Here is a 288,358-nt window from a genome sequence, read left to right as displayed (position 1 = left end):
TTGTAACTAATGTGTGGTGAAAGATTACTCAATTTTTTCTTGTCATAATTCCAGTTTGATCCTCCCAATGCTGTATCAAGTTTATCCTCTATTGTATCATAACTTAACTCCTTTTCCATCAATTCAGGGACAATACCTCTTACTCTTTCTGGAGGTGTAGTGAATGAAGTTTCAGTAGTAAGATTTCCACCTCCTGTGTTGTATGTTGTGCCGTCATCTTGAAAAGTTCTATTGGTTTCACCTGTATTAGGATCTATCTCATCCATTTGGATATATTCACCTCCTGTGTTGTATGTTGTGCCGTCATCTGGATAAGGGAGATTCTTTCTCATTTCTAGAATTTGTTCAAAAGTTCCTGATGATGATGATGATTGTGAATCGTAATCATCCATTTCATAATTTTCACCTCCTTCAGCCATAATTACTTATTTATCTAACCATAAAAACAATCAATGTACCAACAACTGAGTAAAGCATGAATTTAATTGTTTCATGAGTATCATCCACCTTCTCAACTTTGGTGTCAAGTTTAGTAGTAGTAGGAGTATTCTTTGAGGTTTCAGTTGTTTTTGGTGTATCAACATTACTCTTTGGTTTATGACTGGTCTCGAGCTTTGCTCTCAGGACGAAGTCCGTCTTGACAGTACCAACACTACTCTTAACTCTTATTTTCTTAGAACTATTTCCTTCCATCAGTGGTGATGGTAAGGTCTTTTTGTGGTTAATGTCATTCTTACCGGGTTTAGCATTTTTTGGTGCTATTAAAATGTTATTATTGAAGTTATCCAGCTTACCAATAACGAGTACCATATTTGATTCTATGACATACAATCCTGGTGCTATTACATAATCTAGTCTTGTATGAGTGTCACTCACTGCTTTTTGATATCTTTGAATTGAAGTGGGAATATCAGGATGTTGATTAATCGAATCCTTTAATAGTTTGTTAAATTCCTTCTGTGCATCCAATTCAGTACCCGGTACTCAATTATTGGTGTTCTGGTCAATGCCTGAGCACCCAGAATACAGTAAACATATGTTCTTATTGTATCATTCAACCTCTCTATTCCAGGATTAGAGAAACCATTTGATTTAAATATCATGAATTGTTGATAGGTTTGACATTCATTTTGTGTAATTACATCAAATACATTCTTGTGTCTCCTGACATGATCCTTGATGAAAATATCTGGATATTTGAAATTAGCCATTCCAGCATCCCAGTCTTTACTGAACATCGGTGGCATTCTATTTTCATGAACTTGCATGAGGAAGAAATTGATTTTAGAATCATTGATGTAATATCCGGGATCAGTTATGTTCGGGTTGTAATCCGGTACACTCCATGACCTCCAACCACCGTTACTTTCAAACACCGAGAAATCGTACTCGTCTTTTAAACCAAATTCACTCAATAACCCTCCTAGTTTCCTACGGTTAATGTTATTGTTTGTCTCATTAAAATCACTTTCACCTGGAATTGGTATCTCTAGATTCTTCATGATCTTCAATATTTGATAGTAAACATGAAACCTGTAAATTGACCTTAACAATGGGTCACTGTGATTCAAGTGATCGTCTATTGAAATACCACAACCTGTTGTAGCAAACCAAACAGCCATGTTAAATTGGTTCTGGTAAAACGATAATGGATTCTTTTCCAGTAGCAGACAGTCTTTCTTATTTTTCAGGCTCAAAAACCCAGGTGTTATCTTAGTTTCTTGTAGGCGGAAGAAGTTATTAGTATTAACAGTTACTTCTAAATTAAAGAAGTCATAGGTGAATTTACTTTTATGTTGATTTGCTATTGGATAATACATTTAATTTACTTGAATTTTTTCCTTGAATTTTGGATAATGAAGACAGTAAAAAGGCCATTTATTTTAATGGAATAATTTCACCAGATGGAGAAAGTGTGACGTTAACATCATGTCTCCATGGACAGAATAACATTTGCCTTTAAACCATAGTGATATTCAGTTGTACAATGGCCATATCAGATGTTGCAGTCATTAATTATTTGTGCTTGCAAATTACAATGGCCATATCAGATGTTGCAGTCATTAATTATTTTTGCTTGTCAAAGACATGAAAAGGCCTATTGTGTCTTAATGCGTTTATCCGACAGAATTTTCGAAAAATATTTTCAGCGCTGAAAATTATTTTTGCGTCGTTAAAATAATGTCTCGAAATTCTGTCGGATAAACGCATTAACGAACAATAGACATTTGTAATACTTTGGGACGTGAGTATTGTTTGGTAACATATGTTACCATGTACATGCAGACTCTGTCAACAATATTTTCAATAGATTCAAGCAACAATGATTAATCACTGTAACAGCTGTCTTGTAGGCCTACAGCATTTATTGGAATACGCTGGGACTGTCAAGATGTGCGAACTTCAAGGATTCATTTCTCTGCTAGTTTTTAACGGATATTTGCAATGATGTATCCTTGGAAAGCTATTGACGTGTACTTTCTGTTGGAATACAGTAAGTCATGATTACATTAACCCATTGAACTCTAGTATTCCCTTACCATTTCACTGACCATTTCATTGCAACGCTTCACTGGGAATCTCATGAATGATAGAATATATGTATTGTGGTGTCTGGTTCTTAGGGGTTTCTAAGCTATTTTGAGACAAAAAGGCCTGTAAGGGCTTTTGTTAAAATAGCTTAGAATTACCTAGATTCCTACCACCACAATACATATATTCTGTCGTTTACGTGTACTGCGGCTGGGCGACCGGGGCAATTAGGGTCACGGTTTCGTAACAGCTCAAGATCACTGTGGCGATTCGTTCACCATTTAACACACTGTATTTACACAATGGGAGCTACTACAACCGATCAATTGCCCAATGGAATAAGGGTGATTATAGAAGAGTCCTGGCTATTCTGCAGTTAAGCAGTGAAGTGGTCTAGGAACACCCACAAGGAGTCTTTAAACTGTGATCGGGCCTGATTGTTGATTTCATCACCTGTAGTTAAAAAGAGTGGCCTCGTCTTTGACATGGAAGGGTAAAGTCACTAGATTGGAACTGGGACGAAAGAACAGGGTGATCTACTGCCTGATAATGGGCATTAAAGAAAAAATTGAACAGAAGATTAACATTCTGATAAGGTTTTATTCATCATGAAAGTCAACATCAGCGTCATCAGGGTCAAACTCAAGCTCATCATTAACCTCTTCAAGTTCCCCATCTGCTGGATGCGGGATCACTGGGTCGTCATTCCCGTCCGGAAGAAGTCCACTTAGTCTCCACCCACTGACTATCACTTGGAATGTCACTCTTTCCCAGGCGAGACTGATCATACGTACTACTTCCTGGCGGGAAATCTGATCACAGTGTCCATCATCTTCGGTATGTCCAATCTTCCAGGCTTTCCACACCAATCTGAGATGACATTTAAAACTGCGATTTACAGTTAAGTCCAAAGGTTGCAAAATTGAAGTGCATCGTCCAGGAATGAACGAATCCTGTCCATTTTGCCGCGGAATTTCCTCCGTAAACAGATGATGTCTATGGGCAGGGTAGCGATCCAAGATGAGGAGAAAGGTTGCTCCGGCAATAAATGGCACAACAATGGCTTGCAACCATTCGATCAATGACTGATGTCTTGCCCAGCCATTCGGAGTACCTGTAACCTAAGATTAAAACGTTTCGTTTAGAAATAAAGAATAAATCGGTGCAATTCATGAAAATGTAGGACTCATTCTCCGATTGTATTGTTGCTCAGCCAGCTGATAGCTTTGGGAAATGGTTTCAAAGATCAACGTACTGCAATGATTCTAAAAATAGAACAGGATTCGTAAAAAGACCACGAGGAGCAGGCAGATCATAGAGCTAGCTCCATTGGCAGTTGAAGATGATATGGTCATCTAACAGCTAATAAACCAGGATTAGTTAATGAAAAGGTTTACTTACTCGCACGTTCTGGGGAGCATGGGCTCGCAGTTCTGCAATAACTTCGCCTTCAGCATCCAAGCCCCTAAAGTTGACCTCAGCTGGTAGTTTTCGTCCATCGCTGGAGACGGCCAAGGTTACCGTGCATCCAATCTTCCCGTTCCCTCTTGAGGATCTGATGTCGATCGAATGTGATCCTGTTGTAGCCATTGTGGTTTTCGGCACCATGTCAAAGTTGACAAATGTTTCATCCATGTTGATGATCACATGGAAATTTCCATTTTGGATGATTTGAGACGTTTCCCTACGATAGACGGCCGCTATTTCCATAGCGTTGTCGGGGAGGGTTCGCGTGTCCTTATTCTTTCTTCGATGGCTTATTCTTTTTCTGAAAGGAAAAGGAGACCACTTTTAGCTTTGAAAAACGTAGCTTACTCCCCCATTACTGTCCATTTCTTGGTCACTGGGCCCATTATTCCATTATGGCAGGACAAAAGTTGTGAGAGAACCCAACCCAAGTGAGATACCAATTTACGAAATGGCTTCGTTGTTTTTACCTTTCTTTGAATCGGGTCAGCCAGTGATCTGACGCTCGGAAATCCTGATTGCGAGGCCTTTGTGCTCTCGTCTGCTGCCTTTGTTCCTCCGTCAGATTAGTCCACCATTGTCTGTATTCTCTGGCTGCTTGTGACTGGAGATCGATCCCGGATACTGGAATTCCATGCTGGCGGCGTTGAATAAACCAGTCGTTGAGCTGATTTTCCATGTCTGTCCAAAACGCTGAAAAGGACAAACGGTAGGCCTATCAAGCAGACGGTGAAGGGATGAATCGGAGGGGGAGAAGAGTAGAGTATGCCTGAAATCTAAGAAGAGTCCCTGAATAATGTCGAACTATGGATAAAACCTCATTTCACAGTGAAAGCCTGAACTCACTGTCGCGCTTTTGCGCCGCGTTTTCACCGAGGCGCGGAAATCAATTGTTATTCATTAGGTGAACAAAGGATTCCCCGCCCGGCGGTGAAAATGCGGCGGAAAAACGCGTCAGTGAGTACAGGCCTTAATCTTATGGGCCTACTTCACTTAAAATTGTACATCTTTCGTAAATTCCTGACAAAAATGAGTTACCTTGTTCATCATTGCCATGCTGCCGAATCCTCCGCCGTCTCCTCTCAATTTGGGTGCACCTGTCGCGGCGTTCCGACATCTCTTCATACTGGTCTAGCCATCTTGAGAATGTCCTTGGATGGATGCGGTGATGTACGGCAAAAGAACGACAAGACCGGGCATGCGCAATGCCCATCGCATGGTGCAGCCTAAAAGTATCCACGTAGTCCAAACGCTGATTCAAGCTGTAGCCATGAAGATGTCTCCTTTCTTGGCCTTCGTTAGCCGCACCATTATTACCTCCGTCGTCACCACCATCACCATGCCCACCATTACCGCCACCATCACCGTCGTCACCGTTATCCATCGAATTCACGACCCAAAATCCAATGGCAAAGCAAAAAATCCAAAACAAACGCATCTCGTCGATTAACAAATCGAACCTCTGACAAAAACATCAATGAGTACACAAGAACTGTCCAACTTCTCTTATACTGTTTTGGAGAATACGTAATTGTTATGTCACTGAGGTCATCCGTAATCTCACCCGATTTGGCCTAGTGTAATTCTTTGCCAGGCTCTGGGGTGTGACAAGGAAGTCGACAGAACAATTATAATATTGATCCAGGGCATTCTGTTTCCGACCATACCCCACCCCATTTTATTGGACTTAGGATTTTCTGATGATTTTCCGGGTTCAGGAATGGGACAGGTAAGTGGAAGATTAGAGTATATATCAAATTATCTTCCCGCCAAGGGGAATATATCAATGCAAGTTTTTTCCGCTAAGGGATATATACTAAAATGCTTCTCACAACTCAAAACGTGCGACAACACAAACAGTCTGTAACATTGACTCAGGCTGACTGAAGCAACCTGACCGCTAGCTAGGACTATATAAATGACTTCGACTCAACCGGTTCTGCCCAGATGGCAACAGACTAGTCCTAACTAGCCGGCAGGTCGTAACAATAAACTAGCCAGTAAATTAAGAATACTATACCGCCACGGGTATTCTATAAACGGGGAGGGACGTCAACAGCAAGGCCTCGTCCTTCTCGATCTCAGCAGGGCGGATTCGTCCAACTCTTCAACACGGCTTCTGGCGTAAGCGGAGAGACAGTGATGGAATCACACCCACTGGCTTCTAACAATATAACTATCAAACAGTCACCTGAAGTCAACATACACAGATTAAAACCGTGGGTTAACACAACATCTTTTTAGTCCCAAAATACAACTGGGTTTTATATAATGGTTTTCCAGAAATCCGTTCGCACGGTCTATAATTTTTAAAGTCTATATAACAGGTTCGAGTATGTCCAATAACACCAATGGACTAAAATACTAAACGATAACGATTCGTTCTAACCGAGAATCAACAACATTACAGCCCATTCATCGAAAATAGGCCTAAAAGAGTGGAGTGGAAAGTTGCTCAGGTCGACCTGATCTACGCGAGCCTATTCGAAGCACCTGGTCCGCAAAGACCAGAATGCACCTTCAAACATTAATACACCCCCCTTTTAGACCCTTCTCAAACTATAGAAAACCATGTCAATTAAATGCACAGATAGCTATACATTAGCGAGAGGAAGACACAAACTGGTGATACGTTACAAACACAGCACGATACACACGGTCAGTGCATCGGCCGTATACAAATGTACGTAAAGCGTGAAAGGCTTCACACCGGTAAAATTATGGCATTTTCCATTCTATCGGTAAAGTACGGCGTGAATCAATCATAAAAACGTTACCACCATTTCAACGCTGCTTCAAACCATTTCAACCATCTCGCTACGAACTTCTGGGCGTTGTCATCTATAGAATAGTACAGAACCGGCGGCGATCCTCACTCAATCGCGGACGGAGTCGAAGTGCTGTCTTGAACACACATGCCCATGGGTGTTACCTAAGTCTCGCCAACATCTCGCAAAACCTCGGTAAACAATTTTTTGGCGCGGAAATAATAATACAATAACGGGGTCAAACCGGGTCAAGGGAGAAGTCAGCTGACCGCAATAACAAACGATCACTGATCGTCACAACACCCCTCCCCGTGACATGATCCGAGTTAGCCATGTCACAATATATATATAGTTCCTCAGAACTAAACCTACTTCTTGTCGTCTGCTTTTTCGGTAGTCGTCTCACCATCGGCTGCAATCAACGGAACAAGGCGCGTGATAGGACGTCGATACGTTTTTCCTCTGGACAAGACTGTCGCTGTTCTTATATGACCATCAGAACCTCTCTCTACTTCAGTGACTTTTCCAATCGGCCAGCTCTAACGGGGGCAACCTTGCTCCTGCAGGACAACGACATCATCGACTGCCAAATCAGAATGGACTTCTCTCCATTTTCCTCTCTGCTGTTGGAGAGTCAAATACTCCTTCTGCCATCTAACCCAGAACCTGTACAACATGTCTTGGACTAGGCGCCATCGATGTCGTGGATTGTAGTCAGTCTCATCCACGATCTGGGGAGCCAACTGTCCACCGCACTGTCCTACCAGGAAATGATTAGGCGTCAACACTTCTAAATCTTTAGGGTCGGAGCTAACATACGTCAACGGCCTGGAGTTCAGCATACCTTCTACTTCGACAATCCCTGTCAGCAACTCTTCGTCAGTCAGGCGGGCTTCTCCAAAAATCGAATACAAGGCTTTCTTGGCAGACTTAATGAGCGACTCAAACACCCCACCATGGTGGGAGCCATACGGAGGGTTGAACTTCCAACGGATGCCCTGATTACTCACAGAGTCGACTATCTTCGTCCGATCCATGCCCTCCACGAATTCTCTCAGGGTACTCTCTCCTTTTACCAAGCACCCTCCGTTATCACTGACGACTTCTATCGGTTTTCCTCTGCGTGCCACCATTCTTGAAAAGGCCATCAAGAATCCATCCGTCTCCAACGAGTAGGCCATCTCCAAGTGAACGCCTCTAGTCTGCAAACAAGTAAACAAACACATGTACCTCTTAGCAGATTTGAATCTAGTGATCTTAGTAACAAAGGGGCCAGCAAAATCAACACCGCAGTAGGAGAAGGCCCTGAGAGACATCATAACTCTGGAGGCTGGTAGCGCAGCCATCATCTGAGTTGCTGGTTGTTCCTTCATCTTTCTACACTGGTAACAGCAATAAGCCACCTTTTTGACGGCTTCTCGCCCATTCAAGATCCAATATCGCAGTCTTATATCAGCCAGGGTAGCATTTACTCCACGTGAATGCCCAGCATACAGGTGGGCTCTTCTCACAATCAGTACTGAAATGTGATGTGAACTAGGAAGAATGATTGGATGTCTAACATCGTATGGTAGGTCGACATGCTGCAAACGACCTCCCACTCTCATCACACCATCAGCATCTAGGAATGGGTTAAGACTTCTTAATGCGCTTTTCTTCATCACCCTCGCACTATTACCTACCAGCAACGCGTTGTAGTCTTCAAACAGGCAGGCCCGCTGTACCATTCTCACAATGGCGAGCTCAGATTCTTGATACTCGTCACGTGATAAGGCATCATTCGGAATTTCGTCAGTATCAGCTTGTCTATCACCGAAATTCTTACATTTTGAAGTGTGACCATCATACTGTCGATCAGACCCATCTAACTTGCTGGAATTGCACCCATTCTTGTCAGGTTCCTGTCGATTCACCCTCTGTTGAGGTCCTCCTCTAACAATGTGGACAAACCTTATCATCCAAGCCATCACACGTACCAATCGATTCCATGTGGAGTACTTGGTGTAGTTCATTCTTTCGAGAAGTTCTGGTGTTGAAACTGCAACCATGGCATTTGTCTGCACACACGACTTGGAAGACTCGATTACAGCTTGGTCTGTAGGGTTGATCAGAGTCTTACACGTCGGCCACTGGCTCTCTTCCTTATGTAAGAATTCCGGGCCCTGGAACCATACATTCGGACTGGTCAGATCCTCCACCGACATCCCTCTCGTGGTTACATCTGCAGGATTCTCTTTGCCTGGAACAAAACGCCATTGGTGAGGATTAGATTCAGTTTGCAACTCAGCAATACGATTGGCCACAAACGGCTTAAATCGCCTCAACTGATTCCGTACCCAATGAACCACATCCAGAAGTATTAAGGTAGCATGAAGGGTTGGGCGTTTGTGGTTTATGAGTCTGAGGGGGTTGGTGTCTGTTGACTGTGCTTTAAGAGAGACTAGGCATGGGGCCAGTCTCTCTTAAAGCACAGTCAACAGGCATTAATTGGTCTCAGTATTTGGGTTTTGATTGCCATGACTGTACCCCTGTAAAAGTCAGAGGAGGAGAAGTTTGGAATGATGAAAGCATTGAAGAAGAAGAAATGTTATTATTGAGGAAAGCAAAATTTATTATGAGACTAGAAGGCAGTGTCCTGACTTGATTATTTTGAAAATGGCGGTCTGAACACATTAAAAGGTGGAACATGGCATTTTATCGACTTTGAAGTGTTCCGCAGTTAAAGGGAGACTATAGGCAGCAGCTAGGTAGGCAAGATAAAGTCATACAAATTTGCCAATAGGGGTCAGTCATATCTCTAGGCATGGCGCCAGTCTCTCTTAAAGCACAGTCAACAGGCATTTGGTCTTAGTATTTGGGTAAGTACAGAATCAAGGCAGCTCAGAGAGCAATGATTGAACGATGGTGTGGACAAGTCCAAGGATACTGCATCAGTCACGACCAACTTCTCATCAGAAAGCGTCACCACCAGCATATTCAATGTTCAGTTCCAACCTATACCAGTCCAATGCACGCCTGTCATGGTCAGCAGTGGTCAGCTTAGCGCGATATGGAACATTCTTCTGAAACTCAAGCGAGGGAAGTCTGCTCATTAGCCAATCTCGCGCACTGCTCCTTCTTGTCAAACATCGTAGTGAAATCGTGGTACAGTGGGGCGTCCTCGAGGATTGCAGCTGGTCGGACAGACGTGAGGTGGAATGTGGGTGGCTGCACTTCTTCGTTGATGTGCGATGGCAGATAGCACAGTTGTTGCGTTGCATGACAGCTGAAAGTGAATGTGATATCATAGAAGTGAGGCGTTTGCAATGAGACTATAGGTGAAGTAGAAGCAAGGAGTGAAATGGGCCATCTTCCAGTGACTAATATACAGAGTAAGGGCACTGGGTGTTGTCAGATTCAGCATTGAATGTATTCCTCGTACAAGCGTGAATAGTATGGACATACAGTGAGAGGTGAGAGACCCCTATTGACTACTTCTTGTAACTTTATCTTGGATATTATATTAGTAATAGTATTGAACTTCTAGCAATGGAATAATGAAGAAATTGAAGTTGTAGGCATGGAATATGAAAAATTATTCAACGGTGAAAGACATTATTCCATGAGGCTTTGCCGTGATCGCAAAGGACGCGACGCGATTGGTTCACATGCTAATGAGGTATGATAATGATAATTACCTCTATAATGCTACTTGGATAGCGACTGTGTCGTTGATTGCAACAGTGGTCAGGTCTATGTCAATTTGTGCCTGTAATGTCAATGAAGTATGATGAGGTGATGACGATAGTGCAATTATTAAATATTGGCAAGAGATCATACTACAACATAGGTCTTGTTTTTGACAGATGACTGTGCGACATTCCCATTGGGTCTTGTTAGAGTCAGCGCTGCATGTATTCCTTGTACAAACTTGAATAGTTGTGACAGACTTTGAGGGGTGAGAGACCCCTATCGGCTACTTCGGCTAACTTTATCTTGCCTACCTAGCTGCTAGCAATAGTGCCCCTTTATCAAGACTGAAAGCCACTGTGCGGGGCTAAGAAATTACCTTTATAATCCTAGTTGGATAACCACTGTGTAGATGATTTGAAGAGTGCTCTGTGGATGTGAGCCTGTAATGTCAATGAAAGTATGATGAGGTGATGACGATAGTGGAATGACGAAATATTGGAAAGAGATCTATTCCTAGAAGAACATATGTCCTGTTTTGACTAGGTGGCGCATTTTAGAATCAGCAGTGAGCACTGTGTGTAACATGGTGGATGGTGGAGGCAGCGGAGATAATAACTGTGTCGAAAGTATTGTTATAGGGCCTTCCCTAGGCCCATGGGGTTAAATTTACAATCCACGATTGAAAAGACGTAGTTTGATCGCATTCAACTATAAATCCATTGAACAGTTGTAAACACAAGTGAAATAGACCAAAACAAGTGATTTTGGGGCTTTGGTTTAGACGCATGCCCCACATGCGCCATGCGGGATTATACGGTTCATGTGAACTTGTTGACATCTACATGATCTAGCGCTGTTATTGGTCATGGTACATGGTAGGCCTAATCATCATGGCTATATGTTTCAGGAAAAGCTCGGAGTAAAATGAACTGCCGATGAATAATGATGTTGTTCATGTTTACCATGTTTACTAGTACATAGCCATAGGGTATGCACTGGCCAGTGCACTTTCTGCACGTCGTCATGGTCATGTGTGATACCTTGCATATTTTGTTTTTTGAATGCGCATGCTTTTTGGGCAAAATCACTTGTACCAACACTAATGAATAATGTCTTCTTATCCCTATGACTCCATACACAGTGAGGGCATTGTCCCATTCCCACCAAATGGTAACTTATTGTACCGTATTAGGGTGGAAGTTGGGGACCAGATACCTACCGTTGCACGCCTGTCATAAATCAGCAGTCATGAGCTTAGCGCGATATGGAACATTCTTCAGAAACTCAAGCGAGGGAAGTCTGCTCATTAGCATATCTCGCGCACTGCTCCTTCTTGTCAAACATCGTAGTGAAATCGTAATGGAAAACGTCTGGCTTTGCGCCAGACGTTGAGACTAATAAGTGAAGAACTAATAGGTAAAGAACTTCTACTTGCGCGAGACTGCTCTGATAAAATTATCATTGCAGAGACTACGGTGACGTACACATATATTTTTTACAATCAAAAATGCCCTCAAAAGACGACATGGAATGATTATTTTATTGATATTTCCTACTATATACCTTCCAATTATCACTTTATACAAATAGATCGGCGTTAGGTCGCATGCTTTTCTTTCCTGGTGAAACTATAAAGCAAAATAGTTGCAACCCCGTAAATGCGCTATAAGTCCAATAAAAAGTGACGGTGACCCGTTATAAATGTTTCGCCAGCTTCGCTTTTTTGCCGCTACGCGGCGCGTTGGGCCCTTGCGTCTAGTGAGTCGGTCCAAAATGTTGCCTTTTCTATTGGACACTTCAGCAAGGTAGTAATCTTCAGCGTGTGTCTATAGCCTAGCACGGCTCCCATCAATTCAAGTCGCGGAATACTCACTGCTCTCAAGGGCGCGACTCTGGCTTTTGCTGCGACCAATGACAGCTCTATCTCTCCGCCAGCTGAGACATAACGGGCATAACTCACGGCGGCATATGCTTTCGAACTGGCATCGGAAAAAGTGTGAATGGTAACAACTCCCTCATTTGATGGCTGGGTAAAGTATCGCCTTGGGATGACTAGCTGTTCTATCCTCGGTAACTCCTCGAACCATTCTGTTGCTTCTATCACCAGGGCCTCAGGCATAGATTCATCCCAGCCCAATCCCAAAACCCAGGACTGCTGTAACGTCATCTTTACACGGATGGTGAAAGGTGCCAACCACTGTAAGGGATCGAACAGTGTAGCAATGCGACTCAACAGCGACCTCTTGGTAACGACCTCTGGGACGACAATCTTCTGGGCAGCAAACCCAAAACAGTCCCTTTAGTGTACGAGTTTTCCCCCCCCCCATAGCGCTGGTCAAGTTTAAAAATAGCCATCTTATATTGTGCTGCCGTATACCCCAGGTTGCTGATTAACCTAAGGGGATGACCCGACAAGGCATTTTTCAACATTATCATCTTGAATTTTACTGGTACCTGAGATTGTTCAACAAATACCTCGTACTGCGCCCTCCAGTCTTCGAATCGGTCTCTGTTGCCATCGAATTTCGGTAGATGAGGTTTTGCCAGACCCTGGAAGAAGCGCTGTATCTCTTTCGTCTCGGCAGGTGTAACTTCTGGAACATCTTTGGCTGGAGTGGAGGAATGCTGTGGTCTTGGCATCGGTGTAGATTCCTCAATCGACTGCACTAACTCGTCAATCGGGTTCAACTTTGAAGCTGCTAGGACACCAAAGGGCTGCAAAACAGGCTTCTCACCCACCTTCTCATTACTGCTGGATAGGATAGGAAACTTCAAGCTCGCCAGGTCCTGAGCTTGAACCTGCTGGATCCAACTATTGTGTGCGGATGCAGACCGTCTCTTCCCTGTCATCTGGTGCTTTTGTGGCGAATCGCTGGCCTCTCGAGGGGATAAGCGCCCTCGAAATGACCAGGTGTTCTTAGTAGATCTTGCCCCCTTAGTGGCGTGGCGATACACTAAGTGGCAAACCAACCTCTCTCGTTTCCAACACACAATTAACGCAACGACTCATATGAACATCACAAAATATACTTTAATCACTAAAGTACAATAATATCTAAAACCGGGAATCAATATGGACCAAATTGGTCTTACCTTTTTATGGGGGCGGGTATCCGAAGTATGGTATATCTACACAAGTGAACAGGTCTAAATCCAACTTGGTAGAAATTCACAAGGTGAAATCAACAATTTTGAAACTTAGAAGGGAGTCTGCTTCTCGTGATGATCTCTCAAGGTGGAATTATCCCCGGATGATCCCGAACATTCCCTTATCAAACCCTTTTGCACCCACGTGACGCCCCCGAAATAACCTAACTCCGCCAATCAGAGCTAGTCCCACCATAACGAAGGTGGTCCAGAGCACCACGTGGCTGTTTCCGGTAATTATAAAATGCGTGTCCGAGCACGAGATATTACGAAAGCTTCTAGAAGGTTCCAAAATATAATTGACTTGTTTACGAAAGAAGATAATTGACTTCTCACAAATGATTATCCAAACAATGAGTTGGTGTAACCTTAATAGGCTATACTCAACATGAAGAAAAGGAAGTGACAATTACAGACGACCTCTGACGCACATCTATCGCAAACAGAGATGCCTAATTAATTGCCCCTAAAAGTGATACTGAGATCATATTTATGCAATTGCCACAACAAATAATGAGTGGCATTGTTCAAGTGATAGGGTAGCTAATGAGGTGTCAAAACCACCTTAGACATGATCAGCCGTCCAGTAGAGTTGATAATTATGGTATCCAGTAATAAAGTGTTGCCGTACTAATTACAAGTGCGTGCATAACCTGGATCTGGACAAGATCAAGAATAAAATATTGCTCAAGGGTTTGATACTGAGAATCCCCAAAATCATCTCTAAAACGATACTAAGGCAAATATACAAATCAAGACAATGCAAATTAAAAGACCTAAACTTCTTTTGGACGAAAGAGTCGTAACACTCCAAACATTTCGATTCCTAGTGAAACGTCCTCCGTTTAGGCCAGCCAAACAAAGGCCACTTCACCCAAGGACTTCACAAGACAAGCCCCAATCAGGCATCGTACCCAAGAGATTCCTAAAATGTGTCTATGATCTAAATTTTCATGATTAACTAAGAATATACACTAAACCCTTAAATCATGTGAATACGAAATGTTTGTCATGAAATGAATCAACTAAATATCGTTAACAATTTGATACAAATTGGCTAACTGTAACACTTTTCCCCTGCTAGGCTGAAATCTACAGGAAAAAATTGAGTCGCTCTTTGCTTTCTAGGCGGTAACGTGAAGACGACAGGCTTGGTAGGCATGGTAGGCTTAGCGATGCCTCCGCCATCCAACTCGGCCAGCAGCTGAGCCTCTAACTTCGCGCTCTCAGCCTCATCCTCGGCCTTCGCCAAGGCCAACTTCTGTTGAGCTTCCTGGATGCGCAGCTGTTCAACGTACCTCTGCTTTTCTTGTTTGACCTTCAGCATCGCCAACTCTGCCTTTACTTTCGCCAACTGTGAACGGTTAGACTGCGTTGACTGATGTGACTGGTCACTCTTCGCGTCATCAAAGTCGTCTTCATCTTCTTCATCTTCAGGAAGATTATCTTCTTCTGGTTTCTGGTGTCTGGTGTCTGGGTCACCCTGAGCAAGCAATGACGGCGTCATTGAAGGAGCCTCGTCTGCACGCTCTTCAATCTGGTCGATGACCTCATCTTCTAACTGCTCGACGATGCTATTAGCCTGACGGCCCCAGTCTACAAGGCGCTTCATCCGGTCCACGCTCGTAGTCAACTGTGTCAGTCTGTCAACTACAGAATAAACATCACGAGAAGATGACTTCAAGCGTTCTACCAATCTCTGCATCTTAGTTCTACTACCACGATCTCCTAAAAGCTTTCTCAACTCAGACGACATGTCATTAATTCTGGCACCTAACAACTGCCGCTCATCTTCTAACAAACAAGCAATCGCGTCCGAGTTTTCAGGGTCCAAAGCAGCAGCAAACTGCCCTCTATTACTGGTTCCAGACGTAGTTGCCGCGGTCATCTTACTACCAGGTTGTGACGTGGTCGAAGGTTGTGTTTCAAGTACCTCACCTGGACGGAGATCCAATGTTTGTGGCTGCTTCGGTTCCATCTCAGGTTGATCTTCTCGGATATTTTCCCACTCGTAATCTTGAAGATATGCAGGCTTCTTCTTGATTCGCGTCGACCTCCGAACAGCACCAGACATCGCTTATACCAACTGCAAATTCACAATGTACACCAAATATACGTGGATGCACACTATACGAACTCCACTGCTAATACTATGCAGTATTGGGAATACTAGGATGTACAATTGACCCTCAAATAACAGCAGTAATACTCTCAATATCTTGGTAACAGTGCATCAAAGCACCACGGTCATCCAACAACTACTGACTTCACAGAGAAAGTGTAAATTGTAGGTATCTCAATCATCAATGAATAACAAAGGAGCAATCAAAATAATCCGGTCGGAGAGACCATGTTCTGGCGATCAACGAATTGACAAGATGACGATAAGATAACTATGCCAGAGGTTAATTACTTTTTGAAGAGGACTGTATATTTATATGGTACAAGCTATCATAAGATACGTACAATTCACTACAGCTGTAAATGCTTCAGCCTAGAGCTAGCGGCTCCGTACTAGTTTTACACACGATTGCGGTGTCTCTTCTCCGGCATCTACAACAGGCTATCCTCCGTCTCGTTCGATTGCAGACTTCGGTCTTCCAGCCCGGAACGTCAGTAGAAGGGCGTAGTAGATTATATATATATCAAATTATCTTCCCGCCAAGGGGAATATATCAATACAAGTTTTTTCCGCTAAGGGATATATACTAAAATGCTTCTCACAACTCAAAACGTGCGACAACACAAACAGTCTGTAACATTGACTCAGGCTGACTGAAGCAACCTGACCGCTAGCTAGGACTATATAAATGACTTCGACTCAACCGGTTCTGCCCAGATGGCAACAGACTAGTCCTAACTAGCCGGCAGGTCGTAACAATAAACTAGCCAGTAAATTAAGAATACTATACCGCCACGGGTATTCTATAAACGGGGAGGGACATTAACAGCAAGGCCTCTTCCTTCTCGATCTCAGCAGGGCGGATTCGTCCAACTCTTCAACACGGCTTCTGGCGTAAGCGGAGAGACAGTGATGGAATCACACCCACTGGCTTCTAACAATATAACTATCAAACAGTCACCTGAAGTCAACATACAAAGATTAAAACCGTGGGTTAACACAACATCTTTTTAGTCCCAAAATACAACTGGGTTTTATATAATGGTTTTCCAGAAATCCGTTCGCACGGTCTATAATTTTTAAAGTCTATATAACAGGTTCGAGTATGTCCAATAACACCAATGGACTAAAATACTAAACGATAACGATTCATTCTAACCGAGAATCAACAACATTACAGCCCATTCATCGAAAATAGGCCTAAAAGAGTGGAGTGGAAAGTTGCTCAGGTCGACCTGATCTACGCGAGCCTATTCGAAGCACCTGGTCCGCAAAGACCAGAATGCACCTTCAAACATTAATACACCCCCCTTTTAGACCCCTTCTCAAACTATAGAAAACCATGTCAATTAAATGCACAGATAGCTATACATTAGCGAGAGGAAGACACAAACTGGTGATACGTTACAAACACAGCACGATACACACGGTCAGTGCATCGGCCGTATACAAATGTACGTAAAGCGTGAAAGGCTTCACACCGGTAAAATTATGGCATTTTCCATTCTATCGGTAAAGTACGGCGTGAATCAATCATAAAAACGTTACCACCATTTCAACGCTGCTTCAAACCATTTCAACCATCTCGCTACGAACTTCTGGGCGTTGTCATCTATAGAATAGTACAGAACCGGCGGCGATCCTCACTCAATCGCGGACGGAGTCGAAGTGCTGTCTTGAACACACATGCCCATGGGTGTTACCTAAGTCTCGCCAACATCTCGCAAAATCTCGGTAAACAATTTTTGGTGCGGAAATAATAATACAATAACGGGGTCAAACCGGGTCAAGGGAGAAGTCAGCTGACCGCAATAACAAACGATCACTGATCGTCACAACAGGATGAAACCAATTGACGCCAGAAAGAGGGAGAATGAAGGAACTGTCTGGTACAACCTCTACGGCCTACATCTTAAAGAAACATTTGGAGAACCGAAGTACAAGGTTGGCGACAGCGTCAGAATTTCAAAGTACAAGACTATTTTCGACAAAGGCTACTTGCCCAATTTCACTGAAGAAGTCTTTCAAATAAGACAGATAGTATTCACTCATCCAATCTTCTACAAACTTGAAGATTACCAAAAGGAAGAAATTCAAGGATATTTTTACGAACAAGAATTAAGTTATGTACCCAATCCTGACCAACTAGAGTACAAAATAGAGAAGATAATGAGGTACAAGACCACTAAAGGTAAAAAATACGGATTAGTGAAATGGAAAGGCTACAGTGACAAATTCAATGAATGGTTGCCAATTTCAGACATAAAAAGCCTAAAAACATAATTGAGAAAGATTTTATCCTTTAAATGGAGAGTCAAATAATAGTGAACAACTATGGTACAGTAAATGTTAATTTAGGGACAGGTAAGGAATGTGTTAAGTGCGATGCATCTAAATTTGAAAGTCAATTTGAAAAGAACAGAAGAGGCAAGTTACTGGACTACTGTAAATCATGTGGTACCAAAACAAAGACATGCGGTAAATGTGGAGAAGTGAAATTACTAAGCGATGGTGAATTCGGTAAAGAAGGAAAAAGAGACAAATGTAGAGCTTGTTTTAATTCATACTACAAAGGTTATCTCAATAAGAGTGGTAATAGAGACAGTCATAAAGTCAGAGTTGGCCTCAACAGAATAGCCAAAGAAGATGGATCTCCCAATTCGAGCTTTGCTCTTGTGACGAAGTCATATTCGGCATTTCGTCTAGGTTGTTCCAATGATTTCTTCAGGGATTGGTTAAACTACCAAAGGGGTCGATCACAAATAGGACAAAGTCCCGAGAACAGAGTTCGAATAGTAGATGAGGAGTTGGATCATGTTCTACCAATCAAGGAATTCAAAGATCACCCAGAACTGTGTTACTCTTGGTTTAACATGCGGCCAAAGTCTAAAACACAAAACAGACAGAAGAGTGCCACAGTCGACTGGAGGATTTTCAAAGAGCAATTCGACCGCTCAATTAACTTTATGATCAACAAGCATAATGAAAACTGGTTTGTCTATCGAGACCAAAACGTGATAGAAGAGTGGAGAAGGATAACAAACAAGTATTTTGGCTCTTATCCTGAGTTTTACAATAAGTTTCTACTTAATGATATTGTGTTACTAAACAACGTCATATTTCAAAATGGATTAAACCAACAAGAAGCAGACAATTTTATTATGAGTTGAATGTGAAAGTTTCAAGTCTAAATCATAATTAAATGGCAGTAAAATTACCTACGCCAGAGGATTTAAGGCATAAATTTCAACTGGCGACTTATTCACCATATTTTTAAACTGAAAACTTTATTGTACATTAGATTATTGAACTTTATTGAACTCTAGATTATTAAACTTTATTGTAGTAATAAATTGATTTTTTCATCTGAATAAATGAATAGAACTTGGGGTTACACAAAACGACCACGTAATTGGAAAGAAAGATTAGAACAATTTCACAGAAAATTAGAGGCAGAAGAGGCCAAGTTGGTGACTGAGCCCGAAAAACCTTTAAAACCTGCTGTACTCCAAAAACCTGCTGTACTCCAAAAACCTGTAGTGACTTTAAGATCAATACCAAACACTAGAAATGACAGAGCAACTGATTCTAGTTATTCCCACTAATTAAATTGACGGAGACAACAAGGTTTATCCAGATTTAAGTCATTTAAACCCTGAAAGTCATTTAAACTCTGAAAGGGCTGAAAATCACGCAGAAAGTAACCCTCAGGCTTTCAGACTACAACAAATATGTTAGGTTAAGAGTTTCTTAAAAAGCGAGATTGAATTTAGAAGAAAGATATTTTCAAAGTACAAAAAAGCATTTAGCGTAATTACGAGCATAAGTCATAGTCTTAATTTTGTAAGCGTTGCGGCTGGCTCAGTTGGTGTGTCTGCATTAGCTGGTGTAATCACCGCACCAATAGGTTTTGCACTTGGTGGAGTGACCATTGGGAGCGCCATTATCTCCTCAGCCCTAAGTTGGAAGAAAAAAAATATCCTAAAGAAAATTGAAAAACATGAGAAGATTGGAATGTTGGCAATTTCAAAACTTAACTCCATCAATGATCTGGTAAGTAAGACCATGAGTGATTCACACATTTCAACAGATGAGTTTACTTTGATTCTCAAAGAAAAGGAAAATACATTGCCATGAAAAATTCCATCAGAAAAAAACAGAGGGAGGCAAGTTCAACTGTTGATGTGGAATCTTTAAAGAAGACTTTTTCTAGAAGAAGGAAAAAAACTGGCACAAACAGAGATGATAGAGAAACTAAAGTCACAATAATGGACAACCACCATTTCGAGCACCGCTCTCCGGACTCTGTCCATTACCACTTCTACTATCCGCCACCATTATTTAGGGACAACAGTCTTACTGCATACCCACCACCATTACCAACCAATGATTTACTGGGATCAGCATTATTGCCATCAGCACCCCCGATGTATGTTGAAAATTTAATTTAATAATTTTGTTTACTCTAAATAGAAATGGTTGATAGAAATGAGAAAATACACTGTTCAACATGTAACAAGGAGATATCCTACAGCAATCGTTCAGCACATTGGAAAACCAAAGGTCATCAAATGGAGTTATCAAGACAGTCAGACTCGCGTTCACTGCGTTTACCCAACCCTAGTACAGTAAATGTTAATTTAGGTCCACTACAAGATACTAAGAAACTTGAATTCGAGGCTAAAGAATGTGATGGATATTGAAGTGGTAAAAGAATTTGGTAAGCCAGTAGTTACCATTCGAGTACAGAGGTAAACTGGAAGAAATTCTCTTCAAGCTCACTGATTACCATCATAAAATAAGTATTTCAGTTAAAGCTGAATTTGACAGATCTGGCAAAAAGGCTATCTATCCTATTCAATCTCCCATGGAAAGCATAATTTCAAGAAACCAGACAATTTATGCCCTAACCAGTAAATTGAACTACATAAAGACCGCGATTGAGCAACGATACTTCGAAGGAAGCGGCCTGAGTTGAAATGAAATAAAGTCGTGCGATCTTACAATATGTTCCTACAAGAAATGTAAAGGCGGTCACTACACTAGTTTACCATTCCGAACTAAAGCTGTCATTAATGTGAAATCAAATGATGAGAAATGTTTTCTGTGGAGTCTTTTGGCTGTCAAATACAAAAACGACATAAAGGTCACTGAAATCTATCCCAATAAAAACGAGGAAAGCTCAATAAAGATCAAATCCTTTCCTGTGTGCGTTCAAAAGGATATCCCTAAGATCGAACAAGACAACAATCTCAAGATTAATGTGTTCAAGTTAGAGAACGAATGGGCTAAAAGCATTTATGCCGCAAAGCTGGAACCACGCTACCTCTCTAAGAACCACGATGATGATGATGTTATCGATCTGTTGTATTTCAATAAACATTTCATGTACATAAGAGACATAAATCTATTCTTCAAGACTGACAGGAATAGTGTATTCATTTGTAGGAGATGCATGAACTACTTTTACAAGAAATCTACACTAGAAAGACATAAATTGAAATGTGGACAACACGATTACTGTAAGATCAGTCTGCCTCAACCGAATAGTAAATGGTCACAACTTAAGTTTGAAAAGCACTCATTCAAGAACAGAGTTCCCTTTGTAATATATGCTGATTTCGAAGCGATAAGCACAACAGTCAATGATAATGCAACTCGGACAGAGTTTAGAGAGCAGTGCTCGACTGCAAATGATACTTGTACTACTAAAAAACTATTCAAACAGATTGCGTCAGCAGTTGGAGTTTACGTTCACGCTGACTATCCACAAATCTACACCAGTGAGTATCTCTGTCACAGGGGTGCTGATGTAGTTGACGTTTTCTGTAACTGGTTACTCAGAATGGGAGAGACGTTCTCAACTCTACTGAACTGCAACATTCCTCTCATCATGACAGACGAAGATTTGGTGAGATATTCCCAAGAAACAAACTGTTACTACTGCAATAAATTTTTAGGTGAGGACAGAGTTCAAGATCACAATCACTACAATGGAAAGTACAGAGGTGCTGCTCACAACGCTTGCAACTTGAACGAGAAGAAAGCCATGTTTGTCCCAGTATTTTTTCACAATCTCAGTAATTACGATGCTCACCTCTTCATCAGAGATTTAATGTCTAGATCACACAAGAAACTGAAGCTTCTTGCTAAAAACGTAGAAGAGTACATTTCATTTGAGTTCGGTTGTTTTAAATTTTTAGACTCTTACAAATTCTTACAGTCTGGCTTGGACAACATCACCAAATCGATGGAAGATGGTGACTTTAAGATAACAAGACAGTCTTACCCCAATCCTGACGATTTTAAACTATTGAGGAAGAAAGGATCGGTGCCTTATTCATTTTACACGTCACATGAAAGTTACAGTATTACTCACTTAGAGAAGTCTATGTTCTTTGATGAATTGAAGAATGAAATGGCGGATGATTCAGTTTACCTAAAAGCCAAAGACACATGGGATCATTTCAAGATCAGAAATCATGGAGAGTTCATCGACCCGTACCTCAAAACAGACGTTCTTTTGTGAGCTGATTTATTCGAGAAATTCAGGGACGTTAATTTAAACAATTTTCAGATCGATCCTTGTCACTGCTATTCAGCACCTGGCTTGACCTGGTTGGCCGGATTGAAACACACAGACATAAATCTCGACCTTCTTACCGATACCAATATTCTACTTACTTTTGCCAAAAGTAAGTAGAATATTGGAAAAGGCAATAAGAGGTGGAATTTCAGGTGTGATGGGAACAAGACATGTCAAGGCAGATGAACACCACAAACTACTCTACATAGACGCAAACAATCTCTATGGCTGGTCTGTGATGGAAAGTCAGCCTTACGGCAGTTTTCAAATGTTTGACGGTAATGATACCATGAACAAAGAGAAGATCATGTCAATTCCTAAAGACAGTAAAGTAGGATATTTTTTCGAAGTAGATTTGGCTTATCCAGAGGAAATCAAGTTCAAGTCAAAGAACTTTCCATTCTGTCCAGAATCGCTTTTCATAGACGACGACGAATTAAGTGTCAGTCCATGATACCACCATGCAGAGGGTGGCAAGGTGGGGGTCAACCGTTTTTAACGAGATTAGGTATGCAAGGTCCTTCCACTAAGACATCATTACACAGCAATTGATGACTCTCAAAAATCACTAGCAACCGAGTTAGGGGCAGGCCTAGTTAGGGGGCTTGTTTTAGCTTTTTTTCCCCCTATTTTTTGTGTATTTTTGGGTCAATGTTGGGCACTCCTGCAGAGACTAAAAAAATAGCTGGATTTTCCCCCTTTGTATGATGGAAGTATTTGATGAGATCTTCCATTCTGCAACAGGTCATTGAGTAACACTTCATACTTTGGTCGTGCTAGGCCTAGTAATTATGCATACCTAGGGGCAGTGCTTAGGAAGAGCTCTCTATCGACGCTCATATCTCCAACACTGCAGGTCTTTGAATGCTGTGGCTTGCACATGATAAAGGTAATGATATCTACTTTCAAAATCAGAAATAAAATTTCCGGCCTCTTTTACTGTTTTCCCAGGATAAACCAAGGAAAAAGTGCTATTTTCCACCAAAATGACACTCATTGGCTAGTGCTGCCACCTTGTGTACACTTGATGAATTATAAAATAAATGCATAATGAACACATGATTTATGCTTGGTGCTGGCCATGAGGATTAGTAGTTACTGTCAACCACCATGATCCCCCCCCCCCCCCCCATGCCTAGGCCTACTAACCTATTTTAAGTAGGCCTACCGGTAAATAACTCCACTTGCATTTTTCCCCCAAAAAAAGAACAAGCTCATCACTACAAATTTGCCCTTGATGAAAGCCCTTTGGGGAATTGGGCCCCATAGGTCCTGAAATGCTGATTTGAATTTCAAATAACATTTCGGCCATGGCCTACCTGAGGGCAACGTAATTGAATAAGCTACATGTAGGCCTTCTTACAGTCCGAAAACCTAAAGAAACCCCCCTGTTGGTGAGGATGCTAATGTTGACCCATTCATTAGCCTGTGTCATGCTGCCAGAGCATGTTGTAAGGGTTGGACCCCCCCCCCCCCATGGCTAAGGCACCTGAAGGGCATGTGGTATGACCTACTAATACATCTTTATCAACCCATGCAGGGATCATCCTGTTCCTAAGAACCTTGCAGAAGTGCTCATTTCACATACTAGTAACACCTTCCATTGCTAAGGAGCCAATTGACCAAAGGTGCAGTTCCTACTGTAATTACTGTTTGATGAGGACAACCCTGCAGTTGGCTGCACCGTCAGAGTACTGCTATTGGAAGTTTTTAGCTCCTTGGTTGGCGGTGAAATGTTCTCCTGGAGTTGCTCTAGCATTGGCTAAATTGTACATATACATGTACTTAAATGGAGAAGTTTTTCATGAACTGAGTTACGGTACTGTCCAGTCCCTTAGGACAGATCACAACTTTCCACATGCTACACTTGTACCTGTCTGCAGAGGACAGTGCTGCCACCTAAGAAGCAGGGACACTTTTTTTTACAAATGGGTGATTTATTTACAAGCTAATATAATGATACATAGAAAAAAGGCTATTTTGCAGACAATAGCCAAACCACTACTAACCACTACTAGGGAGGGACCAATACTAGTAACACCTCATTTACGGTACCACATGTCAGGCCCAAGTGCAGGATAGTATCAGGAGAGAGTCCCATTTTCCAGTAGTAGGCTTGGTTGTTCAAAACTGACATTAGCGCTACTAAGTATACTGACATTAAAAATCTATCTTGGCATTTACAATTGTTTACTGAAAGCCAAAGTTCAAATTTATCCCAAGATATCGCTATAAAATCATTTTTTAACCAAGCCCCGCATTTTACCTGATGAACCATCCGCTAGATATACTAGAACATCAAATCTGGATGTCCTTCATATTGCAGGTTATGTTAGTCAAGGGAGACAAAAACACAGCATGTAACAGTTTTAGGAAATTCACCATGTATTTTTTTTAGAAAAAGAGAGATGTATTGCAGAATGCGAACAACGCATTTGCAATCAATGGCGTGGAAAATCTCAGGTCAAACCTGATGAATGTACATCCAATAAAGTCGTACCCTTTCATTCTAAATCAAGAATTCTTGATGTGTAGCTGACAACTTTCACTGGGCTAATTCTGCCCAGTCATGACTCAAAGACCAACATTTCAGAAAATCTGTCTCCACCCTCTTATCATTTCTCTCTCCCAGCTCAAGAGTGCTTGACCAGCAGTCCTTATGATACTGTTGCAACAACATTACCCATCAAATTTGCCCTTCTGTCCCGTCTGCTGGGTTTTCTAAGGCGTCGGCTGGTTAAACAGAGGAAGAGGCAACAGCGGACTGAAAAAAGATATTGATGGAGAATCACGTTTGGCTTAGAATCCCTCATTGCCAAGGAGATGGGAGCCAGAATGGCATCAAGGTTTTCAGCTTAGTCCTTCCTCTCTCATCAGTGACCTTCTTACATGTAAGTCAGTCGCTGCAGGCAGAATTAACCAATATTCACTTTGGCTTGCCCCGAATCTTCTCCCCTTTTTTTTCATTCAACTCACCTCTGTATCCATGGGTGCTGGTTCTACTTCTCGTTCTACATTTGCCACAGATACTCGATGTTTAGCCTCACATCCTTTACACAGAGCTGAAAAGGCACCAGATTATGGGGGTAATGATAATATGATGTGCAATATAATAGTGTGAGGACATGATGATGATGATAAGACTTGTTTTTAATGCGACCGGCCATGCTGATTTTGTACGGCAGTGAAGCATCACCTCCAGTGGCACTGGCAGGGAATCATAACTGGGACTTCCTGATCATCAAGCCAAGGCTCCAATCAACTTTCTAGGAAGAACACAAGTGAAGTGGTAAATCGTTATCACTCAGTTGGTTTTGCACCAAAGTTAGGTTTAGTCAGAGTGGGTACCATTACAGGCCTACTGCTTCTTTTCTACTTCAGTGATTTTGAGACTGATCCCTTACCTGAGCCAACTGGGACAAAAACTCCCCACTTGATGTATATTTCCCGAGACATCACTCCATGAACTGAACCACCATCTTTTCTGGGCTTCCGACTTGTTTTAGAGGGTTGATGAAGTGGGTGCTGGCATCTCCTTTGCTGATTCCATGATAAACTCAACTTGTATCGGTGGTTCGGGCATATTGTGGTGTCCAGAACTGGAGAACTCATATCAAACACGCCAGCACGATGTGCTATGAGCTCCCATTCACTTTTGACTTGACTGGCTTTCCTGGAGGACATCCAACGCATAAAATGGGAGTGCACGTCCTTCTTACATTGTTTCAAGGGGATCACACTCTTGTCATTGGGGTATGAAGCGTCAGTACCACACTCGATATCCTTGGATATGACAGCAAATCCACATTGAAACTGTGATTTTTCAGGTTCCATTTTCAATGAACTATCACACAATGTACACGTGCATGTACACAATGCATTGTAACTGTAACTGTTGTTGTTGTTGTCGTTGCTGGTGTTCGTTTCCGCCTAGACCGCTAAGCCTCCACAGGGGTAATAAAGGCCTCTAGGTTGTTTGAGGGAGTGTGTGGGAGGGGCAAGGGAGAGGGGGGTTCACTAACATCTAAAAATGTAATTTTATTTGGAAATCATGTGTATTTCGTCAGTTATCTGAGGGAATGGGCAAAAAATGGGCACCAGTGAGAAGGGCGCGACTCGACCCCCTCACCGGAAAACCGTAAGGGCGGCTGGATTTTTTTCTTTTGCAAATTAAAAAACAGCATTCTGACTTCCTTACCTGGAAGTGGCATCACCTTAAAAAACTGCAGTGTTGGAGCTAAAGGAGAGTTAAAATTGCCTTTTTACTGAAATTTGAGATTGCATTGTTTTTGGGACGTACTGTACATGTCATTAAAATGTACCTGGGGCAAAACAAAAGGCATGAAGAGGTAGCTCAGATCATGTACTTTCAATTTCAAAAGGCGGTGTTTAGTGATAATTCTGTTTGATGCACGAAAATTGACAAAAGACTTTGCCTATTTTGAGGGATAATGCATGTTTTTTTAAAAGGAAAATGAGTAGGAAATGGTTAACAGCCGTACCCCAAAACTGTGGGGTTATTTTCGAAACCAATCCACCAGCCTTCATAGTACCCTAGGACAGGTCTGTGGTAGAAATTACAACTAGATCTGTTGACCCCCCACCTTGCCACCATTTGCATGATCCTGCATGGTGGTATCATGGACTGACACTTAAGCCCTTACCAGAAAGGGTTACTTGGTGACGAGAAGAGGTCAAGGGTAGAAAAATTGATCCTCACACAGAAGGACAAGACCAACTACATTGTGCATTACAGACTTTTACAGTTTTACTTAAAGCAAGGAATGACACTAAAAAAGGTCCATTCTGTCATCAGTTTCAAACAATCAAAGTGGTTGAAATCATACATCGACTTCAACACTTAAAAGAGGATGGCTTCTACTACTGATTTCGAGAAAGATTACTTCAAATTAATGAACAATGCTTTCTACGGAAAGACATGTGAAAACGTAAGGAACAGGGTAGAAATTGAACTGGTGACAGGTGGAGAAAGTGCCAAGAACTTCATGGCAAGTCCCAGGTTTTCATCGATTAACATCTTTGACGAAAGTAGCGCAGCAATTTGCATGAGACGCACAACCATGAAGTTCAACAAGCCAATCTACATAGGAGCTGCAGTACTGGAGTTGTCCAAGCTGCTGATGTATGAATTCTACTACAGCATACTTCAACCTTACTTGGGTGAGAAAAACCTAGAACTTCTTTATTTGGACACGGATTTTTTCGTTTTGAAGATCAAAACCGACGATTTAACAGCAGACCTCAAAGGGTTAAAGGATCACTTCGACTTCAGTAATTACCAAAAGGATCATCCTCTTTACGACACTAGCAAGAAGAAAGTGCCAGGCTACTTTAAGGATGAGCTGGGAGGAGACGAAATGCTAGAATTTATTGCACTTAGGAGTAAGATTTATGCGTACAGAACTAAAAATTCAGAATCAAAGAAATTGAAGGGAATCGCTAAGAATGTAGTGAAGAAGTCTATTACATTTGATGACTACGTTGATTGTCTTGAAAACACTAAGACTTTTAATCACAAAATGCGTCATCTGAGGTCAGAAAAGCATCAAATGTATCTGGAAGAGATTGATAAGAAAAGCTTAAGCCCTTTCGATGACAAGCGTTTCATCTTAGAGGATGGCATCTCTACACTGCCTTTCGGCATGTACTATGTCAAATACATTGATTACAGTGATTTAATGAATGTTTAACCATAATTAAATCACTGTAATTGAATCACTGTAATTAAATAGAAAATGGACTTCATAATTTTTGAGAATGAATGCGATGAAGCCATATTTGAGCTTAACTTAACAGACCCATTGAACATAAAATCGATCACTTTGAAAACGGTAGCATTTTACAATTCGTGGTGGTCAAGCGTTGTGCTACCAGCGCATGTCCAAGTATTCATGTTTCTTTACGAAGAGTTTAAACTTAGTAAAAAACTGAGTGCAACCATAATAGAACAGTGCATTGAAGACCTTAACCATACACCCGATGCGACGCCAGATGAATTTTGTTTGAATTTTTTAGATAACACATCTATTAGAACAATAACAAAAAACAGACAATCTACATTTCCACACTCTCGACATTTTAGTTTAAGTTCGTTTTGTGAGGTATGGCAAACATACATAAAAGAAAACGGAATAAGCCATGTGAAAATTTACTGTGACAAAAATTGCATAGTCCTTGAATTTACAGAGGACAAATACTTTTACCTTAATCACATATTTTATGATACTGTAAATGATACACCAGCTGGCAAAAAATTCTCCTCACACTTAGCCCATTTGGTAAATGAATGGTTCGGCTTTAAACAAGATGTGTTCAACAAGAAAGGAAAATACTACTCCACCAAGCCACTTAACTTTTACAGAAGAGAAGTATTTTTAAGATCAAATTTGGTTGACAAAACTAAGACCCTCTTCAACAATAAACCTTCTGACATTTTATGTATTGTTCTTGTTGAAGATGGTGAACAGGAACAATACCAGAGATATGAACTCAATTGTAAGAAAATAGTGAGAAAAAAAAAGTACAAATCACATAAAACTAGAAATCACTGATGTGAGTGGTAAAATAATTAATTTTGGGGGGAGCTCAGTTACTTTAAATTTTTCACTTGAAACTAAGAATAGTGTGTTTGAATAATTCTACTCCATTAAACTAAGATTACATGTTTTAGGAGTTGTGTCATAGTTATGTTTGCCTTCTGGTTTACTTCTAATTTGCTTCCTTCTGGTTTACTACCTACTCGAAGCCTGTCACGTACTTTCTTGTTAGTTTTAATCTTAGGATAGTAGTAAATGATGACTGCAAAACCAAATGCAGCTAAAATGACATACAGTGTTGTACTCCCGGAACTTCCAGTATTTTCAGGCTGATCGAGCTCTGCTCTTAGGACTTTGTCCGAATTGATATCAGTACTTTCAGTATTTTCAGGCTCTGGTCCTGGTTGAGTTGAACTTTGTTCGGGTTCATCATCTTTCCTAGTAAACCTCTCCTTTTTTGACTTCTTGAATTCCTGAGATCTTTTACCTAATTCTCGAGACCATGCAATTTGTTTTTCTGATCTTGCTCTCTTAAGGGGCTTTTCACTGTCCGTCACTCGAGCTATGCTCTCGAGCTCTGCTCTCTGGACTTTGTCCGGCTCCACTTCCATTTAATCTTCTGAAATTTTCATGTTCACTAGCAGAGTTTGGTTCGTGACAATTTCCTAAAGTGATCAGTGTTGATGAGGCAAGAGCAGTTAGTGCACCCATTCTCAAACTCAACCATCCTAACCATTTGTCCAATTCATTGGTAACAATGTAATCATTTATTAGGTCTTTGTACAGCTGGTCTTCGTCATCAACAGGCAAGATCAGTTTTGTTAATTTAGTGTAAGTTTTTAAGACTGTCTTACCCAATGAATCGTTAAGTCTGGCAGCCATCTTTGTCATGTAAATTCTATGGTGTTTCAATACTTCCTTCTCATTCATTGCATCTAAATCATTAAATGTAAGCTGTTTATTCAGGAAATTCTTGCTTTTACCTGTTGCAACAAGCACCTCAAGGTCTTGTTTGGCTTTAAGGCCATTTTCAGTTAAATTTTGTTGACAGTTAGTCGGACTTTGTCCTGAGAGCCTAGCTCCAGTTGACCCTAGTTGAGAGCTAGTTGACCCTAGTTGACCACTAGAACTGACTAAATTTGAACTATTTAACCCTAGTTGACCACCAGAACTGACTAAATTTGAACTATTTAACGCTTTGTTAGAAGCTTGTTGATTTGTAGTGTAATTCTGTTGGTAATTAGTACCTTTCTGTTGGTAATTAGCAGTGTTCTGTTGGTAATCAGTACCAACTGAATTTGAACCTGTATTAACTGGGATCACTCTGATTTGTTTCATTTGTTGTTCAATGACAGATGCTTCCTGATTAATCATTTATTTGAAAGGAAAATCCCTTCCAGTCAAAGTCCTAAGAGCATAGCTCTATCTGGCAAGGTCTATAGATACATGGTAAAGGGTAACATTTACTAATATATTGCACCTCTAATGCCTTCAATAGAATTTCACTTTGTTTATCGATTGCTTGTTCATTTTCATATTCAAGCCTGTAATTTTTGAAGAAAATTGTCTTTGGTCAACTGAGGTTTACCAATTGCTCTGTTAATGAATTCAATTTCTAAATAAGTGTCACACTCTAGACCAGGTAAGACAGCATTGGGTTTGAGTTTAACAATACCAAATCACAAGGCAATCAGGACTGTTTTTTCATAGCTGGTCGCACAGAGCCATTTTCTTGGACTTGAGAAGTAAACCTTAATCCTATTTTCAACAAAATGTTTCAAATCATTTACGAATAAATCTGACAGACGTGTCTGACCAAGGCCTCTGATGATGTAGTCAAAGTAACGTGTTTTGTTCTCAATTCTTATTTCTGGTTTCTTAAAGTCATCACTGTAAGTGGTCGAATTGCAATTCCTGCAGTACGTGTAAAGTTGCTTGGCCGGTCTGTCAAAATTCATTTTTTTCTGGCATTCAAAAAGTGTCCATCGTTTGCAGTTACGGCACAATTGAGCATCACTTCCTGTGAATGTATCATACTGTTTCATAGGTGTTACCTGGTTCATAGGTGTTACCTGGTTCATATGTGTTACTGTAAGATCGAGCTCTGCTCTGTGTACTTTGTCCGGATCTTCTTCAGAGCTTGTAATTAATGGTTCAACCCTTGGTCTAATGAAACCATTTTGTTTCATTGGATTGAAATACTGCATTTGACTATTTCTGGAAATTTGACTGAAATACTTCTCTAAAGGGACATAACTGTACATCCTTTCACTCATGATTTAGAATAAAAAATTTATTAAGCAGTAAACTTGCTTTTATTTTTGTGACGTTTCGCGCACTTGACCAGTAGATATCTGTGTCCATTTGAAGTGATGTGATGAGTTAACTTACCCGAATTACCTGTAATTTCCTTTCATCTAAGGCAATAAATCTTATTCATATTTAATTAGCAGAGATTATTTGAATGCGTGTTTGTCACTGGATTACTTGAATTTTGGTTAGGCCAAAAGTTAGCAGATGGCAGCACTGGCGCAATTACTGTTAAATAGGCCTAACTGACATTCTCCTATTAGAAAAGTTCAATGGCCGAGTGGGTAAAGCTTGGAGCTTCCACACCTGAGGTTATGCGTTGGTGGGGTCGTTTCCTGGCGAAGGCAACATATGAAGGCTAGTTTCCTTTGAGGCTAATAGAGCGATCGTAAACTTATCACGCCGTGATAAGTTTTTATCCCAGTGGGATAAGTCAGTAATAGGAAAACACATCGTTTTTTTCTATGTTACGTATTTGGTGGGTTTTGTGATGAAAACAAAGTTTTCTTGCCAAATTTCCAGAAATAGTCGTAGGTAAATCGTACATGTGTTTTCCTATTACTGTTATACTCCAGTGTACTGTGGCAACGAATTTAATATTGCTTTCATGAATGTCGAATCACTCAAAGATCATGTCAACAAGGTAACACAGATTCAATCATTAACAAATGCTTCCCTCATTGCGTTTACCAATTGCAAAGTACTCAAATCTTGCCTGTTCAACTTACCAAATTATCAACCAATATGCAATGACCAACTGGTATCATCAAACACTATTGATAACTCTACACCAGAACTTCTGCTATACAATACATTAAGAATGAAGTCACTATTTTGCAAATAACTTTTTATAAAACAGACTCTTTTCAGGCAATCTATGTCTTTGTTCATCCACAAGTTTGAAAATATGTAATGGAAGTGAAAAATTATAACCGTGGAAATTCCTTTGAAGTACTTTCAGTTTGCATTCATCCCCCAAGTCATCACACAGTCATCCATGTCATTGCAATATATGCAACGCCATCATCTTCGTTCCAGAATCTTGTGTATGGTCTACAAGACTGCCTTTCATCATATGAACCGAATGAACAATACATTGTTATGGGCGATTTTAACATGAAATCAATAGGTGAAGCTGAAAACTACAATGCAAAGTTGGAAATATTCATGTTTCAAGCATATAAGTTAAGACAAAACATATCCAAAAACACCACCAACTATCGGTCTAAATTGGACCTCGTATTCACCAATCCTACTCCATCTGTCACAATCGACTTGGTTGATATAATAGACAATTACTGGTCAGATCATGAAATAGTCTATTCTGCTTTGTCATATCTGTAGTTACCTCAATTCAATTCACTTTCCATGTCATCCATCAATCCTTCACAAGAGGTGAGCACAATGGCCCTGGTCATTTCATTTGCATTTGTTATCTTTTCAGGCACAAGAAGCTGGCCCTTCTGAGGGCAGTTAGTGTGAAGAAGGACTCTTACAACCCTGAGCTCACACGTAAGTAAACATAAGTCCTGCATGTAGTTAGTGTGTCCTCTCATCAAGAGCATAATGTAAGAAAATAAGACGAAAGTTTGTATATAGAAAAATTGACAGATCTGCCCTCTTTATTCTGTTCTCTTAACAAGTCATGAAATTGATCATTATGGGCTCCACACTACAGTGGAGACCATATTGATATCACTCAGGTACTAGGTATATCGCAAAACGATTTTCAAAATTCGGATCATTTCGATGACTTTGAATGCTTCGATTTTCTGATTTGTTTGAAAATCTCCTAAGCGATTCTGGTGACGTCACGTAACACGAGTTCGATTCGATGACATCACTTAAACCGAGTTCAATCCGTGTGTTGGCATTCTCATATAAAATAGTTAACTCGGCTTATAACTCGGCTTACTGGGTTCACGCATGCGCATTTGAAGCCAAGGCAGACCATTGATAGATTGGTTCCCGATCGACTCCCTGTAGTCCTAGTAGTCCTTATATCAATGTGTTTGGTCGCCTGACGCTTGTAACGGGTAGTGTTTTGGGGTTTCTAACGTTAGTGCATAACTATAGTATAGGCCTAATACATGCCAATTGACGTCGGACCTCAAGGCTTCGAAAATGATATACTTTCGATTGTCGGATGTTCTATTTCCGGACATAGTAATTTCTCCGCTCTCGTCATATCCCCCTCCCCCTCTACGCATATGAATACCATCATCAGGTACCACTTCTTCCTCCACAATCATGGGGCCTATCAAATTTGCTGGTAAGCAAATTTATCAGTCTAGTTTTTATTCAATTCCACCCCTGTAGTCAGGATACCTCTCCAGAAAGGAGTGATTCTTAGTCCCATGGTTGTCTCTAAGAGAGGTTCGACTGTGGTTTTTTCATTGTTTGTGTGTGTCTGAAGTTTACATTCGGGGATATGGGATACCTGTCACATCCCGAAAAATACCATTTTCCCCGTGAAATTCTGTGCTGAATAAGAATGCTTTTTTTACTGCAGGGGCTTCTGTATGACCTATGCCTTACAGCTGGAAAACTGTCCTTTATGCCGCGAGGTAATCACTGGGAGAACGGAGGCATCCTAGCAGCAGAATTCTTGTCGCAGAGGCGATTGGACAGCTGGCTTCTGCTGGATGGTATCTAAAGGGAGACTATAGGCAGGAGCTAGGGGTCCAATTGATGGTTTAGCGACACCTATTGGCAGTGTTGTGTAGCTTATTCCGGCTTGTCTCTATTCTTCCTATCAACTCCTGTTAAGCCTACCCTCACATCTTGACCAGTGTCAAGTACATGGCCAATATGTTACGCGGTCTGTCTTAATTGAAACCGTAAGAGATGTGATATTTTGTTTAAATGTCTATATTGTAGGGCCAAAAATATTTTCTCAATTCTTAGATACCTGTAGCTAGGCATCGGCTCAGAATTGTTCACAACGAAGGGGCTTGGTGGCTTTCACATTATTAGTGTTATAGATAAACACGCCTATTTTGCACTACGATCATGATTGCTATTATAGACATGGTATAAAACCTAAATATGCTCATGGGTTGTTGTTTTTAATGATTCGTAAGTCTACCTCCCCCCCCCCCAATTCCCCCCAATGAGGAACCTGCCAATAGGGGGCCCTGCAGGCAAGTGGACCATGATTGTAATGAGAAAGCCATTTCTCGGGTCAATGAATATTGAATATACTCTACATGGGGAAATAGCACCAAAAATATTGTTTTATATGTCCTTAATTATATTTTGATGAGTTTTAGGGAGAAAATCAACAAAACTTAATTTCAATGGAAAATGCACTGGAAGTGTACCTTTTAATACTGGTGCTGCCATCTAGATTTTTATTTCTGCAGGTTCCTCATTTTAGTGTAATATGTGTTGGTAGATTGCTTACTGTCTTTCAATTACAGAAATCATTGTGGCCGTCTTGTTTTTTGAAATCACTACTTTGGTGTACCAAGGTTAAAAATGCAAATTTAAAAGGGACGCAAACATTTCTGGGATTACTGAAGAAGGTAGCCTATCATCAGTGAAATAAAGCAGCCAATGAAATTTTTGGTTTTGACACCTAGTCTGTGGGCCGATATAATTCAGGGCCAGGGAAAACATTGCTTGTTGTGTTCATCTAATGTTGATACTTGTATAAAAAAAGTAGTAATTTATTGTTTGTGAGGTGATAAATGCAGATATGCAGACCTGATCACTGAGCAGGAGCAGCTCTGGACTAAACGCCCTGAAAGTCCTTATAAAGGTAAATATAAATACAGACCTGATCAGGGAGCAGAAGCCGCTCTGGACGTGTGGCTTTGGCTCTCAGCTAGCAGTTAAGGGGCTGCTGGTTCTAACCTTACTGTCGGTGTGAGACTCTAGGCAGGTGTCTTTGTCTAATTCGCCCAACTCCACCTATTTGTATAAATGGGTGCCGGTCAGAAACGCTCAAGTTAAACATTGATATGCAGCTCATCCGATTTCTACTGAAATGTTTCAGTATAGAGTTAAAGTGGGAAGTTGACAACAAAGTGTGCCAGAGTGGATATGTCATAGTTGATGTCACCATGCTGCACGTTACTATGGGGACAAATGCCACATGGATGCGTGACGTACATTTGACCACCAAGATGGCAGATCATTCTGTTATGGTGTCCTCTGCAGGCTCTTTTTCTTCTCTATGGTTATTTATAATTGACTGAATCTAAGGTGCCAAACAAGACTATATTTATGCTTGCAGTCTTTCATTTCGTGCAATAAAAATTGATTTACCGTACATTTGTGTAGAGTTTTGGGGGTAGTGGATTGCCATTGCAAATTGGAGACTAAAGATTAATACTTCTTGCTCACAGAGGTAAAATCTCAAATGTTGACTTAAAGGGACTATAGAGGTAGGAGCTTGGTAGGCAGGATAAAGTTACACTAAGGTGCCAATAGGGCTCTCTCCCCTCTCACAGTACGTGAAAACTATTCGTACTTGTATGAGGATAAATGAATCAAACATGACCCAGTGCCCTTACTGTAAGGATGGCAAAAAATAACCCCCCTTCCCCCTACTCCTGCCTATATTCCCCATTTAACATAGTTTAGCCAATGAGGGGAGATTTCTTGGGGGATTGAGAGAAGCAAACATCTGACCCTCGGATTTCCTTAGGATGAAGGGTAAAGGGGATTGCAACATGTCCTAGCAGTTTTGTTGCAGTTTATTGTACTAACTGTCTAGCATCGAGTTGGCTGGGCAATTCGGTATAACAGTTTTGTATACTTCAGTCGAAATGCATGAATCTGGAAATGGCCGACTAAACATTGTCCGTATACTGTGTCGACGGGTTTAAGCCAGTTAAGGCTTTACAGGACATTAAAGTGTATTACATTCAGAATGCATTCATCTTCTTGAAATAATCTATAGATCGGGATATCCTTTCACTGCCGACGAGAGCTGCGGATAAAAATCGCAAATTCTGAAAATAAAAAAAACCCAGTGACAATAGCAGCATCAGGGAGACAAGTACCCGAATGTGTTTAGTTCAGTTGGATACTCACAGATGGCACCACTTGTTTTTGTCGCTAAGTTGGATTCCTGGTACTACCGCGTACAGGCAATTTGGCCACATTTCTTGATATAAGACACTACCGTGCAGAGGCAGTGATAGGGTTTATCAAAATCAGTCCACAAAGGTCAATATACACTTCTTAATTCAGCCCTCCAATTTTATCATAGACACAATGTATATTTGTAATAATGACACCATCTTGTTGAAGTGGACCTTATTTATTTGTTTTTCATGTTAATGGCCATCCGTCTTTGACATTGTTAATGACTTGGTGGAAGAAAGCCATTTTTGTAAATGATCATGCTTATCGAGTGAAATAAATTGTTTCTTTTTGCCAACTTGTTGTTGAGTGAGTTCATTTTACAGAATCTTTCAGCGGAGTGTGGCCAGTTTGAAAGAGATATACTGCAGTCAATCAGAAATCCTCAATATATCTGAAGGGACTCTCCACAAAAATTGATGCAAACTAGGAGTACTAGAATCTACACAGTGTCCATGATAATATTGCAGACTGCAATCAATGTGTGGCATATTTACCTAAAACAATATGCCAATGCAAACGCTATACAATATACACCAGGTCGGTGTTGTGACAACCACCATGAATCGAGGGCGCCTTGAAGCAATTCTTGTGTCTTTATCAACCGTATGTAGAAAATTTGTAATTTGGGGAAAAGTGTGATGGTACACTATCTAGATATTTCATGGTTTCTTGGTCAAATGTCGCCTGGTGACTGTTCTGATTGGTCGTGGTCAAAGGGATTCTCCTCATCGAAAGTGCCAATTCACCTCTCCACCACATTCATGACATTCTTCCTGCGTGTATGTAATAATGCAGACTATGGTTTTCCTGCATATTGAAACCTTCTTCATATAGCTGTTTCTCGGAAAGACAACATATCCTTCTCGTTGTATCCGCATGAGAATTCTTATTTTTTATTTGCCCTTAGCCGTATAGTTGTAGTCCTTGTCCTAAGGTTTTCAACACACGATAGGCCTACTACCCTTTGCTCCTTGGCCAAACTATCATAAGACAGAGTTTCTTGTCATATCAGTGGAATACTTTCAATTGTCCCCATGAAAATATCCTACCCCACTGAATACATATATTATGGTTTCATAGAGACCTTCGTCATTCTGATCGTCTCTCCTCATGATGAACTGCACAGATGGCGGCGGTGAACTTTAGACGGTGGATGATTAGCCATTGAGGATATGAAATCTCAGGGGGTCACTCTCTGCTGCGGCCGGAGTGTAGGGGCCTATCTCCATATAAAGAAGGGCGCAGGCATTAAAAAATGCTACAACAGGCCTGGCATGGCAGGAAAAACTGTCCTTAGGAATGACAGTGAATGTGCCAGGGGAAAGGATTCTCTGCGCGTTTTATCTCTAATTGAAGGTGTCAGGTCTATATAGAACAATGTCTTAATTTTTCACCATAAACAAAGGGAATGACAATACATGTACATGTAATTGCATTTTCCAGGCATGCCCGGGGGAACATTTTGGACTGTTTTAAGACAGTGCTCTCTTCATCCTTTAGCAGCGATATATATGTCACGTGGTAGTCTATATACGTCACTAGGCTATGTATATGTCTATAGCTGGTTGGCGCGACAGCTCATGCTCTGTCTACAGATTCAACGAATCCGTGTCCGTTGTTCACATATTGATATAAATCTCACATATTGTCTTTTGATATAAATTCACATATTGATATAAATCTCAGGCCGGCACGATAGCTTCTCCGAAGAAAGTCGTCCTTCTCATCAGATTGAGAAAATACTTTGTAGCCTATACGTCCGTCCTAGTCGTAGGACTTGTATAGTATATAGGGAAGCAATAATGGTAGGTACAGTTTCTTTTATATTCGCACGAATCCTTTGTGGCTGTTGAAATTGAAGGGCGAACGGAAAGTGCCTACAAAAGATAGGTTTATTGTACAGTTATTAGAATCACTGACTGGGGGCTGTGTTCATTCATCGTGTGTTTGTGGAGCCATACCAGTACATGTGTATATAAAGATAACCGGAGAGATCAGATGACCCGCTGGCAGTCATTTAAGGCGCAAGCTGTCAGAAGTAACAGGCCTACATTTAATATCATCATTTGGAGCACCTTTTTTTCTCATTGATACGTCGCCTTCTGCAACATGAAAACACTCGACACCACCAGAATGATCATTGTGATAGGTTTATGTAGCTGGTACATAGATTACTGCCCTTAAGTCCGAAGGTCCATAAGTCGAAAGGTTCACAAGTCCAATGGTTCACAAGTCCGAAAACCAAAAATTTCGAACTTTCGAAATTGATGATTTTTGGCCTATTAAACCAAAAATCTTCCATGTATCAACACTTTCAGCGCCAAGGCTTTTTTACAGTAATTTTCGTGTGGGGATAGCGTTCCCCCGATTTTACCCCTTAATAAAAGTAATTCGGCATCGCCAGTATATCTTTTCAGTGGCATTCTTGTTACGATGGTAGCGGAAGTCATTGAAAATTAAAACTTTCGAGTCCTTCCTCAGCCCTCTTGTCACGTACGCCATGCTAAAAAATGACTTCCTGCACAGAAAATCGCGTGATGCTGGGTCAGGGTGATTCGCAGAATCGGGTGTGAAGAAGTATCTCCTTGTAGATATTCCAGAATTTGAAATAAAGAGAATGTCGTCTATACTAGTTTATTAACTTTGGTATAAGAGAAGATACAGAAGCTGAGTGAGCAAGGAAGCCATTATAATCTGAATACTAATGAGCATCATCTTATACAAATAAGGAGCTGGTATTTATCAAGCAGAGACATCTACACTAAGATATTGTAACTAAAGTATAAACTAATAACAGTCGATTCTGTTTCATCTCCCTCCTTGAATCAACACAAGGTTTTGATGAGTCATACCATGGTATACATGTATACAGATATTACACAGTACAGGTAAAGCATCATGTAGTAAATTACACATCATCACATGGAAGTGAGTCATTAGTTACCACTGCTGGTCAGTGTAGAGATTGTCTACGGAAGTTTTCAAGTACTGATGCTATGGATAGAAAGTACAAAATATATAATTTGATCTGTCGATTTCCCACAATTTGATCTGTCGAAATTTGTGAACATTAGTGGATCTACCCTAAACGACCTGAGAAAGTGTATATTGCGATGGTAGGAACTAGGTTATGCTTTAGGCCCTTTTGACCAAAGACCTTACAGGTCTTTTGCCCCAAATAAGCCTACAAGCCCAAAGAACCAATCCACCACAATACACACTTTCTATCATTCATGAGATTCCCAGTGAAGCGTTGCAATGAAATGGTGAGGGAATATACTGTAGAAATCTGTCAGCTTTAACAAAATATCGATCGTATTACGGGGAAAACACTACCTCGTAAACCAGCCAATACGAGGAAAATCCAATAAAGTCATTTCGCAGTAAGTGATTCTCTTAGAAGAGAATCCAATCAATCTGACCTAGATATTCTCTTAGAAGAGAATCCAATGACCTAGTTATTCTCTTCTAAGAGAATCTTATTGATTACTACGTTTGCGAAATGAGTGATCTTCAAAGTCCACATAATTTTACTAGTAAATAAATAGAAAATGGCAACAGGATATTTATTAAATACCGAAAGGGCACATAAGATTCCACTTGGTTTGAAAGCTGAGAGGCAGCATCATATCATTACTCATAACCCCTCATCTGCTAACCCCAAAGAAACTTTGTATGTTAGAATACCGGCATTGCGAGAGAATACATTCTTTGTACCTAAATCTCTTTATCTGTCTGCTGATGTAACCATTTCTGGTGATTCTAAAAATAGCGTTGTAAATAATCTTGGTAGAAACCTGATTTCAAAGATGGTGGTTAAGTGGGGAACAGAGCAGATATTTGACCTTGACGAATACAGTCATTATTCTACATTTAAAGATCTGTGGCTAACTGGAGAAGAAAGAAATGATAGAGTTTTTCAGGGTATTCAATCAGAAAATCTTAGAGAATTAAGATCAGGAGTCGCTGAAGCTGATGTCACTGGAGAAACAGCTAATGAAAAGACTTTAAAGAAAGTGTTTGACAAGAAGTACAAAATACCATTAGATTTTGAACTATTCCATCATCATGCTCCATTTTACAAGTTTCCAATTCAAGAAGATGTTATCATTGAAATCACATTAGCACCAAAGGAAGAGATCATAGTTACCGCAACCACAGCAAGTATGGGCTACAAACTAGAGAATATTTGTTTTGAATATGATACCGTAACCAACAAAATGATTGCTAGTCAATTGAGTAACAAGTACAATTCTGGATTCTCAATATTTTATGATTGGGTAGACCATTTTAAGACAGTCAATGTTACTGCTAATGAAACACTAATTAATGAGAACATCAACTTTCCAAGAATGTCTATTAAAGGATTATTATTACTATTTGTGTCTGACTATGTAGATGGAGCTAGAGATTCAGAGAAGTTTGAAAACCCTAACATAAGTAAAGTGCAGATCACAATAGAGGGTGTTGCCAATCAGGTGTTCCCAGAAGGAATGAGAATGATGGATCAATGGGAGGAGATCAAGAAACATTTTATGTCTGAAGATTTGAAGAAAACTCATGACTGTAACATGACCATGGAGAAATACTATGGTGATTCTAATCACTATGGTTTATGGTTGGACCTGAGAACTTCTGAAGATAATCGTCTACACGGATCAGGAAAGAAGCTCCAGAACACAAAAGATGGTATTCAATTATCTATTACAAAGAAATCTGGAAAGGGACCATACAAAATGCACATATTCGTGGTTTCTGACGCCCAGGTAAACATCCAGAATTCTCAGATTGCTTCACTCCAACACTAAGGTGTTGCAAGAACAAAAGTTCACTCCAGCACTGAATACTAGATAAATGAGTTTTACTAGTGATTTTCTAAGTAATTAAATGGATACACCAGGAAAGAAAGATATCATAAATACACTGTATCAAAGTTTACTGTTGGCATCAACAACAATTGGTTACTCTATGTTACTGAAAAGGTTCTTGAGAATCAATATTGGTCCCCCAAGTCAGGCCAACCTAGAGGAAATTCTTAAACTGGGTGGAACTGTAGCTATTAGTAATGGAACATTAGAGTACCTTTAAAGATCAAGGAATCCTACCCAGAAATATTATGAAGTAAGAATAATTTACTTATTTGATAAAAGGTAAATTTGAAAACGAAAATTTGCTTAAGTAAATGGTTACTGTAATGAACATAGATTCAAGTGACTATCCAGATCAGAGTTCAAGTGATTTAACAGTCAATCTCAAGACTGAAATTCAAGATGCATGTAGCATCACTTTAACTTTTGCAGTAATACCTTGTACATTCTACAACATAAGTGCAGCCAGGGAGAATAACCGAATCAAAGTTAAGGGGTTTGATGTGGCAGAGATTACGCTACCAGATGGTCTCTATGACCTACAGAGCTTTTCAAAAGTATTTGCGGATAAGTTGAAAGAAAATAGTATGAGTAGAGGTGCTGTCAGATTTGACCTTGAAGAACCAACAGGTAAGGCCGTCTTACACTTCCTAAAGAGAAAAAATGAGGCGCATTATCAGATCTATTTTCTTGGTAAAAGTAATGAATTATTTGGCATGAAATCAGAATGGCCTTACCCTTTAGACAATAAAAGTAAGGATGATGTTGTAAGCGAGAAACCCATCAATTTTAGACCAATTAACCATTTTGTTTTTCACTGTGACATAATCGAATCTAATAGTGTATTAAGTAATGGTGAAGCATCTGATGTGCTAACCACAAGACCAATAAAGGAAGCTAATTTTGGGGATTTAATAGCATACACATTTGAGAAACCAATAGCAATTCCCTGTAAACCAAGATTCAATAAGCTGAATATTCGCTTAACTGATGAAAAAGGTGACATCATCGATCTTAATGGTCATAATGTACAGTACCAATTGGTATTAACTCGAGCTATGCTCTCAGGGACACATCATTGAAATTAAAATTCGTTGAAATTAAATGGCTGGCATTGGCATGTTATTTGGATCTGCAATAATCAATGGATTAGCATTCACTGGATCCGGTTACCTTTTTAAAAAACTAGACAAGAATGGCTATGAATATGAAGTGAAAAGACATGATTTGGCTCAGGAGAAATTACAGAAGGCCTCCACAGAATGGGAGGAGCATAGAACGAGTACTATTGACTTTGTTAATCTTGAATTAAAGAGAGAAAGAGACGCTTCTATTGATTTTAACAATACTGATTCAGCACTTACTGTTTACAATCATTTACATCCAGAAAGAACTATTGTACTACCTCAGCGACCACAATTAAGTGATTACTACCAACCTAGTGATGAAATGAAGAAATACGAGTACCTATGGATTATCCTAGGACTTAGTGGTTTAGGGTTAATAATTTATTATTTTACTAGGGTTAGAAAGACTAAGACCACTGATCGGACACAGTCCTGATGATCGGACACAGTCCTGATGATCGGACACAGTCCTGATGATCAGAAGCGGGACTAAGATTTTTGATGTGAAAGAGTAAATCCAAATGGATGTTGTAGTCTAATGATCAGTTTTGATCCTTTTTTCATCTTAAGTTCTTCTATGTAGTACTGTCTTTTCTCCTTAGGAATAACACTGTTTTCTTCTAAGGCATCTTTCATGGCTGATTCATCCTTATTAAAAAATAATACTAAAATTCTTATGTTCTCTCTGTAGTCCTTGACAACTGAATTGTACTTCTGAACTAGTAACCAAACAGTGAGATTGTAGTGCCTGCCGGAAAAGGCAAGATTACATAACTCGGACACCTTCTTTTTTGTGTCTCTCAAATTAGCACAGTCATCAATGAGGAATAATGTGTTAGAACCAGCAAAGGTCAGAGTAGCAAACTGAAGCACAAGGTCCAAATTACTGGCCACAGCTTCGGGATTAACTATGTAGACATTCTTGTCTTGGTAAATCCATTTCCTTTCATATGTCTTATTGTTGAAATATGTTGGACAGAAAATGACTATGTTCTGGAACTTGTGCCGATACTCCTTTTCTAAGAGGTCAAGGGCAAAATATGTCTTACCAGAATTGGTAACACCAGAAATTAACATATTGTGTGGCTCGTAAATAAATACTTCACTCATTTAAATGAATGTAAAGGATGACACACAGCAGTATCTAAGGGATTTGTACTACAACCCCGAGAGTCCCGTGGCTTACAGTTCTTTGAGTAAAATCTGGAAACAGGTCAAGGAAGATATGACTTCGTCACGAGAGCAGAGCTCAGGAAAACTTATTAAACAAAAAGAAGTGAACGAATTTCTAGAAACACTACCAACTCACCAACTACACAAACCGGCCATTAAGAAATTCACCTTCAGGAAGACAATGGTATCGTACATCGGTCAACAATGGCAAGCAGATCTGGTTGACATGCAAAAATTCGAGAAACAAAATAAAGGCAACAGATTCATTTTAACAGTCATAGATCTATTTAGTCGTTTTTCTTGGGCTCTAGCAGTTAAGAGTAAGAGGGGAGAAGAAATCAGAGATGCATTTAAAGTGATATTTGAGGAAGCAAAACCAACGAAAATCCAGTTTGATGACGGTAAAGAATTTTACAACAAACACTTCAAGGAACTCTTAACAGAAAATGACATAGAATGGTTCCCCACAAAATCTGATAAGAAGGCAGCAGTAGTAGAGAGATTCAATAGAACCCTTAAAGAAAAAATGTGGCGTTATTTCACCGCTAAGGAGACTGACAAGTGGATTGACGTTCTGGATGACCTGGTCAGCGGCTACAATAACACATTTCACTCATCAATAGGTATGAAACCTGTAGACGCCAGAAAGATGGAAAACGAAGGAACAGTGTGGTACAATCTTTACGGTCTTCACCTCAAAGAGACATTTGGTGATCCAAAGTACAAAGTAGGTGACAGTGTAAGAATTTCAAAGTACATGTCCATTTTCGGTAAAGGTTACATGCCCAACTACACTGAGGAGGTGTTCCAAATCAAACAGATCATCTTTACTCACCCTATCGTCTACCAGCTTGAGGATTACCACAAAGAAGAAATTCAAGGATATTTCTATGAAGAGGAATTGAGCTATGTTCCTAATCCTGACCAGCTAGAGTACAAGATCGAGAAAATCCTAAGGTACAAGACCAGTAAAGGCAAGAAATACGGATTAGTGAAGTGGAAGGGTTACAGTGATAAGTTCAATGAATGGTTACCAGTTTCTGATATCAAATCATTGAAATGAAATAAAGTCTCTAAAGTGACTTAAGTCACAAGAACAAGTTCGAAAAACGTAATTTAAAAAAAAAATGTCCTACTAAATAAAGAAAGAAATGGATGGAGCAATATTTGATAATCAAAATGGTATTATGAATCAAAATGGTATGATGAATCAGAATAATATGATGAATTATGATAATATGATGAATCAGAATATTCAGAAGTTTTTGTATTATTTGCATCAAAATAATATGTTAAATCAAAATATGATAAATCAGATTATGTTAAATCAAAATATGATAAATCAGTTTATCTTAAATCAAAACATGGAAAATCAAAACATGGAAAATCAAAATATGGAAAATCAAAATATGATAAATCAGAATAATATGATGAATCAAAACATGGAAAATCAACCTACAATTTATTGTGTTAAGTGCTGTGAAAAGAAACCTGAAATTAATTTTGAAAAGAACAGGCGTAATAAACTACTTGATTACTGTAAAGAATGTGGTTCAAGTAAAATCAAGGGATGTAATAAATGTTATGAAAATAAATTACTAAGTGATGGTGAATTTGGTAAAGACGGAAATAGAGGTAACTGTAGATCATGTTTTAATTCATATTACAAAAAGGATTACCTTGACCAAAATGGTAATAGAGACAGACACAAAATTAGAGTTGGTCTAAACCGCATTTCTAAGGGAGAGTGTAATCGAGCTCTGCTCTCAGGACGAAGTCCGACCGGTAATTCATCATTCAATCTAGGATGTACAGACAGTTTCTTCTCACAGTGGTTAGAGTACCAGAGGAGTCTATCTACAATAGGACAAAGTCCCGAGAACAGAGTTCGAATAGTAGAAGAAGAGTTGGATCATGTCTTACCAATCAAGGAATTCAAAGATAAACCTGAACTGTGCTTTGCTTGGTTTAACATTAGACCAATGGAAAAGACAGAAAACAGACAGAAGAGTGCTAAAGTAGACTACACACTATTTAAGGATCAATTGGATAGGTCAATGGATTTCATGGTAAAGATGAGAAGTGAAAACTGGTTTGTCTTTCGAGACCAGGATGTAATACCAGATTGGAAAATAGTGATATCACAGCATTTCGGGGATTATCTCCGTGATGAAAATATGATTCTGCTTGATAGATTATCGAATTTAAATAATAACATGAGAATGAACCAGAACATTAACATATGTAGTCAGACAGAAATCATAAACGAGGTGATTAAGTTGAATAATAGACTTGAAAGAAATTTACTCTTTGCAGTGAATTGATTTTATTTTACTTAATTAAATGAATAGAACTTGGGGTTACACAAAACGACCACGTAATCGGAAAGAAAGATTAGAACGATTTCATAGAGAATTAGAGGCAGAAGTAGAGTCAAAGTTGGAGTCTGGTCCCGAAAAACCTTTAAAACCTGCTGTGCCTGCTGGGACAGAAAAACCTTTAAAATTTAATGTACTTCAAAAACCTGTAGTGTCTGTAGGATCAACACTAAACACTAGAAATGACAGAACAACTGATTCTAGTTATTCCCACTAATTAAATGGATGGAGACAATAAGGTTTATCCAGATTTAAGTAATTTAAACTCTGAAAGTCAATTGAACTATGAAAGGTCTGAAAAGCATACAGAAAGTAACCCTCAGGCTTTCAGACTACAACAAATATGTGAGGTTAAGAGTTTCTTAGAAAGCGAGATTGAATTTAGAAGAAAGATATTTTCAAAGTACAAAAAAGCATTTAGCGTAATTACTGGCATTAGCCATTTCCTTAATTTAACTAGCGTAGCAGCCGGATCTGTTGGTGTTTCCGCTCTAGCTGGTGTCATCACGGCACCGATAGGCTTAGCTTTGGGTGGCGTAACAATAGGTAGTGCCATTATTTCATCAGCCTTAGGCTGGGAGAAAAAGAATATTCTAAGGAAAATTGAAAAGCATGAGAATATCAGAATGTTGGCAATTTCAAAACTGAACACAATCAATGATTTGGTTAGTAAAGCCTTAACCGATTCTCACATATCTACAGATGAGTTTACTTTGATTCTCAAGGAGAAGGAGAAATACATTTCGATGAAAAATGCCATTAGGAAAAAACAAAGGGAGGCAAGTTCAGCTGTTGATGTAGAGTCTTTAAAGAAGACTTTTTTAGAAGAAGGAAAAAAACTAGCACAGACAGAGATGCTAGAAAAACTAAAAGTTCAGTAAATCAAACAGGACCCGGACTACGTCCAGAGAACAAAGTTCGACTCGAGCTATGCTCTCAAGACGAAGTCGGACTAGGACAAGGTCCCGAGGACGAAGTCCGACTAAATAGTCCTAATCCTAATGTGGTGTATCACTATCACTATTATCATTACTTTGGTGTTAGGGATGAATTTCACCAAGTAGCACTACCATCAGCACCACCCTATTCATTAGTTTAATCGAGCTCTGCTCTCAGGTCAAAGCTCGACTAGGACAAAGTCCGAATAATGATTTTTGCAACTCGAGCTATGCTCTCAAGACGAAGTCGGACTCAAGCGAAGTTTGAATCGCTGTAATCTATGTAGCCTTCATAATACATTCCAAATGGTAAGGTGCTTATTCCATCTTCAAGTATGAACCTCTTGTCATCAAAAGGACTGAGGCTTTTTTTGTCAACTTCTTCCAAATAGATTTGGTGTTTATCTGATCTTAAGTGTCTCATCTTGTGGTAAAATGACCTACTCTTTTCAAGACAATCAACATAGTCATCAAATGAGATATTTCTCCTTACTACATTCTTGGCAATACCCTTCAATTTCTTAGAATCGTAATCTTTTGTTCTGTAAGCGTACATCTTACTTCTCAGGGCAATGAATTCAGTCATCTCTACTCCTCCTAGCTCATCCTTAAAGTAGCCTGGTACCTTCTTCTTACTGGTGTCATAGAGTGTATGATCTTTTGGATAATTACTGAAGTCAAAATAGTGTTTCAACTCCTTTAAGTCTTTAGTTAAGTCATCAGTATTAATGTTAAGTACAAAGGAATCTGTATCTAGATACAGTAGTTCAATATTTTTCTCACCAAAGTACGGTTGAAGAACTTCATAATAGAATTCATACATTAATAATTTAGACAATTCAAGTACTGAAGCTCCTATGTAGATTGGTTTGTTGAATTTTATTGATGTTTTCCTCATGCTAATAGCAGCATTATGTTCGTCAAATACGCATATCGATGAAAACCTGGGATTGGCCATTACATTCCTGGCTCTCTCCCCGTCCGATACAAATTCAATTTCAACCCTGTTCCTTACATTCTCACAAGTCTTTCCGTAGAACGCATTATTCATGAGCTTAAAATAGTCTTTCTCAAAATCAGTCTTAGAATCCATACGTCTTTTAGTGTTAAAATCAATGTATGGTGCTAACCACTTTGATTGTTTAAAGCTTATCACTGAATGAACCCTCTTAAGTACCATTCCGTGCTTGAGGTAAAATTGTAGCATTCTGTAATGCACTATGTAATTAGTTTTATCCTTTTGTGTTAGTATTAGTTTCTCTACATTTGATTTTTTATCATCGCCCAGTAACTCTCTCTGGTAAGGACTTAATTCATCATCTTCAATAAAGAGAGATTCGGGACAGAATGGAAAGTTCCTTGACTTAAATTTAATATTTCCTGGATACTCCAAATCCACCTCTAAGAAGTAGCCTACTTCACTATCACTTGGAATTGCCATAATCTGCTCTTTACTGATAACATTCATGTTAAGTGGATCAATATCTATCATTTCAAAACTACCATAGGGTTGAGGTTCCATCATGGACCAGCCGTAGAGATTATTTGCGTCTACGTAGAGTAGTTTGTGGTGTTCATCTGCCTTGACATGTCTTGTTCCCATAACACCCGAAATTCCACCTCGTATTGCTTTCTCAAAAGTAAGTAAGATGTTGGTATCAGTCAGTAGTTCTAGGTTTATTCCTGTGTACTTCAAACCAGCTTGCCAGGTTAGGCCTGGTGCCGAGTAACAGTGACATGGATCTATCTGAAAGTAGTTCAAATTGACATCCCTGAATTTCTCAAATAAATCAGCTAAAAGGATCACATCAGTTTTGAGGTAGAGGTCAATGAACTCACCGTGATTCCTGATCTTGAAATGATCCCATATTACCTTAGCCTCATCATAGGTAGAATCAGGTGCCATTTCATTTTTCAATTCGTCAAAAAACATAGACTTTTCTAGGTAAGTAACATTGTAGCTTTCATGTGATGTGTAAAAAGAGTAAGGTACTGAACCCTTCTTCCTCAATAGCTTAAAGTCAGTGGTATTTGGGAACAGCTGTCTGGTAATTTTAAAATCATCATCCAACATTGATTTGGTTATGTTGTCTAAACTGGACTGCAGGAATCTGTACGAGTCCAAAAACCTGAAACAACCGAACTGAAATGAGATGTATTCCTCTGATGTTTTGGCAAGTATTTTCAGTTTCTTGTACTTCGGTAGCTTAGTCATTAATTCTTTAATAAATAAGTGAGAATTGTAATTACTGAGATTGTGAAAAAACACTGGAACAAACATAGCTTTCTTTTCATTCAAATTACACGAGTTGTGAGCAGCACCTCGATATCTACCACAGTAGTGATCATGATCCTTGACCTTGTCATATCCCAAAGGTTGATTACAATAGTAACAATGTGTTTCTAATTGATATTTATGCCAGTCTTCATCTGTCATTGTTAGAGGAAAGTTACAGTTCAATAAATTAGAGAATTGTTCTTCCATCCTGATTAACCAATTACAGAACACATCTACAACATCAGCACCCCTGTGAGACACATACTGGCTACTGTAAAGGTGTAGTCTGAGTGAACATAAACACCAACAGCTGATGCATTTTGTTTAAAACGTTTTTTAGTGGTAACAGTGGTATCTGTCTGAGTTGTGAGAGCAGAGCTCGAGTTATCATTGACTGTTGTGCTTATCGCTTCGAAATCAGCATAGATCACAAACGGAACTCTATTTTTGAATGAGTGTTTTTCAAATTTGATTTGTGACCATTTACTGTTAGGTGAAGGCAAAGTAATCTTACAGTAATCGTGTTCTCCACATTTCTTTTTATGCTTATCTAGTGTTGACTTCCTGTAAAAGTAATTCATGCATCTCCTGCAAAGATACACTCTATGAGCTAGTGTCCTGAAGAAAAGATTGATGTCTCTTATGTACATGAAATGGTCCTTGAAATACAACAGATCGATGACATCATCATCATCATAATTCTTCGACAGGTAGAGAGGTTCTAGTTTTGCCTCACAGGTGCTCTTAGCCCATTCGTTCTCTAACTTGAACACATTAATCTTGAGATTATTATCACTCTCTATCTTAGGAATATCCTTTTGAATACATACAGGAAATGATTTGATTTTGATATCAGTAGTTTTCGAACTCTGTTCTCGTGACGAAGTCATTTCTAGCATATCGGTAGTAATATTTAATGTACTCTCGAGCTCTGCTCTCAGGACAAAGTCCGTCTCTGGATTTTCTTTCAGATATTTAGCGGCGAATAAAGACCAGAGAAAACATTTATTGTCATTTGATTCCACATTTATTACTGCTTTTGTTTTAAATGGTAATTTAGTGTAATGACCACCTTTACACCTCTTGTAAGAACAGATGGTCATGTTACAAGACTCTATTTTGTTCAGTGTAAGTCCAGACCCTTGAAAGTACCTTTCCTCAATCTGTGTCTTAATGTAGTTTAACTGGTTGGTTATGGCATAAATTGCCTGGTTCCTTGAAATTATGCTTTCCATTGGAGACTGTATGGGGTGTGTCGAACTTTGTTCTCTGGACGTAGTCCTAATCGAGCTATGCTCTCTGGACGTAGTCCGGGTTACACTTTCACCTTGACGATCAATGCTCTGCTCTTCGACCAAAGGTCGATCAAACTGAGCAAATACTGATATGCTAATTTTGTGATGGTAATCATTGAGTTGAAATAATACCTCCTCTAATTTATCTCTGTATTCATACACTTGTTTAGCTTCTCTGTCAATCTTCAAACTAATGGTGACTACAGGCTTTCCAAATTGTTTTACTATTTCTATTCCACTCACTTTCTTTATGCCATCTAGCTCATTTTCCTCAAATGCAAGTTTCTTATCCATAGTTTTAGGGATCAGTGATTGGGCTCGGGGTTGAGCAAGAGGCACATAATCCGGATTTAATTTACTTAAGTGACCTTTGGTTCTCCTGTGAATAGCCATATTATTGTAGGATATGTACTTGTCACATGTAGTGCAAAGTATTTTCTGATTCTTATCAGTCATTCTATTTATTAGATTAAAATTTATTAAATTCAATAAATCTCTTGAATTAAATAGAAATGGACTTCATAATCAATGAACAAGAATGTAATGAAGCCAAATTTGAGTACTACTTAACAGACCAATTAGACATAAAATCCATTACTTTGAAATCGATAACCTTTTACAATTCATGGTGGACAGGTGATTTTCTACCAGAGGGAGTCAGGATTTTCTCATTTCTAGTCGAAATAACCAGAATTACAAAAAATGATGAGCCCTTAGGTAAACAATTATTGTGTAATGATGAATTAAGGCCATTATTTGCTCCTGAACTTGAAACAGATACATTTGAAAAGGAAGTCAAGAAAGTTTGGGAACTGGAAAATGAATCTACCACAACTAAAGACACCATTACTAAATACACATTTCCATACTCTCGACATTTTAGTTTAAGTGAGTTTTGTAAGGTATGGCAAAAATACATAAAAGAAATTGGAATTAACCACGTTAAGGTCAAATGTGATAACAATAATTACATAACCCTTGAACTTACAAAGGATAAAGAGTACCCTCTGAAAGTAGACAAGTTAGATAAAAATGAACACACCGAGTTTGAGAGAAACACAGAAGGTTTTCAAATAAGCAAAACCATAAGAGAGGTGATAGAAAAACAGCTCACAGTGGTGAATGAATGGTTTGGCTTTAAGCAAACTAAATTCACCAAGAAAGGAAAATACTACTCCACAAGACCACTCAACTTTTACAGGAAATATCTATTCCTGCAAGCTAATTTGGTTGACAAAGCTAAGACCCTCTACAACAATAAACCATCTAACATTTTCTGCATCATACCTGTAGAAGATGGTGACCAAATAAAAATGCAGCGATACGAACCGAATTGTAAGAAAACGATAAATAAGTGTACTAATCACATAAAATTCGAAATCACTGATGAGAATGGTAAGCTAGTTAATTTCAGAGGAACAGAGGTTTCTTTAGAGTTAAGAATAGAGTTAAACTCTCAGGACAAAGTCCGAATAGAGTTAAACTCTTGTGGTGAAGACAAGCACCTCGGACTCGAGCTCTGCTCTCAGGACGAAGTCTGACCACCTGATGAGATCATTCCATTAAAGGAATAGTACATTTCTTCTCTTTAACTACAGGTTTAACAAGAGGGTTAATTGATCCATTCATGACTGCTTCATTCGGACTTTGTCCTGAGAGCATAGCTCGATTAGGACTACGTCCAGAGAACAAAGTTCGATTCAAGCCTGATCGCTGCTCTTTACTTACTTTTTTAGGAAGTTTCTTAAACATAATGAATGCTGCTAAAATAACGGCACCTAAACCTAGTACATAGACATAAGTATTACTACTAGATTCACGCAGTGATACATCAGTATTTTGAGATTGTGGTTCTTCTTCCTCTACTTCTTCTTCCTCCTTTTCCACAACTCTGTTTTTTGGTGAGGAGTCCTGTACTTTAAATGTCGTCTTATCCTTTTTTATCCTCTTAAATTCCTTAGATCTTCTACCCAGTTCTCTAGACCATGCTAATTGTTTCTCTGATCGAGGTTTCTTAGACACTGAAACTTTAGTCGAACTTTGTTCTCTGGACGTAGTCCTAGTCGGACTTTGTCCTGAGAGCATATCTCGAGTAGTATCAGTTACAGTTTCAAGTTCCATTTATCTTGCCCAAATTAATTCGAACTATGTTCTCATAACCAGGTTAATTTAGTCTTCTTTATCATCACTACCTGTGATATCTAGACTTTCATCTATTGGTTTGTCACATTCAGAGACAGTCATATTTGGTGTATTCATATTTGATGCAGTCATACTCGATGTATTCATAGATGATTCCTCATGACAATGACCTAAAGTAATAAGTGTTGTTGAAGCAAGTGCAGTTAATGGACCCATTCTCAAACTCAACCATCCAAGCCATTTATCCAACTCGTTAGTTATCAAATAATCATTTCTAAGATCATGATAAAGATTATCTTCATCATCTATTGGTAATAACCACCTTGATAATTTAGTGTAAGCTTTAATTACTGTCTTACCCAAAGAATCATTAAGTCTGGCAGCCATCTTTGTTTCATACATTCTATGATGTTTTAAGATTTCTTTTTCAGTCATATTATCTAAGTCATTAAAAGTTATTTGTTTATTAAGGAAATCCTTGCTTTTACCAGTTGCAACTAGAATCTCTAAGTCTTGTTTGGCTTTAAGGCCACTATCAGTCAAATAGTTCAAATTTTGTTGATTGCTGGTTGATCCTAGTTGGCAACTAGAATTGACTATTCCTTGACTGGGATTAACTATTCCTTGACTAGGATTAACAAAATTTGAACTATTCAACTGCTTGTTTGTAACTTGTTGATTTGTAGAGCAGTTCTGTTGAAAGTTAGTTCTGTTTTGTTGGTAACTACCAGTGTTCTGTTGGTTAGAAGCCCCAACTCGAGCTAAGCTCTCAGGACTCATAACACCAATCTGTTTCATCTGTTGTTCAATCACTGCAGATGTCTGACTATTCATTTGCTGATTATTCATTTAAAATTATGGAAAAATGACTGTTAAGTGCAAAATGCTGTTTTCACAACTTTATTGCATCTTAACACTAGCTCGAGCTATGCTCTCAGGACGAAGTCCGGCTGGTGTAAACTTAATACTACTGATGCAGTTAATGTCTCGACCTGCACTAGCACCCAATAAAACGTCAAACTGCTTGTCAATATCCTGGTCATATTCCTTCTCAACCTTGTAATTCTGGAAGAAAATACTTTGAGTGAAATCATACCATAATCTCTCCAAATCATTTACTCGCTCCTTGTTGGTTAAAAAAGGTGTAAATATTACATAATCAATTTTCAGCGTTTTAAAGGCTTGGTGTAAAAATACCTTGTAGTTAATGGTGACCTTGACACCACAGTAATGGAGAAATCTAAGGAAAGCATAGTACACTAGTCTAAGGTCAGTGATATTCTCATCGGTTAATTGCGGTTTACCAATTGCCCTGTTAATAAATTCAATGGCAAGAAACCAATCATATTCCCCACAGTGAAATTTAAAAAGCATGGCTTCACCATGTAACCCTTGGTTACATAACTTAGAGGGGAGAGTGTTAATACCCATTTTTAGGGCTGACTGAAGAGTACTTTCATATCTCTGCTTACTAAGACATTTTCTGTGACTTGAAAAGTAGCACTGTAAATACCCTTCCACAAAGTCCTTTAAATACTTAACTGCCGATTCGGACAGCCGACTCCATCCAAGTTTCCTTAGAATACTGTCAAAGTAACGTGTGTTGTTGTCAATATTGATCTCAAGAGTTTTAAAATCATCATCGTAAGTAGTCGAATTGCAATTGGTGCAGAATTGATACTTCACAGTTTTAGCTGCGTACCTTGCTGAATTCAAGTTTTTTTGATACTCAAAAAGGGTCCACCTTTTACAATTACGGCAGAATTGGGCATTAGTGTTGGTACTGACGTCATATTCTTTCATTCTTGGCAGGACTACTTTGTGTTTCTCAGTCGAGCTTTGCTCTCGGGACTTTGTCCTAGTCGGACTTCGTCCTGAGAGCTCTGCTCGAGTCAGACTTCGTCTTGAGAGCAAAGCTCGATCCATAACCCTAGGACGAAGGAATCCAGTAAGATTTTCATTGCTACATTTACTAAAATAGTCTTTTAATGAGATGTATTTATTCATATTTACATAATAATTATTTTTTAAACATTGTTTTGATAGAAGGTCACCTAAGACCTTTTATGTTTTTTTTACTGTTTTACGTGATTTTAAGGCTTTAACACCCTCTATTAAACCATAGATTATGGAGCTCACAATAGCAATAACTGCTATGATCAGATGTTCAGCTAGAAAGCCAACAACTGCACCAATTGTTTTCAGGAGAAATGATACGATAGAACCGATGATTCCCGGTAAAGCCGCAGCTGATTTCTTGGCTAGTTCTTTTAGCCATTCAGCAAACTTCTTGAGACCTTCTTTTACTTTATCTGGTATTGATGGTTTTGGTCCAGGTTCTGGTGTAGGTCCTGGAGTTGGGTCTGGTCCTGGAGATGGTCCTGGTCCTGCAGTTGGTTTTACAGATTTAGTGGCACCACTTAAAGCACTACTGATACTGAGACCTAGAGTTGTAAATGTCATTACAACAGCTGTTATTATGGCGCTAATAGTTACACCATACGTCTTAAAAAGTAACTTTATTCTGTCCTTTAGAGGAATAGTTGAATCTGGTTTCTTTAGAACATCAACAATTAAACGTTTAATTCTTCTAGTTTGTGACTCCCTGTCATTGTCTAACCTCCATACCTTTGACTGTTCCTCATGCAATTTGTCATTTAGTTCATCTATTTGCTTTTTCAACTCTCCTTTATCTTCAGTATCTTCTTCTACAGACTTTACATAGTCTCTTGTTGAATCATGAATTTTTTTTTCTAGTTCTTGTATTTGCATGTCCTTATCCATCTTTACTGCAGCTAGATCATCACCAGCGTGTTTTAACCCTCTAAGTTCTCTCAAGGCATATTCAGTAAAACCCAGTGTTTTAAGTTCATCATCATTAGAATCTATCAGTTTATCTATTGGTTGGTTTGAACTGTTTACCTCATTAATTAATATGTCTGTTTGAGTGGATGCAGATTTAGGTTGACTTACTGGTGGGTCAGGTGCAATCATAACTTTTAAATAATTAACAAATCTCAGACCAAACTTATTCTTTAAAGTGTTTTCAGCAAAGAAGCTTCCATTATCCTTAGTTAAAGGAATTAACTTGATAATGGGTCCTTTCTTATCAGGATAGGCCGTGCTAAATAATTTTTTGTTTTCTAGTTTATCCGTTATCAAATCAACTTCATCCTGTGTTTGCCACCATAAATAAAGTTTGTTTTCAATGTAAATAATGTTTGGTGCAAGATTACTCAATTTTTTCTTGTCATAATTCCAGTTTGATCCTCCCAATGCTTTATCAAGTTTATCCTCTATTGTATCGTATCTTAACTCCTTTTCCATCAATTCAGGGACAATACCTCTTACTCTTTCTGGAGTTGTAGTGAATGAAGTTTCAGTAGTAAGTTTCCACCTCCTGTGTTGTATGTTGTGCCGTCATCTTGAAAAGTTCTATTGGTTTCACCTGTATTAGGATCATCCACATTACGAAAGCGATAATTATCTAACTCACCCATTTGGATATCTTCACCTCCTTCAGCCATAATTACTTATTTATCTAACCATAAAAACAATCAATGTACCATCAACTGAGTAAAGCATGAATTTAATTGTTTCATGAGTATCATCCTCCTTCTCAACTTTGGTGTCAAGTTTAGTAGTAGTAGGAATATTCTTTGAGGTTTCAGTTGTTTTTGGTGTATCAACATTACTCTTTGGTTTATGACTGGTCTCGAGCTTTGCTCTCAGGACGAAGTCCGTCTTGACAGTACCAACGCTACTCTTAACTCTTATTTTCTTAGAACTATTTCCTTCCATCAGTGGTGGTGGTAAGGTCTTTTTGTGGTTAATGTCATTCTTACCGGGTTTAGCATTTTTTGGTGCTATTAAAATGTTATTATTGTAGTTATCCAGCTTACCAATAACGAGTACCATATTTGATCCTATGACATACAATCCTGGTGCTATTACATAATCTAGTCTTGTATGAGTGTCACTCACTGCTTTTTGGTATCTTTGAATTGAAGTGGGAATATCAGGATGTTGATTAATCGAGTCCTTTAATAGTTTGTTAAATTCCTTCTGAGCATCCAATTCTGTACCCGGTACTCCAATTATTGGTGTTCTGGTCAACGCCTGAGCACCCAGAACACAGTAAACATATGTTCTTATTGTGTCATTCAACCTCTCTATTCCAGGATTAGAGAAACCATTTGATTTAAATATCATGAATTGTTGATAGGTTTGACATTCATTTTGTGTAATTACATCAAATACATTCTTGTGTCTCCTGACATGATCCTTGATGAAAATATCTGGATATTTGAAATTAGCCATTCCAGCATCCCAGTCTTTACTGAACATCGGTGGCATTCTATTTTCATGAACTTGCATGAGGAAGAAATTGATTTTAGAATCATTGATGTAATATCCGGGATCAGTTATGTTCGGGTTGTAATCCGGTACACTCCATGACCTCCAACCACCGTTATTTTCAAACACCGAGAAATCATATTCGTCTTTTAAACCAAATTCACTCAATAACCCTCCTAGTTTCCTACGGTTAATGTTATTGTTTGTGTCATTAAAATCACTTTCACCTGGAATTGGTATCTCTAGATTCTTCATGATCTTCAATATTTGATAGTAAACATGAAACCTGTAAATTGACCTTATCAATGGGTCACTGTGATTCAAGTGATCGTCTATTGAAATACCACAACCTGTTGTAGCAAACCAAACAGCCATGTTAAATTGGTTCTGGTAAAACGATAATGGATTCTTTTCCAGTCGCAGACAGTCTTTCTTATTTTTCAGGCTCAAAAACCCAGGTGTTATCTTAGTTTCTTGTAGGCGGAAGAAGTTATTAGTATTAACAGTTACTTCTAAATTAAAGAAGTCATAGGTGAATTTACTTTTATGTTGATTTGCTATTGGATAATACTTTATTACTCCAGAAGCTGATGAATAATTATGTTTGGTTTTAACTTCAGTTTTGGATAATGAAGACAGTAAAAAGGCCATTTATTTTAATGGAATAATCTCACCAGATGGAGAAAGTGTGACGTTAACATCATGTCTCCATGGACAGAATAACATTTGCCTTTAAACCATAGTGATATTCAGTTGTACAATGGTCATATCAGATGTTGCAGTCATTAATTATTTGTGCTTGCAAATTACAATGGCCATATCAGATGTTGCAGTCATTAATTATTTTTGCTTGTCAAAGACATGAAAAGGCCTATTGTGTCTTAATGCGTTTATCCGACAGAATTTTCGAAAATATTTTCAGCGCTGAAAATTATTTTTGCGTCGTTAAAATAATTTCTCTAAATTCTGTCGGATAAACGCATTAACGAACAATAGACCTTTGTAATACTTTGGGATGTGAGTATTGTTTGGTAACATATGTTACCATGTACATGCAGACTCTGTCAACAATATTTTCAATAGATTCAAGCAACAATGATTAATCACTGTAACAGCTGTCGTGTAGGCCTACAGCATTTATTGGAATACGCTGGGACTGTCAAGATGTGCGAACTTCAAGGGTTCATTAGAAAGAATGTATTCTCTCGCAATGCCGGTATTCTAACATACAAAGTTTCTTTGGGGTTAGCAGATGAGGGGTTATGAGTAATGATATGATGCTGCCTCTCAGCTTTCAAACCAAGTGGAATCTTATGTGCCCTTTCGGTATTTAATAAATATCCTGTTGCCATTTTCTATTTATTTACTAGTAAAATTATGTGGACTTTGAAGATCACTCATTTCGCAAACGTAGTAATCAATAAGATTCTCTTAGAAGAGAATAACTAGGTCATTGGATTCTCTTCTAAGAGAATATCTAGGTCAGATTGATTGGATTCTCTTCTAAGAGAATCACTTACTGCGAAATGACTTAATTGGATTTTCCTCGTATTGGCTGGTTTACGAGGTAGTGTTTTCCCCGTAATACGATCGATATTTTGTTAAAGCTGACAGATTTCTACAGTATATTCCCTCACCATTTCATTGCAACGCTTCACTGGGAATCTCATGAATGATAGAAAGTGTGTATTGTGGTGGATTGGTTCTTTGGGGTTGTAGGCTTATTTGGGGCAAAAGACCTGTAAGGTCTTTGGTCAAAAGGGCCTAAAGCATAACCTAGTTCCTACCATCGCAATATACACTTTCTGACCTGTTTAACGATAAACTCACCATTATCTTCCAATACGCCTGGAGAGGCGTTCATGACGTCCTGGATAGATATGATACGAACACGGTCTCGTCCTTACGGGCCAACTTGTGTAGAAAAGTGCAAACGCGATTCAGCTATATACAAGACTGTCGGGCATCAATAGATAGGTGAAGCACTAGATGCTGCAGGACATATATGCTTTTGGTTTTAGCCTTGTCAATAATGAGCTGTCATCAGATGCCGACAAAATATTTACGCGTGCTGCAAAGGGCGGCCCTTCTAACGATTTGTCTACGGTTGATACCAGCACTGGTGATCGGCACGGTATTAACGAGTTGCTTACGATAGTTACTAACTTAGTGAACGAGTGTCAAAGCTTGAAAATGAAGTTCAGTCCCTAGCTGTTGAAAATGGTCATCTCAAACGAGCTCTCAGCAAACCCGATGAAGATGTCCCAAAGAATCCAGCAGGGGACCAAACCCCTCCGGCTCAGTCGGCCCGCTCCGGTCTCCCTCTTATAAATCCGGGAACCGAGTTTCCGGGCACTTCCTCAAACTCGAGTGGCAGTGACCAGGAGGATGTAGATAACCTCGCAAACGTCGTCCTACTCCCTAGGCAACAACGCAAGCTTCGGAAGCGTAACCGAAAGCAGGCCATCAAAGAGGCTGCATCGTCTGGTATTGATTGCTAAAAGTGGAAATACTTGTAAATCTTCAAAGACCCTGGAAGGGGTGGCGCCATCTGCTGACAAGAATACGAAAAGTGGGAGGTCGGCTCTAACCGCGAGTAAATCTCCAGAAGATATATATGTCAAATCTGTGTATCTAGGCCGAGTGAATTCGAAACATTCCGTTAAAGATATTACCACTCATCTGGACACTATGGGCGTATCCAGTAATGAAATTAAGGTTTCCCTGTTGGCGGATAAACCAACATATAGATCATTTCGTCTAGATGTGCCAAGTAATCGTTTTGACCAGGCCATTGGTGCTAACAACTGGCCCACCGGGGTCTCCGTGCGGCCCCTTTCGGATTTCCAGTAATCTCCAGGCAGCTGGAGAGGCTGGAGCTAGCTTCCGGGATCGGCACCAAAAAAAAAACACTCGTCAATTCAAGCGGAGGTCTGACTACCACGGCAGGCCCCATGACCAAGGACGTCTCGCCGGACATTCAGGAAGGCGGAACCAAGACAGACGCACTTCAAATGGGATCAGGCAAATTCCCCCCCCCCCCCGGACAATGCCCCCCCCGGTCAATTGGCCCCCGACAACTCCACCCTAGGCAATTATCCCCAGTCAAATTGCCCCCCCCCCCCCGTGAAATTGCCTGCCGTAAAATTGCCCCCGCCCAGTAAAAATTGCCCTCGTTGCCTTAGAAAAATCGTTCACATCGTGAAATTTTCAGTTAGCTATATTTTCGGATGAGGTCCAGCACAGCCCAGCAGTCTCAGGATACCCACAATTAGTGATGAATACGGTGGAATTTTGTTACTTGAGTTTGCGGGAAACGCACAATTGTAATTAGTCTGGTTTTCATTTGGATTATTTTTTTGTATTAAAATTTCATGTTGATTTTGATTAATTATACATGTATATCATTGTTCCTGTTGAAAAGAAAATGATGTTTTTCTTCCAATGGCTCGGATACCTCTCTTACTACAGATCTATTGCTTACTAAAGCATGTGTGCCATATTCTAATACCAGGATGTTGAGAATGAATACGGGCCCCTAACTGATTTTGAGGAATCCCTTCCCCTTGCGATTGAGAATACATTGACATTCAAAAACCCCATGTGATGAAGCATTTCTAGCGTATTTCGTTAGACTGGATGAACAAAAGTAAATGTTTCAATATTTTTCTTGGCAGGGGGTTATTCAGGGGCAATTAGATTTGGAGGCAATTTTACGGTTGGCAATCTGACTGGGGGCAATTTGACTGGGGGGGGGGCAATTTTACTTGGGGGCTTTTTTACGGGGGGCAATTTTACTGGGGGGTAATTGCCTAGGGGGCAATTGTCTGGAGCCAATTGACCGGGGGGAACTGTCCGGGGGGAACTGTCCTAGAGGCCTTCAAATGCCGTGTACGAAACCGAGGGATACTACACCTCATCAGAGCCGTATGGATACTACCCCAGATCCAACGACCCATGGGCAGGGTATGAGTACGAGCAATACTGAGGATTGTGTTTTGAGCTGCGAAACTAATAACTGCCACAGCTTTAAATCAAACTGTTCTTTCATTGCCAGCCGGCTTCAAAACTGTGATATCCTCTGTCTCAGTGAAACATGGCGCAGGCCTCACGAACTGAATTCCATACTTGACGCGCTGGGTACTATGGATCCCAACCTCGACGTAACACAGTATAGTCTATTCGCTAAATCTGGTATGTGTGATGTTGACCCAGATTATTCATGGCGGTCGTTTGGTGATGTCGCCATGATGTGTAGAAAACAGTGTAATATAAGCTGGCATGAGATATAAATTGACAATGATCGCTTGATTGGTGTCGCTGGGACTGACTCTAATGGTTTTCTGTGTCAGATGGTGATAAATGTGTACATGCCATATTTCGACAGTAACGCTGATAAAAATAACCTTCCTTTATTCATTGAGTGTCTGGACGTATTGCAAGTCTGTTTGGATAAATACGGCGGTTCAGCTCCAATCAAGCTATGTGGAGATTTTCATACTCCGCTGCCTTTAGAGGCAAATCTAAGCAGGAGCTGGTTTAAAACCAAGGGTTTCAATCGTTACTCAAAAAAAATTTATGATTTCATTTCCGAAAATGGTCTTGAAGTAGCTGACTTCCAGTTTCAACAGTCTGTCAAATACACCTTCTTTAATGTAAAGCGGGGTGTCTTCACTTCGATCGACCACATCTTGGCGTCAGATATGGATTGCCAAAACATTCTGGAGTGTTCGATAGTTAGTTTAGAGTTTGGGCGATCATCTTCCTATTAGGACAGTGTTCAAGGTGTGTGTGTCCACAGGTGGGCCTGTTTGTGGTGGTCTGCCGCAACTAACCCATGCCCGGCGGTCTGTTATTTGGAATCGTGCCGCCCAGTGTCAAAAATATAATGAAATCCTCTGTGAGAAACTTCGTGTAATGAACATGCATGATGTAAATGCTATCTCTGACCGTGTGGCCGCGGAGGCTCATGTGAATGAAATGTTAGCTAAGCTTAACGATAATATAATGGGCGCCTCTATGGAGTCTGGATGTTAATCTAAGCGGTCGTTTAAACCGAAAGCCCATTGGTGCGCTGACCTTAGCTACCTGCGCGATATTAAAAGGTTCTGGTGGCACCTTTGGATTGACAATCGGTGATTTCAAAGTCAGTTTTTAGATTTAGTTTTAAAACTAAATGGAACACTAAAACCCTTGATTAAGCCAGCATTGAAATGAAGTTAGTTTTAGTTTCATCCTATTTCTAAGTCGGTGTCTGTTGGTTTTAGCAGTATGTCCGGTTTTAGCTTAAAACTAAGGGATGGTTTTGTGTCAAAAACTAACACCGGGACTAAAACTAAAACTCTCCACAACACCAGAAATGAAATCAGTTCTGGTGTTAGTTTTGACACTCAGTTTTAGCATTATCCTATTTCAAATTAGGTTTTAGTTTCACACTGAAACCAATTGGGACACAAAGGTCTGATCTTAATCCCAGCTCGGTAATATATTTTGAAGATTTGTAGTGCATTTTGTATTACCAATAAAACTAACACCTTAGGCATTAACACCGAGTGGATTTCTAAGTTGGTGTTGGTGTTAAGAAAAAAAAACATGTTCTTCGTACCATCTTAAGAAGTAGTTACTGGTATTTTGAACGCTGATGGGAATGATGATGGAGAAAGAAGACGACCAAATTTATATAGATCGAAAGCGGTTACAATAGGGAAACAACAGTAACAACGACAACAACATGCATGTTTGGTTTTTCAAAGGTTTTATCTCTGTCCATCTTGGTGTTAGTTTTACCTGCAGAATAAAAAATATTCTTAGTTTCAGCCCAGGTTTTAGGTGTTTAGATAAAACCAGGTGTTGGTGTTAAACTGAAACCTCGAATTGGTCTTATCCAGACATAGGTTTTTAGGGGTAGAAATTAAGAATAAAACTGACACTAACACCCAACACTAAAACAAAAAACCAACTTTGAAATCACCCAATGTAGTGTATAAGCGCTACATTTTCCTGTTTGATTACAGACAAAAGCAGTGAGAGTGTGAGGGCCATAGCTTAAACATTACGAAAGACAAAGCAGTTTTTAAAAAATCTGAGCAAAAATCTAATTCGAGACGTCAAAAGATCAATCAAACCATTACGGACAAAGTAGATGTACTTGAAGATTGCACTCAAAGTGTTCAAGTATCAACTTCTATTTTCACCTATCTATGATCTAGAAATGTGACACTTGGTATCAAAATCTCAATTTATTGTTCAAATGGCCCAAATATAAGTGCCTTTTTGCACTTTGGGTTGCGTTTGTCCACTTAAAATGTTACAATTTTGCCGCTGGAAGAATAATCTGAAGATTTTTGTTTTTTCAGCTTAGTGTGTCGGGTCAGTTAGGCCATTTAATGAGACATTCGTACAAAGTCTAGTATAAACATAATAAATCTAAGTTTTTCTGAAACTATAAATCTCCCTACGGCGTTATTCAGGGAGATCAATATAGCCATGAAGAAGGTCATTTTTTGAGAACATGTCTGCCCACATCGTGACATAACCAGTGGTTTTCAATATACCGGTACCGCCTACCGCCTGAAACTTATCGAAGAAATAAAACTGACTTTCAGGTTCCATTTATCAGAGGGATCAGTGGCAGGTGGTTAGGGCGCCGAGCTTATAACCAGGAGATCGTGAAAACTGTTAATAAATTAAAAGCACCTTTGACTCATAACCCGATAGGTGATTAATTTTCTCCAACATGCTGAGTCTCTTTCTGTGACCTTTCTCAACCTATTGGTCGCATTTGGCAGAGGATAAGCAGGTCTGCTTCTTCCTTGCACCAAAAATCATCTGTTTTTCATACTAAAATCAATAGGATATTTCTGAAACCTAAAAGACTGATTCATTTTAAACATTATTAGTCTCCGCCATCGGCTGAGACTTTTGTATTAGGGTATTATTCTCCTCAAGAAGTATTCCAGCAAACTCTCGTCCCCAGGTGAAAGCTTCATATGTACATGAACACGGCAATGCATTGCAAAACATCGATAAAACGAGGGTGTCCATGAACTAAGAAGTCAATCTGGGTAACAGCCGCGAAAGTGCTATGGGCATGCATAGCGCAATACATGTAAATTCTTAACCAATAAACCTCGCCATACCGGCACGATGACTGGTGCCCCGCGTTATGTGTATCACATATTGGCTGCACATATGGAGGAACGTAACGGATAAAGACCAGGGACTAGTCTACACCATCGAAGCATTTTTCTATAAAACCTAATATTTGGAGTTTATGGGCCATGAAATAGGAAAAAAACGGCAGTGAATTAAAGCAGCTGAGTTTCAAGAATGTGTTCTTCCCTTCTGGACACTTTATGTTGCCTTGATCAGTCGTATTTCGCACATAAACCATCGAATAAATCGCTGAAGTGAAAGAGTGATGTTTTTGTTTTGTTTTTGTCAACATGCATGGCAGTGTGCATATGAGGCGGAGACTCCAGAGTCTGCAAAGACTCAACTGACAATTCTAGTTTGTGGTTAAAGTCTAATGGCACTAATTTCTTGAATTGGCAACCTTATTTAGGGTGGCCTTTTCGGTGATCTTATTGTTCCATTGTTTATGGCAGACCCCAAATAGTTAATAATGAATGGTATCTGTGAAAAAACAATTTCGTTTTCACTATCTTTTTCGACTTAATCTAACTTTTAACTTGTGACTCTTCAGTGAGTACCTCTTCATCTTAAGTGTCTCATATTTCGAGATTGTTGCCCTATATTGGACATGACGTGGCTGACGATTTGGACTTTATAATATTAGTTTTAGATTCAGTTTGAAATTTCGATATTTGATTAATTGGTAGCAAGTCTGTGTTTTATAAATGAACAGTAAATCATTTGCTTCCGGGATCCTTGAGAATAAGATTGACCGGGCATTACGCTTGAGCTAAATACATTGTAAATATGGCCTAATTGGATCGGTCACATCAAGGAAGTTGTGTTGGATTGAGGAATTTGAGTTCTTACGGTGCGCGGGTGAAGAGAAACTGTATATTGTCATAGTAATGAAAGACATGCTCTATCAATTGTGTTGCTGGCTTGGCGGCACATCGTAAAGAATGCTTTGGAATTTCCTTCTGCTGCCTCTTGTGTAGGCGGATAACTTCCGTTCCAAGAAATAAGTAATTTGCTGCAGTCTTTACCGATGAACAATTGTACGATTGTAACCCATCCTGAACAGACCTGGGCCTGGTCTCTCCAAATCTCGCCCACTCACGCCCACGCTTAGCATCAAATAGGAATCTTGATTTGAAGTACATGTAGTTAGTGTAAAGGTAGATTCTGAAGTGTAAGGATCTCACTTATAAGTGATAACCTCAAATATTGTGAACTTTGATCATCATGAAGCTTAATACAATCAAATAATAGTATTACTGTAGTTTTTGTAATTCCTCTCTCGGATCTAAGGATGTACGGAGTCTCACGACAGAGCACATGATATGGACTACTTTTCCACTTGATCCAAAATTCAAACCAGATGGGCAAAATGCCATGGTTGTCATACTCGAATAATTTATGTCTTTATTTCGCCCATGATAATATTGCAGACTTCTATCAATGTGTGGCATATTCACCTAAAACAATATGCTAATGCAAACGCTATACAATATACGGTATACGGTAAAAAAGGTACAGGAAAAAAAGGTACAGGAAAAAAAGTTACGGAATTAAAGGTACAGGAAATAAAAGAACAGGAAATAAAAGAACAGGAAATAAAAGTACAGGAAATAAAAGTACCGGAAAAAAGGTACCGGAAAAAGAGGTACACAAAATGGCATAAATAGGTAAAAAAAGCACACAATTTTTTTTTCCAGAATATTGTTCTCTTCAACTGGTTCAGACTCGGCCTATGTCTTAATCTTTTCATGCCCATTTTTCTTCTACTGTGACTAAGATTGTGCCTCAACATAGTTTAATACATTGCGGACAATTTTGTTACGGAATGAATTTGAGGAAAATTCATGGAAGAGGTTGCCCAACAGGGTAGCTGACGTTTTTTTGGGTAATAACTACATGTACATTCATGTTCTTTTAAATTTTTAAATACACGAGTCGTATTCTTATTAGGGGCGGATCCAGGATCTTGGGAATGGGGGGTGGGGGCGCACCTGGCATCCTACCTGGCATTTCACATTAAGATTCTCGCCATTTTCCCTAAAAAGCTTGTGTTTGGTCTTGAATCTAATAATTTGTCTGTTAAGACCTAATTGGCCAGGCACATTGTCAATTGGGTCCAGCTCTATGATGAATGTTAATTGATTAATTGCAATTTAACTTGAACATTGGTACATTTATCGGTTAACCCTTTTGCAGAGGGAATTGTCCTAGAATCTTTACAATCATCATGATCTTGATAGCCGTGTTTTCAATCTTGAAAACCATAACGGTATACTGAAAATTTGATATACCTATTTCTAAGGCCTATGCAATGCCTACGCAACAAATAAAGTTAAAGTTATGAATAGAAAAAGGGAGAATTCAAATTATATATTTTTTTAAATTGTGTACTTTTTTACCTATTTATGCCATTTTGTGTATCAATTCTTGTGTCTTTATCAACCGTATGTAGAAAATTTTTAATTTTGGGAAAAGTATGATGGGACACTCTCTTTCTTGGTCAAATGTCGCCTGGTGACTGTTGTGATTCGTCGTGGTCAAAGGGACTCTCCTCATCGAAAGTGCCAATTCACCTCTCCACCACATTCATGACATTCTTCCTGCGTGTATGTAATAATACAGACTATGGTTTTCCTGCATATTGACACCTTTTTTATTTATTTATTCATTTATTTAAACTTTTCTATGCTCTACAAAAAATACATGTACATAAAACAAACGGTAATAGAACAACAGCAGAGCATAGACGGGAAACCCATTACGCGAAAAAATAGCCTCTTTAATGGGTTTCCCTTGCCAGTAATTAGCACCAAAATAAAAATACAAGTATAAAAAAGCATCTCAGGTAGGCCTGCAGCTAGCATATCTCAAAAGCCTTCCCAAGAGCAACTATTGTAAACATCGAACGAATAAAACTTGTTATCATAAAACTTATTTACAAGACGTTTAAAACAATTGTGATTGTGCGTGACGCGCAAGTCACGTGGGAGGTCGTTCCACAGGTTAACAATTCTATCAAAATCAGATGCTAAAAACGTTTCAGTCCTACATAAACGAAGGCGTAAAAGACAGTTGTCCCCTCTTCTTGAATAAAATTCGATAAAATCATGCAGGGGCAAAGTAAAATTTCCTGTCAAGCAATTGTGAAAAAGAGGAGGTCCAATATTTCTCTGCGGAAAGACAACGGCATAAGGCCCAAGGCCGACAGTCTATCTGTGTAAACAGTCTCATTGCCCAAAATCTGCCTCGTTACACGACGTTGAACACCTTCTAAACGTGACAAATTACGTTTAGACGAAGAATCCCAGGCAACGCTGCAGTATTCCAGTCTACTACGGATAACACTGCAATACACAGTTTTCAATAACTCAATGTTGTTACAATTTCAAGTCACCCTTCTGACCGCGTACCAGGCTGAGTTAGCCTTAAAGACAATTTGATCAACATGCATGTTCCAAGTTAAATCGCTTTCAACAATAACACCTAGATCATTTACGTCTCCTACTCTTTCAAGCAGAGTTCCGCCCATGTTGTAAAGGAATAGGATGGGGTTTGACTTTCTAGTAACAGAGATTATCACACATTTAGGTTTGTTAAAACTTAGACCCCACTTTTTACACCAAACAGCAAACTCGTCTAAGTCACCTTGCAAGGCGATACAGTCAAATATATCACGTATAATGCGAAGACATTTAGCATCGTCTGCATAGAGACCAGAAAGAGTTTCTTCAGTAAGAACATCCGGTAAATCATTTATATAGCAGGAGAAGAGAAGAGGGCCCAAAATAGAGCCCTGGGCCGGGGACACCCGAAAGAACGGGTGCGGGCGTTGACTCTTCCCCCTCAAGCACCACCTTTTGGGTCCGTGAGTTCAGGTACGACCCGAACCACTTCAAGAGTTGATCATGAATACCAAAACTGCGGAGCTTATGACACAGGAGGTTGCTGGGGACACTGTCGAACGCACGGGATAGGTCAAGGTAAAGAACGTCGACTTGGTCATCCTTGTCCAGTTCCTGGCCTATCTTGTCGAACCTTCTTCATATAGCTGTTTCTCCGAAAGACAACATATCCTTCTCGTTGTATCCGCATGAGAATTCTTATTTTTTATTTGCCCTTAGCCGTATAGTTGTAGTCCTTGTCCTAAGGTTTTCAACACACGATAGGCCTACTACCCTTTGCTCCTTGGCCAAACTATCATAAGACAGAGTTTCTTGTCACACCAGTGGAATACTTTCAATTGTCCCCATGAAAATATCCTACCCCACTAAATACATATATTATGGTTTCATAGAGACCTTCGTCATTCTGATCGTCTCTCCTCATGATGAACTGCACAGATGGCGGCGGGGAACTTTAGACGGTGGATGATTAGCCATTGAGGATATGAAATCTCAGGGGGTCACTCTGCTGCGGCAGGAGAGTAGGGGCCTATCTCCATACAAAGAAGGGCGCAGGCATTAAAAACTGCTACAACAGGCCTGGCATGGCAGGAAAAACTGTCCTTAGGAATGACAATCAATGTGCCAAGGGAAAGGATTCTCTGCGCGTTTTATCTCTAATTGAAGGTGCCAGGTCTATATAGAACAATGTCTTAATTTTTCACCATAAACAAAGGGAATGACAATACATGTACATGTAATTGCATTTTCCAGGCATGCCGGGAGGAACATTTTGAACTGTTTGAAGACATTGCTCTCTTCATCCTTTAGCAGCGATATATATGTCACGTGGTAGTCTATATATGTCACTAGGCTATGTATATGTCTATAGCTGGTTGGCGCGACAGCGCATGCTCTGTCTAAAGATTCAACGAATCCGTGTCCGTTGTTCACATATTGATATAAATCTCACATATTGATATAAATTCACATGTTGATATAAATCTCAGGCCGGCACGATAGCTTCTCCGAAGAAAGTCGTCCTTCTCATCAGATTGAGAAAATACTTTGTAGCCTATACGTCCGTCCTAGTCGTAGGACTTGTATAGTATAGAGGGAAGCAATACTGGTAGGTACAGTTTCTTTTATATTCGCACGAATCCTTTGTGGCTGTTGAAATTGAAGGGCGAACGGAAAGTGCCTACAAAAGATGGGTTTGTTGTACAGTTATTAGAATCACTGACTGGGGGCTGTGTTCATTCATCGTGTGTTTGTGGAGCCATACCAGTACATGTATATATAAAGATAACCGGAGAGATCAGATGACCCGCTGGCCTATTAAACCAAAAATCTTCCATGTATCAACACTTTCAGCGCCAAGGCTTTTTTCAGTGTTTTCCGTGTGGGTCCAGCGTTCCCCCGATTTTACCCCTTAATAGAAATAATCCAGCATCGCCAGTATATCTTTTCAGTGGCATTCTTGTTACGATGGTAGCGGAAGTCATTGAAAACTAAAACTTTCGAGTCCTTCCTCAGCCCTCTTGTCACGTACGCCATGCTAAAAAATGACTACCTGCACAGAAAATCGCGTGATGCTGGGTCAGGGTGATTCGCAGAATCGGGTGTGAAGAAGTATCTCCTTGTAGATATTTCAGAATTTGAAATAAAGAGAATGTTGTGTATACTAGTTTATAAACTTTGGTATAAGAGAAGAAACAGAAGCTGAGTGAGCAAAGAAGCCATTATAATCTGAATACTAATGAGCATCATCTTATACAAATAAGGAGCTGGTATTTATCAAGCAGAGACATCTACACTAAGATATTGTAACTAAAGTATAAACTTATAACAGTCGATTATGTTACATCTCCCTCCTTGAATCAACACAAGGTTTTGATGAGTCATACCATGGTATACATGTATACAGATATTACACAGTACAGGTAAAGCATCTTGTAGTAAATTACACATCATCACATGGAAGTGAGTCATTAGTTACCACTGCTGTTCAGTGTAGAGATTGTCTACGGAAGTTTTCAAGTACTGATGCTATGGATAGAAAGTACAAAATATATAATCTGTCGATTTCCCACATTTGATCAGTCGAAACTTGTGAACATTAGCGGATCCACCCTAAACGACCTGTTTAACGATAAACTCACCATTATCTTCCAATACTCATGGAGAGGCGTTCATGACGTCCTGGATAGATATGATACGAACACGGTCCCGTCCTTACGGGCCAACTTGTGTAGAAAAGTGCAAGCGCGATTCAGCTATATACAAGACTGTCGGGCAATCAATAGATAGGTGAAACACAAGATGCTGCAGGACATATATGCTTTTGGCGTTAGCCTTGTCAATAATGAGCTGTCATCAGATGCCGACAAAATATTTACGCGTGCTGAAAAGGGCGGCCCTTCTAACGATTTGTCTACGGTTGATACCAGCACTGGTGATCGGCACGGTATTAACGAGTTGGTTACGATAGTTACTAACTTAGTCTGAAAGGGTGGATGTCGTCCTGGGTGCCGACAAATGGTACCCAGGTTCGAGATCGACTGGACAATAAGCGCCCTGGGTGCTATTACACTAGACAAACAGCACCCAGCTTCTTTTTGCCTGGCTTACGGATCTTAGGGACGAGGACGTTTCTTGCAATCTCGTTTTATCTCTCTCTGGAGGCAATTGACCGGGGGGAATTGTCCGGGGGGGGGGGGGGGAATTGTCCGAGAGGCCTTCAAATGCCGTGTACGAAACCGAGGGATACTACACCTCATCAGAGCCGTATTGATACTACCCCAGACCCAACGACCCATGGGCAAGGTATGAGTACGAACAATACTGAGGATTGTGTTTTGAGCTGCGAAACTTATAACTGCCACGGCTTCAAATCAAACCTTTCTTACATTGCCAGCCGGCTTCAAAACTGTGATATCCTCTGTCTCAGTGAAACATGACTCAGGCCTCACGAACTGAATTCCATACTTGACGTGCTGGGTACTATGGATCCCAACCTCGACGTAACCCAGTATAGTCTATTCGCTAAATCTGGTATGTGTGATGTTGGGTAGTTGATAAAGTATGGAATTAGTGAAACCTTGGAAACACTGATAAACCTTGGAATATTCAATGTAAACCATGGAATCACTGTGCAAATAGCGCGGGAAACCGGGTGCGTTCTTTCCACGATTTATACCCTCCCAACTGACAGTCTCGTCCCAGCTGACTTTATTGATAGCAATTTGCCAGTTAGTTCAGAAGCCAACATTTTTAATGTGGAGGATGACGTCATCAATTGGCAATGCGTTGTGGTCGTTAAAATATTTTATTTCTCTTCAATGGAAGCAAAAATTAGTTTTTATGATTGTTTTGTATTCCATAGACGATAAAGTATTATGCTCGGTACTAGATGCACGAGATCATAGGACAAACACACACGTGAATAAAAAAAACCGCTTAGAACTGGTGACGTCACAAAGATCTCTGCATCCCTCGATGCGTACTGGAAGATGTAAGAAATCGCTCACGGCGAAGGAAATTTTCATCCGCAAACTTCGGTAATAAACATACATGACTAGGCTTCTTTTATTCATCGTTTGTTATAAAATATCAGTCAATCATAGACAATTAGGCCTAGACATAGTCGTCAACCTTATCCATGCATAATGCATGACAGGCCCCCAATTTTCTCTGTATCACCCTGTATGAACAGACCGATCCGTAGTTCAAATAGGCCCCGCGTGGTAGTGGCGTATTTATAAGCGGAGCGCTATTGGTCCATATTATGGGTGTGTGGTGGGCGTGTCTTCCCATATTTGGGAGATCAGTACTGTACACTGGAGGCGAGGTACAACTGGGTTGTTCTAAAATATAGACTATTGAATCGGATATGCGACAGATTTCTAAATTACCATAAAATTCCGGTCTGATCATGTAAGAATAAGCTCCAAATGTTGATTCGTAACCACGTTAGGTTCGAATGGCATTATTTCATGTTTTTATGCATTTTTAGGACTGATTCCAAGGTTTATCACTGGTTCCAAGGTTTCACTGATTCCAAGCTTTATCAACTACCGTGATGTTGACCCAGATTATTCATGGCGGTCGTTTGGTGGTATCGCCATTATGCGAGAAAACAGTGTAATATGAGCTGGCATGAGATAGTAATTGACAATGATCACTTGATTGGTGTCGCTGGGACTGACTCCAATGGTTTTCTGTGTCAGATGGTGATTAATGTGTACATGCCATATTTCGACAGTAACGCTGATAAAAATAACCTTCCTTTATTCATTGAGTGTCTGGACGTATTGCAAGTCTGTTTGGATAAATACGGCGGTTCAGCTCCAATCAAGCTATGTGGAGATTTTAATACTCCGCTGCCTTTAGAGGCAAGTCTAAGCAGGAGCTGGTTTAAAACCAAGGGTTTCAATCGTTACTCAAAAAAATGTTATGATTTCATTTCCGCAAATGGTCTTAAAATAGCTGACTTCCAGTTTGAACAGTCTGTCAAATACACCTTCTTTAATGTAAAGCGGGGTGTCTTCACTTGGATCGACCACATCTTGGCGTCAGATATGGATTGCCAAAACATTCTGGAGTGTTCGACAGTTAGTTTAGAGGAGGGTAACCTGGGCGATCATCTTCCTATTAGGACAGTGTTCAAGGTGTGTGTGTCCACAGGTGGGCCTGTCTGTGGTGGTCTGCCGCAACTAACCAATGCCCGGCGGTCTGTTACTTGGAATTGTTCCACCCAGTGTCAAAAATATAATGAAATCCTCTGTGAGAAACTTCGTGTAATGAACATGCTTGATGTAAATGCTATGTCTGACCGTGTGGCCGCGGAGGCTCATGTGAATGAAATGTTAGCTAAGCTTAACGATAATATAATGGGCGCCTCTATGGAGTCTGGATGTTACTCTAAGCGGTCGTTTAAACCGAAAGCCCATTGGTGCGCTGACCTTAGCTACCTGCGCGATATTAAAAGGTTCTGGTGGCACCTTTGGATTGACAATGGGTGATTTCAAAGTCAGTTTTTAGATTTAGTTTTAAAACTAATTGGAACACTAAAACCCTCGATTAAGCCAGCATTGAAATGAAGTGAGTTTTAGTTTCATCCTATTTCAAAGTCGGTGTTTGTTGGTTTTAGCATTATGTCCGGTTTTAGCTTAAAACTAAGGGATGGTTTTAGTGTCAAAAACTAACACCGGGACTAAAACTAAAACTCTCCACAACACCAGAAATGAAATCAGTTCTGGTTTTAGATTTGACACTCAGTTTTAGCATTATCCTATTTCAAATTAGGTTTTAGTTTCACACTGAAACCAATTTGAACACCAAGGTCTGATCTTAATCCAAGCTCGGTAATATATTTGGAAGATTTGTAGTGCATTTTATATTACCAATAAAACTAACAAAGAAGACGACCAAATTTATATAGATCGAAAGCGGTTACAATAGGGAAACAACAGTAACAACGACAACAACATGCATGTTTGGTTTTTCAAGGTTTTATCTCTGTCCATCTTGGTGTTAGATTTACCTGCAGAATAAAACATCTTCTTAGTTTCAGCCCAGGTTTTAGGTGTTTAGATAAAACCAGGTGTTGGTGTTAAACTAAAACCTCGAATTGGTTTTATCCAGACATATGTTTTTAGGGGTAGAAATTAAGAATAAAACTGACACTAACACTTAACACTAAAACCAAAACCAACTTTAAAATCACCCAATGTAGTGTATAAGCGCTACATTTACCTGTTTGATTACAGACAAAAGGAGTGAGAGTGTGAGGTCCATAGCTTAAATATTACGAAAGACAAAGCAGTTTTTAAAAAATCTGAGCAAAAATCAAATTCGAGATGTCAAGAGATCAATCAAACCATTACGGACAAAGTTGATGTACTTGAAGATTGCACTCAAAGTGTTCAAGTACCAACTTCTATTTTCACCTATCTATGATCTAGAAATGTGACACTTGGTATTAAAATCTCAATTTATTGTTCAAATGGCCCAAATATAAGTGCCACTTTGCACTTTGGGTTGCGTTTGTCCACTTAAAATGTTACAATTTGCCGCTGGAAGAATAATCTGAAGATTTTTGTTTTTTCAGCTTAGTGTGTCGGGTCAGTAAGGCCATTTGATGAGACATTCGTACAAAGTCTAGTATAACCATAATAAATCTAAGTTGTTTTGAAACTATGAAATCTCCCTACGGCGTTATTCAGGGAGATCAATATAGCCATGAAGAAGGTCATTTTTGAGAACATGTCTGCCCACATCGTGACATAACCAGTGGTTTTCAATATACCGGTACCGCCTACCGCCTGACACTTATCGAAGAAATAAAACTGACTTTCAGGTTCCATTTATCAGAGGGATCAGTGGCAGGTGGTTAGAGCACCGAGCTTATAACCAGGAGATCGTGAAAACTGTTAATAAATTAAAAGCACCTTTGACTCATAACACGATAGGTGATTTATTTTCTCCAACATGCTGAATCCCTTTCTGTGACCTTTCTTAACCTATTGGTCGCATTTGGCAGAGGATAAGCAGGTCTGCCTCTTCCTTGCACCAAAAATCATCTGTTTTTCATACTAAAATAAATAGGACATTTCTAAAACCTAAAACACTGATTCATTTTAAACATTATTTGTGGTTAAAGGCTAATGGTACTAATTTCTTGAATTGGCAACCTTATTTAGGGTGGCCTTTTCGGTGATCTTATTGTTCCATTGTTCATGGCAGACCCCAAATAGTTAATAATGAATGGTATCTGTGAAAAAACAATTTCGTTTTCACTATCTTTTTCGACTTAATCTAACTTTTAACTTGTGACTCTTCAGTAAGTACCTCTTCATCTTAAGTGTCTCATATTTCGAGATTGTTGCCCTATATTGGACATGATGTGGCTGATTTGGACTCATTAACATTAGTTTTAGATTCAGTTTGAAATTTCGATATTTGATTAATTGGTAGCAAGTCTGTGTATTATAAATGAACAGTAAATCATTTGCTTCAGGGATCCTTGAGAATAAGATTGACCGGGCATTACGCTTGAGTTAAATGCATTGTAAATAATGCCTAATTGGGTCGGTCAGATCAAGGAAGTTGTGTTGGATTGAGGAATTTGAGTTCTTACGGTGCGTGGATGAAGAGAAACTGTATAGTAATGAAAGACATACTCTATCAATTGTGTTGCTAGGCTTGGCGGCACATCGTAAAGTATGCTTTGGACTTTCCTTCTGCTGCCTCTTGTGTAGGCGGATAACCTCCGTTCCAAGAAATAAGTAATTTGCTGCAGTCTTTACCGATGAACAATTGTACGATTGTAACCCAACCTGAACAGACCAGGGCCTGGTCTCTCCAAATCTCGCCCACTCACGCCCACGCTTAGCATCAAATAGGAATCTTGATTTGAAGTGCATGTAGTTAGTGTAAAGGTAGATTCTGAAGTGTAAGGATCTCACTTATAAGTGATAACCTCAAATATTGTGAACTTTGATCATCATGAAGCTTAATACAATCAAATAATAGCATTACTGTAGTTTCTGTAATTCCTCTCATGATATGGACTACTTTCCACTTGATCCAAAATTCAAACCAGATGGGCAAAATGCCATGGTTGTCATACTCGAATAATTTATGTCTTTATTTCGCCCATGATAATATTGCAGACTACCATCAATGTGTGGCATATTCACCTAAAACAATATGCTAATGCAAACGCTATACAATATACGGTATACGGTAAAAAAGGTATAAGAAAAAAAGGTACAGGAAAAAAAGTTACGGAAATAAAGGTACAGGAAATAAAAGTACAGGAAATAAAAGTACCGGAAAAAAGGTACCGGAAAAAATGGTACACAAATGGCATAAATAGGTAAAAAAGGTACACAATTTTTTTTTTCAGAATATCATTCTCTTCAACTGGTTCAGACTCGGCCTATGTCTTAATTTTTTCTTGCCCATTTTTCTTCTACTGTGACTAAGATGGTGCCTCAAAATAGTTTAATACATTGCGGACAATTTTGTTACGGAATGAATTTGAGGAAAATTCATGGAAAAGGTTGCCCAACAGGGTAGCTGACGTTTTTTTGGGTAATAACTACATGCACATTCATGTTCTTTTAAATTTTTAAATACACGAGTGGTATTCTTATCCAGGATCTTGGGAATGGGGGGTGGGGGTGCACCTGGCATCCTACCTGGCATTTCACATTAAGATTCTCGCCATTTTCCCTAAAAAGCTTGTGTTTGGTCTTGAATCTAATAATTTGTCTGTTAAGACCTAATTGGCCAGGCACATTGTCAATTGGGTCCAGCTCTATGATGGATGTTAATTGATTAATTGCAATTTAACTTGAACATTGGTACATTTATCGGTTAACCCTTTTGCAGAGGGAATTGTCCTAGAATCTTTACAATCATCATGATCTTGATAGCCGTGTTTTCAATCTTGAAAACCATAACGGTACACTGGAAATTTGATATACCTATTTCTAAGGCCTATGCAATGCCTACGCAACAAATAAAGTTAAATTAAGAATAGAAAATGGGAGAATTCAAATTATATTTTTTAAAAATTGTGTACCCTTTTAACCTATTTATGCCATTTTGTGTATCTATTTTTCCAGTACCTTTTTTCCGGTACCTTTATTTCCGGTACTTTTATTTCCTGTACCTTTATTTCCTGTACCTTTATTTCCGTACCTTTTTTTCCTGTACCTTTTTTTCCTGTACCTTTATTACCTAGATTCACAATATACCCCAGGTCATACACGATCGGGGCTGTGACAACCACCATGAATCGAGGGTTCCTTGAAGCAATTCTTGTGTCTTTATCAACCGTATGTAGAAAATTTGTAATTTTGGGAAAAGTGTGATGGTACACTCTCTAGACATTTCATGGTTTCTTGGTCAAATGTCGCCTGGTGACTGTTGTGATTCGTCGTGGTCAAAGGGACTCTCCTCATCGAAAGTGCCAATTCACCTCTCCACCACATTCATGACATTCTTCCTGCGTGTATGTAATAATACAGACTATGGTTTTCCTGCATATTGACACCTTTTTTATTTATTTATTCATTTATTTAAACTTTTCTATGCTCTACAAAAAATACATGTACATAAAACAAACGGTAATGGAACAACAGCAGAGCATAGCCTCTTTTATGGGTTTCCCTTGCCAGTAATTAGCACCAAAATAAAAATACAAGTATAAAAAAGCATCTCAGGTAGGCCCGCAGCTAGCATATCTCAAAAGCCTACCCAAGAGCAACTATTGTAAACATCGAACGAATAAAACCTGTTATCATAAAACCTTTTTACAAGACATTTAAAACAATTGTGATTGTGCGTGACGCGCAAGTCACGTGGGAGGTCGTTCCACAGGTTAACAATTCTATCAAAATTAGATGCTAAAAACGTTTCAGTCCTACATAAACGAAGGCGTAAAAGACAGTTGTCCCCTCTTCTTGAATAAAATTCGATAAAATCATGCAGGGGCAAAGTAAAATTTCCTGTCAAGCAGTTGTGAAAAAGAGGAGGTCCAATATTTCTCTGCGGAAAGACAACGGCATAAGGCCCAAGGCCGACAGTCTGTCTGTGAAAACAGTCTCATTGCCCAAAATCTGCCTCGTTACACGACGTTGAACACCTTCTAAAAGTGACAAATTACGTTTAGACGAAGAATCCCAGGCAACGCTGCAGTATTCCAGTCTACTACGGATAACACTGCATACACAGTTTTCAATAACTCAATGTTTTTACAATTTCAAGTCACCCTTCTGACCGCGTACCAGGCTGAGTTAGCCTTAGAGACAATTTGATCAACATGCTTGTTCCAAGTTGAATCGCTTTCAACAATAACACCTAGATCCTTTACGTCTCGTACTCTTTCAAGCAGAGTTCCGCCCATGTTGTAAAGGAATAGGATGGGGTTTGACTTTCTAGTAACAGGGATTATCACACATTTAGGTTTGTTAAAACTTAGACCCCACTTTTTACACCAAACAGCAAACTCGTCTAAGTCACCTTGCAAGGCGATACAGTCAAATATATCACGTATAATGCGAAGACATTTAGCATCGTCTGCATAGAGACCAGAAAGAGTTTCTTCAGTAAGAACATCCGGTAAATCATTTATATAGCAGGAGAAAAGAAGAGGGCCCAAAATAGAGCCCTGGGCCGGGGACACCCGAAAGAACGGGTGCGGGCGTTGACTCTTCCCCCTCAAGCACCACCTTTTGGGTCCGTGAGTTCAGGTACGACCCGAATCACCTCAAGAGTTGATCATGAATACCAAAACTGCGGAGCTTATGACACAGGAGGTTGCTGGGGACACTGTCGAACGCACGGGATAGGTCAAGGTAAAGAACTTCGACTTGGCCGTCCTTGTCCAGTTCCTGGCCTATCTTGTCGAACCTTCTTCATATAGCTTTTTCTCCGAAAGACAACATATCCTTCTCGTTGTATCCGCATGAGAATTCTTATTTTTCATTTGCCCTTAGCCGTATAGTTGTAGTCCTTGTCCTAAGATTTTCAACACACGATAGGCCTACTACCCTTTGCTCCTTGGCCAAACTATCATAAGACAGAGTTTCTTGTCATACCAGTGGAATACTTACAATTGTCCCCATGAAAATATCCTACCCCACTAAATACATATATTATGGTTTCATAGAGACCTTCGTCATTCTGATCGTCTCTCCTCATGATGAACTACACAGATGGCGGCGGGGACCTTTAGACGGTGGATGATTAGCCGTTGAGGATATGAAATCTCAGGGGGTCACTCTGCTGCGGCCGGAGTGTAGGGGCCTATCTCCATAAAAAGAAGGGCGCAGGCATTAAAAACTGCTACAACAGGCCTGGCATGGCAGGAAAAACTGTCCTTAGGAATGGCAATCAATGTGCCAAGGTAAAGGATTCTCTGCGTGTTTTATCTCTAATTGAAGGTGCCAGGTCTATATAGAACAATGTCTTAATTTTTCACCATAAAAAAGGGAATGACAATATGTGTACATGTAATTGCATTTTCCAGGCATGCCGGGGAACATTTTGAACTGTTGTAAGACAGTGCTCTCTTCATCCTTTAGCAACGATATACATGTCACGTGGTAGTCTATAGACGTCACTAGGCTATGTATATGTCTATAGCTGGTTGGCGCGACAGCGCATGCTCTGTCTACAGATTCAACGAATCCGTGTCCGTTGTTCACATATTGATATAAATCTCACATATTGATATAAAATCACATATTGATATAAATCTCAGGCCGGCACGATAGCTTCTCCGAAGAAAGTCGTCCTTCTCATCAGATTGAGAAAATACTTTGTAGCCTATACGTCCGTCCTAGTCGTAGGACTTGTATAGTATATAGGGAAGCAATACTGGTAGGTACAGTTTCTTTTATATTCGCACGAATCCTTTGTGGCTGTTGAAATTGAAGGGCGAACGGAAAGTGTCTACAAAAGATGGGTTTATTGTACAGTTATTAGAATTACTGACTGGGGGCTGTGTTCATTCATCGTGTGTTTGTGGAGCCATACCAGTACATGTATATATAAAGATAACCGGAGAGATCAGATGACCCGCTGGCAGTCATTTAAGGCGCAAGCTGTCAGAAGTAACAGACCTACATTTAATATTATCATTTGGAGCACCTTTTTTTCTCATTGATACGTCGCCTTCTGCAACATGCAACACTCGACACCACCAGAATGATCATTGTGATAGGTTTATGTAGCTGGTACATAAATTACTGCCCTTAAGTCCGAAGGTCCATAACTCCAAAGGTTCACAAGTCCGAGGGTTCACAAGTCCGAAGGTCCATAAGTCCGAAAACAAAATTTTGAAATTGATGATTTTTGGCCTATTAAACCAAAAATCGTCCATGTATTAACACTTTCAGCGCCAAGGCTTTTTTCAGTGTTTTCCGTGTGGGGCCTGCGTTCCCCCGATTTTACCCCTTAATAGAAATAATCCAGCATCGCCAGTATATCTTTTCAGTGGCATTCTTGTTACGATGGTAGCGGAAGTCATTGAAAATTAAAACTTTCGAGTCCTTCCTCAGCCCTCTTGTCACGTACGCCATGCTAAAAAATGACTACCTGAACAGAAAATCGCGTGATGCTGGGTCAGGATGATTCGCAGAATCGGGGGTGAAGAAGCATCTCCTTGTAGATATTTCAGAATTTGAAATAAAGAGAATGTCGTCTATACTAGTTTATTAACTTTGGTATAAGAGAAGATACAGAAGCTGAGTGAGCAAGGAAGCCATTATAATCTGAATAAATGAGCATCATCTTATACAAATAAGGAGCTGGTATTTATCAAGCAGAGACATCTACACTAAGATATTGTAACTAAAGTATAAACTAATAACATCTCCCTCCTTGAATCAACACAAGGTTTTGATGAGTCATACCATGGTATACATGTATACAGATATTACACAGTACAGGTAAAGCATCTTGTAGTAAATTACACATCATCACATGGAAGTGAGTCATTAGTTACCACTGCTGATCAGTGTAGAGATTGTCTACGGAAGTTTTCAAGTACTGATGCTATGCATATAAAGTACAAAATATATAATTTGATCTGTCGATTTCCCACATTTGATCAGTCGAAACTTGTGAACATTAGTGGATCTACCCTAAACGACCTGTTTAACGATAAACTCACCATTATCTTCCAATACGCCTGGAGAGACGTTCATGACGTCCTGGATAGATATAATACGAACACGGTCTCGTCCTTACGGACCAACTTGTGCAGAAAAGTGCAAACGCGATTCAGCTATATACAAGACTGTCGGGCAATCAATAGACAGGTGAAGCACAAGATGCTGCAGGACATATTTGGCTTCAGCCTTGTAAATATTGAGCTGTCATCAGATGCCGACAAAATATTTACGTGTGCTGCAAAGGGCGGCCCTTCTAACGACCAGTCTACGGTTGATACCAGCACTGGTGATCAGCACGGTATTAACGAGTTGGTTACGATAGTTACTAACTTAGTGAACGAGTGTCAAAGCTTGAAAATGAAGTTAAGTCCCTAGCTGTTGAAAATGGTCATCTTAAACGAGCTCTCAGCAAACCCGATGAAGATGTCCCAAAGAATCCAGCAGGGGACCCAACCCCTCCGGCTCAGTCGGCCCGCTCCGGTCTCCCTCTTATAAATCCGGAAACCGAGTTTCCGAGCACTTCCTCAAACTCGAGTAGCAGTGACCAGGAGGATGTAGATAACCTCGCAAACTTCGTCCCACCCCCTCGGCAACAACGCAAGCTTCAGAAGCGTAACCGAAAGCAGGCCATCAAAGAGGCTGCATTCTGTTACATCTCCCTCCTTGAATCAACACAAGGTTGGTAAGGGTATATTGCAGGGTACCCTCCCGAAAAAACAAGCCTAGCGAGCGAAAAACGGCAAAATCGGCTGCTCCAAATTCAAAATTTTAAATTTTCATGTAATTTTTGCAAGCTCTCCGCACCCCATTTCCAATTCTAAAATGGTTAATTTGGGAACCGACCAGCAATATACCCTTACTCTACACCCTCCAAAAAAACCACTAAAGTTCCTTAACACTAATTTTCTTGAAAACCTATCTAATAAAGGGTTAAATTTAGCTTCTCACGCAAAAACGTCAATCCCCAGAGTCACTCCAAACGATATCCAACATTTCTAACATTTCCACGTATCAAAATAAATCGAAAAATCAAAAAACACCCCTCCCTCACATCAGATATTTCACTAATGGTCCAGTTCCGATCACCAACAATAAAATACACCCACACACTTTCCCAACACACGCACTCTCTGCACATTGAAACCATCATCTCTACAAATAACGGGAATCCCCAACGAAAATCCCTAGAGCAAGCGATCAATAAATTGCTTTTATCAACAATAAAACAAACATAGCATAATTTCAAAGTTGTGTGCGCAGATTAGCTCAGTCAGTTCAGCATAGGGCATGTAAACATAAGGTAATGGGTTTTGTGGTTCGAATCTCGATGGGGTCGGGAGAAAATATTTATCATGATAATATTTTGTATGACCATGATAAGTTATTGTGGGTTCATGATAATAATATTAATAATTGCTTTATTGACCGAGATCAAAATAATGTAAGTCACTTTTTCTCTTCTAGGAGAAATATGCTCTACTTCTGAGTCATTGAAATAAACCTATGCAAGTGCAATCTGGTGTCATTTTTATGAACTATCAAGTGATGTTTTGTTTCATCAACAGTGATGTTATTTTATTCCATGAGGAGTATAGACTTAGCTTTATTCATTGTTTTGTTTTCCAACGGGTTTTGGCTCTCCCTCGGGCACTCCAATGGGAGTCCCACCCCTGCTGAAACCACTGACCCCCTCGAAACTACTGTCTGCTTTTTAATTGGAGAAAACCTTGGAGCAAACCTTTGTCTAAATAAAAATATTCCAGCAATGAATGTTAAAGGTATAGTTAACCACCAATAATTAAATTTAGATTCAGATTTATCAGAGCATCGCTCTACTTCATAGTCAACATCCCCCTGGGTTATACCTTCAGAAGTTTGAGCTGGTGGTAATTCGTTGATAATTTTTCCATTAATACGATCAATCTTTTTTTTTCTTTAGCTCACTGGACGCTTTCCTGATTCCCGAGAACAAGCAATCTGTTTAGGCGATCTTTGTTTTTTAGGTATCGAAGTGGGTAGATTAGATTCAGAGGCTGTTACATCTTTCCCTTGGGAGTTGTTCACCCGAACTTCGTTCGGCGGGACTTCGTTCGCAGTTTCCTGATGTCCACTCTGCATTTATTTCCCAAAAATGTAATGATTTATTATCTGTTGGCTCTCCAACACTTAGTGTGTACTTCTCGCTACTTCGTGTACTACAATTGCTGAGAGTGAGTAAACTAGTTGTGGCTACGGCCATATGAGCTCCCAATTTCAAACTGAGAAAACCAGTCCACCTATCCAGCTCAATCATCACGATGTAATCATTTCTAAGATCCTCATACAGATTATCTCTGTCACAATTCGGTAAAATCCACCCAGCTAAAGAGGAATAAGCTTTGATGGACGTTTTGCTAAACGTGTCACTAACTCTGGATGATAAGCTACTCTGATAAATCCTGTGATACTTTAAAACTTCTTTTTCTGACATATAGTCAAGATCGTTAAAAGTTAATTGTTTCCCAGTGAATTCTTTTGTCTTTCCAGTGGCAACTAAAATCTCTAGATCCCCCTTTGCGCGTCTACTTTGTTCAGACAAGACTTGACTAGGGGTGACTGGATTTTTACTAGGGGTGACTGGGTTTTGACTGGGGGTTACACTACTTTGTTGCCTAGTCTGATTTTTATTCATCTTTAGTTGATAATTAGTTTGTCTGCTAGTCTGACTGCTAGTCGGTATTGAGGACACTATGGCATCTATCAAATCTTCACTTGAATCGATTTCTCTGCTAAGAGTTTCTCTGCTATGCGTTTCTTTGCTATGCGATTCTCTGCTCGTTTAAGAACTAAAAATTCTCTTGGAAATTCCAAACGTAAAATCAGTTTTGATGACCTGTTTTTTCTTGATAGATCTAAAATTTCATCCCTTTCACATTTGGGAATTATGTCGTTTTCCTGTAACGTCATCTTCATTGAATCTTCAACCTTGTTAAAAAACAGGATCAACATACGAATGTTTTCCCTAAAATCCTTCACAATAGAGTTGTATTTTTTAACAAAAACCCAAGTAGTGATTCCATAATGCCTTCCTGAAAACGCCAAGTTACAAAGCTCGCTTGATTTTCTCTTACTGTCATGCAAATTGGCGCAGTCATCAATAATGAAAAGTGTGTTCGAACCTTTATAAACTTCCATGGCAGTAAGTAATGATTTATTCAGATTATTCTTAACAATATTGAGGTCAATAATAATGAAATTTTTATCTTTGAAAATCCAATCTCGGTTATATGTCTCATTGTGTTCAAAGGTTGGACAAAACAGAATGATGTTTTCAAAATTTCATTTGTAGTAAGTCTCCAACAAATCTAAGACGAAGTGAGTTTTTCCACAATTTGTGCAGCCAGAAATAATGGCATTGAAAGGTTCGTAAATAAACAATGATGAGCTAGCAGAAGATAATGTCATTTATCCAAGATATTTATCCAAGGATTCATCCAACAGATTTATTTCATTTGGTTCCGCGGTATGAGACCATTATCGTATAGATATTCTGCAGATAAATTACCAAGTGTAACTACCAGACTAAGTTTTAGAAACTCATTGATATCGGCCTGGCTGGGATCTCCAATTTTCATTTTTTTAAATCTTCTCATCACAATGCTGTAACCTACCGTAATTCCCGATAAAACAAAACTTCTATAAAGCGTGATCACAATATCTTTCTTGTCAATTGTCTCCATTTATAAACCATAAAATTAACCTAATTCATTACGCTCATGATTTGAGAATTTTGAACATTTAACTGTGCATCTGAAAAAATAAATATGTGCATTTTGTACGGACCTTTTGTCCCATCTTTCACCGAATTCCATCTTTTGTGTTTTGCAAAGCTATTCCACTGCCATGCAGATTATGGTTCTCAGATCAAGCCACAACCCAAAATAGTTCTCATCACCATAATACTTTTCAAGAGTTAAATTACAGCCGTGTTTTCTTAATATCTTCGGACATGAAATGTTTTTTCGCTTCTTCCCACTGATCAAACAATCTCATTCCTTCGGGGTATATTTTATTAGCCACTCCCTCGATCGTAACTTTCAAATTTGAAATTCCTGGGTTTTCGAATTTTTCACTATCTCTGGTACCATCGTTATGTGAGCTTACAAATAGTAACAAAATTCCTTTGATGGATCTTTTTGGAAAATTGATATATTAATTAATTGTTGTTTCGTTTGTCTCCACGTTTATTATCTTAAATTGATCTATCCAATCGTAAAATACCGAAAATCCAGAATTATAATTATTTTGTAATTGCCTCGCAACTCTTTCATCTGTAACAGTGTCATATTCCATACATATATTTTTCAATTGATAATTCATATTCGCAGTTGTGGTTGTGAAAATTACATCCTCTTTTGGTGCCAAGGTCATGCTGAATATAACGTCCTCCTGAATGGGAAATTTGTAAAACGGAGCGTGGGTTGAGAGCAAGTCAAAGTCAATTAGGATTTTGTACTTATTGTCAAAAACGTCTTTCAAAGTCTTCTCATTGCTGGTTTGCCCGATGATGTCAGCTAAAGCTACCCCGGATCTAAGTTGTCTGAGGATACTGCTTTGTATTCCCTGAAATACTCGATTTTCTTTCTCCTCATTGGACAGCCACAAGTCTTTGTAGGTGGTGTACAAATTATAGTTATCTGTTTCGAGAAGGTTTTCTGTCCCCAACTTAACAGTCAGTTTTGAAATAAGATTTCTCCCCAAATTATTTACTACAGAATTTTTGCCATTTCCTCAGATAATAACATCCGCCGACAGAAAAACACTACCAGGTACAATCATTTAACTTTGGAATCCTCACATACAGAGTTTCCTTTGGTTGTGCCGACCATGGGTTGTGAGTGATAATGTGATGGTGACGTTCAGCTTTCAAACCTAGTGGAACGCGATTGCTTCTGTGGGGGTTTAACACTTTTCCTGTTGCCATTTATTTAGGAAGATTTATTCTTCCCCCTAAACGTTTTGACACCTTCGATCAAACCATAGATTATTGAACTTACAAGAACGAGCAATAAAATTATCAGATTCTCCGCCAGAATGAATGATTGACACGATCGAACCTATTATTCCTGGTAGAGCTGCGCACCGATTTCTTAGCCAATTCTTTTAACCAATTCGCAAACTTCTTGAGTCTTGGTTCTGGTTCTGGAGGAGTTGGTCCAGGGGGATTCGGAGGTTTTACTGCATCAAAAGAATTACTGATAGAAAGACCTAAGGTTGTGAAAAACATTATTTTCGCAGTTACAACTGCTCCAATAGTTAAGCCTTCCAATTTGAAGAGTAATTTTAATCTTATCTTTCAGAGGTATTTTTGTGTCTGGTTTTTTAATGTAGTCTCTCCAAATTCTCTTCCATCTTCCTTTTTGTGATTCAGATTCATCATTAAGATATTTCAAATTTCTCTTTTCTTGGTCTAATTCTCCTTTATCATCTTCTTCGCAACAGAAACAGTTTCCTTATCATATTGTTCATCAAGTAGTGCAATCTTACTGATAATTCGAGAAGCAGGTACCTTGAGCGCGGAGACCTCACATATAGGGAAATCTCACATATAGGGAACTCACGATCAGGGAAGTCATTTCAGTGCATCCAGGCGGCGGTGTACACTTACTCATAGTGTGGTTATTTAATCGAATCACAGGTGGTGCTCAAGTTGTATGTATCCACTATGGTCTGTTTTGAATTTTCATGGAAAGTAAATTGATTTTTAGTCAACACACTCATAATGGGGAGACTTTTAACAGTTTATGGCTATGGAAGGTATACTTAGTAGGCCTATCGACAATATCGTTAGTTATTCACTAGTAAGCAGGCCATTGTAAATGTAAGAGTAAGCATTTTATTTTTAGGATTGTTTTTCCTAACAAATGTTCCTCTTTTTGGGTGGGTGTGTGGTGGTGGTGGTGGGGGGGGGGGGGGGGGCTACTGCTGATGCGTGTACTTTATTTTAGGGGAAGGTTGGGTGTCGTCTCGAACTGAACCCAAAACTTTTGATCCAACCATTACAATTCTCTACACATCCTTTGCTGGACGACCTATGCGTAAAATATTAAAGGGAAGTTATCCCCAATTTTATTAATTTGTGGGTTAAAGGGAATTATACGTGAATCATATAAATGTCATTTTTTATCATTAACCGAACAGTGTTTGTATCGTATATATTACTTGTCACACTACATGAATTTGGAGCGAGTAGATCACTTGACTTCCTTGCATGTGAGGTGAGACTATCTTATGTCTTACCTCATACTACAGAATGATGGAGTAAGTTGTTCACCTGATTTCTGTATGTGAAGTCTGATGCGCCTCGATACCATCGCTTCCCTGAATTTGAGGTGGGAGTATCCTTTACTTACACTACATGTACTTAGAGTGAGTAGTTCACTTAACTTCCTTGTATTTGAGGTCTTGATTTACCATCACTACCATCACCATACCATCACTTCCGTGAATGTGAGGTGGGAGTATCTTGTACCGTTGACTACACGAAGTAAGATTGTGTTGTTCTCTTGATTTCCCGGTTAGCGAGGTCTGGTTAATCTGGAGACAATCGTTTCCCTGAATGTGAGGTGAGAGTATCATATATATTACCTGTCACACTACATGAATTTAGAGCGAGTAGTTCTCTTGATTTCCCAGTTTCTGAGGGCTGATTTACCTCGAGACTATCGCTTCCCTAGATGTGTGGTGAGAGTATCTTATACCTTATACAGGAAGTTAGAGTGGGTAGTCTTCTTGATTTCCCTGTATGTGAGGTCTAATCTACATCAACACCATCGCTTCCCTGGATGTGAGGTGAAAGTATCTTGTACCTTAGACTACAGGAAATAAGAGTGCGTAGAGTTTTCTAGATTTCCCTGTATGTGAGGTCAAATCTACCTCGACACCATCGCTTCCCTGGATGTGAGGTGGGAGTATCTTATACTTTACACTTCAGTTAGTTAGAATGAGTAGTTCACTTCCTTGTATGTGAGGTCTTGATTTACCTCGATACCATCACTTCCGTGAATGTGAGGTGGGAGTATCTTTGTACATTAGACTACACGAAGTTAGATTGTGTAGTTCTCTTGATTTCCCGGCCAGCGAGGCCTGTTTAACCTGGAGACAATCGTTTTCCTGAATGTGAGTCGAGAGTATCGTATATATTACCTGTCACACTACATGCATTTAGAGCGAGTAGTTCTCTTGATTTCCCAGTTTCTGAGGGCTGATTTACCTCGAGACTATCGCTTCCTTAGATATGAGGTGAGAGTATCTTATGTCTTACCTGTCACAATACAGGAACGTAAGAGTGAGTAGTTCACTTGATATCCCCGGGCCTGTAAGTGAGGTCTGATTTGCCTCGATACCATCGCTTTCCTGAATTTGAGGTGGGGGTATCTTATATCTTACTTGTCACACTGCAGGAAGTTAGAGAGAGTGGTTCTCTAGATTTCCCTGAATGTGAGGTCGGATTTACCGACTAGAGTGAGTGAGAGTGAGTGAGGAAGTTAGAGTTAGTAGTTCACTTGACTTTCTTGTACTACGTGAGGTCTGATTCACCTAAAGAGCATCGCTTCCCTGAATGTGAGTGTATCTTATATCTTCCCTCTCCTACAGGAAGTTGAGTCAGTATGTCTACGCTGTATGTGAGGTGTGATTTACCTGGATACCATCTGCTTCCCTGAAAGTGTTGTGTTGTGTTGTGGGAGTATCTTATATCTTACCTGTCATACATGAAGTTAGAGTTAGTAGTTCTCCTGACTTCCTAATATTTATGTCTGATTATAACCTCGATACCATCGCCTCCCTAAATGTGAGGTGGGAGTATCTTCTATATCTTTCTTGTCACACTGCAGGAAGTTAGAGTGAGTATAGTTAACTAGACATCCTTGTATTTGAGGTCTGATTTACCTACTGGACACCATCACTTCCCTGAATATGAGGTTGGAGTATCTTATATCATACCTGTCCTGCAGGAAGTTAGAGAGAGTAGTTCACTTGACTTCCGCGTATGCGTGGTCTAATCTACCTGAAGAGCATTGCTTCTCTGAAACGGATTGTATCTTATATCTTCCCTCTTCTACACGAAGTTGGGTCCGTATGTCACTTGATTTCGCTGTATTTTGGGTCTGTTTTACCTGGATTCCATCGCATCCCTGAATGTGAGGTGGGGGTATCTTACATCTTACCTGTCATGCAGGAAGTTAGAGTAAGTAGTCCACTTGATATCCTTGTATGTGAGGTCTGATTTACCTCGAAGCAATGTGAGGTAGGAGGATCTTATATCTCACCTGCCATACAGGAATTTAGAGTGAGTAGTTCACTTGACTTCCTAGTATGTGAGGTCTGATTTACCTGGAGACCATCGCTTCCCTAAATGTCAAGTGAGAGAGTATCTTATATCTCACCAGTCATAGAGAGTGAGTAATTTACTTGACTTTCTTGTATGTGAGGTCTGATATAGACTCTACCTGACAGAATACCATCGCTTCCATGAATGTGAGGTGGGAGTATTTTGAACATTACCTGTTATACTAGTGGTGAGAAGTTCACTTGGTTGCTCTGTATGTGAGGTCTGATCATACCTCGGGACAATCGCTTCCCTGAATGCGATGTGAGAGTACTTACTGTAGAATCCCGTCTGACCCGCCTATTTAAGGCCTGTATTTTTGTGAATGATAGGCTTTTATTGTGGACATGTGACATAACAGGTTGTTTCATTTATCATTAAATCCATTACCTTCCATCTAAGGGGTATACCTGATGAAAACAATTGATTTCAGAAGCACAGGAAGTGGCTTAACCTTCGGCAAATGACTATGACAGGCGGGTGCATACAATAAAATGGAGTAAAGTATCCAATCAAACATGTGATCCCAAAGTGGCCCCTTCAAATTGGCGCTCAATACCGGTATTCACAATATCCTGTATTATGAGACAATCTAGTGTGAAGGAAGTAGTAGTCCTTTGAATAGATGCCGCGTTATAACGACATGCATTGGCAAAGACAGTATGGACAACACGTCCATAATAATCTAGTGTGAAGGGGGTGGTAGTCCTTGTAATAGGTGTCTCTATCACGTTTCAATTTAGAGGGAGTGCTAGTCCTTAGTAAAATGTCCACGACGCAACTTCGTATCATGACTTGGCAAAGAAATTTGTCCCCATGTGAAAATCAATATCATGGACCTACTGGCGAGGTTGAGGTCCTGCGTCATTGACGGCGCTGGGCCTGCATAGCGTTGAACTTTGGGACTAACATGCATCAGCTGAGGTAACCACTGCTTACACAATCCAGAAGTATTAAGGTAGCAGGAAGGATTGGGTGTTTGTGGTTTCTGAGTCTGAGGGGGTTGGTGTCTGTTGACTGTGCTTTAAGAGAGACTAGGCATGGCGCCAGTCTCTCTTAAAGCACAGTCAACAGGCATTTGGTCTCAGTATTTGGGTTTTGATTGCCATGACTGTACCCCTGTAAAAGTCAGAGGAGGAGAAGTTTGGAATGATGAAAGCATTGAAGAAGAAGAAATGTTATTATTGAGGAAAGCAAAATTTATTATGAGACTAGAAGGCAGTGTCCTGACTTCATTATTTTGAAAATGGCGGTCTGAACACATTAAAAGGTGGAACATGGCATTTTATCGACTTTGAAGTGTTCCGCAGTTAAAGGGAGACTATAGGCAGCAGCTAGGTAGGCATGATAAAGTCATACAAATTTGCCAATAGGGGTCAGTCATATCTCTAGGCATGGCGCCAGTCTCTCTTAAAGCACAGTCAACAGGCATTTGGTCTTAGTATTTGGGTAAGTACAGAATCAAGGCAGCTCAGAGAGCAATGATTGAACGATGCTGTGGACAAGTCCAAGGATACTGCATCAGTCACGACGGGCCAACTTCTCATCAGAAAGCGTCACCACCAGCGTATTCAATGTTCAGTTCCAACCTGTACCAGTCCAATGCACGCCTGTCATGGTCAGCAGTGGTCAGCTTAGCGCGATATGGAACATTCTTCCGAAACTCAAGCGAGGGAAGTCTGCTCATTAGCCTATCTCGCGCACTGCTCCTTCTTGTCAAACATCGTAGTGAAATCGTGGTACAGTGGGGCGTCCTCGAGGATTGCAGCTGGTCGGACAGACGTGAGGTGGAATGTGGGCGGCTGCACTTCTTCGTTGATGTGCGATGGCAGATAGCACAGTTGTTGCGTTGCATGACAGCTGAAAGTGAATGTGATATCATAGAACTGAGGCGTTTGCAATGAGACTATAGGTGAAGTAGAAGCAAGGAGTGAAATGGGCCATCTTCCAGTGACTTATATACAGAGTAAGGGCACTGGGTGTTGTTAGATTCAGCATTGAATGTATTCCTCGTACAAGCGTGAATAGTGTGGACATACAGTGAGAGGTGAGAGACCCCTATTGACTACTTCTTGTATCTTTATCTTGGATATTATGTTAGTATTGAACTTCTAGCCATGGAATATGAAGAAATTGAAGTTGTAGGCATGGAATATGAAAAATTATTCAACGGTGAAAGACATTATTCCATGAGGCTTTGCCGTGATCGCAAAGGACGCGACGCGATTGGTTCACATGCTAATGAGGTATGATAATGATAATTACCTCTATAATGCTACTTGGATAGCGACTGTGTCGTTGATTGCAACAGTGGTCTATGTCAATGTGTGCCTGTAATGTCAATGAAGTATGATGAGGTGATGACGATAGTGCAATTATTAAATATTGGCAAGAGATCATACTACAACATAGGTCTTGTTTTTGACAGATGACTGTGCGACATTCCCATTGGGTCTTGTTAGAGTCAGCGCTGCATGTATTCCTTGTACAAGCTTGAATAGTTGTGACGGACTTTGAGGGGTGAGAGACCCCTATCGGCTACTTCGGCTAACTTTATCTTGCCTACCTAGCTGCTAGCAATAGTGCCCCTTTATCAAGACTGAAACCCACTGTGCGGGGCTAAGAAATTACCTTTATAATCCTAGTTGGAGAACCACTGTGTAGATGATTTGAAGAGTGCTCTGTGGATGTGTGCCTGTAATGTCAATGAAAGTATGATGAGGTGATGACGATAGTGGAATGACGAAATATTGGAAAGAGATCTATTCCTAGAAGAACATATGTCCTGTTTTGACTAGGTGGCGCATTTTAGAATCAGCAGTGAGCACTGTGTGTAACATGGTGGAGGCAGCGGAGATAATAACTGTGTCGAAAGTATTGTTATAGGGCCTTCCCTAGGCCCATGGGGTTAAATTTACAATCCACGATTGAAAAGACGTAGTTTGATCGCATTCAACTATAAATCCATTGAACAGTTGTGTTCCTCTAGTCAACCGATGACCTTTTGTTGGGCCATGATCGGGGATTGTAAACTGTAAATGTATTATGGACTGGGAGACGGGGGAAACACAAGTGAAATAGACCAAAACAAGTGATTTTGGGGCTTTGGTTTAGACGCATGCCCCACATGCGCCATGCAGGATTATACGGTTCATGTGAACTTGTTGACATCTACATGATCTAGTGCTGTTATTGGTCATGGACATGGTAGGCCTAATCATCATGGCTATATGTTTCAGGAAAAGCTCGGAGTAAAATGAACTGCCGATGAATAATGATGTTGTTCATGTTTACCATGTTTACTAGTACATAGCCATAGGGTATGCACTGGCCAGTGCACTTTCTGCACGTCGTCATGGTCATGTACCGTGTACGTGATACCTTGCATATTTTGTTTTTTGAATGCGCATGCTTAGTTTTTGGGCAAAATCACTTGTACCAACACTAATGAACAATGTCTTCTTATCCCTATGACTCCATACACAGTGAGGGCATTGTCCCATTCCCATCAAATGGTAACTTATTGTACCGTATTAGGGTGGAAGTTGGGGAGCAGATACCTACCGTTGCACGCCTGTCATAATCAGCAGTGATGAGCTTAGCGCGATATGGAACATTCTTCAGAAACTCAAGCGAGGGAAGTCTGCTCATTAGCATATCTCGCGCACTGCTCCTTCTTGTCAAACATCGTAGTGAAATCGTAATGATAAAACGTCTGGCTTTGCGCCAGACGTTGAGACTAATAAGTGAAGAACTAATAGGTAAAGAACTTCTACTTGCGCGAGACTGCTCTGATAAAATTATCATTGCAGAGACTACGGTGACGTACACATATATTTTTTACAATCAAAAATGCCCTCAAAAGACGACATGGAATGATTATTTTATTGATATTTCCTACTATATACCTTCCAATTATCACTTTATACAAATAGATCGGCGTTAGGTCGCATGCTTTTCTTTCCTGGTGACACTATAAAGCAAAATAGTTGCAACCCCGTAAATGCGCTATAAGTCCAATAATAAGTGACGGTGACCCGTTATAAATGTTTCGCCAGCTTCGCTTTTTTGCCGCTACGCGGCGCGTTGGGCCCTTGCGTCTAGTATGAAGAGGTTGGTAATCCCTGAATTACTAAGTACATGTAGTTGTGACTGCCACAACTACATTGCTGATGGCCTGCTCTCTCCATCACAATACAGTGTTAAGGGAATGCTAGTCCGACTTTGGGACAGTTTTCTTCGTCAAAACAACATAATTTGGCGGAGTCCAAAACATATCAACACAATACAGTATATTGTGAAGGGACTGATAGTACTTTGGATAAATGTCCTCGACACGGTAGTATCCATTCTATGGACTCTGTCCAAATGGAATGAGTGACTTGGACCGAGTGCCAAAATGTGCAATATGCACGAAAAATAGCCTTTTTGTAGATAAATGAAAGGAATCTGTATAGGTATATATACTGATATATATACTGATAAAAGAAGTACCCTCCCTCCTGTTTATCCAGCAAAGCGTACGAAAGTAACAGAATAAGCAGAGAAAAGCGAGTTAATTGAGTTGCGTTCCACTTACATTCCACATTTTACAATCAACACTTCTGGGCCATGTGGTTAGCGGCAGGCGTGGTACACTTCCATATTTGGAATAAAGCGAGTTCTGTGGTAATCTTGGGCGTTACTTGACTTAGCCCCGGGAAAACCCATAACCATATATGGTATTGAAATGCAAAGTGGTGGACGGTCACTAGATCAGGTGCGTTTATTGAAAGATTGAAAATAACACTGACCGTGCATGCCGTAGCCGTCATCATTCCAGTTCAGTCAAGCAAAATGAGCGAGTCTGGGGTCTAGTGTAGAGATGGTGTCAAGGTAGATTATACCTCACATACAGGGAAATCAAGTGACATACTGCCCCCATCTTTCTGTAGGAGAGGGAAGATAAAAGATACTCACACATTCGAGAGGTAAGACATAAGATAATCTAACCTCAAATTCGAGGAAGTGTTGGTCTTCTGGTAAACGAGACCTCGCTTACAGGGAAATCAAGGGAAATACTCACTCTAACTGTTTGTAGTGTAAGATATAAGATACACTAACCTCGCATTCAGGGAAGCGATGGTCTCCAGGTAAATCAGACATCACATACAAGGAAGTCAAGTGAACTACTTACTACTCACGCTAAATTCCTGTAGTATAAGGTATAAGATACACCCATGCACCTCACATCCGGGGAAGCAATTGTGTCGAGGTAGATTAGACCTCAAATACAGGGAAATCAAGTGACATACTGCCTCAACTATGAGAGGGAAGATATAAGATAAGAGATATAAGATAAGAGGGAAGATATAAGATATAAGATACTCTCACATTTGAGAGGTAAGATAAAAGATACACTCACCTCAATTTCAGGGAAGCGTTGGTCTCCAGGTAAACCAGGCCTCACCTACAGGGAAATCAAGAAAACTACGCAATATAACTTCCTGTAGTGTAAGGCTTAAGATACCCCCACCTCACATCCAGGGAAGCGATGGTGTCGAGGTAGATTAGACATCACATACAGGGAAATCAGGTGACTGCCTCAACTTTCTGTAGGAGAGGGAAGATGAAAGATAAACTCACCTCAATTTCAGGGAAGCGTTGGACTCCAGGTAAACCAGGCCTCACATACAGGGAAATCAAGAAAACTACGCACTATAACTTCCTGTAGTGTAAGGCTTAAGATCCCCCCACCTCACATCCAGGGAAGAGATGGTGTCGAGGTAGATTAGACCTCACATACAGGAACATCAAAGTGACATACTGACTCAACTTCCTGTGTAGGAGTGGGGAAGATATAAGATACACTCACAATTAGGGAAGCGGTGCTCTTCAGATTCACATACATACATGCCTTTTACTCACAAAACCACACTAATTCCAGCAAACAAACACTGTTCGGTTAATGATAAAAAATGACATTTATATAATTCACCTATAATTCCCTTTAACCCACAAATTAATAAAATTGGGGATAACTTCCCTTTAATATTTTACGCATAGGTCGTCCAGCAAAGGATGTGTAGAGAATTGTAATGGTTTGATCAAAAGTTTTGGGTTCAGTTCGAGACGACACCCAACCTTCCCCTAAAATAAAGTACACGCATCAGCAGTAGCCCCCCCCCCCCCCCCCCCCCCCCCCCCCAGCTCCACCACCACACACCCACCCAAAAAGAGGAACATTTGTTAGGAGAAACAATCCTAAAATAAAATGCTTACTATTACATTTACAATGGCCTGCTTACTAGTGAATAACTAACGATACTGTCGATAGGCCTACTAAGTATACCTTCCATAGCCATAAACTGTTAAAAGTCTCCCCATTATGAGTGTGTTGACTAAAAATCAATTTACTTTCCATGAAAATTCAAAACAGACCATAGTGGATACATTCAACTTGAGCACCATCTGTGATTCGACATGACCGCCAGACCCCGTTAGCGAAAGATGAGCAAAATAGGTGGAATGCCTCTCAGCTGGATGTTTATAATAGGTCAGATAAGCTGATTGATTGCACTGCGCGGCCTTCCTCCTAGACATCTACTATTGCACTACAGACACCACCTGCTGTGTTAGGTTTACCTGTCTTACTGGGTTCATTACCCTTGGTGCAATATGGGTATGTGGATTAGTGGATTAGATCGAATGCACTCAATGTGTTGCTGACATGGCTGAATGGGGTGCCGGTGTAGACGTTTAAAATGTCCTAGGATAAACTTTCCGGGAATAAAAGGATTCTATTATGCGCTGGAGATATTGACAATCATGGCCTGTATAGAACCATATGCCATAAATAGGCCCGGACACTTTTTCCAGGAGGGACACTTTCTACTTTTACACCGGCTTCATAAAAGAATCGTTCTTCAGATCATTTTTACAACAAGCGGACGACGATCCATTGTTTTTATGTGTTAGCACTGGGAGAATGTCAATAGTGGCTTTTGAAAATTCTCTTGCATTCCTGAGTCTATCGGTAACCTATTTACAGGTGTAAAATGGCATTAAGCAGGTTACTTCTGAAAGAAATAATTAATCTTGACCTGCTTGACGGGCTGCTTATGATGTCATTCTAAACCATCAGGCCGGTAATAATGGGAATGGACCACTGATTTTGATTTGTGGGTTATCATTATGTTAGCGTATTTTATAACTTTTTCACAATTTATTTTGTCCGACTTTTAACAAATTTTCCCTACTAATTCATAAGACTATCAATATTATTAGGTCTGCTTATCGATGTTTACGAAACTACTTTTCACCAATTTTATAAGCTAACATTGCGTAGGCCGAGTCCAGCATGTGAACGTCCACTTATGGCATTACTCCCTGTTATCACAGACTTGACATTGGCATGTCGTGTAACTTTTGAATAATAATCAACTTTTGAATAATAATCAAAGATCAATCAAATCTCACTGCCACAACCAGTAATTAAATACTATGTGTCCGACCCAAACAGACTCTAGGAACCGGTCAACATTTCATTAAAAACGGCACGTTCCGGATTGATGAGACCATCTACATGTTATAAACGTTATTAGGTCTGCGTATGTTCCCTTTCCAACTTTCCAAAAGTGGAGGAGGTCGATTGGTCATTGAAGCCAAGTTTTCAGGATGTCGCCATGGTGTCAGCATTTCGAATGGCTCAGTCATAGCATAATTCTGACCCCGGTTAATAGGGGATTGATTTGGACTGAATCATCAGTCGTTTCGCTATGGAGTCAAATGAAAGTTTCAAAACACCATTTGACATCTTGATCACTTTCTTCAGGTAAGCATCCTTATTATTCAACACCATTCTATGTTTCATAATGAAATTGTCCAGATGCAGTATAGATTGGCTGACTTCTTCATTAGAATATCATTGTAACAAATAAAGATTGAAATTGATTATTCATAAGCGCTCCATGGGGAATCCTATCAAATCACTTGCAACTCCTTCCATTCGGGACTCTTCAGTAAAAGTTGCTTGTCACCCAGAGGAAACAAATCGATTCACCGCCGACACTTTTACTCCGATTTTGCTGAAAATTGGTGACAAAGAGGCTTGATGTATTCCGCACAATTCGGAGGAAGCGAATTTCGAAAAAAATGATTAAAACATTTTTTTCTAAGTAAAAATGGCCGTTGCTAGGCATATGCTGCAACAGACATATCCACGGAAAAACTGACAATAAGGGTCTGCACTGCGTTAGCGACGACCCAACAAGAGCAGGTCGTGTTCCTCAACCAATCCCGAAAACGTGTTTTTCATGCAAAAAATAGAAAAAAATAAGGGGCTTTAAATACCAACGAATCAGTGAAATGTAAGCAGTCAACTCGTAAGTCTTTAACCAATCAAAGCCTGCAAATTAGGCGGTGATGGCTAAACGGGTGCGATATTGTCAGGGTTGGTATAAGCCCCACTAGTTCAGGCAGTGAACACATCCAAGCTGGGGAAAACTTCAGCCCAAGGCTAAAGCTAGTAATAGGCCCCTAATAAATGAGTAATAATAGGTTAGATAAGCTGGCCACGAGTGATCCCGGGAACCCCGCCACCCGCCAAATGGAGATTAGGGGTCCTCTGATTCCATGTGGTCCTCCGCCCCCTACCTCACTTTTTTATTATATATCGTCGCTCCTCTCCTAAGAGTGGGGGTGGTCAAATTCGGATGGATGACAGTGAGCCCAGGGTAATCTAGTTGTACCCCATTCTGTCCAACCGCTTTGCACACGATCGCTCTTCGCAGGGCGGAACAATATTGTTTAAAGCCTTCAAGGCCCCAACGTCATTATTGTTTACAGACCTAACTTAAAAAGCAAGGTACATGTTTAAACCAGTCTGATTAAAAAAACTATGAAAAAAAAAGAAATGTGTTTTTCACATAGGCCTACTATAAAAAAACAGTCCGAAAAAGCAGTTACATCCTGCACCAATGCAGACACACAGGGGGTTAAACTAAGATTAACACCATCTTTTGATCAACTACAACATTGCAATATAGAAACAAGCATCCGACAGGACCGATCAGGTCCTCATCTGAAGCATTGCCATTAGGCCTACAATAGCTGCGCTTACACCACGAAATATTGGTGGACCAATTGCCCTTACACCACCACATTACCGCGACAAATTGGTTCGGCAATCCATTGCCGACACAAATTGCCGAGCGAATTTGTCCCACCAAGCTTGATGGTCCAAATTCGCCCGGCTTGTTAAAAGCTCGGCTTTGTCGTGGTGTACGCGCAAATGGATCGGCAATTAGCTAGTTAGATGGTTCGGCTCCAGGCGGCGCTTTCGAAATGGCGCTTTCTGCGCATGCAATTTATTGTTTGCGCGCCATCTGTAGCCGGATTTTATAACTAGCTGCAGCGCTGGTGTAAGCGCTTGGTGGATTTTCGATGGTGCGGCATTGGTTCCCGAACCAAGATTGGTGGTCCATTTTCAGGTGGTGTAAGTGCGGCTATTGAGTACACTCTGATTTTGTCAGATGATGTGCCACTTACAGGCAGGAGTAACGATAACAAATTCCGTAACACCTGCTGTGGTAGGTCAGCCAGACATGCCATAGGAGATTAGGCTAGATTGCGCTAATCTCTGATCGCGCCTGATTACCGGTAACCGGAAAAACGCCGACCGACCGACCGACCGACTGACCGACTGACCTGCGAACCTACCGTCATATGCAGTATCCCTTTCGCTTTCTATAGCACATGTATCTGTGTAGTGCCCAGCGCAATGGACGTGATGGAGTCCGACGTGTCTGACAGCAGCATCTCCAGTCAATTATACCGGGAAAACGAGCCCACGCGGTAAGGAACTGATAACGATACTCTAAAGATATGCTTTGTCTACATGGTCGGTGGATATAAAAACATGATTTGGGCCTAATCTATGCACTGTAGTTTTTCTACTCGAGTGTCTCGACGGATGCAATGCATGAACTGCAACGCGCAATATGCATTTGTTGTCATTTGAACAGCGCACGTGCGCTTGTTTACAATTTCATTTCACATGACCTGCTGCTGTCCGACACGTCGGACTCCATCGTGTCCATTGCGCTGGGCACTACACATATACATGTGCTATAGAGAAGCGAAAGGGATACTGCATATGACGGTAGGTTGGCAGGTCAGTCGGTCGGTCGGTCGGTCGGTCGGTCGGTCGGTCGGCGTTTTTCCGGTTGCCCCTGATTACCCTAATAACAACATCATCGGGCAATTCAAAGAGAAACTCCAACCTCACGGCCTCAATGCATTTGCCTTTGCAACATGAGGTTCGCTTTTTGACCTTCGCTAACGGGATCTGGCTGTAACACTATGAGTAAGTGTACACCGCCGCCTGGATGCACTGAAATGACTTCCCTGATCGTAAGTTCCCTATATGTGAGATTTCCCTGTGTGTGAGGTCTCCGCGCGCTCCAGGTACCTGCTTCTCGATAATTCTGGATCTCGTTTCAGCCATCTTTTTCTCATTCAACCTTATTGTTCTAAGTTCTCTAGCATCTAGAGAACCGAATTCTTCTACTAACTCTTCGTAAGGTGAATTCAATACTTTCCCCGTTAATGTTTTATTTAGAATGTTGTTGTCTAAACTTCCATCTGAACTTCCATCTGAACTTCCATTTGAACTTCCACCATCATCGTTAATTCCATCTTCGATTAGTATAGATAAATTTGATCTCTGCTCTGTTGGTCTTCTGACTGGTTTCGGAGATGAAGGGCGTAACTCATGAACAATCGCCTGCGTTTGAATTTGTTCTGGTGGTTCTACTTCTGTTTTTATGGTCACCACCTTCTAGTCTATTTAAGAATGTAGCACCATCTTTGCTCTCTTGTTCTTTCTCTTTAGCTTCATCTTCTTGTTGTCTTCTCCTATCAGCATATAGACCTTCATCTTTAAACATTAAGTCCATCTAATTTTTCCAACACCGAGTCACCACCATTAAACCCAATAATTGTAGATCTGGACAGTAGATGACCTTTTCTATTCGTAATCCAAACAAAAACTAGTCTACCTTTATAATGTCCAAGCATGTAAAGAGTTTCAGAATTAATATCTTTTAAGTAACCAATACGATAACCCCTAATTGATTTATTAATCAGTTGAGCTTGTTCAAGTTCTTTTGCAGTAAAAATAAGTTTAGACAGAATATTGTTATCTAATCGTGTTGTCCACTCGTCGTATTGGCCATAACTATAGGGGGAGACCAATCTTTACCTTTCCGTCCATCCTGGGGAAACTAACTCTCTGGGATCGTAAGGAGAAACTTCCACACGAGAAGTAGATACGATACGTATTTTCGTTTATTTGACTCTACTTGACTATCCGAAATCATAATAATAATAATTGTCCTCCCACCTTCAAGGAAAGGGCATATATACAGGAGCCAACCAATCAGGGTGCCGAAAAGGGGCTGCAATACGCCACTGCAATGCAGCATAAAGCGTCATCGCTGCGTCACACAGGTAGGCCCGCAATGCGCCCGGGCAATGCGCCACTGACTGGAACATTTTGCAGCCAATGAAAGGCTAGCATTATGGCGCATTGCGGCGGGGGCATCGCACCTGAAACTACCTGTAGACTATTTCGGTCCTGCATACATGCTACCTGTTCCTTAAAGGTACGATAAGCAATGACAACAACCTTTGTACACAATACGATTACACCATCCCCCCTTTCGAAAAAGGGCGACACCCGTCGCCTAGGGGTTCATTTGAATTCATAATAATTCGTGATACTAAAGACTCATAACAAGGCAATTATACATAGAGCAAATTCGGTGCAACGTGTCGATACTGTACCCCGATCTCTTAGTTGTGACTTATCAATAGAAAACGACTGAAATAAACTTTGCTTTCATATGTCACTCATTAGACTGTTCTTAAGACCACATCACTTAATTCTTACAAAATTATCGTTCATAAAATAGTAATAGAAGCACGGAGAGGCTGGTACGGTCACGGAAACATTGCACCAATATACCTAGGCCCTGTTCAAGACAGCACAAGGCTGAAATAAGCTAAATATACAAGCAATACATCGTGGTAACTCGTAATTAATGTCGTCTATGTACTCATCAAACTGGCATTAATACCACCTTTTCGACGAATGTATGTGTGTTATGATGAATGGCTGACTTTACCGTTGACATGAAGAAAGAAACAAAGTGTCATACACTGGTAAGACACTTGTTTTCCCGAACAAAAGGAATCAGCATATTAACCCTTGTAACCGCCTATACATGCATGCGTATACCTTTGATAAAATATTGAGAACATTAATAAAATGGAAAAATAAATTTGAATTGAAAACACTTGTCTTAGGGTGGGGTAAGCAGAATATAATATAATTCTTGGCACTCAATCCGCCGTTGAATGCGTTGAAAAACATTCCAGAATTGGAAACCACAGGAATATGTCCTGGTACCTTAAAAATTTACGTTCAATCCAAACATTATTACTTGCGGAATATTTCCGATACCTGCGACAGCAGACGAATTATACGCTGACCCACAAAAAATGGCTGTCACGCAATTCGTTACAAGAATAACGTACTCGTACAGAGTATACTCCGTCTGCTGTCTTTTTAAGAAACAACATTAAAATACCCACATATATCAGAACAATGCAATGTCAATTCAGATTTTTAAAATTTACTGAGCAATATTATCGACCTTAACTTAATCACTGCACGTTTCAATTTTGACAAAATGGTGAGCATAGTGAGGAGGTTTCAATCTGTCAGGGAAGGTACGTTCAACGAGTAGGTCAGGACATATTTGAATATGACCACGTTCGTAGTAACTTTCCTGCCTATTGTATTTGACGAAGAACAACCGTCGGCCTCAGCTCAAATGTTTCTTACCCAAGGTCTACGGGAAATATTAAAGGGCATTAACCAAAAAAAAATTGAAATTTTGTAATGAAAAACACCTTCTTAAAAATGCTGAGAAAATATGCTACCTTGGTAAAAGCGATGTGAGCTGAAGACTGGCCAACCATGAAACAATGATTCTGGCTTATTTAGAAACAAGTACTGCTGGCAGATTGCCCTTTGTAATAAACATACACTGTAATAAACGTTTGCACAGGCTGTTCCATTTGATGTAATAGAATAGTGGCACGAAAAGGTTTCCACTTAGCGATAGATGATTAGAATATTAGGCCAAAACATCTGACGTAGACATCGCCGGTTGTATTGGTGGTGCTAAAACAACACAGACATTGTCATAATTTAAATACAGTCTGTATTGTGGTTGGTCGGATGCTGTTAAGAATTTGAGCTTCGACCGGAAGAGCGTAAGGAGGTACACGTTAGCCAAAAGATATTGTTGGAAATGCACCTCAGGTGGGTATTCTATGTGAATACGCACCATTCCAAAACTCTGTTTGAAGGTAACAAGTGTACGATACAAATGAGCCACTGCAATAGGCCAACCTGTGCAAGGAACCTGACCCAGACTAAGAAGAACCTGATCACGCCCATCTGGGGAATCAATCTCAAGTAATAACTCAGCGGTCCTGCCCGCTACGAGACTAGAAATTGAACTGCGGCGAAACAAACGCCGTCCAAAAAACCGCCATCCGTCATTTATGAAGTACCGCACAGTAATGTACAAAATTGCACTTAAGAGCGTAAATTTCAAAATAGCTTCAATTGTCCTTTCACCCTCAATAACCTCTTGCAGTTTAGAAAAGCTTAACGAAAGGACATCAGTTGAATTAAGAACTTTAACCGGAAGTGCAGATGCCCTTGGCACCTGAAGAGAAACGACTAAAATACCAAGCTTGTGTACCTTGATAAGTAAAATGACATTAATCAATAGAGAAAGTAAAACTCCTTAATCACGTAGTGCACCTGGTGACGTCATTCATTCATTATACGGTAAAATATAAACAAACAAACGTTAGCGATGCAGGTGTAGCAATGACATGTATTGTCGGCACTAAACACCATGCATTAATTTTCCGTTTATAAACAACGGTTGGAACTAATCCAAGTACCGTAAGGTGTGTACTATGCCGGCCTATCTTACTTCTAGGTGGCATAGGCTAGATATATTGCTCAGATCTGAAGGTAGAAGTTTGTAAGTCTCGTCTGCACAGAAACACCCGGAAGTAACTAATCCTTCCGTTTGCGCAGCTTTCGCTGTTCATCGTATTCCTGAAACAAGTTCTTATTCAAAATGTTCTCAATAGGTTCCCAAGTTGTCTGTGAGAAACCGATCCAACGAATTTTGAACCATCGCTTTCCTTTGTATGGGCGGTTATTTCCGCATAAATAGAGGTTGTCTCAAATAGACATTTTATGTCGTGTTATGACTCGAATAGACGTTTGGTGGCGCTTTTCAAATAGACATACACTCAAATAGACGTTTGGTGGCGCTCGTATCTCAAATAAACATATATTGTCGTGTTTTCTGATTTTTGTGTATAACTCAAATAGACGTTTGGTGGCGCTTTTCAAATAGACATACACTCAAATAGACGTTTGGTGGCGCTTTATTTGAGATACGAGCGCCACCAAACGTCTATTTGAGTGTATGTCTATTTGAGATACGACACAATATGTTTATTTCAGGTACGTCTCCGTTAAAACGAGCGCCACCAAACGTCTATTCGAGTCATAACACGACATAAAATGTCTATTTGAGACAACCTCTATTTATGCGGAAATAACCGCCCATACCTTTGACCGTTTTATGGCCTTCGATCTTATCTACATAGTAAATGTCATCGGGTTCCTCTTTTGCCTGAGGCTGAGATCCAGGTGCGATCACCTCCTGAACTTTGCGTTGTCGCCGTGTCTGTTTGATTTTCTTGTCCCCTCGTGGCGCTAACGGAACCTGTACATCCCGTTCAAAGGCATCAGGTGGAAATTCATCTGGTTTCAGCACGGCATGGTCTTGTCCGTCAGCTGGAGGAAGTTGGACGGGTGGCTCCTTGGGTCGTCTATGGAGATCGTAAACTCGCCTGAGACGGTTGGCATGGACAAACTGCGTGACAGGTTTGTTATCCTCCGTACGGATCTTGAAATTGACGTTTCCCTGCTTACCGATGACGCGGTACGGGCCGTTCCATTTCTGCGCCAGCTTTTTGGATTGACCAACCTTCAAGACTGGATGATAGAGCCAAACACGATCTCCGACTTCTATGTCAACCTCCTTAGCAGATTTGTTGTATTGTTGACGCATCTTTCGCTTACTATCCTCCAAGTTCTTCTTCACCGTGTCATGAATGAGATCGAGTTTTGCGACCAGGTTACCGTAATAATCCTTGTAGGTAGTAAATGTCTCCTTTAGCGGATTAAGTGCTCTCTGGATGGGTACCTGGGCTTGCCGACCGTACACGATATCGTATGGGGAGAATCTCGTTGAAACTGTGCCAACTGACGTTCGAAGAGCAAATAAAGCTGAGGGCACAAATAGATCCCACGACGTTTGTGACTTGTCCGAGACCATCTTGGAGAGAATTTGTCCCAAACTTTTATGGTGTCTCTCGAGTTTGCCATTACAGGAAGGATGGTAAGCCGTCGTAAATAATGACCGAGCTCCAAGCATGCGTACAGTTTCTTTGAACAATTGTGACAAAAATTCTATCGGATAAGATTGTAGAAAATGCTCCGAATCGACAAAAGATTTCATCCACTAAAATAGTAGCTGCTGTCTTGGCAGTCATATCTTTGATTGGAAATGCTTCCATCCAAGACGAGAAATGGTCTATGAAAGTAACCAAATATTTGTGACCACGTGGCGTGGTAGGCAATGGAGCCACAAAGTCAATACTCCAAGCAGACATGATCGGTGGAATTGGTAAAGGATTTAAAGGAGCTCGAGTCACTGGTTTGTTTGTTTGACGGATTTGACAGTCTACGCAGGACTTTACATATTCCTTAACATCAACGTACTGATTGTCCCAATAGAACCGTTCTTTTATCTTTAGATATGTTCGTTCAATGGCTTGGTGCCCACCAAAACCTGTTTCATGTAATCCGTGTAAGATTTCTGCACGCAGGTGGCTAGGAATCACTGGGCATACGACCATATCTTTATCGGCCTTTCGGTTTAACGTTGTAAGGTGTACTAGGCATCCATCATCTTTCAGAACAAATTGGTCTATTCGCAACAACAAACGGCGAGCTGCCGACTTGTCGTCAGGTAGTACTTTAGTTTCAAGGTAATCAATGATTTGTTTGAGCGCAGGGTCTTTACGTTGCTCTTTGGGAAGGTTTACATTTTCCAAATTGATAGTGTTTAGTGTGGGGTGATACAGTCGTCTCGAAAGACCGTCTGCATCACCACATTTTGCACCACTTTTATGTTGAATAGTATATTGATAACTTTGCAGAATCAAACTCCACCTAGCCAATCTACCTGTAAGAACACCATCACTCTGTTGTTTGAAAAGCCACTGTAAGCAAGAGTGGTCACTTTGGATGATAAATGGCTTCCCGTAAAGAAAGAATTTAAAGTGCTGGATGCCACATACTATTGCTAGACATTCTCGCTCAGATGCCGAATATGACCGTTGTGCCGAATCAAATGCTTTGCCGCCATAGCCAATCACAACCTCCTGCCCTTTGTCATTAATTTGTACAAGTGAATACCCCATACTGAAATTAGATGCGTCCGTATACAGGTAGAATGGTTTTGTAAAATCTGGATACGCTAAGACAGGAGCAGTAGTCAATGCAAGTTTTAGCTTTTCAAATGCAACCTCACACTCAGGTGACCAATGGAAACGCACATTTTTCTTGGTAAGCTGATTCAACGGGAGTGCCATAGCAGCAAAGTTTTTGATCATTTTACGAAAGTAATTTGCTAGGCCCAAAAATGCACGGACTTGCGTCAAATTTTGTGGTCTTGGATACTCGCTCACAGCTTTAATTTTATTGTCATCCACCCGAATCCCATCGGAATTTAAAACATGGCCGAGAAAATTCAGTTGATCTCTTGCAAATTTACATTTACTGGGTTTCAATTTGAGATTGGCAGCTCGTAGCCGTATAAAAAGTTGTTCTAAATGTTGTTTATGTTCAGTCCACGAGCTGGCGAACGAAATGATATCATCCAGGTAAACCATGGTATTTGGAACGCCCTGTATAGTACTCTGCATAAACTGCTGAAAAATGGCGGGTGACGCAGAGACACCCATCGGCAACCTGCAGAACTGCCAGAGCTTACCTGGATGGCTCGTCACAAAAGCGAGTTTTTCACGGGACTTTTTTGACAATTTTAATTGAAAAAATCCAGAGTTCAAGTCCATAGTAGAAAAGATAGAGGCATTAGCTTGGCCGCACATGGCCAATGTTTCATTTATAGATGGAATCGGGGTTGCCTGGCATTTTACAAGTTTGTTAACGGCTCTAAAATCCACGATTAATCTATGTCCAGTTCCTTTAGGGACTAGTAAGGCAGGTGAGCTCCAGTTAGACGTACTGGGTTCGATGATACCAGCTGCTTCTAATTTTTCTAATTGCTTGTCTAAAATGTCACGAAGTGCATAAGGCACCCTGTACGGGCGTTTACGAACAATCTCACCAGGTTTCATTTCAATTTCACATTCGAAATCTTTTGCTTCGGTTAAGTCTAATATATTTTCAGCAAAAATATCCGAATATTGGGTCACCAAAGCTTCTAACTCATCCTTATCAGTACCAGTTAATGATGATTTTTCAACCAAGTCTTTTAATTGTGACAACAATGGTGTATTTGGTTCATTTCCAATGCCTTCATCATCTACAGACATGAACTCTTCATCTGGTATTTTTGCGTCAAGATCAACTGTGGACAAGGTAGCAAGATGTGCCCCTTTAAATACTCGAATTGGTGCGTTTGAGGGATTCAACACTTTCATCGGACACACCCGGCGTTTAATAATACCAATGCTGTGGGCTCCAAACAGCCCATGTTTCTGAAACAACTTATTATGTGGATCTAAAAACCCTGCTTGGCCTTCTGCCTTATTTCTACCCGCTGTAAATACTCGAATAATAGCTTCTGATCTTGATGGGATAATAACAGTATTTTGAGACAATAACCGGACTCGAGACACGAATTTGGCGTCAGTGTCTATCGGTATGATTATGTCATCCATTTGCAAGGTGTTATTTTTCAAATTTAGAATAATGCCATTTGCAGTTAAAAAGTCCATTCCCAAAATTAAAGGTTGTGTGATACCTTTCAGAATTTCTACCTGCTGGGTGATGTCTTTATCTAATAAGGAGATCTGCAATTTGACCGATCCCCACGGGGTAATTTTCCCCCCGTTAGCACAGGTGATATCACATCCCAAAGTACTCTGAGATGGTTGCAAATTGAATGGACCTTGCAAATGTTTGAAAAAATCAAAACTACATACCGATACTGATGCACCCGAGTCCAAAAGCGTCCACGGTCGTGTCCCCGATTTTCAACGGAATTGTCCTGCTATCTAAATTTGCAATGGTTGGTGAGCATTTCTCGTCATTGAGTCCGGAATCAGATGGAGCTTTCCTCTTGGAACCACGGTTCTTTTTCTTTCGGTCGTTTTTCCTGGTCTTCACAGCGTCGCAGTGGGGAGTGTCAGACTTCTTTCCACGTAACTCGGGAGTGACTGGCTGTCCTGTCAGTCCGACATTCGGCGTTACGTTATGTAACGTCCTTGAATCTTTATTACATTGTCCTTCTTCTGATATATCTGGAGGCGCTGCTGGTTTTGACAGATTTCGCCACTACTGTCTACCGGGGCCCTATTGGGCCTGTTGTTGGCTCTCATTTCCGGCTCTCGGCTCGGTTGGCCTGGAATCTCTGGGCCCGTCTCGCTGAGGACACCTGGTTCGAACATGACCCCATGCACCACACTGATGACACTGTACGTTTTTCAGCTTGCATTCACGAATAACGTGGCCCGCAAAACCACACCCATGGCACACTATGCGCCCCCTGCTGTCGCGTTGGGAGCGTCCTGGGGCATCACGTCTTACATAAGCTGGCCTGGTGTTGGTTGTTCGTCCGCTGTCTTGGTTGGGTTGTTCCTCCAACATTTGGCAGAGAAGGCGTTCAATCTTTTCCATTCCTTCCTGTACGGACTTAGAGACTTGGTCAGCTTCGAAATGGGCGAGACTGTCGCCTTTGGCTCCTTCGAGCTTCAACATTTTGACAGCGTTTTGAGCGGCCTTTTCGGCTTGTTCGAACGATTCAGGCATTCCTTGCCACACGATTTGGCGGATCTGTTGGGGCAGACCTTCAATGTAGGCACCAAGCAGAATGTGATCAGGTAGATCTAGATCCCTACTCCATCGGCGAATGTCGTCGGTGTAACTGTCTAAAGATTCTCCCGGCAAGAGTTTCCTGTTCTGCAGTTCTCTCGCTTTCACCCACTTGTGACCTTTTCCCTCGTACCGTATGGCGAACGCATCTTTAAGATGTGCCCAAGTGTCTTTCTTTTCTGTTGGAAGGCCCTGGTACCAAGAAAGAGCAACTGCCCGCAAAAACAAGAGAAAACCAGTTACCCGTTCCTTGTCGGTCCAATTGAGCAGCGTCGTGAAATGTTCAAAATTCTCTATCCAAGCAGTTGCATCGCCCGTCCCATTGAAATGATCCGGCTTGAGGGACGTTAAGCCTTTTAGTTTGAAAATGTTACCCTTACCACCCTTGGTATGCGTGATATCACTCGAAAGTTTGCCACAGCGAGCCTCAACGTCTTCCAAGAGTTTCTTAATTTGGTCAGTATAAACACTTCCTGGCTCGAATTTCGTTAGATCGTTTTTGATGCCTTCAAGTGAATTTGCTACATCCCGAGACTGTGCTTCGGCAGAATCCCGGTATTTGTCGAAGGAAACTCGTTGCAATTCGGAAGCCACGCGAAGTTCTTCCAGTTCGCTGATCAATCGCTCCGCTCTCTCCGCAGCTTCGCCCGAAGTAGCCATGCTTGGATTGAGTATCGAGGAAACAGCGTCAAAATCTCGTTGAGTCAATTTACGTGTTTTTACTCCAAAACCAAACGTTCAGCGTCCTTCTCGTGCTTCCGTCTCTCCTTAAACCACTGCATTCTCCACCAGTGTTATCTAATCGTGTTGTCCACTCGTCGTATTGGCCATAACTATAGGGGGAGACCAATCTTTACCTTTCCGTCCATCCTGGGGAAACTAACTCTCTGGGATCGTAAGGAGAAACTTCCACACGAGAAGTAGATACGATACGTACTTTCGTTTATTTGACTCTACTTGACTATCCGAAATCATAATAATAATAATTGTCCTCCCACCTTCAAGGAAAGGGCATATATACAGGAGCCAACCAATCAGGGTGCCGTAAAGGGGCTGCAATACGCCACTGCAATGCAGCATAAAGCGTCATCGCTGCGTCACACAGGTAGGCCCGCAATGCGCCCGGGCAATGCGCCACTGACTGGAACATTTTGCAGCCAATGAAAGGCTAGCATTATGGCGCATTGCGGCGGGGGCATCGCACCTGAAACTACCTGTAGACTATTTCGGTCCTGCATACATGCTACCTGTTCCTTAAAGGTACGATAAGCAATGACAACAACCTTTGTACACAATACGATTACAATATCTAATCCCTCGGGGTCAAACTTAAAGTTTTGGGTGTTGGTGAAATTTTTATTATTTAGAACTTTTATTTTTTCGCTTCTGTATATCCACACATCATCAAATTCAACCCTATTATCCAGACTATCTCTAACTTTTTCAGCTTTAACTTCAAGTTCTTGGTTCCAAGAAGTGCCACTGGTTCTATAGGGTGTAGAAGAAAATGAGGTTTCTGCAGTTAGATTATTTTTTTGTCCAACTCCGGTGTTGTATTGACTATTTGGATCATCGTCAGGGTTTTCAGGATTAGGTTCAGGACCACTAACTTCATTGCCACTATTATCTCCCATTTCTATTCCATCATCTTCGCCTTCATCCATTTAGATTAGTTAAAATACCAAATTAAACTGACAACTCCACCGGCTACTGCCGCTAAGATAAAATTAATATTTTCGTGATCGGTGGAGCTCCCGCTAGAAAAACTACCTTTTTTATTCCCCCACTTAATGATTTTTCTGTGGTGCTGATTGTTCCGGAGGCTGGCGCTCCTCAGGGATCTTTTTATCCTCAGCTTTCAATTTGTAAGTCTTTACGGGCGGACCTTTCATTAAAGGGGGTGCAGAATTCTTTTGCAATTGATATCATTTTTCCCAATACTCATTTTTGACGGCGCTATCAAAATATTATTGTTGTAATTCATGATGTTCCCGATTTTTAAAACCATGTTGGATCCAATGATGTATAAACCCGGGGTGATTACATAATCCAATCTGGTGTGGGTTTCGGCAATTGATTTTTGATACCTTTGAATTGGGGTAGGAATGTCGGCGTGTTTGTTGATTAAGTCTTTTAAAAGTTTGGTAAATTCTTTCTGGGCATCAAATTCAGTTCCTGTTGCTCCCGTAATCGGAGTTCTGATGAGTGCTTGGGCCCCTAGTTTGCAGTAAACATAATGTTCGTACATAATCGTTCAGTCGCTCGATACCGTGGTTTGAGAAACCAGATGACTTAAAAATCATAAATTGTTGATACGTTTGGCAGGGGTTCTGTTTGATAACGCCAAAAACATTTTTATGTTGATTAACATGCCACTTGATGAAGGTATCTGGATATTTGAAGGTAGCCATTCCAGCATCCCAATCTGCAGTAAACATTGGAGGCATTTTATTTTCGCGAACCTGCATCAGGAAAAAAATTATTTTTGAGTCATTAATGTAGTAACCTGGATCTGTGATGTTGGAATTATAGTCTGGAACACTCCAAGAAGTCCATCCGTCAAAAATCGAAAAATCATACTCGTCTTTTAAACCAAACTCACTCAGCAACTCTCCCAGCTTTCCTCGGTTAATACCATTATTTGTTTCGTTAAAATTTATTTCTCCCGGGCAAGGGATCTGAAAGTTTTTCATAATTTTACAAATCTGGTAATATGTGTGGAATCTATAAAACGATCTGATCATTGGAATTTTGTGATTCAGGTGTTGGTTGACCGAACCCCACAGCCGGTTGTTGCAAACCACACTGCCATGTTGAATTGATTCTGGTAAAACGATAATGGTTTTTTTTCCAGTCGCAAACAATCTGATATATTTTTCAAACGTAAAAATCCCGGAGTTATATTACTTTCTTTTATTTTGAAAAAGTCGTCATCACTAACATACACCGCAAAATTAAAAAAGTCACAATCAATAGTCTTCCTTCCGGGCTTTCTCTCCTCTGCCAGCGGATAGTAAAACATTTATTTAAGCGAAATAGAGAGGCGCCGATGGCATTACTGAAGGGATTACTGGTGAATAATAATTGTAAACATAATTTACTGTGACTTGATGTTCCAACATTTCCGTTTTGGCCATTTTTTCCCCTGCTCTAAAAAAGATTGTTTTAAGGTTTCAACATCAATAGTATCTAAAAGGGTGCCGGCTCCTAACGGAGCATCTCTTTGTTTATTTCTCTGTTTATTTTTCATAGAAACATATTTCTCCTTTTCTTTTATGATTAATAAGTTTCCTTGGTTGTGATGTGAGAATCGTTAATGGCTTTACTGACTAAATCATTAATGGTGTTGATTTTTTAAATTGCCAACATTCCTATTTTCTCATGTTTTCTTATTTTTCTAAGTATGTATTTTTCTCCCAACTTTGGGCCGATGAGATAATGGCGCTTCCAATTGTCACTCCCCCTAACGCCAAACCTATTGGTGCGGTTATTACACCTGCTAATGCGGACACACCAACTGATCCAGCTGCTACGCTAGTTAAATTAAGGAAGTGGTTAATGCCAGTAATTGCGTTGAATGCTTTTTTGTACTTTGAGAATATCTTTCTTCTTAACTCAATCTCCTCCTCCAAATACTTATTGACTTCACAAATCTGTTGGAGTCTAAATTCTTGTGGTTTATCTGCATATTTTACGTATTCTGGTAAATTAGGATCAATTATATTTTCATTACTCTCACTCATTTATTTAGGATAATTTTAAAGATGTGAAATACTAGAATCTTCTATGGGTACTACAACTTTTGGGGGAGTAGATATCTTAGTATTTATTTTTACTGATGGGGGTTTTTGTTTCGGGGATGTTTGTTTTGGGGATGGATGAGATTGAGATTGATCGTCCGGAGCTCCGTTAGGAGCTAGTGCTCCGTTAGGAGTTAACGCCCCAGCTCTCACTTCGTGTGAATCTTTTTGAGGTTCCCGTTGAACATCTTCTAGTATTTTCTTCCATTTTTTGGACGTTTTGAATAACCTCAAATTCTACTCATTTAGTAAGAAGAGAAGTTCTAGTTGTACGTCTGATCCATTGAAATCCACAGGACGGTTGTGTTCATCGGTTATCCAGATTCTAAATTTGTTAAATTTTTCTTCACATGGTCTGTTTCTCAACCCCGTCAAATAATGTTTAAGTGTATCTCCGAAATCACACTCTTTTAATGGAATTCTTGCTAGCAAATCTGACTTACTTGAATTGTAAATGATGTCATTTTTATAGATTATATCACAGTGAATGTGTAAGTATTCGAACGGTCTAAAATTAATTGGCTTGTCGCCCGATATGTACTCGTCGGGTTTTCCTACCAACTCAATAAATTCCCTCTTTCGAACATTAAACCCAAAAAGATATTTCACTTTCTCCGTAATGATTAGACAATACTGCAGTTGATCTTTTTTTCTACTACTGATCCCAAGTTTACCGGTTGTTTCTTGGAGTTTAAAGTGTAGAGCATTTTTGTTATGTCCATCTAGTTCCATTTGATCTCTGAAACCCTCAATGAAAGATTTTATTGTGTAGAGTCCACCTGGAAGCATAACGTAGTGACTGCCTTTACCCTTTTTGATTATGAAGGCGTCGTTTCCTAGTTTTCTAGAAATGTTGTAAAAAGTGCAGGGAAGTCTGGCGAAGATAAGTCGCATACCACCAACATTAGGCAACGTCTCATCCAACTGAATTGTAAGATCGTTACCATTTTGACCACCCAACCACTTTGACTCAATCATAACTATTTTTCACGCATTTATTTAAGTTAGTTTTAAGTTTTTTAAGTTTCGGGATTTTAATTTTTTAATTTTAGAAACTTTAAGTTTTTTTATTTTTCAGTATTTTTCAGTTTTTTATTTTTGGGAGCGCCAACATGAAGTGTAGCGAAGCTCGCTCTGCTGGATTTTAGGTTTTTTATTTTTTTTATTTTTATTATTCATTTAACAAATGATATTTTATTTCCGCCCTTGTAAACAAAATAAATATCAGGATTTTCTTTTAATACTTCCATCTCAAATTCTGTCATTTTGTTATAACGTTCTGGGAGATCGAATGTTATTTCACCAACACTCCCAGGAAGGGGAAACACTAGAGTAATTTCCAGTCTTTTACCAAACTTAATATAATGAATACAAAGATCCTTAATTTTATATCTTTCACCCATTTCTAAATCTTCAAACTTACCACAAAACTTTTTTGTTTTGTAATTTAAATTAAAGTTAAAATTGTCATAATGAGCACAAAGATCTTTTGATTTAGGTTGGAACCCCATGTTAAAATATTTGTTTAAATTGTCGTTTATCATTGTATTTTGCAGAAAACCACTGTTCTTTGATCTTTGAGATTAAGAATAAAAGGTATAAGACGTTGTGAAATTCATCTTCAACTGAGTGACTACATGTTCACCGCCCACAGTATTGGAAGAACTAAAATTCCTGGCTCTTATTCAATGGAGGCTGGGTCTGTGGGATGAGCTGTGGTCCCTTTTACCAGAGGTGGACAGTAGGCCTTTAGTGCACTCCATTCCTTTGGCAAAAACTCAATTGGGTTTATACGACTAAAGTAACAATGATATGTCTGTTGTAAGTTTTTCTTTCAACAAATTCTGTTTAAAAATTCACATGTTTGAATTTTCTCACTTCACAGGGATTGTTCTACCTGACTGACTTGTAAAACGGCTGTTGAATGGCTGATCCCGGTGGAGGTGGCCCTGGGCCACCGACTGTGTGTAGCTGTGGAAAACAAATGAAAGAGGTTGGTTCAACTCACTGCTTCAAATGTGGACACATCATCGGTTCAGAGAGTCTCACTGGGAAAGACAACAAAGGTGGGGACCAAGGTTACTCCGGACAGTCGGTTGATCGGAACTTGACCTCGCGTGATGAACTGCCAACGAAGACGGATTTGCTTGATGGAGATTCCAGTAAATGTACTCAGCAGGGCAGTAGTGAGGAAGGAAGAACGAGCAGCAAATCTGAAGGAGCTTCAGAACGAGACGGGCATCTAAAAGGTAGGCCTATGAGTGAGTGTGAATAAAATGTAAATGCCATTTTTGTTGTTGTTGCATGGCTTTTTGGCTCACCGTAGGGGAGTCTATTTACAACACCGCTGTGACCGTCGTCTGTCATCGTCGTTGTCTGTACACATGACTCCCTACATCATATAACCTCTGACCTTGAATTTTCGGTCTAATCTGATTCTCTACTTCATAACGTTTCCCGCCCTTGATGAATTTTCCGTAAGGTCCCACCGTTTTAGCCCTTTTGGTCGGTCCATTTTATCAATATTTTATCAATAGGGATTGTGAGGGATTAGCGGTTCAGTTTGTGTATCTCGGGAATATTTCCTCCCCACTAAAGAAATAAAAGATGCAATATTGTACAGCATCGCTTTTGGGAACGAGACAGTTCGCGAGCAAATATATCTCTATCACAAATAGCTCTTTTAGATTTTGAAATTGACTGAAGAATAACAATTTTAGAGCAACAAAAGTAAGGCATTTTTGTTGACCTCGCCTAGTTCCCATCGTTTGATGAAGCGCCGAGGCTATGCCGGCTAGTTGGCGTACCCCCGTCTCGAGCAAGTCGCAGTGTTTTGCGCACCAAGACTGATCACTCAAACGTGTTCAATTGCCGTGCGCAGTTGTTACTGTAGAACGGAAAATATCCACGGCATAAAATTTTCGCAAATGCCTCACGATGGACATATTCGCGGCAGAATATTTGAGCGAGTGAAGCATTTAAAAAAAAAAAAAGTTTAAACTGTCTATTTTGCCTCTAAGCTCTTAGTGTATGGGGACTGTGTAGTGTAAATTGTCCCCTACTCAGCATAATCTGAGCAATAATTAAGCAAAAGTTGTGTAATTTAGGTGTAATTATATACAAATAGGCCTTCAAGCTAAAAGCAAGAGATTTTTGCAGCAGAATGCTTTCGCGAGCCTGACCTACTCGCGAAATTTGCAAAAATATTCTGCACGCGAAATCTTTCCGTTCAACAGTACATGTATATAGTGCACAATATTTTGGAAATGTGAAATCAACCACTTGACCGCGGAGAGTGTCTATGCACGCAAAATGAAACGGCCAGGGGCCATTGTGCTCATCGTATAGATATTTGGTACTTTGGAATTCATCCTGGTTATGAAATATTGTACATGTGAAGTATATAGGTCAAACCAAAGTCGGTATGACATGTGATGTATCGTTGCTTGGAGTAAGTACCATAAGAATATCATGAAAAATAAGTCACTAATAAACGAGATATTGCACTTTTTACCTATTTTAGTTTTGGAATTCAGTGTCCGAGGTCACATGACGTAGGGAGTTATGTGTACCAAATTTCAAGTTCATAGCTTGAGTGGTTAAGAAACGTGCCATTGTTACCCTCAAACGACCAATTTACCAATTTAGGATATGTGATGTATCTTTGCTAGGAGTACCTACCATAAAAATGTCATCGAAAACAAGTCACTAATTAGCAATATATTGCACTTTTTACCTTTTTAGTGTTGGTCCCCTTGTGGCCGAGTCCAGAGTCTGATCAAACCGAAAATCGGTGTCAGAGGTTATAGACCAGGAGCCCGTGGGGGTCAGGGTAGCTGAAAAGCGAACCAATTCTCCATTGTGTAATTCTGTTGTAGGTATGTCACAGTTCATTTATATGGAAGTCTGCCGTGTATCTGGTGGTGGGTGTGGCTGTGAGGCCTATTAGAAGGGGATGAAAAAATTGAACTAGATCAACTGGCAAGTGTACCCTTTGAAAACACTATCTCAATGTTCCCCATGCCCTGACGTATTATGATTGGACACTGCAAGACGTTTTCAGTGGTGGGGTACCCCCGCCAGACGTACGTAACTGATGCACGAAAATTGATCTAGATCAACTGGAAAGCGAACCAAATGTAACCAATTGCAAAATGTTCAGTACCATCCAAGGTATCATAGATGGGCACTGCCAGACATTTTCAGTGGTGGGGTACCCCTGCCAGACACACCCAAAGGGCCACGCCCAAGAATTGAGCTAGATCAACTGGAAAGCGAACCGAATGAAACCAATTGAAAAATGTTCAGTACCATCCCAGGTATCATAGATGGGCACTGCCAGACATTTTCAGTGGTGGGGTACCCCTGCCAGACGCACCCAAAGGGCCACGCCCAAGAATTGAGCTAGATCAACTGGAAAGCGAACCGAATGAAACCAATTGAAAAATGTTCAGTACCATCCCAGGTACCATAGATGGGCACTGCCAGACATTTTCAGTGGTGGGATACCCCTGCCAGACACACCCAAAGCCAAAGGGCCACGCCCAAGAATTGAGCTAAATCAACTGGAAAGCGAACCGAATGAAACCAATTGCAAAATGTTCAGTACCATCCCAGGTACCATAGATGGGCACTGCAAAACATTTTCAGTGGTGGGATACCCCTGCCAGACACACCCAAAGGGCCACTGGATATTTGCTGAACTGCGTGATAAAATGTTATACAATAATTATCTTTCTCTTGGGAACATGAAATACACAGGGGCTGGGTGCACTGATGAAAGCTTCATGGAGCTGAAGCCCATTAATAATACACTCTGAAGTGAGTGCGGGGCCCTAGGCCCAAATGGTTGCGACAAAAATCGACCACTTACGAAGATGGGAGAGTGTGAGACTTCCTCATCACAGGCACTACAGATGTGCAGTGCCAAAGCCAGATCGACCTGGGGTGTTCTCAGACAGTGGACACCAAGGAAATAATAACAAATGATGTTGACGTGGCAATTTGGTGTCCACTGCGCCTGCATGACCGCAACTGAATGAAGAGATCATTCAGGGACTGTCTGACAGCTGTGATTGTTGACCCGACGTCATGACATCATGATGACGTCATGGTATCCTTGTGACGTCATCAGTGACATCGTAGCCGGAGCCTGCATGCTCTGTTGCTCATGGCAACAAGAGAGGACCAAAATGAAGGATTTTGGCTACTGGGCACCGTGCACTGATGGTATGAAGCAACCATGTGTGCCTGATAGGTCATGAAGGTGCAGGAAATGCGGTTTCGTCAAGAGAGACTCATCAGATGCGTGTGGCGACAAAGAAATACGGTTGGATATACAGAGGTACCCTGATAGCGGGACCGCAAGGAGTCAATTTCTCCCCTTGATTGACCTAGAGTAGATCTTGGTCAGTCCATCCAGGCAGTATGGCCTGCTGAAGGGCGGTCTGAGCCAAGCAGTTGGCAACAGGTTGGTCTAGATGGTTAAAAGTTTAACCTGTGTGCCTAAAGAAGACACGTGAAACCGGAGAGGTTGAAATAGCTGGACAGTAAAGGAAATAAGTATACGGAGGGAAATAGTATTTAAATGACGTGGCAATGTACGTATACTTAGCTTGGGAACATGAAATCCACAGGGGCTGGGTGCACTGATGAAATCTTCATGGAGCTGAAGCCCATTAATAATGCACTCTAAGTGAGTGCGGGGCCCTAGGCCCAAATGGTTGCGACAAAAATCGACCACTTACGAAGGTGGGAGAGTGTGAGACTTCCTCATCACAGGCGCTACAGATGTGCAGTGCCAAAGCCAGAGCGCCCTGCGGTGTTCCCAGACAGTGGACACCAAGGAAATGATAACAAATGATGTTGACGTGGCAATTTGGTGTCCACTGCGCCTGGATTTCATGTTCCCAAGGTAAGTATACGTACATTGCCACGTCATTTAAATACTATTTCCCTCCGTATACTTATTTCCTTTACTGTCCAGCTGTTTCAACCTCTCCGGTTTCACGTGTCTTCTTTAGGCACACAGGTTAAACTTTTAACCCTCTAGACCCACCTGTTGCCAACTGCTTGGCTCAGACCGCCCTTCAGCAGGCCATACTGCCTGGATGGACTGACCAAGATCTACTCTAGGTCAATCAAGGGGAGAAATTGACTCCTTGCTGTCCCGCTATCAGGATACCTCTGTATATCCAACCGTATTTCTTTGTCGCCACACGCATCTGATGAGTCTCTCGTTGACGAAACCGCATTTCCTACACCTTCATGACCCACCAGGCACACATGGTTGCTTCATACCATCAGTGCACGGTGCCCAGTAGCCAAAATCCTTCATTTTGGTCCTCTCTTGTTGCCATGAGCGACAGAGCATGCAGGCACAGGCTACGATGTCACTGATGACATCACAAGGATGCCATGACGTCATCATGATGTCATGACGTCGGGTCAACAATCACAGCTGTCAGACAGTCCCTGAATGATCTCTTCATTCAGTTGCGGTCATGCAGGCGCAGTGGACACCAAATTGCCACGTCAACATCAATAATTATCTTTCACATGGACTTCCTTCAAAATTTGATGCGCACCTCTGAATATGATATGAACTATCACATGATACATGCGCATGCTTCTTTGTCTGATACGGCGTACGTATTGATAATGTTTCATTTAAACTGGTACGATAGTAGTAGTAGCCAGTAATTTGATTTCAAAACTTTTGTTGTGAAAATAGTTAGTAGTAGCGTCTTTTAGTTCTGATATGCGAGTCATTGAAATTTATGTTAATGTACACATGCGCCACTAACAAGTATTTAACAGCCTGCCGCAATACATAATTGGCCATGATAAATGCAACCCAGTCTCATTCGACTCTGTACCTTTATATGCACTGACATTCAGATTTATGAATATGACTAATAAGGGAAAATATCAGTGTTATTGTCATTCCTTCATCACTGTATATTCAGTAAGGCCCTTTGGGTGTGTCTGGTAGGGGTACCCCACCACTGAAAATGTCTGGCGATGCCCATATATGATAGCTGGGATTGTACTGAACATTTTTCAATTGGTTTCATTCGGTTCGCTTTCCAGTTGATCTAGCTCAATTCTTGGGCGTGGCCATTTGGGTGTGTCTGGCAGGGGTACCCCACCACTGAAAATGCCTGGCAGTGCCCAACTGTGGTTACTGGGATGGTACTGAACATTTTGCAATTGGTTACATTTGGTTCGCTTTCCAGTTGATCTAGATCAATTTTCGTGCATCAGTTACGTCAGTCTGGCGGGGGTACCCCACCACTGAAAACGTCTTGCAGTGTCCAATCATAATACGTCAGGACATGGGGAACATTGAGATAGTGTTTTCAAAGGGTACACTTGCCAGTTGATCTAGTTCAATTTTTTCACCCCCTTCTAATAGGCCTCACAGCCACACCCACCACCAGATGCACGGCAGACTTCCATATAAATGAACTGTGACATACCTACAACAGAATTACACAATGGAGAATTGGTTCGCTTTTCAGCTACCCTGACCCCCACGGGCTCCTGCTCTATTATATGATGTAGGGAGTCATGTGTACAAAATTTCAAGTTCATAGCTTTAGCGGTTAAGAAACGTGCCATTGTTACATCCAAAGGGCCAATTTACTCCATTTGACCTCTGTGACCTTAAAAAGCAAGTCAAATCAAAACCTCGGGTATTATGTCATGTTTCCTAATTAGGAGTACATGTGATAAAAATTCGGAGATCAAGCGGTCATTAGTTCAGGACTTATAGCACTTTTTGTGTTTTCAGTCTTGGCCCCCTAGTGGTCATATGATATATACAAAGTTTCAAGCTCATAGCCCTAGAGGTTAAGAAACATACTACAGTTATGCTAAAATGGCCAATTTACGCCATTTCACCTCTGTGACCTTAAAAAGTAGCTAGGAGTTCCTGCCATAAAAATGTTATTGAAAGCGAATTACTGATTAACGAGATATCACACTTTCTATGTTTTCATTTTGGGCCCCCTGGTGGCCAAGTTAAAAATCAGACCGGACTGAAATTCAGGGTCAGAGGTCACCTGACCTAGGGGGTCGTTTGTACAAAGTCTCAAGTTCATAGCCTTAGTGGTTAAGAAACGTGCCACAGTTACGCTCAAATGGCCAATTTACGCCATTTGACCTCTGTGACCTTGAAAAAATCAAAATCCCGTATCAGATGTGATGTATCCTTGCTAAGAGTACCTACCATAAAATATTTATCAAAAACGAATCAGTAATAAGCGAGATATCACACTTTTCAAGTTTTTGGCTTTGACCAATACAAGAATCAGACCGGACCAAAATTTTCTGTCTGAGTTCGTTTGACCTTGGGGGTCATGTGTGCCAAGTTTAAAGTTCATAGCTTTAGCGGTTAGGAAACGTGTTTTTGAAATAGGGATACGACGACGACGACGGATGCCGTACACTGAGGTATTGTATAGACTCCCCTGCGGTGAGCCAAAAACCATGACCAACAGGCGGAGAGCATCCATACAAACAGATTTCTATACATTATTCTACATGTATCTACTGTACAATTGACGGTACATACCAACGAGGTAATTGCTTGGTATTGATTCGATGAATGTCTGCAGTGTTCCTGTCTGTGTATATATGGCAGGGGTGATGTTTTAGCACAAAAAGTATCCCGCGCTCATGTGGTTCAAATTATTTGTAAAATTTACAGAATTTCTTATGTTCTGGAATAGTGGATTTTACTGAGAAGGCTTATCCTCATGAATCTAATCCAAAGTTAAATGTCATCGATTTTTGTAAAGAGGGTCACATGTCAACTATGTGTTGCTATATATGTTGACTATATCACAATGTCCATTGGTCGCGCTTTATTGTACAATAGGTTTGAAAAGTCTTGTCAGGACTCCATGAAAGGGGAATGTCCGTGAAAGAGGAATGGCCTCTTTACTTTTTCTAGCTCTCCATTTGTAGATTATGCAAAGAGAGTGTTCACAAATCCTCTTTTATTTTGTAAAATGAAACGTTTCACTTCTATGATTGCTCATGTTCACACAAACCTAATCATCAGTCGGTCAAAGTTTGAACAAAATTAGCCCAAACACAAAGCGTCCTCAGAATGAGGTTTGTGACATTTCACTATTTTCTTAGGTTTCTTATGTGAAAGTGGGGTTTATAAAACCTTTTATTCTAATTTTAGGATAAATTATCTCTAGGCAAAATAGCATATATATTCTTGTTCAGGCAATCAAAGTCATCAATCAGACAGTGGTTTCAACAAAATTTAGGCAAGACTTCGACCAATATTGAAACACTCTATTTTGTAGATTAATGCAAAGAGAGTGCTTACGAAACCTCTTTTTTTGTAAGATGAGACATTTCACAGCAAAAACTGCTCATATATTCATGTTGTCACAGAACTAATAATCAGTCTGTCAAAGTTCTAACAAATTGGCCAAAACATAAAGCGTCCTAAGAACAAAATAACTTTTATAATCTTTGTAATATTTCTGTTCATCAAAGTCTCTATTTTCAAAAATCAACCATGCTTCCAGTCAGAGTAGTCCTAGCTACACTAAACAATGATATATATATTAAGCATAGTATATATACTAGCAATTAATCTCTACTTGGGGTGACGCAGAATGCATTGTTTAGAATGAAGTTTGTTTTACACTATACAATATATTTGTGGATTTCTGCAGAGATAGTGCTTACAAATCCCATTTTTTTGTAAGTTGAGACATTTCACTGCAAAAACTGCTCATATATTCATGTAGTCACAGACTTAATAATCAGTTTGTCAAAGTTACATCAAAATAAGCCCAAATTAAGCGTCCTAAGAACAAAATAACTTTCACAATCTTTGGATATTTTTGTTCATCAAAGTCACAGAGTAGTCCTAGCTACACAAAACAATAAGCATAGAATATATGCTGGTAATTAATCTCTACCTGGGGTGACACAGACTGCATTGTCTAGTATTATGCTTGTTTATACACCTCTGGTTATGCAATAATCACACATAGCAGCAGTGACCCATATCCTCACCTCAAAGGAGGTGTTAAACTCTGTTGCCCTCTGTTGGATTAGTAATTGGGAGGGCGGCTGATCTATGGAACAGCCTCCTTGCTATTGTTTGGGGTTGAGGTATTAGGCTCGTGCTTCGGTTCGGGAACAGTGGACGATCTTGAGGGAAGATAAAGCAAAAACCGAATCCGGATCAAGGGCTCTAGAAATGTAATGTTGGCCACCAGGGGGCCAAACCTAAAAAAAAAAAAAAGTGTAATATCTCGCTTTGGTACACATGACTCCCTTTGTCATGTAACCTTTTAAACCGAGTTTCGGTCTGATCTGATTCTTGACTTGGCTACCAGGGGGCCAAAACTAAAATAGGTAAAAATTGCAATATTGGCCTGTACATTCATGATTCAAGCTCTACTCTCTGGGAATATCACAGGTCCTAGCTGCAGCTATACAGCGCTCATGACAAACATTCATAGTTTGGCATCCCTGTCAGCTAGGTAGCCTACCCATTTACTTCTGGGTGGAGAGAAGTAAGTAGGGTAAAGTGCCTTGCTCAAGGAGACAAGGACGAAACAGCGGTGACCGTCCGAGAATCGAACTCACAACCTCCTGATTATGAGCCTGGTGCTCTAACCACTACTACGCCACTGATCTTCCCTTTGGAAGACAGAGGTCTGAGTTGACCCATTGTGAATTTAAAACTTTAAGTTACAGTCACATATAATTATCCCCTGTCATTGCTTGCATGATATGCCTTAGTCATGTTAGTTGTCCAACTTGACAAGGCCACGAGCGGTACCAAGTACAACCACAGGGTTAAAAATGACCGATTTGGACCCATCTTGACTCTATTTAAAGCCCATCTTGTGGCCTAATGTTATAAGTTTTGCAGACAGAAAATGCTTTCATACTCATGTTAACAGGTTAGTCTTGGTTTTAATATTTTCCATTCGTATTTTCATTGTTTGCTGTATTGATAACTTCCTGTTCACAGATATGGCGAAGTCACTAAAACCACCAGTTTGTGATGGAGAATTCAAAGGTCAACCTTGCAACACTCTAATCTCAACTGGGCGCTTCTGTCAATCATGTGGACAGAAGAACAAATACATCCAGTGTCAGGGAAGCAGAAAAGATGATGGGGCACCTTGCAAGATGTTTGTTCAACTTGGTTACTCCTGCCCATGCTGTGGAAAACTGGCCAGCCCTGCAACAGGTAAGATTTTGGCATTTTTGAGAAGGGTTCGTGCCAATTGCCAGGGAAGGGTATTATCAACCGCCATGTGTGGGTCTACGTTCCACTTGACATCATCTGTCTATCAGTGTAAGTGTTTTTTGTTCCAGCAAACTTGGGCATGGCATGGCATGGCGTAATTTTTCAAACTTACACCCGGTGTGCAAGGGATAGCAGTCCTAGGGCTGATAGTCCGTGTAACAATAGCCCGCATTGCTAAATGTTTTGGTTAGGGTTAGCGGTACAATAGATCATGCTGCTTAATTGATCAAATACAATGCTACCGGACTATGACTCCAGGGGGACTATATCCGCTGTCACACCGGTCGTCCTTATCACATCTACGGTGTCAGCCATCCTGAGATTAAGGCTTTGATACTCCTACGTCGTATACAATAAAATTGAGATATCGAGAGGCAAAATATATTGAAAACAAAGTCAAACAAAAAAATATATGAGGTTAGCTTGCTTATATAATTTTGGTTCAACTATGTGTGTTCTCAACCCTTTTAGGATTTTCAGCGTCAAAATTGTTCTGTCCTCTTGATTAGGACTTTAATTCCAGGGCCGGGTTGTTAGAAAGCATGTTAGCTTATAACATCATGTTGACATGTTGTTTCATGTACATCAATGCACATGTCACAACATGTCAGCATGATGTTAGGAGCCAACATGCTTTCTAACAACCGGACCCTGGCCTTGAGGGTTCCGCATGAACACTTGCCAGTTGCCTCATTATCTGCTGCACATTGATAATTAAATAAGATAATTTAGGGACCCCTCGACAAATTGGCACTATAAATGATTTGGACATTAATGAACAGTCAGATGAATTTCAGAACAGATCCTGTTAATGATTATGTCTGGATAGCTTTGGCAGTATAGCCCCATGATCTGCATTGTTGAGATTAGCATTTTAATTTCAATTTGATGATTCATGCTTTCTTAATCATTTTAACACATTGATCAGCGCATTCTTGGTTGCAAATTGTACGTCTTTGACAGCCCACTCTGAAGAAACTTGGGGATACTAGTACGCTGGTTCAATCCGATGTGGGAAACAATGGTTAAGGGAGGAGAAAATGGACACCAGCCTCACTCTTGCCGAAGAAATGGCACCTGAAACGGTCCGGACATGTCTGCATGTCACATAGAACCAACATGACTACCCAGAGCAATCCTCAGGTGGAAGCAAGAGCTTGTTAGTTGAAAGGGGAGGAAGACACCACATGAGATGGTAGGAGGCTGTTTAGAGGGCGCCGGTATTGATTGAAACATCTGCACCATCTAACTGGTCGAAGTCACTGGAGAACTGCAGTTCCACTGTTGGCGATATAGTTATCTGTTGATGATAAATTATTTTAACCCACAGCACATTTAAATCAGCGCATTTTTTGTCGTACAATGAGCTGCACACTCACGGCTTTACCTCCATTGACTGAGCTTCTTTCTAGCTGCATATTGTTACACTCCGGACAAAATCTTTGTACGATAAAATGTCAGGTTACATAAGGTAACAAGTGGTGAGCTTTCTGGAGGTTTTGTACCGACGACTTGGCTGTTTGCCAACCATAATGTGTGGCGATAGTTTATCAACTGGCGGCAAGAAGTGCTGTAGTCGGAATAACATTTGTAATGATTTTCCCTAATTAGCACAAATAAAGTTTAAAGTAGTCATATTTCAAGTTACCTTATGTAACCTGACATTTGATCTTCCAATGATGTTTGCATTTAATTGTTTTGTTTGTTATTTGTTCACATGTAGGTCAACTAGTATAATTTATACCAATGGAGAAATGAAGTGTAGGAATGAAGCGTATGAATATCAGTTACAGTACATGTATTATCATTATTATGTATGCCAAAGCATTATACGCTGAGCATTCTGATTAAGTGAAAGAAAATGTCCTTACAGCTTTGTTACAGCAATGCCCATTGGCTAATCGTCAAGCTGCACGAATTCCCGCTATTTGTGGCAGTCCATAAAGAGACCCAATTAGGATGACGCAATGGTTTGCCCAGAGAGTCTACATATCGTTTGTTAATTCAATAATTGGAGATATTGGTTGTCTCACCAAATACCACAAGGGGTTGCGCTCAGACGTTGGGCAAAATCAAGGTGCCTCGCTGAGGTTTATAAATTAGTGTAGCTCCACCTAGCAATGTTTGATGTTACAACCAAACTGATAATAAGATATCAGTTTCTATTCTAAACACCTAGGGTGTCTAGCTATTCAAACATTGAATTGACATCTTTCATATTCCGCATCAACCCAACCAGTTAGTGGTCTCGAACCATAACTGCTGCCGCAAAATCAAAGCTCAGTGCTTTATAAGCGCGCAGCAGAAAAGTCGAAGGCTTTTCTGCGAAGCGCTACTATGGTTAACGTGCATACGACGTCATCCAATGTAAACAATGTTTCTCAAGTCCATGGATTCGTTTCAAATGGCTTAAATTTGACTTAAAATGGCCGCCAGAAGAGATAAACGCGCGAAAGTAGTAACTCGACAATTCTGAGCTCCGAGAGAGAACCACACGATTATTCTCACTGTTTTTTAATCAAACTTCAATTTCTGGGGGGTTACCCCCCGACATATGTGTTTTGATTTTTGATACTTTAGTGATAATATCCAAAAGATGCTAAAAATGGATTTAATCCTGAAATAATGAAGCAAAAGACGGCAGGCGTTTCGAGAAAAAAATTTTATTTTGAGATTTCAATTAACCTTTTGAACGAATTCCACATGGGCCGTGGTGGGATCCGAAGACACCTGAAGGAGGAATGTATGTTTTTATGGGGTACCATTGGTTTTGCAGATCTTCAGGTTTTTTCTAAAGAATAATCAATATTCGCTTGCAGGCTTTTTACGCTCCCAGGTTCTTTGTTCATCAGTCTGGTGTTCCTCAAGAGTCAAGTGTCTTCAAGTCTCTTGGCCTGCAAAAACCCTTTCCAACCAATTTTTTATGCATTAACCATTCGGCAACATGTTGGTGGGGGAAAACCTGATCCCTGACCCCTTGAATTGGTTGCCCAGGTACGACCACAAGCAATTGTCTCAAGGAAGCCACCAGTACGACCTCTTGGTAGTCTTGCCAATATCATGCCAGTGAAAAGGAAGGGTAATGATGGTTGAGGGTTGCAGTTAGGGTACCATCGAAGGAGTACCTCTTCCTCGCTCTGGGTTAAACGGGTCAAAGGACTGCACCATCATGAAGGTTTGGAGGTTCCATCCACTCAAGCGCCCCAGGGTAAGCAGCTCGGAAGGACTTATTGAGAGGCCAATAGGGGTTTGAGGGGCCTTCCCCCCCCCAATGCACTGGCTAAAACATGTCAGAAGGACGGGGGTTGGGGGGGGGAGGGGCTCTCCATGGCGACAGTTGCGCGAGTTCAATAGAGCTTGCACTTTACATTAGAATCTGCCAGAGTCCCAGACTACCATAGTCTGGACACCTTTCGGGGGGGGGACATTTTCCATTTCTTTGCCGGCTATTATGACGATGGAGTTGAGTTACTGCTAATGCGATACACGGAGAAAACTGTCTATCAAAACCAAAAATTGGCGGAAGGAACTATAGCAGGGTCCCAACCAGGGGGTTTGGGGGGTTTCCCCCCAACCTAAAGGCGCTGCGCGCTTACTAGGGCACTGCACTGATAATATTACACTGTGAGGATTACAGTGCTATGCTGCAACCAAAGTACAGTACAACCTCTCTATTGCGGACACCCATGGGACTGGGCCAAGGTGTCCGCAATAGAGAGGTGTCCGCACTAGAGAGGTTATGCCAAATCGTCCGATAGGTGGATTTGAAGTTCCCGCCTGCGAAATTTTTTTCTGCAGGATACTTCTGCCACAGTGTACATCTGACAGCCAATCACAATTGGCGCGATCTTTGACGTCACACTGTTTATTTATGCATGATAATGCAAATACAATGGACGATACCGAGTCGCATGCCGAGTGCCACTTCAACTGTGAATGTGACAATAGTTCATTGTCTGACCCCAATTATGCACAACTCAAGGTTTGTGTCGTCGTGTTTAGGAATGAATTGCACAGATTCATTGTAAAATTGATGATATTATGCGTACAAAAGAGGCATCAGCTGATCTGATCGCTACATTGCAGTGCATGCATTGATTTGTGAAATTTTAAGGGACAGTGACACTGACAGTGTTGCCAATGTTGATAATTATTAAAGGGACAGTGTATCCGATGTCTCGCGATTTGTGAAATTTTAAGGGGCAGTGACACTGACAGTGTTGCCAATGTTGATAATTATTAAAGGGACAGTGTATCCGATGTCTGCTGTTGATTTTGGTAGTTTGAACATTGTTGAAGGGCCATTGTATAAAACACATTTTGACAAGCAAACAAAATAAATTGAATGGTGGCGTCACCTATGCATATACATGCAGCAGAACTAGTTACACGGTTGACAGATAAACATTCAACCTCGGCTATTTTGCCGAGCACAGTGCGCCTTTAACAGACAAGTCCAATAAATACAGTCCACTCGACAATGAAAATACATGTTAAGATACTGCAAATAAATATATTTTAGCTAATATACTCCTCTAACCATTTGCTAACTTGTTCTTTCCAGGATTATCAGAACACGTGGCATTGTTGACATTATTGCGCCATGTGGAAAGATGATGTCAACAAAGACACGTGCTTGCCTTGAATTCTGATTGGCTGTCAGATGTACACTATGCCAGAAGTATCCTGCAGAAAAAAATTTCGCTTCCCGCCTTGCAGGTCTTGGTTTTCTCTGTGTCGACATCTAGCGTAGAAACTTTAAACCTGTTGGCTGATCGGTATTTGCTTGTGATGTTGCGTTGAATGACGTGGGCTACTTTGGAACTCAGAGCGTGAATAATCTCTCTAGTAAAAGGTGCCCCTTGTATTGCGAAATCTTCTCGACATGTCATAATGTGTGAAAAAAAACCCATAATTTCTGTCCATCAGCCACCTTTGATTAATAATTAATTTTTTCTAATTTCTCTACTAACGCATATTCGCCGCAACACTGACAAAACCGCGTGGATTTATGAGTGTCCGTTGACACAATACATGCAATAAGCCTATGTGATTAGTTGAAAAGATGAGTAAACAAATGCCGCGGCTTAATTAGGATACAAAAACACAATGCCATGGGGTAATTACGTTGATTAATTACGCAAATATCACACCTGTCGGGCCTACTTGACTCTCCAAGCGCACGCGGGAAACCATTGTTTTTTGCCTACTGTCCGTAATTGGGAGGGAATTGGACCAAAAATTGGCTATCGCCCTGTCCGCAATTCGGAATAGAGAGGTGTCCGCCGTACAGAGGTTTTTGTAATTTGAAATGACTTAGAAAAAATCGGGACTGGCCGGACGTGTCCGTAATGTAGAGGTGTCCGCCTGGCAGAGGTGTCCGCTGAGAGAGGTTCTACTGTATTTAGAATAAACATTGAACTGGTACATAGAGTTCAATAGATGTATAACTCACTGGGTGGTCTTTTATAATTTCAGAAGCAGGAGCAGCAGAAGTCATGAAAACGTCTGCATCAGTAACAACAATTTCTATTGAAGAAGATGAGGTAAACAAGGGTACAGCTGATGAGATTGATGTGCCATCTGTAAGTGATGCAAAAGGTGTATCAACCAACCGGAATGAGGGAGAGGTTCATGAGCCAAAAACGTTGGATGAGCATGGAGCAGAGTCTGCTGCAGGTTTGGGACAAGCATCTAGAGTCGACAGGAAAGCAGCAGGAGAAAAATGTGTAGGAACTAAGGGAGAAAAGACGGAGGTTAATGAGTCGGAAAAGAAACATGAACATGGAGCAAAGGATGATGCAGCCAATCAGAATGCAGCATCGAGCAGCCAGGTGGAGGGAGAGATTCCCGGGGCAAACAAAGAAGCAGCTGATGGAGATGAATCCACACCAGCACCGCCCAAGAAAGAGCATCAAAAAGAGAGAGAATTCCGAGCTCCAAAGAATCAGACTGGTGTGGATGACACAAATAAGTCATTAGAGGATGATGCTGAATGGATTGATGGAAATGATGGAGGACAGTCACATAATAAGAAGGACACAGGCGGCTTTGAGACCAATGCTAAAGCAGATACACTGAAAGATGAAGTTGAATCAATACCAATACCTACCAATCAGGAGAAAGAGGATGAAAAAAAAAACCAATCGAGAGACTCACAAGATCAGGAGAAAGATGCTGGAGGGATTGATGAGAGTGATGGTGGACAGCAACCTGAGCCGGACACAGACAGCGTTGAGACCAATGCTAAAACAGCTTCTGATCCACTGAAAGATGAAGATGTGGCAAAGAAAGAAGAGCAAAACAAACACAGTGGTGCTACAAACATGGTATGTTATTTAACTTTTTTATTATGTTCTGTAGAACTGAAAAACATTGCATGCAGGATATTTTCGTGAATTTCGCAAGTAGGTAATGGTAACCAAAATATACTGCCCTGAATATCTCTTGCTTTTCAGCATGAACTCAATGTGTTTGTTGCTATCTTTCCGCAGAAGAATAGCATCCAGCTAGGCCCTATATGTCCAGCTCAGCTCAGTAAACATATACCTTGTGCCATTAGCAAGTATCATAATTACACCTAACAAACACAAATTTCATACCTTTACAATCACTTTGATAGGTACATATCTATTGAAGTCAAACTCTGTATATCAGGTTTATATCGGTATAGAGGACTGTGGAAACCTTTCGACAAAGCCACCAAACAGGCACTTAATATTCAGTCTTACCAGTATCTGCTTCAGTTGCCCATTTTATAGTTTTAGAATAAGAAATGTTCCTATTTCGTTGCCCTTGTCTGTTACTGGTTATTTCCTTTTTAAATTTTAAGGCGGGAGCAAAGGATGATGCAGCCAATCAGAATGCAGCATCGAGCAGCCAGGTGGAGGGAGAGATTCCCGGGGCAAACAAAGAAGCAGCTGATGGAGATGAATCCACACCAGCACCGCCCAAGAAAGAGCATCAAAAAGAGAGAGAATTCCGAGCTCCAAAGAATGATGGAAATGATGGAGGACAGTCACATAATAAGAAGGACACAGGCGGCTTTGAGACCAATGCTAAAGCAGATACAATGAAAGATGAAGTTGAATCAATACCAATACCTCCCGATCAGGAGAAAGAGGATGAAAAAAAAAACCAATCGAGAGACTCACAAGATCAGGAGAAAGATGCTGGAGGGATTGATGAGAGTGATGGTGGACAGCAACCTGAGCCGGACACAGACAGCGTTGAGACCAATGCTAAAACAGCTTCTGATCCACTGAAAGATGAAGATGTGGCAAAGAAAGAAGAGCAAAACAAACACAGTGGTGCTACAAACATGGTATGTTATTTAACTTTTTTATTATGTTCTGTAGAACTGAAAAACATTGCATGCAGGATATTTTCGTGAATTTCGCAAGTAGGTAATGGTAACCAAAATATACTGCCCTGAATATCTCTTGCTTTTCAGCATGAACTCAATGTGTTTGTTGCTATCTTTCCGCAGAAGAATAGCATCCAGCTAGGCCCTATATGTCCAGCTCAGCTCAGTAAACATATACCTTGTGCCATTAGCAAGTATCATAATTACACCTAACAAACACAAATTTCATACCTTTACAATCACTTTGATAGGTACATATCTATTGAAGTCAAACTCTGTATATCAGGTTTATATCGGTATAGAGGACTGTGGAAACCTTTCGACAAAGCCACCAAACAGGCACTTAATATTCAGTCTTACCAGTATCTGCTTCAGTTGCCCATTTTATAGTTTTAGAATAAGAAATGTTCCTATTTCGTTGCCCTTGTCTGTTACTGGTTATTTCCTTTTTAAATTTTAAGGCAAATGGGAACACTGGTTATCAGAAAGGAGATAATCTTCCACAGGACCTAGTGGAAGCAAAAAAAGGCAAAAATCAAAAGAAGAAAGGCGGGTAAGAAGCATGTCATGTGAGAGATTTAACGGGAGAAAATGAAGGTCCAATGAATATCTTCAAGTATACTATCATTTTCGTACAATAATAGAGTATATTTACTCCATATATACAGTATATATAAAAAAATCTGTGTCTGTTTCAATTATCATAAAAATACTTTTCAGGGGCTAGAAACTTATTTGTAGGTTCTATCTCGAGAAACTTTGTGCAAAGATGTAGCACTACATTAGCGACTTGACTTCCAGCTATTGTTTTCGAGGGTAGTTGGAAAAACCTGGACGCAGATCTTGGACGCTGGACGCTAAGTCTTGCATCATTGGATTGCATCACCTGCATTCAATAAATCTCGCCTCAAGTGGGCTTTATCAAATTGATGGAACGGACTGAGTGGTACAATGGTTTGGGACTTTTAGAGCAATAAAAAACAACAGCATACAGGCCGGAATCAATGACCAGCTGGGCTGCGGGAATGTTCAACCTGGTCTTATGAGCATGGTAGGTGAAGAGGCTGGACCATTTCTAATCGCGGTTGTACTGAATGGGTCACCTTGATGAACGCGTTGGTCACCCCACTTGGGCAGGATTTAAACAATCTTACAGAATCTAACCAATAACCACAACAAAGCACTACATCACCACAAAGAATGTGTATAACATCGTAAATAGACATGTGCAAATCTGTTATCAGTAAGTCGCGTTCGGATAAGTACTGTCACATCATCAACTGCCCTGAAAGTTTGACGTCCCAGCCATTCAGTCCAGTCTGTTCCGTGAATTTGATGAAGCCCCGTCGGGCTACCTGTTGGCCTTTGATGTCAGCGAATTACACTTCAGTTTTATTTCAAAGGCATCTTTTTTGATCAAGGGATGGTCATGTTACTGTGCGAGTTACTGAGGTCAACGCTATAAACATTGGTTGATTCTGTGTCAGTGGAAGTTTGGTTATGTGATGAGGTTACCGAATCAAATCAACTATGAACTGCTGTCGTTTTGTTGCTCTACCTATAACAGCTATTCATCTTGAACTGAATGCGAGGTTCTTAGAATCCAGGCAGTGCGATCCAATGATACAAAGTCCAGCAATCAAAATCGGTGTCCAGGTTTTACCTACCATTTCTGAGGCAGACCAAGCGGAGGGCAATTACTGGGACATTATTGGTGCATGCATATTTGCAACCATGTGTATTTGCATCTGTCTTTTTCGCTTGGAATGAGACTTGCCAAACATACAGATCCTTTGGATGACATACATTCTGCTCTTAAGTGTATCTATGGTCGATTGTCAATTAGCTTGGTAAGTGAGCTTATAAATACAGTGGTGTCTGTCCTCTTCCGTCAGCGTCTGTCGGCCTCCATCGTTGTCCATAAGCCGAGCACATCTGGTAACCCGCCGCTGCTGACTTAATAGCCTGATGGTAGTGCTATTTTCGTTTTTACAATTTGACCTACTTTCTGGTCTCCAGGCGGCTATCTTGAAAAAACGTTTTTCAACATTTTGAAGCTAACTGTTATCAGTGACTGCCTTTTGAAAAAGCCAGGTGCATGGTTTTCAGTGCACCATAAAATCCTAGGTGCACTGTTTTTTTTACCACCAACCAACTTTTCTTCTGGTATCCATCGACAACGTTAGTCTGGTGGACACGAGGTTGGCCTTAAACTTGCTTGAAATCGAAAATTTGGACAACACACGTGTACTACAGCGCAAACGGCAGCATTCTGACATATAGAAACATGTGGTCTGATTCTATTTTTACTTGTCACTAAGTGATCACGCGTCCAACCTCGTATGCAGGGTAATGTGGCTTTCTCATTGGTCGAACGTTAATTTTGTTCACAGCCTTATAAGGCACTTGAGCGCAACGCAGTATTTCTCTGAAGGAGAAAAGCTTGATGGGTTATATCCGGTACGCGCGAGACTACCGCAAAGATATTTCCAGAACTGCGAGATTTACGTCGGAGTACCGGTATAGTATGTCTTCTCTTGAGTATATAATTTCGGCTCGTGCACCTGCGGCAGTCGCGTCCGGTTTCTATAATTTCTGTCTATCATGGCCTAGTCTTTAGCACAAAAATAGTTCGATAATTGAAATGTCTGACTTACTGACCCCTGTGTAATTAGCATCACTTTCCACTGCGTCGCAATCATTTTTTAGGCGCACGATTTTTTAATGCATTTTAAAGGGCAGGCGCGCGATGTTTCATTCACCTAAAAAAAATTGAGGCGCGCGATGGTGCGCGGGCGCGATGGTGCGCGGGCGCGATCGCGCGCCTCAAAAGGCAGTCACTGTGTTATCACTAGAGCAACAAAACACATTTGTGGTAATTTCATGTAATAAGGAAACATCACATCACACAGGTTTTTGATTTGACCTAATTTTTAAGGTCACAGACCTCAATCTCTTAAATTTCACTGAAAGGTGGCACATTTCCTTACTATTTGGCATAAACTTTTTAGCTGACCTGCGGGGAGTTTATACATGGTGTCCTTTGTCGTCTGTTGTCGTCTATCGGCGTACATCGTCATCCGTTGTGTGGAGCACATTTCGTAACCACTGGGGCGATGGTAGCTTTGGGCAATGTGCCTGGATAAATTTTGTTTTTCGCAATTCGACCTACTTTCTGGTCTCCAGGCGGCCATCTTGAAAATCCGTTTTTAGCTCAGCTGACAAAGTCAGCGGAGCTAGTCAAATAGCTATTCGATTGGTGTCCGTCCTTCCATCCTTCCATCCAGCCATCTGTAGACAAAGTTGGGCATTTTGTAATTATGCAACCGAGGCACTTCCAATCTAGTCTTGCTTATAAACACCGCAGAAAAGGTTGCTTACGGAAAAAAATTTGGGCGATTCGACTCAAATTCAGCTCCCCAGGGGGCAAAATGCGGAAATGAAAAAAGAATTTTTTGACGCTCTATTCCAGCAGATAAAAACTTGAAATAAAGTTGAAAAGGTCTTCATGATACAGAAGTTTTGATATAAAATAGATTAGTGTGGATTTATATCACCATTTGGCGGTAGTGAGCAAAACTGTTGTTTGACCCCGGATGACCCCGCTTTAAATTTCCCGCCGAGGGTACCTGGCGAACTATCATCAAGAAAATGGCGGCGACCTTTTTATTTCTACCGGAGCGATGATTTGTAAGTGACAAATTTTCTTATTGAAGCCTTTACGGTAATGTATTTTGGTACGAAACTTCACACGTTTATAGAAAAGATCAACGAGAATGTGTTCAAATGCCCTCATAACGATGAGTTCAACGGAATTTAGTCAAAACAACCTTCGAATGGAGTCCACTTTCTTTGCGAAATTGAAGCGACGACCTCATTATTTATCGTAATTTATGCAGATCTGAGTCCAGCTGATGGGTGATGTTCTGATTTGTGTTCAAACTATTGGAAACTTCGGAAATTAGTTCTATTAATTCTACTATTCTGCAGGAGTATATAATAGCCATTGATGTTGACAGCTAAAAGCACGAAAACTTTGTTGTTGATCGTCGGGGCGGATTGATATGTGGTTGTGCGTCCAAGGCGATTAGGTCATTCAGTTAGTTTGAGAAAGATCATGATCATAAAGATGCGTGTTGTGTTATCATAACCGGAAAATAAGTTGAAGTTATTATTAGTACTACGATTCTTACATGAGTAAAAAGTAGACGTTTTAAGCAACACAATAATGTTACTCCCGTAAAAAACTGTCAATTCTCCTTACCACAGAAGCCAAGCCATTGCTGTTATAGTGTTAAGTTATGCAGGGGCTTAATCAATTACCTGCACTCCCTGTGGGGTGAATAACATCACCTTTTGAACAGCTGGCTGTTGGGGGATGATTGGAACAGCCGGTATACCTGCTGACCTGCTGAACCCAGGTTAATGTTATTTTCAATCCACGATTGCAGGTCACCTGATTTTCGAGATTTCGCGGGAAATGAAATTGTAAACAAACGCATGTGTGCAGTTCAAATGTAAACAAAAATGTATTTTGGTACTTTTGGTTGCTGGACTTGGGTTTTCCCGCAGTTAGGAGCTGGGGTCAAATTGGTGGTCAATTGTTTATGGGTGCTGTTTTAGTCGGACGATGCTAAATGCAATCACCTACAGGACCCGCCTCGTTTTGAAATTAACTCAATGACGTCACTAATCTATTCTTGGGCTGAGGGTTTTCCGATGGGATAATTTATTTTTAACTTTTGACACGTGTTTGCTTGATCTGTATTTATAGAGAGTAATAACATTAGTTTGTCATTTCTCCACATAAATGAGAGTTACTCTCTGCCATTTGTTGTCAATTTTTTTCTGATAATTTTTTAATCCCCAATCTAGTGCAGAGGGACCTCGGGTAGTGTAGGGGGAAACCAGAGCACCTGGAGGGAACCCTGAACATAAATCCCATGGCTCAAATCAGCTATTAGCAGATAGATATTTCTAATGTGCCACGCCCCTTTTACCTTCAGAGGTTACTAGGACATGTAGGTTGGTCCAGGTTGGTAGGGACCTGGCAGGGGGTGGGGGTGGGGGTGGGTACGACGTCTGCGTCCAGCACTGTCCAGTAATTCAAGCATCATCCAAGGTGCAAGATCATGGTACCAGATCAATTGAGGATTAATGAGTGAAGTTCAGTTAATGTAGCTCTTTTAGCTCCAGCTAGGGCAATCCTGGGTCGCCGAGTTCAGGTGTTCTTCTTGTCCTCCTCCTTGGACTAGGGGGGAGTAACAGCCCGTAGGCCTACTGATTTCCTCAGGATGCTGCAGGGCAAAAACATTTTTTTCTAGTTTATCTTTAGGTGCCAAAATCTTTCAATTATACTAGAATACTGGGTTGGTTGTTCCACGTAACACTAGTTCCAACACCGTTATAAACAGTCCCAAGTTTCTGTGTTGCAAGGGAGATTAGATTGGCACCTCAAGATGACAGGGCAGGGACAATATTTTCTTGCCCTGGAAAGAAGTTGAACTGACAATAACATGAATAATATTGTGAGATACCTTTTTATTTCAAGCTCCAGGCAAGAACAGTGTCCAATGAGAAAGACACAACTGAGGCACAATATTGATTACATGTAATGCAGTTCTTACACCTTCGAGAATGCAAAATTCAATACATATATTCATAAGGACAACATAGTTTTATACAAAACTAGTTACTAATATTCGTTGACAGAGTACAGAATCAAAAGAACTCTCTAGTATTATCCTGGAAGAACTGATTACAACAATCACTGATAAAAATGCAATGAATCCAAGGTGTCATGAACAACGAAAACCAATATTGGAACTGCGCAATAACTTTACAATACATTATATTTCCTGATCTTCTCAAGAATTAGTCCTCTGAACTGACGCTGGTCTAGATGCTGTGTAACAGACCATTGCAAGCCTAATTGGTGGGCAAACCAGCACACATACACACCACAACTAGAACCGTCACTCTGCGTGGAGTGCGGAGGACATGACAGTGCCACACTCTGTATGCCAAACTTCTCTTTGGCCACCCTGGCCATCATTCTTAGGGCAATGATGGCTTTCACACTATTAACACCTGTTGTTCCATCAACAATTTTTTGGGATGGATCCATATAAATGACCACCCTATTCACAATGTCAAGACACACCATCACCCAGTGACCACCACTAGAATTCCACGGCGCAATGATGAGAGTTTTTCCCGCCAAGTTTTCTTTCTCTTCCGTGAACAATGAACCAATACTGGAACCTTTTTCAATGACGAGCATTGAACAAGAGGAGATATATAGTAAGTTCTGGTTTTCACGACACAAGCAATTGAAATAGGCATTGAGTATTTCGTCATATAGCCAACCTTCCCTGAAGACTGGGTCCATTGCTTTCAGTGCCAGAAGTTTCCCTTTTGGGAGTTCAGAACAAAGCGAGTGTAGCTGAAGTGAAGTGATACTGTGAGGAGCAATTTTCACAACAGTTTTGTTCAAAGAGTGCACGGCTGGCACTGATGGCTTTGCGGACACGTTTGGCTTGGAGAACACAGTTGGCTTGGCAAACACTTGTGACTCAGATTGCTTTGAGGGTTCGGATGGCTTGGATTTGAAGGGGACAGATAACTTGGAGAACATGGATGGCTCAGACGAGACGAATTCGTTGGGCGACACGGATGGCTTGGAGGATACGGGTGTCTCTAATGACACAGATGACATGGAGGGCATAGCTGGTGTGAGCGGCATCTCGTGACTTCCTGCGCAATCACACACGCGTTTTGACGATGCATTGTCCGTTTTTTAGCTCACCTCTTAGCAGAGGTGAGCTTATCCCATACCGTGGCGTCCGTCGTCCGTCGTCGTCGTCGTCGTCGTCGTCGTCGTCGTCGTCGTCGTCGTCGTCGTCGTCGTCGTCCGTCGTCCGTTAGCAGGGCACGTTTCGTAACTGTTAGAGCTATTGAGTTGAAACTTAGTAGACATGTACCCTTATGTAATGACACCTTGGAGACCAAGTTTCGGTCCGATTCGTTTCATGGTTTGGCCACCAGGGGGCCAAACGTTAAAAGTGAAAATATGCAATATCTCCCTTAATAGTAGTCGGGAAATTTTGAAAAAAATATGGTAGGTACTTCTAGCAAAGGTGCATCATATATCCTCCGGGTTTTTGATTTGACCTCCTTTTCAAGGTCACAGAGGTCAAATGGTGTAAATTGGCCGTTAGGATGTAACGATGGCACGTTTCTAAACTGCAATGACTATTGATACCAAATTTGGTACACATTTACCCCTTAGTCAGGTGATCTCAGGGACCGAAGTTTGGTCCAATATGATTCACCACTTGACCACCAGGGGGCAAAATCCAAAAACCTTAAAAATGTGATTATTCCTTAACTTCTTGCCTGATTGCCACCAATTTGATATCATGGGTACATCTAACCACCATACAGTATATGTCACACAGGTTTTTAATTTGACCTTCTTGTCAAGGTCACAGAGGTCAAATGGCGTAAATTCGCCGTCAGGCCGTAACTATGGCACGTTTCTTAACTGCAATGACTATTGATCACAAATTAAGTACACATGTACCCCTTGGTCAGGTGATCTCAGGTACCGAAGTTTGGTGCGATCTGATTTGCCATTTGGCCTCCAGGGAGGGGGCCAAATCCTAAATTCTTCAAAATGCCATTATTCCTAGTAATGACTTGCCCGATTGGCACCAATTTTATATCATAGGTACATCTAATTCTAACAACCATTCAATGTGTCACCCGGGTCTTCTTTGATTTGACCTACTTTTCAAGGTCACAGAGGTCGAATGTACTGTAAATTGGCCATTTTGGGGAAATTGTAATTGCTTGGACCTACATCAAACCTAACACTACATGACACAATACCATGCTCTTTATCCATCTTTCCTCCACATGAGGTGAGCACAATGGCCCTGGCCATTTCATTTTCTTTTTCGAGGTATTTTTAAGTCCACTGGCACATTGACTTGAAAGTTCGTCTTCATCAGATTTGCCCTTTTACCTACGCGCCCTGAAAATTTATTTTTTTTCAAAGCTGATGGGATGTTTGGTAGTTTGGTGGTTGCCAGCTTTTGGATGGGTTTTTTTTGGTGGTCTGTTTTGAAGAATTTAGCACAGTCAAGCCAGAATCAATATCACAACCAGCCTTCAGGCGATCGAGTTATTCTTGGAGCACTGCCTGGAAATTGTTCAAGTCCTCCTCATCAGTAACGTCATACACCATATTCTTCAGTGTTGAAAGGTACTCCACACATTTTGAGACAGTCGTCCTCTTCGGGTAAGTCTTTAATGGAATTTGAGGCAACACTTCAACTTCACAATCACTGTTTTCGTTTGTCACGGAAGAAGAATCAGATGGTTGAGGAGAAACAGACGGTATCGGTGATACTGATTCGGATACAGCCGCAACCTCTTCTTTCGACCTAAATATGACATGATTGTCAATACTTAGGAATGTCAACGTTTCAAAAGAGCACAGTATCTCTTTCGCTCTCTCGCATGAGTTTGCGATGCGGAAATGGCTCGAAACAAACTCATCAAACAGGCCCGCCACTTCTGAATTGGCCGCCATGTTTCATCTGGAGGAAATCCCAAGAATCTATTTTCAAAACGAGGCGGGTACTGTAGGTGATTGCATTTCGCATCTACCGTTTTAGTCAGAGGTAGCCCTTGATTATGAAGGGATTTTCAAATTAAGGTGACCATGGTCTTTTTATGTGCTCACCACAGCTTTCAATACTTGATGTATATGAAGAGGCGTGCGGAACCTGACATGGCCTTACCAAGGAGCTCCTCACGGTACTGAACTTCTAGCTTGCCTGTCGACTAAGTGCCTTTTTGGCCGAGACATTGCTACATGTAGGAGGAGCACGCATTTTAAATTTATAGTAGTGATAGTACAGTTGGTTCGAGCCATTTGGAAGCCGACATGTGAAGGCCTATCTGGGTTCTCCTTCTTCTCCGTATAAAAAGGGGCATATTGCTGACTAAGGAACAAGGCATATTGACATTGCCTCATCATCTCTATCGGACCAATTGATATACTTTTATATGCACGCATACATCACGCCATTTCAGGGTCCGAGTCTGTGGACAATTGGTTTGATTAATTTGTCTCTTCGATATTGCTCCTTTATTGCATTAGATTTTCATCGCAATTCAATCTGTTCAAGATGTAGCCAATTTGAACCTGTCTGCGCCAAGGATAGATCGACTCACTAGGGATACGCAGTAGAGCACAATGTCATGACCTTTTGTATTGTAAATTCCAACCACCTGCAGGACAGGTCAATTTCTCTCAATAAAATTAATTTTGTTGACTCCTGTAATCTTTACCTTATTAAAAAAAAGACAGTGGTGTTAGTCCCAAACTGGTCATTTCTATTTATTTTGACCTCTGTTAAATCAGGATACCTCTCAATTACAGACAGCATTTTGTATCCTTGTGCTGTACAACCCAGCCTGGACATACCACAGTTGTCCATGGAGAAGTCTCATCCTCTCTGACACTTCTTTTCTGTAAAGCTACCGATACAACATACTGAACTAGGGATATATTCCGTTGCCTCCTGTAATATTTACATACCATGGCTGATTAGTTCAATCATATTTCATCCAGCTGGCAGCTCTGCATTGGAAATTTTAGTGGTATGACGTGTTCTCTTGACCTTCAAACAGTAGTATAAAGCCGATATTTACTACTTTACACCCTCAGTCCTATGTTATTAGGTCATCCAGCTGAGCGCCAGGCCCTTGGGCCTCTTGTTTGCCATTTTGTTCATGGTTTTAGCTAGTGGGACGAAATATCTATTGTGGGTTCATGTAACAAGGATACATCACACATCACACAGGTTTTTCGATTTGACCTACTCTTCTAGGTCACAGAGATCAAGCTCTAAAATTTCACCAAAAACTGACACATTTCTTTAATAGTATTTGACATGGACTCTTCAAATTGGCTTGTAGACACTCATTAGGCATCTCTACATGATGACCAAAATTGAGGTCAATGTGACCTACCTTTTAGGTTTGAGTGGGTCAAATGTCATAAAAGCCTGAGTGGGGGTCATATATTAACAAACTGTCACTGTCTGATCTTCAAATGAATGCTAACAATTAATCTGAAGAACTGAATATTGGGCTAACATAATTTAAACTTGACCTCATTTCCAAGGTCGCAGAGGTAAAACTCTTAAATTCCTCCAATAGTGGCATGTTAAGTCATTATTTGTCCCAGACTTCCACTTTGATATGTCGACAATATTTCACTGATTATGATGTTTTGTCAATTTCTCAGAGTGATTTTGCAGACACCTATTAGGCATCTTTATATGTTGACAGAAAATAAGGTTAGTGGGACCTACTTATCAAGGTAGAAGAAGTCAAACTCTAAAATTACACTAAGAGTGGCACTTTTCCCATTATTAAGACTAGGAAATTACCCATTACCTATTACCTATTGGCACCCCATAATATGACCTAGTTACATGAGAGCAATAATCCTGACGATTCCAGTGCAGCTGTTGTAAATATCCCCTGGAGAAAGTGGCCAACCCTAAAGTCAGTGCTAGATTAAGGTATGATTCGATAGCGACTGCTGACAATCAACCCTGACAAATATAAATAGACCCCATTGTCCCCGGAACACTCTATCCGGAGACTTTTAAAAATGCTACACCATAGCCTCCAGTAGATTGATTATACAAGCAGTATGCTATTTTTCACAATGCGCTGAGACCAGTGATAGGTCCCGTTTCCAAAAAGCCTACACATATTAGGCATGTTAGCTCCCCACTCCCAGTACTTAAAATGCCAATATCAGACCAGAGGCACATAAAGATCCAGAACACAAGCCCAACTGACAACAGTCAGTAAAGAATAATCTTTGATGAATGTCTTGGGCAAAGGGCTTTATATGGACGACTGTACTCGAGCAGCTTTTTGTCCCCGGTCACTCAGCAGAACGAAAGGGTGGGCATGAAATATCCTTTTGTCAAAATGCAAGACGGCTGCTACCTTACCTGTTGAAATCTTGCGAGTGCATTTGTGGACCGATCTAGAGAAGTAAATGATGTATCAAAGCGATATTTGGTGTGTTGGTACGTATAGTCATAAGTAATAATCCTATCGAAAAGTAGGTCACCACGTCAAAATTCAAGATGGTTGCCGCCTTACATATTGAAATCTTGGGAGGATGCGTGTGAGCTCAATATTTTGAGAAGAGAAGTCAGCCACGTATCAATGCCAAATTTGGTGTGTGGGTGCATTAAATAGGCATTTATAGTAAGAACCCAATCGAAGAGTAGATCACCACCTCAAAATCCAAGATGCCACATCTGTGTTTATATAGACATTAGTAAGAACCCTATAAAAACGTGTCAAAGTCCAAGACGGCTGCCACCGGAATATCATATTAAAATTTCAGATTCACAACCCCACGCAGTATTTGATGCGTCGCGGTCGAACATTGACAATTGAACTGCTAAAAGGCTTAAAAAATTAATGGTGGTCTTGCCTCCATTTGAGACAATACCACCAATGAATATTCATAGGTTGGAGGGTCGAGACCTATCAATTACACACGAGTGTGTTTTTAACTATCAAGTACATACTTGGAGAGGTATTGAAAAAAAATTTGCTGTGGCAAGTCTACAGATCAATTTTGAATTTTGATAATTTGGCAATAATTTGGTGTTTTGAGATTTTTCTGCCAGTTGGCTGAAAAGAGTGAAAATATCAATGTCTGTGTAATTTGTCGATTATCAAAAAATTTCCGTGGTCAACTACCAGTTTACTTTTCACCATTTACTTGCCCGACTGTCCGGAATATCATATCAAAATTTCAGATTTACAACCCCATGCGTCGCAATCAAGCATTGACAATTGAACTGCTAAAAGGCTTAGTGCACTTGTCAGCGCAAACACCCTTTAGCGACGGGAAACTGGGCATGACACTTCTAAGTCCATGTCCTGAGTGCCTCTGCAGATACCTGAAATATTGACAGCGGTGATAGATAGAGCCATTTTAAGACAGACTAGGTCACCTTCATTGAATAAATCAAGGGCGAGCTCTGGCTAACCTTGGCTAACTAAACAATGTACATTTAGGACCACTATTGTGTGTTCTGTACCTGGAAGCACATATTTATTGCACTACATTCGTGCTCATGGTGCTGGAAAGCAAAGAATATGCGTGAATATTCTGTGGAGAACACTGGTAGAGCCATCTGGCACCCCGATTAGCGGGTACAGCTCTACAGTCACTCTCTACAAACATTTTACGGCTCTCTTTCGTAGCTCCGTCAGAGCACAATGTCCTTGGACATATTTGTGGTATGTAATGTCTTTAGTCACCTTCCACCTCTTCGCTTTCTGAGTGCTGGTACTTCAGCTGCCTGATGACATTCACCTGGGATTCTACATGCTGTGACGTTATTTACCCAAAATGCTGATTAATCACAGACTAGCAATGCTTTTGGATCAAAATCACATCCACTTCGGATCTACGTTCGAAAAATGATCTGTGTATACACGACACCGAAAAAACTTTTTTTTTTATTGATTGATATGCCCCTCTGCCGCATGCTAAAACGTGGCACATTTAAATTTGTGACATCATCAACACTTCATCTATCCAATGTTGTAATAACGTTCAAATGTGGAATGGGGTACCAGCGTAAGTGGAGACCAGAACTACCAAATTGATATTTTGGGTAGTTTTTAGCTCACCTCTTAGCAGAGGTGAGCTTATCCCATACCGTGGCGTCCGTCGTCCGTCGTCGTCGTCGTCGTCGTCGTCGTCGTCGTCGTCGTCGTCGTCGTCCGTCGTCCGTTAGCAGGGCACGTTTCGTAACTGTTAGAGCTATTGAGTTGAAACTTGGTACACATGTACCCTTATGTAATGACACCTTGGAGACCAAGTTTCGGTCCGATTCGTTTCATGGTTTGGCCACCAGGGGGCTAAACGTTAAAAGTGAAAATATGCAATATCTCCCTTAATAGTAGTCGGGAAATTTTGAAAAAAATATGGTAGGTACTTCTAGCAAAGGTGCATCATATATCCTCCGGGTTTTTGATTTGACCTCCTTTTCAAGGTCACAGAGGTCAAATGGTGTAAATTGGCCGTTAGGATGTAACGATGGCACGTTTCTAAACTGCAATGACTATTGATACCAAATTTGGTACACATTTACCCCTTAGTCAGGTGATCTCAGGGACCGAAGTTTGGTCCAATATGATTCACCACTTGACCACCAGGGGGCAAAATCCAAAAACCTTAAAAATGTGATTATTCCTTAACTTCTTGCCCGATTGCCACCAATTTGATATCATGGGTACATCTAACCACCATACAGTATATGTCACACAGGTTTTTAATTTGACCTTCTTGTCAAGGTCACAGAGGTCAAATGGCGTAAATTCGCCGTCAGGCCGTAACTATGGCACGTTTCTTAACTGCAATGACTATTGATCATAAAATTAAGTACACATGTACCCCTTGGTCAGGTGATCTTAGGTACCGAAGTTTGGTGCGATCTGATTTGCCGTTTGGCCTCCAGGGAGGGGGCCAAATCCTAAATTCTTCAAAATGCCATTATTCCTAGTAATGACTTGCCCGATTGGCACCAATTTTATAACATAGGTACATCTAATTCTAACAACCATTCAATGTGTCACCCGGGTCTTCTTTGATTTGACCTACTTTTCAAGGTCACAGAGGTCGAATGTACTGTAAATTGGCCATTTTGGGGAAATTGTGATTGCTTGGACCTACATCAAACCTAACACTACATGACACAATACCATGCTCTTTATCCATCTTTCCTCCACATGAGGTGAGCACAATGGCCCTGGCCATTTCATTGTCTTAATTTATCCGTCCGCCGTGTCAGGGCTCAGCATGTTCACTGGATCCCAAAATCCACGCTGGTGAACATACATTATAAGGCTCAATGTCCATCAAAATGTTTGGTAATTCTGTAATATTGTTTTGGGAAACTGCTCGAATTGACTACCAATGGTTTCCTTCTTGATTCTCTTGATTTCTTCCTTCTACGTTTACACTCCTTGGCTCTTTTTCTAGATTCTACAGTGTTCTCCGGGGTTCTCCTCGAGGGAAAGAAATCCCCCAGATTTATACATTTGGTTTCGTTGTGAACATGTTTCTATCCCTTCAGTGTACAAGTGACGTGGCGGGTCCCTATGAACGGGCTATGTTTGGTATCTGCCACGTTGTCTTGCATCATTGCCCCCTCTGGAAGAAAAGCTGAAGGGTAAATGTTTGTTCATAAAAATGCTCACATGATATTTATTTAACCCTTTTTCCCGTTTACCATTTCTCTGGTTACCACAACATGTTGCTAATTATATGTTGTTATTCAATTTGTGTTTGTGAACCCCTTCTTAAAGGTTAACTCGACTCCATATTTTGGGCCAAACATTATCACGGCAGAAAGTGCTTTAATTGGCAATATCAGATCGGAACTACCTTCTGATTGCATAGGTGGCAGCCCAACTTGACACTGAGAACACACATTAATTTCTTAGAGTACTTCTTTCCTCAATTATTAACGCGGAGCCTACTACTCTGGTGAGTGCAAAAATGATCTGGGTTGAACCTGAATTCAATCAGGACAATGTTTTGTACTTTGTTTACACAGACGTTGTGGATAGCTGTATTTTAAGTGTTGCGTTTAAACGGGCAGAGAGGATTAAAGGCCTGAACTCACTGTCACGTTTTTACGTAACGTTCAATGTTGTGTTATCAACAACGCAATTAGTGCCAACAATGGTATCCATTGAATACCATAAATGTGTTCCTACTAGCGCGAAGCGACAAAAAAAACCCTGTTCTTGATACGGCGTGCCAAGTGTTCGGGCCAAATGATGTTGCAAAAATAACGACTGAAGCGTAGAAACGACGTGCATTATTAGATCACTAGCAAATACCCGTGCTCCCCACAGAGCTGTGGCTAAGAGCCTATTTTACCAGCAGGAGAAAGATCTTACCAGTCAGTGTGTCTTGGCCTGTGGTGATGTGGTAAGAATGAAAGTAACAGTATTTCTTTGAAGGCAATGTTATGTGTTATTGTCTACTTTGACTATAATGTTATGGAATGTCCTGGAACGGGGAAAGGCAACGTATACGGTTGGCCATGTGAAACGGGGCTTGGCAGGTAAATGCCGAGTGTATCAAATGTTTTCCCTGTGCCATCTTAATTGTCATCGAGCAAGCAATCAGAATTGGGAACTGGGCTCAATTGAAGAATCCCTGACAAATTCCCCCAAAAAGGTTGTCACTACCAAAAGGTTCTATGGCTAACCCTTACAAAAACCTCTCTTTGAAGCATTTGTCAGGGATTCTGCAATCAAGCCGGGAAGAGCAGGGTGAAGAGGAGGCTAGCATTGGATGGGGCTAGTTTAATGATGAACTGTGCTTTCCTCCCTGTATTGTCAGGCATACCATTTGATCAGAAGCCCTACCTATTGGATCAAATCATGAATTGATCAGATGAAATCAACAACAAACATGAAAACACAGGACCCCCCCCCCCCCCCCCCCCACAGGCCAGGTGATCTCTGACACTGAATTGCAGTCCAATCTCATTCTTGACATGGCCACCAGGGGGCCAAAAGTGGAAACCTAAAAAGTGTGATATCTCTCTTATAAGTGACTCGTTTTTGATAAAATGTTTATGGTAGGTTCTCCTAGCAAGGATACATCACATATACCATACAGGTTTTTGATTTGACCTACTTTTCTTTTTACCTTTGCATCTTACATTTTCTTTTTTTTACTAATTTGGTAGGCGGCCATCTTGGATATAACGTTTTTGCCATCTCAATGCCTTTGGCTGCTGCTTGAATGACTATATTTTTATGGTTGGTGTATCTAATAATTCTCTATTACATATCCCCCAGGTTTTGATAGGTGACCTACTTTTCAAGGTGATCCCAGGCTCAAACTCTTAAATTTCACTGATAGTGGTACGTTGTGTCATTATTTTTCGAAGAGTCTTTTTACATGATACAGGTATCTCAATAATATATAAACAAAATCAAGGTTGATAGTGACCTACCAGGTACTTTCTATGTTGTGTAAATTGATCCAATTTATTTCGGCTGAGCACCAGGACCTTGGGCCTCTGGTTGCCAATGCATAAAAACGGGTCAGTGAGTACAGGCCTAAAGGCCTATTCAAAAAACAAAAACACACAGTGTGGTCTGTACTTACGACACCATTTTCTGATCCTTGCGATGTTGGATGCACAAGACGTATGTTCTAATTAAGGATGGACCAATCAAGTAGCTGTGATTGGGTCATGTGCAATGGAGTGTAGTGCGAGTCATATAACAAGATACCCACCAAATTATATTTTTGGCTATATCCCACTTCATATTTGACGTACGATGAATATCCTGGAGTCTAGCTATAGGTTCTTAGTCTAGTATGTTAGGCCATCTTGTACGTGTTGTTTGACTTCCCGTGGCGGCCTGCCCTTGAATGAATCACTTCTAGCTGAACGAACGTGTGGACATACGGGCAAAACTCACCGAACAGATTCGCTCTTGTGTTAAGGACGTGTATGAAAAATGGATAAGTCATAGACCGTCAAAAACGCAGAGTGTAAAAACCTCTTATTCTTGATGCCTTGATGTTTGCCCTTAAACGTCTGCTTTATATGACCGATTTGTTTCACATGGCAATTTTTTTGTGCAAATATTGGTCTGTAGTGATTGACCTCATGGTCTCTAACGGGTCAGCTGTATTTTGTACAAAATAACTAGGATGTGATCCGGGCTGTACTTTTACTTTTCCCATTGATATTGAAGTTTGTCACAGTGCTATATACATATAGTTTGTAGTAAAACTATGTTTCTTATTTTTCATTTACTTATAAGGAAAAATCAGGAGAAGCAGCCTCATCCGAAGTCTCATGGCACAGCAAATTCTCGAAATTGTCAGGTGCACTTCCATGTCGTTCTTCACAAAGATTTCGTTTACAACCGTTCAAAGGATTCCGTTTGTATAAGATTTAACCATAGCCATCTTGTTGGATCATCTGATCGAAGTGACCAGCATAGGATGAAGGAAATAGAGTATGTATCAGATAGGCTTTGAATAGCCATGAAATTGCTTTGCCTTTGAAAGATTGCCATAACTTTATATATTGGGTGGGCATCATGAGCCGTAATTTATAATTTTTTCTTCTCTGCCAGCGGCATGGCCGAGGGATGTTGTCGTGCTCTTCGGCGTCTGTCTGTCTGTTGGGTCGTCTGTCAATCTGTCTGTCAACACTTATGGCTTAATGCTGCACACAAAAAGCATATCTTCTTCAATACGCATCTGCAAATGCATTGTTATCAGCATTACTCACTCGTCAACTTATCACCTACCGCTACTTAGTCTCGGGCCGAGGGGTGTTATGTGCGACTCAGCACGGTGGTATTTTTTAAACATCTAAAAAAGTACGCCTGATGATTTCTTAAACCCATCCACATTTGTGAAAGGATGTTGTCTGCTAGTGGTTAAAATACGTTGTTCAATACCTAAGATCATGTGCGCAAGAGAAAAAAGGATTCGTCACCCTTAAATTCCCCATTCAGTCTTGGAAAAATACATCTTGCCCTTTTTAGTGTTTATTAGGGACTTGGTGATGATCATGACATCAAATCATCTTGAATGTCTCTATGATATATTCCAAAGTCCAATAAAAAACAATTTCCCCCAACTTAAAAAAATCTGATTGGTTGCATACATTTGTGTACATCATACATGCAATACACGTGCAGCAGACACCACTTTACTGGCATAGAGAATATGCTTGCCTATTACATCTGCTTTGGAGAATGAGTCGAGGTCAATTGGCAAATGCCAATTGGTTTACACAAGCCTGTAATTACGCTTGTCGATTTACCTTGTAGATGGAAGTTTGATTTGATCTGATTGTCTTTACAGTCTATACACATAATTACAATGTAAGAAACATTCCAATGTGATGCTGTGACAGAATTCAGGTCGGGCATTGACGGTACTGTATGGCAGTGAATTTGTGCAGGGTCAAAATCATTTAAAAAATGCCTGTTTCAGGGAGAATGAAGGATACGTTCTGTTTGAACTTGTTGTCGAGATCCCGGAAACTGTGCAGGGTCAAGTGCAGTACAAGTATGTGTTTGTTCATCAGTCTGAAGAGAAAAAGCCACATCACGTTTTGGAATGGCTTCATGGCTTTGGCAAAGATCAGCAACATAGTGCCAATCGAGACTTCCAAATGAATCGGCAAAATGGTAAGCTATCCCGTCTGAATAATCTGTAGGGTGGTTCATTCTCTTCCTAGTACGCACGAATTCTTCTTATTATCATTATTTTGGAGTTGTGATTCATCCATCGAGTGAAATCAATTTATGCTAAACAACCTAAACATATTCTCTGAATACTATAAAGCATTACGTACTGCATCTTGCTACCTTCATGAGCCAAATGATCACCAGAACAGGGCTTAAACCATCGTCATTGCCGTCAAATTCTCATGAGCAGCACTTAAAAGTGAGGAACATTCCCATGCCAACTGGAATTTGTTTAGTTCTCAGGTTTATTAGAATTATATGAGTTTTATCATATACATGTAATTTGATAACATTACTACCAGTATATATCATTGACAGCATTCTGAATTGTACTTAGAAAGAAATAAGTACCATAGCTATATCCTATATGGTGACTTAAAACTCCAAACCACCATGGTTGGCTTCCGATCATTTCCATCAAAATATTTGTGCAAGGTCCTCTAAAATGCTTTGCCATGTGCCAATTCTATTTTCAGGGGATCGGCTAGACCTGTTCGATGGCTTGATGAATCTTCCACCGGAGGACAGTAAAGGTTTTTTGCACACATTAAAGAATATCGGAAAATCTGTGTCTGGAGCATCTCGTAGAGCACATCGGGATGATGTCAAGGAAGCCACTCTGGCGATGCTGCCGAGATGGCATTTCTTCTGCTGCAAATCAGGGACAGGTGAGGACCTGACGGCATCCCCTGCATATGAAGTTATTAGACGTATAGACGGGGTCTACACCTATATGGAGAGATCTCTCAAGTCCGGACATCGGCAGACAATAAGCACTACATGGAAGGAGGTATGTAAAATGAGATTCAAAACATTTTCTAAAACATGGTCACTGGGTTAACAGTCTTGAATTTTGTTTGACTTTTAACTGTACAGTCACGTTTTGGGAGATTTGATTGCTATCAATTTTCTGTGACCCATTGGGGAGTGATTAAAGAAATATTATTTTTGAAAAACTGGTTATTTGTAAAATGAGGCTGTTACAGCAACCTCCTTAAATTTTGGTTGGCGGCTCATTACTTAGAAATGCCTTGACTGCAAATGTTTGTTTTTTTGGGTTGGGAAGGATTGTTTTTTCTACAGTCGACAGAATCACTGCCTCTCCTTTGGTGACTTTTGACAAAGATGCAAGAGTCACTGTGCCTGTCTGTGAATAATAATGAGGAGAGACATCTGCACAGAACTCTATTTCATTTTCAAATTGAAGCACTGAGTACTAAAACCTGCACAAGTCCACTTTTGTAAAAAAACCTTTTAATTTCTAAAGAGGGGTATGCAATGCTTCAGTATGATATGCAGTGGTTACCTGATCTTTCCTGCTATTGTTTGAACCCCTTAATATTTACATTATTTTAAATCTTCAAAGAACAAAGTGGATGTAACAGAATCTGAAGTTGTGCAGTTTTGGAGCTCAATGGTTAGATTTTTAAAGTTTTTATCTGGCATTTAGAGTTGTTGACCTTACTGTGGCAAACCTCACACTAAATGATATAAAGAATATGTAGAAAAAAGAAAACACTGGATTCTGACAAAAAAGGGCAGCTCTGTGATACCCCTGGACTTGCGTTGTTTTAGCACCGCATTTTCAATGATAATCACTTGGCTAGTGTGTTTTCAGCACTCAAACGTATTTCGCTCATTTTTAGCTCACCTCTTAGCAGAGGTGAGCTTATCCCATACCGTGGCGTCCGTCGTCCGTCGTCGTCGTCGTCGTCGTCGTCGTCCGTCGTCCGTTAGCAGGGCACGTTTCGTAACTGTTAGAGCTATTGAGTTGAAACTTGGTACACATGTACCCTTATGTAATGACACCTTGGAGACCAAGTTTCGGTCCGATTCGTTTCATGGTTTGGCCACCAGGGGGCCAAACGTTAAAAGTGAAAATATGCAATATCTCCCTTAATAGTAGTCGGGAAATTTTGAAAAAAATATGGTAGGTACTTCTAGCAAAGGTGCATCATATATCCTCCGGGTTTTTGATTTGACCTCCTTTTCAAGGTCGCAGAGGTCAAATGGTGTAAATTGGCCGTTAGGATGTAACGATGGCACGTTTCTAAACTGCAATGACTATTGATACCAAATTTGGTACACATTTACCCCTTAGTCAGGTGATCTCAGGGACCAAAGTTTGGTCCAATATGATTCACCACTTGACCACCAGGGGGCAAAATCCAAAAACCTTAAAAATGTGATTATTCCTTAACTTCTTGCCCGATTGCCACCAATTTGATATCATGGGTACATCTAACCACCATACAGTATATGTCACACAGGTTTTTAATTTGACCTTCTTGTCAAGGTCACAGAGGTCAAATGGCGTAAATTCGCCGTCAGGCCGTAACTATGGCACGTTTCTTAACTGCAATGACTATTGATCACAAATTAAGTACACATGTACCCCTTGGTCAGGTGATCTCAGGTACCGAAGTTTGGTGCGATCTGATTTGCCGTTTGGCCTCCAGGGAGGGGGCCAAATCCTAAATTCTTCAAAATGCCATTATTCCTAGTAATGACTTGCCCGATTGGCACCAATTTTATATCATAGGTACATCTAATTCTAACAACCATTCAATGTGTCACCCGGGTCTTCTTTGATTTGACCTACTTTTCAAGGTCACAGAGGTCGAATGTACTGTAAATTGGCCATTTTGGGGAAATTGTAATTGCTTGGACCTACATCAAACCTAACACTACATGACACAATACCATGCTCTTTATCCATCTTTCCTCCACATGAGGTGAGCACAATGGCCCTGGCCATTTCATTAGCTCATATAGGTGAGCTTATCTTATCACGTCTTGTCCGTCTTCCGTCGGTCGGTGGGTCTGTCCGTCCACTCTCCTCGCAGAGCACATCCGTCCATTCGGCCGTCCAATCTGTCAACGATAGGGGCAAGTTTGCTCACTCTTGAGTCTAGTAAGTTGAAACTTGGTGTGAGTACATCTTATGACAACATGACTTGACACAAAAAATCATTGCCATTTGACCTACTTTCTGGTCTCCAGGCAGCCATTTTGAAAACCTTATTTTATCAATATCTCATGAACACTGAGAGCTAGAACAATGACATTTTTCGCTACTATTTGTCTGAGATTCTTCAAATTTTATATGGAGAAACCTATTGGGCATCTGTTGACTCAATTCAGGTCAATTGTGACCAAGCTTATCAAGTTTAGAGAGGTCAAACTCTAAAAGTATCATTGACAGTGCCTCATTTTGTCATATCTAAAAGTCAATTTAACCTCCTTATGTCATTTCATCTGCAACTAAATGATTCCCAGGTGAGCGCAATGTGCCTAGGACATTTTATTCTAAATTGTGTCTTAAGCCGACAGGTCAAATGTACTTTCCCGAATAAGGCCGTAGCCAAGTGCTCAGAAATGTTTGGTTTTTGGTTGGATGTACGGTCCCATTTCGGGTTGTATGGTCCCATTGCTGGAGCTCTTTGCTGTTTGAAGGAAATAAAACTTTCACTTCTTTTGTTTCCGTGAGCAGACGACAGAAAATGCCTCGCTTTGACTGGAAAAATGCATTCATGAAATAATTTTTATGCCCCCGCCAATGCGTAAAGCATTGCAGAGGCATTATGTTTTACCGATGTCCGTCAGACATGAGGTGTCAGGCGTCTGTAAACTTTTTCGTTTCTGCTCATTTTAAGGAGAACGCTTTTAGCGATAACCACGAAACTTTTTCTGTGGTTTGACCTTTACTGAGGGAAGGTTCCTTTCGAAAACGGGCTTATTCTGATTCTCATTATGGCCTCCAGGGCGGGGTGCTTGAAATTGGTTTCCGTCGATTTCGAGGAGAACTGTTTGTCCAATCAAATTTATTTTTGGTATGTACGTTGGGGTTGACTAGAGGAAGGTTCCTTTTGAAAACAGGCTCGTCCCAATTGTCAATATGGCCACCAGGGCGGCATGCTTGAAATCGGTTTCCGTCAATTTTGAGGAGAACCTTTTGTCAGATCTAATTCATTTTTGGTATGTACATTGGGGGTGACTAGAGGAAGGTTCCTTTCGAAAACAGGCTGGTTCTGATTATCAATATGGCCACCAGGGCGGTGTGCTTGAAATCAGTTTCCGTCAATTTCGAGGAGAACCATTTTTCTGATCAAATACATTTTCATGCCCCCGCCAAATTGTAATGCATTACGGAGGCATTATGTTTTACCGATGTCCGTTTGTCCCGTCCGTCCGTCCGTCGGGCCGTCCGAAAATGATAACGTGTACAGCGGGCATTACAGACCAATGACTCTTTCACGATGTCAACTAAACCCAGTCAGCTATGACACCAGCTGCCCGGGGTTGTCTGAAAAACACTTTACTTTCCTAATACACCAACTCAATGTGCTCACGGGGCATATGCCACGCCCTGCATTGCTCATGTCTTGGATGTGTGGTCTCATACCCCCCCCCTTCCATTGACCGATGACAATAGAGGTTGGAGAGATCACATCCAGAGATCAGTATATAAAATTTTTGGACGATAAGGTCCGATCACAATTTAATCACTAGCCTTATATTGTAATTGCCAACACTTTTAATTGAAATGTACCCTATGGTGTTAGCAGAGAATGCCTTGTTTTCGAGTTGAGCCTTGGCGGTAATGGCAACCTCTATTCCCAGGGGTCAGTAAGCTCCCCCACTTCCGGAACGCGGTGCACTTATTGTGCAGCCGTTTTGAATTGCTAAGTAGTCCCCATCCGGATGTAGAGGTTGGGGTAATGAAACACACTGGTGGTTATGAATATATTTACCAGAATATCCAAATACACATCACAAACGTTTCCTAGTGCTCAGCCTTGTCCTTACTCATAAATCTATATTTCACCCGTCTACTTCAACACGCAATACTGGGGGTTGCCTGACGTGAGTGTGTTGTTTTACTACTCAACAGATCGCCCATGGCATACCCTAACAGGAAAATGCGGGTCCTTTTTCACCATGGTAAATCCACAGTTCATGTTCCATATCAAACACAGTCCACCATGGTGAATTGGGACAGTAAAATCTCTCACCATGGTGAGCATGGTAAATTCTGAAATCACCATGGCATAAACGCTGAATTCAGTATGGTGGTATCTTGTTCAGAATATGGTAGGTTCATAATTTACAATGGTTGAGGAGATTTTTTCCGACAAGGGACTTGATATTAAGATGGTTTTGACTCAATTTCACATTTAGTGTGACTTTTTGTTTTGTTTTAGTACTCAGCGCTTCAATTCGTTTTGTTACTCCTTTCTCAAGGCAGGCCAGCATCAGATCATAGGAGGCCTGTATGCAGCTCGGCAAGTTTGAAAAACTAATTTTCCAGGGCGATTGATAAGTAAATTCAGTCAGATTCTGTTGTCCATATATCTATGGTTATCAGAAGGTGATAGCCAACAGAAATGCTGCAAAATATAATTAGTTGTGTTAACAGTAATGGGAGTATAATGGGATTGAATCGCATTGATTGGTTTTAATCAATGTTGAGTGCTGTGATTTTTATCCTGCTGCTTTCCCCATCATCTTCAGATCCTGTGGCAATATCTGAAGCCATGGAAGGAGCACATGAAGGCACAGCTAAAGGAAAAGAAAATCTTGACCAAGGAGAATGCAGAAATTCGTCTAGTGTCTGCACTGTGCATCATCCAGCTAATATGCAAGATTGAGGGCCACCTCTCGGCAGATTTGGATGACCTTGATGTAGTACTTGAGTGTCTTCTGCTCAGACCGGATAATAACAGGTGTATCCAACTGTTCATGGAAACTGTCTCAAAACACTTCAACGACTTGAAGTAAGTTTGATAATGAGAAAATAAAATGCTGTTTAATTATCTGACAAGTAAAAGGGAGTCTTATTGGCAGGAGCGTAAGTTGCACAAAGTTGAGTTAGGGGACCCTCTTGTCGCATTGAAAACTGAAACTACTAGTATTCATGCCTGTATGAGGAATGTATTTATTGCCGAGTCAAATTGACCCAGTTCCTAATGTGCATATTTGTCCCTGGCAGTGGGGGAATTCATTTTTTGTGAGGTCCCAATAGTCAAGCTATACTGCACCAAATTCATATCACTTTCTCACGGCCGAAATGACCTTCAAAAGCATTAAAATATACATGACTTTTTTTTCATGTCCTTGCCAACCATTTCAACCCCCTCAACTCGGATGCATGCTATCCCAAAACCGACACTTCTATAGCCGCACTTACACCACCTGAAAATGGACCACCAATCTTGGTTCGGGAACCAATGCCGCACCATCGAAAATCCACCAAGCGCTTACACCAGCGCTGCAGCTAGTTATAAAATCCGGCTACAGATGGCGCGCAAACAATAAATTGCATGCGCAGAAAGCGCCATTTCGAAAGCGCCGCCTGGAGCCGAACCATCTAACTAGCTAATTGCCGATCCATTTGCGCGTACACCACGACAAAGCCGAGCTTTTAACAAGCCGGGCGAATTTGGACCATCAAGCTTGGTGGGACAAATTCGCTCGGCAATTTGTATCGGCAATGGATTGCCGAACCAATTTGTCGCGGCAATGTGGTGGTGTAAGTGCAATTGGTCCACCAATATTTCGTGGTGTAAGCGCAGCTTATGACCAGAATTCCGGCTAATTCGCGGTTTAATACAGGCCTGCTATGTATTGCAATAGCTCTGAATACACACGCTAGCAGTGATGTAACCTCCGACAATGATGTTTTATTCTGAACAAGGTTTCAGAACAGGCCCTGTGTACCAGGTTCGCGGATAAAATGGGTTGCTGCAAGGGGTGACATCTGGCGTTTTAAAAAGCTAACTTTCAATGACTTTAACTTGCCATGTTACGGCATAATTTGTCAATGCCTATATTGTCCCTCAAACATGTTAAAGACCACCGATTTGACCCCCATGCTCTTGCCTATAATCCCCCTTGATGAGTCAATCCCTCATCAAAAAGTGAATTCGACCCGCTTTTATGAAGCAATTTTTTCATTAAATAAAAAAATATGTCTTTATAATCAATATGACTTGTATTTCCTTGTACCGAGACCTGACAAAGTCCAGAACTCTGAGGTGATTTTGTTATTTGTTGTTTTGTTTGGAAACAGGATGCTGTATGGTTTTGCAGCAATGATTCTGAGGATGTAAAACTAGAAATGCCTACATTGGGGAATGAAGGTTTGTGTTTTGGGAGCATGTTAACTTGTCCCGTCATAAAACAGCAGCCACTGTGTTCCACTTGAATAACAATGTGACTGCCTGGTGATGGGGTAACTTGATTTTCAGTATTTTTTTCTCTTCAGTAAGTCGCTTTTGAGTCCACTACTTTCCGCCAGCATGTTACTGGTTCAGCATGCTCAAGCTCCATATTCTGAAATTATTCAGAAGTGGCTCTACATGACTCCAGTTATCCATGCGTTGACCGAGCCTCCAGACCATCAGCAAGAGTATCAGGATATGCACAAGACCGCTGGCTGGTGGGGTGTGCGCTTATTCAATCAAGTGCAGGACAAATTCAAAAAAAGCATGGATGCTGAGGGCAGATTGTAAGTTGTTTGCTTTTTAGTTAAAACTGACAGGTCAACTTGGATCTTCTGCTGAATTTAGCCATTACACCCAGCTGCACAACCAAGCAAGGCCATTCTCAGCAGGGGCGGTAAGGTGCACTTGTGAAAACTTCAGAGATACAAGCCTAAATCAGGATATATTTCCGGAAGGCAATGACCGAACACAACTTAATCACCAGCCTCTTGACTGTATCACCAAGGGAGTCATCCAATATGGTTGACATGTGCCAAAATATCAATCTCAGTATTAATCTCTGTTACGAACTCGAAGGCGAGTTCCGTGGGTTGTCGCGTTGTGCACTAGATCAATTTAGTGTATAAAGGAATTGAACGAGGTTTTGAAAGGAAATATAATATACAAGTTTAATTCACAAAATAACATATAAACAGGTATTGTAAATGACTTTAACTGAGTAGCGGTGCGTGTCGACATAAGTTCTCGCGATGGGAGCAGACGTTATGGTTTCAATTGTTTCACTAAGTTCGAATTGCATTACCTCAGCACGCACACAGACTTGACGCCTCGTGATTCCTCGAATCATTCATACAGGTTGTATCTTACGTTCGTTTCTCTCCGTGCTCTTCTCTTGACCCAGCGATTCGTCCCTGTTAGCACAGCTTCCGTTCGGCCTCCTCATGGAGCTTTTGTTCGGCTTTCTCACGTCGCGGCACCCCTGCCTTCAGCTTGCTTGGACTCAACATTCGGACTTCAGGACTCCGCCTTCATTCTGCCTACTTTCAAAGTCTTGTGCGGCCTTCTCGGTGTTATTTATCAGTCTGCCCCTATGCTCCCTGCGCGTGGTATGTATTACCCGACACGTAACACAAATTAAAGTTCACGTAACACAAAGGCCGTAGAATAGAATTGTAGAATAGTCAATAGAGTTTGGATTATAACAATCTCATTGAAATAATTAAGTTACTGCATCAAAATCATCAAACCAAAGGCAGAGAAAGACGGTGCTTTCCGTTGTACACTAGGGGTAATGGCTATATTCAGTAGAAGGTCTAAATGTACATCACAAAAATTCCCAAGTGCTTTGCCTCGACCTTACTCAGGATAATTTATTTAACCTGTCAGCTTTAACCCCTTCGGTCACCTTGGTCACAACTATGTACATCACAGTATGGTGTACTGTACTGAAATGCTGTAATTAAGCAGCATTCAGCCACATGGTCCACAATCGTGAATCCAAGGCTTTCTATCAGTATAGGTGAGACATCTGGTAGCAGATTGTGCTTGATACTTGGACTGGCACCTCCTGAAGCTGGTGTCACACTTTCTTTTCACACTTACAATACAGAAAGGAGCCCAGCGTAAATTGCCTGTCATCATTTTTCGTGGCGTCTTTACATTATATGGGATATTGGTCCAAGTAGTCAGTTTGCTTTGTAGTCTCTGTTTGCAGTATGAACTGCCCATAGTAAATTTGTGCACGTTGATGTTGCAAACTTTCTATTTTCTTGATTTAAGGCAACTTGATTTCTTGGTGAAGAAGTTGAGTCCTCTGTTTGACTTTGACCCACTATTACCAAGGACCCTAATGACTACAGTCAGCTGGCGGCATCTCCTTCAGGCAACTTCCATGCCTGACTTTCCACCAGATTGCTGCATAGCTGTATGCTATCACTACATACGAACAAAGGATTATATATACTTGCAGGATCGGGAGGTAATTTTAGTTCTAGTAAAAATTTATCCATGTACTTGTCATTAACATAGCAAATACCTGTGCTCTGCACGGAGCTGCGAATAACTATAGGCCATACACCCACCAGTCAGTGTGCCATGGCCTGTGGTAATGTGATAGAGATGGAAGTTACAGTATTTCTTTGAAGACAGCATTCCAAGTTATGTTTTTTCCCTGTCGTTGGCCTTGAGTGTTGTTGCTGTCTAATTTGACAAAATGTAAAACTATCCTGGCTTGGGAAAAGGCAACGTACAGTTGGCCATGAGAAAAAACATAACAAGGGCTGGCAGGTAAATGCCGAGTTTATCAAATGTTTGTCCCAGTGCCTCGTTAATTGTCATAGAGTAAGCAATCAATATTGGGAAGTTAAGGGTGAAGGGGAGTTTGGCGTCAGATAGGGCTAGTTTAATTCGGGGTATCAATCTGGAAGTGGGTTGTTCACCTCACTGGTATGGACTGTGCTCCCTTGTACCCGTGCTCCACGGGGAGCAGTGAAGAGCTATATAGGCTGTACAGCCTGTGGTTACAGTTACAGTATTTCTTTGAAAACAGCATTCAGAGTTATTTTTTACCCCTGTTGTTGGCCTCGGTTGTTTTTGGTGTCTACTTTGACGAACATTTTAGGAATATCCTGGCTTGGGAAAAGGCAACATACAGTTGGCCACGTGCAAAGAAAAACAGTGTATAAGATGTTTGTCCCCGTGCCTTGTGGAGGTACTCAAAAGCCTCGAAAAACGAAAAGCCTCAAAAACACTTGTGTGTTTCCAGTGTACATGGATGTATTCTGCAAAATACATGGTGTATATTGTAGCACTGTATTAGAAAAGTCCTACGCTATTTCAAATTTTTGGCCCGAATGAGGCCTTCCTCAGGCACTAACACGATATAACACGATACAAAAAGACAGAGGCTACGACATACACGAAGTCAATAAAAGTACCATGGCCTCAGTCTCTTTGTATCGGGTTAATGCCTGAGGAAGGCCCGAAATTTTTTAAAAGTGTATGACTTTTCTAATATAGTGTTTATTTAGAATGCATTTAGAGAGATTTAAAGTGAGAGGGTGTCAAAATCTCCCTGAGCTCAACACGCCTAGAACACTCGTGCTTTCTGCCCTGTATTGTGAGGCATAACATCAGATCGTATGCCCTAGGTCTCACTCCACAGTTTCATTAAATTCATCAGACGGGATGTCAAACCAGTGCCTGGTGCGACACACAAGGCATTAACCAGATGCATGCAGAGACCAAACTGCTGGCACCAGATACCCAAACCTTCACATTTTTATGACGGCAGAGTCCTTAGAAAGCTTTCTAAGGCACTTTCAGTGCATTTAATTAGTTTTATTACCAGTAGGTGGTGCAATCTTTGATACACCCCAAATCCTGCTAGGTGGCCAAGAATCGGGCCGAAAATATCTAGAGTTCTGTCATGTTCGCACCCCATATACTCTGAGGGAAAAATCCCAGGTCAAAACGGCGCAAAGTGACCATTGAATCAGGAATACCCCAAAATTCACGTGTCATTTTGTAATCATTGCGCCCAATGCATTATGGTTGATAAGAGGTGAATCTCTGTTGCTCTACCTCACTAAAGCAGTTTTGCATAATAAACTAACTCAATTGGTGCACATATCATGGCCAATTCAAAGGAACACACCGTTTTTATACAAACTATACGTTAGGGGATGGACACTTTTACCGGATTTTGGAACTGTGGAGTGAGACCATACCTATTGGATCAAATCATGGATCAAATCATGAATAGACAGATGTTATCAATACCCAACACCCAACATGAACATGAAAGTCATGTACCTTTACTTTACAAGGTAGTGTACCTTTTCTTTTGTTGTGTGATATAAAGACCACAGGACTTATCTGACAGGTCCCGTGGGTCCCGGGCTAAGATATCTCTATAGTTCAAGGTGTGGGATAATCGGAGAGCAAAAAACGATAAGCCAATCTCATGGAATCAAAGTGTGATCATGAAGTAAACATATTTTAAAAACATGATCCTCATGCAGGCATTCAAGTATTTTAGGCATTCCGGACCATTGTACATGGAGCAACTTCTCCACATAAAAGGAAGTTAAGCGTGGGTGTCTACAAGACCTAAGACCCCCCAGACTCTCTGAACAGACTCTTTTAAAGCACAGCTGAAAACCAAATTATTCAGAATGCCAGTGGCTGGGATAGGAAGGCTCTGAGCTAAGACTGAGTTGCCAAAGAATTGTGCGATATATGAAAAAACTCACTATTATCAATATTGTAAGATCAGAGAAACCTGTTACTTTAAAGTAAACAATTTTTGGAGACATTGATAGAATGTAATGTAGTTTGGCTCACCTTAGGAGAGTTTATACAATACCGCAGTGTCCGACGTCCAGTGTCATCTGTCTGCTTTAACTGGGGCATGTTTCTTAACTGCGGTGACCATTGATCTCACATTGGGTTTATGTACAGTACCCTATAGTCTGGTGATGCAGGGACCAACGTTCGGTTCAATCTGATTCACAGCTTGGCCACAGTCCAGGGGACCAAATCGTGCTTAACTACTTGCCCAATTGCTACCAATAGATATACGTATATGTAATGGGTACATCTAACCACCATATGATATTATACATCACATGGCTTTTTGACTTGGCCTACTTTTTGAGGTCACAGGCTAAGTTAACTGGCATAAAATTCCCTTGTTTCCTAATTAACCAGCTAAAATTCTTAACCACCAAATATCTCTAAGCACAATTGCCCTTGGCCTTTTTCTTGGTTTTTTTTTTTGGTTTCAGGAGAAAGTTATTACAGAGGTCATTTATAGTACAGTAGTGAACATGTTTATTATGCAGGTTATTGAACAGTGCTGTCGGGCAGTGGTTGAAAAGATCAAGGCACTCCAGGCGACACCAGATGTAGTAAGGTAAGTTTTCATAATCATCGAATGAAAATGGGACTCAAGTGCGATGTCCATGGTATCACTCCGAATTTAGTTTTGGTTACTTCTGTGTGTTAGGTAAGTAAGAGTTGCTGCACCAGATTAGTCATGTTAGTACATAGCACTCCATAGTCATAGGGAATTGTTTCCTTAATCCTTCAAATTCCAATTCTAGTCAAATTCCTGTTGACGCTGAATGGATTTGGTGGACTTAGCAGACTCTGCCGGTAGGTGATAAAGTATGGAATTAGTGAAACCTTGGAAACACTGATAAACCTTGGAAACACTCCTTAAAATGCATAAAAACATGAAATAATGCCATTCGAACCTAACGTGGTTGCGAATTAACATTTGGAGCTTATTCTTACATGATCAGATCGGAATTTTATGGTAATTTAGAAATCTGTCGCATATCCGATTCAATAGTCTATATTTTAGAACAACCCAGTTGTACCTCGCCTCCAGTGTACAGTAATGATCTCCCAAATATGGGAAGACACGCCCACCACACACCCATAATATGGACCAATAGCGCTCCGCTTATAAATACGCCACCACCACGCGGGGCCTATTTGAACTACAGATCGGTCTGTTCATACAGGGTGATACAGAGAAAATTGGGGGCCTGTCATGCATTATGCATGGATAAGGTTGACGACTATGTCTAGGCCTAATTGTCTATGATTGACTGATATTTTATAACAAACGATGAATAAAAGAAGCCTAGTCATGTATGTTTATTACCGAAGTTTGCGGATGAAAATTTCCTTCGCCGTGAGCGATTTCTTACATCTTCCAGTACGCATCGAGGGATGCAGAGATCTTTGTGACGTCACCAGTTCTAAGCGGTTTTTTTATTCACGTGTGTGTTTGTCCTATGATCTCGTGCATCTAGTACCGAGCATAATACTTTATCGTCTATGGAATACAAAACAATCATAAAAACTAATTTTTGCTTCCATTGAAGAGAAATAAAATATTTTAACGACCACAGCGCATTGCCAATTGATGACGTCATCCTCCACATTAAAAATGTTGGCTTCTGAACTAACTGGCAAATTGCTATCAATAAAGTCAGCTGGGACGAGACTGTCTGTTGGGAGGGTATAAATCGTGGAAGGAACGCACCCGATTTCCCGCACTATTTGCACAGTGATTCCATGGTTTACATTGAATATTACAAGGTTTATCAGTGTTTCCAAGGTTTCACTAATTCCATACTTTATCAACTACCGACTCTGCCTGCATATACTTAGTTGTTATCATATGAGCAGGGCTGTAACAGTCCGGGTGTCATGTCCCTAGAACCCTTATCAGCCAGAGGGCGTAAACCAGGGGGCTTCTACGGGTTCCAGCTCCGTCCGATCAATAGCGGAGCACGGTGTTGGGGTCGAAGACAACATGTCTGATGTGAACACGACATCCCTCCTTTTTTTAAAGAACAAAAGTCACTATCCATAGAGTCCAAGATATTGCCATTGGCAAAGGTTCTCATCCTTTAAACATACCAGAGGAGACTGTCTCTAAACCTACAAATATATGATAAAGTTAAAATGCTAACTATAGATTCATGCACTTGATTGGGAACAACGTTTACATGACGTAGTGTTGGCCGTCGTCACGTCACCATGCATTTTACATTACTGTAACGTGACGAGACGCGACGTCTTCGTAAATGTTGGTCCCAATCAAGTGCATGGATCTATAGTAACACCAAACTTATGAACACAACTATTATACCGCGAATACACTTAAGTTTTACCTAAATAGCCTGCCGAATTGTGGCAAAACACAAACCTTTAAAATTCAGCAATTTTAAAACTACACGCAAACATGTGATAGAACAAGTTATGCCAAATACAAGGTAGTTGATAAAGTATGGAATTAGTGAAACCTTGGAAACACTGATAACCTTGTAATATTCAATGTAAACCATGGAATCACTGTGCAAATAGCGCGGGAAATCGGGTGCATTCCTTCCACGATTTATACCCTCCCAACTGAGAGTCTTGTCCCAGCTGACTTTATTGATAGCAATTTGCCAGTTAGTTCAGAAGCCAACATTTTTAATGTGGAGGATGACGTCATCAATTGGCAATGCGCTGTGGTCGTTAAAATATTTTATTTCTCTTCAATGGAAGCAAAAATTAGTTTTTATGATTATTTTGTATTCCATAGACGATAAAGTATTATGCTCGGTACTAGATGCACGAGATCACAGGACAAACACACACGTGAATAAAAAAAACCGCTTAGAACTGGTGACGTCACAAAGATCTCTGCATCCCTCGATGCGTACTGGAAGATGTAAGAAATCGCTCACGGCGAAGGAAATTTTCATCCGCAAACTTCGGTAATAAACATACATGACTAGGCTTCTTTTATTCATCGTTTGTTATAAAATATCAGTCAATCATAGACAATTAGGCCTAGACATAGTCGTCAACCTTATCCATGCATAATGCATGACAGGCCCCCAATTTTCTCTGTATCACCCTGTATGAACAGACCGATCCGTAGTTCAAATAGGCCCCGCGTGGTGGTGGCGTATTTATAAGAGGAGCGCTATTGGTCCATATTATGGGTGTGTGGTGGGCGTGTCTTCCCATATTTGGGAGATCAGTACTGTACACTGGAGGCGAGGTAAAACTGGGTTGTTCTAAAATATAGACTATTGAATCGGATATGCGACAGATTTCTAAATTACCATAAAATTCCGATCTGAGCATGTAAGAATAAGCTCCAAATGTTGATTCGTAACCACGTTTGGTTCGAATGGCATTATTTCATGTTTTTATGCATTTTAAGGAGTGTTTCCAAGGTTTATCAGTGTTTCCAAGGTTTCACTAATTCCATACTTTATCACCTACCCAAATACAATGTACTCTCAAATGCAAAATACACCAGAGATCCTAAATCACCAAATCTTAGCTATGAAAATTGTTAACATTCTATGGTGTCCATGATTACCCCTAACTTTCATGATAATGAAGATTACACCCATCAGAACCAACCTTAAAATGTGTTCACATTTATTCAGTCAAAGACAAAGGAATGTCAGGGTTTACTCATTACAAAGTCTTGTAATTTAGATGGGAGACTTTGCTGTGGGTAGTTGTAAAACAAGAAACACAGAAACGAAACAGAAACGAAACAGAAACACAGAAACGAAACAGAAACACAGAAACGTAGGAACGAAACACAGAAACGCAGGAACCGCCACTCCTGTGGCGAACTCTGGTCTTCAGACACCATCCTGTCGCCATGGTTGTTGCCGCGAAAGCTGGTGTAACAAAAACTGGTACTCTGTCGGATGGAAGAAGAAATGCTCATTTTCCAATATCCCATTTAGCCTCCTCAATGCCTCAAGATAGCGATAGCGGTGCTCCTAGGTTCTGAAGTTCATACATTATGCAAATGAGTATAAACCTCCCTCAAAATCCGGAAACTTGCTGTTAGGGAGAACACGTCAACCGGCTTCTGATTGGTCAAGTAAGTTGACATCAAAATGTAAACATAGTGCACGTGCGCGCCATCCAGATGAGGTCACATTGCCGTACTCGCGTTATTTTTAACAATGCCACGTGTGTTTGTTTACATTTTGAAATGGAGTTGGTTTAATGGTATTGCTTTCATTTTTTCCAAGGCCTTGCATTTTTCGAATGCATATTGTTATTGCCAGCTTTTGTTACACTTGCACTCCCTTCGTGCCCCTGATGGAGTCATCCTCAGAATTTACTTTAACGACGATAACAACGACTTGGTCATGGAAAGTATCAAGAAGGTAGGCATTATTTAAGGAGCTGTAGAGGCATGTTCCTTATGACGTCAGTTCATGCATATTAATGAGGTTGTGACGTATGTAACACACATATTAAATGAGAAAATGTGACCAACGCGATTGGTTGTAATCATTTCCATCAACAATATCACGTGGGGTATTGTGTTTACATGGATCGGATCTGTCAAAAATGACATCTGTCATTTCGGCCATTATCAACTTTCCCGCCAGCACATCACTGCGCATGCGTGTTATATATGTCACAACTTCATAAATATATGCATAAACTGACGTCATATTGCATATTTATGGAACATGCCTCTACAGCTCCTTAAATATTACCTACAATCGAGGTGCCATCTATGCCTGTGCCTCAATTCCAACTTTTATGAAAACCCATTTATTTTTCGTTTCTGTGTTTCGTTCCTGGGTTTCTGTGTTTCTGTTTCGTTTCTGTGTTTCTGTTTCGTTTCTGTGTTTCTGTTTCGTTTCTGTGTTTCTTGTTTTACAACTACCCCTTTGCTGTCTCTGCGGACGCGGAGTTCCACCTTGCGGCACTGGTGGAGTGACAGGAGTATTATCAATTAACACGGGAGATGGGGCTGAGGGAGCTGATGCTTTCCCAACCAATTCTCTGCCTGCGGTGGCAGTATAATTGGGCCTTCACCACACTGACCCATATCAGACCTTTCAGCTACACTGGTCTGGTCTACAACACCATGATTGGATTCACTATTTACAAACTTCTTAAATGTGTTGTGTTGCGCGAATATCTGACACCCTCAGGGGATTCTACAACTACACTATTCCCCCTTTTCTGTACAAGGGTGTACGGCACGGGATTGAAACTGGTAGACAGCTTGTCTACTTTAGGTTGTTTGAGAAGCACTCTATCACCGACATCAACATCAGAATAGTCCGCGTTTCGACGATTATCAGTGTCGATTTTCGCCTTTCCCTTATTTTCAGCATCATTATCGCACACTTCAAGGTCTGCATAGCCATCCACGTTTTCATTGAACACAGAGATTTCCTCGGATTTTACGGCCAGGACTCCTGCCTGTTGTAGGATGTTTTAATCCCCGATACTTTACAACATATTTCTGCAGTTCCTTTCTCCAATCCTTGTTCTCTACCCGAGTGATTCGGATCCGTTTAAGAAGAGAGTCATTTTGTCGTTCAACCTCTCCGTTTGCCTGAGCCCACCTAGCGGTAACTTGGAGATGCTTTATACCATTTTGCCTCACAATAGTCAGCAAACTCTTTTGACTTAAATTGTGGTCCTCTGTCCGATTTTATTGTCACCGGTAGACCATGACGACCAGATATTTCGTCCAGACGTTCGATTACTTTCTCAGTGATCGTAGAAGTCATAACAGCGTACTCATAGTACCGGCTGTAGTAGTTTACTACAACCAAAATGTCCATCTTACCAGATGGTAAGATGGACAATATGTCATCATATCCACTAAATTTTGAGGTAAATTAACTGGCGTGTAACTCTGTGGTGCACGCACAAAATCAAGGCATGCAAATTAACCTTTCCCAGGCCAGGCTACCTCGGCAAACAGGAAGGCATGATAAGCTGCTCTGCAATGTGGGGAATCGATTATCCAGTGTAATGAATATTTTTACCCCAGGAAATACCGGATGAATATGGCTTACATTCAGTAAACAAATCATCATACCAAGTACTTGTATTTGGTACCCATACACAGATTACATAAGCTCTGTACCGCTTTTACATATGGTATCTATTTTGCAATGTTGTTCTTCGAGAAAAAAAGTAGTATCCACTTTAATATTTGAATTAACTGTCTTTTAGTTTCGGTTTCCTTTTTTAACAGAACCAGAGACGCAGAATACCTTCTTAGCCTGTCCATGAGCCTGGTGGACCTGTTGATTAGTGAAACTCACTTTCAAGGAAGTAGGTGGCATAAAGAACGGACCCTAGTGACAGATGCAGTGGGAGTTCTGGCAGCTAGCATGAGCTATTGTAACTACTTAAGCACGTTCATGGATGAACACAATCATGCAGCTATGTTATCGTGGTTACAGCAGGAACTTAGACGGGCTCAAAAAAGAATCTTGAGTTGGCTTCATCAAATCTTGCCTGAAAGGATGAAAGAAAGAACACACTTCTCCCTTGCCGATGGTCTGGAACTAGAGGTAAAGTTTTATTCATAGATTTGTGTTTAGTCATGAGAAGAGTGCGAGACTCATGAATAGTGTTGTGTGAACCTGTCATCATCCTGCTTTGGTAGTGATATACTGTAGACAGAGCACTTGTTATTTACTTACACTTCATATATTCCCAAGCGACATGATATTCTCCTGTGCCTCTTGTGATGCTCACTGGAGAATATTGTTGATTCTTCTGGTTCGTTTTCTTTAGAACACTTGCCAGTTAAACCCAGAAAATCATAGCTTAGTGATTCACAAAACAATCAAAATATATGTTTTTTAAAAGTTTTATATCAATCTCAGTAGTTACAAGTATTAAAATACTGTTCCCTAGTACTAGTGTATCTGCTTTCAGAAGTCACTTGTGCAGATGAGGTCCAATTTACCTTCCAAAGTAACCATTCTCATTGCTGACAAATCTTGCTGATTGTAGTGCTTCTTTTCAGATTTTCTCAAAACTTCTTTATGTTGAATATGGTTTTGGTGGTCTCGATCAGTTCTGGATTCAAGGCTTGATTGACAAATTGTCTTACAGGATCCAACAAGTAAGTATAGAATGACCATGTTTCTTCCCCCAAGCTTTAAGAAGTGCCTAAATCATTTTCAATGTAGGGTCAATCCTTAAATGGTTCTAAATCATGTATCAAGGTCAAGGTATCTTGAAGTATCAAGTTCACCGGTCACTTCAACATCTATGGTCCAAGGCACGCTGCGCCCTAGCTTCTGCCTCCATATCACAGAGATGTCTGCCAGTTACAAGCAGGGTAAAATTTAGCGCAAGTATTTGTCCCCCAGTTTCAGAAAAATGTGTTTTTTATACATATTTGGGACAAAAACAATATGCCCCCCAGGTCCAAAACGTTAGATACGGCCCTGCCAAGATATTATGCATTCCATTGGATCTCTGACCATTGGTACAAGATGTGAAGCCTCTCCAAGCAATACCGGCAGGAGTTGTGGTAGTGTCGATGGGCAAAAAAAATGAACCGAGCTGAAAGATATGTCTGCTGTGTGTAAAAATTCCTCATCTTTCCTTAAAATAGAAATGTGACATTTGGAAAGTCTTTGAATTCGATATTTAATAAGATGCATAATATATTGAACCTTTTACTTACATGGTATCATTTTCTTTGGCATTTGGGCCCAGAGATTAAACTTTCATGTCCAAACTTAATTACACTTGTTCTGGATGGTGACCAGAAATAGATAAAGCAGTAGTGATGATGTGATTAAGCTCAAAATGTACCATTCAATTTCAAAAGATTTTAAAGGTGAGAAAGAACGATATTGTTGAAAAATCTTATACTTCCTAGCATTTCATAAGTTTCTACGATAATGGTCAAGCTGAAAACAGCCAGTTGTAATGGCTATAGAAGCAAAGTGACAATATTTCTGCTTCGATGTACTTCGACTACGTCATTGAAAGTGCAGCAGATCAGATTCTTTCAAACTTTTTGGAAATATATTTGTGGTATGCAAGAAATCAGGGTGCCTATAAACGCTCATAATGAACAAGGAAACCAAAGAAATGCATGTTTCATAATTGTACTAAACCTGACTTCACTAGAGGTTCTTGCCTAAGAACATAAAAGATTTTATGACCAGAAAGAAGATAACCATATTTTTTATTCTGTTTTTGAGGATATCTGAAAATTCATCTCATTTCAGTTCAAAAAGTTAGAATTCGGACACGTATCCGAATTCAGATACCGTATCAGAATTCGGATATTCTGATACTTTGGACCAGATTTTCACTAATATGTCCGTCCATTGGGGGGAGGAAACAAATATAGGACAGCAGTTTATGTTTGCATGATTTAGTAAAAAATGTGCACAACACTGTTAAACCGGCTTTTGAAAATTTTCCTGAGCGTTTGCTTGTAAGCAGCAATCACATCCAGCCGATGTACATTTCCCTGTGCATCATATGTGTCTATTATTTTGTACTGAAGAATTCGGTACTTTCTAAAAGGAAGCAAATGATGTGGTCCAAAATCTGGGGTCAGTTTCAGAAATTGAAGCCAAGAAAAGCTCTAAAATGTGTCTTCACAAAGGTGGTCTTGGTGGGTAGTGGGCGTGTCCTTCAGTTAAGCCCTTTCCTAAGATTTAGGGGTATCCGGATTTTGATATGGGGTATCTGAATTCTGATATGTGTAACTGAATTCCGATACGTATCCAAATTCTAACATTTCTCGAACTGATTTGAATGAAAGGAAAGTAAGAATTTGGCAAAACTAAAAGTCCGACCACAAAAATGCAAATCAGTGTGCCGCCAGCTTTGTTCCGGTCAGGAAAGAGAAACAAATATGATGGTGCACTGACTTGAAATTTTGTGGTCAGATTTTTAGATTCACCAACTTTTTAACTTACCTTCATTCAAAAGAGTTTAAATTTATCTGAATCATATAGAACTTCTGACTCCACGTCGAGCTTACTGTCAAACCATGCAGTCGGAGTAGGTTGAGAATTATCCTTTGCCTCGTTCCATTCCAGCCTTTAAAGAGATGGGGTGGGACCAAGATTTGTATATATCAAAATGAACGAGCACTCTGTCAACCTCTATTCCCTGGAGTCAATGTGCTCCCCACTTCCAGTGGTCCTCGTATTAACCGCTGGACACACCTAAAAAATAAAAGCTCTGAGATCAGTTAATGAAAATTTACATAAATTTCAATGAAGTCACTCGCTATATCACATGTCATTTTATCTGTAACATATGATGATGAACACATGAAATTATAATTTTGCTTCTGGTAATGATATGAAAAGCAATCCAAGCCTCCTCGCTCTTGAGCTTTGGTTATCATTACTGTGTTATTTTCCCAATTCGGCAAATAAACAACAAATTGCTTTAAAATATTTCATATGACATTATCTAGAATATTAATGACTAATAGTTACCATTTGCCTTGTTTGCTGCATGATTATTGTGAATTGACTGCAACAAAGACTTGTCATCAGGATTAAATGACAGCCACTTGGATTTGTTTATATGGTGGTACTATTTTAAGCAGGTGGCAAAATATTATATTGAAATTAGTGACAAAGAATTTATTTTTGTATGTTCGTGTCAGGTATCTTCATTTATGTCTACTGTAAGACGCGTTCTCAATTTAAAACTTATTTGGTCGGCAACAAAATGTTCTTGTCATGTAGAAACATTTGGTGACATATAACGGCCAAATAGATGGGTCAGTGGTCACACATACTTCGTCACCTCCAGATTCTGACCTCGACGTGGCATATGACAGACTGTTGAGTTAACAGGGTCTATGGTGCAGCCATTTTGTATTGCCAGTCAGGTAGTCCCTGGATGTAGAGGTTGGCCTCGTCTTTACTTCTTATTATTGGCGCTAGATGGCGGGCAGTATTATCTCGACTACATTGCCAATTGTTACCTGAAACAAGGTTGTTAAAATTATAATGATAACATGCCCAAGCACATGGGGCAGTATGTGGACACTTGCAGTGCGCTCGATCACCCGCCAAACTATGATACGTTATACGTTGGTTATACATAATATTGTTTATTATTGCTCGTCGAGGCACTGAGTCATTGTGTCGTGGTTAGGAAATGACATCCATTTCATGCACAAAAGGTCTTAAAAAGGTTTTAGAGCAGAAAACGCCAGGATTGCTGGGGACAATCAATGCAGTCTCTTTGTATTTACTCAGGTAACGATAAAAATCTGAACCCAGAGAATGATCCAAATATTAGTCTTAGTTCCACCTATCAAAATCCCCGGGTTTTTCGACACCCGTGTCTTCGCCGTTTGTAAGAAAAAACCCGACGAGCACTTTCACCTATAAAATCAGCATAAGATATTGTTAGTCGATCCGGCGACAGGTGCCGCTGCAGTTAGTACCTCTCCTGTGTTTTGTAAATGTTGGAGGTTAGAAAGTGTGTATCACGCATGCGCCGTAGGGACAGGAATCAAATGCGCCTTCTGTCGCCGTGCTAAGGAACTACAGATTGCCGTGTTTCTTGCGCTTCCATCTATTAGAAAACCCCGTGTCAAACTCGAGTTTAAATTAGCCCCATCGATCTTGATGGGGCTAACAGACACAGGGTTTGCACACACGGGTCTATTTAAGCACTGCAATTCAAAGGTGGAAGCACCAAAAACACGGAGATTTACTAGGTGGTAGCACAACTACTATCTACGCAAAGTACAAAATGCATATCTGGGAAAAGCATTAATGCGAACAGAGATCCCCTTACGTAACAACCATCTGTGTTTTACTTAGTTTTTTTTTTGTCCGAACGCAAAACTCAAAGTAGAATCCTTACTGATTTTGCCATTGGATTAGAATGGATTGGTGCTGCATTTCAAAAAGAACATGATTTCGGGGTAAAATTCATGCAGTGTGGGAATCCATGATTTTGATTGCTACAAATAAATTTGATGAGGTCCTTTTTCTTGGAAATGATAGGTCACCAGAGAAGAACTGTGCGATTGTTTTTTGTATGTGTATTGTCAACGATTTTCTGAATGCCAAAAGGCGAATTGCATGTGCAATGTTGAAAATACACCAATTGCCTTGAATGAACATCTTATCAATAGCCGCGCGTACACCACCTGAAAATGGACCACCAATCTTGGTTCGCGAACCAATGCCGCATCATCGAAAATCCACCAAGCGCGTACACCACCGCTGCAGCTAGTTATAAAATCCGGCAACAGATGGCGCACAAAAAAATAAATTGCTCTCCACGCTTCCTGCTTCGGAAGTACAAATATCGTGCACTTACGCTATTTCAATGGCTCCTACAACACTGCACACTCATTGACAATTTTGTTGGCACTTTTAGGACCCATTTTCGATTGTTTACGAACGCGGTTGAATGTCAAAATTTCTGTCAAGATTTCCTGCCAACTTTAGTTTGTTTACATTTTCTGAGCATGCGCAGAAAGCGCCATTTCGAAAGTGCCGCCTGTCGCCGAACCATCTAACTAGCTAATTGCCGATCAATTAGCCCGTACACCACGCCAAAGCCGAGCTTTTAACAAGCCGGGCGAATTTGGACCATCAAGCTTGATGGGACAAATTCGCCCGGCAATTTGTACCGGCAATGGATTGCCGAACAAATTTGTCGTGGCAATGTGGTGGTGTACGTGCAATTGGTCAACCAATATTTCGAGGTGTACGTGCAACCAATAATCCTTGTCGAAGGCTACATGTAGATTTTAATCAACATGGCAAAATAATCATGGTAAAATACATTTTCAGCGATGTACACACTCGCCTTGGAAAAGCTTAATGACATAGCATCATTCTTGTTCTACAATGTAAATTGTCCAATTTCAGAATACTGAACTGGAGGATATTCAAATGAAATTTAATGAACCAAATAGTTGATCATCAAAAAAGGCCTATTTGCGAATATATAATCCCTGCGTCAATTCCATTGACCAAATAATTACCAATATAGGGGACAACATTCTGCTGGAGACCAATGATGATAAATGAAATCAATGATAATGGTCAATGTAACCAAAACTATTTTCAGGCCTTTACCTTATGGCCGCTGTACACGGTCAATCATTTTCATCAAACTTTTTCATCAATCTTTTTGGTCAAATTTGTATGTAGAGGGTCCCGCCATACACGGTCAATCATTTTCATCCAATCATTCACAAAATGGCTCCCGTGCAGTCAAGACTGCTTGTGGCCGTTGCTGCGTCAGCTGCCGTTGCTGCTATGGCAATAGCCATGGCCGCATTGAAGAAGAAACGACGACGACGACGCCGATATTGGACACGGCCATGGATCCTTCGAAGAGCATCCAAAGGGGCATATGCCATGCTAAACGAGGAGCTCAGGCTGGAAGACCCCGCTTCTTACAAAAACTATATGCGTATGGATGAAGAGATATTTGCTGACCGTTAAGAAAGAGCAGCTTCTGGAACCACCATACGGTTGGCTTGTGCACATCCTTTGCCGCAGCACCACTTCTTTTGGTCTTGTTTATCTTCTCCATTTCCCTAGCAAAGTTGCTACGTAGCCCGTTCATTTTTTTCTTCACGTCATCAACCGTGCAGTCACTCTTTTCCTTGCAGACATCCTCAAGTACCTCTTGGTAGGCCAGTTCCTTCTTAACGCGATTGTGGTACAGGGCATATTTGGTGTTGTATAGGATTGGGTGGGCCCTATACGACTCTATCATGATTTCCACTGCCCTCTGCGTCCAGCCCATGTTGTCGTCTATGAGAGGCAAACTATGGAATCTCGGCCTTGCATTACAAACCCGTCAAATTGCATAACCACCGTCATCATGAAGGAGGAATGGACGATCATTGATTTCGGTGAACCCACGAACAATTCAATTCAATAGGGTTAATTGTTCAATAAATATCCATGCCCGCTGTACACGGTCAAATTTTATCAATTCGTCATTCAAAAATAGGACCGGCTCTATTCCATCAATCTTTGATTGATGGAAAATATTTCATCCAATTTCCCACCATACACGATCAATCTTTTCGGTCAAATTTTTTTCATCCAATTTTGAGGGATCGTGTACAGCGGGCATTATTCATAATTTCTCGCCTAACCCATTTCAACATAATAGCATTCCGCGAAGATGACGTCACTGCAGCTGCTGCCCTCTATTTTCCCATCGCTGAATTACAGGCAATGTCGGACAAACATGCGGTTTCGTAATGGATTCAGGCTTTCTAACTAGGGCAGTTAGATTCAATCTGGCACATGTCCGAGTGTTGGAAATACTACATAATTGTTCTGAATATTTCTCTCTCTGACTCTATGGTATCATTCATGCTAAAAACAATGCAGGGTCAAAGATAATTGACTTTGAAATAAGCTCAAATGCGTAGAAATAAGTGTCGATGTCCGACTGTCACGTGACTAAGACGTCATCAATATCTTATTCAAATGACCTTGTGAGCTATAAATAGTAACTTCGCGGAATGCTATTACTGAGTGACTGCAAGGCCAATAACTAAGGAATCACCACCCTTCATTTTCGGGCTGCTTTGCAATATTTACGATAGCATATAAAATTACTTCAGCCATAACCAAAACGTGTGTTCCAAATTACGTAAGGGCGGTTTTGAGATCCGTAACATTCACTTTCACCAGTCTTTCAATAAGGCTCTGCTTTCAACAGGTAACTTAGACCCGAACTCATTCAGATAATCTTGTCAAATAATATAGACTGGGTAAGGTGGCCGTATTCACATTCATTAGCGAACTGTAGTGCCAATCTGATCGCGCCCAATATTGACTCCAACTTCATCTCTGAATTTTCCTTCACCATTTTACTTTTCTCAACATTATGTCATCCTGCTTGCTCGAGCGTGACCTCGATGAAGTCATTGATGATTTTTCTTAAAAGTTGACACAAAGTTCGCTCAACATGCCTTTCATTTCCTACACTTTATGCAAAATTAACGACAGGATTTATGTCCTAACCCATCAGTTAATGTGTGTTAAAATGTGTTGGGTCTCAGTCACCGAAATACGTTCTTGCATAGGTGGCTAATCAATGTTGGAGGTTATTCGGCACTTGACGAGGAGGCGTGTTGGAGGCGCGGTTTTGAAACTTTTCAATGACATTGATTGATTGAATGAGTCAGTGTCACCACATTGTCGGGGCAAGTTGAACTAATGAGGAAATAAATATCTTTTGAAAAGCGAAGAACCAATTAGATATGACTGTTTGCTTTACAATTATCTGCAGAAAATGCCCCAATTACGTAATTATTGGCGAGAGGTTTATGTATATTCCTTATGCCCATAGATCACAGGGCAAGTGGCATTTCTCTGTTCCAGTTTGTCAATCGCGACCTTTAAACATGACATCATTCATAATCTGGCCATGGTCACTCAGTGGGGGGAAGATCAAACTTTCTAGTTTAAGTTTATATACTTTGTTATCCTCTAACCTGAGTGCTTGAAGCTCTGCTTCCAGGAGACATAGAAAGAAAGATTCTATTTTCTATTTGCTCTCATGATTTTAGATTTTAAGTTATGATCATAATATTTTTTTAGTACTCTAAGATAACAACATTTTACATAAATCTGTATAGTTTCATGAACTTCTGAATCACACTGATGTGTTGGTCGAAATGCCGATTAGCGACTAAGTGTATTTAAGTTGACTGTAGATATTGGCAGTCTCGTGATTTCTAGAATGTTGTTTTATCATGTTTATAAAAGTTCTATAACTTATGCCCGCTGTACACGATCCCTCAAAATTGGATGAAAAAAATTTGACCGAAAAGATTGATCGTGTATGGTGGGAAATTGGATGAAATATTTTCCATCAATCAAAGATTGATGGAATAGAGCCGGTCCTATTTTTGAATGACGAATTGATAAAATTTGACCGTGTACAGCGGGCATGGATATTTATTGAACAATTAACCCTATTGAATTGAATTGTTCGTGGGTTCACCGAAATCAATGATCGTCCATTCCTCCTTCATGATGACGGTGGTTATGCAATTTGACGGGTTTGTAATGCAAGGCCTAGATTCCACAGTTTGCCTCTCATAGACGACAACATGGGCTGGACGCAGAGGCAGTGGAAATCATGATAGAGTCGTATAGGGCCCACCCAATCCTATACAACACCAAAGATGCCCTGTACCACAATCGCGTTAAGAAGGAACTGGCCTACCAAGAGGTACTTGAGGATGTCTGCAAGGAAAAGAGTGACTGCACGGTTGATGACATGAAGAAAAAAATGAACGGGCTACGTAGCAACTTTGCTAGGGAAATGGAGAAGATAAACAAGACCAAAAGAAGTGGTGCTGCGGCAAAGGATGTGCACAAGCCAACCGTATGGTGGTTCCAGAAGCTGCTCTTTCTTAAGGACCACGTAGAGGCGAGGCCCAGTTCTTGCTCAATGTCGAGAGGCACAGATTGCAATGAAACACTTGACAAGGTAATTAATTCTTAACATCATTTTATTTCTCTGACTACAACAGAATTATTCACTGACTGTACACACACAGTTATACAAGAATGGCTGCCTCATTCTACGCTGCAAATTTACCTTGCCACGATACTCGACCAATATTATTGACATAGGAGCAAAGGTAGTCTCTCTGAGCCTGAGCCGCATTTGTAGACCTGTTGCCAGCTTGAGATGAGATGCGTTCATATGCTACTTCCGACTTTCTCACCTCTCTCCAATCACCATCTGTTACCTGGCCTCTGCTCGTGTCTTCTCTATCCATGGAACTAGGAGGGAAGTACCGAGCAGGGCTCCTCGTGCGGAGATAGTTGTGAAGGGCGCATGTAGCAAGGATTACTCTCTCTACCTTATCGGGTGATAATAACATCGGTGCAAGAAGGACTCTGAAGCGATTTGCCAGAATCCCAAACGCATTCTCAACAACGCGTCTCGCCCTGCTCAGCCTGTAGTTAAAAATTCTGTGGTCAATATCAAGGTTTCGGAACAGGTACGGTTTCATCATGTAAGTATGCAGAGGGAATGCATCGTCTCCTACCAAAAAATAAGGAATTGGGGCGGTACAATATTTCAGGGGTTCAGCATCTGGAAAATCTATACTTCCGTCTACTATAGCCTTGTTTAGGTCACTTTTAGCAAAAACACCCCCATCTCCCACACGGCCATTTGTCCCTGCGTCAATCATAAGAAATTTATAGTCTGCATCAACCAAAGCGAATAGAATCAAACTATGGGTATTCTTGTAGTTGAAAAAGTACGATCCACACTTCAGAGGTGGGCGAAAAGTCACATGTTTGCCGTCGATAGCTCCAAGACAGTGGGATAGATTCCATCTGTACTCAAAATCTCTAGAAACCTGAAGCCACTCTTGTGCGTTCGCTGGCATCTGAAAAAAGGAAAAGTTGCAATGTTAACCTCCACTTTCAGGACTCCTCTGCTAATGACGACTCCGACCAAGAGTTGCATGATGAATCACCACGTCCTGGAACGCCATCGGTAGGATACTCAGCCAAACCGTGCACATCCCAGGAACCGAGTAGACCTAAACCAAGGGCGAAAAAGAGTCGTTCTGTAGAGGAGTCGATGTTGCACACAGCAGCTGATGATTTGACTGAATTGAAAGATGCTGTTGTCAGCTCAAACATGAATGAAAGCACTAGTACACCAACGCAGAACGAGGACCAATTTGATATTTTTGGTAAATTTGTAGCTTGCGAAATGCGCAGCCTGCAGCATGCTGACATAAGGCAAAGTGCAAAAAGGAAAATAAACATGGCGCTTCTTGATGTGCAAGAGTCTGAGTTGGGCAGAAATACTCAGTTGACTAGAAGAGTCCCTCCGCAGCACATTAATAATGCAACAGTTCCTCCTGGAAAACATGGTTACAACCAGCAGTGTTCCATCATGACGTATAACGGTCAGCCTAGTCGTAAAGATTTTCCAAATGTAACAACTTCAAATGCATGTAGCATGGGGAACACCGCTGATATTCTTGGTAATGCCATGATGCAAACATTTTACAGTACTGAATGATTGTGCATTTAAGTATTTTGTTATTGTAAAGTCAGCTACAGCAAGAAATAAAAAATGGTTAAAAGGAAAACATTGCAGTGTCATTTTCATAGTGTTCGTATTACCTTTATGAAATCGCCTTTCAAAACCGTGTAGAGGGCATCGCACATCTCTGGAACAATTCTACCTATCGTGCAGGCGCTAATCCTTGTTGAGAACTCTAGACTTTGGAATGTTTCTCCAGTTGCCAAGAAACGCAACGTCACCGCTAAACGTTCGGCAGGAGTGATTGCCTGGCGCATATTGGTGTCTGACCTATAAACGTATGGAGTGACTCTATCAACGAGATCAGCAAATATCTCTTCATCCATACGCAAAGTTCAGAGCCTTCAAGCGTTTCAACTGATCAAGCGTAGCCATCTCGTCAAGTTTGTCGTAGCCATGCAAACCCTCATTCAGACGATTTCTGAGGAGATAGATCATCAGTTGACGAAAAAATGTTATCAATAACTACTTCAATTTTTCTCATGTTATTTGATACATATTGTTATCATTTGATGCAGGTCAGCCCTCGAGAGCGTGCGGAAATGTTCTGTTGTGGCCTGATAGATTTCAGCAAGTACCACAAGCTGATAGAGACACGTTTCAGTGACGCAGTATTCGATATCTTGGTACGTAGGATGATTCTTTCAGGTCATGGTAGAGTAATCTGTTCAGCTTAAGTTACCTCTTTGTGTGATGCTGGCATGATGGATGTTTGAAATAAATCATTCGTTGTTAAATGTCTATTTTGAAGATCCATATTTTGTCAGCGCCATGACATATGCAATTATACCATTTCTGACGACGAATGCAGACAGGTCGAAAAGTGTTGTGTTCAGATTATAGATTTGCAAATAACGGCAAACATTCTGTTGTTCACTGAATGATGTACATTGTTTAATTGAAAGAGTTTGCTTTTTTGACAGAATGAGGTGGACCTCCTTCGCATTGGTTATGACAGTTCATCCGCGAAGTTCCGAATTCTTGTGTCAAGCAAATTTAGGGACGCTTGGAGAAAGGAAGTGGGGGATTTGGACAACAGAGATAGGATCCTCCTGCATCTGCTAAGCTGGCCAGCATCACCTGGATATCTTGAGATCTATCAAAATGGTAAGTTTAAGTAATTGTGCTTTGTTTCTATTAACGGCCAGACAACACACCTCAAATATCAAATAAGGATGCAGAACCCTAAATCGCGCTTACACTGACAACACTCTCCATTTACAATTCCCTTGTTGTAAGTGAGGATAAACTTATCTAGATTTGAATGTGAATGATTGAAACTTAAAAAGGGGAACCATGAATAATAGGTTGTAATTCAATTTATGAAATTCTATCAGATCAACTTGACAATGCTTAAAGCCTTTACCGTGAGAGCTTGTCACCAACCTTACCTGTAATCTTCACCATAATATCTCAAGATGTCACTAACGTCTTTGTTCAGTCCTTTGCTATGTTATGGCGTCGTTGCAGCATGATGACAACATAATTTCCTTGATGCTATGACTATTTTGTGCTGCCTCAGTTGATAATGAATCTTTACTAATACAAGCTACCAGTACATAGTTTAATTAGATATACATGTGTATGATAACCTACAAACTGAGTGTTACAGTACCCATACATTACATGGCCTGATTGATGTTACCGTGGCATAGTTATCATTGTTTGAAAATACTTGATACATTTTGTTTGGTGGTGGTGGTGCTGGTTGAGATGGTGGCGTCATGCCTACTCCATACTAGTACCTTGCTAAATCTGGCATAGGAAGCACTAGCAAATTACCCATTAAGCCTGATATCAGACCAATTAAACGTTTATATGCAAGCAACAGCACAGATCGAGCGTCTAGGTGTCCTGAGGTCCAGCGCATGGTTGTAAAAGGGATGTGTAACTCATGGCCCATTATTGGAGCCCCATTATTTGACGTAGCTATCTTAAATATCCCCTGGAGAAAGTGGCCTTCCCTGTTGTTAGTGATAAATCAAACTATGATTCAATAGAGACTGTTGACATTCAGCTCTGACAAAGATTGCATGGTAAAATCCGTTGTCCCCTGAACACTCTATCCTGGGAATTAAAAAAATGTTACACCTGAACCTTCAATAGATTGATCATAGTATGTTACTTTGCACAATGCTTTGAGACCAGTGATAAGTCCTTTTTTGAGAAAGGCCTGCACACATTAGGCATGTCAGCTACCCACTCCCGGTATTGGACCAAAGGCGCACAAAGAGACAGACCAGGTCACCTTCATTGAATAAATCAAGGGCAAGCTCCGGCTGACCTTGGCTAACACAACACTGTACTTATTCTGTTTATCAAGGCATAACAACTGTTTGATGCAACTGAATCAGCTTGTCTCTTTCTATCTTCTCTCCAGAATGATCCTTATCACAGGCCCCAGGTCAGGACTTACTCTCCCCAAATACATTCTGGATTAAATAGAATATGCTAATTACTAATCCCTACCATGGTCTGTGCATGCACTACCCATGCTGGAAAGCTAATACTGGCAGAGAGAATATGCGTGAATATTCTGTCTGCCTTGGAGAATGAGGTCACCAAAACCCGGCGACACTGGTAGAGTCATCTTGCGCCCCGATTAGCGGTTACAGCTCTTCAGTCAGCGTGCTCTCATGAAAGTGGACGTTTTCCTAAAATATCCGAAAACCATCGAGATAGTCAACTTATGACACCCTCAAGGACACTCTTGGATATGATCCACACGTACTAGGCCAAATGCTGCAAACATTTAACGCATTTCCGATGCCCCATTTTGAAACCTAATTCACCACAACATCCATTATAGTAAAATGTTTATCATCTCATCCAGATGAACACCGATGCACTAGTATTAAGTGCTATATATAAAAATAAGTGAGAAGTTTTAAAGACCTACCCTAGCCCTCTTAGCAGCTGTTAACTGTTTCATGCCCTGACCTCAGTAGGAGGGAGCAAAATGTTGAAGCCCTGGCATCGTCCCTGAGAGTAGCTGACAGATGCCGTGGGTGTTTGAGCCAATCTTGTGTGTTTCATTTGGAGTGATAGGAGGAGGTTGCCTTTCAATGCTTTGCGTCACTTCTTGGCATTAGGGCACTTAAATAGCAGTCTTTAATTTGAAAAGCAACTACATGTTACACAATAAAGCAATTCAGATTCTTTAGAATTATTCCTCAGGGCAAGTAAGTTAACTTTAATTATCAACTCTGCCTTTGTTATAGGTAGGGCTAATGCAATTTTGGAGGATGAATGCAAGCAAAATATGGCATTAGCTGCATCAGTGATTACAGATCTTCATGAACGATTATGGTCACATGATATCAGTGTCGAAGAGTTTGAGCTGATAATGAAAAACAAGGAATCGTTCATCGCCCTCAGTACAGTCTTAATCATTGGAAGGAAGCAGACACTTGATGAGAAAACTGTGAGAGATGAGGTGATTGCCTTTCTCGACATGCGGCAATATGAGCTAGAATACTACAGGGAGACATGTCAAAAACTGCCGCTTCTCATTGATGCTTGCTGTTCCTTCCCCTGTGGTAAGTAATTGTATGTTTTTGACAATCTTTGTACAAAATTCCAGCTGATGGCATACTACATGTTCACTTGTAAAGTTAGCTTGTAATATGTGAATTGTGCCCCTCCATATTCTATGATATCTAAAATTCGGGTGCTTCAAGTTTTTCAGAGGAGACAATAGCTTTAACATGTTTAAGTTGCTCTCCATGCTGTCGATCACAATCAATTAGTTGAGAGTGGTTATTGAAGGGCTTATGCCTTGGATCAAATATAGATAGTTAGAACAATGTAGATAGATAGTAATCTTTTCTTGCTGGAATGTATCAATACATACCAATAGCATACTGTATAATTTTTTCAGTGAATGTTGGTCCGCTGGGACAGATAGTGCAACGTGATGTGCAAAATGCTAAGATCAGAGAGCTGGTTACACCGATACCTCATCAACATTATAATAAGAAAGGACGTCCTTTGCCTGAAATCATAGCGTTTGCCATCCATCCAGCAATAATTGGCATTCTGGATGATGTCAGATTTGTCAAGTTGAGCCTCATCTTGAAAAACATCTGGAATAGACTGGGACATCTTCAAACAAGACGGGTCGAATCGGGAGCCATTGAAACTTTAGATCTCAAGGCAGTCGTTGAAGACATCTGGGCCCCTGCCTGGAAAGAGTGGCATCAAGTTATTCTGAATCTGAAAGTTGGCAATGCCACTTTACAAGACATTGATAAATACTTCAGTGTCTTTGAAGCCAGGATTCCCAGCATTGCGGAGGAATTAAGAGCCATGAAAAACTTCGGTGACAATGATTTGGATGTTGGTGTAGTGCTTGGAAAAATAGAGGTGTACTACCAGCTCGAACACTATGCTGATGGAGCCAGAGCAATTTTACAAGTGAAGGATATATTTGGCTTGGCAGGAGACTTCAAGACTCTTGAAATGCTTGCAAATGTGGTGAGTGACGAAGGAACTATTTTCATCATACATTTCTAAAACATGGAGAGCTTTGTCTCTAAAGCACCCACTTAACATATTACTTGAAGGTTTTCATTTGTGATGAGAGGTGCCAAATTGAATTGAATAAGTGAATCCAAAAGAATCTGTAATTTTTCTCACTCTAAGCGTATGCTGCAAATCATTCCCAGTATGTTTTCAATTAGGGAGTAAGAGACCAACAATATCATTAAGGGCAATTAGTTAGGTTGTTAACAAGTTTCTTGTAAAAACAAAGTGAAGGTGATTATTCAAATTCTCCTAGTTTATAGTGACGACTAAGAAAGTAACTGTGGCATTTACTTCTTCTCAGCACAAACTACTTCTTTTTTTTGAAATCTTAACTTAAAATACCTCTATCGATTCCAGGAAAGAAGCAAAAACCAATCCCTTAACCTCATGGACAGGACAATACTCAAAACAGGACAGTTATATAAAGATATATCACCGGAACAGATAAGATGTCTGCAAGTGATTGGTGAATGCAATGAGCTGATCAAATGGCTCAAAAAGGAGATTGGAGGTGATTCTTATTTTCATGTAACGGAATATGTGATCTTAGGAAACTTTCCGGGAAGGCACATTAAAGATAAATATGCACTTCGGTGACCTGCTGTCCCTGATAACCATTGGCATTTAATTTCTGACTTGTGTGTTAATCTATGGTGGCGGCACGGGAGGGGGGGGTGCAGTTCAATGAAAATGGAATGGAAGATAGACTAAGGCATAGTAGAATCACTCCAGTGACCATCTGAAAATACACCGATGCTTATCATTATGGGTGAGTCTGGTCAGAATTCTGCTGTTTGTCTGTTCATGATTAACCACTAAGAAAATGCGATTGATGCCAAACTTTGGTCTCTCTGGGGTTTTTCAGAGGAGAGGTGGTTTTGGGAGAAACATAGTTATTGCTGGATTTATCTGTATTATTTCTGATTTTCAGGCACCAAGGACCTAAAGGTTTTTGTTGACCTGGCAAGCATCAGTGCAGGAGAGGGAGATTACAACATGGATCGTGTCCACGTGCTCCATTCAGTCATCACCGGCTATGCGCCTCTCATCTGTGACCTGCCTGAGGATGCAGATGCGGAGACATTCCTTAGCCATTGTGAGATGGTCTGGGGAGCTTTGAAATCTGATCCGAAGTTGCCCAAGAAATTGGTAAGAACACACTGCTACAAAGAGCTGTGTTTTGTTGGACTGCAGCGAGAATACTCCCATTCCCTTCAATCAATTCCTTTGAATAAATGGATATCTGAATACCAGAGACTACTCTGTTTTAGAACTGGTTGCTTTGTTAACTTTCAAACATTTTTCCACTTCAGAAAAGCACTCAGGGTCTCATGGACTGGTTGAAATTCGTGAAAGACTCCCATGGTTCTGTAGAGGTCAGTTCTCTGAGTGAAGCTGATGCCATCAACGCAAGAGGAATTTACAAAGTTGGAAATCTTAAGAAAGGGCACAAGGTTAGATTTTGGATATATTTTTATGATCCATGCAAAGACGTCATATTCAAATGGTGTAGCCAAAATAAAATGTATCGGGTTGATATGATTTCCCTCTGCTTACAATGCTTGTTATACTCCCTTTAAGTGGGCAGTATATTTTTTTGAATTGAAATGATGTAAAAAGTCTGGTGATCGAGATGAGTCACCAAATGACCATTGGAACATTTTTAGGTCTACCAGTCCTCATGTTTCTTTTGAACGAATCTGGATTTCTGTTTCCAGAAAATGGAGGATATGATAGAGCTGATTGTTCCAACTGAGAAGGAAGGCGAAGTGTCAAAAAGATATAGCTTTGAACAACTGACTGACCTTCAGAGCAAATTGATGTTGGTGTCAACAGCGAAGAGGGGAGCTGAGGATGACAGCTCCAAACATGCCGTTGACAGATTCACAGAGGTAATTTTCTGGCAATAGGCAAATAAAGAATGTTGGTTGGTAATATAAACTTACATTTACATTATATTCTGGTGTTTCAGAAGTGAATCCTGAAAGACAATGGGTGATATGAATAAAGACTAGCAAATGCTTTTATCTAAAACTCCATGTACATTTACACTAGGCCTTTCTGTACAACATGGAAGTAAAAGCATTTGCTAGTCTTTATTCATATCGCCCAAGGTTGATAAAATCATGTCCTCAGAAAATGCAAGACCTTTTTTTTCATTTAACAAAATTAACATGATCCAGATATGTTTTGTTGTAGATCTTTGAGGGCGTGACTACTCTTGCAAAAACGTATGTGAAGATATGCTTTGCCGGCAACGTACTGTTCCACGACTGGGTCTCAACAATTGTCTGTGATCCCAAGAGAAACGTGAACCTGAAAGTGAACATTCAACTCGAAGAAGGCATTTTGACGGACAGTCGTGAGGGTGATGTTATTGGAAAGATTCATCACTTGGAAAAGTTCATGGCGGATTGTCTGAATGAATGGCGGGCCCACCTAAGCGAACAACGCTCGACATTCCCTCAGCTGAACCACTTTACTACAGCACAGATTGTCACATTGCGTGGTGATTTCGCCAAAGTCAGGAATAAGGAACAACTTGATGTGACGACCTATGATATGCTTCATAATATCAAATGTCACTGTACACATGAAGACCTCATTGCAGCCGTTGACGATGCTGAGAATTTCCTCAGGGTGCATACAGCTCCAATTCAAAAAGAGACCCCTGTCAATGAATCAGGAGAGGATGCTGAGGTTGTACCTGATGTCCGAGAAGTTCTAGAGAAGTTAACTGATGGAGGTGTCTCGGAAAAGCTAGCCCGTCTTGCTGTCAAGGAATGTGGCTTGAATGTGGATGATTGTAAGTACATTATTCTTTACTCAAAGACCTTTTCCGACTATGTTTATCAAAGCAGCGCCATGATTTTTTTCTTTTTAAGGTTTTGAACTTTTCTCAAACAAGTTTTACCAGTGAAAGATGGATCTTGAAGTACTAATGCATTTCATGGCAAAATGATTTCAATATACATTTTAAGATAAACAAGAGGCCCAAGGGCCTGGCGCTCAGCTGAGTTAATATCATTAATATCTTCCCGGTGTTTAGTTCATTATGCATGAAAATGGCATGCTCCATGGTATTTGATATCCTTTTGCGTTCACTACGGTACCAATGTTTTTGGTTGACATAGTTATGCCACTGTTCATTCCTCAATCCTGACCATAATTCGGGTGAAATCATCGTATGAAAATATTTACCGAAACATGAAGTTTATGCCATGAATGAGGACACTCATTGTCATAGCCTCGTTTACAAGTACGAAGTATTTTCCCGCGAATATTCAAAACTGCTTGGCTCCTTGCCAGTTAAATAACATGTGACTATACACAAAATAGAAAACTTTGATGGAAATTGTAAATCATTTTTTTATCTATCAGGGGAAACAAGCTGATGATGATCAAATAAATCATTCATGAGAAATCATTTTGTTGCTGAAGCTTGCATGACGAAGTTAATGCTAAACATTTTCTTGTGCTCTACTGCGCCACCGTAGTTTTCTATTTAGACCAGCGATGACGTCATTTCTGGTGATTCCCTACGTTGTCCAATGAGCGCTTTTTAAAATGTGCCATTTGGTATTGTACAGTATGCAATGTATTTTTTCAGCGCTGCCAGTTGCCGAAGAGAATGCCGTAGCTCCCTCAATTTCCAATCAATTTTTATGGGAGTGACATTATTGTATTGCTTAGAATGTCTACTTTTTACTCATGAAAGAATCGTAGAACTAAAACATAATAGGCGAACAGAATCATGCCGATTCACTGCACATACTGTGGGAATTCTCCACTTCAAAATACATCGGCGATGTCATCGCGAACAGAGCATGCACTTCCGATATCGTTTTCACAGAAATGTCACCAAATATTCAAGAACTAATTTCTGAATTTAGTCCCTAAAGACCTTATGACTACCACTGAAACGAACTAGTGATAATATCGCCTACCAGACTACTTTTTAAGCAGAAAATTGGGTACTTGAGTGTCATTGAGCTCCAAGATTATTGCACATAGCGTAAACAACATGCCGCCATTTTGTCTCCGCTTCGGTATTTCGTACGCCGCTTATAATGCACCTTCTCAATTAAAACCAACATAATAAGGCCTTACATCGTTGATTGAATAGGAACACCACACAAAACACAATAAAGTGGGGGTACAATCGATTACGAAGCTGAAGTGAACAGTGATTTATTCCTGGAGCTACTGCTTTTGTTGTGTAGCTGCCATGTTTTGAGAACTGGCAAATAGGAGACTTCATTGATGGCTGACGTCATCGGGCGGGAATTTGAATCGGCAGAAATAATTAAAAGGCAGGTAGCGCCCTCTCCTGTTAAAATTTTGAACTTTTTCTCAATAAAATAGATTTTCAAGAATTTTATCTTAATATTAGAGCATATTTCGACTAATTCTGCTGCTCCTAGGCCGATATAGGCCAGTTTCCTTCATGCACTCTCGCTCGCAGGAAGTAGGTCGAATGGCGACAAATTTTGTTTTGAAAGTAGAGTTTGACCAGAAGTATCCAGAAATGCAAAATTAAAGTCTCTAGGTCTAACGGTTACAAAATGTGCACCATGGGTTTAACGGACGGATGGATGGATGGATGGATGGATGGACAGACGGACGCCACTGAACAACTTATTTGACAAGCTCGGCTGACTTAGTCAGCTGAGCTAAAAATGTAAACGTCATGTATGATGTGCATTGTATACTGTGCTTTATATACAGACGAAATGTTAGATTTTATGATGTGCTTTTGATACTTTTTGCATAGTCCTCATTTCAAGTTGGGTATTAGAGTCAAATTCCATAGGCTATACAACAGTAATGAAGTTCTGATGCATTAACCTAGCTAATAATTGTTCTACATGGAAAGGATCGACGCATGTAGAGCTAACTTGGGTTAAATCAGAGTCAACATCGGAAAAGCGTGATAATTCAGTCAGATTTTGAAAAATATTTTTTGCACAATTTGTTGATTGAAACGACTTATGTAGAATAGGAGTTGACTGAGAAGCCGACAGCTGGGTAATATTGCCCTTAATAATGCCCATCGACCATTAAAGAAATATATATTGATAACGTAAAGCGCATCCATCCTAGGAATTGAGACCATGTATTAGAAATTCAATTTTTTTCTATTCAAATGCTAGTGTGTGACCATTAGAGTTACAATTGCCAAGCAAATAAATTACTATATAGGGCGACTAATCGAACGGCTGGGAAAATTAGGCTTCACTCTTTGCCAAGGCGGATGATTGGGTGGTGCTTATTGCTAATAAGTCAGTTTGAATACTATATTTACTTTAACCAGGTACACTGTGGTGTTTTGAAAACGAAGACAAAGACGATGACGATGATGATCAAAGTGAGTCCTCAGAGAGCGATGATGCAGCAGATGACCTTAACGCAATGCAGCCAACAATGAGTGATGTGACCTCTAAACTACTTAACCAGCTGTATAAATCAAAATTGTAAGAATCGTGTCCTTTTTGGCCCACCGTAGGGGTGTCTATACAACACAGCAGTGTCCGTCGTCGTTGACGTCTGTATCGTGTTTCAGTGGCAGTTTCTCAACCGCTAAAGTTGTGAACTTGAAACTTTGTACACAGAACCCCTCAGGATTTCAGTCCGATCTGATTATTGACTTGGCCACCAGGGGCCAAAACTAAAAAATAGCATCGCAAAGCAAGCATAACCCCTCAGCCTATTAAGGTTGAAGGTGAGATAATGGTGAAGTTGGCTTAGTTGAGTGGCTAGTTTGCATATGGAAATTAAAAATGTGGAAACCTATTTTGAGGATGTGAGCGTGGAATTTCGAATCGCGCTGATTTTCGAAAGAAACCTTCCCCTTACAAAACTGCATTAGGCCTACACCCACTAAAAATTGATTCCATCCTCCAAACCGTTCTCCTCGAAATTGACGGAAACCGATTTCAAGCACGTTGCCCTGGTGACCATAATGAGAATCAGAACGAGCCGATTTTCGAAAGGAACCTTCCTCTAGTCATCCCCAACGTACATACCAAAAATGAATTTGATCGGACAAAGGGTTCTCCTCGAAATTGACGGAAACCAATTTCAAACACGCCGACCTGGTGGCCATATTGATAATCGGAACAAGCCCGTTTTCAAAGGAACCTTCCTCTAGTCACCCCAAATGTACATACCAAAAATTGAATTGATTGTCAAAGCCGTTCTCCTAGAAATCCACAGAAACCAAGTAGCAGACGCCCGCCCGGACGGACGGCGCACGTGACGACAATACCCCATATCTTGCTAATTAGCGACTTGTTTTCAAAGAAGTTTTTATGGTAGGTACTCCTAGCAAGGATATATCATATATCGTACAGGTTTTTGATTTGACCTAATTTTCAAGGTCACAGAGGTGGTGTAAATTGGCCATTTGGGATATGGCACGTTTCTTAACTGCTATAGCTATGAACTTGAAATTTGGTACACATGACTCCCTATGTCATGACACCTTTGATACTGAATGAGGTCTGATCTGATTATTGACTTGGCCACCAGGGAGCCAGAAGTCGAAACCTGAAAAGTGTGATATCTCTCTTATGAGTGACTAGTTTTCGATAAAATTTTGATGGTAGGTTCTCCTTCTCCATATTTTCAAGGTCACCTAGGTTGAATGGCATAAATTGGCCGTTTCAGTGTAACTATGGCACGTTTCGTAACCCTAAAAGCTATGAACTTGAAATTTGGTACACGTGACTACCTACATCATGTAACCTCGTACAGCAAATTTCGATCCGATCTGATTCTCGACTTGGCAAACAGGAGGCCAAAACTAAAAAAGGTAAAAAGTGTAATATCTCGCTTATTTAGTGACTTGTTTTGATGATATTTGTATGGTAGTTACTCCAAGCAACGATACATCACATGTCTACCGACTTTGGTTTGACCTATACACTATACTTGTAGCATGGTTCTTAACCAGGATGAATTCCTTAAACCACCAAATATCTATACGGTGAGCACAATGGCCCTTGGCCATTTCATTTTATGTTAAATGTATTTGTTTTTCATCAGTTTGATGATGAATGCAATGTCTCACTAGGTCAAATGGCATAAATTGGTCGTTAGGCTTTGACTATGTCACGCTTCTTGCAATGACTGTTGATCTCGCATTTGGTACACATGAACGGTTTTCCACCAGGGGGCCTAATCTGAAAACCATCTTATTGCTTAACTACTTGCTGTATTGCCACAAATATGATATCATGGGTACATCTCACCACCATGTCACATAGGTTTTTGATTTTAGCTACTTTTCTAGGTCACAGATGTTAAATAGCATATATACTATAGCCCTTGTCTACTAAATATCTATATGGAGAGCACAATGGCCCCTAGCATTTTCAGTTAAAGGCGTAGCTCGATGAGCTATTATGGTACACTTTATTCAGGGAAAAAAAGGTGCGTTGGACCTTGTGCGCCCGGCCATTTTAGTTTTCACTGTTTTAGAACACATGGAAATATGCTCTAGTTTATAGAAAAAACGTTCGATGAAACTTGCAATACGGGCACTAATTTTAGTGAGGGATTTATTGAGTACCTGGTGTACCGGGTATGCACATTAACATTTTATTATACCCAGTACTACCGGGTAGACGCAATGAAAGGGTAAATCCATATCATTTATGGTCGTTTCAAGTGAAAAATAATATACAACATTACTTGACATTTTCATTTTGCTTACCCTTTAGGGGACTGTGTGATCAGTTGAGGGACCTGTGGCATGGATTCCTTGAGAATGTCTCGACAAGTGTGAAGGACTACCTCAGTGTGAAGCACCTTGGCATGATATTAGATGCACTTGCTGACAGAGGTAAGGTAGACTTGGTTGTCAGAAGCAGTCGACCTAGAAATCTATAACATAGCTGCAATTATCATTTTTAGAGATGGAGTGACCTGAGAAACTCTCTTCATTATGATCCTGCTATACATATGAATAGATAGGCAACTCCACAGGTTATTACAATGATTGCCCGTCCTGACCAGTTAGTTTGGGTGATGGATTAAAACAATGTTGCCTTTTTTCAGAAAACACTGTGATAAAGAGATCCTTCCCTCCAGTGTTGAAGTCAGGACGACCTAACCTCATCGTTTGTCCAGAAGGTAAGTGCAAATGACAAGTGAAATATCCAAACGTTCGAATCAAAATCCATTTAGATTCAAATGCATATTAATGAATTAGTGATGTCAAACATGTCCATGAGGCAATGTTGAGCAACAATTTAACGTTTAACGGTAACATTTTAGTAAAATTTGTTTTTCTATTTTTTGGTATCTTTTACTGAGACTATAGTGACCAGTGTTCTCCACAGGGTTTTCTCAAGGTAGGGTGATACCCTTGATTTTCATGACGCTGTGTTCAACACAAGGTAGGGTGGCCAGCCAGTTGAGGTAGGGTGGCCCTGTAGGAACCCTCTACAAAGTTATAGAGCAAGGTAGGGTGTATCTTCCAAGGTAGGGTGGGCCACCCTGACAAATAGCCTTGTGGAGAACACTGAGTGACTATAGCAACAGTATTAACTGTGTGATCTACCATTGCAGATGATGTGTATATCACTGCTCTGAGCTTGTATATGGATGACAAACCTGAAGATGTGCCACTACCAAATGATGATGAAGTCTTGTTGTGCACAGTTCACACTACAGCTGAGGAGGTGAGACTGTCTATATATTATGCAAACAAGGTGGTATTTATTCCATTAAGTCAACTAAAAAACAATGGACATGTTCTCACAATTTTAGTCTGTCTCTTTTATATATAGCAATTTTTTAATGACATTAGGTACATGTATGCTTCCTTTAGTTGGAGATTGTTTTGGCAAATAGTTTTGGATGGAATGCAAATTAGCTGCGGCAATGCTGCGTAGTCTTTTTTACTGGGGCATTAATTGTGTTATAATGATTGAGAGTAATTGTTCTTATACAAGAAAAGCCATCTTGTTGCAGGCTACGAAAAACCTTCCCAAAGTTGTTCTCACTGTTCAGTTGCTCAACTGCTCCTTGATATGTCATTACCCTTACTATGAGGCTGGTACATTTCGGTTTGACATCGGTTTGAAAATCTAGATGGGTTGAATTGAAATCGAAGAAGTTTGTGCTTTTAACCTCTTGAATACCATTAGTGACCGCAATTTCGGTCATTTATTCTAACATCTCTGTACTTTTAGTGTCCGCAATTGCAGTCATTTTATATCATATTATATTGTTTTATCATTGATACTCCAGTACTGCCAGCACACTTGTATGGCTGTATTATGATCACTGTGTATCGTCTGCTTCCACTAGAGTTCCATTTTTTACAAATAGATGGCTATACCGACCATTCCGTGAATTTTGTCAAGGGGCACTGTTGCCAACACGTGTATCGACCATTTTAGTGAAATATCTTCGATGTCACGTTTGTTTTCGTTGTATTTACGCCATCGTTTATGAGTCGCCGGTTGAATTGGGCACGTTTTAGTACCGATGATGACAGTTGTATGTATGACAGTAGTGGTAAAGAAGATGATGATGAAGAAACTGATAGAATCATTGGGCCCGGTACAGGGCGTGCACTTCGGTACTCAAGAGGTTAAACAACTGCAGCCTGGGCTATGTCTGTGTATGAAGTATGATATTATATATCATGGATTATTGAGAAAAGAATTGTGTTTCAAATAAATTCTGTTATTTCGTGCAGGTTGAGCTCCTGTGGCAGCGGGCTGTGAATGATCAGCAAAGAAAGATATTCTGTCTTGTAAATGCAGACCTCTTAGATTATGATGTGAGCGACCAAGTTGAGAAGTCACTTGATAGTTCCATCAAGGGAAAAGAAGGTACCTTTAATTGAATCACTGTGGTTAAGTTTGCCACCTGGTAGAAAAATTGTTTTTGCATCAAAACTGAGAGCTGTTGGCTGGCCAACATCACCCAAACAATTGTCTTGGCCGCAACTTTTGAAGACTCACTTGGTTCTCTAGATTTCTGCTTCCTTAAAATAACTTACCAGCTAACTACAAAATGTTGAAACATTTTTCAGTGTGGTAGGTCAACTGTAATCCCTGAAAATAAAGCTCAATAATCCAAAGCAGTCGATAAAGTAGTCAACATGGATCACATAATGTGGTTAAAATACTTAAAACCTTTTTGAAAAAAATCGGCCAATTCACAGGTTGAAAAGCGAAGTTCGTACTGCTTATCTATGTAGGCCTATTATTTAAAGAACTCTTAATTTCAAGACTTCAGGTTGGCAATCATCTGTTCTGCGGAGAGGGAAGATACCTCGCGCATTGTTACAGCTCTAGATAGAGACAGAAGGTCATTGATTCCCTGTAAAACTGAGCAAGTAATGGACTACCTCCATCGGCAGTTTCAGAAGGACCTGGATTCTTGTGGTGGGAACTCAGCAGCAAAGGTTGAATTTGAAAAGTAAGGGAACCATTAAAATTTGTATCAGGCAATAATACCTGAATATTGACCATTTTCATGGAAGAATACTGGTTATTAAGAAGTTTTCAAAGCCAGTCATGCAACTGATGCGACTGTTGCGGACATATATTTCACATATCATTTGAATCATTTTAACAATAAGGCTAAAATGAACTCACTGATCGTGCTGCAAATCTTGTTTGTGTGGGATATCCTTTTACAATATTTTTTCTCTGAGTCTTATCGTTTCAAATCTGGTCTTAAATATGGCCTAAATGAGCCTTATTTCTAGACAGTTTTTAGACTTTTAGACGTTTTTGTAAAAGTCTTAACCCTTTCACTGCCGGTAGCTTCTAATTTTTAGCTACCTCACCTGCCGGTAGGTTTCTTTGTTTTAACATGATTTTGAGTATGGATATTTCTCCACCCTGTAGAGAGAAAGCCTCTGGAGATAGAGCAAAACAATGTATATAAAAGTTGTTCAGTGTTGCCTAATCTTCAAAATGGGACCATAATTTGCCCTAATTTGCATACCGCCATCTTGAATTTATAATGAGGACGACAATTTTTTTGAAAAAACTATGTAATTGGCAAAACACAATATACACACTCTCATTATCGCTAATTTGTTCATCATTTACATCAAAGTCAGGATCTAAATCATCATCATCGACGAACTCCTCACCAGAGTCTGAATCGTTCACTTTATCCAGCTCATCAAGGACCTCAGACACAGTCAGTTTCTTCTTGGTCATTTTGGCTTCAAATTACTCGATAAACTTCCAAACATCGAAATATAAAACCATCCACCATGTTTTGCTGAACCATCTATACTACCGCCCCATCTATCAAACTTTACGCTCACCACGCTCAATAACGAAATTTCAATGGTTTTATAGTGTATGGATAATTGTCGCAGAAGTGCGCCTCCGGCAGTAAAAGGAATAATATTGATTGTCGCAGAAGTGCGCCTCCGGCAGTGAAAGGGTTAAACGAGTCCTAATTAGGACTCGCTTTTCGAGCAGGGTTCAGCAATGATATTGCAATTGTAGACTACCTCAATGTCATTTTTGACATGTAGTACGTTTATCTATATATGTCTTTCTTAAACCTGTAGATTGTCTGTCCGTCTTGTCAAATCCTCAAGAGCTGGGGTTGGGAAGAGCCTTCTGATTAAGAAACGGAGCGAGTTACTTGGGTGTCAGGCCATAACTGTCCGCCTTCATGAAAGACACATGACAGATGCTAACCTGGTGGCAAACTTGGTCGAAAAACGTGGCAATGTGAAGAAAGAGATAAAACCAACCCTGTTCCACATTGACATTGGACATGATGTGAGTGTTGATGTTTATTTTTCAATCTGGAACCGTTTTGCTTCAAATGAAATCTTCTGTACGGAACATAAATATCATGAAGTCTGAATCCACCTGTAGAAAAACATGTCTATTCTGTCAGCTGATCGAGTGTGATATGCTTATCCAAGCTCGAATATTGAGTTCAAAGGAGCCATCTTAAGCATCGTTTTTCATTTTTTGGACCCCTGTCCCGTACGCATGAGTACTCTCACTCTTGGCAGAAAGGTCCCCTCCCAAGTGTGTGTATACTGATGTGAAAGTAGATCGTATGAAAATTGTTTGTTAACGTGGAAATGAAATGCATGTTTGTCAACTGTGTTGCTTATCGGGTAATTACTTGATATTTTTGGCAATGAGTTGTTCAGACAACCCCAATCCTATGCCCGAGTCGCACAAAATGGGCCTAAGATATGGCATGCCCGTGTCTCACAAAATGGGCCTAAGCTATGGCCCCAATGGCCCTCAACGCCCATGCACACACGGTTATCGTCCTCAATGCCCAAGTAAATTATACTGCTAATTACATGTTGGTAAACAAAACAGATTGTTCCTGTCATGAATCTCAGTCCCGGTAACTATCTATTCTTCCAATTACTGAGTATACTACTTTTTTTAACTGAAACATGGTGATTGCGCGTGGAGGTGCTGACATTTTCCTGTATGGAATTTTTAAATCTTCAAACAATTATTTTCATATTTTTCCAAATCTGAATGGCAAAAACTTTGTTGAATTAATTTTTAGAATAGCCGTGATAAGGTGACCATCAAAGTTAATTGCACTTCTGGACGGAGATATGCTAATAGTTCAAAGGTGTCGAGAGTGAAGGCATCTAAATTTTTTTTAAAAATCAAGAATAAGGTCTTGGTAATGCTAATAGGATACATGTATATTGTATTTGCAATTGTTATGTTTTAAACAAGACATGTGGCACCAAGTGAAAGAGAAATCAATTTAGCTATGCAAATTATTGCTAAAGATGTAATCAATTTTGATGGCGCCCGGGAGGAAGCTACATGCGAGTTATAATGAATTACCAAACTTTATTCATCCTTGTAAAACAAAATACATTGGTATATAGAATAAAGTAGATATAAAAGAGAATAAAATACAAGACACATTGACAATACAAAATGACAACATGTTAGAGGAGTAACATGTCAAAACAGATTAAAAACATGTTTTTCATCTCGTAAATCTGCAAAAGTGAACCAATTACAAGACATCCACCCCTCGTAGAATTCGTGAGGTGCATACTGGACATTGATTTCCATCTGTTCTGGAGTTGACAGAGATAGAGCTTGGAGCAGAAATAACACAAAGCATGCAAAGAAAATACCTCGATCAGCGTGGGTATGCAGACAGTATGTTTTTACTTGATCATGTCAACAATTTTACCAGGTGGTGGAAGGGGTCAACCATGTTCTGTTCAATCTACTTGTTCTCCGCTGCGTGAAAGATGCTACTGGGAGATGCTGGAGACGCCATCCATCTGACTTGTACATGATTGAGAATTTGCCTCTCTTGAAACAGGAAGTGCAAAGGACAACTGTGAGTAGTGTCATACTGATAGTTAGGCTCATTAGCAGTTTTAAAATGGATGATTTTCAATGAAGAGTTGTAAAGAGGTGCCGGTCGATTTTTTTCCGCCAATCTTCGACATGCACGTGATTGTTAAGTGGCTATCGGCATATCACTAATCAGTAGTGTATAGTACCTGTGCTCACTGTGTTGTTCCTTTTTGCGTTATGAATATCGTAATTTTGCAATCATTATTCTACTGCATATTATTATAGTTGTCCCTTTTCAAAAGGTGTGAAAGCTGAATAGTCCCCTCTCCATTGTCTTTTGTTTAGGCGAGTGATAAAGTCCAGTATGTCCACCAGATGCTGAATATTCTGCCCAGTGTGACTTGTCATCCTCCAAAGGAAACATTGGCTATGCTGAGGAATGAAACCAACCCAGAAGGTATTCCATTGAAGCTTCTGTTCCGTCTGCCACGTGACTGATATTTACACAAACCTGAGGCACCTTGACCTGGTTTTATCAGTAGAAAACCTCCCCCTAGCAAAAAAGTTCCGGCCCTTATTTACTGACATATCATGGTTTAGGGTTCTAGAAGCCACGACTCTCAAAACCTCCGAGATCAAAAGCGAACATTCTACCGTAGGACCTTCCAAACGTTAGCCAGTTTACTCCTTTTTGGTTCATCGTAGGGGAGTCTATACAACACTGCTGTGTCCGTCGTCGTCGTTGTCGTCGTCGTCTTCGGTATCCTGTTTCAAAAACAGTGGCATGTTTCTTAACCGCTAAAGCTATGAACTTGAAATTTGGTACACATGACTCCTTATTCATATAACAGCTAACACTAAATTTTGGTCTGATCTGATTCTCGACTTGGCCACTAGGGGGCCAAAACTAAAAAAATGTAAAAAGTTCAATATCTTGCTTATTAGTGACTTGCTTTCAATGATATTTTTATGGTAGGTTCTCCTAGCAAGGATACGTCACATATCCTATGCGTTTTTGATTTGACCTAATTTTCAAGGTCGCAGAGGTCAAATGGTGAAAATTGGCGGTTTGAGTGTAACTATGGCATGTTTCTTAACCGCTAAAGCTATAAACTTTGGTGCACATGACTCCCTATATCATGTTACCTCTGCCACTGAATTTTGATCCGATCTGATTCTCGACTTTGCCACCAGGAGGCCGAAACTAAAAAGGGAAAAAGTGCAATATCTCGCTTATTAGTGAATTATTTATGGTGATTTTTTAATGGTAGGTGATCCAAGCAAGTATACCGACTTTGGTTTGAACTGCAATTACTATACATGCAGCATGTTTCTTAACCAGGTCGAATTCCTAACCACAAAATATCTATACGGTGAGCACAATGACCCCTGGCCGTTTCATTCAATTTTGTAAACATGCGCACCTCCTTACACACACATAGTGACATGCACAATGACCCTTCAAGCATCGTACTCTTAAGCTATTTTGATGCAGGTTTTTTAACCAGACAAACTTGAATCACCAAAACAAAGTGTTTTAAAGTCCAGGTGGAAGCAATTAATAATAATATTAATCATAATAATAATGAGTCTACTCTATAGCACAATTCCGTGACACTAGTGTTCTCACTCAAAGTGCTTTGGGATATCAAATTATTACCCCGGTCTCCACAGAAATCAGTCAGGGGTTTCAGGGAGCAACCAGGAGGCTTTGATAAATTGCTGTTCGTATTCATTACATTAATCTTGGACAGAAATGATGGGTTTGTCACATGAATGCCACACTCTGCGAGATTGTAACCAAGTTTCTTGACGGGACTGACAGTTTATGTTTTTTGAGGCTTTGGGGTGTGTAATACTATTATATAACAATGGGAGATATTCAGAGTTATACATTAAAGTCTTTTTGCTGTGCGAACCCTGCCCATGTCACTATGATTAATGCACTACATATTATGGTTCAGGATCATGGTCTTCAAATGCTGCTAATATTTTCTTGTGTATATCAGTGTTTCAATCTGAAGTTTTTGTTGCACTGTTGCTGTTGCTGAAGGTGATATATACAGTTCCAGTACATGTAAAATGTAGACCATTACCAATTCAATGAAAGTCATTCTCTTCACCATAAGCAAATTGCTTTGTAGGTCAATACAGTTTGAGATATTTGAAAACATAGCCTTCCAGGAAGGGCATAAATTATTCATGCTCAGTTTATTGTTGATGCCTTGAATGAAGTAAATGATTGGGTGGTTGGATTTCATTATCTATGGCAACATAAGTCAGTTCATATTATCAATTGCTTCTTTAAGGAGATGAAGTGCGTACCTTTTAAATGGCCAACATGATATCAGGTGTTTTCCAGGTCATTCTTGAATCTTTCAGGTTTCTTGGTCAACGTTCCCCTGATATATGAAGATATATGCAAACACCAGGAGTTCAGAAGACCGTTCAATCACCTCAAGACGCTCACTTCCGCTGAAACGCAGTCAAGTCGTTTGTATTTATGGTTGGAGTTGCTCTTGAGGTAAGTATATTGTTCTTCTTGTAATTTGTGTGGGATTCTACAGGCGGATGTACAACAAGTTTTCACTTTCATTGCAATTGCTACATATAATAGCAAAGGCCTTGCACATTGCCGAGCAGTACTCATGATTAGTTGCTGCTCGGACCTGTTATTGGTTAGTAATACTGTTGATTCAGATTGATTCATGAGAGCATAGGCCAATTGCAACAGCTGGGGGTATTGATGTGACGCACCTTAAGCGACCAGTTGGATTTAGCGCTATTTAGTCACATATTCATTTATTTTTCAGTTGCTCTCCTTCGCATTATTTGCCCTTTCTGACAGACACTACCAGTACCTAGGTATTCTCCAAGCAATGCTGTGCTAGTCCCATCCTGAACAACATCCTGACTAGATTTTATATTGTTTTTATGCATGCTGTGAAAGAGCCAGGACTTTCTGTGTTTCTGTAGAATCCCTGGTGGTAAATCCGAAGAAACTAATTCCAGGCTCTAAGAATTGCAAAGTTTACAAACATTTTTGATTCTGTACGTCACATATAAAAATATTTGATAATTGCCATGGACTACCACCAAAAAGGCCTTTTTACAATGTCTAGAAAATATTGGGAATCGAAACATGTTATAACGTGAACTTTGAAAATGTCCTTTTGTTCAAATACGTACTGCACATCAATCTATTTCACCAAAGCCATTATGTTTCAGCGATTTGCGCGCAGGAGGACTATACTACAGCAATGTTTATATCTTGCATCCTGAACCACAAGAAAATACAACGAACACGCACGACAGAGCCTTTTTGATGTTTTGCCGTTTATCAATAATGTCGAGTGGTAGTTAAACATAATTGGCACAATACTCTACAAAGAAGGTGGACCTTAAATTGATAAACTGGTGTGAATGTTCAATGAGAGAAATATTTGACCAATCTCCTTTCTTATCTAGTTACTGTGGTGTGGAGAATGGTGATCCTTCCTGGTCTGAGTTGCACAACTTTGCCTCCTTCCTCAACACTCAGCTAGCTGATGCAGAGCGCTCTGCTTTCTGCTCAGATTCTGCCCAGGAGTTTCTACCTGGGTTCACAGTCTTTGTGGTGAAGTTCATGGTTCAGATGTCAAAGGTAGGTAGCTAGAGTAAACTCCTGCCACTGCCACGACAAATGATTTTGCCCTAGAGTGATAAAAAATGGGATTGCTCACCACAAACAGTGCATTAGAACTGGCAGGCAATGGAGGCGGTGTCAAATATTGAACATCAGAGGAAGATGATTGTGTTCCGTGGATCTAAAAAAAACCGTGTACAAATCTTTTACTTGCTCAGGATAATATTGAATTGATTTCACGACTATGAATGTGTACGCTTCTTCTATGTATCATTCAGGACTTTGCCACACGATCATTGATGGTGTCAGAAGAAACACCACAGTTACTTCGACCGCAGGTAAGGATAACATTTTCTGCAGGACTGGTGTAAATGTGAGTATAGTATTCCAGCGCAGTCAACTAGGAATTGATGATTGCAGTTTCCTGCAGCCAATTTGATGTGCACGTTTCCTTCAAGTTTGTACTAAGGCTTTTTCCATCTGGGAGTTGGGTATCTTTCAAGCACAAAGGTAATCGTTCCTGTTTTCATCTTGACAAGAACCGGTGCTGATATGCGGGAACTCTCGTGCGTTTGCACTCAAATTTCTTGTCTTTGCATTACCACTTATCAGGCCCTGGAGTCACTCATTTTTGGCTCACCTGTGAGCCTTTACCATCACGCAGTGTCCGTCGTCGTCTGTCGTCGTCGTCGTCGTTAGACATGGGTGGCACATTTTGTAACCACTCAAGCTTTTGAACTCTAACTTGGTACACATGTACCCCTAGGTGACCACTACTCAGAGACTGAATCGCAGCCTCATATGATACACGGTTTTGCCACCAGGCGGCCAGAGGTCAAAAATGGAAAAATTGTGTTTTCTCCCTTATTACCGGTCCGAAAAATTTGAAAAAAATATGGTAGGTACTTCTACCAATGGGACATCACATACCATCCGGGTTTTTGATTTGACCTACTTTTGAAGGTCACAGAGGTCAAAGTTAGTCGGCAGCAACGCCGTTAGTCAGTGGTGGCACGTTTCGTAACCACTTTAGCCAGAGATCTTAAACTTGGTACAAATATACCCCTGGGTGACCCCTACTCAGAGATTGAATCTTGGCGTAATACAATTCACAGTTCCGCCAATAGGAGACAAAATGTTAAAAGTGAAAATATGCGATTACTTGCCTGATACTGGTCTGAAAAATCTGAAAAAAAATATGATAGGTACTTCTTGCAGTGTTACATCATATATCCTTTGCGGGTTTTTTTACCTACTTTTCAAGGTCATGAGGTCAAGGTCGTCCAGGGCACTGCTGTTAGACAACAGTGGCACGTTTTGTAACCGCTGAAGCTATTGAACTCTAACTTGGTACACATGTACCCCTGGGTGATCGCTACTCAGAGGCCAAATTGCGGTCTCACATGATTCAAGGTTTGGCCACCAGAGGGCCGAAGGTCATAAATCAGCTACTTGGTATTTTTCCATATGGTAATCTAGGACTTGGAAGTTTAACTGTTGCACGAGTGGAATGTTGCATTCGGAGTGTGGGGCTGTGGCTTCTTGTGAACGATCTATGCTGCAATGGCTCAAAGACAGAGTTTTTGGCAATAACTTCTTCTCGTAGAAGTCCGTCAGTGACTCAACTTAATGTTGACGGGACCGTTATAAGCCGCTGTGATGCTGTGCGAGACCTGGGTGCTTGGTTCGACCAACACATGGACATGAACGTCCATGTGAGAAAGATTTGTCAAAGCGCATTCTCTAATTTGCACAATATTGGCCGAATTAGAAAGTACCTCGACACCGCCAGTACACAGCGACTTGTCCAAGCGCTTGTGATCTCCCGCCTTGACTATAATAATGGTCTCATCCACGGTCTTCCCAAGAAGACTATTGCCCCATTGCAAAAAGTGCAAAACTCTGCGGCCAGGTTAATAACAAAGACACGGAAACGCCACCATGTGACTCCAGTATTGAAGCGGTTACACTGGCTTCCAGTGCACCTGCGATCGCAGTTTAAGATCATCTGCATGGCGCATAAGGCCGTCTTTGGGAACAGTTCACCTATCTATCTCAGGGAGCTGGTCAGTCCATTTGTTCATTCCCGCACTACGCGTGCTACATCATCAGGATGCAGTCTTGCAGTGCGACGCACCAGAAGCAATTATGGGGACAGGAGTTTCTCTGTCTGCGCTGCAAGGCTGTGGAATGGCCTGCCCGGCTCTCTGAGATCAGCTGAGGACTATGTGTCATTCAGAGGCCAGCTAAAGACTTGGCTCTTTGGGAAATTTTAATCATAAATCCAGGTGGCGCTTTTAACAGCTTTTTCCGTTCTGAGAAGCGCCCTAAAAATGATCTATTGTATTGTATATAAATGAAAATATGGGGTTTCTCTCTTATTACTGGTCTGAAAGTGAAAGATTTGAAGAAAAAAATATGGTAGGTACTTCTTGCAGTGTTGCATCATATATCCTCTGCATTTTTTTCAACCTACTTTTCAAGGTCACAAGGTCAAGGTCGTCTGTCACTGAAGAAACAACTGATTACCACACCAAATTAGACCTTGTATTTACAAATGCACATCATGTGGACCATACAGGATCATTGACCATTGCTGGTCTGACCATAAAATGATATATACAGCTTTCCCAATGTCAGAATCACTGATTCCATAGCCTTCCCTTTGACACAGGTGAGCACATGGTCCCTGGACCATTTCATTTAGTTAAATGAGAGACCTTGTGATCCCAAAAACTTGAATTTAACTTGAAAGAATTTCTTTATCACTGTAGGTAGGAGAGGATGAAGATAAAGATGGAGAGGTTGAGAATGATGATGGTCTGCTAGCTCTACGTAGGAGATGGGAGTCAAGGTTGGTGCTACAGAATGTTAAAGTTTATCAGAACCACTTTTAAACAACAAGTAGACATCAATTTTCATTTATATTAACAAGAATTGCTTTCTGAAAGATACTTTTGAAGTGCAGTATATATATTTGTTGATATCAAGAAAAAGCATCTTAATAGTCTCTATTTTTGCAGCCCACATCCATACATCTTCTTTAACCCTGATGGTCAAACGTTCACATTTCTTGGCTTCAACATCGACAGAAGGACCGGTAATCTGATCGATAATCAGACGAGACAGATACTGAATACAAATATCATGTCACGACAACTTTTTGATGCCCTGGTAGGAAATGGCGTTAAACTCACTGAGAACTTCGACACACTTAGGAGGTAGGTTCAGCAACTACAACTGCAGTTATGTACTTTTCATTGCATTGACTTGATTTTATTACACTGTTGAAGTCAACTGTCACCTTTTACTTTGGTATATTGTTGACCTCTGTGGTATGGATTCTCCATTAAAGTTCGAGAGGTGTTTGTCCTTCCATCCATCAATTCGTACTTTTCAAGGTCATAGGGCTCAAGCTCTTATATTTCACTAATAAGTGGCACATTTTGTCATAATCTGTCCAAGGGTCTTTTTTCATTTGGTATGCATGCGTTATATTTTGGCATATGAATATGTTAACAAAATCGAGGTTGAAAGAGACCAGTACCATCAATGTACTTTCCATTTTGTGTTCATTGTACCCATGTATTTCAGCTGAGTGCCAAACCCTTGGGCCACTTGTTTCTTAAATCTAAACTCACTGAACCTTTGATTGGAGCTCCCAGTCATCTTTTATAAGGGATTTTTTGCCAATCCCTCGGAACGTCAACGTGAGGCCTATTCGATTGTACGACTGCATTATCAGGCGGTCAAACAATGAGAGAAGCGTTTGAGTATAGTTGTTTTGAGGGATTTGCGAAAGTTCCCTATTGTGGTACATTGCAGACATCTATGCAGTTGTAGATTCTACAAATATTGTTTCCGAAAACCTTTCGTGCCTGAAACTGATATTCAAACTCACGTATTATCTTCCTTTGTGGGTCAATGATTGAAGGCATTGCTGGACTGGGGAATCATTACCCCACAGCCCATAAAGGTTAGTTACCCCTCAGCCCATTACGGCTAGAGTGGTATAATTGTCTAGGAGGGCACCGTCTGTCCATCTGAGGGTCTGTCCGTCTGTCCATTGAAAAACTCGTTTCCGGATCTCCTTAACCTTAATGCTAGGCATTTCATCTTTGGATGGTTCAAAGTTCTTACGGTGCCATTGTGCCTTTTGGCAGTTTAGATGATTTTCGGCCCCATGAGGGTGCATTATGTGAACAATTACTTTTTGCTATATCTAATGAATGCTGCCTGCTAAAACCATGACATTTTTACTGTGGACACTGCTCGTGAGACTTCATCACATACATGTAAAACCCAAGTTTTTTTCTTTGATATCTTTTTGACAGAGGTTATATAACATAGCGTGCCTCCATAACTATTGATGCTCGAATTTGATGATGGTCTAATGGACTTATCATGCCATTATGTACAGTTGCAGTTTTGCTCGACAGCCAAAAAGGTCCTGTTTTCACACAAACTACATTCACCTATCTCATGAGTGATGCGCGTAGTCCACTAAGCTAACTTCACCATCATGTCACCTCCAGCGTGTGTGAGCTGAGGGGTTATGCTCGCTTTGCGATGCTATTTTTTTAAATGCTGATCTCAAGGTTGGTTTTGATCATGGAATTTATTGGTGGACCACTTACTTTCAGAATTGACAAAATTAAACGGCTGCGTAATGTGATGGGTTTGGATGATATGAACGATGCCAACTGGAACGATCCTGACCAAACCTACGAACTTACAACTGACAACGTGAAAAAGATGTTGGCAATTTACATGCGGTTTAGGTATGCATAATAACATACATCATGCTTTTTTTGGTAGTGAAGAGTGCTAGTAGCCAGCTGGTTTTAAAAAGACAATTATCAGCAACATTGTGAAAACTGGCCTTGTTTTCTCTTCTCTTTGGGGGTGGATTGTTTTACATAATTGTGATCGAGGTGTTCTGAAGTTAGATCATTGATTTCAAAGTTCTATGGAGCTGAATATAAGATAAAATAATGTTAAGTAAAATTTTCTATGTGCCTAGGTGTGGTATCCCAGTTGTAGTGATGGGTGAGACAGGGTGTGGAAAGACGCGGCTCATCAAGTTCATGTGTGATCTGCAGGTACCACTGAATGAAGATATCAAGAACCTTGTGCTTATGAAGGTAAAGCGATATATAAGAGTTCAGAGTAGTCTTTCGGCCCATTTTTTCTAAAACGCTTGTTATTGGTTAGGATTAACTCCGATATGTTGTGACATATTGATTTGAAGTTATTGTTGTTCGAAGGTAACAGGGGTCCATTTAGCATTGACCATTCACTGGTTACTTGATCCTGGGCAGAGAACGAGGGCGCCAACCCATTTCGAATGGCTAGCCATTAAACATAAACCCGCAATAGGGGGCCAGTGAAGTGGATAAAAATGCTATGTAGTCAAGTGCAGCCAATGATTGTTTATCCTTTTAAAGAAGACAGTTTGCAAACTTCAGATCCATGGTGGAACAACTCATTTGGACATAATCAAGAAAGTTCAGGAAGCGGAGAAACTAGCAGTTAAGAACAGGGAGAACAACCCCAAGATGTACACCATCCTGTTCTTCGATGAAGCCAACACTACTGAAGCCATTGGTCTCATCAAGGAGATTATGTGTGACAACAGTATTAACGGCGAGCAGATCAGCACCAACGCTGGATTGAAATTTGTGGCTGCTTGTAATCCTTACAGAAAGTAAGTCCTCGCCAAAAAATAATACCCAATTGGCTTGTTTTGAAAATCAAATTATGGTGGTATCACCATGATAATGTTGATCAGATGTCGATGATTGAGTAAGATTAACAGAAAGGTTTGAAGTTCAATCAGGGCAATTTCAATGTGTATGCCAAATTATGGGACACTATATGGCAAATCGATGCTAGAGAAACTTTTAGCAATGAGAAATTCACCCTGCTGAGTTTTGTTCATTGTCCTGATTACATTGATTGCTCAAAGAAGCATGCTATAGCAATGTTACGTAATCTTCCTTTGGTCTAAAAGTGAGAGACCTTGCGACCTGCTTTGCTGGCAATGCCAGGATGATATTATCTACCTGTATCAATAGACCTCATGCTGTCAACTGGTATGAGCCGAGAAGGATTTCCTCAGGGAGAAAGTGGAAATGTGTACCATCTCGGTCGGTGAGACTTTTCAGCTCTCCAGCACAGACCAATGGCAACCTCTCATACCTGTTTACCTGAACCATTGCCCTTTTGCAGGCACACCAAGGAAATGATACAGAACCTTGAACAGGCTGGACTTGGATACAATGTCAAAGCAGATAAAACTGCTGACAAGCTAGGTGAGTGATATTCATTCATTTTCAATCTGCCTCTTGTATAGCATTTCCATGCTCCCTGAACAAGTTAGAAAATATATTTAGAGGAAACCACGCACATGTGATTGATTCAACCAAGCGTCAGACTTAAACCCTTTAGACCGTTTGGTCAAGTGGAAGACAACGTGAAAATGTTCTTTGTCATTAAAGGACTACAAAAATGGTTTTACATAAATATATGAAAACTCAGCGGATCTTCATCTCCAAACTATTTGAATCAACTTCAAGGTTCAAATAAATCATTTAATTTCAACAATTTGTTCAAGATGATTGAACACTTTATGGTATCATCATGACATGCAGTTGTTGTGAATCAACTTCATAAACAAAAAAATATTGGATGAATATGGAGTCCGAGGAAAACAGTTTGAGACCAACTTGGCAGATTGACATAAATAGGTACTGTAATTTGACATAAACTATAATATCACAACTAACATTAGCAATAAAATGACTTGACACGCAATCTTAGGCCGAATCGGTAGATGACGTCCTGGGTACCCAGGACCAAACCTGGGTACCCCTAAAAGTTACTCAGGACGATCCTGGGTACCTTTTAGGACACTAAAAGTTACCCAGTTTGAAATTCGCGCACTTTTGAAACCTGCCGACGAGGTTCTTGAAAACGGTACTTTAGCGTTTTGCAGTGCACGAAATCAGCTCAGTTCATCAAGAAGGATGATCTATTGATCTGTTGAAATCGTATTTTTTGCACATAAACGGAGTGAAATGGATTTAATACGGCAATATGATGATGATGATGATGATGATGATGATGATGATGATGATGATGATGATGATGATGGTGATGATGATGGTGATGGTGATGATGAAGAGCCATGCCATCCTGACCTGCTTGAGACCTGTGTAAATCATCGGCAGAAACTCGCATTTTGACTATGTGGGTTTTGACAGTACCGTTTTCAAGAACCTCGTTGGCAGGTTTCAAAAGTGCGCGAATTTCAAACTGGGTAACTTTTAGTGTCCTAAAAGGTACCCAGGATCGTCCTGGGTACCTTTTAGGGGTACCCAGGACGACATCTACCGATTACATATACCTTACCCCTAGAAAATTGATATAATAATAATGCAACTTGTTATAGCGCACGTATCCAGGCACTAGTCCCGCTCAAGGCGCTTTACAGAAGGCTCTTTTAAAGAGCAGAGTCTTTATATTTGATTTAAAGATGTTGATGTCAGTGCAAAGTCAGTGCAAAGTATAAACCAACTTATCAATGTTTTTGATTTCAGGGCGTGTGCCAATGAGACACCTGGTGTACCGTGTTCAACCACTCCCACAGAGCATGTTGCCTCTAGTCTGGGACTTTGGACAACTCAGCGATGAGGTGGAGAGGATGTACATCAAACAAATGGTACAAAGATACATGACCGTGAGTGTTATCATTATCATATAATTGCTATTCAGATCCCATTTGTACAATGTCTGTACATTCTGTTATGTAGTATGGTAATCTAATTCCCATTTTATTTCTACTGCATATGTTGTAGATGTAGTTGATTCTGTTGCCCGAAATGGATCTAATAGCCTGCAGCCCCAAATTATTATTTGAACTTATAAGAGAATAGATATAGGATGTCATGTGTTTTTAAATTTGACTAAAAAAATATGCGTACACTCAAAATTTGATGAATGTACAAATGTATGCTTTCAAGATGTTCCACAATTGATAACTGTACAAAGCTTATGGATCACGCTTTTCTGTGCTTCTTATTCAAATCTCCCGCGTATGACTTAACACGCAATCTAAGGACCCATATTACATGTACCTTACCCCTAGAAAATTACCCCTACCATGTAAATTGTAATGAAATCTCTTTATCATTTTCCAAGTTCATGTAAGATTTACAATATCAGCTACTGCATATCCAACCGTCATGTCTTCCAGACCAAATTCAACGGCTCACAGTTTCATATTGAAATCAGACCATGTTATGGAGATCACTTTCGCACTGGTTGAGAGTTTCACAGATTTCAGGCAGAAGATGGTTTAGTTAAATATATCTAATCACATTAGTCAATAATAATCAGAATATATTGTTCTTTTGAAGATGCGGTAAATTGTGAAATTAACCGGCCAAATTATAATCATTGAAATACACTGCTTCTCTAGCTCTGTTTGTTATTAAAATCTCGGTTGAGCCTTAATATCCCGCACGTCTGGCAGCCACAAGTATTAAAAGTAGATTCAAGGAACACTACGTGCAGCACAACATAATCTTTTACTCTACGGCCATCCAAACTCTATTTTGCTTAAGATTCCCTGCAGAGCAAGGGTAATTTCTAGTAATGATTTTAATGATTCTTCAAGCCAATTTTGTGCAATCAAATGCGTTGGTTTTGGCACGTGGAAATGAGAACGTTTCGTGTCGTGTGCATCCTATGGTTGGCAATGCATGTCTTTTCGCATGTCTCGATGAAAAATCCCAGGATGCTTAGATTTAAAGAGCCTAGCTGGATCTAGATTTTTTCTGTAATTGGTTAAGGACATGTGGCTCACACTATGGGTTAATTTTGCGTGAATTGAAACAAAATAATTGCTCGGGTATATTTTTATTTTGGAGTCGTAGAGGCCATATTTATTCGTTATCAAACCAGCATTACATGACTTCTATGTTTCAGAACGGGCAAATACCGAACGGACCTGAACTGAATCGTGTCATCACAAACATCCTTGCTGCCTCTCAGAGATTCATGAGAACACAACAGGTTTGTAAAAATGACTTTCCTGACATCAAACTTTTTACACAACTGTATTTCTGAAGATTTCAATTCCAAAATGTGTCTGTTTATTCCATAAACAAGTCCGGGGACATAACATCTTTATTCGATGACATTGACAAAATTGTATTTTTGGCTCACCGGTACGGTGAGTCTATACAACAGTGCAGTGTCCGTCGTCCGTTGCCGTCGTGGGCCGTCGTCATCTGTCATATCCTATTTCAAAAACAGTGGCACATTTCTTAACCGCTAGGGCTATGGACTCAAAACTTTGTATGCATGTCCCCCTAGGTCAGATGACCTTTGACACTGAATTTCGGTCCGGTCTGATTCTTGAATTGGCCACCAGGGGGCCAAAACTGAAAACATAAATAGTGTGATATCTCACTCATTAGTGATTTGTTTTTGATGAAATTTTTATGGTAGGTACTCCTATCAAGGATATATCACATATCATATGTGTTTTTGATTTGACCTACTTTTCAAGGTCACAGCGGCCTAACTATGGCACGTTTCTTAACTGCAATGACATATGAAGTGCCCTATGATTAGGATACAGATACTAGTAGTACCTCAGAGTCTTCCTCGGTCCTATCTCAAAAAACATTCATTGTCAATTAAGTCGTCACCTAAATACCGGTGAGCAAAATGGCCCCTGGCATTTTCATTTAAGTAACTGGGCCATCGTTATATTTATTATTTACTCTACATGTATTTTTACTGAGCGAAGACCAAGTTCTGAATATTCAAACCAAGGTAGATATTATACAGTTGGTTGTTCAATGCCATTTAACATGTTCAACTTGGATAGGCAATTGGTTGACGATACTAAATTTTCCAAAGAGCATAAAGTCATGTTCTGGCTAACCTTTTTGGCTCACTATAGGGGAGTCTATACATTACCTCTGTGTCCTTCCTCCGTCGTCATCGTTGTCTGTCGTCTCTATCCCAGGTCAGGTGGCCTTTGACACTGAATTTCGGTCCGATTTGATTCTTGTCTTGGCCACCAGTGGGTCAAAAGTGGAAATCTAAAAAGTGTGATATCTCTCTTATAAGTGACTCTGATTTTCCATAAAATATTTATGGTAGGTTCTCCTAGCAAGGATACATCACATTTCATACAGGTTTTTGATTTGGCCTACTTTTCAAGGTCACAGAGGTCAAATGGCATAAATTGTCCATTTGAGTGTAACTATGGCACATTTCTTAACCCCTAAAGCTATGAACTTGAAATTTGGTACACATGACTCTCTACCTCATAACCTCCAACACCATATTTCAGTCCAATCTTATTCTTGACTTGGCCACCAGGGGGCCAAAACTAAAAAAGTTTTAAAAAGCTTAGTATTGATTGGCAAGGATACATGGCATATCATACGGATTTTTGATTTGACCTTCTTTTCAAGGTCACTGAGGTCAATTGGCATAAACAATGGCACGTTTCCGAACCATTAAAGCTTACAACTTGAAACTTGGTACACTTGACCCTCTAGGTCTGATAATCTCTTCCACCGAATTTTGGTCCAATATGATTCTCGACTTGGCCCCCAGGGAGCCGGAATATTACATAAAGTTTTATTTAAAACTCTAGTGCTGGGTTTTTCCTGAAAACATGAAAAGAATTGCCTGATTGATATATACGAAAGCGATCCATGAGGCCATCTCTTTTTCACATCACTGCATATTTTGGCTATTTTAAAAAAGATAGCGAATCTTGAAAGGAAATATTGAAATGTGTCTGCCGTTCTTGGTTTCTTTCAGAATGAATGTAGCTTTGTCAGTCTTCGGGATGTTGAGAGGACAATGAATGTGATGGCGTGGTTCTATGAACGGATTGAACTTCTCAAAGAACTGATGGATGATTTGGATGATGAGGTAATTTCTATTAGGATATTTTCATGTTATGTCATGTTAAAAAGAACAGATAAACAGAAAAAAAACGCGTTTAGGCCTAGCCGAAATGTGCTTTCAAAGACCTTTAGGCCTAAACGCGTTTTTTTTTCTGTTTATCTGTTCTTTTTATTTCGCGCACTGCTAATGCCACAAGTACCACGGCGCGAGATAAAACGAGATTGCAAGAACCGTCCTCGTCCCTAAGATCCGTAAGCCAGGCGAAAAGAAGCTGGGTGCTATTTGTCTAGTGTAATGGCACCCAGGGTGCTTATTGTCCAGTTGATCTCGAACCTGGGTACCATTTGTCGGCACCCAGGACGACATTCATCCTTTCAGCCCTAGTGTGCTGGCACTCCCAGGAGGATAAAATATCTACCTGAATCATTAGACAACATGCTGTCAACTTGAAGAATGATCCAAGAATTATTGCCAAGTATTAGTGTGAATGTGTAGGATCTCTATCGGTGATAATTTTCAGCTCTCTCTGCAGATTTTTGCTTTGGCAAATGGCCAAATGTGCAAGGGACATCTCGACAGGAATTGATCTTGCAAAGAACAGGATCAATACTGTATCATATGTAATAACTTGCAGTGGTTTCCATCTCAAGTCAAGCATGGAATGAATTCTTTCCAGGATGAAGAAACTGTTGGAGATGTAACACGCTCTCTGATCCTTGCACTCGGTGTGTGCTACCATGCGTGTCTGCAAGAACAAACCAGAGGTGCATATCGAGACATTATTGCAGAGCATTTCGAAGAACCTTGTGCACTTCCAGACCCCCGTTGTATTCTTGACGAAATAAACAGGTATGAATCATTTGTAGTTTCTTTTCATGGCACTGCAGTTTACTTTCCCCCTGTTCCGCTGTCTTCCATGGTATTTGATCTTGATTTTTAGGTGGTACCAGGTTAGAGCGCTTACCAGGAGGTTGTCGACGTTATAAGAAATGTGAAGAATGATAGTGCGTAACCCCGTTTGAGTATGTACATTGTAGATCCAGTTTAGATGTATTGAATCCTTTCTATGTCGTTATGGTCGACATGAAAAGGGTATGTCATTCGTATTTAATCATGGGGCCAAGGATCACTTATCATGCATGCAACTTAGCTGAAACTTGGTATATATGTATTTGTATATCTGTCTACTTGGCAGGGTTGAAATTTATATCCAATACGTATTTATGCAATTGAAGATTGTCAAATTCTATTAAATCCTTCAAATTTATAACAAATGGTGTAGGCCTTTAAGGCTCCGGTCATGCAACATCCAATGTGCATTTACAGCAAAACATATACTGATGACAAAAGGTAATCTATTAATTTCCATATGAGTCTTTATCAATTCTTGATACTACATATGTTTAAGTTTCAACCTATATCTTCCCATTCTGCATAAAAAAATAATTTTCACCAATCAGAATAGAGTTACTAAGCTTTCAATTTGAGGTCTGCGGTCTCAAGGATGCGACATATCCATTTCAAGTAGTATTCTTACATAGCGGCCTGCTGCATGCAAATCCCTTTTAAGTGGGCTTATCTTTTGGTGCGGCATCTGTCATCCATCGTCGTTTTCGTCTGGTGGTACATATGTTCCCCTATATAATGACACCCAGGATACCAAAATTCGGTCCTGATATTGCCACCAGGTGGCTAAAACCGAAAACACAAAAAGTGCTATTTCCCTTATAACTGAGGGCTCGATCATCACTAAATTTTTATCATAGGTACATGTAATGACGACACATGACATGTCACAGGAGTTTTTGATTTGACCTATTTTTCAAGGTCACAGAGGTAAAGAAGCTTAAATTGGCTGATGGTGGCAGGTTTGGTAAGTAAAGATGCATATTGGTGAGTGTTTAGAAATATTTACTTATGGTGAAGATGGTGAATCACATGGTCACCTGCAAAGCCATACTGGTCAGAGGGGTTGTTTCTCTCAGTTAAAAGTTAATACAGTAACTGAAATTAACATGAAATGGGAGAATAAATAGCATTCGTAGGTACCTGAACAATTTACACCGATATTTGTTTTGCAATTTGGTTTCTTTTCGGTATATTTCTGTACTGTTGACTCATGAAATGCCACTTTATGCTAATAAGAACTCCTGACTTTTGACAACCTACCTTATGATGATGACCATGCCCTTATATGGAAGCAAATAAAAATGCAATTTCTCCATAATCGCTCCAGAATTCCAAATTTAAAGCCTGCCAAGACATACTCTGTATCAATCTCGACTCTCAGGAACTGACGGAGGAGTTAGATTACAAACTTTTACACCTCTACGTCCATTATAGTAGTGATATCTTAAAGTTACCTTCTTGATAAACTCTGCTCGTAAAGTGACTGTCATCAAGATACCATTAGTGCAAATGGAACTAGGCTTATGATACAGGCGCCTGCTCATAAAGTGACCATCATTAAACGATGCCATCAGCGCTAATGGAACCATATTCAGCTTTGTCATAGAGGAGCAAGTCATTTGCGTACTGACCGACCATGTAGGCTGAAGCTGTGTAGCAGTAAGTTTTTTAAATAGCTATATCTGTGCACAGGGAATGAATGTGCATGTCACTGACTGGCCCCGTGATTTGTGCTCAACAGATTAGTTAGTTTCATTGATCACAGCTTGCTCAAAGTGCTGCCTGTGTCAGATGACCAAAAACATCTTAAAGGGGTACACCGCTCCTAATTACTGGTGGTCAAGTTTAAAAAAAATCCACTAATAAACAATGCCATAGTGCAGTTATTATGAATATGAATTTGCTGAAACTTGGTATTCATAGTATTTGTATATCTGTCTACACGACGGCAATGCTTTATATTCAGTATGCATTCACGCAATTGGAAATTTTCAGATTGAAAATTTTCAACAAACGGCGTAGGCCTTTAAAGACCATTGTCATTCGTAAAAATTTTTAATTCATCTTGAATTTTGAAATTTTCAATTACGTTAAAATGTACTAAATATAAATTGCAGCATTGCCGTTGTGTAACTAGATATACAAATATTATAACTACCAAGTTTCAGCAAAGACGTATGCATAATAACTGAGTGGACGGCATTGTGTATAACTGCATTTCAATATTCCTCTACCACCAGTAATAACAAACGGCGTACCCCTCTAAAGTATATACTGATATGACATGAATATTTTGTTTCAGATGCCAAGATCTCTTCCTTGACCAAGCGCAAATCACAGAGCCCAACATTGCTCACAATCAGGCTTTAAAGGAGAACCTGTTTATGATGGTTGTGTGTATTGAGCTGAGGATACCTCTGTTCCTGGTTGGAAAGCCTGGAAGTTCAAAATCTCTGGCGAAACTCATTGTGACAGACGCTATGCAGGGAGAGACTGCTAAGACCCCTCTCTTCAAGTCCTTAAAGCAGGTAGGCCTAAGGGCTCGATTTTTGAATAATCAGTAAAGCAACATGTGATGCTATCAAGGATCGCAAATTGAAGACCTGCCCCTGATTTTGTGTTTGAAGTGGCTATGGCCCTCTTACATCATCCATCTTGATATTTGATTAACTATTTTCTCTTAATCTCATATCAGATGTACAAAACTGCAAATGCATTTAGCATGAGAATGGCATCTCAATTCAAATGTCTTATTGATTGTACAGGTTCACATGGTATCATTCCAATGTTCTCCATTGGCCACACCTGATGGTATCAAAGGAACATTCAAACAGTGCGCAATGTTCCAGAAGAAAAAGAACTTGGAACAGTTTGTGTCAGTTGTCGTATTGGATGAAGTCGGATTAGCTGAAGATTCACCACGAATGCCGTTGAAGGTGAGTCCGCATGTTTAACGTCTGCTACATTTTTTCCCCGATTGTTGGGAATGGGGGATGGGTGGGGGAGATGCAAGATTAATGATTGTATTCTTAAGATTAATACATCGACTTTGAAATATATCGACTTCGCCATATTTTAATTGGATTGACTTTTTGATCGATTAGATAACAAGTAAGTTATTCCATCTTTTAGACACTCCATCCCCTTCTTGAAGATGGTACATGTGGAGACGATGAGCAACCTGATGATGATCGCACTGACGATGATGGTAATGATGATGATGATAATGTTGTTTCTACTGACTACAAGAAGGTGGCATTCATTGGAATCTCCAACTGGGCTCTTGATCCTGCCAAAATGAATCGTGGCATTCTTGTCCAGCGTGATGTACCTGATGAGAATGAACTCATTCGGAGTGCGGAGTAAGTTCCTTATTATTGCCCTTTTGATTTTTCGCACTCAGTTGTGATTATAATGAAATTGGGTCACTTGTTTTGAATTTCCTAAATTTTGTCTTTTTGCCTCAGTGAGGCTTATAAAAGGTCTCGTTATGTCTTGACTATTTTTACAATTTTAGGGGAATATGCTCGACCAAGAAACAGGTGTTAGAAGATATAAGGCCACTTATTCCAAGAATGGCAAATGCTTATTTGGAACTCTACCGGATGTCATTTCACGAAATCCGAGAGTTTTTTGGTCTGAGGGATTTCTACAGGTATTGTGCTGTAAAACAAGTTAATGTATTGTACTATTGTGAGCCTCACTGAAATTAATAATTTTTGGGGTAATTTGCAGATTCCACCCAATACAGCAGTGGGTCTCAATTTTTTCAAAGGATTATTTCAGTGTTGGTTACACTAAGCATGTTTAATGACTTTATTCATATTTGGTTACACCCAATACTAAGAGGCACTATGTGGGATTTTGAAGATATACCAATTTTATTTGAAATAATCTCATTGTTTTATTTATCAAACCATCGGTTTATTTCCAAACCGGGAAAACATGTACCAAAGTATTTCAATACCATGGAAGTTGTGCGAATTCATGGCTTCAAAACCACACAATATTGACACATTCATTCTTTCAAACCATGAGTTGCAACGTAATTATTTCAAACCATAGACTTTGCTGAAACTAATCGTTTTCATCACATGAACAGTTGCGAATATCATTGTTTCCACCCCATGGAAAATTGCGCCTTGCTTACAAACTTATTGTATCATATGATGGTCTAACGTATAGTCACTGCACATGCACAGTGGGCTATCACTGTCTATCATGGTCTCTACGTGAACACTATGCCAAGACATTCGTTAGCAGTTCCAAGGTTTCATTCCATGGAACTGTAACTGTTCAAACACTGATGTTTGCATAAATTGCTGAACCATGAGTTCAAAACGAGTAGTTATGTAGTTTGAAATAATAACAATGCACCTCAATATGATTTGAAAGAATGAAAACCCAAACTTTGTGTGGTTTTGAAACCATGGATTTTCCCAAATTCTGTGGTACTGAAATTATTTTTGTATGATTTCCTGCATGGTTTGGAATGGTTTGAATAGGAAAATTATTGTTTCAAAATGTAATTCATTGAATGAAATTAGTCACATATGTTTGTTTTTCTTTGAAACAATGAGGTTATTTCAGATAATGTTTAACCCTTAAAGCGCCGAATTAACAAAATCATATTACCCCTGAGCGCCGAATTAACCGAGCATTTTTGAAAATGATTAATAACAACGTTATTTTTGTTACAAACACTATGGAATGTACTGATGATTTTATACAAATGGTAATTCCCGTCGATTTTTGTGACATTTCCCGCCAAAATTTACTAATTAGGGGTTAATTAGTGCAAATACCCATAATCAACAAAAATATGGCCAGAACATACCTCCATCAGCTTTTTATACCTCCCTTGGTATTTTAATATGAAGTCTGGGTCTAAATACATCGTTTCCATCCGATTCCTGGTCGAAGCATCCGTCTAATTAGTCGTAGCAGCGCTAATTACTCCTGATGACGTCATTCCCGCGAAAATGGGGCTTCAAGTTTTTGATAAAATACTCAAAAGCTTGTATAGAAACTTGAAATTTGTTCGATGCCATTTTGTGCTAAGCATCACTGTCGAAGTACCAAAGAGCGTACATGCACACTCACTGCCATCTCTTAGCAGACAGGTGGAACTAAACGTCTGCTGTCGACGATCGTCGCCTCTGGCGCTTTCCCCCTTATGTCGACGATCGTCGCCTCTGGCGGTTTAAGGGTTAAGGCAAATAATTGAATTTCCACATTGCACCTCAAAAGAGTAGTGGATCTCAGTTTTTTCAAAGAATTATTTCAGGATTGGTTATGATTGATTTTGGCTGAGATTTCATGTCATATTTTTATTGGCATCACGATCGAGTGAGGTCAATTTATCTTACCAAAATAATACATGTGATTAAAGGCCATATATCAAGGTTTTTTGCCATTTTCTGCTGTAAGACGATTTCAAAAGTGTACCTAACACTTTATACAATACAGAAAACCAAATGCAATTAGCTCCATCCATTTTGAAGATATAGCCAATTATGTGTTTGACAACTTGATTACCTAATCAGGCTAGCAACTGGCTTGTTAGAGCCAGGCGGCGGGTTCAGCAAAAGTTGTGATGTAGATCATGTCATGCAATCATAAAAGCAGGAGGGCCTTAATTAATTATGCACACCTGGAAGTAATGTGTTTCATACACTATGGTGTATTGTGTGGCTCCGAATTGTGTCAAGGATAGCACAAAGAACAATCGAATGACGGATGGGACCCATTTTCATGAATTTCCAAAGCCAGTTGAACGAGAGAGGAGGAAGCTGTGGATTCGGAAGTGCAAACGTTTGGAGTGTTGGAAGCCTGGGCCTTCGGCCAAACTTTGCAGTGATCACTTTATCGATACGGATTATCACATGAAGCCGGATATCTGCATCCAACTGAATATTAAATGCCACTTGTTAAAAACAGCTGTTCCAACCATGTCAATTGCATTTAATGCCCGAGGCTGCTGGGGTCGGTTGTTATACATAATGTGTAGGCCCTATTGGGGCCTGTGATACCGCATAGTGTCTTCTTGTGTTCCAGCCATAGCAAGGTGACAGCGACACAGGTCAGTGTCAGTGACAGCCACTGTCAATGACAGATTATTGTCATCTGACATCTAGGCCTATCTAACGTTGCACGGCATTATATCGTCACGTCAAGATGATTGTGCATAATACCGTCACTTTTCAATAGTAGTTCAGCGTCATGACATAACTGGCGATACAACACTGACGAGGCGAAACAATATTGTGCAACATTAGTCTGTTCAAGAATCATACATGTTATGCATCTGCAACCGTCTATCAATGTCTTTTTTGCTATATCGGCAGGTCTGCCATGCAAATTGATTAACCACAAATTCTAATCACTTTCGTCCGAATGATCACTCTCATTATGATCTAGTGATATTAATGGCTCGAACATGTACGGCTCAACGTTTAAATATCCTTCTGTATCGACCAAAACATCCTCAAATTCACTGCTCTCACTCTCTGAACTGTATGCGGAAGCCATCTTGCTTTGTTCTGACTGACCTGATCTACGTCATCAAAAAATCCCTAGCGGCCACATGTGGAACTAATCTAAAGTTGTGTGTGGTGGGAAATTCAAATAGTTTAAAATTGAAAATTGAAATAACTAAATAATGACTTTATTATTAGAATTTTTTTAATGTCTGGGATCTTGTTTTTTTAACCCTCAACATATTTCATGAGTATCAAGCATGTTTTCAAACCTTGATATATGGCCTTTAAGCTATGACCATTGATTGTTTCAGTCTGGTCAAAATGGTATATGCCTTTGCGGAGAAATCAGGAGCTGCTCTAACCTGGCATCAGTTAGAGCATGCTGTCCGCAGAAACTTCGGTGGAATAGAAAATGTGAATCCAGTAAAGGTGTTCAAGAACAAATTCCCCAATATGAGTACACAACGTAAGGTGAGTTGAAGAAGTGAATGGAATATCTCAGTTATCAAATACCTACGTTGTTGCTTCTATCCACAGTGTGTAGGATGTATGCCATTAGAGGAAATTTTACCGAGGATGAATTTTACCTGCCTTCAGATGGATGATGGAGATCCATGTGCTCATTACCATCCTATTCTGTAACCTGCTAACCAAGCTCAGTAAATCAGTGAGGATCAGTGCATGGTCTTGTTCAATGGTGTTCTGAGGCAACCATGCCAGGGCATCCTGTAGTCCCTCTCCTTCAGCCCGGTATGAGGTCGACCTTCCATGTCTGCCCGTTGGCGATTCGAATATGTTTTTGCCGTCTTTCCATACTGTTCCGGCCCAGGCAGTGACTGTCTCTGATCGATCCATCAACCGCAATCACAATAGTTGGTGCCCTCTCATAGATGTACTCGCTTACCATGGCATTGTTGAGGTCTTCAATCCTGTCCCTCCATTGACGAGAGCCGATGATGGTGTTGTCAATGGAGTGCTTTTAACACTCAACCCAGCCATCCCATCTGATGTTGTCGATTGGACAGATTTCCTCGAATCATAGCGCATCCTCTCTGTCAATGAGTTCTGCTTGCATGGGATGACTTCCTGTCTTGATTGCATTCAGAAGGGCTTTCGCTCCCAATATGATCTGCCCCTTTCTGACTGTTGGAATCCGTAGCCAGTCATGAAGAGCGTCATTTGCATTCCTGCTTGTGCTACCTGCAACGATTCTCAAGGCCTGGTTCTCCACATGCTGCTGTTGTTCCATGGCCCGGTTGGATGCACATCTAGCTATGTGTAGCCCGTAATTGGCCCTGCTGCGCATGGTGGCCTTCATCAATTTCAGTAGACTTGCTTGTACAACCTCCTGGGCAACAGCAATCTTGAGTGTAGAGATTTCCTTGAGGGCCTCGTCTCTCAGGTGGATAATATGGGCACTCATGTTCATTCTTGAATCCAGCACTACTCCGAGGCCTGTTGCTTGCTTTACCAAGGGTACTTCTGTATCCCCGTATGTAATGCGGAATGGCTGTCTCTGGTGTCCAAGGCTAACACCCACATGCTTTTGTTTCCCTTGACGTACATGTTGTTAGTGGTAGTCCATCTCCTGAGTGCATTTCTTGCAGCCTGGAGACCCTCTCCTGCTTCCTGCTGCATATCCCCTACTCTTGCTGCTATCATGTCATCAACTTAGGTAGATCCCGTTGTTGTGACTGTACTGAGACAAGAGATAATGTTAGCAGTGTAGATGTTAAAGAGTACAGAGCTTGTGGGCGAACCCTGTGGTAGACCTGAGGTTACGGGAAATGGCTCGGATTACATGTTCCAAATCTCATTTTGGAGGCTAGTATGCCCATGTCAACCCTGTTGAAGGCGTCTTCGAAGTCGAAGAATCCAAGTGCCTTGTGATTCTGCTGCTGCAATGTTTGCTAAACTCGGTGCACAGTAGCCTCAATGTTTGAGGTGGTTGACCTTTCCTGGCCTGGCTCCACCGACTGCAGGTGGTAGTGATCTTTGCCAGGCTTGGGCAAAATGGCCATGTTGCACTGGAGCCAATCGCTGGGTACCTCCCCATCCATCATCGAGCTGCTCACCGTATCTGCGAGTTCCTCAAGCTCTTCTGTTGATAGTAATTTCAAGTGAGAGTACTTCACCCCATCAGCGCTGTGTCCTTCCTTATCCTTCTCAGCATTCTCTGGATTTCATTCATGTCGACAAAGGGCTGAATACCTGCCTGGTTCCCATCCACTATGATGGGGTTGATCTTCCTCATGGCTTTGATTGCTTTTCTTTTGGAGTCCTGCTGGAGATGAGACTTGTACCTGTCCATGAAGGCTGCCCCTTTTCTTTGTCTGTGCGCAAAGGTTCGCAACTGTCATCAAATATCTGCTGCGGTGCACTGTTGCCCTCTCCGGCTGTAAGTGCCGTGGGTGGGAATTACCTTTGCTATGAAATTAACTTTATGGAATCGACATGTTCGATTCTGTTTTGTTGTTTATTTGGGTGAATTCGAGGAATCTATACGCTGAACTGTGTAATCTGAAAGTATACAATGTTTGTACCTTACATGTATGAGACATTGCTCCATCTGACGATATTCGGCGGAACTAATACTTGTGCCAACAATCGGCACTTCAGGACCTTTGTCCAGCGTTACATCAAAAATTACCTGCCAGCAAACTGGTATACAGAGGTAGCTCGAGGTTGTGGACCATTATGGGCTTATTACATCATGATAAAATATGTGTTACAACAATACTACATGTCCTGAAAGTAGACATACTACACACCAAAGCAGTCATGGCGGGAGTAGATTTGACGACTAAGTTCTCGGAAGACACACTCGATATAAAATGCCAAATTACAGCATTTTAAGAGATCTCAGGCTATAAAAAATATGCTATGTGTGATATGGGTAGTTTATCTTAACATTAGATGCCTTTAGACATATTAACCTCTTTGGGTTCTTGGCAAAAAAACGAAATGAATGCAAGGCTTGGCAATGCCCCACGGCACAAAAGGCGAGAAATCAACAAGACCCCAAGATTCCTGGCGCGCAAGTGCGCAGGCATTAAAAAAGGCGGCGGCCTCTTCCCCCTCTCCGCCTTCTTCTTTTGTGACGCCGGGTTTGACTTTTCCTCTTCTGGTTAGGTATAGTCATGCGTCTTCTTAAGTTATTGCTGAGTACTGTCACTGCATTCGTGTTGTTGCGCATTTCAGTTAGTGTAAGCCATAATGTGCACCCCAAATGCTCCCAATAGCTTAGTTGAAAGCAGGGAGGAGCCGGGGAGGAGCCTATTGTCCTGGGGCTACCAGGATCAGGCAGGCACTACTCTCCATTAGGTACATTTACCCTCCCACTGTCACCAGCCTACTTTGTCCCTTATGGCGATATGGTCCAGGTTATCACTGGATCACTGGCTGGCCGCTATTTCTCGCTTCGAACCAAAGTGGGCAGCTCATGCCCTGTATAAGTGTCAGCTGGTCAGTGGGAGCAATGTCTCCTCTTATGCCCTATGCCGTTGAAGTGATCATGCACTTTCGTCTGCCATTGGCTGCTGACATCCAACACTATTTAGCCCCAATAAGAGGGTGATCGGACAGCATCAGCCCGGGTTTTTGATCAGAGTTTTCCATCTTCTAGATGAATTGCCTTAACAGCTGATCAGCTCCATCTGCCCAGAGCAATCTGTTTTGAGGCGCCAGTGGCTTGCCTTTCGCACCACCGCTATTGGCTGAAACACCCCGGCCACGGGAAGGCTAGGTTTGGAGCTTGACTGCCAGAGGCCATGTGGTGCGCTGTGCCTTTTGGAGTATTTAATGGTCAAAGTGAGCTCGTCCTCTTAGCCACCCCGGCATTAGCAGTCCATTCTGGGGGCAAAAAGAATTTAGCATGACCACTTACAAGAAAGAGCCTGATTGTGTGCTTCTATCTAAAAACGATCTTAATATGGACTTCTCTGTTCAATGACAGGACTATTGTGTGTCTAAACTTTAACTGCATTTTCTACATTGTGAATTCAGCCGGATGATCCCAAATGTGATACAGAGGGCTTGATCAAAGCATGTCTATCAGGAGATGGTGTGAGCATTGAGAGCCGATACCTACTCATCCTGACAGAGAATTATGCAGCCCTAGGCATCCTGAAGAAGGATCTCCTCAACATGGAAGACTTCATTGCCATTTTTGGGAGCAGCTTCCGCAGTGACCAGGAATATACTCAGGTTTGTTGGCCATACAGTATTATGAAACACATCTGACCATTGTAGCAAGTTGTAGACCTGTTGCCTTTATTCCTTGAGGTTGGAGAAAAGTTTACATTGCGCCACCTTGATATCTTTCTTTCCTTTTGCATCATTTTTCCCCAGCATGGCCAATGTAGGTTTTTGGCACAAAATTGATTTTATTATCTTAAATGACCTTTAATTACAAGTTTAAATCGTACTTGTAGTAGCTGTACCGGTTGATGTGTAATGCACAAAAACACTCCTCAAAACAACTGCATTTCCATTGAGTTTTGAATCTTCGATTGGGGTTTTCTCGGAACAATCAAAATGTCAGATTTAACTAGTTAACCCTGAGCTGACGATTCGTCCTTAAGGGCCAACTTAAATGCCAATTGCAATTCGTGTTGCAATCATCATTCTGCACAGAAACTTGTTTATTTTTTGTTTATTTTGCTGGTGTCTAACTGGTAAACCGTATTTTGAAAAAAAATTAATGCTTTCGTCTGACTCTTTAAGGCCATAACTCCAGGTATTTTGCCATTTTCTGCTGTAAGACGATTTCAAAAGTGTGCCTAACACTTTATACAATACAGAAAACCCAATGCAATTAGCTCCATCCATTTTGAAGATATAGCCATTTATGAATTATGTGTTTGACAACTTGATTACCTAATCAGGCTAGCAACTGGCTTCTTAGAGCCAGGTGGCGGGTTCAGCAAAAGTTGTGATGTAGATCAGGCTATTGCCCTACTTGGGAGGACAAATATCAATGAATGCTCTTAAAATTGATATATGAAGTCTGTTTTTCATTGACATTCGATATACCCTATAATAAGGTAAGGTAATACAGACAAATTTATACCATTATAGTAAGAAATCAAACATCAGTCTGATCTATGTCAGTAAACTTGCCGCCTGACTTCACTTCGAAACCTAACCAAGGCTGTTACATAACATGTAAACAAAACAGTTAATCTTGCTTTATCTCTGGACTGGGTGCTTCAATTTTGATCAAACTTGATTTAATGCGGAGCTTTAAGTCTACTCTTTGAGGATCTGTACATGTCATGCAATCATAAAAGCAGGAGTCGTGGCCTTTAAAATGTTGTGTGCAGCTTCTAAAGGACCATCCAAATTGTTTCTTTGCAAGAAGCTAATGAGCAACATGACTCGTATTTGTCTGTCGTTTGTTTTATGCTATTAAACTGCAACAGGTTTCAGATTGAAGAACATGACCAGGAGTATGCTGGCAATCTTTAAGCAAAGTCAAATCATTGATTTTTACCACGTAGGAAGGCATATTACTTAGTGCAGTTTAAAATAAGATGGTCTATAGTTTGAAACTAGAAGGCCTATAGTCATGATTAGACCCACTTACCAGTAAAAAGTGTTTATTTGGATCATGTCCGTTGATTTGTTGTTTATTTCTGCGATATTTCGATTTGATCCCTATCTTGAAATTGTGAAAAGCGTGCTCTGACGTATCTTTCTTTGTAGGTCTGCCGTAACATCAACCGCATTAAGAAGTGCATGGAGACCGGGAAGACCGTGGTACTTCTGAACCTGGAGTCGTTGTACGAGTCCTTGTATGATGCTCTCAATCAGTACTATGTTTACATGGGGGGCGAGAGATACGTGGATCTTGGACTTGGCACCCATCGTGTCAAGTGTAGGGTTGACGCTAGGTTTAGGTAAGTGGATCGAAGGTGTTTGGAGGGAGCACTTAGTCAGTTGAGCCAGGCATGACTCAGTTGATGCAAAATGAAAGTAGTATACTGTATCTTACTGAATAGACGAATTCGAAGAAGTTTGTTTTGGTGCTGACCAGTCATGCGTTTCACTTTCAACAAAGGATCACCGTGTCACTTGGCATTGTCTGAAGTCGGCTTAGGCCTTCTGACATGTTCTGAGTGTGTGCATTTGATTTGTTTTGGTGCTGATTCGTCTTCTTTGAAAAGGCCTGTAGCATGCTGTTTTAAAGCTGGTTGACTAAAAGTAAAAAAATCATTTTAAAACACGAGAGGGGAAAAGTAAAAATAGAAGTGATATGCTGACCAGATTATATCATGATGTTGTCTTTTTATAACATTGACAATTTTCAGGTTGATAGTGGTTGCCGAGAAGGAGGTCGTGTACAAGGAGTTCCCGATTCCGCTAATCAACCGCCTGGAAAAACATGTGCTGGCCATGACGACCATGTTAAGTGAGAAGCAGATAAAGGTCACTAAGAGGATTGAGAAGTGGGCAAAAGATTACGTCACACCGAAATTCAATACCCCAGTACCTCAGTCAAGACGGTGAGTTCAAATAGGACTTCTTTTGAATTTTTTGTGGTAGGATTGAGCTCAACCTGGGAACCTGGTTCATTTGATACACCAGCCACAATGCTTTTCGTTTTTTGGCTCACCGGTACGGTGAGTCTATACGACAGCGCAGTGTCCGTCGTCGTCGCCCGTCATATCCTATTTCAAAAACAGTGGCACGTTTCTTAACCGCTAGGGCTATGAACTCAAAACTTTGCATGAATGACCCACTAGGTCAGATGACCTTTGACACTGAATTTCGGTCCAGTCTGATTCTTCACTTGGCCACCAGGGGGCCAAAACTTAAAATATAAATTGTGTGATATCTCACTTATTAGTGATTTGTTTTTCATGAACATTTTATGGTAGGTACTCCTAGCAAGGATATATCACATATCATATGTGTTTTTGATTGACCTACTTTTCAAGGTCACAGAGGTCAAATGGTGTAAATTGACCGTTTGAGGCACATTTCGTAATTGCTAAGTGCTAGGGCTATGGGCTTGAAACTTTGTACACATGACCCCCTAGGTCAGGTTACCTCTGACACTGAATTTTGGTCTGATCTGTTTCTCGAAAATCTAGAAAGTGTGATATCTCGCTAGAAAGTGTGATATCTCGCTCATTAGTGATTCGTATTCGATAAAGTTGTTATGGTTGGTACTCCCAGCAAGGATACATTACATATTATACTGGTTTTTTTTTATTTGACCTACTTTTCAACTGACCTACTTGGTGACGGTTAAAGCTAAAGGTGTTGTCCGTGTTTGATATCAAACTAAAAGTGTTGAAGAGTAGGTTTGCCCTGATCTACTTTTATTACCTACTAAACAACTTAAACACTGTTAGAGGATGGCAGTCCCGTTAATAGTATCAAACTAAAGGTATTGAGTAGTTTTGCACTGACTGACTCAAAGGCGGTTGAGTTTGTCATCAAATTAAAGGTATTGAAGAGTGGATGAGACAAAAGAACCCCTCAACTACTTCATTCGCTGCAGTTCAAATAAAACTTTCACAACTGCCGTCCACCCTAGGCGCCAAATATAGAAAGGGCGTTTATGGGTTAGACGTGTGTAACTTCTCCCTAATTAGTTTCAGGGCCTATTCATATTCTGTGAAGATTTACATGAAGGACCTGAATCTGTCTATTCAGTAGTTAAATGTTGTTTTCAGTTAAACGCCCTTTATGAATTTGGCCCCATTTGTCTAAGCTTGATTCCATCTAGTCTGTCCAGATCTCCTTTTCTGCCATAAATTCACTTTCTGGTACATGCATGTACTACTTGTTCCATTCTCTTGTCATTCATCTCATTCCTTGCTATTCATTCGCCAGCGTAGTTATTGAGGCCGCCAGGTACTCCAAGTGAGGATACATCACTTGTCATACCGGTTTTGATTTGAACTACATGTATATACTATACATGCAGATATTTCTTAACCAGTATGAATTCCTACCATACACCAAAACACCCATACGATGAGCACAATGGCCCCTGGCCTTTTCATTTCATGTGGCATAGAACTTCCAAATGACACAAAAACTTTGTAGAATGCTCTGCGTGTCTCTTGTACTATACATTGTACTGAATTGTAACTTTAATTGCAGGAAAGAAATTGTCCCTGGTGATGTATTCTGTGGTTACCATGATGACACTGCAGCGTCTGTTGTTCTACAGATTAGCAAGGAACTGGATGCAGATGAGACCAGTACTGGATGGGCTGAAAAGGTGAGTTGTGAAATAAAGGACCACCTTTTTGAAAATAAGATAAAAAATTGCCCTTTTCACATTTTGAGTCCAGAATTTCAATTATGTGCCAAAATCAAATATATGTATTATTGATAACATAGATTATGATATTTCTGTGATTGTTTTACAACAGTTTTACAATCGGTGCAAAGATGTTCTCCTGATGTGTGCCACACCTGAATCAGTTGTCAGGCTGAAAGATACACGGTTAGCTGCTGAATGGAAAGCCCTTTCTGAGAAATACTTCATCGAGCAAACTCATGACAGCCTCAGTCAAGTTGTTAGTCAGCTCCTGAAGGATAGGACAGTGGGAGAAGGTATCTTCCTGGAGGTAAGAAATATATGTGTTGACGCGCCTTACGAACTGCTGTATTGTCTAAACGCAAAACCTGTTTTGTAACAAGTCTGTTGGAGGAAAAAAGGAATATCTTCTATGAGGTACCTGGATTTGAGAACTTGTGAATGTGAGAGGTGGAGCTTAGAATGTTTTTTTGTTTCACTCTGAGAATGTAAGCTGAACTGTAGCATGCTAAGCTTGAAATGATGGGATATATTATGACCAATAGGAAAGTATATTGTGGAAGATTATGATGATTTGAAAATCATATTTAAGATACCACTGATAATAATGTTGAATTTAAACTAATTTGCTGAGGATTACTTCTTTGCATTGTTTACAGGTGACCACAAAGTCGCATCTTTTTGCCAAGAACGATGCTCGGATTTTGTCCCGGAGGTTGGGGATTGGAAAAAACTTCACCCTGCTGGCCTTGCAGGCAATGGACACAAAGCAACAGTTTTCCAGGGAGTTAAGGTAAGCTTAGTGGTTACTTCTTCATGAGACTTTTTATTTGTAAGATATTTTTCTGTTTCATGTAGGCCGGTACTGGTGTGACAGCAGTTGATGTTTTTTTTCTTCAGGAAGTTCTTTGACCAGCAGGACAATGATGAACGACTTATGCTTCTCCAGTGTGACTCTGGTGACAGGAACAGTAACTTGATAGCATGTGCACGCTACCAGATCATGGAAGAGTTCACCAAGTCGAAAAATACAATGAGAGGAAAGGCGCATTTCGTGTTTATTGTCCAGATGCCTAGAGTGATGGCAGGAAGCTTCATTGGATTCCAAGTAAGTAAGATGATGTGATGATGGCTAGTTTCAAAAGTGAGGCAAGCTAGCATTGAATATTACACCCAAATAATATTTTCATGCATCGTGCAGAACATCTAATTTTGCAGACTTGTCAATTTGCGATAGAATTTACTTGGCTTAGGGTACCTGTTGTCACTGTTTTATCTGTGTATGTACGTGTATGTGTTGGAATAGAATCAAAACCATTACCAAGGTATATGAGAACCGACTTTGTCAGGCCCTTTATTTCAGTTCTTTCGATGTGGTCATTTACTTTATACCGAAGGCCCTAGTGATCCCAATTAATCATTTGGTACCGTTTTAGGGTGGAAGGTGGTCCTCTGTATATATCGACGACCTTCGTGTTAGTCACCAGCCTGCCATCATGAAGTTGTCTGAACAATCCATAGGTGATCTGATAGGGGAATCTGTGAGGAAAGGAAGTGTTGGGAAAGGAATTGGACAGTGCCTCCAGCAAAAGCATGCCCTTTCATTCATTGACGATGTTCATGACGATGTTCTTGAAAACCATGAAACATGGCAAATTCAACCTTCACCTGAACGACTGAATGAGATTGTGCAGATGACAACACAGAGGGCTCAAGAGCATGGTGGATGTCGCCCTATTGATAGATCGGTTGAGCAATTCCTTGATGTAGATGCCCTTATTCAATCATGTATCCAGAGTGCTGCTTCTATCGTCAAAGATCCAGAATTTGTGCCTTCTGAGAGAGCCACAGAACGTTTGCACATCATTTTGGAAAAGGTTTCTCAGAAAGAAGGTAGGCTCACGCATTGGCATTAAACAACCAGTAGTGTATAGTCTAATCGGTTTTTCTAAAGCAAACTGAGTTGACTATCGGCCTCAGCTATAAAGAATTTATATAGCTGGCCTTTCACATCCTTACAAAGGTTAGTAAAACTGTAAGAATCACACAGATGGATGCCTATTTTATCATATACATGTATATTGTATGGCAGTCTGGTGGACATTAAGAGACAAATATTAATATTAGGTCTGCTTTCAGATGTGAACTCCCTGATGTCTGCCATGAAGGTTCGAGTGCTCCAGCTCTTCCAAGAAAAAGAAGGCAGGACATCAGTACATTCGATGGCTAGTGATTGGCTGAGCAAGGAAGCTGCTGCCACGGAAACCATCAATCGGGTTGGAACCTTCAGGTAGGCACATTTTAAATTTTCTCATTGATATCAATACCTGAAACATCCCGAGACAAATTGCAGGTGGAGGACAGTAGAGGGTTGACTACAGCTGAAGCCTGCTTCGATCACCTTAAATGGAAGGCTACATAAAAAAGGTTTATGTAAATGGTTTCATTTCATGATGTTAATCAGCGCCATGATCGGCAATACATGTACTTGTAACAAAACTTCCAGATTTTGTATTGGGTTATGCATCCGTATGCAGTCCCTGCTAAGGTACTCATGCTTGCATGCTTATATGCATAAACAAATACAGATCTGAACATTTCTTCCAAATTCTGCCAATCTTAGCTCTGATTCATAGTCATTTAAAAGGTATGTTGTTTCATTCATTTTATCTTCCTGATGGCCTTTCTGGAATAGCTGGTAGTCATGTCAAGAATCAACATTTTGGAAACTGTCCTACACTATAATTTGTATTTTTTATGTTTTTCTATTTAGGAAGGCAGTCCAGATGGTGATGGAAAACAAATTGACACCAATCCTTGCAGGTTTAGTGGCCTACATGGATACAAACTGTAATCTTGATATCCTCAAGAAAAACGAGACAAGGCTTGACGACGTCATCCGACAACTCTGGCTTCAAATGTTTGCTGATAATCTGGTGACTCCACTATCCTACACGCAGTTCCAGTCGCCCACAATCCATGTTGATGTGACAGAAATGATTGCCCCACAGACAGGCAACGGTCACCATCTGTTCAAACCTCAGTTTCCTTTCTCCTGGGAGATACACTCACAAATGGAGTTGATTATACAGACTGCACAAAGAGCACCAGGAGAGGAGATGGAACTGACTTGCCAGAGGCTGTTCCAGGAGAGCCCTGTGGGAAAATCATTGACGAGATTCATGCAAGACCAGCCAGAGACTGTACAGGATGAATTGATGGAACAGTACTTGAAAGACTTCGTTCATTTGTGCTTCAAGGCCGTTGAGGAAGACCTGGAACAGGTAGGAACTTCCACATTATTTGTGATTGGAGGAATTGGTACCAAATTAGAGGTATATGTCGTTTTAACAAGCACAATGAGCGCGGTGCTTAAATGATGGCTGAAACGGGCGTTGAAGGTCTGCCCAAGCAGTGTTTTGTGAGACATCCATACTGGCAGTGAGGTATCATTTTCTATTCTAAAACACCTCGAAACAATCATCATTGAACAGTGGTTTTGACTGTGCTTTGACTGCTTCTATAATTTGTACCGATCCAAGCTGTTATGGTTGCAGCACCAAAAATGTGCATTGTATTTTTCATGAAAAACAATGTTATACGAGATCTGGAGTTGATACATTGCAACAAAGGGGTTATTGAATTACCGACAATGCGTCAAATATTCTTTAGAAAATGTTGGCGAATCGTGTACAGACTATATGTAGAACACAGCTTTTAAGATTGTGCCACAAAATTCAGCGTTAATTCTTTGTTGCCACTTTCCTGCCTTGTTTTCATGTTAACTCATGTTAAGTGATCATGTTAAGTCAGGAAACTTTTATCAGATTATGTTAAGGAGCCTCATAGCCTAGTGGTTAACACTGCTGGCAACCACGCAATAGGGCACGGGGAGAACCCAGGATTGTATTTTTGTATGAACCGGCGTGGCTTTCAAGGAACTAAACCAACAATTCCTGGCTCTTCACAATACGTTCAACGTTTGAAATACTCGAGGGTCTGTCGGATGAGATTAAAAGTCGTGGTCCCTGGTACCTGAGTGTCTGTGCTAGGGCAAGTAAAAGATCCAATAAAGGTGGAGAGTAGCCTGTAGCGGACTCCATTATTCCGGCAAAAATCCAATAGGGTTACGACGCCGGTATTGATATAATGGTTGATATGATGATTATATTATTTTAGATACAGGGGCGGCAGCCCTAGGAAATTTATGTATGTTCTTTATGCTTTTATTAATGGAATAAAAATCACTAAAACAAAACATATTGCATCTTCCTATAATAATGAATTGACTTCAATCTTTCAGATTTTGATAAAGACTCTCAAGATTGCCTTCAGGGAAGTGTGTCAGACATTAAAACTAGATGGGGAGGATGGCACAAGATTGACGATACAGAAACTTCACTTGACGCATGCGAAGTGTCGTGAGCGCTTGGATCATTTCATCTATGCCTGCAGTATCTGGCCTGAGTGCTTAGAATTGCTCAAAGAAAGCAAACATAAAGAGCTCAGCAACACACTCACAGAGATGGTGAGTTATCAATGATAGTCGACTTGTTTTACTTCTCAGGACAATATGATCATGCCACTGGTAATGCCCGGCATGTAAAGCGGATCTTTTAATGCTCACTTTCAATTCATCTACTGAACATCGTGTTCAAAATGCGTATTTAACTGCGTGAAACAATAGGGAGGATCTGTTGGCCCTATTACGGCCAACAAATCTTCCCTGTGGTGAGCTTGGTAATTTGATAGACCAACCCAGTAACTAAAGAAGCCAATTGCAAGCTGTCACCGGGTTACGGTTGAGGGCTGATATATGGACTATCTTAGTAGTATCTTCTTAATAGTACTGAAGAGAACTATGTTCTCGTTGTCTCTTTTTACAGACCCTTGATGTGATTGTCCTCATCCGGATTATTGACCACATCAATAATGTTCACGATGAGCATGAAAAACAAGAACATCCATTAAAGAAAAAGATACAAGGGCGGAGGTTGTGGATTGACCGAGTCAAATTATTCAAGCCTTTGGCTGAGAGAATCATGCAGCAGACTGCTGCTCATGGTCAGGGCCTACCTCTAGGAGCATTGTGCCAGAAATATGTGGAGGAGTACAGGTAAGAATTTTAGGAATCGGGACAGTGCAAAATGTATTTGTAATGATGACATTTACCATGTTATCCTGTAAATCTCAATTCCTCTATATCAGTGAATACATTAAAGGCTTACGCCGTTCGTTAAAAATTATGAATCTGAAAATTTACAGCTACATAGCTAGAATATTCATCATATAAATTTCAACATTGCCATTGTGTAGACAGATATACAGATACTATAGACACCAAGTTTCAGCAAATTTGCATGCATGATAACTGCATTATGGCATTTTGTACGTTCTTACTGCGTTTTTTTCTACCTAAGCCACCTTTAAATACATACGGCATACGGCATACATTTGGTGGCTCAAAAACGGTCAGCAAGGCAACAATACTTTTTCTTAGTTTAGATGACATCATAATTACTCCATCAAAACGGATTAATCAAACATTTTTTGATAACTTTTGTTTTTTATTGGTATGAAACTAGATACCAGTGTGATGGTATCATCCCATTTCGCCTACACCCACTTCGCCTACACCCACTTTGCCTACAGCCATTTCGCCTACAGCCATTTCGCCTACTCCTATTTTGCCTACACCCATTTCGCTACTCCCATTTTGCCTAATTCCCATTTTGCCTACTTCCCATTTCGCCTACTTCCCATTTCGCCTACTCCTACTCATCCGGGATGATATTAGTCTACATTTTTGAGCATTCATACATTATGTGTCTCCTGGAAGTAGCCCTTGAATGTGGCACTAGAATCAGCCAGACCTCAGTTTCTCAGGGCAGATTAGCCCTTTTGACTATGAATTTTAAATGTGTACCGCAACCACAGCAAATCCTATTGTTGATGCTGGGAAAATTGCAGGACATTTGCATGAATTGGTCATTGAGACAAGACGTGCTTAAAAGTACAATGCATATTTTTCATTTGCCATCCGATGTTTTTGCAAATGTTTTAATCTTATTCTTTTCCAGGCCTCTATGGACTAGGATCTGTGTTGTCCAACTCTTCATGGATCATGTGTGCCCACCCCATGTCAAGACTGAAGCAGATCGTGTTGATTCAGTGGGTCCAGTTTGGATGGTGAATATTCAACAAAAATACTCAGCAGTCTATTTGTTGTGTTTACATCTTAATTGTTTAAGGCCATATATCAAGGTTTTTTGCCATTTTGTGTCATTCAAACTTACCTATGGAACACTTTTGCATGTTACTCCATTTGGGCTCAAACACAAGAGTATCCCTTTAATTTTCTAAAGGGAGAACTGAGTTAACAGCTCGGCCGCCAGGCGGCGCCCTGACCGATCCCGCGAGATGCCGCCAAGAGTCTTTACTCTTGTGCTTCTACGAAGCACATCGTTTTTTCAAAGCTGCCGTGAATTCGATTTAAAACCAAATTCAACCAGCCAAGTCTAGACGATTTTTGGGTTCATTCACCTACGGAGTAGACCGCCAAACTAATCTTGGCATTAGTATTGTCCAGTCTATTTAATTATAGACATTTTCTTAGCTAGCTTAGTCGACTCGGCTCCATTATTTTGATCTTGGTAGGGTAGAGTTAAGTAGGCTATTCTCCGCTCTATTGTAATGAACAAGACTCAGATCCATTGCAATAGTGTTTAATTCGAGTAGGCATGTTTTCCTTTCCATTAATTATTGCGTCCTTTCTGGCCTACTTGGGGTTCCCAGTGTTTTTATTGTCATTGGTACCATTTTTTATATGGCGTACCCCTCCGACGGCATCCTTTGTCTCACCACAAAGGAATGCGTCTGGTGGCGGGAAACGGGCCGCGAAGACGCCTAAACCCTCTTCCGGTTCCGTTTCCGGGCATATAACCCGGAGGTCTAGCAAACCTCCCGCCACCACCCCTTCCGTCAGCCGAGTTCCGGTTCCGGCCGCGGCTGCGAAGGATGCGGGATCTGACATTATTAATGTCTGTGGTCCCAAGGGAGACTTACATCCAATAAGTCTCCAATGGTTTAATATACCCCGGACCTCAGGGAACCTTCCGGTTCCTCTGTCGTCCGCTCCCCCGAGTACAAGCCCTTTGTACCCGTGGGAGCACCCTGCTTCCGGTCCGCCGATTGCAGTTCCGGTTACTGACGTGGGTTCCCGTTTTTCAGTAACCGAAGACTCTACTGGGGGTTTTTCTCAGTCTTTACTGCGAAATAACCCCAGTCCTCACGGACACAGTAGAGTAGGGCCGGACTTTATAACGCCACCTCCGAAACGCCATGCGTCTTCGGTAACAGCGTTTCCGCCCTCCGTACCTCCTTCTAAAAGGGCATCCGGTAGCTCCATACCGGCGAAGGAGTTACGGGCATTTCCGGTTTCGGACTTCGTCCTACCGGAAATGCAGGCACCTTCCTACGTTGGCCAACCTCTTGGGTGGAACCAACCGGAAGTGCCACCCCCTCCTCGTAGCAGAGGCGTCGTTCCCATGGAACGAGCTACGCAGAGAGGACATCTGAACTCTGGTTCAGAATATGGGCATCTTCCGCTTCCGGAAGACCCATTCGCCCGTACATACGGCTTCCAGGGTTCGCTTATGCGCTCACCCTCGCCTCAACCGCCCGTCGTTGAGAGAAGCCGCACGTCGAGTCCGGAACCCGAGTCGGGACAGCAACTGTCCCAGCTCATCCAGATGGTAGCAGGTCTTACTGATAGACTCAGCCATCTGGAGCAGGGTTCCGGTTCCTCTGGTGTGCCTGGTCCCATCGGATACCCACCATCTGACTCCTCTATTTTAGAGGAATTTTCTGAGAACAAGAGTTCTCAGCCAGGCTACCGCTCCCCCAATCAGGAGGAGCTGTCACCAGAGGAGGCCAGTATCTTGTCGGATATGAGGACACTCAGATCCTTGATCAGAGCGTACCTCCCGCAGGATCTGTGCCCTACCCCGCCGGAACTGCCAGCCTTGTCAACACCGACCTTTTCACTCTGGGGACAGGAAGTGGATCCCAATCCACAGGTTTCTCAAGGCTCCACTCGGGCACTTGAATTCCTTCCTCCCTCCCCGTCGGTGGTAGCAGTCTCTGAACTTTTGGAGCGAACAATCAGAGACTCACAAGGCGCCCACCAATGTACTTCCATCCCTGTCCTTCCGGCAGTCGGACCGGAAGCTTGGTGTTAACCGGGGAAGTTGTTCACGGCACAACTTCCTCCCGTTAGGCAGTACCGCGCTGACTATTATCGAGTCAGCTCGGCCGGCTGTCCAGCTGCAGCATCGACTTCCATATTAAAGGACGATGTACGGCTGGACCAACTCGTGCCTAGGGTGACCTCCTCCTCGGCTTACCGAGACCTTAGAGCACAAAAGGGTCTGGCCAAAAACACGTTAGCGGTGCTCTCCTACGCAGAGCACACTAACCTGGCCCTAGCCAGATCCCTAAAAGATAATGAGTCACTATCTGATGACACAAAATCGCTTGTGACATCCTTGTCACATTCGATTAGGCACGCTATTGCTCTGTCCGCCAAGACCGCAGCAAATAGCGTCCTACTCCGTAGAGACGCCGCACTGGGCTCTCTCAATGTCATCAGATCCCTCCAGCTGGAAGGGGCCTTAAGAACCGCTCCTATGGACGGTTCTTTCCTGTTCGCAGATTCTGTACAAGAGGCGGCTCAAGCACAGAAAGATTGGGACAAATTATATGCCCCCACTGCGACACAGAGGGCCAAGACCTCTCTACCTAACGCTAGAAAGATAGAGAGGCCCCAGCAGGCATCGGGTTCAATCCCGTACGCCAGGCAGGTCCTGCCTAGGCCTACCCCGCCTAGTCAGCCTGCTCCTGCTGGATCCTTCCGACGGGAAGCGGAGGGTCGCCGGACTGGAAAGAGGAAAAATACTTCCTCTAACCAGGGTGGATCCGGTCCGACTAAGCACTCCTTTCGCCCAAGGGGTGCTGGCCGGAAGAGGTGACTCCCCCCTCCTTTCTCCTCCCGGACGCAAAAAGGAGCCGACTCCGGTAGTCGGGGGCCGTCTGCAAAAATTTGCAGACATTTGGGACGATTGGTGCCCAAAGGGGTCCCCAGTCCCAAACATGTTGAGGTACGAAGTGAAACTAGATTTCAACCGTACCCCCCCGACTACCATATATCCAACCCCAGTTCAGCCACCGAAGGACCCAGTCAAGGCCTCTGCCCTCCAAGCAGAGGTCACGACATTACTGGAGAAGCAAGCTATCCAGGTCCTTCAAGATTCATGCTCCCCCGGCTTTTACAGCCACGTTTTCTTGGTTCCCAAGAAAGCAGGGACATGGAGGCTGATCATAGACCTTTCCAGGTTAAACACCTTCTTGAATGTTCCTCATTTCAAGATGGAAACCACCAGGTCTATAGCAACGGCGATACAGCCCAACGATTGGGCGGTATCGATGGATTTAACGGATGCGTACTTACATGTACCGATCCATCCAGACTATCAACACTTCCTTCGATTCCATTACGAAGGAAAGACGTATCAATTCAGGGCCCTGTCGTTCGGTCTGGCATCGGCACCCCTAATTTTTACGATGATAGTCACAGCCTTCGTCGCTCCCTTTCACGTTATGGGGTTCAAGCTCCATCACTACCTAGACGATTGGCTACTCCGTTGCAAATCGCGGGAACTACTACTGCAACAACTTCAGGTTCTAAAGCAAAAAGTAGTTTCCGCAGGTTGGATTATCAACGAAACAAAGTCAGAATTCATACCATCCCAAGACTTCGTTTACGTTGGAGTTCGGTTCCTTACGGCCATAGGGAAAATGCTGCCCCCCCCTAGACAGGATAAAGAAAATTCTTCATCTCATCGCAGAATTCAGAGGAAGGACTCAAGCTCCAGCAAGGCGATGCTTGAGCCTTTTGGGACTTCTGAATTCGGCAGCAGACCAAATCCCCCTTGACCGTCTATATATGCGTCCCATCCAGATGTTTCTAATGTCTCTATGGAAACCCCACAGGGACCCATTAGACAAGTTGGTATTACTACCTCAATACCTACTCAAGAACGTCTGGAACTTCTGGGAGTCGGAGACTCGTCTCCAAAGCGGTATAGATCTTGCTCCACCGCCCCCAGAAGTGTCCCTATTCACAGATGCTTCCCTACTAGGGTGGGGAGCACATCTGAACAACGGGGACATGTCCATAAGGGGTCTATGGACAAGGGAGGAGACCATTCTTCCAATAAATATATTGGAAATGAAGGCTGTCCTTCTTGCCGTGAGGGCTCTTTCCCTTCGCCTGAAGAATCGGAGAGTAACCCTGTTCTCCGACAATTCTACAGTAGTAGCATATGTCAGGAGACAGGGAGGCACAAAGTCCGGCATTCTTTGCCAGCTAACTTGGGAGCTTTACCATCTTTGTGCCGACCTTGGAGTATCGATATGTGCCAGACACATACCGGGCAATCGCAACATCCTTGCCGACGCCCTGTCCCGTCAGAACAAGCTAGTTCAAACAGAGTGGACACTCCATCAGGAGATTGTAGACGACCTTTGTCGCCTTTGGCAATCTCCGAAGGTAGATCTGTTCGCCACCAGGCTGAACAATCGCCCTCCCATCTATTACTCTCCACTTCCGGACGAAGAGGCCCTGGAAGTCGACAGCCTTACAGCCTCTTGGGTCGGGCTGAACGCATATGCGTTTCCACCCCTCCCTCTCATCCAACCAGTCCTGAACAAGATCTTGACCAGCCACCCGGTGAGAATAACTCTCATCGCACCTTGCTGGCCAAATCAGGCCTGGTTCCCAGCCTTGCTGGAGCTCCTGATAGACCACCCCAGGAGTCTTCCTACTTGGAAGCACCTCCTGTGGCACCCCCTGGGGAGATGCTACTACCAGAACCCTGGATTTTTCAAGTTTCACGCCTGGAACTTATCCAGTTGCATCTCCACCAGAGAGGCTTTTCGGACATCGCTGTCAAGCGCATGTCCGGACCTCAAAGGGGGTCTACCCTTGATGTGTATCAAGGAAAGTGGTCTACCTTCACTTCCTGGTGCAGGGAGAACGGAGTTAATCCGATCTCTCCCTCTATATACAGATTAGTTGATTTCCTTATTGAATTATTCACGGAAAGACAACTATCTGTCACGGCTATAAAAGGGTACAAGTCCGCCATCGCTTCTACCCTCCGTGTTTTAAGCACCTGGGATCTTCGTTGGGAGGACCAAATAACCCCTCTTTTCAGAGGAATGTTATTAGAGCGTCCTAGACCGGTTCACAACACCCCTAAATGGGACCTTTCTGTTGTCCTTAAGGTGCTCATGAGGCATCCTTTTGAACCCATGTCTATTTCATCCATGAAATATCTGACACTCAAAACGGTCTTTCTAGTAGCCTTGGCTACCGCCCAACGGAGATCAGAGCTCCATGCACTTTCTTTTAAGAAGCTGGCTTTTAGAGAGGGAGGGGAGGTTATCCTGGCTTTCATACCAGGATTTCTGGCGAAGAACCAGGGACCGGCCGCCTCTCAGCCCCCGGTTACTATTCCCTCTCTGTCAGGAACGATCTCTTATGATCTTCCTGACAGAACTTTATGTCCCGTCAGGGCCCTAAAGTTCTACATAAATAGGACAAAACCTCCCGGTATCCGCCAGGGGAGAGAGCATTTGTTTTTGTCCTATAAGGAGGGAAATAAACGAGAGATAGCGGCCGCCACTATTTCAAGGTGGATTGTGGAGACCATTCGTCTTTCCTACAACACCTTGAAGACTTCCTCTGATCTTCGTGCGCTAGCTAACATCTCAGCGCACGAAGTTAGAGCACTAGCCACCTCCTGGGCTAACTATCGAGGAGTTGCTCTTCAAGAAGTCGTTTCCGCTGCATGTTGGAGTAATCACTCCACATTCTCTTGTTAGCTCACCTCTTAGCAGAGGTGAGCTTATCCCATACCGTGGCGTCCGTCGTCCGTCGTCGTCGTCGTCGTCGTCGTCGTCCGTCGTCCGTTAGCAGGGCACGTTTCGTAACTGTTAGAGCTATTGAGTTGAAACTTGGTACACATGTACCCATATGTAATGACACCTGGGAGACCAAGTTTCGGTCCGATTCGTTTCATGGTTTGGCCACCAGGGGGCCAAACGTTAAAAGTGAAAATATGCAATATCTCCCTTAATAGTAGGCGGGAAATTTTGAAAAAAATATGGTAGGTACTTCTAGCAAAGGTGCATCATATATCCTCCGGGTTTTTGATTTGACCTCCTTTTCAAGGTCACAGAGGTCAAATGGTATAAATTGGCCGTTAGGATGTAACGATGGCACGTTTCTAAACTGCAATGACTATTGATACCAAATTTGGTACACATTTACCCCTTAGTCAGGTGATCTCAGGGACCGAAGTTTGGTCCAATATGATTCACCACTTGACCACCAGGGGGCAAAATCCAAAAACCTTAAAAATGTGATTATTCCTTAACTTCTTGCCCGATTGCCACCAATTTGATATCATGGGTACATCTAACCACCATACAGTATATGTCACACAGGTTTTTAATTTGACCTTCTTGTCAAGGTCACAAAGGTCAAATGGCGTAAATTCGCCGTCAGGCCGTAACTATGGCACATTTCTTAACTGCAATGACTATTGATCAAAAATTAAGTACACATGTACCCCTTGGTCAGGTGATCTCAGGTACCGAAGTTTGGTGCGATCTGATTTGCCGTTTGGCCTCCAGGGAGGGGGCCAAATCCTAAATTCTTCAAAATGCCATTATTCCTAGTAATGACTTGCCCGATTGGCACCAATTTTATATCATAGGTACATCTAATTCTAACAACCATTCAATGTGTCACCCGGGTCTTCTTTGATTTGACCTACTTTTCAAGGTCACAGAGGTGGAATGTTATGTAAATTGGCCATTTTGGGGAAATTGTAATTGCTTGGACCTACATCAAACCTAACACTACATGACACAATACCATGCTCTTTATCCATCTTTCCTCCACATGAGGTGAGCACAATGGCCCTGGCCATTTCATTTCTACCTACGAGACGTTTCTTCCCTCGTAGATGGCATGCACACAATCGGCCCGATTGTGTCTGCGGGGCATGTTGTTTGATCCTGGCTAGATCAAAAAAGGGGGGGAAGCCCGATTGAAGAGTCAAACGCGCATCTTGCGCCATTTTTGATATGCCCTATCTTCAACAATCCAGGCAACCCCTAGTAGACTAGAAAGGACGCAATTTCTTATTGTTGTTTAGCAATAACTCATTCTACACCCTTGAACATGCCTTACTTGCTCTAAGCTCTGTTGCCGGAAAGAAGATGGTTTTATTACGCAATTCTAGCGCTTTCCGGAGAATGGGTCTATTACTCTCTATAATATGATTGTAATACCGAGATCAAAATACCGGTCCTCCGGTTCTCCCCATTTCTTTCCCCTGGCGGTCCTCCTTTGCTAATATGCCGGTGGTGCCTCCTGAATGGAACAACAGCTCAGCCTTAGGTAAGTCCTCGTTTCCCACCTCCAATAGGTTGCTGGGATTCGATGCAAAAGTGTTCCATAGGTAAGTTTGAATGACACAAAATGCCCATTTCCTTACAAGAAATGGCCATTTTGTTAGTTCATACTTACCTATGGAACACGGCCCTCCCGCCGTCCCCACAAACGGGACATACTCTTTATTAACGCTCAAGAGTAAAGACTAAATATGGCGGCATGAGATCGGCGCGATCTCGCGGGATCGGTCAGGGCGCCGCCTGGCGGCCGAGCTGTTAACTCAGTTCTCCCTTTAGAAAATTAAAGGGATACTCTTGGGTTTGAGCCCAAATGGAGTAACATGCAAAAGTGTTCCATAGGTAAGTATGAACTAACAAAATGGCCATTTCTTGTAAGGAAATGGGCATTTTCTGCTGTAAGTCGATTTCAAAAGTGTACCTAACACTTTATACAATACAGAAAACCAAATGCAATTAGCTCCATCCATTTTGAAGATATAGCCAATTATGTGTTTGACAACTTGATTACCTAATCTGGCTAGCAACTGGCTTGTTAGAGCCAGGCGGCGGGTTCAGCAAAAGTTGTGATGTAGATCAGGTTATCTGTACATGTCATGCAATCATAAAAGCAGGAGGGCCTTAATTAATTATGCACACCTGGAAGTAATGTGTTTCATTCACTATGGTGTATTGTGTGGCTCCGAATTGTGTCAAGGATAGCACAAAGAACAATCGAATGACGGATGGGACCCATTTTCATGAATTTCCAAAGCCAGTTGAACGAGAGAGGAGGAAGCTGTGGATTCGGAAGTGCAAACGTTTGGAGTGTTGGAAGCCTGGGCCTTCGGCCAAACTTTGCAGTGATCACTTTATCGATACGGATTATCACATGAAGCCGGATATCTGCATCCAACTGAATATTAAATGCCACTTGTTAAAAACAGCTGTTCCAACCATGTCAATTGCATTTAATGCCCGAGGCTGCTGAGGTCGGTTGTTATACATAATGTGTAGGCCCTATTGGGGCCTGTGATACCGCATAGTGTCTTCTTGTGTTCCAGCCATAGCAAGGTGACAGCGACACAGGTCAGTGTCAGTGACAGCCACTGTCAATGACAGATTATTGTCATCTGACATCTAGGCCTATCTAACGTTGCACGGCATTATATCGTCACGTCAAGATGATTGTGCATAATACCGTCACTTTTCAATAGTAGTTCAGCGTCATGACATAACTGGCGATACAACACAGACGAGGCGAAACAATATTGTGCAACATTAGTCTGATCAAAAAGCATACATGTTATGCATCTGCAACCGTCTATCAATGTCTTCTTTGCTATATCGGCAGGTCTGCCATGCAAATTGATTAACCACAAATTCTAATCACTTTCGTCCGAATGATCACTCTCATTATGATCTAGTGATATTAATGGCTCGAACATGTACGGCTCAACATTTAAATATCCTTCTGTATCGACCAAAACATCCTGAAATTCACTCCTCTCACTCTCTGAACTGTATGCGGAAGCCATCTTGCTTTGTTCTGACTGACCTGATCTACGTCATCAAAAAATCCCTAGCGGCCACATGTGGAACTAATCTAAAGTTGTGTGTGGTGGGAAATTCAAATAGTTTAAAATTGAAAATTGAAATAACTAAATAATGACTTTATTATTAGAATTTTTTTAATGTCTGGGATCTTGTTTTTTTAAACATATTTCATGAGTATCAAGCATGTTTTCAAACCTTGATATATGGCCTTTAAGTCTCTGAAATCTTTGTCAGAAATCATTTGTGTGTAATATCAACCAACGGAATCAGGCCAGGGTCATTTTAAACTGTTATCTACTGACAAAACTTTAATTGCACAGTGACTCTTTTATGCGCTGCCTGATTTTCGCATGTTAACTGTAGTCAAAACTCCCCGACTTGAATACTAAAGTATATGCCTAGAGATACCATAGTCTAGCTTGTTTTGGGAGTTTCAAGGAAATGAATCTAGCTCTGCTGACTTGTGGTTGGATCTACAGTATTTTTACACGTGTAAAAAATGTGTAGAATTTCACTTAATCTTATTAATTGTCAAGTGGTCGTGAACCAATGCGCTGATGCATGCTTTCTTGCGCTAACCTATTTTTAGGAAAGATGCAGCTTAATCTCGGGGCAACTCGTAAATCTAGCTATGGCAGATACGGCTTAGTCATCAGGGTCACAGCTGATTATGCTGGTGTGAAAGGCAGAGCTCTCTGAGTTGGCGACAGCTCGCACATCAGGAATCCTTTCCTGACTGGTAGCCCTACAGGTTAATCACATTTAAAGCTGGTCGTGGAGTCCTCTTTCAAAAAGTTTTAAAATGCAGGTCAGAAAATGAAAAATTTAATAAATGCCATGACCTTATCTCATGTTTTTCTCTGTGCCATTTCAGTATTTGAGTAAGGATGTTGATTTCAAGAAAGCATCAACTGTTGAGAAGGTCGCTAAGTACTTAAAAACATGCAAGAACAGATATGTGAAGAAACTGTACAAGTAAGTTTTGAAAATATAGGCGTCTGTATTATATAGGTATATACCCTATCTGTCATTATAATAAAATTTCTGTTTGCCCCCAGAATGTCGTTCTAACAGAGAAAAGCACATCCTACCATGATCTAATATACTTAATTGATATTTCTCCGAATTTTTTTATCCACAGAAATCACTTGAAGTGTCCAGGATGTCAGGAAGAAAAAAGCGATCCCGTTCAACTTCCTTGTAAACATTCCATCTGCCGCAAATGTCTCAATGACCAGATTGAAGCAGATGACCGCATTTGCCTGAAATGCAAAGCAGAAATCCCCGAGGCTTTTCAAATCCCTGATAGAGTTAGCAATAGGTAGGAAACGTCTTACCCCAACAAGTCCAATTCCCATCTTTGATAATAACCATTATATAAACACGCTGAAAAGTTAGGTGTGTCTCACCCTGTTGGTTGATATTCTGCACACACATAATAAGCCATGATGATAGAAAATTCCACTGATTCAAGCCCAAGCAACTATTAATAGCAAGCAGTTCATGATCTTTTTGCTGGAACCAAACATAGTTACGACATACATAAGCATCCTTCCTCGGATTTCTTAAAGTATCTGCTTATAGGTTCATGTCGATCTACCGTTGTTGTGCATGCTTAGGTTGAAACCATAGTACAATATCATGGGTATCCTTTACACTAATATTCCTCTTTTTTTCAGAGATGCTGACATTGCCTACAACAAGTACATCAACGCTAGTAACCAGTTCTTCATGGACATCATCTCTCAGCTTTGCTTTGCCGAGGACTCGCCTCCACAGCAGGATGTCGTGAACATTCTCATGTCATATGTAATCCATGAGCCGCAAGGCCAGGAAAGCAGATTGCGTTCCCGCACGAAACAGTTTACTGTGTATGATGAGTGTATTGACCCAACTCCTGTCCTGAGGTCTCTGCTGTTGCAGCTACTACTGAGATATGAGTAAGTCAAGAGCATTGTTCACTGCTGTACTGGAATAAACATAGGATACCACAGAATGACATTGGATACCACTTTGAGTTAGTTAATGTTTCCCTTTAAGCCAATGAAAATTTGTAATTTTACTTTCGTCCAGGGCTGCTAAATGCTTGTAAGCAATAGCCCTGACAGAGTTTCTATTTTTGTAATTGTCCATTCGCATCATTTACGCGCAATGTACGCGCGAGTTGCGCGTCAATGACGCACCAGTGACACGCTTATCTCTACGTTTCGTGTATTTTATGCACAAGTTATGCACTGGGTCGCGCGTGTCAATGACGCGAATGTAGGGATGACGCGAATGTAGGGATGACGCGAATGTAGGGATGACAATTGCGATTTGGACTGCAACAACATTTTTTTCCAACGAACATTGGCAACATCCACAGCCTAAAATACGTTTCTCAATTTGGTGTGCCATGTCGTCATTTTGTTGCACCAGTTCTACAGAGAGATTTGAACCTCTAGATAACAACTTTAAGATTGCTGTCGGTTAAAACAAATGTCGCTTCGCGTGATTGCTACAACTGCTGTGAAAAAAAACCCAATAAAACTGTAGAAGTATTTTTTGCAAAAGTTAAATAATGGTAGCAACTGCAGGGTTTCAGCAAGGCATTCAACATTTGTTTGCCGGAAAAGCATTTTATTTTATTTGTTCTTTTTTTTCAGCATTGATGATGTACGAGAACACTTGCAGCTGTATTTTGAGAAATCTCAGGGCTTTTTGGAAAATAAAAACCATGTTATCGAGTTGTCCCTGTTGTGCACACGATGCTATGAGGTAAACAAAATAATGTTATTACTGCAGGTTTTCATGACTACATTTAATGGTTATACTTCTTGGTTTGACATTTAAAACCTTATCAAAAATGTTTATGAGAACATGAAGAAGTGAATTATATCATGGATCTGTACAGGCAGAACCTAATTGCCTATTGAGACATCATTAATATCCCTCCAAATTTAAAGGCCCTGACCTTACATGTATGAACCTGCAAATCAACATACATGCACATACTACAAAAGAATAGCATCACCCATGTTACCACTAATAAAGCTTGCAGGTTATTAAAGGAACTAACAGCATTTGGAAGCATATCTAGTAATTGTTGGAGATGATAACGGGAGGGGTTTTGTCCAGTATAGCTTATAGTTTCTGGCTGATTTATCATTTGACCAATTTCTGCTATGATAGAAATATCTGAAAACGAAACATCTTTTCAAGTGCAAGTTGTGTTGAGCGATTCATACTTTACTTTATTCTTATAATACCTTTTGTACACATATAGGATTCCTACCACAGTCACTGCAGCAGTGACTCAAGGGGTGATGTCCTGGAGATGAGAATAAGGATGGCAACAGAACACCTTGGGTCTGCTTGCAACAATTTGGAAAGAGAAGAACTTGACATCAACAAGGTGGAGGCTATTGCTAAAACTAGGTTTGGTCTCGGCGTTGCAGCTGAGATGATGTACAGGGTCCACGTAGCTGAGGAGGATGGGCATGATAGAGATGCTGTTGAGAAATTATGGCAAGCAGCTTGGGCAGTTCATGATAACAGCAAATCAGACTGGCCGAGGTGTGTTTTATTCAAATTCACAGTCTGCTCCTTTATTTCCAGATGTTACTTTCTATTACTGCGTATGGATGCCTCATCAAACAATGAAATCATTTTGCACCTACAAACTTTTCCTTAGTTTCATCTGAAGTGAAAATCCATCAGGCTCATGTTAATATCTGGGTTGAATGTTATGCAGCTCCGTTCGCCTTTAATTAACCCTTCCTTCCATACTGTCAAAATATACGGCGGGTGATAAATTGCCAGACGCTTGGCCACCAAGGTCGAACTATTAGGAAATATTGGTACTGGCTAGAAATTTAAAAAATGTAAAAAATTCACCTAGTCCCAAAATTAAATTTTTCTAATTCCTTTCTTTGTTTTTCTCACCAGGAAAAAGCAGGATAGTTTGAATAGACGGTTAAAATCTGTGAAATTCTGGTTTAATAGTATATCATTCAATTAAGTCACCTTGCTGATATGATAAAATGTTTGTGAATTGCAGATCTTTGTTCTTTTCCAGGTTGTACTTAGTTAAACAACTCTGCCGGACATATGGCATGGACTGTCTGCACCAAGTCTCCCAAGTCCAGTACCTCGGGTGGATTCTACCAGAGGAGGCCAGGAATAACCAGGTGAGGATATGCATTTTGAAGACATGTGAATAACGTAGTTATGGGGGATTTCAATATTGCAATATATTTGCTATCACGTTGGCGAACAAGGGCATAAAAAACCACAGCCCGACCTCCTCACTTTGAGGCTGTGCTGATAAACGTCAAGGAAGTGCAATATCCCATTTCACTATACAGTTTAGCCAGGAGGCGTTTTGCTAAAGCACTAAATTAGGGAATATGCACAGCACCAACTTCTACACATAAATTTGTCTTGGAGCAAAGCAGGACTGAGCCTTAGATACTTTTTAGTAGTGAAAAGAAATATATCATTCTGTACTATGACGTGTGGACCTGTTTCTAACAAAATGTTTTTATGTTTCAGAATGATGGAATTGATCGCCTTGTCTTGTTTGGTGATCATTATACCAGGTTACGAGATTCAGTGGTGAATGTCACCTTAGGAAAACCATTGCAGGATTTTGCTTCAACTTGTGAGGTATGTTGAAAGAATATTCAGGATCCAAATTGATAATCACTGTTTTGACGTCATTTAACATTGTTTAAGGCATTCATAAAAATAACCTCTCTACTAGCTAACTTAAAGAGTAAGTAGATTAGAGCCACACTGCTTTTCATTACTACAGTCACAGCGAGCATTTAAAACGACCCAGAAACTTTTGAGCGGATATCTGATGGTTTTATAGAACTTCTATGGGCCCATCAACGTTTTGCTGGCCATTCCTGCAAAAAAAACGCACTGGTCCATGGAGGCCGCCATTTACATTGTATGTTACGTCATATCGACCTCTATTGCGCCGAGGTGCGTAAATTTCACAAGTACCCGCCCTGTCGGCGACACGAGGATATCCTCGGATTTTACATGGTATGACGTCATTTTCAAAAACATTGCCGACGTCTGTTTTTTGCGCCAAGATATTTGCCCCTTGAACAGCCGATTTAAATCTCTGATATTGGTCATGTAGCAATATTTCGGCACAGAAAATTTGTCACTTATGATATATCAAGTTAATGTCTCACTGGTAAACTGTATTTCGAACGATTTTAAATACTTTCTACTTACTGTTAAGACGCATTTGTTTTGTTTTATTGCATGTGCTTACAAATGTAACTCTTTGTTATTATTAAAGGGGTTGAAGGGAAATAACCGGGTAAAAGAAGTGGCCTGCCTTTTGGCCTTGCATCAGGCGGTGTTCGCTCAGAACATGTTTGAGGAGAATGTCAAGCACAGGATAAGTGACGAGGTAGGTTTAACCCGATCAGATTTGGCATTTCATTGCACATGTGCATGTTGTTGGATAAGTGCATGGTAACCTTTCGTTATAAATAAAGCGTTTACCGCTGATGAAGTTCTAAAAGCCAAATTGATTTCAGATATCGAACCATTTTCTTACTGCCTTGCAGCAGTCTGTAATATCTTATGGCACTAGGTGACCAAAAAGATGCCAGCAATCCTTCTTTGCAAGAAACGTCATATTTTTCATTTTCTTGTTGGCCAGTATAGGTTCATTACAGTATGCTAGTTTCAGGGACCCAGGACGTTGCTTAGTGGTAAAGTCTAAAGAACAAAGCTACGAAAGCAATAACATCGGGTCACTGCAATATTCACCTTAACCCTTTCGGACCCAACACCTAACCCACCCATCTACCCAGGCCCAAAATGGGGATTTTTATAGCTTTTTTCTGCTGGCCTGGTGTGTTGAAAATAAGAGAGATAGAGGAAAATGACTGCTTGGGTTGGATAGACAACTAAATGGAGAATATTTTGGTGGGGAAAAAAAATTTTTTTTAATGCTAATGAGGTCATGTGACCTCATTAGCATATTCTCAAAACTGTCCGCAAGTGATTTTTTTACTTTGAAAATTCTTGGCTCTCTTAGTTTCAAGAACCACGAACAAAAACTGCATGGAATAGGTAGGGGGGTGGGGCATCTTCATTTTCACACATTTTTTTTTCAATTATCTCCGAAATTATGATTTTGGGGACATTTTCCTCATTTTTGGGCGAAAACGTCAAAATCTGACGAAAACGACATAATTTCATATTTCAGCCAAAATAAAAGGTAGAAATCACTTTTTTTGTTATTATATTTTTATTATAACTATTAGAACTTTGAATCTGTGATAAACAAATTGTTTTTACCTGATATTTAGGTGAAAAATACAAGATCACCCTGTTTTTGAATTTTTCACACCCGCAACTGCGACATGTAAGATTGTATGATTCATGGTCCGAGTGGTCGAACTTTTCCCCATCTGACAGCTCCATATCTTCACCCCCCAGATCTAAATCGGACTCGCTATCATCATCGAGCGCCGCAAGAACATCTTCGGTAGACAAATGTGCTTTCCGTTTTGCCGCCATATCGCCGCGCTGCTGCTCTACAATGCATGTAGTACAAATGTCTACTACGGCCGTATATATCGTCGGGGAATCCCCGAAACCAGCGAGACTGGTTTCATTGATTGTAGACATTGTTTTCATAGGCAGTTCGAAGATGGCAGCACCGTAATTTGCTAGTTATCAACGATCTTCTGCATCAACCGCCCCACGGTTGCTCGGGTAATTGCGGTGGGGTCAAGATCAACCGTGTCACGGTTGCTCAGGTCCGAAAGGGTTAAGGCGGGGGTCTGGCCATGCAATATCCAGTGCGCTCTTACAACAAAAGAAGATCAGTAACATATTGATAACAAGACGTCATCTATTTTTTACGTCAATTAATGTTTTAGTTCCAACCTTTATCGTGTAATTTTCATAAAAGAATGTTAATTTTGACCAAATAGAAAAGATTTAATCCGCTTCTAATTAAATGTCATTATTTGCCATTTTCCTTCACAAATCACAAAAGTTTAGGCTGATGTCTTTTATAAAATTGTCTTTTGGTGATTTGGTCTTATTTTCTTTACAAGATCATTGACAACCTGCTGAGTGTCTGTATTAACCAGACTTTCATGAAGAACAAGGTAAGATTCTCAACATAAACGGGCATGATTATGTTCTTATCTGAAGAAGTGTAAATTGTGAATTGTCATTGACAGGTTATATATTAAGTAAGCTCTAGGTTATCAGAAGCTTTTTGAAGTAAATGTCGTATTCCTTCAAAATTGTACTTCCTCATACCTTAGTGTAACCAGACTCATTCACGGTACTAAAACATAGTAAAAGGATATGCAGACTATACTGCCATGTGAACTTTTGATTAGTTAGTGGGCCTGAGAGTAATCTAATAAGTATCAACAATGAAATCACATGAAGTAGCTCAATGTTAGTAGAAATACAAGCTCTTATTGAAGTGACGATGGGTAAACCTACGCACCCACTCTTATGCAATCAATAACTATCTTTCTGATTTCAACAGTCCTGTTCTCATAGTGCAAGTTCTTTCCTATCTTTTCATAATTTTACATTTATATTGTGCATTGCATTGTTTTTGATGTGATGTGAGATTAAGCAACAAATTTTGCATTACAGCAAGCTGCCCATGATATTCTAGAAAGGTCCAAGTCCAAACAATTAGGTCCTGAACCTGTCAGGGCTGACGAAACGACCAAGGCCATCAAAAATCTGCTGCGGTTATTCAACCTTGTGATACAGTCATCAAACAAGACACCAGCTCTGTTGAAGCCTCTCAGAACTATGATGAGTGCACCGCGCAAAATGGTGGTTAGTGTGACTTGGCTAGTTTCTTTATCAATTTTGATTTCTTTCACGCCTATGATGAGTAAACTATGCAGAATGGTAATAATTGCTGTTTATCAATATTAATGTCCTTAAGAACGCAGCGAGGAAGATACAAAATTAAATTGTGATAATGTGGACAGCAGACAATGGTTTTTTGGAAGGTGGGTAATTAGGTACGTGACAAGCCGTCCGCTTCATGCAAGGCAGTTACAAAAAATTTTGTTGATAATGGACAAGTTGGGCTGAGAGAAAAGGAGAAAAAAGCACAATATTTCTCCTTGTTTATCAAGCATTTGACAGCCTAGTTGCTTTTAACATAGCTTCCCCAAGCTGTAGACATCAAATGTTATCAGAAATAGCAGCAGTTGGAACACTCCTTTGCATGGGTGTATTCCTCATTGTCACACAGTGAACAATAGACAAAGCATCCTCTTCCAATAACATCACTGGATTGGAGCAGCTTGGACGTGAGCTTCTCTAGAAGTATTCTAAACTGCCGTTGGGATGACCACCAGCAAATACATATCCTGTGCTGACAACAGGTTTAACTTTTTCATCGGCTACTTTTTGCATGCACTACACCAGAGTTCTCTGAAATTCCATGTGGTATTTTTGCATATGCGATGCTTGGTTTTTACAATATTTGGTGGATTGGTTTAAAAACAAGTAGTGGACAACCTGGTAGAATATCAGTTGTGCATATTTTGGAGAGATTGATGTAAAACTACTTTTGGTTGAAGGGATTTTCCGAATCATTACAGGCCTCTTATCTACCGACCATGCCCCAGGATCATCTTGAAGAGCTGAGAACTGCTCTTCTTGCTGCTAAGACTGCCTACGAAAATCCAGTATTTTACGGTGAGTTGGTTACATTTAACCCCGGAGATATTACATCGTTTTATAGGCCTACGTTCAGTCTATACTGTATAATACTGCAGTGTCAGTCGTCTGTATCCTTGACCCAATTTTCAGGGTCGTACAGATCAAAGTTCAAGACTTTGCTGTGATTTGGTGTGTTTTTCAGGTACCCGGTACCGTCACCTAAAACAGGGAACAGTGTACTCAAATTATCATTCATTTTTAGCTGTCCACTCTTTGGCAAGATAATGCTAGTTGAGCACATAGTCTATGGAGCATTTTCATTGCACATCGCTTAGCTAAAGTTCCAGAGTGGAGCAATCCGCCCCCTGCCATTTTATTCTATTCCATCTTCTGGCTTTCTGCTCAACTGCCATTTTTTGCATAATTTGCCATTTTTGGTCAGTTGCTTCAAAATGGAAAAAAACATAACCTTTGATAAGTCATCAAATTGGGATTATCGAGGACTTAACTGCATGACACAAAAACCTCGACTGGCTACACAAGAAGATCGAGTAGTGGAATTTCCAGATAGCTGACTGCGCTTGCAAAAGGTCTCTCTTGGAAAGGAAGTAGGCTGCTAGCAAAGGGGACATCCGCAGGAGCAAACTGCTAAGCGGTTGAGCAGTTGGTCATTACATTTCTCTTGTCTTATGTGCCAGCCCCTGCTCCACAAACATTCTCTACTTTTTAGCTCACCTCTGGGGAGCTTAAAGGGAACTCTGGCATCCTTCGTCGTCCGTTAGCGGAGCATGTTTCGTCACCGCTAGGGCTAGATAGCTAGAACTTGGTGTGATGGTAGCTTTGGGCAATATGCCCAGATTTATTTTTTATTTTTCGCAATGTGACCTACTTTCTGGCCTTCACAGGCGGCCATCTTGGAAATTGTTTTTTGGCCTTTTTGAAGCTAATGGTTGTACGTAGTAGAGTGACGAAATTTTTATGGTGGGTGTATCTAAGATGGTCAAATGACATATCACCCGGGTTTTTGATTTGATCTACTTTTCAAGGTCACAGAGGTCAAAATTCACTAAATAACAGATAGGTGGCACGTTTTGTTTCTATTTGAGCTAGAAGGTTCTAAACTTGTGAGGACATATAGCTAGGGGACCCCCTATTCTACCCCAAAAATTTGTCCCACTCGGACTTCAAATATGGTCGCCAGGCGGCAATCTTGAAAATTAAATAAAGTTGGATTGCAACCAAATTTCATGTGATTTATATCTATGTACTCATCAATTTCCCTAATTTTCAGTCAAATCCCATGACAAATATGGCCGCCATCTTGAAAATCCAACCAAGTCATATTACTCCTAAACTGTTGAACAAATCTCGACCAATTTCCATTTGACATGTACACTCTTCAATAACCCTGAAATTCAATCAACTTTATAACCAAAATGCTATACTTAGATGGTACCGGTAATTTTCTTTTGTGCCATTGAACCGAGAAGAATAATATTATTCAATGGAATCAAAACTGGTGAAACTACCCAGAAACTGTTCTCCTCACATCCACTGCAAATGACATTCATTACATTACCCCAGGTGAGCACATGGTCCCTTGACCATTTCATTACCTGACATCTGATCTTGCCATCTCCTTCTCCATACATGTTCCCTCCTTTTACTCATCTGATAGGCAACCTGTGCCACCTCGGTCATTCATATTCCGTTCTTTTCACTCGTCAGACATACAAATTCTACCTTGTTGCATTTGATTTTAGAACAAACTGCTGTTAAAAATTTGATTTCATATAGAAATTTGTTTTGAAAGTCTCCAGTGGTGTTAAATACGTATTGAATATAAATTTATAGATTGATATACAAATACTATATATACCAGGTTTCAGCAAAGTGCATTCTGGAGTGTGGCAATCTTTCCATTTACCTGAGCCACAAGAAAATACAATGAAAGTGATCGATGTAGGCAGGTAAAGGGGTATGCTGTTGGTATTCATTGTATTTAATGGTACATTGTAGCTCAGGAAAATGGAAATACATAATGCCATAGTACGGTTATTATGCATGCAAATGTTCTGAAACTTGGTATTTATAGCATTTGTTTATATCTGTCTACGCAACGGCATTGTTGAAATCTGTATTCAGTGTGTATTGGCACGATTAGAAATTTTCAAATTCGAGTTCAATTTTCAATTTGTGTCATGCTATATCATAAACTGTGCCAAATTAACTGTTATTCTCATAATTTACAAGGACCAGAAATTTGCTCAAGATGCTCTATGATTTTGTGAATGTTTATTTTTGACTTGAGCTTACTGTTACTTACATTACTTTTCCAGCGTGCAGCAACGGCCATCCGTACATTATTGGAGATGTAAGTTGAAAAATTAAACTTTTAAAATAATTGATAACAAACTATGACTTGATTCACAAAACAGTATGATCCACACCAGGAAAGCTAATATCAACATTCTTTTATGGCTTATGTCTTTCTGACTAGCAATTTGATTTGAAGTTTCTAATTTGCTTCATTCCGTTACATCTTGCTTCGTGATTTTTCAGGGGGTGCAGCTTTAAGGGTTAAGCAATTAGTTATATCACTGTCATTGTGCTATTCTACGACAATGTAACACTCCTGACGATTACCACAAATCAGTTGACTTGTGTAATTGTAGAAGGTAACTTGGGACAGGAGAAAACACACTCTGTCAGCGAGAATCTCGTTTTTATCAAATGAGTAAAAAGGCACTCGAGACCCAGGAGAATGTTTCTGTTTTCTTACTGCAGTGTGGTGGACCATATTATACAGGGAAGTGCCAAAAATGTGGGGTTACAATTGGTGGGAGAGAAAATGTATCTGCGGATGGGAACGTTAGACTGGATACCAGGTAGGTAGTTCATGTCAGACCGTTCTGTCAATACTGTGGTAGCTTGAATCCACTGACTTGTTAGTCACAATAATAGATGATTTGTCATACAAGTGGCATTTGGATGAATTATGCCCCTCACTTAAACTTTAAAAGTACATGCAATATGTTTGTTTTTTATCCCAGCAGGGATATGAGCTCAGATAGAATCAGTAAAAAATCAGTAAACTGAACTATCAGAAATTTGCAAACCAGGTCTAAAACTGCCTTGTATCAATAGTGAAAACTATTATTGGAGATCGGTATTACTTTGATGCTGAATGTGTCGGCACATTTTTGAGTAGGCACATTATCCTCCCAGACACACCCAAGTGGTCCTTTTGAAATAAAATTTAAAAAGTATTAAAACTCTGTGCATTATGTGATCTCCTAATCTACCCGTTTCAAAGGGACAACACACAGACCGGCCACATATTAGGACGAGCAGACATGCGTGATCTAACTCCCGTCCCAGAGCGTGATCTGACTCCGGCTGTTACGATCATCCTGCGACTGCTACTCCACCTATCTATGCATATTGGCACCAACCATGATGCCCAGGTTTGTTTTAAAAATTATATAATTACGCCGACAGTCATGTGAGTTGCCTTGTTTTATCAGGGTGGTTATCCAAATTTATAGACCGGTTACAGACCACAATAGACTTGCCGGGATCCTCTGTGACTGGTTGAATTATTAGCAGCAAAAGGAATGAAAGGTGTGTCTTTAAGGCTGGGGTCCGGTCATGCAACTTACAACAAATGATCTATACATATTGGTCACAACGGTCACCTATTTATTTTAGTATATGTTTTAGTTCTAACGTTCTTCCCATTCAATATAAGAGATGTTAACTTCGGCTGATTAAAATAGAATTGATTAGTTTTGAACTTGTTCCCCAAGATCCTCAGATCCGAATGCATAAGTTGATTCATACCTTGATCGCATTTTTAGCAGGGAGCACTGTTTTCTTGACATGGAACCTGGATTTGGCACTTCAGCACGCCCAATCAGAACGTCGCCCTGTATTAAAAGTGTATTTCGCCCCAGCAACACAATACCCTTCCCGCGGCAAAATTACTCTCTTTTACGCATTAAGAGGTCTGTCCTTGTAAACTTGGTAGTACCAGCCACTATTGATATTGGCAGGTCAAATATACTAATATGGGCCCTATATTAAGCCCAATTGGTCAGAAATTCACCTGTTTGTAATGACCACCATTAGAACAATTCTAGTAGCCAATGGAACATAGAATTGGGCTGTGTAACCTGTCAATCATGTTTTCTGTACACTCTTGGGATTGACCTCTTAATGTGTGAAAGAGAGTATTATCAAAGCAATTGATGCAATATCGAGTCATACGTGAGGTTCTGAGTGGAAGCCTATTGTGGGCCCTATAATCAACATATTCATCCGTATAGTAACTGATCGGCGACGGACCTTTGAACAAGAAGTAAGAAGGTACATTTTTACTGCCCAGGAAAAAGTAAATAGTCGACTGAATCGCTAGTCATGTGAAATCCACTTTTACGCTTGAACTTTCGAAGGCTGTTTGCTGAATTACACATCCCCGCTGCAAGTTTATGTCATTTCGTAATAAAGACACAACAACATTTCAACAGAATGTTTAACAGCGTAAGATCGATGTAGCTCAAAGAATCGAAACGTTAGGAACTTCTTAGATTTTATTACGGCCTGTCTTTATTGTATTGTACCACAAATTTTAACATAAACTATACGAGGTGTGTAAAGTTATTCAGAACAGCCACTCTTACCAGCGGATTGTACTGCTTTTTTGTTAGGGTTTTGTATATGAGGTAAGAGTAAAAAAAGTCTGATCTCAGGATGCCGTCGGATCTGTTGTGCTGTAACCAGTTATTATTGTGGTACATGGTTGTGCTCTAAACAAGAGGGGATGCATTTTCATTGGAAAACACTGGACAAGTATTTTCTTCAATAACCTAATTTGATACAGCTGCTTATCAAGAAGGTCACAGACGGTTAAAGATCAACAGTTTGCAGCTCAGTTGCCTGCTTTTCAGCTGCATGCATATCCACCCAGGTATTTAATTGAGTGTTATAGCAAATTGGTTGCAGTAGGCATGGTCTTGATGGATTCGGAACACTTACTTTCTACTTCTAAAGAGTCAATGCTTCATGAAATTGAATAAACCGGTTACTGACCGCAACCTTAGGTAGCAGATGAAATTGACAGTTGACCTTGAAAAACATTTCACCCCTCAGGAAAAAAAATTACCAGTTCTTACAGCTACCGATATTAGACACGGTCTACTGTGGTTCTTACGCTGGTACTGTCAAACAAATGACCTCAGATTCATCCATTACCACACTCAGTACCTTACCAGTATCTATTTCTTCTAGGCTGTAGCTGACATGATCAGACCAAACATCGGTCCCGATGAAGTCTGTACATTCCTATTAGATCATATTCGCCACGATATCCAACAGCTTGCAAGGGCTCTTGGGAAGTCGCCTGATGATTGCTTGTCAGTTATGACTCTACTTGTCGGTGGTGGATTCATGGAAGAACAGAGAAGTACGAACCAATGGATTTTGTATATTTCAAAGACTCCTCATCACAGACAAATTGAGGTTTTGGCCTGGTATTTTTTCTTGCTGCTTGAGTGGAATTGACTTGTCAGTGCTAGGTTGAAACTGGTGGCAGACTTTATAATATTCTGCAGTGGCATACAACTTGCAAGCTAGGCCACGATCCTCCTGAACAACATTCTATTCGGCGACTATTGACAATGTGAAAATGTCATGTGGATTGGTTTTGACTCGGGCTTTGCAAATCATGCACTTTTAAATTAAGATTCTAATGTTTTGGTTTGCATTCATAATAATACCTTTGTAACAGATATCAGATGTTCAGTAATCGTCTCCTTGTAGGTGATGCCTGCTTTAACTTGGACCTGAATTCCAAAGATGCCCGTGTGCAATGGGAGATTGCCTTCTCGCAAGCACATGTGACGCCTCTACTGCATGTGAGTTTCATTCGGTGGTATGAATCAATGGTAGTTGTTTATTTTATGAAGGAGGGGTGCCTGGTTAGGAAGAGTCATTTTTGTATTCTATGCAGCATCACTAAAAGTTGGTGTGGATCTTTAGCCTAATTCGCCCTCTATATCTGATTTTTTTTAAAGTACTTTTAAGTATTAAAATATCCTTAAAAAAACCTGTTAGAATGTGAGGTTGCTTTATCATTATTACTGTCATGTATCATAATTGCCATCCGCTACAGGTACATGGACAATGTTTCATAGTAAGTTTAGACCCTTTAATATAAAAGGCATGTACAAAGTCACATTGATTAGCTGGTAAATTTGGTAATATACATTAGTCCAGTTCCAACTGTAGGGCACCGGATTGTATGTTCGACATTCTGAGGGATCACGGCTATTTTATTTTGTATCATTGAGCAAGCGTTCTACCTAACTTGCTCTCTCCACCCAGGACTGAAGGGTACCTTGCTGGCAGAGATAGCCACAAGTGTTGAGTGCTAGTGCTGAGAGGCAGTTGGCCTCTGTATACTTCCAAGGGAGATGAGCTGGAAGAGGAATGTAGACGCCAAAAAGCTGGGGTAATGATATAGCAATGCGCTTACGAATTGAGTTGAATGTGAATCGAGTATGAGTCCTAAACAAAAGCTGAACATGAAAATCATTAATATTCATCTTTCCAATTTCTAGAAATGAACTCATGGGTTTGTTTTCAGGACTTTGATGTCAAAGTGAACCGAATCAATGAACGATTGCTTAGTGACGAGCGTTTGTGTGAGTATCTTATTCATTCGAATGCAATGCATGTTTTATCCTCACATAAATTTACATAAGCCTTGCATTATATGAATTTGAATTTCCAAATGCAGAGAGACGCTAATGAAGCAAATCGTATTGCATTGCACATATTGACAGAGTTGTATTCTTATAAAGGTTTTGCAATGACCTTGTTTCCCAAAGTCAGAGACTGGTTGATTGAAATCTTCTTAATCCAGGTAATTTGAGTTGTAATTTGAGTCAGTGTGCTACCTTTGTGGAGCATTTCCAAATTGGCTGATTTTGGAGTGTTGCTATTGTTTTAGTGCCAGAATAATTCCCAATTATTTTTTGTATTTTAACAATTAAAATCATGTTTGGCTGTGAGTCATTCAAGTGTGAAAGATCATTTTTTGTAGCAAACAATCCCCTGATCAAGATTATACACGAAGTGGTCACACTTGGTGATGATGTCGATGTCAACAAGATCCACGACAGTCACATGATGTGGCAGTATCGATACCGGGTGACGGTGGACCACCTGACACAGCTCATGAATGATAATGGCCATGATCGTGAGGAGACAAGGATCTTACGTCACTTCCTTCAAGAGGTAAGGCTAGAGATGACGTGTCTTAGACAAGCTTTTCCTTTAATCTTGACCAGTTTAATATGTTTCAAAAATGTATGCTACTTCCTACCCGACGACCATAACAGTTAAACAATTAATATAGCATGTTTATTGGCAACATGGTAGGCCACCCAACTGTCGCTGATGTCATTTTTCCAAGGAAGGAAATGATCACAAATGCTTTTTTAGAAGAAGATGACCTGACCGATTTCTTCAAACTGGTCCTTTTTTTCTGATAATAAGCATCTAATTTTGGGCCCTCGCACAATTTTTGACTAATGTTTGAAAATAAAGTCTGAAAAATGTATTTGATGAATGATTTTGAAGACACTGGGCATGATCCTATTTTTTTATGGACATTTTCAAATGGAACTTGGCACATTTGAAGAGATACATGAAAAGTTAATAAGCTGTAGATTTCATCAAAATCTATCTAGAAATGAGCAGTACAGAGCCAAAAGTGAAAAAGAAAACTATGCACTACGTCAGTGTTCAAGATCGAGTTCTAATGCACCGTTTGTGGTGTCCAATACAGTCTATCTCATATTATTATCAACATCTACAACTTATGATATCTCCTAAACTATTCAACCGTTTTCAATTTGGTTTGCACAAGGTTGTCGCAAATGTTGTTGTCTGTATCATCATTATGATTACAATGAAGTGTATTATTGTCTTCATTAATATGTAATCACCAATTAACACATCACATCAAGACATATGTTGATCAACACAGACAAAAATACGGATGCACAGCCTTTCGGGTGTACAGATCAACCATGTTAAAAGAAGTAAACTATCGTTATAGGGCATACTTCACATGTATTTTTCCAATTTCAGACGACGATATTTTGTCCAACTTAAAGCAAAAGCTTCTCAATGGATTTGTAGAAAGTTGTTTTTCATGGTTTATCCATCTAGTTAAGGTCTACCTTTTGGAGTACTTAAGATGCTTGTATGGACAACAGGATTTGTGACAATTCTGGGCAATTTATATTGAAATCAGTGTGAAGTTTTGAGAGATATCACAAATCATAGGTGTTGATATTAATATGAGCTAGACTGTACAAGTACATAAATAAATATTATGGCAAACCCTTGCCCTGTGTCTCACATTAATCTTTCATTTGTGTCTTGGGAATTGCTTTCCTTTAGGAACATCATCTGCGGGCCATGTGTCATCTCCCAGCCATCAGCAGACTGCAGCAATTGTTGCTTCAGAAATACCAGCATAGAATCAATCAGGCGGATGCACAGCGCATTAAGGTCAGCAAATTCCTGCAGGAATACGAAGGTAAGTCTGACATTTCCCTGGAGGTTGCGTGACACAATTTTTTGCTATCAGAATTGTTTAGGGAAGAAATGAGGTTCCTGGCTCTTGGCGGTGCTACTACACCAACAATAATTACCTTGATAGCTGAGGGGAAGCATGAATTCAGTGACTGCCTTTTGAAAAAGCCAGGTGCATGGTTTTCAGTGCACCATAAAATCCTAGGTGCACTGTTTTTTTTACCACCAACCAACTTTTCTTCTGGTATCCATCGACAACGTTAGTCTGGTGGACACGAGGTTGGCCTTAAACTTGCTTGAAATCGAAAATTTGGACAACACACGTGTACTACAGCGCAAACGGCAGCATTCTGACATATAGAAACATGTGGTCTGATTCTATTTTTACTTGTCACTAAGTGATCACGCGTCCAACCTCGTATGCAGGGTAATGTGGCTTTCTCATTGGTCGAACGTTAATTTTGTTCACAGCCTTATAAGGCACTTGAGCGCAACGCAGTATTTCTCTGAAGGAGAAAAGCTTGATGGGTTATATCCGGTACGCGCGAGACTACCGCAAAGATATTTCCAGAACAGCGAGATTTACGTCGGAGTACCGGTATAGTATGTCTTCTCTTGAGTATATAATTTCGGCGGGAATATTGCATCTCGGCTCGTGCACCTGCGGCAGTCGCGTCCGGTTTCTATAATTTCTGTCTATCATGGCCTAGTCTTTAGCACAAAAATAGTTCGATAATTGAAATGTCTGACTTACTGACCCCTGTGTAATTAGCATCACTTTCCACTGCGTCGCAATCATTTTTTAGGCGCGCGATTTTTTAATGCATTTTAAAGGGCAGGCGCGCGATGTTTCATTCACCTAAAAAAAATTGAGGCGCGCGATGGTGCGCGGGCGCGATCGCGCGCCTCAAAAGGCAGTCACTGTGAATTGTAGATATATCCGGTAATCTACTAATGGCCTGGGAGTGAGAGACTTTGCTATACCTGCTGTGCTGGTACTGTCAAGATAATCAATAGACCACATGCTGTCAACTTGTAGAGTGAGCCGAAAATCGCATGTATTTCCTCACAGAATATAAGTTGAAATCTGTCTAGGATCTGTGATGACCCTTCTGCCGAGTCTTGTTTCTTATCCTTATTTCCTTGATAGCTCTTAAGGAAGAAAGTGGTAGTAATCTTATGTAATCTACCATTGGTCTGGGAGTGTGAGACTTTGCTACCGGCTGTGCTGGCACTGCCAATATTGTGTTATCTATCTGAATCAGTAGAACACCTCCTGTAAACTGGTAGAATGAGCCAAGAACTAAGGAAGTGGAAATTTGTATCTAGTGCAGATTTGAGATTATGTTGTCAGCTAGTGTCAAGTTTTATTGTGCATGATTAGGTCATGAAGGCGTACGGTGTAAATCTGTGTGTTCACTTAAATCCTTCAATTGTTCATTCTTATTACAGTAGCACAAAGGGACGAGATCAAGAAATTGGTGGACGAGTTTGCTGAAGCCTGGAAGTGTGTCCGAGATGCACTTCGAACATACAGTAAGCTATTCAATGCTGTTTATGTAGCCTACTCATTAGAAAACACCATACTAAAATTCATAAGCCCAAGACCCTTAGATTGTCCAATGCAATGGTGGCTAGCCGAATTTCTTTAATGGTTAAAAAGCATTTTTCGGTTTCATTATATATGAAGCAAACAGCAGTATAATTGTTGCGTTTGTTTTTCCAGCCGCGAGTGGGTACACACTCCCCCGGGACAACTGCGAGCTGGCTGTGGATGGTGAAACGCCTATTGCCATGCTAATTCCATGTTCGCAGGGACTAGGCCTCTGTTCTGTCATGCTGCTTGAGTTCCTCACGAGGAAACACAACGAATTCATCATGTCATATTGTAGATACAAGGAGAAAGCGTGAGTTCAGCTAAATTGGTCTGTACAGTGGCATAGCTGGTTCTTTGAGACCTATAAATATGAAATCTGCTACGTCCTTGGGTTCGTAGGACGGGCGTTTACTAAGGCCCAACTTCACTTTGTTGGACAGCTGACATTGAACGACAACGACTCACAATTCAGCCATGATATTTTCGCGCTCTGTTAATTATATGCATGTGCACACTACAATGTAGCAGGCTAAACTAAACAACAAACAGCATGGTCATTGCAGACCCAACCAACCGATACCACATACAGGACAAAATTAGTGTGCCTGTTTGTTTTAGAATTGTCAAAGGTTTACAATGAAATTATCTTGTCTCCAAATCAGATTATTTGGCCTTATATTGACATGTGGTGAATTGACACACCTATTAAGTGTCTTTTTAGGGAAATGCATTAAAGGTATCCCTTAGAGATTTGAAATTTGCAATTGAATTTGGAAATTTTCAATTGCGTTGATAGACATACAGAATATATTTCAACATTACTGTGAAACTCCATCAAATTTTCCTCAATCACAATAAAATGGAGTAACCCTTCAACATTCAAAGGCTAAAGGTGTTCTGTTTTGTTAGTCGGCTGAAGTTGACATATGCCTTTATAAATTGGACATCTTAAAAGTAGGATGAGTGTGATTAATGACCGGTAGAAAACTTACTGATGTAACTGCTGTATATTCAGATCAAGTGAACTGCCCGAGTTCAGCACTAAAGAAGCCACACCCGCACATCTGATCTCCTATGACCCTGAGAAGGACCTTCTACCCATGGTCCTTGCCCATTGCAACTACTCCCTGGAGATTGGGAAGGGCACTGTCATCAGTTATGACTTCAGTGGAATAGAAAGACAACTTGAGGAAAGACTTCTTAGAGGAAAACCAAAGTTGCGGTTCGAGGTAGGCCCTATGTCAGAGTGTTAAATGTTAGATCACTTTAATACCGCATATGTCTACCTTTCCTGTAATTCCAACATACGCCAGAACGCTGAAAATTATCATCAAATGAGATCTTACACATTTCCACTTATTTTGTAAGGAAATAATTCTCGGCTCAATAGGGCCGTTTAGACGACTGAAAATAGACCCGCTGAGATCCGATCGAATCTGAATGCAGTCTGAATTTCCCGGGTGTAAACGCAATCCAATTGGGACTCATGTGGTCCCATCAGGACTCCAAGTGGTCCACCTCTTTTGCTGGTTCCGTCGAGGCAAGTCCGGATGCATCCGGATCAAATTCGGTCGTCTAAACGCAATCGGGGCTTATGCGATCTCATGTCATGATGTGGAGTAATTTTTTACCTACACGCATGCGTATTAGAGCTAAATCAGTGCTGTCACCGCGACATTCTGCGGATTGTTCGTGGAACCCAAAAAAATTGGTCCACATCAGTCCTCATTCTGTTGAACGTCTAAACGGGTACATTTGAATGAGACCACATCCGGTCTGGAATGGAGTTCGATCCGATCGGATCCGAATGCAGTCTTATGCGTTGTTTTTGGACTGCCCTATTGTTCAAATTGACAGCATGTGGTCTAATGATTCAGGTAGATATTTTATCATCTTGGCAGTGCAGGTATAGCAGGTGGCAAGGTCTCCCACTCCCAGACCAAAGGTAGATTAGGTATGAAATTACTACAACATATATCCTCTAACTATCAAGGTTATCAGGATTATAAACAAATCTCAGCAGGAAGGGCATCGGACACGATTTCTCTTTTCAGAAAGTTTTTCTTGTGCAGATTTGCCATCATGAATGACGTGCATAATGTTCGCAAGTGGGTATTTTTCAAACATATCCAAAAAATGGTGCGCTTTGGTTTCATTGCCTAAAAACATGTTAACATAAAATGAGGGCCCTAGGGATTCACTGGCAGTGTCTCTTTCTAATAATTACTTCATATGAGTATTCATCATCTCTTCTGTTTATCTAGGTATCATCCATTGTTTTTCGAGGGGATTACAGTAACGCTGTTGAATTCCATGCATTGAGGTCCAAGATTTCTCAGGTAGGCAACTGAAGTGTTTTATTCACTTGAATTGAAATTTAGTGGAGGCTTACTTTGGCATCAAATTTATAACATTTGTTTTTCTAAATATGTCTGAGCTAAATTCTGACAAAAAGACATCCTTAGTTTGGGTTCTAGGACAATTCCCAGTCAAATTACCCCCCCCCCCCCTTCCATTAAATTGCCCCCTTTGGGCCCCTGTTAAATTGCCCCTTTGGAGCTGAACTTTTGCTTTACAAAGGTGTTTTCTCCTCTGTTTGCACTCCCAAGTCTCTCTCCCTCCAGCCAAGTCCTTCTGCTTAACATTGTGCAAACCCATTTAAGAGAAGCTGTCGACCAATTGTAGTTAACTTCATTTTTCGAAATTGTCTATGGCTATGACTACAAGGATCTTGAAACATTGTATGGCGGATCCTGTGAAACTCAAGAACTCATTGAATCATTGTGGAAAAAACGGATCTTTCATAATAAATAAAAGGAAGATCTCAGGAAATTTTTCGAAGGGTAATATTACTGGGAGGCAATTTGAATGGGGCAATTGACGGGGGGAGGGGGGATTGTCCAGGAGGGAATTGTCCTGATACCCTTTGTTTGTTTATTCATTCTACAGGTGCCTTTGAGCCATGCCATGCAGATGCAGATAGTGCAAGACTGCCGTCTCCACTATCACAGCCTACCTGACTCTTTGGCCCATCTTGATGTGGCTATCCACTTCCTCCTCTCGGTTGGTGGAGATCCGAAGGCAAAACTGATCACATTCATGTGTGACCCCCTTAAGATGTCTGAGAAGATTTTCACGACGCAGGTATGTGCCTCTTCGGGCGAATTTATGAAAGTTCACAATATTTTTAATCTGACCATTTCTCTCTCTTTAAGTCCTAAATCCACTCATTGAACACCTTGAGCACCTCATTGATCTATTTCCAAAGTAATTTGTTTTGAAATTTAAATTTCAGATCCGTCAACATTGCCTACTGATGCACATCCAGTCTCTATGGTTGACTCTGTCCTTGGAGATGTCAAGACAAATGTTCCACTACCAATCGGTAACTACATGTACACCGTCATCATTTTATTTAACAATGTGTGTGTTATACATGTACATCAGTTCTCATCTTCATTTCATCTTCTCTTGGACATTTTTCAAAACCTAAGGGAAAGCAGTTGCAAGAAATATTGCTGGGCCAGTTTCAAGTATCAAGGACAGTGTCCCGACAACAAATGATTCTATTATGTGCTTTTACTCTTAGATATTAATGGTCATGAGGTCTAAGTCTCTCAAGAAGCATGCAGTACCTTAATCTGTCCGTATTTTGTGAAAATAGTTTACCCTGAAGAAGCTTGAATAAAAGCGAAACGTTGGTATAATATAGTCCATAGTGTGTTTCCCCCCTTAGCGAAATGTTCTTAATCCATCATTAAACATTCAATTAAGAAAACTGCACGAGTGGCTGATCCTCATATCCAGATTGGACAAGATGATTTTTGACGGCCTGAAAACTCGAGGTGGCAGGTCAGGAGCTTACAGGCGGTAGAAAATCATTGAGTGTGATCTGGATGATGAGGATCAGACACGAGTGCAGTTTTTATTTATCATATACCACAAATATCGCCATAATAGTACAAAAATGAAGGTAAAAAGGCAAGTTTTGTCATTGTTGACCCGAATCCCTCATGACGTGAAAACGTCGAAGAAGATGTAATGCTTGAGTTGACGACGTCACGATCTCATGACATCGTCAAGACTTCGCGACCTGGCTGAATTCCAACGCAATAATGTGGAAAAAGGACGACAATGAAAATGACGTAAAAGTCAACGGTCTTTCAACAATCAGAGTCTGGATTGCATGAGAAATGATCTCGAGCATTCTCGTGCAATTAAACATTTTTATTGAACATTTGTATTGCACTCTCAGGTCATGCGCTAAATGTTTCATGCATCTTTTGCACATTTCTCTCAAAATAAAGTCTGCAAAGTTATAAAGAGCAGTGGGGTTTGCGTTGTCTTATAAAAGCCAGTCCCTGGAGCGTTGTCCGTAATTTTGGTTGAATATGTAACGTTATGTAACATTTTATATGCTGACACATAATGTGGTCTCTGTGACATTAAAAGGGTTTTAATCAAAACCTTTGATTTCTTGTGATGCCCATTTAAAGCCCGTAGCACACTAGCCGTCAACTTCGGCGTTCACAGGCGTTTTTTGCCGCAAGAGTCCTGAACACCTGAAAAATCCCTAGTCTGCTACGAATGGTGTCGGCGAACGCGACTTGCCGCCACTTGCCGCAACTAAACGCAAAATATCTAACATGTTTGATTTTTGACGCGTGTCGCAAGAAGAAGCCAGGTGTCCTACGGATTGCTGCCTGAATTGGCGTCGGCGGCAAGCCTATGGCCAATCAGTATGCGTCTTGATGTCACATGATTTCAAAATGGCAGCCTAAAGTGGCGGAAAAGACGCTACTGGACGCCGATTCTGGGCAGGTGTGCTCTGACCGGGATCCACTGGCCGCCAACTTCGGCGTCGAGAGGCGTCAGCTGAACGCTTCTTGTCGCCAAAGTTGGCGGCCAGTGTGCTGCGGGCTTTCGTCTTGAGAAGTATTTTGGTGGGTGATCATTGATGCATTGTATTGTGCATTATATTAATGTTGAGCAAACTCTCCTTACAGGACCCATTTGATACTGTGTCCAACGACTACCATCAACCATTGGACGATGATGTTATTCATTCACTTCACAATGCTCTGCAGCATCTTAACATTGACACCTTCGTGTCAGAACTCCACGAGTGCATTCTTTTGAACATTAATGCCCAGCAAAGTAGAAACGATGAGGATGCAGTCGATAATGCTAACTTCGGGTAAGTCACAGTTCGCCGGCTCAGGGTTAACTAGTTGTATCTGCATTTTTGCCAAAATTGACCTAATTATCTTAAATTAATGCACATTCAATTACCTTTAATTACAAGTTTAAATCGCTGGCAATTCTTGCAAAAAAACCGCACTGGTCCATGAGGGCTGCCATTTACATGGTGTGACGTCACAAGATTGTATATTGCATCATAACAACCACTGTTGAAGCGAGGTGTGTCATTTTTATCAGCGACTCCCCGACATCCTTCTTAAATTTTACATGGTATGACGTCATTTTCGCCAACATGGCTGACGTATGTTTTTGGCGCCAAGATATTTGTCCCTTGAATGGCCGATTAAAAAAGCCCAACGTTTTTCATGTGGCAATATTTATGCACAGAAATTTGGTCAGTTTTGATTTATCTCACTTGTTGTCTCCCAAGTAAACTGTGATTCGAACGATTTTAAATGCTATATACTGACACTTTAAGTAACTTTGATGATCTTGTTTTTAAAGATATTTTCTGAAAATAAAACATATTGTGCGCAATCAACCCATGCCAATAACTGGATACATGTCTTTGCCCCAAAGTGTCTACTATAGCCTGAGCGGGTCAGGCATAACCTGCAATCCCAACATGTGCATCAACAAGGTTTCTTCTAAATTTTTCAGCCTCGCTGATGTAATAACAGAATACATCAACTCCAAGGATGGCACAGAAATTCCTTCGCTGAGTAACGGAATGTTTCCCAGGGAAATTCTTGTGAAGCACGCTGTTTCTGTCTGGACAGAGGCCGTCACCATTCAAAACAAGGAAGAAACAAACAGGAGGCATTAATGAGGACATTACGAGGGTTTTTCAGGCATGCCATACATATACATGGCCTTTAAGGGACCTATTATATGACTTTGGCAGCATGGGCTTATCGCCAGAAGCGTTAGTTTGAACACAATCTATATTTCTTTTAACGTACATGTATGCCTTCATCAGTGTTGTGATATCCTCCCATTGGAATGACGTACAGGTGTACTGGCCGGGTAACATGGGAAAAATATATTGTATAAATTCCAATAATATGTTAAAAAACATCTTCAAAAGTGGTATAATTCCTCATACTGGATTTTGACTCTGTATAATGTAAACAATTGCAATGTTAGCAGTTGATTGACTAATTGTGTTATAAACATCAAAATAGACGCTTTGCATTTTTCTGGGCATAGAGGTGAGAGAACATAGAATATGACCTTAATCACGTAACAGCTGGTACAGTTTCCTACAATAATAAGGACAGGTTTATGCCATAGAGATATAAAGAATTTCTGATAGCTCAGCTATAAGCAACACTTATACTGCCTGATTTTCTGATGATGTCATATTTACTGCTCCCAATCACATCAGTCAAAGTTTTATGCTGAGACTTATACTGGTAATAGGCCAGTGAACATCATGGGTGAAATGAATAAAGACCAGCAAATGCTTTTATCTAAAACTCCATGTACATTTACACTAGGCCTTGCTGTACAAAATTATAGTAAAAGCATTTACTTGTCTTTATTCATATCGCCCAATGGGTCATATTAGTTTCTTTTTTATTATACAGGCCTTGCAGGTGGTAGTATCCTTTGACATGTTTCATTTCGACGTAAAAGGCAAGAAGTAATCTTACCGAAATTGCAATATTTTTGCATTTAACAGATAAGCCTTTTATAGTCAATTCGTAAATGTTGTGTCCACATTGTTTGGGGCTCTGGAGGGCAAATTACTGGTCGGATTTCTTGAGGCAAGGATCAATAAAAACCAAACTTCAAATAAATCTGACCAGTAGTTCACCCTCCAGAGCCCTAAACAATGCGGATATATATCATTTACGAATGGCCTAGAGGCTGTGAATAAAGAAAATTTGTTCCAGTAAATGCAGAAATTCCTGCAAGTTTTGCCGATAAATGACATGAGAAGGTCATTGCGAAAAAAGTTTTTAAGGACAATGCGTTTGTTCGGAGTCACTGAATTGGTAAATTTAATTACAATTGTGTGCTAATTGATACGTTATTTGTCTTACATGAGGGTTTTTTAAAGCTTTTTAGAGAATATATCTACATATATCTATTTAGACCTGACCTATTTAGCTTTATAGAGAATATATCTACATTCGCTTGGGCAATATCAGTTTGCCATGCTATAAATATATGTAATTTTGACGTTTTCTGTAATGTTCTGTATACATGCAGATGTAAATGTAATACATGTCTTGTTTCAGCTTGTTCCTTCTTATATTGAAGGAAATACTTCCTTGATATTTCTTGTATGTTTTATGTGTGTATATTACTGGTACTTATTACCTAACTTGCCTAAGTCTAAAAAACAAAAGGATCTTGATTCAAAAACCTGCATGAAAATGGCCGTTGTGCACAATGTTTTTTGAAAAATTGATAATAGCGGATAACTAGCTGGCAGTGTATCATTTCTCTCCTGGTGTCAACCATGTGATTGGCAAATATGTATTAGGCTCAATGTACTGGAAGTACCAAAAAGAGTTTTACCCGAGTTGTAATATTTTGGTGTCAGGTTTTGTTTCGGGAGTTCTGCAGATAGGCTACGAATATGAAATATGTTCCAGATCCGCTAAAAACTTAACAATTTCTCTGCAGATAAATCACCTACCTATTTAATTTTGTAGTTTTCTGTTGTTTTCTGTAATGTTATGTAGATGTACAGTAGAACCTCTCTACCCACGGGACTGACAAATCAGTGCTGTCCTGATTAGAGAGGTCAAATTGAATGAAAAAAACCAATTTGGGACCAAAACTAATCCTTAATGGAGAGGGTGTCCCTAATAGAGAGGTGTCCGCTAAGGGAGGTTCCACTGTATATGCAATAATACATGTCTGGAATGAGCTGGAATCATGTAGAAGAGGTAAACTTCAGGTGTAGCAGTTTGTTAGAAAATTTAACAATGACTGGAATGTGCTATATTCTATTTACATTATTGTACTCAAAACCATCAAAAAAGTCATCTAGGGTTTTTGTTCGTTGTAATGTAACTACACAGTATAATGTAGGCTTTCACACTCTTATTACTTATGGATTTTTTTATGAGTGAAAAGTAGAACTAGTAGTAGGCCTACTGGGTATTTCTTACCATTTAGATATTGATATGTTATAGTAGTTTAGTTCTATATAAATGCTTTTTGATTTTAACTTAAATAGATGAACAGTGGTGTAGAGGATGTTATTCGCAAATAACCCACCAACATTTCCAATTGCACAAAATTTGGTAATCAAAGTATGGCCTTATAAGAATATTGAGAAACTATCACAAAATATCACGAAACAGTACAACAGTTCAGCCGACAGATATTTTTCTTGAAATGACTTTCATCAATAATCCGTGATTAGTTATATGGGTTTTTGTGGAAAATAATTCCAAAATCATTTGCCGGTTTCCTGTAGATGAGATTATGAAAAGTATGGAAAAAAATATAATTTGTGAATTTTTCATTATATTTTTTTGTCAGATAGCTTTATAGCATAAAGCCTTGTGAAATTTTGAATTGGGATAATTTCCCAATATCCTGATGTCAATCGATACTTTGTTAACCAACCATTGAGGAAATGTCATTGAGATATTGGTGAATAACATTGACGTGTCAGCCTCATGCGGTACACTTATCTTGAATTATACATGTTGTAACAGAAAAACTGACCATGCCACGTGTCCTAATACATTTTTACATCACTGTATGAAAGTGGTTTCCAGCTCTAGTTCGGTGAGGTGCTACTTATTGTATCATAATGTTATAACATGGATAATGTGTTTGGTATAACTTTCACTTTGGTCGTAAAATATTTCTCTTGCACTCTACATGCAAGTGATATGCTGCCTATAGTTTGCGTATGTTTATTATTATACGAAAGTATGTATATGAATGTATGGGTTTAAAAACACCCTCATCTTCGCTCATGACCAAGATATTTTTTTCATCGGTATATGGTACATCAAGGTATTTTCGAGATAACCAGAAAACCTTATGTGCTTTCTGAATGTAATGACAAAATTAAAAGAAATAGCCAATCATGTCTCCGAAAATGTTCAGTTCCATGCAATTGAAAAAAATGACATATGTGACCCGTCACAGCAAAAGCAGGCGCATGTCGCTCTGAGCTTGGCAGGTTGAGACGGGCTGTTTGTTCATTTCTCTATTGTCTGCCTATTGTGAAATATGAGCACATCAATTTCTTCCATTATCTCCTGGTGTCATTTAGGCTCATCTTCTGGGCGACATGCGCCTGGTTTTGCTGTGATGGCTCACACATTGTAAAGCATTGAATGTACAATTATTACAGAATGGCTTGTTCCATTGAAATGTGAGGATATTTTATTGTAAACCATAGAATGTACATTTATTACACATGTTCAAAATGAAACATGCGTACCTTTGGCTGTTTCCTTTAGATATTGTAATGAGGTAGTGTTAGCTCCATGTATTAATTAGGACTTGTATTTTAAACTATTAAGCGTTCCCATGCTCATCATATTTTTGGTTGTACTTGTAGTTGGATAAAGTGGTATAATTATAGCCAGAGTACAATTATACATAGTCCCTTACCTTATATGTATGTGTGCTGTCCTGTATGTCTGGTAGCAGCATATGTGCACTGTCCTGTATGGCTGGTAGCAGCATGTGCACTGTAGTCCGCTGTCACATTATTCCTTGTTTCACTAACATCATGCTGAAATGGCAATCCATAAAAATGTATGATTTTGTGTTTATATTGGGTGTTCCTGCCTTTTAAATAGTGCTATTTTTGTTAAAAACAAAAATGTTTGTGCCAAAATAGAACAATTTGTGTATATGATTACTCCTATATTACAGTAATAAAATTCATGTCAACACAGTATTGCTGTTTGATGTATATTGATGATTTAAAATACTATGTACTGTCTTTGAATGTACTTGTATATTTCTTTTCCCCAATTATGGGGGTGCAATTCATATTATTATTATTATTATATCCTTATTAAAGGAGGACCACGCTAAATGTGCATATTATTACTATCCTTTGCACCATGAAATCATCTTTTAGTGTTCCAACAAATTTCATCGATGATTTAAACCAATTGGAAAAGAACAGCTTTCACTACCAACCAAAAAAATGGTGATTTAATCCCGCAATGTTGCACGGAAATCCCTTACAAACATCATGATCAATTGTTTAAAAGGAAACCTATAGCGAAACGCTTATCAAAATGGGGAGTTTTGAACGGCCCGGTTAAAACCTAAGGCGGGTAGTAAGCTTCCATTGATAAATATTGGCAGTTTCGAGTTCCCTTCAGGTTGTTGATTATGTAGCCAATGAGCTGCATCAGAAGTAATCACCAATTTAGTTCTAGTTGTTTTGGCTTACTGGACTTTGCGCAAAGAAAGCAACGAGCGCAATGGTGGAGCGACCATTATTTTTGGCCATTTTGTCTTCCTAAAATAAACTTGGGGCGAATACTGCCATAGAATAGCCGTACCTGCATATTGTGGATGGTGTAATGCTTGGTCATGGGTTCGATTCTGGGGATTAACTCCTCAAGTTCGTAAGCCATGGGTTTGAATCTGGATATTTACTCCTCAAAGTGATGGTGTAGTGTGTTGGTCATAGGTACAGTTCTTGATAGTTACTCCTAAATGGGGTGCTGTAGTGCTTCGGTCATGGGTTCGATTCTTGAGATATTCTCTTCAATGGGGTGGTGTAGTGCTTCGGTCATGGGTTCAATTTTGAGATTTACTCTTTGGTGTGGTGCGGGTCTCAGCCCCCTGTTTACCTCAATATGTAATATACCTTCCGTTTGTCGCGCTGTGGCACCTATCCATCCCCATGTCACAATATACTAGTCCCAGTGATTTGCACTTGTAGTGTAGCCCCTCTATTTGACCATAGCAGCAATGTATGGACAGTAAGATGCTGGCGCAACCTGTCAATTACCATAGCCAAACTCAAACTCCAAACTAACATAATAGAACAAGATAATTGTCCCTGTGACTACCCGTGAATCACCTGTGACTAAAAATAGTATTCCATCGCCTCGACCGCCAAGGGTATGTGTAACCTTACTGTTGGAATTCTATGTCATGGCTTGCATGTGCTACTGCTAGAGTTATGTGTGCTAGCTTGATCGCCTCCAGCTTGCGTTTCGCCTACTTTTGCAATGATAACTCCCCATGTAACCACGATCTTAGGATGACCAGGCTGTGTATTGTATACAGGAAAATACACCCAGAGTTTTCGGAACAAGCTGGGTTTGGTTATTTGAGCTTATGAGACAAGACCACAATTTATTTTTTAAGCCTTTTAGCAGTTAAATTGTCAATGTTTGACCGCGACGCATCAAAGAACGCGTGGTGTTGTGAATCTGAAATTTAGATTATGTTATTCCGGACAGTCGGGCAAGTAAATGGTGAAAAATAAAATGGTGATTGACCACGGAAATTTTTTTATAATCGACAAATTAGACAGACTTTAATATTTCCACTCTTTTCAGCCAACTGGCAGAAAAAACTCAAAACACGCCCCCTATTACCCAATTAGCAAAATTCGAAATTAATTTTTTCATCAAATAATTTCTTTATATCTGTAGACTTGCCACAACAAATATTTTTTCAATACCTCTCCAAATATGTACTTGAGAGTTAAAAACATGCACTCGTCTAATTGATAGGCCTCGACCCTCCAACCTATGAATATTCATTAGTGGTCTTGTCTCAATGAAGGTACATTTCAGGGGTTAACATTTTGAGATTTTTTTCAAACTAATGTAGATGACATCCCACAACTCTCCAACAAAGGAAAGTCATATCTGGACATTTTTGGAGAAATGAGAGACATTTCAAAGAGTGGTAAAAACTGTGCCAAAGCGACGAAAGAGGACAAAATCGACAAAAAGTCATGATTTTGCAGCCAACAGCACCAAATTCAAAGACCTGCCCTGGCCAGAATAAGCAAGCTATGGAGCTGAAAATTTAGGATGTGATTTAGGAATATCTTTGCTGCTTAGGGCAAAACTTTCAGAATCAAGGCCTAAGTAGTTTCAAAGAAATTACAAAATGAATGGCAACACAACAAGACTTGTAAAAATGAAACCGAACTTAGACCGTGGTTAGGTTGACTCTTATTTGGGTCAAATTAAGTTTTTTTCTCATTATTTTAGCTTGTTTTGACCTTAAATCATCAGCAATACAATATTCTAAATGAATTAGAGTGATTTGAGCACATTCAAATTTTTCACTATATTGACCCAAAATGTAGTGTAAATGGAGACAAGACCACAATTTATTTTTTAAGCCTTTTAGCAGTTAAATTGTCAATGTTTGACCGCGACGCATCAAAGAACGCGTGGTGTTGTGAATCTGAAATTTAGATTATGTTATTCCGGACAGTCGGGCAAGTAAATGGTGAAAAATAAAATGGTGATTGACCACGGAAATTTTTTTATAATCGACAAATTAGACAGACTTTAATATTTCCACTCTTTTCAGCCAACTGGCAGAAAAAACTCAAAACACGCCCCCTATTACCCAATTAGCAAAATTCGAAATTAATTTTTTCATCAAATAATTTCTTTATATCTGTAGACTTGCCACAACAAATATTTTTTCAATACCTCTCCAAATATGTACTTGAGAGTGAAAAACATGCACTCGTCTAATTGATAGGCCTCGACCCTCCAACCTATGAATATTCATTAGTGGTCTTTTCTCTTATTTAGTAAGGAGCAGTGGGTTTGGCCATATGGAGGGTGTTCTCGACTTGTAGGGTTGTATTTGTGGGTTTGGGGTGGCAATGGTGGATGGTTTTTCTCCTGTGGTGATCATAGGGCTTTAATGATGTGGAAGCTCTCGCACGATACTGCACATGTAAAGTGATTTAAGGTTATATGAGTTGATTAGGAGCTGTTTCATACTGACATTCAGTTTTGTTGTAGAGTTTGTAAAAAGGGAAAGTTTTATTTGGACAGTTTGAGGTTTGGAGGTGAGAGGTGAGAGGATGCATTGCTTATGAAGGCAATGCGTCCTCTCACATTGTGCTGCAGATGTTAAATGGATGAAGCGGATACAAGTTGATTGGTTCTGTTTGTACTCACATTCAGATAGAAATGTCGTGGAATATCGGACAGTTGTGGTTGACGAGAAGAAGGATGCATTGATGTGATTTTGTCCCTGCTGCATTTGGGCACTGGAATGGGCTGTATGCACTGACGTCATAATTGCAAGAAGTTTGGTGCATGTCATGTTGTGGAACTTTCTGGCATGAAACATTGCACTTGTGAATGTTTTTGGGTATGATACGGCTGCTTCAAATCGTTGACCAAATCATGAAATGAGCAGAGTGGATGCCGGTCGGGCCTAGGCCCACACTGGTACTACTTACTTGACTTCAAGCTCGGTGTCATTAATTACTACGAGCCGCCCAAAGAATACACACGCATTCCTAATGGCTTATGTCACTTGAAACATGGCTCTTTCCACAAACTTTCCAGTTACAAGGCGCAAACACCGAAAGTACCGGCAGCCGTGGCTGTCATATTTTACCGCACGATGACATGAGCATACACGTGCATACACGAGGTGTACAACGTCATAAAATCGTGTGTGGTGCAACGTCACAAAATTGTGCAATGTCTGCGTCGTCATCGGATCTTGCTAAAAATTATCAGTTCACAATTTCGGACGCGTCATCAGTTTTGATATTCACCGATAAAATCCTTTTTTTCTTCTAGTCAAATTTCGTCCGAGCTCCTTTTCACCGTAAACTACCTTGAAAATTATTGTGCTAACTATTCCATGCGGTTAAACCGATTGGAGCGGGTTCTATCATAGATAACTGGAGGTCGAAATCCACAACCAGGAATATGACTTATGAAACCATTTGAAGCGGTTTGCAAAAGCCTTCGTCGTGAGGTGGTGCCGCCTGTCGGCGGTTCCGGGACCATTGTGTCTAGGGACTGTTGCACTCGTTGCGTTGCGTTGCTTTCTTTGCGCAAAGTCCAGTAAGCCAGTTATTTTTACCACGATAAAGACTTATGCCATGACTGGATCTCTTTAATCTTCGCCAAGATTGTATTATACATTCACTTAGAAAGACTACTTCATAGAACTTGATAATGACCAGTTTCCTTGCAAATCCTGATTCCCTGCAGCGAGTGCAGGGCCCACAGCGAGTTTACTCTGCCTTTCACTTTCAAAGGACTACTTTCACTATCCTGGTTACAAGTGCACATGCTCACAACACTGGCAACGTGCTGAGTAATAAGGTAGCGTGTGCGCATGTTTTGAGCGATTTATTTTTTCACACCAGGTGACGCCATTTTGTTTCCCATATTTGGCATAATTTATGCCGCAGCGTCATTGCATGTAGAATGTACGTAGATCAACATACCTGTGCTTGATGCAGCGGGTGGATAAGGTTACTTTCCTTATCTTCATTAAGCATCTGGTTCCCAGGTATTTTACGGGGCGTTTGCACCTCGTCGCATGAACTTTCGAAAGCAGGCCTCCCAATCACAAAATCCACTTGATTTACTCTGCATCTTACGAAAATAGTCAACACTATATAGGTCTTTAACCATGGTAATGGTAATTGTTTCCTTTCTGTTTATATCTTAGGGCTTATTTTTGAAAACTTTATGGAGTGTGCGTGCGTGTGCTAAGCGCTTCGCGCTTCTACCGGTAAGCAAAACAAAAGCCATTTTGTGCCCAAGGACGATTTTTCAGCGATTTTTCAGCAATTCCCAAAGTTTGTTTAACTTTCATATTTTTTTGCCAAACAGTGGCCACTGGGTGTCCACAAACTAAAGAAAAACACGTACTAGTATTCTTCGCAGAACGTTACTGTTGGACCAAATTAATGTTACCCGTTGTTTTTCTGGAAATTGACATCCTCACTGAGATACGCTTGACCACGCCCCCCCCCTGCCCGGGCCACGCCCTTGACCACGTGCAGTCATGTCCCAAGACGATGCCAAGACTAAAACCCTACCAGGAACAGGATCCATTTTCGAAAAATTCATGGAAAAATTAGCAATCGATGCCTTCCAGTGGCTAAAAACAAGAAACTGACAAACGGCTGAGTCAAGTAAAAATCGCGCGCTAAAACAAAAGAACCGCTTCAGGTAGGTCATCCAGTGTGAACTCTGGCTAAAGTACCTTGAGACAAGGTACCTAGTGTTGGCTAAAGTACCTTGAGACAAGGTACCTAGTGTTGGCTAAAGTACCTTGAGACAAGGTACCTAGTGTTGATTATCTCTGTCAACCTCGTTCGCCTGTTGCCTCTCAGCTTGCACTAACTGAGACATGCGAGCCGAAATGGGGATTCCCATAACCTCATTCGTATGAATAAATTATGACGCGTGTGCCAAATATGGGAAACAAAGTGGCGTCGCCTGGTGTGAAAAAATAAATCAGATGTTCTGAAGGGGTTGATGCTGGTGGACAAGTTGACAGGTCGACTGATGGATAGTAGGCCTACGTGTGACTGATTGACAGGTTAGGTCGACAGGTGCGGGATAGTGTTACTAATTGACAGGTTGATAGGTCGATGGTTATACAACGAAGCAATTCAAGAAATGTATAAACAAATATTTATTGATCCGGCGAGATACTGATACCGGTAATGAAGAAAGACCCTGCCAACAGAGGTCGTCGGGCTGTCGACCAGTGCGGATTCTAAAGATATAAACATGTTTGCAAGAAGGCCTACAATGAAGTGCCCGAAGACAGTTATCTTTATCCTGTCGACCATTGCATATATATAGATTGAAGCCGAACCACTCATTATTTGTTACCGCGTGAGGGATCTATTTTAGATGAAAGGGGATGGTCAACTCAGGCTGGGCCCAGTGATTCAAAATAAGTTTTGTCGCAAACGTTGGTGTAAGTGCCAAGAGCTTAACTAAGGAGGTAACGGTAAGTCATGATAACGCCAACACCGGCCCTTGCCGAGGGATGCTATTGAATAATCGATGATAACTGATATGACATGATGAGGCGTCACTTCGATCTGCGCGCGAAATCACATTATTGAGCATTTCAGGGCGGGAATTTGATGAAAAAAGTAAGTAATACAGGTATATACATATTATTTCCTCATCTAAATCGTCAATCTTGACACTATAGGCGCTGATTTCGTTCCTTAAAAGGCCTCCAAACTGGTAACTTGCCGCCATATTGAAAAGCAGTACCGCGGATGTAGAAAAGGAAATAATCTCTCATTATAACTCACACAACGTAGTGAGTGTAATGGTTACGTATGTGTATAAAGTGTAAACAAAATTCATATATCCATCATGTCCATCGAATCTGAAAAAATTTGTGCAGACCCATGACAGTTCCGGTTCCGGTACAGTTTGTTGCATTCCATACGGGCCGCGAAATTTTTTTCTGCAGGATACTTCTGGCATAGTGTACATCTGAGCGCCAATCAGAATTCAAGGCAAGCACGTGTCTTTGTTGACATCATCTTGCCACATGGCGCAATAATGTCAACAATGCCACGTGTTCTGATAATCTTGGAAAGAACAAGTTAGCAAATGGTTAGAGGAGTATATTAGCTAAAATATATTTATTTGCAGTATCTTAACATGTATTTTCATTGTCGAGTGGACTGTATTTATTGGACTTGTCTGTTAAAGGCGCACTGTGCTCGGCAAAATAGCCGAGGTTGAATGTTTATCTGTCAACCGTGTAACTAGTTCTGCTGTATATGCATAGGTGACGCCACCATTCAATTTATTTTGTTTGCTTGTCAAAATGTGTTTTATACAATGGCCCTTCAACAATGTTCAAACTACCAAAATCAACAGCAGACATCGGATACACTGTCCCTTTAATAATTATCAACATTGGCAACACTGTCAGTGTCACTGCCCCTTAAAATTTCACAAATCAATGCATGCACTGCAATGTAGCGATCAGATCAGCTGATGCCTCTTTTGTACGCATAATATCATCAATTTTACAATGAATCTGTGCAATTCATTCCTAAACACTACGACACAAACCTTGAGTAGAGCATAATTGGGGTCAGACAATGAACTATTGTCACATTCACAGTGAAGTGGCACTCGGCATGCGACTCGGTATCGTCCATTGTATTTGCATTATCATGCATAAATAAACAGTGTGACGTCAAAGATCGCGTATGGGCGGTTATTACCGCAAATAAAGACAAACCAAAGCAAAGACACTTGTGTAGCATATCAAGGACACGTAGATTGATACTCCTGGGCGGTTATTACCGCAAATAAAGACAAACCAAAGCAAAGACACTTGTGTAGCATATCAAGGACACGTAGATTGATACTCCTATGTGTGCCACATCAAAGACATCTGGACCATACACCACGTCAAAGATAACGATGCGAAGTCAACAGGCGGCGCCACTGTAGATTGCTGGCGGCCGTATGCCTGTTGACGTTGTTGTTATTCGCCACCTCTCTCCCCATTATTCCAACAACTTGTTGAAGGAGGTTGACACAGTTTTCTAACTTATCTCTATCCATGGTTATGATATACTAGTATGATTGATGATGTTGAAAAGAAAGGGGATCTCAAAATACGACAGTCTACTACGAATAGATGCAATAGTGACATAACAACACATGTGCATTTTCCCGCTAGTCGCTTATATCAACAAAAACCTATAGTTGTCGAAATCGTTTTTACTTTTCCCAAGACGGTGGCGCCGCCTGTTGACTTCGCATCGTTATCTTTGACGTGGTGTATGGTCCAGAGAGGTATTGCGGTCATGTCTTATCTGTGCTGTGTATGGCTCATGAAAACAACTGTCTATCCCAGGGAGGTTGCGGTCTAGTTTTATCTGTATGCTGTATCAAACAAAAACAAAACATGCATTCCAGATGTCTTTGATGTGGCACACATAGGAGTATCAATCTACGTGTCATTGATATGCTACACAAGTGTCTTTGCTTTGGTTTGTCTTTATTTGCGGTAATAACCGCCCATAATCGCGCCAATTGTGATTGGCTGTCAGATGTACACTGTGACAGAAGTATCCTGCAGAAAAAAATTTCGCATACGGGCCGCGCTTGCCGATCCTGCTTTCACGACGCACCGCAACCACAGTTACCATGATTCCCGTTGTTGACGCAATTATTTCATGACTTCATGAGCCATTGACCAATCACGCAAGTAGATTTATTCACACCGGCGCCACTGTCCTGAAGTGCGGGTGTGGGACATCATGTATCTAAAAATCGTCTGCTAGAACATACAGGACAACAACGTCGGCGGAGACAGTTGTGACATTTCATTGCAGACGAAGTAAACGTCCTCTTCTTCTCGATTTACGTACTTTACTTCACAAAAGTCAGTTTTAACACTACTGCACAAATATAGAGTGGTCATAATGTTCCATTTGGATAGAGATTTGACGGACTGATTTGGAAATTCATTCCAACCATGCAACTGTTTCAGAAATGAGAAAAAGCTCCTGGGTGTCATGACATGCATGGTGTGTCTTGCCTCTGCATTTTTGTACTCAGGCATGTCAGAGGGTTTTCAATTTTCATATCATTGAAGAAATAATTCATTCCAATCTACAAGTACATGTATATCAATCACATCATTTATTTAAAAATCGTCTACTAGGACATACAGGACAACGTCGGTGGAGACAGTTGTGACATTTCAATTTCATTGCATAGAGATTTGACGGACTGATTTGGAAATTCATTCCAACCATGCAACTGTTTCAGAAATGAGAAAAAGCTCCTGGGTGTCATGACATGCATTCAATTATTATTTCACCACAAAGAGCTGCTTCTTCCAGCAGATATGAGACAGCTACCGGGGCGGGGACTATTTCTTTATGGGGCCTTATTGTTCAGCGTCTCCAAGGAATTCTATTTTTAGAGTCCAATGGGGGGGGGGGCTTCCCCCCAATGTACTTACTAAAACCTGTCACTTTCAGAGAACGGGGGAGGGGGTTTGGGGGACTGATCCCCCAATGTACTGGCTTTATATGTCAGAAGGACAGTTGTGTGAGTTCACTAGAGATTGCTCTTTACATATTAACTCACACAACGTAGTGAGCGTAATGGTTACGTGTGTATAAAGTGTAAACAAATTTCATATATCCATCATGTCCATCGAATCTGAAAAAATTTGTGCAGACCCATGACAATTCTGGTTCCGGTACAGTTTGTCGCATTCCATACGCGCCGCGCTTGCCGATCCTGCTTTCACGACGCACCGCAACCACAGTTCCCATGATTCCCATTGTTTCCTTCCTCGTGACGCAATTATTTCATGACGTCATGAGCCATTGACCATTCACGCAAGTAGATTTATTCACACCGGCGCCACTGTCCTGAAGTGCGGGTGTGGGACATCATGTATCTAAAAATCGTCTGCTAGAACATACAGGACAACAACGTCGGCGGAGACAGTTGTGACATTTCATTGCAGACGAAGTAAACGTCCTCTTCTCGATTTACGTACTTTACTTCAAAAAAGTCAGTTTTAACACTGCTAAATCCAGATCCAGTCACGTGATTTCTAGTAACTGCCAAACTCGACCCAGTGCCGGAACTGTGAAGTAATGATGTAGGTCACGTGGTCAGAGCGCAGGAGTTCCCGTACCGCCTGGCTATCCGATTTAGCATCTACCGTTCCGGAACGACATCAGCGCCTCTAGTGTCAAGATCGTAAATTTGCCATTCTTAATTTTGGCGCCAAACGAATCCAAAGAAAACGCGTTAAAACAATTAAGAATATATCAGCTACAAAAATTCGTTATTAACTAACTGGTGAAGAAACATACACACATATCTAGGCTAGCAGGTGGAAAATTCAATTGTTATTTCACCACAAAGAGCTGCTTCTGTCACCAGTCACTGTCGGCAGATATGAGACAGCTACCGGGGCGGGGACTACTTCTTTATGGGGCCTTATTGTTCAGCGTCTCCAAGGAATTCTATTTTTAGAGGCCAATGGAGGGGGGGTTTGGGGGGGGGGCCTTCCCCCCAATGTACTGACTAAAACCTGTCACTTTCAGAGAACGGGGGAGGGGGTTTGGGGGACTCATCCCCCAATGTACTGGCTAAATATGTCAGAAGGACGGGGGTTTGGGGGGCTCCCCCATGTCAAACAGTTGTGCGAGTTCACTAGAGATTGCTCTTTACATATTAATGAGACTATACGCATCACCATTAAGCCCGCGAAAATTATTGCTGCACTACGCTTCGTTTATAGTTCTCCATACGATCATCTTAAAACCCACCAGCAAGTGTCAGATTTTATTTATAAAGATCATATTTTCTTAGTTATTAATAAAATGGAACGTTTTATGTGAGAAAGTGGCACTAATTCGGTCTGAATAAGATTTACAGTCCGAACTGGTGACACAGTGGATGACGTAGGATTAACAAAACCCTGAATATCAGGATGCCGACATCCGAGATGGCGGCAATTGATCAATTCCAGTGTCTGTTTTTTTTAAATTTCGGCACTGGGGCGAGTTTTCGAAATCGTAATCTGTCAGTAGCGTTGTGTTGACCATCCAAACGGTAATCTGGCAGTCGACACGCCGTGAGTAACATGACGGTTTTCGAACACGTTGTCTGACTACACACATCCTGAGATCCTACGCCAGGCGGAGCATATTGAAAACCACTGGTTATACCAGGATGGACTACACATTGATCACATGGTGACGCCATGTATATACATGTAAGCTGACAGTGGATCCTAACGGGTTACAGGACGCATCGTACTTCGATGCGCTAACGTGCAAGGCATTGTGACATCAGTTTGGATGTGGCCACGTATCATTGCAACAATGCCGGGATTTGGTAATTTGGGATGCCCAAGATTTTGTTTTTTATTGATCGCAGAAACCTTCATCCTCGAAAATCCAGGTCAGTCGTATCCTCCCCGCCCCCCCCCCTCCGCACACGTTGCTCGGTCGATAGTAGAGAGGTTGCGAACCGTCCCCACTCCCACTCCCACTCCGAGTTCAACTCGAGTCGTTCTCGGAACTCGTGACGTCGAAAAGTAGGTTGCGCGCACCAACGGGAACCGAGTTGGGAGGCGTCATTCGGCCAGCCTGCGAGTCACACGGCCAAACTGGAAATCGGCCAAATTAACGACGTACCAGAAAAAAAGTAAATAAAGCAGACAAGATTCTACAATTTTGGTGATTTACAGCTAGTAAAAAGCCGTTTCCTCTGTAACATGTGCGTATTTCTATTGTAAAACTACGAATTACTTCAGTCCTAAGATAACTAGATCCAAAAAGTACAGAGGGGAACAGAGTTTCATTCATGAAACTATATTTTGGGGCGACAGGCCTACGACGTGCGAGTCTTCCTGTCACGCACAGTCCGTACACGGCCGTTCTACACAATTTTGAACACTTCAAAAACAACAAGTTTTTCTCCGTCTTTTTCACAAAAAATCTTGTTACAACTTACGTGACGTGCTAGAACAGTGTGTAAGGGATATTGCTTCTTCATTGTCACTTGATTTAAATGTCTAAAAGCTTAGATAATGCAAGTGGGAGAACACTTACGAGTTCGCGGCCTCCAACTCGTAAAATCGTCCGAGTTCATGGAGTATTAGACGGGGAAATCCCTCGTGAAGTGATGACGTAATACGCCAAAACAGAATCCCCTCGGAGTGGGAGTGGGAGTGGGGACGGTCCGCAACCTCTCTAATGCCGAGTGTTGGCCTGAGCTTCGGGATGAGAAACCTTAAGAGTATAAGCAGAAACACACGGACAAGTCTTCAAAAAGTAGAATGCGAGCAATGTATGTTTCTAAGTTGATACCTGGGCCGAGTTGTTCAATTACAACGTTAGCTTTAACGGAGACGTTAAGTCTTAACGTGGAAATGTTAATGGGCTTAACTGAAAGAGATAACGTTCTTATGGATACTTAGGTGGCACTAAACATTGGGGACGGGTCCGTTTTGTCCCCCCCCCCCCCCCCGAGAAATGTAGTTCTTAAGACGCAGGCCGATTCCATGTTCATGAATGGCTCCATCCTGTTCCAAATACTATTTACTTTGACGCCCTGGTCTTAGTTTCCATGTGCAGAGGGATCTTTGGCGATTTTATGAGCCTGGCATCTGTGCCATTTTAAAAGCAGGTCTCAATCCCCACTTTGGCCTCAATATGTAACATACACGCGAGGCTGGGCGTAGTTGTGCGAGTGTCACTTATGATCCACGTGGTGTCAAAGGTGGCGCCACTTATCGGTGCACTTATGAATTGAATGCAATGAAAATGTTGTAGACTTCTTCTCTGGATTCATACGAAACCAGAAATGTATGGATTATGGTGCCTGTGATGTATGATTAGGCCTCAGCAGGAACTGAAAGACTACCTCGTGTCGGTTGCCCGGGGCCTATTTTGACGCTGCCCTTGACACCGTCCTCCGCACTGTGTAGTGCCACCTTAGGTGTGTGTGTGTTTTTTTTACTTTGACGCCCTGGTCTTAGTTTCCATGTGCAGAGGGATCTTTGGCGATTTTATGAGCCTAGCATCTGTGCCATTTTAAAAAGCAGGTCTCAATCCCCAGTTTGGCCTCAATATGTAACATACCTTCCATCTGCCACGCGAGGTTGGGCGTAGTTTTCGAGTGTCAATTATGATCCACGTGGTGTCAAAGGTGGTGCCACCTATCGGTGCACTTATGAATTAAATGCAATGAAAATGCTGTAGACTTCTTCTCTGGATTCATACGAACCCAGAAATGTATGGATTATGGTGCCTGTGATGTATGATTAGGCCTTAGCAGGAACTGAAATACTACCTCGTGTCGGTTGCCCGGGGACTATTTGACGCTGCCCTTGACACCGTCCTCCGCACTGTGTAGTGCCACCTTAATGGGCCATAGGTCATATTCTGAATCACCTTTAAAATGATCATAAGCCATTGGAAGGCCACTAGCAACTCTCTGGTACCCATTTTAACACCATTTGCGAATATTGGCATGTCACCAGGGCAACATGAAGGCACTATGCTCGAATCTGCATTTTGGCTTGAAATCGCCATGTGGGAAGGTTGGTGAAAAGTTCACCGTGGTGTATTTGCCTCCAATTCTCGAATGGCCACCAGAACCAAGCCTTTTCACATTAACCCATGATGTGACACACCATTGTGTTTGTAATCACCTTTAGTTTCTGTATCTGTCGTCTAAAGGGGCATTATTAGTGAGGTTTCGCAACCACCCGTTTAGGCCCTACGACGACGTTTATCTATTGTGTGAGTTTACCTGAACAATAGATAAACGTCGTCGAAGGGCCTAACCGGGCGGTTGCGAAACCTCCCTATTGAACATCACAAACCCATTAACGTAACCATTAGGGATAACGTGACTTTTGTGCTTTTGAACAAACGGGCCCTGATTATATAATCATGGTACTTAACTTCCTGGTACTACTCTTACCGATTCAGCCGGCCTCCGTCATCCTATTCATTTTCCTCTTTGAGGGGGCAAGGCCAATATCAATTAATTTCCCTCTTCTCGGGGGGGGGGGGGGGGGGCGAGGGATAAGGTCAATACGACAACTTCATTTTCCTCTTCTTGGGGCCAATGTACCGACTTTGTTTAAGGAATTGATACCTCACTGTCGGTATTGGTTGCCTCACCATAACCACGAGGGTGGAGCTAATATTTTGACCAAAACCGAGGCGAAGGTACAGTTCTACCAGAAAGTAAATGTCCACAGGGTTTTTTAAAAATATTATAGAGATAGAATAAGATAATTGAATGCTGTTTTCAGCAGAGAATGGTATATCTAGTTGGTCATGTATCTGTTGTATTTGGACCCAGCTAATCCTGTCTCTTAATTATCTAACAGGCAATTAAAAAAAAAATCGAAAAAGTATCTTTTCTATTTTATTATATTTTCGTTCTTTTTTTCGCAATGTATGGGTGAACTATGATGCAACAAAGGTATTTTTGCTTTAATTACTAGAAAATTTCTGCTAAATTCTTTCATTTTGAAGATTAGTTTAGCTCGCTGCAGGTGATTGTTTTTTTCAGACAGCTGGTGACCTTTGAGAACACCCCTCATGGTCAGCAATGCAGTTAGTCAGGGTCTTTATGGCCAACTCAGCTCATACATAAAGAATTGGGGGGTCTTTATCAAAGGTTATTGAAGAGATTTAGAAAATAACATAAAATCCTTAGAAAAAATGTGCATTTGTCGTGACTATCCAACACACTTTATGGAATGGCAAGTGCAAAAAAGTGATGGTTATAAAGCACAGTTCATGGGCTCATTTGAATTTTTGAAAAGGCATATGAAATAAATCAAATCCCCCATTGTAATTAAGTGCAGCATGTTGACATTACTGCGCCATTGACCAGTATCAATTGACGATGTTCTTGCGTACGTACGTAGGTGGTTGTCTGGGCTCTAGCGTATGATCGCTTACAACGGAAGAGGTAGGCCTAGTACTGACCCAGGTCGAATATCCTGATAAAACTCTTGTACTCGAGTACATACTTAAACGTTTTTTGTACGATTCTTTGCTAAATCTTCTTTTTTAAATCTTGAAACGAATGTACATGTTCATGATCACGAAATTGAATCTTTCTGGATTTTCGACAAGTGGGTAAAACCCAGAAATTGTGCGTACCTACCAAGTATGTTTCCCGGTAGCTGATGGGTAGTTGGTAAAACCTGGACGCAGATTGTGGACGCTGGACGCTGGGTTTTGCATCATTGGATTGCACTGCCTGCTTTCATCACCCTCGCCTTCAATTCGAGGTGATTAGTTTGGTTTCCTCAGGTCTCACTGACCAGTGCGGTTGAGCCATAGGCAGAGGCCCTTACACAAGGCGGAGGAAGCCACTGCTGGTCACAACAAACAAGCAGCAAGCAAAAGACCGTATGGTCGCACACCACATGTTCTTTTGTCTATTGTCTCCATATTTAGGTTTGTTTGGGCCAGCGTGAGTGGTTTCCTCCGCCGGTTGTGAAAGGGTCAATTCCCGGTCTAGAAGTAAAGAATGTCCCACTTGAAAAATTCGTGAACATGCTGCGTGCGTACCTGAGGTCCTCTTCAACGTGGTTTTCACTGACAAAAGCTGCGACAAACTGGCCGAGTACGGTTTAACAAAGGCAATATGTTCGTGGAAATTCAATTTCCGACGTATTCTGCAACGTTCTGATCCCAGTTCTTTTCGTCTACATGGACAATCTATCCAGAATCGTCAATAAGGTTCTATATAGAACAGAACAAAAAGGTAAGCAAACAACAATTCGAATGATGAAGAATTTTACTTAAACTTTCACCGGACAAGTTGTTCCCCGAGCAACGGATCGTAATAAGCTCGAAGCACTGGTGTGCGATCAGTGCGGAGAGACGTGAGTGTCAAAATGAACGCTCAATCAGGACAAGGCGCTCAAACATAGCGGCACTGCCTTCTTCTTCTTCTAAGTGTGCGATTTACTATTTATGGCTTTACTACACAACCAGGCCTATGTCTTTCATAAACCTGGCTGTCATCTCTTGTTCCTCCCTTGATCCCAATGGCTTGGTCTCCCATGATGCACCGTATGGCCATTTGGCCAATCTCTAAGTATCCCAGAGTCGGCAATTCTGGAGTACATCCTCTGGTGTATATGATCAGATGTGTAGCACTGGCACCTTCCGGACTCAGCCATATTCATTCTCTTGAGGTGGACTTTTAGTCTGCAATGGCCGGTCCTTAGACGAAAGATGGTGTTCTCGCCTCTTTTTTGTCCATGTCTAGGAGAGTGTTGCATCTGTGGTCCCCTCTTCTCTCTTGCCAGGGCTGAGTTGTTCAAAACAACGTTAGCTTTAACGGAAACGTTAAGTCTTAACGTGAAAATTTTAATGGGTTTAACCGAAAGAGATAACGTCCTTAAGGATACTTAACGTAACCGTTAGGGATAACGTGACTTTTGTGCTTTTGAACAACCGGGCCCAGGTGTTCTTGTTGGCCTGTTTCAGGAGTGTCTTTGTTTCCCTATAGGAGGTACAGGATTCTTCCTGATGTTGTTGGCTTCCATCTTTGGCAAGGAGATCACTTCCTGGGATGCTACAGTGTGCAGAGATCCATTGTATCACAACTCTGCTGTTCTTTGAGAGGTTTGAGAGGTTTGAGAGGCTGACTGGCCTTGAACGTGTCGATGATGTTGTCCGAGTTCTTAGATTCCAGGGCTTGTGCAGTGGACATGGAATCCGTTAGAATGATAGCAGTGTCACACTCAGCTATGGACTCGGACAGGTGTTGGGCTGCTGTGGTGATAGCAGACACCTCTGCCTTGAAGTAAGTGCAGAGCTTGCCATCTGGTGTTGAAATAGATGTGGATGTTGCATCTGGAGATTGGATGTATACTCAACTTCCCTCGTCTCCAATGGCATTGACAGCTGAACCGTCGGTTTATGCATGGATCCAGTGGTCACGTGGGTATTCTCTGTCAATCAGCTCCATTGCAAGGGCTTGTTGGACAGCTGGTAATTGATCCCCTTTCCTCGCAAGTCCTGGGATGGTTAGCCTGATGTCAAGGTTCAAATCCTCTTTTGACCATTACTCTGGTTCCAAGGTCTCAGAAGCGTGTTGGCCATCATAATTCGGTATGATGTTGGTAAGGGTTTCTGCAGTTATCTGGGGATCTGGAGTTGCCTTTGTGGCATGAGTCGGTATTTCGTGCCTTCAGGGAGCGTGCCAAGCAGGGGATGATTTGGGAGTCGTCTGATTTTCTCACACTGCGTGAGGATCTTCAGATTTCTCCGGTCCTCCAGTAGTTCTAAGTCTGAAGTCTTCTCCATCACCTCTATTGGCATTGTCTTGATTGGTCCAAGTACCATGCATAGTCCCATGTTTTGGACTTTGTCTAACTTTGCTTTATTTGTTTTTGCTGAGTTTGCCAAGCTAGCGGATGCATACTCCATAGCAGGTCTTATCGATCCAACGTAGACTTGTCTGAGATTCCTGGGACTGGCCCCCCAGTAGGTTCCGGACAGCTTTCACATCAGAGCAAGTTTATTTTTGGCTCTTGATGTGATGGTGTCTATGTGTTGTCTCCATGTGAGCCTAGTATCATGTTTAACCTCAATGAATGTTTGTTGTCCACTTGTGGGATTACCTCATTTCCGAGCTTCGTGTTGATGTCTTCGGGTTTTTGTGATAGAGAGAAGCGTGTAATGCATGTTTTGGTCTTGCTGGCCTCCTGGCCCCAGTTTTTGGTCCATTTGTCAACATTTTTACAGTGCCTTGGATCCTTTTAACTGCTGGTTAGGTGTGGGTAACCGTACTCCAAGCAGCAAAGTCATCAGTATAAAGGTGTTTGAAGCATGCATTGGTGCACAGGTTTTGATGTCATCAATGATGACAAGGAACAGAACAGGGGGTATAACTCCTCCTTGCGGAACTTCTTCTCGGAGGTGAACTCTGTGGCTTGGTTTGCCATTTACCATTACTCTTGCAGACCTGTGGATGAGTAGGTTCTTTATCCAAGGTAGTAGTCGGCCACTGATGCTTTTCTTCTGCAGCTTGTAGAGTAGACATTCATTCCAAACGCGGTCAAAGGCCTGTGTCAGGTCAAAGGAGACGGCCAAGGTCTTTTTATTGTCTTGGAAGCCATTTTCAACTTCCTGGGCCAGTAAAGTGACAGTTGGTCCGCGGTATTTCTGTGTTTTCGGTAGCCTGTCTGGGTTGAACTTAGCAGGTGGTGTGATTCAAGGTACTAGAGTAGACGTTTATTGATCACTCGTTCCAAGAGTTTTCCCACGCAACTCAGGAGGCTTATTGGCCGGTAACTCTTAGGGAGCAGTTTGTCCTTTCCTTTCTTCAGAATGGGGATGATATGTGCCATCTACCATAGATTTGGCACGGTACCAGTCTTCCAGCTTTGATTGAAGATGAGAAGAGGTGTCTGCTTTGCCCCGATTCCGATATGTTTCCACTGTCATTGCTAATACCATCAGGGCCTGTCGCTTTCTTCGTCTTGAGTGTCCTAATTGTACTTTGAACCCTTAGTTTAGGTAGCTGTATTGTGCTGCGTTGTTCGTAGACCTTGGCAAGAACATTTGCTGCTTCTCTACCTGCACAGAAGATACCTTCTGACTTGAGTTCTATTTTGGTTCCTGTTGCTTGTTCCTCATGCAAGCGTTTGGTGAGGTTCCATAGTTTGTTGGTGCCTTTTTCCAGGTTCAGCGTCTCTCTCTTTTTCTGCCAGGACTTCCTGATGCTGCTGATCTTGGTTCTGATGAACACTGCATTCAAGCGGTTGTGGGATATGACGTTTTGGCCCGTGGTGTCTACTTCCATCACATCCCTTCCATCGCTGTCTTGCAGTGCTTCCAGGTCCTTGCTCCAGTAGAACTTGTAATTCCTTCTGCTGCATGTGGGGATGGTCTTTTGAGCAGCTTCAAGGATGACTTTGTTGAACAGCCTGGCATTCTTCACGACGCTCTTTTCTGACAGGTTGAGTTTTATGCACTACTCTT

At 40.7% G+C, this 288,358-nt stretch overlaps 3 protein-coding genes across 6 annotated transcripts; 1 reads left to right on the top strand and 2 right to left on the bottom strand.

Annotated features, from left to right (window-relative positions):
* Positions 1–7,306: 7,306 nt before the first annotated feature.
* On the bottom strand, positions 7,307–8,971 carry LOC135492626 (uncharacterized). The gene has a single exon (XM_064779185.1). The coding sequence runs from the start codon at positions 8,969–8,971 to the stop codon at positions 7,307–7,309; it is 1,665 nt and encodes a 554-aa protein (XP_064635255.1).
* Positions 8,972–14,643: 5,672 nt separating this feature from the next.
* On the bottom strand, positions 14,644–15,692 carry LOC135492622 (uncharacterized). The gene is made up of 2 exons (XM_064779181.1): positions 15,525–15,692; positions 14,644–15,236 (listed from the first exon to the last, which is right to left on the bottom strand). The coding sequence occupies exons 1-2, from the start codon at positions 15,658–15,660 to the stop codon at positions 14,644–14,646; spliced, it is 729 nt and encodes a 242-aa protein (XP_064635251.1). The 5' UTR covers positions 15,661–15,692.
* A 53,180-nt stretch (positions 15,693–68,872) lies between these two features.
* LOC135492916 (E3 ubiquitin-protein ligase RNF213-like) lies at positions 68,873–269,906 on the top strand. Of its 4 annotated transcripts, none has more exons than XM_064779643.1 (91): positions 68,873–68,978; positions 113,868–114,231; positions 123,003–123,224; positions 128,763–129,613; positions 130,117–130,608; positions 131,112–131,203; positions 147,580–147,777; positions 148,769–148,965; positions 149,502–149,815; positions 154,540–154,802; positions 156,293–156,535; positions 158,031–158,229; positions 161,096–161,166; positions 166,810–167,131; positions 167,593–167,691; positions 178,166–178,273; positions 178,571–178,754; positions 180,869–181,186; positions 181,528–182,123; positions 182,532–182,685; positions 183,106–183,323; positions 183,488–183,628; positions 183,893–184,066; positions 184,374–184,980; positions 187,489–187,648; positions 189,899–190,020; positions 190,236–190,310; positions 190,749–190,861; positions 191,887–192,022; positions 192,425–192,614; positions 193,732–193,948; positions 195,369–195,518; positions 195,824–195,935; positions 197,861–198,002; positions 198,947–199,121; positions 199,382–199,441; positions 201,878–201,957; positions 202,127–202,324; positions 203,747–203,884; positions 204,127–204,247; positions 204,572–204,810; positions 205,335–205,417; positions 206,705–206,844; positions 208,095–208,181; positions 209,955–210,068; positions 210,721–210,893; positions 213,256–213,481; positions 213,719–213,889; positions 214,086–214,315; positions 214,471–214,608; positions 217,747–217,906; positions 221,441–221,641; positions 223,142–223,335; positions 223,747–223,941; positions 225,554–225,674; positions 225,829–226,026; positions 226,376–226,509; positions 226,617–226,824; positions 227,153–227,609; positions 227,856–228,006; positions 228,490–229,000; positions 230,020–230,244; positions 230,603–230,832; positions 231,797–231,905; positions 241,669–241,769; positions 241,936–242,115; positions 242,474–242,734; positions 243,440–243,551; positions 244,060–244,349; positions 244,852–244,963; positions 245,328–245,441; positions 246,094–246,207; positions 247,874–247,927; positions 248,436–248,627; positions 249,407–249,503; positions 251,807–251,841; positions 252,255–252,355; positions 252,784–252,934; positions 254,757–254,931; positions 255,288–255,382; positions 256,114–256,171; positions 256,573–256,766; positions 257,940–258,078; positions 259,527–259,610; positions 259,801–259,981; positions 260,687–260,900; positions 261,936–262,010; positions 262,621–262,815; positions 262,967–263,056; positions 264,678–264,868; positions 265,534–269,906. In XM_064779643.1, the coding sequence occupies exons 2-91, from the start codon at positions 113,907–113,909 to the stop codon at positions 265,697–265,699; spliced, it is 17,043 nt and encodes a 5,680-aa protein (XP_064635713.1). In that variant the 5' UTR covers positions 68,873–68,978; positions 113,868–113,906; the 3' UTR covers positions 265,700–269,906. The 4 variants fall into 4 exon arrangements, with proteins under 4 accessions (XP_064635713.1, XP_064635712.1, XP_064635715.1 ...); XM_064779642.1 differs by lacking the exon at positions 68,873–68,978 and adding an exon at positions 79,122–79,246; XM_064779644.1 differs by lacking the exons at positions 68,873–68,978; positions 113,868–114,231; positions 123,003–123,224 and adding an exon at positions 126,040–126,492.
* The last annotated feature ends 18,452 nt before the right edge of the window (positions 269,907–288,358 follow it).

This window comes from Lineus longissimus, chromosome 8 (assembly GCF_910592395.1).
Source record: "Lineus longissimus chromosome 8, tnLinLong1.2, whole genome shotgun sequence".
Classification (NCBI taxonomy): Eukaryota; Metazoa; Nemertea; class Pilidiophora; order Heteronemertea; family Lineidae; genus Lineus; species Lineus longissimus.
Note: the sequence above shows the minus strand (reverse complement) of the source record. Positions and strands in the feature narration are given on the sequence as shown.

What these genes read in the sequence shown, in the direction of transcription:
- LOC135492626 (XM_064779185.1), bottom strand. Translation starts at nt 8,971, where the DNA reads ATGTCGGTGGAGGATCTGACCAGTCCGAATGTATGGTTCCAGGGCCCG.
- LOC135492622 (XM_064779181.1), bottom strand. Translation starts at nt 15,660, where the DNA reads ATGTCTGGTGCTGTTCGGAGGTCGACGCGAATCAAGAAGAAGCCTGCA. An exon ending in AACATTGGATCTCCGTCCAG is followed by an intron (nt 15,237 to 15,524) that starts GTGAGGTACTTG and finishes TTTATTCTGTAG; the next exon opens with TTGACAGACTGACACAGTTG.
- LOC135492916 (XM_064779643.1), top strand. Translation starts at nt 113,907, where the DNA reads ATGGCTGATCCCGGTGGAGGTGGCCCTGGGCCACCGACTGTGTGTAGC. An exon ending in ACGAGACGGGCATCTAAAAG is followed by an intron (nt 114,232 to 123,002) that starts GTAGGCCTATGA and finishes TCCTGTTCACAG; the next exon opens with ATATGGCGAAGTCACTAAAA. An exon ending in ATTCATGGAAGAACAGAGAA is followed by an intron (nt 254,932 to 255,287) that starts GTACGAACCAAT and finishes GTCTCCTTGTAG; the next exon opens with GTGATGCCTGCTTTAACTTG.